Source organism: Acipenser ruthenus, chromosome 2 (genome assembly GCF_902713425.1).
Source record: "Acipenser ruthenus chromosome 2, fAciRut3.2 maternal haplotype, whole genome shotgun sequence".
NCBI lineage: Eukaryota > Metazoa > Chordata > Actinopteri > Acipenseriformes > Acipenseridae > Acipenser > Acipenser ruthenus.
The window spans coordinates 11,553,198-11,841,555 of record NC_081190.1 but is presented as its reverse complement, the minus strand read 5'-3'; the positions used below and the strand labels follow the sequence as shown (position 1 = coordinate 11,841,555).

The window sequence follows — 288,358 nt, the reverse complement described above, 5'->3', positions numbered from 1 at the left end:
TCCTGTGGTCTCAGGGTATATAGGTGTGATTGGAAGCACAGGTCCTGTGGACACAGGGGTCCCACTCTAGCCAGTGTGTGCCCTTGCTGTATGCTCTGCTCTGCCGGCAGTATGGGTCCTTTATGCTAATGATCCCAGATCACACAAGGCTGGTGGTCTGAAAGGATCTATAAAACTCTCACTTAAAGTGGGCCAGTATAGAAGAGAACAGATCTTCAGTGTCCCGTCTCCCACACCATGGATTTGACCTGTAACTATTTTCTTTAATGCCTGAACTGTCTCATTTCTCTTAGATAAGGCAATAAATTATGATTATCAAGTGTTTTTATTCATTCATTTATTTATTTATTTGATTTGAAAAACTCCACAACAAAGCATTAGGGAAAATTCCATTTTTTATTGTTTCACTCATCATATCTGTACAAATACCATTATAACTTTTTATATACATTTGACATTTACATAAAAAAATACAAAACTATATATTTATAACTGAATTTGTATTTAACTTTTCATGGTTGAAAATAAAAAAATGCAACAATAAAAAAAAATGTCTTGCAAAAAACAAAGAAAATAAAGAGAGAAAAGCTAATTGATGTACTGATACAATGTTGATGCGGTACATTTCACACGAAGACACCGTACATTGGCTAAACCAGTTTTTATGCAGTTGAATTCAATAATAAAAGAAATATCCTAAACAAACTGTAAACTCCCCGACAACCTGAGCATATTGATCTGGGGAGATATCTGCAATGCTGTTACATTGACTTCTGCATGTCCTGACGTGTTCGGAACAAGTTACACACCATGCTGCTTCTAGACTGTGTTCAAAGAAACAATAGTCTGTTTTCAAGAAAAGAAATCCTCTCAATGTCACTGTGGTGAACCACACACGTGTGCAGAACCATTAGCAGAGGACCTTTGGTCTGTAATAATGATTCCCTAGTTGTAAACGAAACCTGAAGAATTTTATGTACATGAATGCGTAGCGGATTTGCAATAAATAAACACACAGACTAACATGCAATGCTGTGAGAAATAAACACCTGTGCTACAGAAAGAAAATGCCAGGAATAAGCAGATTTGTACAGCCATAGGAATGCAATGTACAGCTTGCAGAAGAAATCTACTTTACATGGTAGCAAACTACCGGTACCTCACAATAAATAACACTGCTCTTCTTTGGACCAATATATATCTAAAAAAAATAAAAAAGAAAGGAAACAAGAACAAAACCACCAAATTACAAAACAAAAACAAGGTATATAGTCAGCCAGACATTTTGAAATGTATAAATTATAAACCACGACACTGTATAAATAAACATCTAGCAGACTCAACTATATGTGTACTTCTTTCTTTTTGTGTGAAATAAATAAGTGTACACTTATTTACAGTATGGACAGGAGTCCTTGCCCTAGGGCTGCTCCCACAGTCCCACTGCTTTACCAGTCCAGTAATGGAGATATATGCAGAGAAGTCATGTAGTCCTGGTCTTCGTCTTCCTCCTCTTCCTCCTGGTCTTCAGTAATGGCTATATGGGGGAATACACGGGAGCTGTTGTATAAATAAGGATCACAACAGCGCAGAAGCTCAGTGCATGTTTTCAAAGCCCTCTGGACAGCCACAATGTAGCCTTGTGTTTCTACAGGACTTGGCAGTCAGTGATGCTCTGTGGCATCTGCTGTTATGCAATGAGATTTACATAATCTAATAAGTCAGAAGTGCAGACATAGAGAGATGCGAAGGTTCAATGGCTCAGATTCCTGAAAGCACACACAACATGCTCTTGTGGTCTAGGTATACTGTATTTGAGATTCCTTCCTTAGCGGTATTTCTGCGCACACTAACTGCAACAGGGCTGAGATGCATCCCTGGCCCATCCTGACTGTTTCTGCCAGTGCACACATGGGACGGGGGGCGGGGAGAAGTATTTCTACATGACGTTCACAAAGACAACTGACAAAAGCAAAACAGTAAAACATATAGGCAGTCCCTCATAAATAATCCACTGGCTCAGTTTATTTACAGCAATAAATCTGCAGACACTTACTCATTTGTTTAATCTTGCAAACTGTAAAAAGCAGCTCCTTTCACAAATATAATATGAAACACACACACACACACACACACACACATATATATATATATATATAGGCTTATTTGTGAATTTGAAAGCAGACATTAGCATCAGCTCATTGCAAAATGATTGATTCCAGCCATCAGCAATACGATACAGGATTAAAGCAGAGAAGCAACATGATTCTAGTATTTCCAAGCTGTAAGTGTGGAGCCACAATGCAAACGCTTTGTGCCTTGCTAGATTCAAACATTACCACTATTAAGCGCAGTTTCATGCTGGGACGATCACACCCACTTTTGGAATTCATATCTGAATTGCAGTAACTGGAAAGTTAGTCTTCCAATATCCTTGTTAGTTATGTGAAGGGAATTAGGAACCCAGCAGCTCCCAAAGATGAGTTTTTGCTTCTATTTAGTTTGGCAGGAAATGCATCTTTATTAAAGCCAGCCGCATGTGACAGAAATTCCCATTCCCACTCCTTAATCTGCACGGGATTGCTGAGAGAGTACGGAAGTGTCTTTCACCTAAGGATTTACTTACAGTTGCAAGATCCCGAATGCTTCACTTCCAGCAGTACTCCCAGAGAGCAAGCTGCTTGTTTCATGGCACACTCGCTGGGGTAAGTGGTGTTATCACTGGCACAGACTGCGTCGTCTGATCTGCTCTCAGGACACACCTCATCACAGAGTGAACATCTCCCTCTGCTCATCCTTGCATCCCACAGACACGTCTTCCCACTGTGACACTGGATATCCTCACAGGACTTCGCTTCTGAAAAACACATGGGATTTATTTATCCTGGCTATTCCTTTTTTGGACAGTAAAAAGGTACCTGGTGGGTATTGAAGTACGCAATACCTGTAATACAATTGCACTGTACGGCTTGACAAATATCATCGTCTCCAACTGACAAGGCACTCCACCCTTACAAACTGAACCTGGACATTGTGTTGCATATAAAAATAATATTGCAGCTAAGTTAGGAAAGCCTTTCAAATGCATCAGCAAACATAGAAATATGAACCCAGAAATAACGTACTAGTAAAATGACAGCTTCTAAAATAAACAGTGGTTTGGGAGGGGCGAATTGGGTTCATTCAAGATACATAGACACGGTGGTAACAGTTAAGCATTATTTAAAAAGAAACACTTACTTATACACTTTCCCTCGTATGCCACTCCTATCGACCTGCCTAACAGACAGGTAGCCCTCCTCAGGTGGCATGCGCTTGAGTAAATAATTCCGTCGTTTCCGCACAGGTACTGTTCAGGTAAAGTTGGTTCTGGACAAATCCGATTGCACGTCACGCAGTAGGCATTATTGGTCTGGTCCACTACACAAGTGGAACTGCCCGGACAGAGAACATCCCGGCAGGTTTCTGAAAGAAAGAAAAATAGACATATAACAAACTTCACTTGTTTTATTTACCCTAAATCTACCGGGTTTATCTTGTCAGTAGTGACCATTGTAGCCTACTTTGTAACTTCCTACTTCAACAAGCGAACTGTGGCTATGCCAAGCAGGAAACGGGTTTCTTTACTTTGTATCTTGGATATGAATGTATTTACAAGAATCAAACAGCAAAACGATTCTCATCATTACAAAGAATCACATTATTGGATGGTTATTTGAATACATTTCAACTCAAGCCAACAAACGAAAACTGCTGTAGTGCTGATCAACAACGTAAGTACAAACTCAGAGAAAACATGCACTTACTTTTGCATTTGCCCTGGTATTGAACTTCAAGGTCTGGGTGCCCTTTGCATCTGGCCTTCAGCAAGGCGCACTCGTCTTTGTAGGTCTTCCCATCGGACCCACACACAGGCCCCTTCCAAGTAACGTTGGAGCAGTCGGGTGCGCAGGCGCAGCGAGGTTTGTTCCTCTTGTTCATTTTGCACCTTTTGCCTAAACCGCAGTCTACGTTGTCGCAGGTTTCTGTTAAAAAAAACAATAAAAGAGTTTGGAATGTATATAGTATCGTGCAAGGGGGAAGGCAGCAGCAGGGCTGGTAGGTGACATAATCACACACGAAGACATAAGCCCGATATACGCTCCTTCCAAAAGAGCCGGCTCTTTTGTACAGCGGTATGGGCGCTATGCTTTAGTGGGAGAGGTCTCAAGATCGCCACTATATATATATATATATATATATATATATATATATATATATATATATATATATATATATAAATTAAAACCATTAAAAATAGGTCATTGCTGCATTATACCCAATTGAGGAAGGAAGCAAACCAATGAAGCAACTTCCTGCAATGTTAAGAAATATCCATTCATTTATATTCAGTTGTTATCATTTACAAATGCATCATATAGTAAAATGAACACTTGCATTTCAATAAAAAGATGAAAGCAGCAGCCTACCTTTGCATGGTGTACAATGTGGGGCTCCACCATTGAAGATCATCCACCTAAAAAGCGTACTGTTCGGCACGTCTTCCTCGGTCCAGGACGTTCCCAGCCTCCCGCTTCCGCAACATTCTTCCCGGCTCAGCCCAGTCATGTATAGAACCTGACACCTTCCGTTTTTGCCCTGTTGTAGCCAGCAATTACCAGCTGCAAAAAAATAAATACATAAAAAAGAGTCGTATTAATGTGTGTGGCCAGTGCCACAGACACAACACATGCAGCCTGTATTGGCTTATGCTAGATTGTTTACCCTCGGTATTGTGTCTGAATTTGTAACGTGATTAAACTGTTTGAACACTTGTGATCCCAGTACAATGATCTATCAACAGCCGTTTCCCACAACCCATGTAAACGCGCTGCTCGCGTGCATGTGTACAGACAGTTCGGAATACTTTCGATCGCCAAAGCATCGCTGGATGCCAAGTGTTTTATACACAGAAGAGCTGGCTACATTTAGCGAGAAGGTGGTTATCTTTTAATTCATTTTAACTGAATTCACAAACTAAACGAATTAGTACAGCAAGTCAACAACAACAACCCGGTGTAATACTGTGGGAAACACACGTCCTTTCAACACCGTGGTGTAAATAATAATAATAATAATAATAATAATAATAATAATAATAATAATAATAATAATAATAATAAATAATAACACACGCGGAGAGTCATTATCAATAAATACAGTGGCTGTAAAGTGCTATTCATTTGAACATAATAAGTAGTATAGGGCAGGCTACAGTGTTGGTTTTTAAAACATGCTTTTCTTTGTTATCTCTGATGTGTAAACAGCCGTTAAAGAAAGCAGACAGTCGGGTTTATTTCAATTCTTGGGAAGATGAACTTCCGCGCACCAATGCATCTATGCTAGTCCGGCGACGCACTTATTTAACAGGACTAGATTCCCCGAGTCACGCAATGTTTATATTTATTTTACAGTGTTTCTGGAGAATTCACCGACCAGCTTGAGTCACAGTTACATCTGTATCCAAAAGTATGAGGGTGATTCTTCCTAACACTGCCTATTAGTATTGCGAATTTGCAAGTTCAGTGGCAACTCATTATGTACAGATACAATGCTGTGCCACGTATGATACTCTATTCGCTAAAAGAGACCTAAACAGAAAACCTATGTACACAATGAGCCCCAAAAAGCGGGTTATTAAAAAAGCGCAACACTGTAATATGGCTGCTGGTATAATGTCTGGCACAGAGTCCAGAAGACAGACAATCACGTGTTGTGTGTCCAGCATTCATTAATTGCACTATATCACTGTTGTCCTCGAGCTAATACCCCGGCACGTAATTGTATCCCCTGCTCTAAGGCGTGTAAATGATCAATGCATTCAATCCAGACCCCTCGAAAGTTTGTCAGTGTTTAATCAACAGCATTCGCAGTGCCAATGTTTTGTTGATAAAATAAACGGGACACAGATTTATAGCATCGAGGTAGTAGCTTCTACAGATAATGTAATACATTTAAAGTAAAAGCAAGCATCCAGAAATTCCATCTAACAAACTTTTAAAATAAAACAGCGCGGCATTACATTATAATACATATTATTATGAATTATTAATTAGCCATTCTTTATTATAATACATATACACTATACTTAATAAATGAATAAATAAATAAACAAATAAAAAGATACCCATCTTAATACACTGCTAAACAGATATTTAAAAAGTAGCCATGCTTTAATCCGAACCCTGAACAGCAGGTACTACATAGTCCTGTTAGATCTTTGAAGGCAAGCTGTCATTCTGCTGAGACACTCGTAGCACTTAAAAAGAAATTAAAAAGCCATAAAAATTGAAAATGTAATATATATATATATATATATATATATATATATATATATATATATATATATATATATATATATATATATATATATATAAGCGTCCAGACTTACCCTGTGCTCTGTGATCTTCCATACAGTGAAAAAGCCAGATAAATAATAACAGCATGCCTGTGCGGAGCTGGTGTTGTTTAAGCATCCTTAGCGCGCGGTGCAGGCAAAGGGAACTGGAGCACTGATACAGGCAGCGGAAAAGCAATCTGCTTACGAGCGCTGTGTTCAATGAATGTCACTCTGTGAATGCAGCCTCTCTTTTTAAATCTATAAGGGGTCTCGGGCAGACTGTCTGTGGTGGGCGGTCTTCTAATCGGTGGGGGTGGGGAAAAGATTTTAAAAAAACAACAACAAAAGTTCTTTCAATCCAAATCAGGTGACATTTCCAGGCGAGACTTTCCCTCAAAATAATATAGCAGGAAACTATGTTCAGGACCCGGTCTGCGATGCGGGTGTCTGATTCAGTGCAATCAGTGAAAACACTCCCCAATGAAGGTCTACGATCTGCATATCTATATTTATCTTGATGAGATGTTACACTCAGTAAAAGCGTGATGCACACCTTCCCAAGATCAGTCGATTGCGGACCATTTGATGCGCGCGCGCGTTAATTCTGCCTCTTAACCATTGACAAAAATGCTCGCCTCAGGCTATCTTACCTCGAGTTTAATAACGCGCGTCATGTTACTTTTTATTTTAAGAAAAAGCAATTTAAGGGCGACAGACAAGAGATGATACGTGTTATAAGCTACAAAGTCCAGAAGTGCAATAATACTCCCATGATGATATATACGGGTAAGTCACTATTTCATAGAGAAACACAATCACATGTATTGATTACACGAGAAACGCGATTTCCCAACACATCTCTAAAATGAAGGAATATCTATTGTTTAAGTATCCCTCTATATTTGTTTACTGCACTACAGTATTTCCCAAGCCAGTAAGTGAATGTGTCTTTCAAATGTCAATGCAATTGCATTAGCCTACTGTAAGCGGTCTCGCCTTGCGTTAGCGGATTGCAACACCGAAAGGCATTACAGTACTGTGTTTCATTATGAAGCAGGTTTATTAAGAGTCGTCTGGCTTTTATTTACACAATGTAGGCGAGCGCTCATTCTTTACAACATACTTGGCAACGTGTGATGAAAACGAGGGGGCGGCATTTTTGTCATGTATAATTCTATTGACTTGGTGTTGTTTACTGAAATATCTCTTTAAATACCCTACCTCCCAAACTGAATGCGTAGATTCTAAATAATATATATCAGTATTAAAATAATAATAATAATAATAATAATAATAATAATAATAATAATAATAATACATACATACATACAAACATACATACATACCAATTGTTTTACTTTGGCAGGTCACCTCAAATCGTGGCTCTAATACTCCCCAGCTGCAAATAACTCGGCGATAACAGATATTTTTCCACCAACTGCTGAAGTTAGTGCTAATCTTTTAATAAAAGCGCTCTGTTACAATGAGGTCTGCCTGGGCAGACAATAATAGAGCCGGAATACAGGAGTGCTAATATTAGAATTGACAGTTGTTTGGGTTCTTCAGACCGCGTTTAATGCCACCCCCCGTCCCCCCTCCCCCATTTCACATTCAAAATAGACTTCAATGCAAAGTGTTGCATTACAGTAGTGCCTTTACATTAAGGCTGTGGTCACAGTGTTTGTTTCTTAACAAACACTGCAGACTATGTTCTATTTAAGCCTAAACCCACGTGTGACCTATTCATCAGATCACACACGCAACTGCTCGAGTTACTCCGGCTTGTGCATCTACGCGTGGTGGTTCTATTTCCAGAGCTTGATTCAATCTTCGAGTAAAATGTAATGTGCGGCTCCCTCTACCGGTAGACAGTGTACATTGCGTTTGCCTGTACAAAGCAAGACAGATATGCCAGCCATACTTCATTATGAATACAAATCAATTGTGTTTATACAGATTTGTTTTGTTTGTTTATTTGTTTCGTTAGTTTAAACATCTCCTTAGATCGCGTTTTTCTGTTCGTTTGGAATTGTGTGGGCAGATGTTAATGGTATTTTGTTAACAGCATAATCATCTTGCAAATATAATAAGTTTCAGTCATTTCGTATTATTTAGATTGGCAAGTAGGCGTTAGAAGCTGCAACATTCATCATTAAAATAATGGGGTCAGAAAGCGTTATTTTAACGGTGGGTAGTTTAATTTCTTTGTTCATGGTAAATGTAAATCGGGTTTAAGTGTTGCTGCATTATACAAATTGGGAATGTTTTTAGGAATAACCTACGTCATCTTAGTTCATTTTACTATGGCTGTTGTTGTTGTTGTTGTTGTTGAAACATATTCCATTCCTATGAAATCCCGCCCATTTAATCCTGCGCGATTTCCCATACTATTCAGATCATTCTATATGAAACACTAACCGCTGTATTGGATACATTACCAGTAATACTAAATACTACCTACAAACTACAATGCAAATACTGAAGACGAGTAAACAAACCAAATTGTACAAACTGTTGCTGTTATTTTGGATTTCACTAAAACACTCGAAAAAGTTGTCCTGTCTAATCCTACGAATTGTATTAGCTCTAACTAGTATTACTTGTTTTCTTAATATTCTTTTAAGGGGAAGACGAGGGACGGCATAAAGACACGATGTCAACCTGAATCTATTGAAAAAAACACTATTTATAAATATTATGTATCATACTCCTGATTGCTGTACACGTTACAACCACCATTTCATTAATTAATTCATCTTCTTTTACCAAGTGCCTCCCAACAGTTTCTATAAAACGACACCACAATAATTTACGGTTTATATATGCCCCATACCGGTATATATATATATATATATATATATATATATATATATATATATATATATATATATATATATAGTTTAATCTCAATGCATCATGCAGGCAAGTTTTCTGAGAGAAGTAACTCGTACCAGTGAATGTCCGTACTCAAGGGCTCCTGCAATCGAGTCGATTATACATTACAACGGCGTGCCCTACAGTGACACTGAAACCACAGACTCATAGCCAACACTGTACCCATGCAATGCTGCCTTCGAGGCGTGTGAGAAATACAGAGAAAGCTACATTGCCCAAGTCTTTAGCTCGTGGACACCCAAATGGAATTAACTTACTTTGCCAAATAGATCAACTAAAAAAATAAATCATTTGGTTGATGTTGCCACTATCACTTACTGATCGAGAATTAAAAAATGCCGCTGAATAGGCTTATACTATAGCAATAACATGGAGGACAGGCACGTTTGACAGTATTAATAAGAGTTTGTATTTAGGGTTATCATACGATTTTTTCCTAAGAAGCACATTTGTAATATAAGGGTTTGTGTGTGTAATATTTGTTATAACGTTTTAAATAGACGATTGTATATTGGTAGGCTATTCTGAATCTGTCTGAATTAAAATGTAGCCGTTCGGGATGTCCAGACTACATCAGTTGGTGTTTTGCTACATTACCCATCATTCGATATTGGTGTTTTTCTCTTTCTAATAACTGTGTTCCTTTTGTGTTTCTAAAACTAAAACTTCGGTGAAGAAAGACGAGCCATACAGAATAAACCATTCCAGCACTATGGAGAAGTGCTTTGATGAGGACTGTAAAATGCGATTTAAAAGCAAACACGGTCTCTGTTAATGCATTTCAAAAAGACCCGATTGAACCAAGAGTCTGATGATGGTGAACAGGTAAATCAATGTCTGAAGCAGTATTTCTAAACAATAAATACAACATGATAAACGATCTTAAACGATTATATATTTTTTTCTAAGGGTGCCCTCATAGTTCTCTTTTCAATACAACTATCACATACTCCTATAGTAGCACTACATATATGTCACACATACAAATACATCTGTGTGTTTCACCAACCAAATCTATCTGATTTAACTGTTACAAAGTAAACGAATCACATCATTACCAGCCAGCGTTCAGTAGATCTATTTCTTTAGCTTAAAAAAGAAGCCTTTTTGCTCAATTTAGATGCACGTTTTTATTGTCTTTGTTCCCAAACTCAAGATGTGCCTGCATCAACACATTCTTAAAAAGTTACTTTCATTTAATGTTTTTTGAAGACACACAACAACAAAGCAAAATAAATGTGAATTGAAATGGGTTCACTGAAATCTCCTTTCAGAAAACATTGTGCATATTTATCAAAGCAGTTAGTGTTAGTCCAATCCAGGGTGCAAGTGCAAATTGCTTTTTTTTTTGTAAAAGGAAAACACCATGTTATAAAACCAATTAAAAGTACTTAACAGTTCTGAATGAACATTGTGAGTGGTCCCTCAGCATTTATTTATGGATTGGCTTATTTATGTATTCATTGTATAGGACTGTAGAGATGTAACATCTTATGTACAAAGATATCCAGAAAGTTTGATTTTCATCGGCAATTATATATATATATATATATATATATATATATATATATATATATATATATATATATATATAATTTATTTTACAAAAAATGGTGCATTACACACACAGAAACAAAGCGGGCTCTGAAAAAAGGTAGCGAGTTCTAGATTCCAGTTGATTATATATATATATATATATATATATATATATATATTCAACATTTTTATTAAATAATGCACAGACATTTTTAACTTCAGTAGTAGGCGATAGAGATTGCAAGCAGGATAACCATTTTCAGAAGATAATATTTTCCACACAAAAAATACTTGGCTTATTTATAGATCTAGCCCATGTCCTGTCCACATCAACATGGAATATATCCTTAATGGAAACGAAACTTCAAAAATATGTTGCTTTTTTAATATCTTTTTATTATCAGCTTTTAGTATAGAACAGAAAAGAAAATAATGCTGAGGAAGTATACATAAGTAAGGATAAAATCATAAATAAATATATAAGTACATTCAATAAATCATAAGGAAATGATACAACAATACTCCATGACTCATGAGGAAAACAAAGAATAAATAAATAAAATAAGTAAATAATAATAAAAATAAAAATACATGTTTTTTAAATGGCAAAATAATTCAAGTGTGCAGCATGTAAACCTGAAAAAGAAAACAGTTCTGTATTTCTGACATCAAATATTGTAACATCGTCAAATAACTAGAAGGACTTTAAACACCTTATGAGTTAAAGTCTTGTAAATAGGACCTGATTGAAAACCACAAACAAGGTCTGTAAGGGTTATTCATTAGAGTTTGACTTCCTTTCAATTTAAAAGTGTTGCTATTTATCTAATGAATGTTTCTCTCTTATTTATTTATTTAACCAGACGATTTACCCATTGAGACGAAGCCTTGTTTACAAGGGGGTCCTAAAAAACAAACACAAAAGCACAAACACAATAAAAACACAAGCAGTTCAAACTTAATCAGCAGCACACAGAGATCAAAGAATAGAATAAACAAGAATGCATCTATTTGTTAATGTGGACTGAAGGAGAAGCATTGGCAGGAGGTTCTTGGCAATTTCGAAATGCGATCTTTAAAATTCAGAGAAAGAAAGCTTATCAAATTCCATCTTCATTCGATGTTTAAAACCAGAGAAAGAAAGCTTATCAAATTCCATCTTCATACTATGATGGAAGCAGTCTCCAGGAGTTGAAGATTCTCCTGTATAAGCACTGGAACAGCCAAACAGAATCCTGAGAGTGTGAACTACAGGCAGTGCTGGTCCTCTCTATCAGAGCATTGGAACAGCCAAACAGAATCCTGAGAGTGTGAACTACAGGTAGCGCTGGTCCTCTCTATCAGAGCACTGGAACAGCCAAACAGAATCCTGAGAGTGTGAACTACAGGCAGTGCTGGTCCTCTCTATCAGAGCACTGGAACAGCCAAACAGAATCCTGAGAGTGTGAACTACAGGCAGCGCTGGTCCTCTCTACCAGAGCATTGGAACAGCCAAACAGAATCCTGAGAGTGTGAACTACAGGTAGCGCTGGTCCTCTCTACCAGAGCATTGGAACAGCCAAACAGAATCCTGAGAGTGTGAACTACAGGTAGCGCTGGTCCTCTCTACCACAGCTTATTGCATACACAATGGTGTTTCAAAGCGGAACAAATCTGCCATATGGATCATACAAGAAATCAAATTCATGTGGAGACTGCTTACAAACAAGCTGGTCAATATTATCACCAAAATCTGAAACAGGGAATCACAAACTTTAACCTGCTTTTTAAAACATTATTCATTATTCAAAATAACAGAGCAAAGAGAGAAATAATCTGGAAATAATTGCTTTTGGGTATGATCAATTGTGATCAGTTTTGCTTTCTTGGTTAGTATGCAACCTGTGTTAAAGCCAAATATGGGTCCCATAGAAATTGTGAAGGAGCGCACGGTTCTCAATAGAACGAAAGTTATTTTCAAAGGGGGTTCCTACATCAAAAAGGCAGCTCAGCAGCAATCTAACTCACTTTGCAGATGTTCTTCATCTCCTTGTAAACACACCATTTGCATGAGACACTCATTTGTAACATGAAACAGATATGCAAATTGACCACCCCATTATAAGGATTGGGTATTATCTGATGATCGGTATTATGTTGTGTGAATCAGCTACTGCATGGCATTGTCTAGGCATGTGTGGAGTATTAGCCTCTTAAAGGCACCCCCTGGAACAGCTGAGCCCCAGTCTATAGACCAGGAGGAGGAGGGTAATCAGGTGCTGCTGCAGCGGGGTCCCGTTCTCTCTGGAAACACCAACCTGCGGCAATAGCAATAGCCCACACAAATCAAATGTGTTTCTGTGGTGTCTCTGTACACGACTGCCAGCACAATGAAGAGCAACCGTGCTTACAGAGTCACGGCTGAGGAAGGAACCAAAAATAATCCCATTTATTCTAACCACGAATAGAATGTAGCAACAAGACAAGACACAACAACAAACCTGCCTCACTCAACCTGAACAGGGAATACAGGTCAGCCCTCTGGGATAAACCCTAGAGACAAACATGCTGTAAGAAACCCAGCAGACAGGATCAGCTCTCTGGAATGAACCCTACACACATGCTATAAGAAACCCAGCAGACTGGATCAGCTCTCTGGAATGAACCCTACACACACATGCTGTAAGAAAATCAGTATGGTTTGGCAAGTATGGCAAGCTGGTTAAACATTCAATCCACAATTACACACCCTCCAATATATATATATTGTCATTTAAGATATTATGACAAGTTCATTTGCATGTGGCATATACATTTAGGATAATAAAATAAGCCAATGTGTGTTCGAGAGGTGTATTATTATTTGTATTGTATACATTTGTGTACATAATGTAGATCTTTTTTTTTTAATTTAGTCATTGCCAATTATTTTTTTATTATTTTCTCCCAATTTGGAATGGCCAATTATTTTTAGGCTCAGCTCACCGCTACCACCCCTGCGCTGACTTGGGAGGGCGAAGACCAACACACGCTGTCCTCCGAAGCGTGTGCCGTCAGCTGACGGTTTTTTTTTTTTCAAACTGCAGACTCACCATGCAGCCACCCAAGAGCTACAGCATCGGAGGACAACGCAACTCTCAGGCAGCTTACAGGCAAGCCCGCAGGCGCCTGGCCAGACTACAGGGGGTCGCTGGTGCGCGGTGAGCTGAAGACACCCTGGCCGACCTAACCCTCCCTCCACCCGGGCGGCGCTCGGCCAATTGAGCGCCACCCCCTGGAGGCTCCCGTCCTCGGTCGGCAAAGGAATAGCCTGGACACGAACTCGCTATGTCCAGACTATAGAGCGCATCCTGCACTCCACACGGAGCACCTTTACTGGATGCGCCACTCGGGAGCCCCATCATAATATAGATTTTTAAGCACATTTTTTATATATTCAGTGTTATTTCAGCAGTCCAGTTAATCTCCAAGAAGATCTACACTATGAACAAATGAAGCACAATATTCTCCACTCAATCAGTACAAAGATCACATGTAAAATGGTAATGTTAAATCTAAACATACACATTCAAATTAATAAATACATCAATACACACTTAACAATACACGTCTAATTTAATATAATATAAGACAAATGAGAAAAAGACCTTCAGGCTTTGTAACTGGCCACCTGAAGTTGCGTGTGATATTATAATGTGGTGCTGTAATTAGGCTGTTCCAGTGAGTCTATGATGAAACATGTACAGGTGTATGATTAGGCTGTTCCAGTGAGTCTATGATGAAACATGTACAGGTGTATGATTAGGCTGTTCTAGTGAGTCTATGATGAAACATGTACAAGTTTATGATTAGGGTTGTACAGTTAGAAACATGATGGAACATGACCCCCCTAAAGGATATATACTTCAATAATTCTTCACTTCATTATTGCACTTTTGACCCTTATTTAGCTGGAAACAAAGCCTTCAGGAGGATCAAAAAGCCTGTTATTCGTAGTCTTGGCATAAAATGAAATCAGAGATTGGTTTGGTGAATTACAAGCTCCTTGAATTTCTCTAGAAGGAGGACTGAGACCTCCAGCCCTTGCGCTTGTGGGCAGTGAGGAGTCTCCGACGAACTTGCCATTTCCGGAATGCTCTCTGGATCGTCATGGCAGCCTTGACTTCCTTGCGTATCATCAGCGTGGTGGTGAAGGCCTGCATGTTGTTGCGGAGCGGGAACCTCTTCAGTGTTCTAGTGGTTATTTGCACTTGCAGTTTCCTTAAAGGGTCAGTTTCTTCCACATTGCCTACAATCACACAGCTGATCCCCCTCAGTATATCTAGGCAGTGCAGCTTGTTCTCGCTGGTTATGGGAAGGTTTAAGGCTGCAATCTTGACCGCGTTTGGTTTTGGTATTCTCAAAGGAGACTTGAGACAATCAAGAAAGTCTGGCAGCTGTTCCAAACTGATAAACTGTGTGGCAGACGGGTCATATTTACTCCACTCTTCGTAAAACATGTCGATGTGGTCATCTGTGACTCCTTCCAGCTCTTGTTCCTGGGCTTCAGTAAAGTTTTCCAGAATAACAGCTACATACATGTTGACGATGACGATGAAAGTGACCAGTATGTAGGAGGACATGTACAAAATGCACACAAAGGCTGGTTGTGTGCCACTAGCCATGATTTGCTGGAGAACATCATTCCAGCCAGCTGCCGTGGTTAGTCTAAACAACAGCAACATGCTGTTCGCGAAGGTTTCAAAGTTAACAATTTCATTGATGGATCCTGATCTGGGCAGGTCTTGAAACAACGTCATTCCCAGAATGGAGTAAATAAACATGACCAGGAGGAGAAGGACCCCGATGTTAAACAGGGCAGGGATGGACATGATCAGTGTGAAGAGCAACCTTCGTATTCCTTTGAGGGACCTCACAAGTCTCAGCAGCCGTCCCAGCCTCGCCACTCTGAACACACGCAGAATGGTGGGGGAGAAGGAGATGTTTTCTGCTGCCTTCTCCAATAAGTTTCCTAAAATTCAAAGAGTACAAAAATAAATAAAATGACTATGCCCAGAGCTACAGGGCTAGACTTGGTAGTCACTATTTATTTGAGCAAAAATGATTAACACATATCTGAACCTGTAGTTCTGTAGGAAATGGTTAACATGTGCGGTTCCACACTGCACTGGCTGTAGAGTTAATGATGATCTACTCAGGGACACCAAGATATTTAGCAGGCAAGTGCTTTGAATATGCCACAGGGACATTGCACTGCTCTGAGTTGTGAGGCCAGTGCCCACAGACTGCAGGTACAGTATCTGTTCTGTTTCAATCCACAGTGGATGAAAGGTTGAGGGTGTGTGAATAACAAATATCAGAGCAATCGAGATTCTGTTGAAAAAGATATTGCAACGACAGTGCTAGTAAAAGAGATAGGTAACGGAATTGGTTCTAAACTCTTAAACAAATCACTTGAATCCAGTATTTTTTTGTGCCTTTTTGTAAATGTGGTCCTCACATTTTCAAATGACTTTTAATATCTGCATTTCTGTTTTTAGCAGTTCTGGGGTTGACCCCCCCTATCTAAATCCATGTAATTTTAACCCTGGTTATATCAGCTTTGCTGGTATCTATGCACACATCTGCCATGCTGCTTAGAAACCAGGTCACTGTCCAGCACAGGTCTCAGTGTTTATCTTGTTTGCGTGTTTTTGATCATATGAATCTGTCTCTCTTTTCATCTGCAGGACTCATCAACTAATCAACAGATTTTCTTTAATTTTGCATACTATAATTCCATTTGTTTCCCAAATATCCAAAAATATGAAAGAAACACAAGGAATATGTTATAGGGCCAATAAAATACATTGTATCTGACATGCGATTACAAAGAGTTTCCTTTCATATTTTTTTTATTATATAGGATTTCAGTATGAAAGCAGTTCAGGCTCAATGAAATGTCAAAAGTCCTAATGTGCAGGGAGGAGATTCATGCAAAACGAATGGAGATATTATGGTTTGCCGTGCTGTTAGAGGGTTTGAATAACATTTTTCATAAATCCACGTTCTAAAACCCATAACGTCAAAGGAATGAACACAGTCTAGGACGCAGATTTCAGAATATTTAGGTCTGGAGACAGTATTGAAGTGGGATTTTCTAAATGACAGCAAAGCAAAAGCAATCAGTGCCTCTGGGGATTCCCTCAGCAGCCTGCATGCTCCACTATTTCAATCAATAATCAATCAATCGATTTTATATAGCTGTGGATTTGGTTTCCTCAGCAGCCTACAGCCTGTCATTGAAACATGTATTGATCATTTCAATGTCGGTTCTCATACTAGTAAAGTGTTAGCAGTTATCTCAATGTTGCTTTCTTCAGTGAAACACTTTGACAATCCATTCTAATCATGCCGTGGCTTGCACTGTAAGTGCACAATCATTACCTGCCCGATGACCACAATGCTACTGTATGTTACTACAGAGTCTGCGCTTAGGGATACGAGGATGTTTAACAGCTTTACCACACAGGTTTGTAATGTTAACTTTGTATTACGCTTCTCCAAAACAATACCCATAGTTCTACTTTTATAGTCCTTGTTTATTTTATTGCTTTTTCATTTTATTATCTTTAAGTTAAATAATCACATTTCTACATTCTTTGAACAGTCTTTGAGAATACAGTTTTTGAGACGTGCACGACTGTATATTGGTGTCATAATAAAGCATCTGGCTTATTAAAAGAGCTCCACCTCAATTCACAGAGTTCACTTACAATGGTTCGATCAGGCTTGCTGTAAACCAAAATCTTGCAGCATGATAAAGAGCTCTCTGTAGCAATTATTGCCTTCTGGTGACACCTAGTGGAGGAGGGGGGATTGAAAAGCTGCTTCTCAGACAGTGCAGCGAGAGCTGGAGCTAGCTGTTACACTGTAGCACGCTTGCAACACCAATACCAGGGTGAAAGGCATTCTGAAGGCACCTTTAAAAATACATATTAAACAGATACTATATATCATCACACATGATCCTAACATTTATTTTTCCATTCTGTTTAGATCATAAAAAGGACCTGGTATTTTCCTTCAGTTAAACAGAAATACATTGAAGAGACTCGTGTTCGGGGCTTGATTTTCACAACATCAGTACAGAAAGACTTCTATTGCAATGGGGTAAACTATGGCATGTTTGGATCAGTTCAGTTTACCTCCATGACTTTTCATGTTCATTTTGCTCTAACTATGTATGTAGATTTTCTCATTCAAGTAACACATTCTAACAGTGTTTTTAGAATGCCTTGTAATTGAACAGATATCTAACACACTGCTGCAAATAGCTTCCAGCGTTGTATTTACAATGACATATCGTTCTGTAAGTATGTTGAACACATTTGAAATCAACAAAAGAATGGGATAGCTACTGTTAGAGAAAGTGCGACCTCTGTTAATCCATCTGCTAGAAATTATTTCAAACATGTGTCTCAATCACAACAAAACAATAATGGCTTGCTAACACTTTGGACACAATATCATAGCTTTTATCTCAACATCATTCTGATATATTTCAAATGATGCTTACCTACAATGGATACTGTGACCACTAAAATATCAAAGACATTCCAGGGGCGAGTGAAGTAATACAGTCGCAGTCCCAGGAGCTTGAGGACAGCTTCAGCAGTAAACAGAGAAGTGAATACCAGGCTCACCATATCCTGGGCTTGAATAAAACTGTCAGATTGCCCATAATGCTCACTTGTCATAAGCAACATGTTTAAAACTATCAGAATAATCGTCAGGGGTTCGAAGTATTTGTGATGCACCACTTTGTAAAAGAATAACAGAACGGCATTCTGAAAAAAACAAACAAAACAAAACACACAGTTACCAGAGTTAGTTCAGATCAAATAATTCTCTGTAACTTTAAACACTCCCTTATTAAGGCTGTGTGGTCCAGTGGTTAAAGAAAAGGGCTTGTAACCAGGAGGTCCCCGGTTCAAATCCCACCTCAGCCACTGACTCATTGTGTGACCCTGAGCAAGTCACTTAACCTCCTTGTGTTCCGTCTTTCAGGTGAGGTGTAATTGTAAGTGACTCTGCAGCTGATGCATAGTTCACACACCCTAGTCTCTGTAAGTCGCCTTGGATAAAGGCATCTGCTAAATAAACAAATAATAATTAAGATATACAGAAGTCATAAAAATGTTGTTCACAAGTAATACAACAACGGACACGATTAACATGTGACCTGTAGATGCTAGTAATACAGCAATGTGCTCTATTAACATGTGACCTGTAGATACAGCAATGTGCTCTATTAACATGTGACCTGTAGATACAGCAGTGTGCTCTATTAACATGTGACCTGTAGATACAGCAATGTGATCTATTAACATGTGACCTGTAGATTCTAGTAATACTTTCTGGACTCTGTCTACTTGTAAGGAAACAGAAGGGTGGAAGAATGGCAGCTTACTTTTGGAGCAGGGATCATTTTGGTTGGTTTAACTTTAGAAACCCGTTTTAAGGCTCCATACAAGTGTCTCTGATCTTCTGTCAAAAGCATGACCAAGGCACCTTCCTTCCTGGACTGCAAGACAGAGAACAAGGACGAAATCAGGAAAGTGCATCCAAACAGGCAAATAGGAATTTCAACCTCCTCCGTAGACAACCAGCTGCACCAAATAAACCACATGTTTAAAGAAGCCGGTGATTCTTTTTACTTTGAAGAAAAATCAGCCATAAACGGCTGATCTCCCAAGAGTCAATGGACACTATTCCATGGCTCTTAATACCACGCTGTTTAAACCATTAGAGAACAACTTTGTGTGCCCAGGGTTAGGGAAATAAAGTCTCTTCTTTAGTGCATTTCTATCTTTAAAGATATGTAAAATGACAGGGTGGGGCTTATTTTAATAATTTAAGTGACATCAGTATTGATCTGCAAATGTTTAGATCAATTGAATAGAGCCCACTTAAATAATACGAGTGTCATATTCTGTGTACAGTTTGCATACGTGGATAAACATGATGAACTCTACCCTGACGCTGACTGAGTTGCATAATAAAACAAGTGTCTGCCTGCTCTGGTAACTGAGCCAGCTCTCTTAGCAAAGCTGCTGGTCTCGTCAGTCGCTATCTCGGTATCGGGCTCAGTACACCGGTGTTGCTGCTCTGCAGACTTTAGCCTGTAGTCTCTCAGGACTTCCGATCAATGGTACGTATTGGACTGAAAAAATTCTAAAATGACAAAAAAAAGTGCTTACCCTTTTATGCACTGTATTGAAGTTATCAATGATTACGCCAATGAACAAATTTAGTGTAAAAAACGTCCCCACAACAATGAAGGCAACAAAATACAAAAGACTGTAGGTGTTTGCATCAGTGTCAGGCTGTAGGTCGATCTGTTGGCAAAATACTTCATTAATAATAACAGGATATTGTAATGCATGCTGTAAAACATATTATTGACATAAGCGTTTCATCAGCAGTGAACTGCTGTTATTTGTTAAGAATTGTCAACATCTTCAATAACATTTTTATATATGTTGTTTATATATAGATCCTTAAACTAAAGTGTGATCCCTTTTAAAATAGTTTTTTAAATGCAAGGGGCACTGTATCCTTTAAACAAAGAGGTTATTTGTTGCCCTGCTGTATGACAACATACATGCATAATACAATAAAGCAACCGAGGTGTGACAGGAATGACTGGGCGGTGGCGTCAGGACAGATGCAGGAAGTAAAATATACTGACACCAGGCACTGCAGTTCCAAAACGAAGACGCGGCTGGACGACGTTTTTATTAAGCAAAAATAACAAAAATAAATAAAAAGTTTAAACAGAAAAACTGTGCTCACAGAGCAAAACAAATAGTTAAACAAAAACAAAACACGAACACAAAATATATAAAACACATGTCAGCAGGGCAGATTGCCTTCACGGTTCCTATGTTTTATTTTAGTTTCGTTTTTCTGCCACTCCTTTCGCTCACTCTCTCCGATCTAACACTCACCACGAACGCAGAGCTGCAGGCTTATATACCGTGGCCGAGGGGTTAAACTAGCCGGCAATTATTCTATTACCCTCGGCCACAATCTGCACGAGTTTTCTAAATTAAACTGCTGTGGATGGGGCTTGCCAAACAAACAAACGGCTACGCCGTCACTAAACAAAACAATAACAAAACATACGGCGCTCGCCGTCACTAAATAAAACAATAAACGTTCGGCTTCGCCGTCATGTATACAATAATAAAATCAAACAAAACAAATACAAAATACACTGCACAGGGGCGGAGGGGGAGACCCCGATCTAAAAGTAAATAAACAAATAAATGTACAGGGCTTGCTACCGCCCTGCTACACTAGGGTTCTGTCAGTAGACATAGGGTCAAGAATGAGGTCCCCCAAATGCACCCCTGGGGCGTGCCCAGGATACTGCACTCTAACCGCTGCACAAAAGGGTGGGGCAGCTTGTTTACTTACCCCTCTTGCATCAGCAGCACTGGCCATAATTTCAATCCAGCCTTCAAATGTTGACTGTTAAGGAAAACATACTGTAAACTTCAACAAACTACTAAAATAGCATACATGCTTGTGTTGTGCACTTTCATATGAAATGCTAAAACAAACAGCATTATTTAGTCATTATTTTATAAATCCCCTCAGAGGATCTACTGCTGTTAAGGAAGGAAAGCAATGAAACATATGAAAGAGCAGCCAGGTATGGCAGGAGAAAGAGTTACAGCAGTGTGCAAACTTAAAACACCTCAAGAGAGAGTGTCATTGAGATCCTTTATATACCTACCTGCAGGAAAACTGGGTGAGATTTCCATTTTCAGTCAGTAATTTGTGGTATAGAATCAACAGGGACTCGTGTGTCAAAATGCTGTGCTTTAATTAGGCATCGTAAACAACTTCTAAAACGTCTCATGCATTTTACCATGTGTTAATATGGGTTCCTTTTCTCTTACAACACTAGTCTCCGGTTAAGAGAACACCCCTCTAGAAGCAAGCGAAGCGTTCTCTAAGACGGAGTGTTCTCTAAGACGGAGTGTTCTCTAAGACGGAGTGTTCTCTAAGACAGAGTGTTCTCTAAGACAGAGTGTTCTCTAAGACGGAGTGTTCTCTAAGACAGAGTGTTCTCTAAGACGGAGTGTTCTCTAAGACGGAGTGTTCTCTAAGACAGAGTGGATTCCCCAGACAGCGGTATAGAGGAATCTATTTCCATGTTACATTCTCATCATTGTTATAATGTAACATGGCAATAGATTCCTCTACACTGCTGTGTGGGGAATCCGCTCTGTCCCCTCATCATTCTCATCATTGTTACAATGAAACATGGCAATAGATTCCTCTACACTGCTGTGTGGGGAATCCGCTCTGTCCCCTCATCATTCTCATCATTGTTATAATGTAACATGGCAATAGATTCCTCTACACTGCTGTGTGGGGAATCCGCTCTGTCCCCTCATCATTCTCATCATTGTTATAATGTAACATGGCAATAGATTCCTCTACACTGCTGTGTGGGGAATCCGCTCTGTCCCCTCATCATTCTCATCATTGTTACAATGAAACATGGCAATAGATTCCTCTACACTGCTGTGTGGGGAATCCGCTCTGTCCCCTCATCATTCTCATCATTGTTATAATGTAACATGGCAATAGATTCCTCTACACTGCTGTGTGGGGAATCCGCTCTGTCCCCTCATCATTCTCATCATTGTTATAATGTAACATGGCAATAGATTCCTCTACACTGCTGTGTGGGGAATCCGCTCTGTCCCCTCATCATTCTCATCATTGTTACAATTGCTCCCTGTAGGGTCATTTCTCTACCACACGCACTTCAGCTCAATTGTATCGTGGAACCAAAACATGGAGCCAATTCATTTTTGGGTTAATGAGACATTTTCTATAACTAACAAATTAATTTAGACAAAAAAACACCCTGGCTATAACTTTGCTTTTGTGACTATCTTTAATTAAAAGTGGAACTCCTGTAAAATGGAATTTCATCCATAACAAACTTTATACACAGTATAGAATATACAAAAGAGCTGTGAAAAGCTACACATGAACCATACCATATGAACACTGTACTTTTAGACCTGCAGTAAGCTATACATACTTGTTGCATTATACCTATAGTTTACCACAAAGCTGGACCCAAATGTAGCACCATTTATGCTGGCCTTAAGAAAACAATAGAATGTACAAATGAATTGAAATATAACTAAATCAAAACCGCATGTATTACTTACCACTTGCAAGAGAGCCAAATAGGCGGCCATGATGTTGTCAAAGTGAATGGCTTCGTTCTTCCACTCATAGCCCTTGTTTTCATTTGCTTTGCAATCTGAATAGTTGTTCACAATATCAATGGGCAGCCTGATTCCATCACTGTCCACACAGTGGAAGAATTTCCCCCCGTAGATCTGAACTCCTATAATGCCAAATATAAGCCAGAACACCAAGCAGACCAGCATGACATTTGAGATGGAGGGTATTGAGGTAATCAAGGCATTTACAACCAGCTGCAAGACAAAGAAACGACAGGCACCACACAAGCGTGAATACTAACCTCAGGTCCTAATGTATGCGATGGAGAAGCCACAAGTATAGTCAGCTTTCATATGGCATGCGAGTTGCCTCATATCAGCATATTAAAAAGATATATAGCATGTTCATAATGCAACCCGGCACAGTGTTTCCAATACCCATGTCAATCAATCAATCAATCAAAACTTTAATTTATCCAGATGAGTCATTGAGAACAAATTCTCATTTACAATGACGAGCTGGCAAGAGGCTCAAAACACCACAGCACACACAATACATAAGGGTTAAAAACACATAATCAGTCATAAAACTCTGCAGGAACTTAGCTGGTTCAGATGTCAGTCAGCAATGAGTCGACCCTACGGCTAAACAGATGTCAATACAGTCGCAGTCAATGTATGCCATATACACACAACTCAGTAAATACAAGTAAATCAACATATATTAATTTGCCCAGCTTGCTTTGCACTCATTATATATATATATACAGTATACATATATATATATATATATATATATATATATATATATATATATATATATGTGTGTGTGTGCAGTATCAAAGCAATGCCTACCCTCATTCCTTCCCAACGAGAAATGGCTCTCAAGGGTCTCAAAGCGCGAAGAGTTCGGAAGGATCTCAGGGATCGGAGGGATTTGATGCTGCTGCTCAGCACACCCAGCCAACCAATCTAATGGGAAAGAGACAGAGATAGCAAATCTGAGAAAATCTGCATAGCGAAAAACAACAGAAAACTAACAGTGTTACTGCAGCTGTTATTATCTTCACACAAGTTATTTATTAATGGTTTTTAACATTAACTTTGCTTTTCTCTTTGCAGAAAAAGGTGGGCTGAACATTTACACTGGTGCAAACGAAATGCAAATTGGACCCAAATGCATGGATTTATTGCAAATTCCTTAATAATGTCATTGAATTGGGACCTTATTCTATTTGATAAGCTCTTTTTTGACTTACATATCAGTGATTTTAAATGAGTTTGTCAAAGTGTATTATCTGTGTCTAAAGATGGACGATCACTAGAAGTATTGCAGATTGCAGGTTCCAGATGTAAGCTGAGCATGCTGCTGTGATGGTATGACGTCAGCTGGAGTCCAGATGTTGAGTGTTGCACTTTTATTTTTGATGGGATTTATAACGTTCCCACTAATGCTTTTTACCCTGGATATGACTATTTGTTTTTATGACTGTAGGGTCTATTATAATGGAACTACCGTAAACTGGAACTGTATCACTTTCACTGGGATTCCACATGCTGTTCTCCTGTCCTAACACAACATAGCAAGCACAGTCCGGTTCAACAAACATCACAAAAGAACAATGCAGCATTGCCTTTATTTTATCATGGCACACTGCACTGACACTGAATAGGTTTCATAAATTTACATATCTGGACTACAAGGAGTAACCTCACCTACCACAACCAGAAGAAAGTCCAGCAATGTCCACACATTGGTGAAGTAACTGGTCACCCCGAGGCCGGATATTTTCAGCACCATTTCCAAGTTGAAGAAGGCCAGGTAGAAGTTGTCCAGGGAACGCAGCACTTGCTGAATCTTGGGGTTCTTCTTGGTGTATTTGTCATCCACTGTCTACAATAGCAGGGGTGGTAATTATCACACTCATAGACAGAGTGATTCACAACATGGGATGTCTGTACAGAATGTCCTAATTGTGCCCTACAATTCAGCACTGTTATTGGGTGTGTATTCAGAAGTGTGCACATTTATTACAACACCTCAAGATTTGTAATTTATATTCTTTATATACCTACCTGCATGAAAACCTCAGGATGTGAGAATTTCAATTTCCACTCAGTAATCACTGATATAGAAACAATAAGCCCTTGTGTGTGAAAACGTTGACCACTTTGTGCTTTAATTAGGCATCTTAAACAACTTCTAAAATGTCTAATGCATTTTACCATTTGTGGCTATGTGTTCCCTTTCTCTTACTATTTTAAATGAATTGCACGTATGGCCTGATAAAATCAATTAGACAATCACTAGATGTTCAGTTCCAGTGGTTTGATTTCATATGCACAACAAATCAAAACTACAGAAGCAATGGGGTGTTGTTATTTGTTACCCTATGCATATATCTATATTAAATGTTGTTTTGTTTACACTGCTACACACTTAGCTGCACCGTGCCCTGGTGCAGCATGTGCCTGCAGTCCTCACCAGTGTTATTGTGCTGACGAGAATGATGAACAGGACGATCCCCTCGAACACAGAGTGCTTGACCAGTTTGAAGAGCGCGTGCCTGAGTGGTCTGAAGGTTTGCCCTGAGTCACAGCAGGAGCAGAGGGCTGGTACACATGGCTGCATCACGCTGGTATGCTGCTTCTGCTCCAGCTCGTCCATCTCTGCGCTTTGCCTTTTCTCCTCTGTCATCGTGTGCTCCACGGATTGCTTTCCACTTTTCTCTTTGCTTTTCCCGATCACTGAATGGACTTGTTCTATTTCAGGTTCTATTTGAACTTCCTCCAGTGTTTCCAGCTAACAACCAGAAACAAAGAGGCGATTTACTTCCCCCTGCACAGACAGTGTATACATCACCTAATGTGGTCCAGTAATGCATTTACAAAGCAAAGAAGCACATCGTTTTATACAACATTATAAAATAACCTAATATATATCTGGATGTATGATCTGCCTGTGAAGTAAACATAACACCAAATAGGTATGAAGTATAAAGCATGGATCCTTGAAATTGAGGTTGTGTATGTATGGTTATACTGTAGCAATAACTAGGAGGGCACATTGAGAACACAAAGAGAGCAGTGTCCTGTTATAGAATATGTGATAGATTCCAAGAACACTAGATCCATCCCCTAGTTATACAGCAGTTACTATATGGCTTTCTGATTTCTTTTTTTAAGGGTCTGTTTTTTAATGAAAATAAGGCAGTTACATGAAGTGCTGTTTTCACTCCGAGCAACAGGGTTTTAAACTCAGTTTGAACTCAAAATTTGCAGTTTTCATTTTCGGGGTTTATGTTACCAGGGCCGAATTAACATCTTTAAGCCCAAAGAATAAATAAAGCCATTCTGATTATTATTATTCAGGTTTGCTAGTATACCTTACCACCATAACCGAGGATCCATTTTCATATCTTCGGCACTGTGCACTGACAGTGGGGATCTCTTTATGTGATGACTGGTTCGGAGGGCATTTCTTTTTCTTCTGTTTAACATCAGAGACACGGTCTAAAAAAGAAAGATGACTGACTACAATCCAACCAGCTTCACTTCAGATATGAGCAACATAATATACAGCAGTGTGCACACTTATTACAACACCTCAAGATGTGTCGTATATATGCATCATATACCTGCCTGCATTGAAAACATCACGGTGTGAACATCTCAACCTCCGCTCAATAATCAGTGCTACAGAAAGAATAGACACTCGTGTGTGAAAATGTTAGAACGCTTTGTGTTTCAATTCGGCATCTTAAACAACTTCTAAAAGGTGTCATGCATTTTACCATTCGTGACTACGTCTTCCTTTTCTCTAAATATTTGAAATGAATTGCATGTCAATTAAATTAGACAATCACTAATTTGCCTATTTTGACCAGTTTCAAAGTGGCTTGATTTCATATGCACAGCAAATCAAAACTACAGAAGCAATGGGGTGTTCTAATACATGTGCACACTGCTGAACTACAGAAGCAATGGGGTGTTCTAATACATGTGCACACTGCTGAACTACAGAAGCAATGGGGTGTTCTAATACATGTGCACACTGCTGAACTACAGAAGCAATTGGGTGTTCTAATACATGTGCACACTGCTGAACTACAGAAGCAATGGGGTGTTCTAATACATGTGCACACTACAGTATGCTTCTTTATTTAATCACTGTAAAAACAAAAATGTCAACATAGAGTCGTAATAAAACATTCAGATGTAGGTTTCAAATGCATGAAAACCCCATGGGCAATAATTCCAAAGCATTCCCCACAGTGCTGCTTACCTTCCATGCTATCTGTGGTCTTTGAACCTCCAGACAGTTGGATGTTGTTCTGCTCCAGTGGTCTGTTTTGGGGACTAGGTTCGACTTTTGCAGCAGAAGGAATCGGCTTATTTCGCAATTTCAGCATAGACAAGAATCTTTGGAATTTTATCTTCAGGGGAACAGACTCTGATGTATCTGTTGTGAAGATATCTCCGGCAAAGAAGTTAAGCAGGAGAGCCAAGAATAGATTCAACACCTAAAAATATAAAAGAACAGGTTCAGCACAGAGAAACATAAACAAAGAGGTTCAGCATCTAGAAATATAAAAGAATAGGTTCAGCATCTAGAAATATAAAAGAATAGGTTCAGCATCTAGAAATATAAAAGAATAGGATCAGCACAGAGAAATATAAAAGAATAGGTTCAGCATCTAGAAATATAAAAGAATAGGTTCAGCATCTAGAAATATAAAAGAATAGGTTCAGCATCTAGAAATATAAAAGAATAGGATCAGCATCTAGAAATATAAAAGAATAGGATCAGCATCTAGAAATATAAAAGAATAGGTTCAGCATCTAGAAATATAAAAGAATAGGATCAGCATCTAGAAATATAAAAGAATAGGTTCAGCATCTAGAAATATAAAAGAATAGGATCAGCATCTAGAAATATAAAAGAATAGGTTCAGCATCTAGAAATATAAAAGAATAGGTTCAGCACAGAGAAACATAAAAGAATAGGTTCAGCATCTAGAAATATAAAAGAATAGGTTCAGCACAGAGAAACATAAAAGAATAGGATCAGCATCTAGAAATATAAAAGAATAGGATCAGCACAGAGAAATATAAAAGAATAGGTTCAGCATCTAGAAATATAAAAGAATAGGTTCAGCATCTAGAAATATAAAAGAATAGGTTCAGCATCTAGAAATATAAAAGAATAGGATCAGCATCTAGAAATATAAAAGAATAGGATCAGCATCTAGAAATATAAAAGAATAGGTTCAGCATCTAGAAATATAAAAGAATAGGATCAGCATCTAGAAATATAAAAGAATAGGTTCAGCATCTAGAAATATAAAAGAATAGGTTCAGCACAGAGAAACATAAAAGAATAGGTTCAGCATCTAGAAATATAAAAGAATAGGTTCAGCACAGAGAAACATAAAAGAATAGGATCAGCATCTAGAAATATAAAAGAATAGGATCAGCATCTAGAAATATAAAAGAATAGGTTCAGCATCTAGAAATATAAAAGAATAGGTTCAGCACAGAGAAACATAAAAGAATAGGATCAGCATCTAGAAATATAAAAGAATAGGATCAGCATCTAGAAATATAAAAGAACAGGCTCAGCATCTAGAAATATAAAAGAACAGGCTCAGCATCTAGAGATATAAAAGAACAGGCTCAGCATCTAGAAATATAAAAGAATAGGATCAGCATCTAGAAATATAAAAGAACAGGCTCAGCATCTAGAAATATAAAAGAATAGGTTCAGCATCTAGAAATATAAAAGAATAGGTTCAGCATCTAGAAATATAAAAGAATAGGATCAGCATCTAGAAATATAAAAGAATAGGTTCAGCACAGAGAAATATAAAAGAATAGGTTCAGCATCTAGAAATATAAAAGAATAGGTTCAGCATCTAGAAATATAAAAGAATAGGTTCAGCATCTAGAAATATAAAAGAATAGGATCAGCATCTAGAAATATAAAAGAATAGGTTCAGCATCTAGAAATATAAAAGAATAGGTTCAGCATCTAGAAATATAAAAGAATAGGATCAGCATCTAGAAATATAAAAGAATAGGATCAGCATCTAGAAATATAAAAGAATAGGTTCAGCACAGAGAAACATAAAAGAATAGGATCAGCATCTAGAAATATAAAAGAATATACCAGAAAGTTGCCTGCTATGTATGTCATGAAGAACAGCGGGATGCAGAAGTACATTTTGGAACAGCGCATACAGTCGTACAGAGGCTCTGCCCACTCTCCACAGAGAATCCGGAACACCATCAGAAAGGAAGAGTAGAAATAAATGAAGTTCCATCGGGGGACCTGCTGGTCCGGGAAGGCTTCCTATATCATAGTTAAACACAACATACAAGGAAATCAGCTGCTACTACAGCAGTGTGCACATCTACTAGAACACCTCAAGATGTGTCATTTATACCCTTTATATACCTCCCTGCATGAAAACTGCAGGCTGGGAGAATTTACATTGTTAGGTCAGTAATCAGCGATATAGAAACAATAGGCAGTATTGCAGTCTCATATTAGTAATGCATTACTATGTTACTAACAGTATTTTACATACTGGAAAATAGACACAACGAGTACAATTTAGCAAAACAGCAGGAAAATCAGAGCAACATTCAACAGCAGATTTCTATGAAACACTATGAATAAACACAGACGTTAAACCAAGGTCCTGCCTGCTTTGTGAACATCAACATCTTTCGAAGAACAGCAGGGATATTAACTCTAGTGTCGTGGAGAAATTACAACCCATACAATCCCAGCCTTGTTATCTGAACAGGATATCTGAACCCTGCAGCAATGGGAGAGATTCACTACATTGTAGAGAAACAGTGCAGTTCTCTTAGCAAAGCAATAACCAAGGGATCTGTATTTGTCACTTATTATCCAGATATAAAAACAGCTGTGTCGGGTTGGGGGGGGTCTTTCAGACGGCAGATTCAATGCCAGCAGCAAGTCTTTCAGGCAGCTCTGTAGTACAACTGGTTCAGAGTACTCCAATATGGTACTGGTAGCAGCAGGTCTGACAGCTGCTGTGTCCTCCATGCTGGAAAGCAATGCCACAGGGACCCTGAAGATATGGGAACACCTTTCATTGTAAAAACGTACATACCTTATTTAAATAGTCATGGCCTACAAGCTGCATCCCAATAACAGCAAAAATGTAAATCACAATGACCACTATCAGGGTCAAGTTTCCCATTTCCTTCAGGGACCCAAAGATCACTGTGATGAGGACATTAAGAGTTTTCCAACTTTTTGCCAGTTTGAAGACTCTGAGCTGTAAGAACATAAAAACAAAAATAAAATGTGAATTAAGACAAGCTTGACCTCTGATATTATCAGACACAGAGTGAGTTACTGATCAAAGACTCTAGCTGTTCACTGTTTCTACCTTTTATTTAGTAACTTCCTCTACTTTTGCACTCAGATCTTAGTGAAATGTTATTTCTTGTCACACGGCACAGTACTTGGCAATACATTTTTTTAAATGTACAAATATAGTACTTGAAAGACAGAACAGCATTTAAACATAAGTTACTGGAGTTTATTATTATTAAATATTAATTTGTTTACCAGACACTTTTATCCAAAGCGACAAGGAGATGAACTATGTATCACAGCTGCTGCTGCAGAGTCACTTACAATAGGACCTCGGTTTTACGTCTCATCCGAAGGACGGAGCACAAGGAGGTTAAGTGACTTGCTCAGGGTCACACACAGTGAGTCAGTGGCTGAGCTAGGATTGAACTGGGAACCTCCCGGTAACAAGCCCCTTTCTTTAACCACTGGACCACCAAGACTCCTTTTAACTGGATTATGTAAAAATACACCAATATTATAATGTTCAAAACTGTGACCATTTCATTTTTATTAAAGTTGGAACAAATGTATATTGTTACTATCAGACAGACTGTGTTATATTTATTATAGTTATAATATGTGTAATACTTTTTGAGCCATAAGACATACCATTCTGAAAGACCTCATGATGGACAGATCAAATAAGACATACCATTCTGAAAGACCTCATGATGGACAGATCAAATAAGACATACCATTCTGAAAGACCTCATGATGGACAGATCAAATAAGACATATCATTCTGAAAGGCCTCATGATGGCCAGATCAAATAAGACATACCATTCTGAAAGACCTCATGATGGACAGATCAAATAAGACATATCATTCTGAAAGGCCTCATGATGGCCAGATCAAATAAGACATACCATTCTGAAAGACCTCATGATGGACAGATCAAATAAGACATACCATTCTGAAAGACCTCATGATGGACAGATCAAAGGATTTAACATTAGCTGCAGTGAGTCCCCAGTCCAAGAAGCTCAGTAAAACAATGATGAAGTCAAATGCATTCCAGCCATTGCTCAAGTATGGGATTGGGTTCAGAGCGAAAATTTTCAAAAAAGCTTCCACAATAAAAATCACGGTCAGAACCTGTATCACAAAAATAAATCAAAATGATAAACTGCTACACAGTCCATAATGATGCTTCAGAAACCTTTAGTTATATAGTATCTTAGCAGAGTATCTGCTTTTAAACAAGGGATACCCAATAACTGAGAGATTACAGCATTGATTATAAAATGATAAAACAATGTATTAATGTTGAACTGCTGCACAGTCCATAATGATGTTTCAGAGACCTTTAGTTATATATGCTTTTAAACAAGGGATGCCCAATAACAGAGATTACAGCATTGATTACAAAACGATCTAACAATGTAATAGTGGTAAACGCACCGTGTTGCCCTTGTCCAGGTCCTCTGAATAAGAGGCTCCATAGTGATCAATGGCTAATATGATAGTGTTGGTGAAGATGCATGCTGTGATGATCCACTCACACAGGGAATGAGAAACGATTTTCAACATGAATTGCTGCACCTTCAAATAAGGTAAGCAGCAAGTCCACGAACAAAACATTTCAGTGAACCTCTTTTTAAACAAAGCCCACGTTTGTTTTCCTTCTTCTTCTTCTTCTTCTGAAACAACAAAATGGCACACTTTTACCAGTACAGTGGTGGCTGGTGGCCAGAATCTTTGGGTGTTCACACCTGAGATGCAGGTGAGGGTGTGGGGTCCAGGGGACCAACCTCAGCGGTAGAAGCACTGTCCAGTGGATCTGTTTCTTGTTGGAAGCGATACAAAAAGTTTGCTCTGTGATGTCTTAGCATGGCAAATGTCTTTTTCAATTGATAACATGGCTAAAGCATTTAATCGTTACATTTTCATACATTTAAAAAAAATATATAAAAAGTGAGATGTTGAACTAAGACAAATATATTAAACACCCTGAATGTAGTAAAATTTAAAATGGGTATTTATTTAAATTTAAGTTGTCCTGATTCTAAATCAATCCCAAGACAAATTGCCGAACACAGCAAGACATTACTGATCTTAAGTTAAAGCACTGCTGAGGAGCAGCAGCCTCGGGAGTAAAGGGACAGACGAAGCAGAATAAGGCAGATTAAAACTGTGAAAAGAACGAAGATGAACAAATAAGTGTGTTCAGAAACACTAATTTAAAGTTAGCTGAAGTTACACAAATATAATTAGACTTGTGAATGTTATTTTAATATTTAAACAGCTTAAACGTTTCCTGTCTCCACAAAGTTACGCACCATGCAGTATTGAGAAGAGCCAGTCGTGCTGCTCTTATTTATGTGTCTTGGCACATGCGCGCTGATCGCCTAATCACCATGCGCTCCATCCAGCCATGTTTAAGACAATATGCCAATGTCACGTGAGACGGGGGAACTAAAACGCACATCACCCAGAAGAAGGGAAGCGCAGTTCATGGGGGTTCGGTGAGTAAGCAAACACTGTAACCGGCCGCCCCTGATCCAGTATGTCTTTTTCTGTCACCAAAACTAAATCCATTCACGTGGCTTTTTTTTTTTTTTTTTGCTTGGAGTTACAAAACATAGGGCCATATGCATAAAAGATGGCGGTAATTTCCGGCCATTAAAAAAAAACAAAAAACAACAACTATTGGACAGTATTTAACACGCGATTTAGAAAATTACTGCGTGGTTATTTTCCCGGTCAGTGATGGGTTTAGATGTGATTTGCGTCACAGATTGTTACCGAGATATCGTATCTAACAATGAGCTATTTCCCCTACTTAAGAGGTCAATGGCATACACCGCCTGTTTACGGCTACGGGAAATGTCTGCAGGCAGGCCGTAGGGGGTGAACTGAGCGTGATCGTGTTCATTCCCTAGGTGTGTGCTGCAGCAGTTTTGAAATCAATGAAAAATGATCTCAGTAATCATCAATCGAAAAACATATACATATATTAATATACTATTTTTGTCCACTACACTTCTGTCTTAAAAATATTTAAGTATGTTTGAGCTCTAAAGTCACTACATATCGCAAGAGACAGTAACAGGTTGTCCGAAACATCAGGTTTTAAAAAATATAACATTTAACACACACGCGCGGGATGCGAACAGTGTATTCTTTTTCATTTAAAAAATCATGATCTTTTTTTTGTATCGCTTATATATGCACATGCCTTCCTGAAAAAGAACTATAACCACTAGAAATGTAATTCTGTCACACTTCATGATATTTGACTTTTGGTTGAGAAAAAAAGGATCCTCTAATGTTTGCACACATGTCCTTTCCAGCGCACAAGAAAGTACACTGGAGCGTCAGCAAGCGCCGTTTTTTTTTTTTTTTTTTAAACTTCCGTTTAAATGACAAAAAAAAAAAGTTTTTTATTTGTCACTGTATTCTCTCAGTTTGTCAATACCTGCACAATCAATTCACATTTGTTTTTTACCTGCAAAAACTCGCTATCATCAAATCCATATCGTGCAGTGAGTTTATCACTTTCATTATACGGGAACAGCCCTGTTTCAACCAGATACATTCTTCGGTTGATGTGCTCGTTCTCCCACAAGGTGACTCATTGTGCTCCTGCTAAAATGAGAGTACCTGCTCACATCATCAGAGTAATCCAACGGGTCAAACCCCAGCTCAAATCTGCGGGGTCTTTTTGGGAGGATCGCCTTCCAATATAGGCTATCTTAATGTACAAGCACACAGAAGCTTGCCATTTTCTCCACTTAGATATTGAATGGACTACAAACCTGATTTTAATGTTTCTAACCAACAAGCAGTCATTTTCAGACGAGTTAACAATGCAATTTAATGTATGCGTTACACATAATAAATACTTAAATTACCTAATTATTGGATTATTAAACATAAAGATTTTTTTTTTTTTTTTTTTTTTTTTAAGTTTTTATTGCCATAGTCTTAAATACGTGTTCCTAAACACAGAAATGATGCTAGGGAAGAATATCGTTAAGATGCATCTCGTTCTCCGCCTGGTCTGAGGCACGTGTTAAATATGATACCGGTAAGGGTCAATTAACGGCACAATATAGATTTATGAATCAAACGAATAATATGCTAATGAGAAAATTGGTCTAAGGGCATGTTATTGTAACGTCACGATAAGTGATGTTTGTTTTTTTTTGGTTTTTTTTTACAATAAATATTACACTATTTCTGGCACGATAAATAAAGGAGACAGTAAGTGTTATGCATATAGACCAGTCTCATAAATTAGAAACTAGAAAATACTTAATGAACAAAAAGCAATTATTCCTGTTATATACTGTTACGATATTGCATAAATGTATCGAGGCTTGGCATAAGTATTGTTGGAGATGAATCTGTGCAGTTCACTAGATTAGAGAGCTATAGAACACCAATGTTTAGGTCATTGAAACAGGGATCTTTATACCAAGTACATGGAAATGAAGAGAGTATATGTAGTATATGATGAGTATATATTTAGTATATGATGAGTATATATTTAGTATATGAAGAGTGTATATTTAGCATATGGTGAGTGTTATTTAGTATATGAAGAGTCTGTATTTAGTATATGAAGAGTGTATATTTAGTATATGAAGATTTTTTTTAGTATATGAAGAGTGTATTTAGTATATGATGAGTGTATATTTAGAATATGAAGAGTGTTATTTAGTATATGAAGAGTGATTATTTAGTATATGAAGAGTGTTATTTAGTATATGAAGAGTGATTATTTAGTATATGAAGAGTGTTATTTAGTATATGAAGAGTCTGTATCTAGTATATTAAGGGGTAGATTCAAATTGCATTGCAGCCAGGCAATTATTTTGCACTGCACCCAATGTAAGCTTAAGAGCAATGCAAATGACTCAACACACACACACATAATAATCCACAATTATAATAATGAGGGTCTCAATGAACGCATCGGTCTATTTAGCGGCCGCACTTGCAGAGTTAGGGGTACAGAGAGCAGTGGTCGCTGTATGACATTTGTGTAGCATGGAAATACAAACCAAAAAAAATATGTCAGAGGAAGGGCAGCAAAGTCCTCTTGGCGCACGGAAAAGAAAAGTTTTCTCTGAGGAGGAGCTCAGAGTCCTTACAGCTGAGGTCACTCAGCATGAAATTGAGTTGTTTGGAAAAGCCTCATCCAACATCAGTTATGGTAGTATCCTTAGGAAATGTTATGTATTGGCCTGTCCTTTTCAGGCAATCTGCCCAGCACTCTGAAAAACGTGGATTGGGCTATCCCTCCAGACATTGCAACTGTGGTCTGAAAGGAACCAGAGGCTCCTGTAGTGCACAGAACACAGCACTTTCACATGTGCAGGGATAGCGATCCCTAGATTGACGCTGGGGTCTAGCTCATCCCTCAATTCAGCTATTATGTCTAGGGATGACCTTTGTAGAAGCTTAGTTACTCACTTCTACAATGGTTTGCACCTTGTAAGAAGAGGTGTAAAGTTTCTGGACGGTCAGCAATTGCCTAAGTGCAAGGCAAAATCCTTACATCACATTATAATGTTTGCGCCCACTTAGTATTCAGATCCCACCCAATTCCATGCTCTTTTCTTCATTTGAATACATTTCAATATCATTTTAACGGATTAATGATTGCAAAGTGCAAATTTGATAGCGGGTGCAGAACGCCAGGTGAACACCATTCTTTACATACGCCACATTTTTAGCAGCTGCTAAAATAAGACTTTACTGCTGCTAAACACGATTTCCGGCAGCATTATGGGGGTTTTACAGCCGCAAATCACTGCATGTATCCTTACATCTACCCCTAAGTGTATATTCAGTATATGAAGAGTGTATATTCAGGATATGAAGAGTGTATATCTAGTATATGAAGAGTGTATATTTAGTATATTTATGTCTGCAAACACATTTAAAGCACCAGGAAGGGCCCTGTTTTAATGATTGAACCATTGGCAGTATGGTATTTTGATCAGTTTCAGTTTAGGTAACTGGTTCAAAGTGTGCTCACGCTTTTCCATTGTCTTCACCATAATGTGTACCTGCACTGAAATTTGAAGTATCAGTTGACCATGATACAATGTATTCCATTGAAAAGCCTTTGGACATATTCCGTCCGTACAGACGGAACTTGTCTTTTGGGTTCAGTCTGCTGATTTTCTTTTTCTGAAAAAAATAAAAAAGCAAAATGAAGTTGGGCTGTGATCCACACAGGCTTCATCTCCTCATACCCTCTTTAACACAGCAAGCACCAGCGTCAGAGCAAACGAAGCAAAGAGCACGCAGCGCAAATCAATATCTACATACAGAAAAGAAATCCTTCGTTTTGTCTACTGTAGCAGGATAGCACTCAGAGACAGGGAAGCTGAAGTGAAAGTGCTGTTGCACACATTTATTATTCCTAAATGGGATTATAAAGAACACAAACAAATAAATAGGGCACGAGGGCCAAAATAAAGACTTTAAACAAAAATAAAGATAACCGGTAGATGCCACTTAAAAATGCTCCCACAACTACAAAGTACTGTAGCCTTCATTAAATGAGGACAATGGCACTTAATGAATTAATGTGTTTGTTAGCGGTAACTGTATTAAACTGCAGTCACTCGTTCTTGCCACTTGGGGGAGCACTTTACCTGTATAAGATATTTTTGCAGTAACTGTAGTAACTAACATAGGAATATAAAAATATAAGTCATTGTTCTACCCACCATTTCCTCCTTCCTCTTCCATAATTCCAGAGCGTCAGAGTTTTCCTTCTTCTTCTTTTCTTTTATTTTTGACTCTTTTTCATAAGATGACGCCACTACCGCTAGGACCAGGTTTATAATGTAGTAGGAGCCAAACATGATCACAACAGTGAAGAACAGGACATAGTATAATCCACAGGCCCGGAGGACCTACAAACACAATCCAATACAAAGAAGACACATTTACCAATAAGGACACTCCATTTTCAATTACTGGTGGTACATTCCTCCCTCCCTCCCATTTCTAGATTTGTTTCTGGTTCTGCAGTAAACATAAAACAACTGTTCACTCATTGAAACTGAACGTTAGCTACAGGTCACACAACAAGAACCAAGAATTGCTTTCATTCTCAAATGTTTGTTTTGTTGTTGTGAAATACAAACATATCAATGACATGTATATAAAACTACCACTAAATGTGAAAAAAAGTGTATTTGACTATTTCTCCATGTAATTTAAGTCCAAGCCAGGCCGGATTCCAGGGTGGCAGCATGATGATGAGTACAGCAGCAGTGTGGAGTAGTGGTTAGGGGCTCTGGACTCTTGTCTGGAGGGTCGTGGGTTCAATCCCAGGTGGGGGACACTGATGCTGTACCCTTGAGCAAGGTACTTTACCTCAATTGCTCCAGTAAAAAACACCCAACTGTATAAATGAGTAATTGTTTGTAAAAATAATGTAATATCTTGTAACAATTGTAAGTCGCCCTGGATAAGGGTGTCTGCTAAGAAATAAATAATAATGAGTGTATGGCAGGGGTTTCCTTTTATAACAGTTTACTCTGCTAAATTTAGCTTTGCTTTGCTTTATCATACCTCACTGGGCTTTACAATGCTTACCTATCGTAACCATGCTTTCATTGTGCTTTATTACACTTTGCTTTGCTTTACAATGCTTACCTATCGTAACCATGCTTTCATTGTGCTTTATTACACTTTGCTTTGCTTTACAATGCTTACCTATCGTAACCATGCTTTCATTGTGCTTTATTACACTTTGCTTTGCTTTACAATGCTTACCTATCGTAACCATGCTTTCATTGTGCTTTATTACACTTTGCTTTGCTTTACAATGCTTACCTATCGTAACCATGCTTTCATTGTGCTTTATTACACTTTGCTTTGCTTTACAATGCTTACCTATCGTAACCATGCTTTCATTGTGCTTTATTACACTTTGCTTTGCTTTACAATGCTTACCTATCGTAACCATGCTTTCATTGTGCTTTATTACACTTTGCTTTGCTTTACAATGCTTACCTATCGTAACCATGCTTTCATTGTGCTTTATTACACTTTGCTTTGCTTTACAATGCTTACCTATCGTAACCATGCTTTCATTGTGCTTTATTACACTTTGTTTTGCTTTACAATGCTTACCTATCGTAACCATGCTTTCATTGTGCTTTATTACACTTTGCTTTGCTTTACAATGCTTACCTATCGTAACCATGCTTTCACTGTGCTTTATTACACTTTGTTTTGCTTTACAATGCTTACCTATCGTAACCATGCTTTCATTGTGCTTTATTACACTTTGCTTTGCTTTACAATGCTTACCTATCGTAACCATGCTTTCATTGTGCTTTATTACACTTTGCTTTGCTTTACAATGCTTACCTATCGTAACCATGCTTTCATTGTGCTTTATTACACTTTGCTTTGCTTTACAATGCTTACCTATCGTAACCATGCTTTCATTGTGCTTTATTACACTTTGCTTTGCTTTACAATGCTTACCTATCGTAACCATGCTTTCATTGTGCTTTATTACACTTTGCTTTGCTTTTACTATGGGGAATGTTTCGAAGGGTTACTAAGCCATGTTGTTGCAGCTGAGTGACTGGGATCCTTAAAGTTCTTGGATTAATCAGCTATTAGGAACAGGATGAGCTCCTGTTGTTTACAACTGTTGCATGTTATGAAGCTTATTCATTTACCAAATTGTAAGTGTTTTCCCAATGATCCAAAGTGATGAGCTGAAAGGACGTAATGAAAGCCCATCCAAAATGGTCAAAATTTGTGTATCCATTGTTTGGGTTTTGTCCCACATCCGGAAGACAGGTATAATTGGAAGGACATCTCCTAAAACCAAAGAAAGAAATACAAAGTGTAAAGTACCTTGTACCAAGTTTAATTCTGCCAACATGTACTTCATGAACCCCTGCAAGCTTTTCACATACTGTTCAGCAGTGTTTAAAAAGTACATGCAAATTAGTGATTGTCTAATTGAATTGATGACTTTAATAGGCCACATATGCTATTAATTTCAATTAGTAAGAGAAAAAGAAAGCAAAGCCACACATGGTAAAATGCAAGAGACCTTTTAGAAGTTGTTTAAGATGCCTAATTAAGAAATTGGTCTAATATTTTCACACATTGTTTCTATATCAGTGATTACTGTTGAAATGTAAATTGTCACACCCTGAGGTTTTCATGCGGGTAGGAATATAAAGGATATCAATGACAAATCTTGAGGTGTTCTGATACATGTGCACACTGCTGCATATTGAAGAAGAACGCAATGAAAAAGGGAATGGATAATGTTGATTTGTTCAGTTGTGAATTGTAAAAACCTCTGCAAAAACTAAAGCTGTTTCACTTACCCTGTGCTGCTTGAGTTTCCACACACTACTGTATCAACATCACTTTGTACGAGCCAATGGGCTGTAAAAAACAAAGTAGAAATTGAATGCTATTTAAACAGTCTGGATATTTATTTCACTAGAAGGCAGTGGTAGCATTGGTACACGGAAGTCCAGTGTCTTTTATGCTGTTTACACTCTCAAACGTCAAGTCCATTCGAAAATATTGTGGTAGTGAATATAAAACTGTGAATACTTTTGAAAATCTACCATTGAATGTATTTGATGTATTTTTATGGTCTGTTGTGATTTACAAGGCTACTAAAGGTACCATGGTATACTGCAGTAAAACTACATAAAGGAAACCAGAGTTGTTTTTAAAAGCAAAAGTAATTACATGTATTTCGGATGAAGACGTCCCAGTCTTCATCAGTAACATTGAAGTCAGCGTCCATGTTGAGAATGCACTTGTGTCTCAGAGCCCCTTTGAACAGCTGCAGTCCAAACAGAGCGATCACTAGCAATGCGAAGAGCATGAGAAGCAAGACTTCCAGCAGTTGTTTGGCTGATTTAAAAATAACACTAATGATGGTCTTCAGCCCTGGACAGAACAAGTGTGGCTAACATGAGTAGGTGACACAAAACAAACAAACAAACAAACAAACAAACAAACAAACTGGCATACAGAAGTAGAATAATAAAATACATCTTAATTCCATTGTTTAACCGTTGAATGACACTTTTTCATTTTTCAGTTAGCGTGCCCAATTATTTGAACCCCTGATTTACTCCCCAGTGCAGACTGTCCAATCATGTTTCCCCTCTCAGCAACAATTCTCCACACAGCTCAGGAGAAGTGAAGGTTCAGTGGGTGTCCTCCGCTCCCAATATCAAGCCAGTTAACCTCTTTACATCCAGGAACTCGAGAGAGGATGTCAGCAAGCTACCGGCCTCTGGAGGACAAAGGCCAGGCCTGCAGGTGTGCCGGTAAGGTCTGCTGTAGTGCGATGAGGAGAAGCAGTCTCTGTTGGTTTTGAACCTGTGGAAGCGCCAACTTCACACAACCAGGACAGGAGAAGCAGTCTCTGTTGGTTTTGAACCTGTGGAAGCGCCAACTTCACACAACCAGGACGCCAAGACACTTAGTTTTTTTACTTATGTAACAGCCAAGCACTTTTTAAATGAGAAAAACCTGTCCGGGAACATGTTAAAAGATCTGTCTTGTGAGGCAGGATTTCAATAATATTAATAGTGAGGGGTAGTTAAGCATTGTATGACATGTGACACAGAAATGGGCATTGCAGGGTTGAGCTCACCTGGAAGGATTGCTATCATCTTCAGCGCTCTGAAAGCTCTCAGAGCTGACAGTCCGGGTAGAAAAGGGAACGCCAGGGTCAGGTAGCTAAAACAGGAAAACTCAGGGATGTTATGCACAGGATTAGGACACAAAATAACAACCTCAAGGATACCTGCAGTGTATACTGAATGGATACAGAGCATTGCTGCAGCTCTCTTATAAAAAACATCAGTCATGAATGATACAACATGGCTTGGTTTTGCTCAAAAGTCATTTAAAAAGATGGTCCCAACTAGAAAATGTCATTCTGTCGTTTATTGTGTTTTGGTGTGTGTAACCCTAATAGTCTGTGTGGCGCTGTGTGTCCCCATTATTCAATTATTATTATTTATTTATTTATTATTCAATCGTACAATAACGAGGACATTTTTTTACAGTGGACAGCAGCAAAGTTCATACACAGTTAAATGAATTCAACATTTAGTTGGAAAACAAACAGCAACAAACAACCATGCCAACTCACGCTAGTAGGATTACTGTGAAGTCCAACCAGTTCCATGCATTTTTTAGGTATGCAAATTTGTGAAAGGCAAATCCTTGAGCCAGCACCTTAATAATCATTTCCACGGAGTATATGACTGTAAACAAGTAACTGGAAAATACAAGTCATTAATTAACATGAGCACTGAAATTGTACATATACACTAGGTACAAAAACAAAATCCTTAATAAATGATTGCATTTCTAAATGAGCTACATATCTAAAATAAAATGAACCAATAAGAATACGGCATACTCACTCTGCTCCTAAGAAATTCCTGTTTACTGCCAGCAGTAACATATTGATAAAGATGGTTAAAACAATGGTGAAATCAAACACTGTGATATCTGTTAAGGAGCTATTTCAGGTCAGTTGAAAGTCATAGTAAAAGCTGTTCTAATTTAAAAGTGATTATAGTGCACATTTGTTAAAGCTATAATACCTTTAGGGTCGCCACCTCTGAGCTACAAAAAAACGGGACCACTGAGCAGAAAGGGTTTTATTAGAAGTGTAAACTCTCTTTAGAATTCCTCTATTCATCCAATAGGAAGCAATGGTAATATCACTATTGTAGTATTGACAACCCATTCATATTGTGTGGTTATTGCAGTAGTATTGTATCCAGATTGATCTAGCTTGTGTTCAGTTTATGGTCCTGGCACTTAGTGTCCTGGGAAGGCACACTGAATTCCTTGGACACCATCCTCCAAACCGGGACGATCCAGGGGAACAGGGACAGGTGGCACCCCAACTACCTTATAAGCGCTTGATACTTTTATAGAAACAGAGTAAGTTGGGTTGTCCAACAACCATGTTCAATATTATACAAAAATATTATTTCTACAATGTGTGTGAAAACTAGGATTGGAAATATATGTGCTATATAATATTGCACCCAGGCTGTGCCATTGCACAGTATGAGCAGGGAATGGACAGGCAGTAGAAACAGAAGAACAGTAGAAATGTTTCAAACTGGGGAGGTCATTCGGCCCATCAGTCTTCCTAGTAGTTGTTTGATTTCGGATCTTAATGACTCCCAATGATTCACAGCGACAGCAGGGCTTGGTAATTCCATACACTCTGTTCTAGATATGTCTCCCATTTCATTTCCTACTGTGTCCTCCAGTCTGGGTTTTGTGCTGTGCTTCACTCATTAAGTACTACATTAGTTTTTCTTTGAACAAATCAGAACACCAGCTCTATTTATGCAATTTGATGCATTATATGTAGACATAATTATGGCAGTTAACAAAATTAGAGTAAGTTATCATAACAATACTGTTGAACAGAAAATTAAAATACAAGTAGATACCAGTTAAAAATGCTCCAAAAAATACAAAGTAGCCTGTCCTCGAATGAGGGCAATAGCATGGGTTCAAGCATTTGTAAGACGAATCAAGTTCCCCATTTTCCTACTTTGTTCTCGGCTAAATACATTGAGTTCTCTCAGCCTGACATTGTGGCAAATTTCTCTAAAAAAGTCAGTAATAATGGTCACATATTCCTTCACCTCAATGTAAACACTTTGCAGACTATTGACAGTGTTATGGCAGGTGTTCCTATTTTTTTGCCCATCCCTGTATGTATCTATATGTAGAATAGGGCTCTGGCTTAGACTATATGCAAAATATACTGTACAATAGCCCACATTGATTGTGCACAAGAGGTAGGCTCGCTTGCACAAGCTGTTACATACCTGACTGGTAAATATTCCTTTGCATGCATCAGTCTTGAGCTGTTAACTTGTGCCACACAATGCAGAAGCATTTCGAATGACTAAACACAGCTATACATACACATGCATTCAAAGTACACCCAATAAAGATGAAGCTGAAAGGATATTGGTGTGTCATTGCCAGTATTGCATATTTCCTGATGGGATGATTATAAGCCAGCAGGAACAGGGACTTGCTACAGCTGAATCTATACATGTATTGATCCTTAAACTTCATAGTCAGAAAACAGAAGGTCTGCAAGAAAACAAAAACACATATATTGTAGACAGACTCATGACAAGTTACTTTACCTCAGTGTCTGTTTGGGATTATCTGAAATGCTTGTACAGTGTAAACCATTAACACACCAAATGATACTCTGCACACTTTGTAGGATCAGACAGAGTATGTAACTGTTTTCAATGATGCTCTGCACACTTTGTAGGATAAGAGACAGTATAACTGTTTTCAGTCACAATATACCGCAGTATAGTAATGCCCCACCGTCACTGGTAAAGGAGATCAAAAGACTTCTACACAGTTTTTCTGGGACGGTATTCACTGGGTTAAACATAGTGTACTGTACCTGCCTGTAGAGGAGGGAGGGCAGGGCTTGGCGGATGTGTGTAACGTTTAGACTGCAGTCTCTGCAGAGACTGCTGTTTGCCCCCGAGTCTCTCCCCTGGAGAGCACTGGCATTTAGTTTCCTTCATAAAGTGGGGAATCTGAACTTCGATAGACAGAAGTTTTTAATAAATACTGAAAAGCTTAACCTGTCTGTTTTATCTAGGTTTTATAAGGAGATTCTGATTGCATGGAGGTTGTTTAGGGTTCAGCGAGATATGAGCAAAGTGGAACTGTATTGGTTATTGGAGGAACCATTCATATGTAATCAGGCTTTAACCTGTCCAATTTTAGAATCTGATAGTTTTATAAACATTTTAATGTCTAGAGGAGTCCTTAGATGGCCCATCTATTACATTTGGACAGGCGAGTTTGGAAAAGCCCTGAGTCCTTGTCGGATCAGTTGGGGGGTGAGGTCCATGAGATTCATCTGTGTGTTTTTAAAGCAGCTGCATGCTACCCTGTGAGGAGAGGGTCTGGCTGTACTGAAGGAGTTCTTTACAGGTACTGTCAGCCTAGAGTTAGAGCCCCCAGGGTTTAAGATACAGGCTAGACCAGCTGTAGAGCAGAGTCAGGACAGCCCAGGGAAGCTTTTACAGTTTGGGGACCGTTATAGAATAAACTTTAGTAAAATTGATAAGAAAGAACTGTATAGACTGGGTGCAAAAATAAAACACTTTAAAAACATTAAGGAACTTCCAGACACATGTTGGCGTAAAAAATTAAATGTAAAGCCTGGAGGGCTTTGTGTAAGCCACCACTGCAGAAGCGAGTAGGAGACTTACAGTGGAGAGTGTTGCACACCGTTATGACCACTAACTCGTTCCTTACTATTATCCAACAAGGGGGTTCTGATAAGTGTAGTTTCTGTAATAGCAGAGAAACTACATGTATATTCCATTGTTATTTACACTGTTCAAGGTTACAGTCCCTTGTATGTTTTTTATAGGACCTGTTTACTGGCCTGCAGTTAACTTTTTCTCTGACTGTTTTTATATTTGGGGTTATATACTGCAAGGGGAAAAAGCTGGCTAATTTTCTCTTGGGTCAGGCCCAACTGGCAAAACTAAAGAGATGGAAGAACCAGGAGAGAGGGGTGCTGACAGGGGATATTATTTGTTTGTTTAGCAGATGCCTTTATCCAAGGCAACTTACAGAGACTAGGGTGTGTGAACTATGCATCAGCTGCAGAATCACTTACAATTACGTCTCACCCGACAGACGGAGCACAAGGAGGTTAAGTGACTTGCTCAGGGTCACACAATGAGTCATTGGCTGAGGTGGGATTTGAACCGGGGACCTTCTGGTTACAAGCCCTTTTCTTTAACCACTGGACCACACAGGTGATATGGTGCTGACAGGGGATGTGGTGCTGACAGGGGATATGGTGCTGGTGTGGTCTCGAATCAGACACGAGTTCACCTATTAGACTGGTGCACCAACTGGATTTGTTTCAAAGGGTTTGGGGAATAGAGGGTGTGTTGCTCAATTGACGGTGGACAGTTATGTATGAACCTGTGAATAATCTAAATGTGAGAAGGTGGATGTATGCACAGTAAATGGAATTAAAAATAAATAAATAAATAAATACATACATATTTTAAAAGAAAATTCAATGTAAATATATATATATATATTATCGTATTTGATTGTCTAATGAAAATACTGAATTGTTTTGAATTTGTAAATGGAATTCTTTTGATGTGTATTTTTATTGTTGAATAATATTACAATAATAAAGTTATTTTTTAAAAAATAAAAATTATCTATCTATCTATCGGCGATACGCTAATTGTTTTGACTTTCACATGACTTGTCAGAAGATCAAGGGGCTTATGTTACCCCCGGTCTACATTAACTGTAACACAGACTCAGCGGACTAAGCAGCCAGTAACAGCGTCTCATCAGGTCTCCATCGTGTCTTCAATGTAGCGGAACATATGAGATGGGTATGCAGGACGGAGGATTGCTCTGTGGCAGCGTCTCTGTGAGCGGACCGTCTCTGTGGGAGGCATTGCGCGCGCAGCTTCCAAATTCAAAGAATTTATTAAAATAGTATCTGAGGCCATCAGATTAACTGTCAGTTTGATTATCTTTAATAATCGGTAAAAATTAAGTTACATATTCAGTCCTATAAAATACGCATCAATCAATCAATCAAATTTATATTTAATATCGCGCCCCATATACACGGGGAGCGTCTCAGGGCGCTTTACAGAGCCAGCAAAGGAAAAAGCAAAAAACACACACTTTAGTCTACAAAATCTACAAAAAAAAAAAATAAATAACAAAAACAGAAAACAACAATACTACAAGAAGAATTTTAACTGAAAACATAATCAAACAAAAATGTTTTTATATGTGTTTTAAAAAGGGAAAGAGAGTGGATGCTTCTAATGTGCCTCGGTAGGGAGTTTCATAGTGTGGGTGCTAGATGGCTAAAAGAACACGATCCATGCATGGCAGTTCGAACACATGGTACACTAACTTAGGTCAGCCTCTGCAGACCGCAGCACCCGACTAAGAAAATAACGGAGTATGAGATCAGAAAGATAGGAGGGTGCCAGGCCATGTAATGCTTTAAATGTAAGTAATAAAATGTGGTAATTTATTCTGTGAGTGACTGCTAAGCAATGAAGACGGGATAAAACGGGGGTTATGTGACAACGGGACTTTACACGAGTCAACATTAGCTGCTGAATTTTGGAGTAGTTGAAGCCTGAAAATAGCACATTTTGGAAGTCCAGCCAGAAGGGTGTTGCAATAATCAAGCCTCGAGGTAATGAAGGCATGGATCAAGGTCTCCGCTGCAGACGGTTCCATATAACAGCAGATGTGTGCAATAGTTCTAAGATGGAAAAAAGAAGATTTATACATAAATTTAATATGTGCATCAAAACATAATTCAGAATCGAACAAAACGCCCAGATTTTTAGTGACAGGGCTAACAGTAACGCAACAATTTCTTATGTTTTGTGGAAACATAAAGTTGGATATCATCCGCATACATATGAAAACTAAGGCCCCTATTTTGTAGGTGTCTTCCAAGAGGTAACATACAAATCAAAAACAGAATGGGACCCAGAATAGAACCCTGGGGTACTCCAGAAGTCAAACCAACAATCTGAGAGGAACAACCCTCAGCCGAGACATTGGCCACGGCCAGTAAGACAGGACCAAAATACAAGCTTCGTATTCCAATAGTTTTAACAGGATATGGTGATCTACATTATCAAATGCTGCGGACAAATCCAATAGAAGCAGTACAGAACACGCACCTGAGGCACAGTTTAACAAAAGATCATTTAAAACACAAACAGCAGCAGTGTCAGTGCTATGAGAAGATCTAAACCCTGACTGAAACTTCTCATGAAGGGCATTTGTAGCCAAATGTGCCTGCAGCTGCGAAGCAACCCTGCTCCAGGACCTTAGAAAGAAACGAAAGATTTGATATCGGGCGGAAATTTGAAAAAACATTACTATCAAGATTAGGTTTTTTAAGCAATGGTGTAATAATAGCTTATTTAAAAGTTTCTGGAACTAATGCACACAGGCACTAATAAAAGTGTCTCTTTTGGTTTTATGAGACTGCTGTCGTGGATACCTCACAAATTTCTATTACATTATCGAGTTATTACATTACTGGGTGATTAGGCAAAAAATACATTATTGAGGATTATTACATTACTAGGAGATTATTACATTAATGGTTGTTACAGTCTTCTGAATTCTTCATAATCAGCTAAATGTAGATCTACAAAAATCCACGTGGCAAGCATGTTGAATCCTGAATCCCCGGTCAGCTGCTTACAGTTGTTTAAAATGTATTTTGTTAACGCTGAAGCAACTGACTCTATATGTTCAATATTCTGACCTCAGGGATTGTGGTTAATACATTTTTTAAAAAGCACATGAAGCACTTACAACCCTATAAGATAGTTTTTTTTTTAAAATTTAGTAGTCGCCAATGATTATCGTCACCCGACCGCTTCTTGTCGCACTGCAGACTCAGCCTGCAGCCACCACAGAGCTACAGCGTCGGAGAACAACGGAGCTCTGGGGCAACTCACAGGCAAGCCCGCAGACGCCCGGCCAGACTACAGGGGTCGCTGGTGCTCAGTGAGACGAGGACACCCTGGACGACCTACCCCGCACCCCACCGCCCCACGGGCAGCGCTCGGCCAATTGTGCGCTGCCCCCTGATAATATAAGTTTTAGATCAGAAATAAAAACACAGCAAACAAACACAAGCATTGAAAAACAATATATTTTTCAATTTAGGAACACGATTAAAAATAATTGAAGTGATCATAAGCGTTTCACGGACCTGATCGTTGAGAGAATGCTTATGCGCAAAGCTGTCCATACAAAGGTACCACCAAATGTTCCTGTTAGGACACTGCACTCTGATTGGTTATCATATTATTGTTAATAAAACAATGAATAATCCTCTCTCAAACACCGAAACCCTAAACCTAAGGCCAGTATCCTATACTGCAGCCATTGCACAACTAAAGTAGTTCATGTTTGGCAGTTAATAAGCGTTTTTGTTACTTAAAAAAAAAAGTGACCAGAGGGGCTGACTTTGTTGGCACTGCATTTGGCACAAGGTGGTACTTGTTAATTTTCCAATTATCACGTGATAGGGGGTGTACGCCTGCTGTGTCAATTGTCACGTGATAGGGGTCAACGCCTAAAGTGATGACGTATTATAAAGCTGCGCGCGCAAGGCTTTCTCTAAGACGGTTCTGTCACAGAGCACGGTTCCGGATTGCAGTTATACACGTTTGGAGCATATAATCTTATTAATGACTACCGAGGTATTTAGACGGCAAATTAATATTAATAATAATAATTACAGTCCTACCAGGGGTAATGTTTATACAGTGTTATTGGTAGATCTATACCTAGCTTGAGACTAGCGTGGTTGTGTTGTTTGTATAAAACTCAAATGAATGTGAAATGCAGTGTTGCTGTTATTCAGCCCGAGTGCATGCTATTGAATTACATAATGCAATCTTGAGCTATTGACATGGTGAGCTGTAGTAGTTTTTCAGGTCTCGTGTTACTCTTTGTATTGCAAAGTTAACCTTTATTTAAGTATTTGAGGAACAGTTCGTAATGTAATTGTAGTTGTTGGCCTATACGCTACTGTCACATTCTTACCAAACATCAATCGACAGCAGCCTAACTTTGAGTAACACGCAGCACCACTGTGGCAATCTCATATTCTAATAATATGTATCATGCGGGGGCCCACGTCCCTGAATGAATGCAGCATTTGTCAGTGTGCCAGTCTGAATGTGAGCTTCTCATATGAAATGTGGGTTTCATTTCTCTTTGGTTACCATTTAAAAAATTTTGCCGTGTGTGTGTGTGTAGAGATTATATATAATGTGTGTTTGTGTGTGTATCTCTATCTATCTATCTCTCATTCTTTGTTACAGGTTGTGGTGCTGTATTTTGCTAAAAGTGCTGAACTAGCAGAAGTTAGATCAGAGAATATCACTGTTTCTCATCAACTGACATCCCTGCAGCTCTGGCAAGAGCTGGTCACAAAACATCCCAGGTAAAACAAGCATGCTTATCAAGACTAGGGTTACCAGATTTCTAGAGTGAAAAACCGGGATGTTTAGTTATTAAATTCACTGAAGGTGTTGCAACTCTTAAGCATTTAAATAAGTATATAACACAATCCTCATTTAAAAATTAAATGACACTGTTTACTTTTCTTTCTACTCTGCTGAAAAAAGAGCTTTTGTCTGAAACGTCCTGAAATAAAGGAATTTTAAAAATCATTTAAACCTTTTGTGTATAATAGTACTGTTACAGTAAATAGTAAAACCAGGATGATTTAACAATTTGACTGTTTCTGACCGGAAACAAGTAAAAAGGTCTAATTAAGCAATTTATTAGTTCAATTAAGGGTCTGTTTAAGTAAGAGAGAGCTCATTTGGAATGAAAACCAGCAGCCACAGGGGTTCCCCAGGAACGAGTTTGAGAAGCCCTGCGTTGCTTGTTTCCCACTGCAGCAGACATGTTCGAGAAATTAAAACTGAACATGTTCTATAGAACCGGCCAGTCTGCAGTGTATAAGAATGTTTTACTTGTTAAATTAAAACAAAAATGTATATACAAATAACTTAACCCATTAAGTACCAAAGTTGTGTGTGTATAATTTGATAGACTATGTTTATAACTTTAACGGTTAACACAAATTAAGTAAATATCATAACAATGTAGTCAAAGAATTAAAATAATGGGTAGATGCCTGTTAAAAATGCTCCTGACGAATGAGGACAATGGCACTTGATGGGTTAAAAGAAGGTAACCAGGACCCATGTGCTTCTCTAAAGCCTCTCGGTTTCTCATCCTGCTGTGTGTGTCTCGTTCTTACCGTCCCTTCAGACTCGCTGCCATACGGGACCAGGTGGTCCTGGCGGTCCGTCAGGAATACGTCTCCCTGGGTGATGAGCTTCTGATTCTCCATCCAGGTGACGAGGTTGGAGTTATCCCCCCCCTCAGCGGGGGCTAGCTCTTTGCGTACATATATGGGTATGTCTAGCTTTCCTTCAAAAGGAATCTTCGGAGCAGGAGGCTTCGTGTTGAAGTTCCGAATCGATTCCTTGATTTTGGCGAGGTCGTCTGAGTCCGTCGAGGCTTGATGGACAGGCTTCCCTGTCCTGCGCTGCCCGACATGGGATTTCTTTGTATACGGAGCCATGGTGCTCTGCCTAGAAGGATGAACACACCATTAATCAAGCACATTGTGGGCACGTGTCTGCTGAAGGAGTGCACAGTGTTAGTGTTGGTTTCTAAGTGGTCAAACAGACCCGCAAAGCTTCATTTAGTCTTGCAAAGTGCATTGTTTTGATTAGATTTTTTCTCCTGTTTACTGGGTATACATGTAGATATCGCATGTAATTCTGAAAACTGTTCTAGTAGACATGGATTGTAATTAAAAAAAAAAAAAAAAAACGGATATGTGGTACCATAGTTGGGTAAGGAAAACCCTCAGTTTGAATGTCTTTTCTGTTTCTCTTACTATTTCTTGTTCTAGGTCATTTAACCTCAGCAGTCTTTGGATTAAAAGCATGTCGCAGCCAGCAAATGACATCGGAAGTGCAGGGCTTGAAGGTAAGCATGCAGACATGGTCACTGTAACCCAGTGTGTTACCAAGTATAATTTAACAACGGTTCTTTCGAGAGCTCTATCACATTCAAGCACACGGCAGATAAGATTAATGCAGTTAGTTTATTAGTTGTATTCCTACCCTTTAAGGTACAAGGGACATGTGTATCCCACAAATAAAATGATGCTAACTTTTTAATTTTTGCAATGAGGAGCACGAGAAACAGGGTTTAAAGTTCTGACAGGTTGGATCTGGTTGTCCAAATTGTCAGGTTCCTCCTTGTGATGAGTCGCTCAAATGTATTTAAAAAAAAACGCTTTTTTAAATATATAAATAAACATTAAACTACCCTCTCTGCTGTAGCATGAATATGCTACCTTTCATGCAGTGATATTGGTGTGTTGCACAGTAGAACTACCCTGCCCTCTTTCCCTGGGTAATGTCTGCTTCAGACTCTCAATGTCACAGTATTAAACAAGGTGTGTGTGTGCAATTTACCAGTCAGATTCCTGCATTGAATACACCTCAACAAGGAAATGGGCCCTTTTGAAGTACAGTGCTGAGAAGGGTTCGTGCAAATAGATTTTACTGCTGTGATGGCAGACTTGTCCAAAGAATTTTGTTTTGTTTGTTTCAGTTGAAAACGCTGATATGAGCAGCTGTGAAATTGCTGCCAATGACATTGTTAAACTGACCCACGGCAAGCTCTCCACAGAGGAGGTTTCTGCGTCGGTGGTGTGCCCTTCTTGTGGGGCAGTCTCTCTGTTTATTGGTAAGTTGGCAGAACGTATCGTTTGGTAAAGGTTACTGTAAGTGACAATGTATTAAGTAAGTGTTCTCTTTTAAATGTTGCTAGTCTGAAAGAAGGATGCACTCTTTATAACTGGTGTGTCCTATCTCATCTTTCTTATCTAGCCTCTGAATGCAATAACATAGCATTCTGAGTTTTAGTTCAAGATTGTACCACTTTTGAGGTCTCTCTGCATACAGACTTTGTGAATGTTTGTCTGTACCACATCACTTCTAATTAGTATATTACAACATCATTCACATGTACAACACATTGTAGTAGTTCTTTTAATGGGATTAAAGCTGACTTCAGTTTTTAATAGCATACGATTTCTCTCCCCTTGCAGTCTTTTTGTATGTGGACTGTACCAGTATTCTTCATTCATTCATTTTATTTATTTAAATACAGTTTTAATTTGAAAATGTTTACTTAAATCTTAAATCTGCTAATAGTCAGGTTTTATTCTGTAGTGTAGTGATCATATTTATTATTTATTTACAACTTCTCTTGTTTGGCTATTGTGTTTCATGTACAAATTGGATGCGGTTGCAGGAGTTTGAATAATTCAATACAATTAACTTGCCAGTGGTTACAAATCCAGGATCATTCATTTGGGTGAATCTCAGAACTCTGACTTGTTTTGCAGTCAGAAAGTCTTAAATCTTTCTCTTGAAACCAATACTTTTATCACTTTACTTTTCAGTCTCGCCCCACAAAGTACCTTCGTTGACACTTTTTGGGGTTCACAAAGAGCAGTCAGACAAGACTTCAAAGTGAAATAAAAAAAATGACTGTTTTTGACTTCATGAAATTACAAAACAGACTGGCTTCAGTGCCTTTTAATATGAGAAGCTGCCATTTCTGGGGCTCAATCGTGAGTAAAAACATACTTATTATTTGTACGTAAGGCACGTTTCTAAGTAATACATGTTAGTAAATCTCAGTGTCACTAAATTTTTTGCATTTGGAAATTTGCATTTAAAACACCTTATATGGTAAATGTACCATCAGTCATGGCTCAGTTTTCTCAGAGTGCCCACACTGCTGTTGTGAAGAATAAATGAATCATGGGTTCTGCCTGGCCATTTAGCCAAAGCATTTAGTAGACAGAGTCGGGCATCACATATAACCTGCACATTGAGTGGTACTCTCCCCTGTTCATGAAATTAAATTCACTAAATGCCTGTGCTTTAATTGCTGTTTGGGTGCAGTCTATAGCATCAACGGTATTGGGATACCCAGCAATTAAATGAAAATCCCTTTTTATTTCAATCTGCTGTCCGTCAGTATAAGGAAACAATGTACTGAGGACAAAGGGCAATGATGGTGTCCAAAACCACTGGCATCAGTGCACTAAAGAGGCTTGTGAAATGCCACTTATGTCTCTGATCTGTCTTTGAAAGGTACTAGTGGCCAAACAGCCAAGAGTAGACAGGACTTGTATGTGTGCAGGAATGGGATGAGTGCGCTGGGTTGGTCTGTGTAGCCTAGGTCCCAACATATCGCACAATTCCAATAGGACTTCCTTGGGAAAGTGGTAGCTTGCAAAAAGTGTTTGTGCAAAGACATCATAACGACCCCTAAACACTCTCTCGACGAAAAGCGGCATTAGCAAGGTCTTCCAAAAGGGCGAGATCAGCCATTTTCTAGTGTTTTACAATTGTTCTGTGAATTTATAGTGAAAATGTTTACGTATTAATAGGTTTGCAAGTCTGTTTCTACTTATTATTTTGCAATTCACAATGCACAAGAGACAGGGCTAACAACAACAACATTGTTTTCTATTTAGTTTGTGATAGTCATGGTGGTGATAATCAATATTGATACCACTGTGTGGATAATAATTAGAGTATTAGGCTAATTGTGTGTGTGTGTGTGTGTATGTGTATATATATATATAATATATATATATATATATACACACATGCCAAATTTCAGCTATACACACACAATTGTTGTTCATTATGTAGTGATAGTGTATCTTTATCCTGAATAATAGGGGTTTGATTATTTTTCTTGCAGTACCATCATTCTAACAGAAGGAAACAGTTCTACTCCTGGTCCAGAGCGTGCGTGAGACTACGAATATTTACATGCAAAGTTGTATGTTGATAAATCTCATACTTTATTAGGCTGTGCGTATGCACAATTTGGATTGAAATTTGTGTGTATGTACGGTTGATAAATATAGCTCCTGGTTTTCACAGCGTACTCTGCACGACAGCCTGAGTCATGCTCATCTGTACTGAGTGGAGATAGTAAGACTGTTCCTCCGCTAAACTGCAGTTCTCACTGTGCTCAACATGACAGAAGGCTGAAAGTACTAAAGAGTGGAATTCAGTCGTGTCTAATGATACATAACAATGTGACCAAATAAGGAAGTGTCTCTGTGTCAATGCTGCAGTACTGATAAATTAAAATAATACCAAATTCACAAGATGTGATGCAATTAACATTGAACGTATAGCAATATACAACACAAAATAATGAAACAGCATGTCAATAAAAGCAATGCAGTTCTACATTACAACAGCTGGTCCTGTTTAAAATGCCCCACCGCTTGTTGTAACTGCAAGTCATTTCTGGATGCTGGCAAAAACAATCGGATTCAAACTGGTGAACATTGTGTTTATGAATGAAGTCCAGAATACCAACATCTATTACACTGGAATAATCCAGAGAATGCTTTATCTGATTCGAGAAGTACATTCAGAAATGTAATAAAACAAATGTAGCCTGTGATCATGTCTCCTTTTGCATTTGGTTATGCATTCAGGTTTATTGTAAAACCTTAAACTAGTTTGAGCGAAATGGCATATGGGAACATTCAGTAAAAAGTTTGCATATGGATGTATTTTGATTTTGATTTTAAATTGCTGAATTGCTACATATTCACTGTTTATTGCATGAATTGATATTTAGATTTTCCCAGTTTACAGTGTATTTAAACTGAACCCCTAATGTCATTATTTCTGCTATTTTCATAATTCAAGAAGCACATATTTGTAAAAAATAGAAACAAAACAAAATGTTTGCTACAGTTTAGTAGATGCAGCTGTTACAGATTTCCATTGAATCATCATACACACTTTGTTACAATGGAATTACAGTCCTAGACAACTAAACAGTCTGCAATATTATTTCTTCGAAGCGTGCTTGTATATTAAATACATATTGAAGGCTGCGGTATTATTTCTCCGAAGCGTGCTTGTATGTTAAATACATATTGAAGGCTGTGGTATTATTTCTGAAGCGTGCTTGTATATTAAATACATATTGAAGGCTGCGGTATTATTTCTCTGAAGCATGCTTGTATATTAAATACATATTGAGGCTTACCTTGTTACTTGCTGTTTGCAGTGAGCCTGATGGTCAGGAAGTCCTCATCCGTTATGGGTCCTGAAACATGTGAACCTGAAACTTTCCAGATGACACTCATTTCACGCATGAATATTTTATTATTATTAATATCGGAGGACATGGTTGTTGCTGCTGGATTTGCTGCTAAGAAACCAATTAGCTTTTGATGCTTTGATCAGCAGAAGCGATCTTGTTCTCGAATATTACATCTGCTGCACTGTTTAACCCTGGTTACAAACTTATTTTGATTCCTTTGTGGTAACCGTGGGGCTGAGTATCGGCAGCGTCTTCACGATACGAGGGTCATGCTATGATATGGATCACGATACGATACGGGTCACGATACAGTAAATGAAGCATGAAACATAAAAATCTCATTTGTTTTGTCAAATAAGTTTCATGGCCTGTTTTGCTTTTGTTTCCTGTATTCTTTTAAAATACATTTCTTTACAACAAAATTACAAATCATGACTCACAGTTTTTGTCTTAGGAGCCAATTGCTGGGTTCCACTTCAGGAGCAACTTGTTTGCTATCATATTCAAATGCTTAAAATAAAACAACTTGTTAAGACACTGAAGTGATACCAAAACAGTAACTTATGTCTGTGCTCACTTGTTTGTTGCCACATTCTGCTGAATGGTTAATCTGTGCAGCTGATGACTGCAATGAAATCAGCATGTTTATATTTTAAATGCTTTGCAAGTGTTGTGTCTGGAATTGGTGACAGCGCCTCTGATTGTGGACAGTGTAACATGGGAATAGCATGCTGCAGCTCCCATGTTCAGTGTCAGTGAAGTCCTGATCTGACAGCATGTAACACAGACAGCTGTTACGATTACATGTTACTAGGGATGTGCTTTTGGTATGTTTTTTCATGAACGTTTAAATGCTATTATTATTTATTTCTTAGCAACACCCTTATCCAGGGCGACTTACAATTGTTACAAGATATCTCATTTTTACATACAATTACATTATTTTTTACACACAATTCCCCATTTATACAGTTGGGTTTTTACTGGAGCAATCTAGGTAAAGTACCTTGCTCAAGGGTACAGCAGCAGTGTCCTCCACCTGGGATTGAACCCACGACCCGCCGGTCAAGAGTCCAGAGCCCCTAACCACTACTCCACACTGCTGCTATGCAGGTGTCGGCATTTAAAACCGTATCTACACACACACACACACACTTTATATTACATTCTGATGTATACTGGTTAGTATTTTCTAAGCAAAGAACGCCTAAATAAGCAAATAATGTTTTAACATCGCAAAGACTTAACTACAAACTTTTATATAAAAAAAAAAATACACCAAATATATATATATATATATATATATATATATATAATATATTTTAGCTCAAAGAGCCAGCTGCCCAACGTTTCGATATGTTGTACATATCTTTCTCATATGCACTTAATCACCTAATTAGTGAGACAGTTGATTGGACACTGGATATGGAGTGATTTCAGCTGTTGATTTGCAAGCTTGAATAAAAGCAATAAGAAAATCGCAGAAAAAAAAACAATATGCCACGTCTGTCAAGAGAGCAGCGCCTTCGTGCACTCGCCATATTGGAGGCTGGACTAGGGCAGCGTACTGTGGCTCGCTGTTTTGGGTGCTCACAGACAGCAATTTCAAACCTGGCCAGACGGTGTAACCAGACACACTGTCAATGACAGGCCACGAACTGGGAGACCAAGAGTCGCAACACCTGCCCAAGATCGACAGATAATTTCAGATAATCGGCACAATAAAAAGTCACTGCACCTGCTCTAAAACAGTTTGTCATTTTTCGACCACATCTTGTGCATTCTATCCAAATATATAAGTGATAAGTTTTTTTTGACGCTCATTGTGTGTGTGTGTGTGTGTGTGTGTGTGTGTGTGTGTGTGTGTGTTTTAAATATCCCTTTTTTTTTTTAAACACGATTTGTGTAAAAGTGTGCTGGTAAATTAAAGCCTATACATAATTTATTTACACATATGCATTCTCTGAATTAATATTCCAAAAAAAAAAACACGTCCTTTTAAAATCATATTAACCGTGTTCACGGGGATGTAAGGGCTAAATAAATGTCAGTCGCCACCCGGAGCGTTCTGTTTATTACTGATGTTTGCTTTTTACTGCCATCAGTAACTCCATCCACAGTAATTCTGAATGTTTTCATTTCAAATGGTGAAGCATTGAACGTGTTTTTGTGGTACGGCAATTTTGTTTGACAGTTATTTACAAACCACGGTTTTCTCGTCCGGTTCCTCAAAATACTTCCAAACATGGCTTTGTTTCGTTCCTTTGTTTAGAGAGGCCATTTTATTAAAAATGTATAACAGACTTCAGGAAAAAAAAACTTTGTCATTAATTAACTTTATTACACTGTGGAGTTGATACCATACCACACCCACTACAGCATGAAAAACAGAGTGCACCAATGAAGCGCCAGATTGACCAAGAATAAAACAGCAGTGTGTGGAGTAGTGGTTAGAGCTCTGGACTCTTGACCGGAGGGTTGTGGGTTCAATCTCCAGTGGGTGACACTGTTGTTGTACCCTTGAGCAAGGTACTTTACCTAGATTGCTCCAGTAAAAACCCAACTGTATAAATGGGTAATTGTATGTGAAATAATGTATAATGTGATATCTTGTAACAATTGTAAGTCGCCCTGGATAAGGGCGTCTGCTAAGAAATTAATAATAATAATAATAATACTAATAATAATAATAAAACCCATCCCCGTGTCCATCTTTCTGTTGCACCAATTAGAAAAGCTACTTGGAGACAATTGCCAACCCCCTTCCTTTTTATAATATCTGCCCTTACTGTGGCACCACAGCAGTCGGATACGCAACTGACTGGCTGTATATAATAATAAATTACTAAAATGAATACATTAAAAATATGCGTTTGGTGAAATTTGTCACATGACTGATTTAGATGTCGTTTAAACACTTTGGAGTTGATATGTTTTTAAATGTTTAAAATTCCCATCCCTACATGTTACTGTATTTCAGTAAAAACAAGTTTAAATTGCAGTGAGTTGTTTCTGCTGTTTATGATAATAAATGTTTACACAACATTCAAACATGTTTGTTGCCTGAAACTGGGGTTACCGTAATCTGCTGGTATTTAATACAGCACCTATGTGCGCTTACAAGCATTTGTATTTAATGAAGTTGTTTTTGTTGTCATTAGTGGATTTGTTGCCATCCTTCTCGCCTTTCAGTTTATTAAAACATAACAAATTAATGCATCATGCTCATGTTTGTTAGCGGACGACATTTTACTTTTTATATATGTAAAAAAAAAAAGGATTGATAACCATATCGTCAAGAAAAATTTCACAGTGCACCGCTTGAACGGCACACCCCTAATAACCCATCATAAATACATCATCTGCAAGTTGAAAATGGGTAGAAATAACCTGTTTCATGCAAGTCCCTTGTCATTCTGTAAATCTGCACTGTAGGTTCACTTCCTGTGCAACAGTTATTAGGACCCTGTCTGAAACATGAAACTCCCTTTGCTGAAGTGGAGTCATGTGGGATACTAATACATGTGGCACAGAGAGTGAATCTTTTGTATTGTGTTAGGAGAAATGTGCTTCATACAATTCAGAGTGAAAACTAAACAGATAAATTATAAGGACTTCCAACAGCAACTTTGCTATTGCCACTTGAATGAACGCAGGACAATGTATGAATGAGAAGAGGCTATTCTGCCCATCAGAGCTGGACCGGTTCCAAGTAGGTGGTTGATGTCAAAACCATGTCAATGTTGATGATCCTGGAGGTATTGAAGGATACCAGTGACAGTCGGAATCCATTGCATTTCCTCACCACACCCTGGTCAATATCTGTGATCCTGGAGGTATTGAAGGATTCCAGTGATACTCGGAAGCCACTGTTTATCATCACCACACCCTGTGTAAAGAACTGTCTCCTACCCTCTGCCTTAGTCTGTCTTCACCTGATTTCTAACTGTCCCTGGTTCTAGTTTCTGTGCTGCGCTTAATCATAAGAAGATAAGATGTACGAATGAGAGCAGACAGCTGTTTGCTCCATCTATGCTCGTCCGGGTCTAGTAGTCAATCAATCTGAACTTGACGGTTAAAACATACAGTATACAAAGGGTTAATCCAGCCAGCTTCAATAATATGCTGTAAAAGTAAAATGAGAAACAAATTACTATGCAGAGCAGTGAAATAAAAAACGATTTCCTGTCACAGAATATGTGTTCAATTTGTAAGGTTTCTAACACTATTACTTTGACCTTCACTGAAATGATTACATGTGGGTGTGCAAAACCTCAAGAATAGGTTCATTCTTAAACTAGCAGCACTCAAACTCTGTGTGTACCATGCAGTGCTGCATTGTATTGCAGGTACACCCTGTCTTGTGCTGGGTTTGTATTTTAGAATACATGGATTAAAACATGTATTGTTGTGTACATTAAACCATATATTTTTGTGTACATGTCTTTGGTTAGAAATGTTTTTTGTTCGTCGCCGGTTTGACCGTGGACGGGAGCTCCCAGGGGGCGGCGCTCAATTGGCTGAGCGTCGTCCGGGGGGAGGGAGGGTTAGGTCGGCCAGGGTGTCCTCGGTGAGTCTGCAGAGTGTAAAAAAGCGGGCGGCTGACGGCACACGCTTCGGAGGATAGCGTGTGTTCATCCTCGCCCCTCCCGAGTCAGCGCAGGGGCGGTAGCGGTGAGCTGAGCCTAAAAATAATTGGGCATTTCAAATTGGGGAGAAAATAATAAAAACTAATTGGCAACGACCTAAATTAAAAAAAGAAAAAAAAGAAATGTTTTTTGTTTACATTTCAGGAATAACAAGAAACAGTTTTGAAGGGAAAAAGGTTGTTGAGTTGGAATATGAAGCCTACATCCCAATGGCTCAGTCGGAGATGAAGAAGATCTGCTGGGACGTGAGGCGGAAATGGCTATCAGTAAAACACATTGCCATTCATCACAGACTAGGGTAAGCTGTACAGCTGCATGACATTTACATTGTAATTACTGGCAAAGTAATGTATACTGTTTAAAGGCTACAGTTTGCTGTAAGTGATCATTGCTCAGGAGAGCAGTTGTTATTTCAAGTTGTTTAGAGAGATGTACAGTTTATAATAGGAACATATTGTGTAATATTATGCAATCTCCAGGCACTACATGACTTCCAATGGAACCAGCCCCCTGTAACATAACCCACGACGTGTTGATGTCACTCAGACCAGGCTGTATTTCCAATGCATTGTACTGTCGGATGATATTTCCAATACCGTTTTACTGTCAGATGATATTTCCAATACATTTTTATCCTACAAGGCAAAGTATGGCACTAAATAGAATCTGATAAATATGTTTTTACATCTCTTTTAATTTCACAGGGTGGTCCCGGTATCTGAAGCAAGTGTCATAATAGCCATTTCCTCGCCTCACAGAAGTGAATCTCTTGAAGCAGTAAAATACTGCATAGATACACTAAAAGCAACTGTTCCAATATGGAAGAAAGTAAGTGTTTGTTAAACACAACTAGAATGGCTACACTTCAAATATTCACCCCACCCCACACCAACATCTGTTGAAATGAACATTTGTGGGATACACTCGGACAGCATATTCCTAACACAGTAATAATAGAAAACTGGGGAATATCCCTGAATTGAGTCATGCTAAAAGAGCTTTTGATGTGACAAGTCATATATCAGTTCAGAATCATGGCTGTCTGTTTGTTTCTTTTCACAGGTCTTTAGAAATGTGGTCTGATTTTAAGTTAACTTGTGATTTTATTTACATTTATACTATATTATATATTTTACTTGGGACTGAATACACAATATGCATTATTTCATTAATTTAAAAATGTTTTTTTCATATTGAATAATCTTTCCACCTTAGGAAATTTATGAAACTGAGGACTGTTCTTGGAAGGAAAACAAGGAGTGCAGGTGGGCAGGGAGCAGAGAGAAATAATACTGGAACACTGCACGAGGAAGCAGAGGGAACAGAAATAATACTGGAACACTGCACAATGAAACAGAAATAATACTGGAACACTGCACGAGGAAGCAGAGGGAACAGAAATAATACTGGAACACTGCACAATGAAACAGAAATAATACTGGAACACTGCACAATGAAACAGAAATAATACTGGAACACTGCACGAGGAAGCAGAGGGAACAGAAATAATACTGGAACACTGCACAAGGAAACAGAAATGATACTGGAACACTGCACTAGGAAAGCAGAGGCTGCTTCAACCCCAGTTCAGTGAGACGTCACTCAAGCCAGACGTGCTTTGCTACTTCTTAAATTCAGTTGTTTTCAGTGTCATTTCTCAGAGTGCAATACACTGACCTTTCGTCTCTAAATACGTGCAGTTCATTGAATTACAACAATAACAACAACTTTGTAGCGATTATGGACACCACTGTTTTGTTTGCTCAATTTTGTTTGCCACCATTAATATAGCAGATCCATGAGTAACCAGGCTTCTGTGAGCTGCATTTATCTTCTTTGAGATTGGAATTAGAATCACTTTGTATCTGAATTGTGAGATCAATGTTTTTGCACTGCGGGCTGAATTGTTTGGAATCGCTTTGTATCTGAATCGTGAGATCAGTGTTTTTGCACTGCGGGCTGAATTGTTTTTGTCATGCACTGCCAGTGCTGCAGACATGTGTCCATCTTTATCTTTTATTTTAATTGAACTTTAATTTAAAAAAAAAAATCTAATTTTTGGAAGTCAGTATTTTTGATGGTAGATGGAATGATGGATCAAAGCTGTGTAATTAAATAAGGATGATATATTTGATGGTGGTAAGTAATGGAATTTTTGAAATGAAATTTGCGGACCTGTTTAAACATTAAATAAACCCAAGTAGACAATATTTCAAGCACTATAAAAGCCTAAAAATAGTGGTACTTGCTTCCTTATTAAAACCACAGTGCTGTAATTTGTTAAAGGCAAGCATGCAACATCCCCTAGTAGTTGCTGCAAACATTCTCTGTCTGGTGTGGACTTGCCCATACATTGAGACTGCACGTTGTGCATCCACTGAATTGGTTGGACGTGCAAGGCAAAGCTTTGCCAAGTTATACATATGTGGAAATTGATTAGAAACAGTCCCAAAACTCAGTTACCCAAGGGCATCTGCATGCTTTCATAGAGGCAATATATGCAGCACTTTCGTTGTCATGTTATTTGTCCCATTCAATAATTAATTTTATCAGTACCGAGTCAAAACAAAGAGAATGTGCCTATTCGGGTCTAAAATTCTAACTGTGTTTTAAAAATTAAGCAGCAGGTTGTTTGAAGCGAGGTGGCTGTACTAGATCGTATCTGTAGTATTGATTTAACTTGGCTACAACCGACAGGAATACTTTTTGTCTGCGCTGACTTTCCAGTTTGTTTTCTGAAAGCTGTTTATTTTACATTCTGTTCATCACACCCTGTAGTAGCCTTTCGTTTTTAATGTGTGATTCTGAAGCTAAATAGCGATCGATCGTATTTTCTCCAGACACATTACAAGATGTGTAAAACAATTACCTCCATCTGCTTGTACAGTTTCTTTGGGAAATATACTTCAAAATATACTTTGCTTTTTTTGCTTTGTCGTCCATTTCTGGTATTTTACCTCCAATGTTTAAAACCAGATTTTATCAACCCAAATCAAAACAATGCAGCACTGCCTTTGTCCCACCCCCACTGCGCTGACTCGGGAGGGCGAAGACGAACACAACACTGTCAGCCGACCACTTTTTTTCACACTGCGGACTCACCATGCAGCCACCCAAGAGCTACAGCGTCGGAGGACAACGCAGCTCTCGGGCAGCTTACAGGCAAGCCCGCAGGCGCTCGGCCAGACTACAGGGGTCGCTGGTGCGCCGAGGAAACCCTGGCTGACCTAACCCTCCCTCCCCCTGGGTGACGCTCGGCCAAATGAGCGCTGCCCCCTGGAGGATCCCGACCTCGGTCGGCAAAGGAATAGCCTGGACTCGAACTCGCGACGTCCAGACTAATAGAGCGCATCCTGCACTCCACGTGGAGCGCCTTTTCCTGGATGCGCCATTCGGGAGCCCAGGCTCCCTGTTATTTTAATATGTTTTTATTTGTGGCAGATAATGTCTGTATTGTGTTTTTTTGTTATGTACAGTGCTTTTGTGATACTTCGGTATGAAAAGTGCTATATAAATGTAATAAATAAATGAATAGGACTTCTGGTTTTACGTCTCACCCGAAGTATATTTGGCTTAACAAGCTAAGCCAAACTTTTCAGATATATATTCAGTTTAGCAGGCAAATGGAAATCAGCCATTGTCTGCCTCTCAAGTATTTGTAAACCTCATACAATCCTTGTAAGATATTATTACAATTGAAACCCTCACAAGCCCCACCTTTTGAAATGAGAACAGCACGGTTGGATTTTCTCACAGGCTATCCTTAGAAGAGCAAGTTCTTGACATAGTGTGTGTCTATTGTATAAACCATTTGCCTACAAGACAACTGTGTTTGCTCACTGCTTTTAACAGCATGTTTAAAACAGTTCTGTTTACACTAATGAGTCCCAACAACTACAGTCGTTGTTTTCTGAAGACACATCTCTGAAAAAAATACCAGCGCCACATTTGAGGTCATCACATGTTTTATTTCTTTAAAGTGTGCAATTGTAAATAAGCTTTTTGTTGTAATCAGCACATAGTACCAGCCTGGCGTGAGACTGGCATTGCGAATATCCACAATAAATCTGTACAAAACGCCTGCAGTGGTAGAAGTACCCTGTGCTCACAGTCAGTGCAATCAGCAAAGTCCTCAGAAGCACTTTCACAAGGCACTTCTGACATTTAACCCAAAGATCCACTGTTTGAATGGTCGTGCCGATACCAAGAGATCCTTACAATACAATGTGTTCTTGAAATTGTACACTACTTTATATACAAACTGGGATTCTACTATATACAGCATTGGGATTTTCAAGTACATCCTTTTAAAAACATTTTAAGTGAATGTTTACAACTATGGCCAAACGTTTTGCATCACCCTATGGAATTAACTCATTTTGCTTCATAAGTTCGATTCGAATTACACCTGCTGAATAATGTTCTGTTAACATATTGAATTGCATACCGCTTTTTGGTTTTCCCATATACTTGATGAAAAATTAACAAATTGAAAAATCAAAATCTAATCTATCGAAATACTACAGTACTACTATTATGGCTGCCGGTAGACTTTTGCGACATCATTTTGTAGTTTCTTTGATTACGTGATTTTAAATAAAAGATCTAAATTATGTTCATATATACAGTGCTCCCTCGCTATAACAGGTTTTAGGGGACACACAATATGAGCGTTATAACTGGAGTGTTATAAATGGGGGAGAGGGTGGGGGGCGCCGCGGGCCACATAACTCCCTCTCTATAATGCACATATAGTGAAGCAAAAATGTAACTTTTCGTGAATTAAACATGCATAAAGCACCATGTAATCAACGCTATATTTTTTACAACAAAAAAAAAGGTAACATTCCTACTCGTGGATCATTTTAATGAGCTGTTTTTAAACTATAAATACCCTGGCTAAACGGCGGTCGGGAGTTCAGTTCGAAGCGACAGACAAGCAAACCAACTGTGAGAAGGAGAGCGGGTCTGGAGAGGGGAAGAGGGAATGGGTTCGCCCCAGGTTCGGCTGCCAGAGCGGGCCTGAAGCGAAGCTGAAGAGTCTCGTCTCCTGGAGAAAGTTGCAGCTGCTCTTGCAGCAAAACAGTAAATACATTAGAAAGATAACCATGTAATAGGCCTAATATTTATTTAGTTATAAAACAAATGCTGAATAAGATGTTTGTGTTATAAAGTGCCAGCGCAGCATTACTTCAGTTCAGATACTGTTTCAAAAGGGAACGAGTTAGACTGAGAAGTTGTTTACAGTTTGAACATCAGTACTGTATTTACTGTAGAAATATTGCATGAATAACTAGTATAGGGAATTGGGGGACATACTGTAGGAGCGTTATATTTGAGGCGCGTTACACCCGAGAGCCTTATAGTGAGGGAGCATTAACATTATATATATATATATATATATATATATATATATATATATATATATATAGTTTTAATCCTAAAATTATAGGTGATGCAAAACTTTTGGCCATAGCTGTGCTTACATTACAGTGGAATGGAAACAGAACACAAATGTACACATTTTTGTTTCAGATACATGACACTGGAGGTACTAATGCTCTCAGAGAACAAGCCTGGCATTTTTATGCAGGTTTTATACATGATAACAATTTGTGTACATTAGTAATACACCAGCAAAAATATATTCAACAAGAAATATAAAGCAGATCTCTGTAACGTTCCAAAGCATAATACATGCAGTCACCTGCTTTTAGGGAACAATATTTGAGATGTTTTCCTCAGAAAGTGAATGAATGTAGCCTAACCCTAACAATAACCTTGTAGATACAGGATCCTATTAGAGTGATCCTTGAATCTGTATCATGGACATCTGGTGTGGTTTCCTTTGCATTTAACAGGGAGTCTCGTTTTACTAGCTGATGGATAACTGCATTCTTCTTTCAAAAGTAAAAACGAATGGTGTCTTATACTCCTAAAATGTTTTTTATAATTCATGTTCTGTAAGACTTGTCGAGTACGTGGGCACACTTTTCAAGTAAGTTGAACTCAAACTCTCAAAATATTCAGTACTGTTACATACACTTTATCTCAAGTTGGGACACAGAAATTCAGGGTTTGTTTGATATTCAGCACACTGTAAAAGATGACACGTGTGATGATAAAATAAGCACAAGGCAGAACATCCTGGATCCTCTTGTTTTTCCTGCTTCTCCCCTATAAACAGAACTTGTCTCTAGTGGTGTATTGGTAGTGGTTTGGTGTACTGATTGGCAGCTACATTAACACCTCAATGATAATGATAACACTGAGAATTAAAAAATGTGAAAGCATGCTTTACTGAATCTGTTGAGGTACAAGGGACACATGTGTCCCACCAAAATAAAAACCATGCTAACTTTATTATTTTTGCAATGAGGTGCACGAAACGGTTTCAAACTTGCTGACGGGTTGGATCTGTTAATCCAAATTGTCAGTTTCCTCCTCATGATACTTGAGTCACTCTCTCAAATGTATTTTAAGAAGAAACAGTTTCAATAACGGCTCAGTTCCTTGTGTATCTTAAGGGTTAAACCAGACACATGGAATACATGAAGTTAACATGCAACAGTGCAGATGATTCTGTAACTGGGCATTTCAGCAGAACCTAGTTAGCAACCCAAAGGCCTAGCGGCCCATTGTATTAAATCTGATCTGGTCGTTAAGGAGACCCTAAAATGTAAGACTGCTGAAATTGTAACAATTTGTAAATGATTGCATGTCAGCACATGTTTTGCAGCTGCTGTCTGAACGAACGTGAGTAGAATGTTATTTTACGAAGGGAAGTCCAACGCTGGGTATAAAAGCTGTTCTTTTTAAATGTAAATATGATTTTCCTGGAATGCTCCACAGAGATCCACTCACTATCAGAGCATTACTGCAGCATATCTCTTGCTGCTACCTGAAATAATCCAGTTAATGTCCAAAAAAGCAACTGGCCTCTTCATGCAAGGAATCAAACCCACTGGCCAGTTTTAACCTTTGCAGCACCCTTTCCTGTACAGTGAATCTGCAGTGGTGCCGTTACAGAGCTTGCCATTAATAACATTCCCTTTGGTCCCCAACATGAAAGCGTATAAAGAAAGCTGCAGTTCCACTGTTCAGAGTGCCCGGGCGTATCGCGCTCATGAAGTCTCGTCCTGCAGGGCATCAGCCTCTCCATCGTCATCGGCGCTCTTCATCAGCTGCTCGTACTTCCTTTTGAAGAAGCCAAGCTAGATTGCAGAGCAGCAACAGCAAGTGAACAGAAACAAACTGGTTAGAGGCAATGCCATTTCTACTGAGAGAAACAAACCGGTCAGAGGCAATGCCATTTCTATTGAGAGAAACAAACCGGTCAGAGGCAATGCCATTTCTATTGAGAGAAACAAACCGGTCAGAGGCAGTGCCATTTCTATTGAGAGAAACAAACCGGTCAGAGGCAGTGCCATTTCTATTGAGAGAAACAAACCGGTCAGAGGCAATGCCATTTCTATTGAGAGAAACAAACCGGTCAGAGGCAGTGCCAATTCTATTGAGAGAAACTACTAGACTGCAAAGTGCTACTCCTTTACTCTGAAGAACTGAAAAGATCTACCGTGCTGTTACAGTAACACAGGGTGCTGTAGTGTAGTCCTGTATTATTGTATTAGCCAAAAAGTCTGTGAGAAACATTAACTAACTCAGAATACAGGATACAAGAGGACAATTGCAGTTCAATGAACTTTAGCCTACATGCCTACAGTGGAGGCTTGATGGCCCTTTCAGAAAACAGCAGGCAGATAACTGGACCTCAAGCAAATATTCCTAACTCTGCCCACAACAGGCAACAGGCTATTGCTAGGAACATTCTGCTATAGCAGGGATCTCCAACCCTGGTCCTGGAGAACCCTTATCCTGCAGCTCTTCTATTTGTCTTTACATCATCAGAGCTAAAGATTCTGAACTGTTAATCTGGGCTAATATCGACAATAATTGGTGCAATTAAGTAACTGACAGCTTGGTTGAAATGAAAACCAGAAGACCCTGTAGCTCTCCTGGACCAGGGCTGGAGACTCCTGTGCTATACTATAGGTATGCATGGTAAAGCAGGGTTTCCCAAGCCTGCTCCTGTGGACCCCTGTGTCTGCTGGTTTGCATTCCACATTAGTTCTCAATTACTTAATTAAACCCTTAATTGAACTGATAATTTGCTCAATTATACCTTTTTTACTTGTTTTCAGCTCATAAACAGTTACAGATTTAAAGTTAGCTACAACATTTTATAAGTAACTTGAACTCTGCAACTGTTTAAGAGCTGAAAATAATTCAAAAGGTCAAATTAAGCAAATTATCAGTTCAATGAAGGGTCTAGTTAAGTAACTGAGAGCTCAGCTGGAATGAAAACCAGCAGACACGGGCTCCTCAGGACCGGGGTTGGGAGACACTGTTCTAGAGTAATGACAGCTTCTTACCTTCCACAAGAGAGCAACCAGCGCAGCCAGTAAGATGAGCCCTCCGATTATACTGCCTGCGATCACCCCCACCGGCACCTCTCCTTTCTCACCAGGTTTGCTAATTGTAATTTCTATCTGGAAATTGGAACGTAATGTTTAATTCATAGGCAGACTTTTCAGCTTGCATGCAGTCCCTCTTAAAACCAGTAGATGTCACTACAGCCCTTATGTTGCTTTGTGAATGCTAACAAAGAAGTGTACAACCCATTGACAGTAGGGCTTTCCTGTATATTGTATTCACTGTTAGCTCTAGGTTTGAACTGAACTCACTTTTAAAATGAATTCCAGTCAAAGTCGATGCACCTGCTTCTGTATCTGTGATGTGTTAAGGATATCCTCATTTACACCGTCTCCTCCCTCCCGGCCACAGACAAGTCCACAGTAACTGGTACTTACTGGTAGTTTTTTGTCCAAGATAATCAGTAGTTCAGGCTCTGACGTATCCATCTCTGCGCTTGCTGTGAGCTTTATAGACTGAAATGTTGACTGTGAAAAAGAAAAAGAAAAAGGAATGGTAGTCTAGCAATGTATTTCTAACTCCAGAGTAGTTACTGTAAGGGTAAGTTACATATGTATCTGCATGAAGACATTGCACTATTATTTTTACAGGATGGTCATGCAATACATTGATATCACTAACACCGTATTGGTTTGACCGGGAATTTGAAGTTTGTTTAGAATTCTACGATTCATTCATTCTAACAAAATACTTTGCCTACAAGTGTTTATTTCCACACACACACACACACTCACACACACACACACACTGACATACACACACAGAGTAACGAAACAGTTCATTCATGTCATTATTTTTATTTCCACACACACACACAATGTAATGAAACAGTTCATTCATGTCATTATTTCTATTTACACACACACACACAATGTAATGAAACAGTTCATTCATGTCATTATTTTTATTTCCACACACACACACAATGTAATGAAACAGTTCATTCATGTCATTATTTCTATTTACACACACACACACAATGTAATGAAACAGTTCATTCATGTCATTATTTTTATTTCCACACACACACACAATGTAATGAAACAGTTCATTCATGTCATTATTTCTATTTACACACACACACACAATGTAATGAAACAGTTCATTCATGTCATTATTTTGCTCTAACAGCTGCATAAACTTGTTTTTTTAGAAATAGATACATATACAGACATGCTCAAATGTGTTGGTACCCCTCCACAAAAAACGAAGAATGCACAATTTTCTCTGAAATAACTTGAAACTGACAAAAGTAATTGGCATCCACCATTGTTTATTCCATATTTAATAGAAATCAGACTTTGCTTTTGATTTTTTATTCAACATAATATTGTAAACAAGAAAACAAATGAAAATGGCATGGACAAAAATGATGGGACCGCTAACCTAATATTTTGTTGCACAACCTTTAGAGGCAATCACTGCAATCAAACGTTTTCTGTAGCTCTCAATGAGACTTCTGCACCTGTTAACAGGTAGTTTGGCCCACTCTTCCTGAGCAAACTGCTCCAGCTGTCTCAGGTTTGATGGGTGCCTTCTCCAGACTGCAAGTTTCAGCTCTTTCCATAGATGTTCGATAGGATTCAGATCAGGACTCACAGAAGGCCACTTCAGAATAGTCCAATGTTTTGTTCTTATCCATTCTTGAGTGCTTTTAGCTGTGTGTTTTGGGTCATTATCCTGTTGGAGGACCCATGACCTGCGACTGAGACAGAGCTTTCTGACACTGGGCAGTACGTTTCGCTCCAGAATGCCATGATAGTCTTGAGATTTCATTGTGCCCTGCACAGATTCAAGGCACCCTGTGCCAGGCGCAGCAAAGCAGCCCCAAAACATAACCAAGCCTCCTCCATGTTTCACTGTAGGTATGGTGTTCTTTTCTTTGAAAGCTTCATTTTTTCGTCTGTGAACATAGAGCTGATGTGACTTGCCAAAAAGCTCCAGTTTTGACTCATCTGTCCAAAGGACATTCTCCCAGAAGGATTGAGGCTTGTCAGTATGCATTTTAGCAAATTCTAGTCTGGCTTTTTTATGTTTTTCTTTCAAAAGTGGAGTCCTCCTGGGTTTTCTTCCATGGAGCCCACTTTCGCTCAATAAGCGATGGATGGTGCAATCAGAAACTGACGTACCTTCACCTTGGAGTTCAGCTTGTATCTCTTTGGCAGTTATCCTTGGTTCTTTTTCTACCATTCGCACTATCCTTCTGTTCACTCTGGGGTCGATTTTCCTCTTGCGGCCGCGCCCAGGGAGGTTGGCTACAGTTCCATGGACCTTAAACTTCTTAATAATATTTGCAACTGTTGTCACAGGAACATCAAGCTGCTTGGAGATGGTCTTGTAGCCTTTACCTTTACCATGCTTGTCTATTATTTTCTTTCTGATCTCCTCAGACAACTCTCTCCTTTGCTTTCTCTGGTCCATGTTCAGTGTGGTGCACACAATGATACCAAACAGCACGGTGACTACTTTTCTCCATTTAAATAGGCTGAATGACTGATTACAAGATTGGAGACATGTGTGATACTAATTAAAGAAACTAATTAGTTTGAAATATCACTATAATCCAATTATTTATTATCTTTTCTAACGGGTACCAACAAATGTGTCCAGGCCATTTTAGAATATCTTTGTAGAATAAGCAATAATTCATCTCTTTTCACAGCTTCTTTGCTTTATTCTATGACATACCAAAGGCATGCAAGTATACATGATAAAATAGCTTTTAATTTCATCACTTTTCAGGAGGAATGAATCATTATTTCAATGAGCTGTAAGGGTACCAACAAATTTGAGCACGTCTGTACAGTAAATCATAATCAGCACTGACCTGCATTAATCCAAACACAGCACCACAGAATAGCCATACACATTCTATACTTACAGTGGTGAAGCTTCCATTCCAGATTCTTGTTGTGATATTCAACAGATAATTACTTCTTGGTTCCAAGTCTTTGAACCAGCATTTGATGTGCTTACAAGTTGCAGTGTCACAGTCCTGATGAAACAAGAAGAATATCACTGCCTGTCCCAGTGTATAGAATATCACTGCCTGTCCCAGTGTATAGAATATCACTGCCTGTCCCAGTGTATAGAATATCACTGCCTGTCCCAGCAAAGTATAGAGAGACAGTATTGCTGACATTACCCCAATGCAGATCCCATAATGTATATAAGTGTGGCAGAGTTTACATGCACCTCCATTTCTTCCACTTCAATAATCCCCTTTTTCGTATGCAGCAGTGGCTCCAATATGTGTGACACTATCTGGTATACTACTACTCTGACACTGTTTACCTGTTACAGTCTTCGGCCAAATACTGCAAAAAGTAGCCATTTGTCCAGATTGCTGTTTCACTAGGCAATCTGAGCGAATAAATACACATTTCAGGTTTTGGCAGATTGCCTGAACCATTTTTAATAAACCAGGCAGTCATTCTATACTAAAGGTTGAAGCTAATGCAGCTGCATGACAGGACTGCACCCCAGGTTTTAACATTCCAGCTCCACAGACACTTAACTTCAACTTCTAGTCATCAGGCTACACCTTTGTTTTTCAATCTAATGATATGTATTGTTTGATGCTCAGTTTGACAGAATGACAAATACAAGCACAATCTTAAACACTGTAGTTGTTATGTTGTATTGTGGTCAGTGATTTCTCACAATGGGTTTGTTGAAAGAACATAAGAAAGTTTACAAATGAGAGGAAGCCATTCGGCCCATCTTGCTCGTTTGGTTGTTTGTAGCTTATTGATCCCAGAATCTCATCAAGCAGCTTCTGGAAGGATCCCAGGGTGTCAGCTTCAACAACATTACTGGGGAGTTGGTTCCAGACCCTCACAATTCTCTGTGTAAAAAGGTGCCTCCTACTTTCTGTTTTGAATGCCCCTTTATCTAATCTCCATTAGTGACCCCTGGTCCTTGTTTCTTTTTTCAGGTCGAAAAAGTCCCTTGGGTCGACATTGTCAATACTTTTTAGAATTTTGAATGCTTGAATCAGATTGCCGCGTAGTCTTCTTTGTTCGAGACTGAATAGATTCAATCTTCTTTGCAGTCTTTCTAGAGCAGCAGTATCCTTTTTGTAGCGAGGTGACCAGAACTGGACACAATATTCTAGAGTATTCTAAAAGTTTTAACATGACAGCCCTTGATGTAAATTCAACACTTTTCACTATATATCCGAGCATTTTGTTGGCCTTTTTTTATAGCTTCCCCACATTGTCTAGAGACATTTCTGAGTCAACATAAACTCCTAGGTCTTTTTCATAGATTCCTTCTTCAATTTCAGTATCTCCCATATGGTATTTATAATGCACATTTTTATTGCCTGTAGTTGTTGTGTTGTGTTGTATTGTGGGCAGTGATTTCTCACAATTAGTTTGTTGTAGTTGTTGTTTTGTGTTGTGTTGTGGGCAGTGATTTCTCACAATTAGTTAGTTGTAGGTGTTGTGTTGTGTTGTGGGCAGTGATTTCTCACAATGAGTTTGTTGTAGCTGTTGTGTTGTGTTGTGTTGTGGGCAGTGATTTCTCACAATTAGTTTGTTGTAGGTGTTGTGTTGTGTTGTGGGCAGTGATTTCTCACAATTAGTTTGTTGTAGCTGTTTTGTTGTGTTGTGTTGCGGGCAGTGATTTCTCACAATGAGTTTGTTGTAGCTGTTGTGTTGTGTTGTGTTGTGGGCAGTGATTTCTCACAATGAGTTTGTTGTAGGTGTTGTGTTGTGTTGTGGGCAGTGATTTCTCACAATGAGTTTGTTGTGTTGTGTTGTGTTGTGGGCAGTGATTTCTCACAATGAGTTTGTTGTAAGTCTGCACACATACCAGCTCCTTGATCCCAGTGAGCCTCTCCTTGGAGAAGGATGCCGAGTAAGGCCTCTTTCCGATCTCCAGTGGGTTCAGCAGACTGCTTGTCTCACAGCTCACATCTCTGGCCTGCAGGATATACAGGGCCCATCAGCCACAAAGAACTTCCAAAGTTAAGTCATTCCCTCACCGCAGCAACCCCCACAACAGAAAGGTGAAGGCCAGTCATTCTCCATTGGCAGACGATGAATATCTGGGGTGCATTTAGATTGCTCATAAAGTCTATTGTACGTATTGGATATCTGGTCTCTATGTTACAGGGTGTGAATTATCATTGGTTAAAGATTCTTCAGTCACACAGTATGTCTAACTATCACCACATCTGTGTTTATTTTATAGGGGTCATCAGATTTAGCATTTGTATTTATTGGTCCTTTAAACTCTGTAATGCATGAAACATTGAAAATAGCTGGAAAAAACATAGTTTTAGACACATAATACATATATTTCCATTGCTTTATATGGTAACAAAAATGCATCCTCAGTCATGCATTTGTGTCTTCACATGTCCCCCCACACACACACATAAAGACTAGAAGAGAGTTTTTATATCCACCTCCATATGAGGTCGCCATGCATGAAAGGGTTCAAGTTATTGTTCATTTTAGAAATGGTTGAATTGAAAAAGAGATGGAAATAATATATAGAGAAAGAGAAACCATGTATGAAGTAAGTGCCAGGACTTGCTATCTCTTAAAGGTAGAGCTGGCTGGTATATTACCATCTCTGTATTGACCCCGGTGAGGTACAGCAGTGGGTTATTTGCTTTGGTTGACACTGGCAGAGCAATTGTGAGGTAGGCCATGTGGACAGGGAAGCTCCCAGTGGTAACCTTTAACAGAAACATCCAATGAAAACAAATAGGTTAACCAGAGTTACTTCGATCAGAGGAGAATCAAGCATTATTATTATTATTATTTATTTCTTAGCAGACGCCCTTATCCAGGGCGACTTACAATTGTTACAAGATATCACATTATTTTGACATACAATTACCCATTTATACACTTGGGTTTTTACTGAAGCAATCTAGGTAAAGTACCTTGCTCAAGGGTACAACAGCAGTGTCCCCCCACCAGGGATTGAACCCATGACCCTCTGGTCATGAGTCCAGAGCCCTAACCACTACTCCACACTGCTGCCAGTGTGGAGTAGTGAAAGCATACATAGTGAAAGCATGGTAAAGCAAATGTAAACATTGTAAAGAATAGCGAGGTATGGTATGACTTTTATAAGGGTAGTTCCCTTTGCGTGCAAGGCTCCATTTGTGTTCCACATAGTTCTTATAATAATACCAGAGACATTTGCATACTATTTGGTTTACTGATATGTTATGTACAAAAATGTATTGTGTATGAATAATAAAAAAAGGAACTTCTACAAACAGCCGCCCGTCGGGCTGAGCAGGACAGGACAAGGACATGCAATAAAAGCCGTGGGAGGAATTGTGTTGTGATACACCTCCTTCTGGTGTCAGGACAGTAACCAAGCAATATGTGGATGAGGTTTTATAACAATAAAACAATTGCTAGTTATGTTTATGTTTTCTGTTCCAGCTGGAAGGCACTGTGAAGCTGCTTACTCAGTCTTCAGTAAAGGGAAACACTTTGTTACACAAGCTACATAACGACGGCTTTTCTTCACTGATTCGTTTTCTAAAGATAAAAAGTGAGACGCCACGTTTTTACATATTAGCTGACGGTCCACAGTAAATCATGTTTAATACGTCAGTGTTCCTGAATGCTGGGATGTCAAATAATAAAGACATGCACAATAACAGACTTACCTTCAGTGTGAAGTTGAATTCAGGACCAATGTCATCATAGCTGTTCACTGTGGTTTTAACAAAGAGATCCCGGTTTATCTCATAGAAATTCAAGCTTGTATCTCTGCAAAAAGAGGACGTTTAGTTCTAAAATGGTGCTGCTGATTTGCAAAGAGCTGTAACATGAAACAGTTGACCCAAACACAGTCATTTTTTTGGAGTGTTGCAGGTAGTTTACACAAGAATGTTCTGTAATGGTATGACTATCATTGTACCAGTATCAGAATTATTCAAGGGTAAAACTGGTGAATTGGGAACTCAAGGACACACAAGGCGAGGCACATTACATTTTCCAAATTCATTTGATGTCATTCTAAATATATGTTTCCTTTTTGTTTTTTTCTTTTCTGTTTTTACAAAACAATTGGCTAAAAGCAAACATTTTCAGTGATCATTCAGATTCACTTTGCAGTTAAACTGCATTAAAAGAGGGAAATTACCTGTTAAAAAAGTGTATTAAGGACTATAACTGGTCAGTGATATCCATTCAACCACAGACACAGCCTTCTTTATTTTCCACAGAAAAAAAACCCCAAAAATATATACCTTGTTAAAGTAATTTCTGAGTCATACTGAACAGGAAATGAGATGTTGACAACATTGTTTGTGGGCGTCTTTTCTGTGCTGTCACTGTTAAACAAAAACAAGAATATAGCATCCTCAGAATCATCATAACAATGCAGCATCCTCAGAATCATCATAACAATGCAGCAGTATTGGACAGATAACTGAACAAAACGTTTGAATTTCTTACCTGAGAGCCTGGAAGTTTACATAAGCCTCTTTCTGCAAGTGATTGAAATTAAAATCAAAGTTGATGTCAAAGGAGACCTAGAAAAAATAACCACAAATTGACTGGACACACCTCCCAACAGTTTGTCCTCTATGATCCTTCATCCATTTCAGAACTTATCACTGGTTTCACAGACCCTGATAAGGACTAATCTTGGACTAATTATGTTAAATCAAGCCAGAATGGCTTCCTTAGACATACCAAGTGTAACGAGCAGTGTTTTGTGATACACTGCCGTTACGGATTCTGTTCCCTGTCGCTGAGATAAGAGGTTAAAAGCTCTTAAACAGCGAATGCTGAGGAGCCTGGCTCTTTTACAGTGTGGTTAAGACGCTTGCTTATGGTGACATTGCAGTTCTACAAAAAGAAGGTTCCATTCTGAGTCCCAAAAGTCATTGTAAACACAGCTAGTGATGCAAGAACTGGAGAGTCATGCCAATTACTGCTACTTGAGTGCTATCTCTTAAAAAAGCAGCTCACCTCTTGGTCTGGTTTGAGAACTGGATATCCAACCTGGCAAGAGATGGATTCAGTTGACTCCACTTGGCATTTCACCTCCGTGCCATCAGCCTGGAATTCAATACCAAAGGGTCAGGCAGCTCGTACCATTACAGCAGACACAACACCTAACACAGCCCTGCAGCGATCACAACACCTAACACAGCCCTGCAGCAATCACAACAACACCTAACACAGCCCTGCAGCAATCACAACACCTAACACAGTCCTGCAGCAATCACAACACCTAACACAGCCCTGCAGCAATCACAACACCTAACACAGCCCTGCAGCAATCACAACACCTAACACAGCCCTGCAGCAATCACAACACCTAACACAGCCCTGCAGCAATCACAACACCTAACACAGTCCTTCAGCAATCACAACACCTAACACAGTCCTTCAGCAATCACAACACCTAACACAGCCCTGCAGCAATCACAACACCTAACACAGTCCTGCAGCAATCACAACACCTAACACAGCCCTGCAGCAATCACAACACCTAACACAGCCCTGCAGCTGAAACAACACCTAACACAGTCCTTCAGCAATCACAACACCTAACACAGCCCTGCAGCAATCACAACACCTAACACAGCCCTGCAGCAATCACAACACCTAACACAGTCCTGCAGCAATCACAACACCTAACACAGCCCTGCAGCAATCACAACACCTAACACAGTCCTGCAGCAATCACAGCACCTAACACAGCCCTGCAGCAATCACAACACCTAACACAGCCCTGCAGCAATCACAACACCTAACACAGCCCTGCAGCAATCACAACACCTAACACAGCCCTGCAGCAATCACAACACCTAACACAGCCCTGCAGCAATCACAACACCTAACACAGCCCTGCAGCAATCACAACACCTAACACAGCCCTGCAGCAATCACAACACCTAACACAGTCCTGCAGCAATCACAACACCTAACACAGCCCTGCAGCAATCACAACACCTAACACAGTCCTGCAGCAATCACAACACCTAACACAGCCCTGCAGCAATCACAACACCTAACACAGCCCTGCAGCAATCACAGCACCTAACACAGCCCTGCAGCAATCACAGCACCTAACACAGCCCTGCAGCAATCACAACACCTAACACAGCCCTGCAGCAATCACAACACCTAACACAGTCCTTCAGCAATCACAACACCTAACACAGCCCTGCAGCAATCACAGCACCTAACACAGCCCTGCAGCAATCACAACACCTAACACAGCCCTGCAGCAATCACAACACCTAACACAGCCCTGCAGCAATCACAACACCTAACACAGCCCTGCAGCAATCACAGCACCTAACACAGCCCTGCAGCAATCACAACACCTAACACAGCCCTGCAGCAATCACAACACCTAACACAGTCCTTCAGCAATCACAACACCTAACACAGCCCTGCAGCAATCACAGCACCTAACACAGCCCTGCAGCAATCACAACACCTAACACAGCCCTGCAGCAATCACAACAACACCTAACACAGCCCTGCAGCAATCACAACACCTAACACAATACTAAACATTTCATAAAAATCATTCAAGCATTTGCATGCCTTTGAATTGCTTCCCTGATACAGTGTGATTGCTGACGGGTGTGAGGTATATTACAAGAGGAAGGCATTTCTCATGGGGGCCTGTTCTAGATCTATACCATCCATTTGGTATTCAATCCTACAGAGACTTCATGGAACACTACTGTATACAGCTGTTAACACGCTGCAGTTTTAGTTAACACGTTGCAGTACGTAGTAGCACTATTAAGTCTTGCAATTTGCTACACTTTATAATAAATAAACTATAATGCATTCGGATGTATAATGCATAAAATTCTTTTCTGAATGATCGGCCCACGACCAGTATTCTGGAGGTCCTCATTTCAATGATTTAGATAAGCAGTTTTTTTTTTTGTCACACTTTAAACAAAGTAAACTAAACCATTATTTCTAGAACATTACTTTTATACTTACAGGTTGGGTGTGAGATGAGAAGAATAAATTCTTTGAGTAAATGGCAGCGATCTTCACATTGTATGCATTTTCCATGGTGTTCTCCAGCTTCACTGCGAATGATATCCTTCTGTTCTTAGTGCTGATGAGGAGTGGTGAAGGGCTACAAAATAACAAACTCAGTGTACACTCTGCCGTAATTCATCTACTAACACAAGAGCTACACATTGCAAACCGTCCTTACCTGCTATCCAGATTCTTCTTCTGGACATTCAGCACGATATCGGACAAGCAGAGCTCATCTTCACCACAGTCTTTAGAGAAGGGAATCTGAAATCACACAGTGTTACCCCTGTGATGGACAACCCTACCCCTAACCCTACCCCTACCCCTAACCCAACCCTACCCCAAACCCAACCCCAACCCTAAACCTACCCCTAACCCAACCCTACCCCAAACCCAACCCTAACCCTACCCCTAACCCAACCCAACCCTTATCCCTGAACCAACCCTACCCCTACCCCTAACCCAACCCTAACCTTAACCCTACCCCTAACCCAACCCTACCCCTACCCCAACCCTGCCCCTAACCCAACCCAACCCTACCCCTACCCCTACCCCTAACCCAACCCTAACCTTAACCCTACCCCTACCTCTAACCCAACCCCTACCCCAACCCTACCCCTAACCCAACCCAACCCTACCCCTACCCCTAACCCAACCCTAACCCTACCCCTACCCCTAACCCAACCCTAACCCTACCCCTGACCCAACCCTACCCCCTACCCCTAACCCAACCCTACCCCTACCCCAACCCTAACCCTACCCCTAACCCAACCATACCCCTACCCCTAACCCAACCCTACCCCTACCCCAACCCTAACCCTACCCCTAACCCAACCCCTACCCCTAACCCAACCCCAACCCTACCCCTACCCCTAACCCAACCCTAACCCTACCCCTGACCCAACCCTACCCCCTACCCCTAACCCAACCCTAACCCTAACCCTAACCCTAACCCAACCCTAACCATCTGAGTAGCTCTGGATTCTTTTTAGCTCTACCAGCAGACTGCTGTTATGTAAATGCAGGTATATTCTTGTATATTATTCTAACGTTGCCGATTGATTGGCTCTGTATTCCTGCTACAGAAGACTCACAGAGAACTCCCAGGAGTTGTGTCTGTACATGTCCAGCACAGGGCTGCTCTGAGGCTTCTCCAGGCCAACGTCAACACGCAGGCCAATGGAATTCACAAAGTCAGGCGCCTCCTGTTGACAAGGGAAACAGTGACATTTGTGGCAAGTTTCATTTTAGATTCACCTAGCACTATGTTTTTAAGATCTGTAAAGATTAACTGCAGTTATTATCAGCTGGTTTCAAAGACCATGATCAGCGCCCATCTTGGACTATCCATTCTTACTTTAGGTAAGGAGGTCCTAGCTTGTGCTAATGGGGATCTGTGAAACCAGCTGTAAGGCATTTATATTTGGCAACAGGCCACATAAGATCTCCCCAGGATACACCAATGATGGCATTCTTGGCCTTCTTCAGCTGATCTGGGGAAAGTCTTTCTTTACAGCTTGGGGCATTCCTTCCAGCACACAGACTGATAGCATGTAGTAAACTGATATCATTTTCACACAGAAATGCAGCTACTGTGCCGTCTCTGAAATCAAAATCAGAACACGTTTCAAAGAGTATTGTACATACTTGTGTTAGATGTTTACAATCACGTATTCTACACATAAAGTCCAGAAGGACGATATTGACGAAAAAACGCACCCCGACATGAACATTGGTTTGACCCACGGTTTGCACTATTATCAGAGATGTGTAAGCAACAGAAGCTGCTGGTAGATTACAAAAACAATTAATTAAACTTAGGCTAGGTAGTTGTTAACTTAGTATGTTTCATTCTCTATTAATTAAGTCTGCTAAGAAATAAATAATAATAATTAAATTATATTCATTGAAAATGGCAAGAGAACCAGATTGTTATTATTTTTATTGTTTTGGTTTAATATAATATAGCAGGCTAATGTTTCTATTGAAGTAGGCTACAATATATTTTTTTTCATTAAAAAGTTGCCATTGTTCTTTGTTGAAATTAATGTTGAGCTTTTTTTTTTGTTGTATACTACTCATTTAATCAAACCAAGTAGTAAAAGAAGTTGCTTGTATCGTTCATGACGTTTTTCAAACCAAGTAAGCTTATTTGTGTATAAAAAACGAGAATAGAGTAATTTAAAGTACGCTACAAAAGTGGCAGCGGACTGTCTCTCTTTAACGCGCACGCAATAACTTGTCGACTTAATGCAACTGTGTTGAGATTTTAAAAATAAAGCATTTTATGAGATTTTTAACTATAGGTACCGGCACTATGACTCAAGCTCAGGCACAAATTAAGCACTATGCTATAGTGACGTGGCATGTTGACTTTGAAACCACACCCACTATAGCGCTTCAGTGGCGGTATAGCCTTTCACACAGGCAGTTATGATGGTTCAGTGCCGTCTCGGAACTACCTCACGAGGTGGTTCAGAGACGGCATAAAATATGACGGTTCTCTGGCGGTATAAGCAATTCACACAGACCTATAAGCCGCTACAGTGACAGTTCTGAACCGTCATAACTCCTCTGTGTGAAAGCACCTTGAGACACATGGGTAGCTTATTCCAAATTATTGCAGATGACTAACAGACAATTCAATAATAAAATAGGATAGCATTTATTTTTCCGGATTTCCCCAACAAATCTATATTGAACCGTATAGGAATGGTTCTTTATCCCTGTAACTTCAGACTCTGGTATAATTATGCTGTGGCCTGTGTGCCAGCCCAGTCCAACGTCACGTTGTTTGCAGTACATTTCAGCACATACATGGTACAGAAAACAGAATTTTTCAGACTTTAAAAAGTAAAATCACAACCCAAATTTACGAGTAAGGGCACCCCCTGGGGAGTGAACAAATGGCGGCTTCAGTTTTTTGAAATGATAGATGCATTTAATATAAAATAATAGCCACAAAGAGAGGCTAAATATTCCCCCACTGACCTGAACATAAACCTTATGCTTAAAGCAAACTTCTGAGTTGCCGACTCCAATGTTTTTCTGCAGGAGCCGGTCATTGCTTTCAGTAAACAAACCCCTGGAAGACACTCTAGAGGACTGGAGATCTGCATCAAGCGTCGCATTGTATTGGATATCTAAGATGAATGAAGAACAGTTTTTCACAAACCAACATGAATGTTGGACTCTGACATTAACATTGAATGAGTTGTTTAGTAATGAAAATATGAACTTTATCAGAACCACTCCTCATGAGGATTATACCCTAGCCTCTGAAACTGCATGTCAATGACTTTCAATGTCATACAAACATATTCTAGACAATTTCAATGAAGCCAGAGGCCCAAAAATAAGGAAGCAATCATATTACGAGCACGGCCGGATTAACCCATCACTGGATCCTAGGCAAGCATACACTTGCAGGCCCCCTACCCCTGAACAAACAGTCACACACACACACACATACAAACATACATACATATATACACACACACACACACACACACACACACACCTCTATATACATTACAGCCTTTATAACTAGACCTCCACCCTTTTACAACAGGTATAATTAGAAGTTATTATGAATTACTGAATGAATCTGACAGAAAATTAAACTGTAGGGGATGTGCTAAATACATTTCAAAATAAAACCGGAAAAAACTGAAGCCTGCGTTAAATCCTGTAGCACAGCTCGACAATGACTTTTCCTGATTTACTGAATAAAAACACAACAGTTCAAACAAACAGGGAACACCATATGATAATAATTGCAAGCACCATACCAGTAGTAAGAGAGATGTAAAACAGAAAGGACTCTTTAAAAGTGACAATTATTTGAATTATTCCAATTTCTTTATTATTGTTCTCCTTACCCACAGGTCCGGTGGCTGTTTTTGGCCTAAAGTGAGCCTTGAAGCAGACGCTTGCATCAAAACAGAACAGCCTCCTCCCGTTGAAGTCACAGTTCTTATTGAGGATACTGATCTTGTCTGGCGTAAAAGTGGCCTTTACCGTTACATCTGCTATACTTCGGGACCTAAAAAGAGGGAAAAGGTATTTTGTACTTATTATTTCACAATGGCATGGCAGTTTCAGTACTGCTATACATTATGCCTGTTTTCTTCCTTGACCGAATGGCTGAAGGAATGCACTGTTTGTTGGAACAGACTTAATGAACTGAGAGAGAGAGAGTCCCCAGCTCCGGCGTGAGAGATGAGGTGTGTGAGGTCAGCCACTTACCAGAGTTGCACTACATTCCCATAGGCCCCGACCGATACGTCAGGAATGGAGTCTGCATTTAAATCTCCGTTGCCATCAAGAGACCTTCCAAAATACTGCAGCTTCTGGCTGATTTCTGAGCCAGATATTTTCTGCAAATACATTTCACAGGAAGTTGTATCACTGCTGCAAACTAACAACAGGCAATACAAAGTTATTTTTGTAACGTTACGTCTTTCCACTGTGTGCAGATAACCTTTTTTTGAGTTTGTGTGTCTCTAATGCATTGTAGACTCAAGCAAAACGTTGTGTCTAGCACAGTGTAAAACTGTGTATTTTTGCAGAAAAGATTCCCTGAGCCAAAACTGTATTAGTATGGAAACAGATCCTTTCATTCAGTCATTTCTGTGCTCTTCTTATACAGGCCAGTGTTCTGAAACGTTGAGGATCAATTACAGTAGCCCATGGATAGCTGCATCTGTCACAATAACTGGTCCCTGGACCTCACAAACCATTACAGTATGTTCTGAACGGACCATAGCATTAATAGCTGTGCTAGCAGTCATGGGCTCTCATTGGAAACACTGCACATAAAAGGGTGACTTGCATGTCTGTGTTCAAAGTGGGGTTCTTAGCACTTTAATAGATACACTGAAACAAACAGTTATCCCACAGCGCTTTGAGTTGCATCCAGATTCATCCTCATTTCACAGCAGGTTCACAAACTTTGAAGTTGCACTATGTACAGTATAAATAACTTCCCTTGCTTTATTGCTTGGTGAGTTTGAGCCTAATCCCCATCCAACAGACTATCCATTTAAGGCAGACCTAATTAGGCTTTTCAATTCAACATATCTGGGAAATTACATGCATATCGTACTTGTATTAACGTTAGGTTATTGACTTGCCACTGTTGCTTTTTTCCTGTTTTATTTAAATGTTTTTTTTTTTTAAGTGGGTGTGGTGAAAGTCATATGGTGTGTTTCTATTGGCCGCTCTTGGTGTGCTGAATGACACATGCTGTGATTCTATTGGCTGCTCTGGGTGTGCTGAATGAGTCTCATAGAAAGCACATCTACTAAACTAGAGGAGAACAGAAGCACTGTACAGTACGAGTACAGAACACAGTTCTTACCTGGGAACACACTGTCCTAATGGTTCTTTCATCTCCATTGTAAATGTAAATGGCACCTCTGTTCTCATCCTCCAAAGGAGCTCCTACTATGACATCACTGAACCCATCTACATTTAGGTCAGGAACAGCAACAATAGCCATTCCAAAGCGAGCATTCTCAGAATGTGATGGGCCTTGCAGAACCTCCCGCTGTCCTAAAATGCCCTGAAACACACACACATGCATACATATATACATATACATATACATATACATATACATAAAAACACTTAATTTAATGGCTTTGACGGGAATCCTGCCTCCCCTATTTTTCAGTTCTGTACGTTTTACTCAGGTTAGACACAGACAAAGATACCAAATTGGACAGAAATGTATGAATTGTGATTCATTTGAGAACACCATTGAGAAGTTACCCAGGTCCCCAGAGGTGAAAGGTCAATAATGTGTGTACTGTAGCTAAATGCTGGCACAGCAGTAAGCATAGAGGAGACAGGATTGGAAAGCAGTGTGCATACCTGTATTTCAGACTTAGTACTCACTTTATACCCAACAGGACAACAGGCTAAACACTCCTGTAGTTTATATTATTAGTTTTTTAGCAGACGCCTTTATCCAAGGCGACTTACAGAGACTAGGGTGTGTGAACTATGCATCAGCTGCAGAGTCACTTACAATTACGTCTCACCCGAAAGACGGAGCACAAGGAGGTTAAGTGACTTGCTCAGGGTCACACAATGAGTCAGTAGCTGAAGTGGGATTTGAACCGGGGACCTCCTGGTTACAAGCCCTTTTCTTTAACCACTGGACCACACAGCCTCCTAATATACATGTATGTGTTGCTACTAATGCACAATATTAACACATTAACACCTCTTTGGAGATTCCAGTGGTAAAAAAAAGCAATTTGATCTATGCATGATCTATTATGAGTAGCTGCTTTCTTTTATAAATATGAGTCACTACTTTCTGCAGTTGGCAAATGATTTTCTTGTGTTTTAGTTAATTACAGCTGGCACGTGAAGTCATTTACAGTTGCCACGTGACCAACAGGCTATAAGCTCCTGTGGTTTATACACATTTAAGTGTTTTAGTACTAATATGTGCAGGATAGTGTAAAAAATAAACATATTAAATCACTTTGGGCAACTCCTGTAGTAAAATATAATAAAAGAAAATAAAAAGAATATCAGTAGTTTGATATTGAGATCAAATGTATTGTAACACAGCTGTGCTTGTACACTATGTGGCAAACTATGGTAGGTGTGGCATTATTAATGCCTTTTTATGTGATGTTCAGGCCAGGGGGCAGCACAGCATAAACATACAGTATAATAATGCAGTATAAAGGTAAACCATACCTAAACCAAATCCTTATAGCAGCAGGAAATGTTGTTTTCCTACTGCACCCTTGCTCAATGTGAGAATAAGCTGAATTAGGTGTAACAATGAGAATACAGGGTAATACAAAAGAAGTCAGAATTAGCTACTGTGTAAGAGCTTCATAGGGAGAGAAGGATATTGGAAAATGCAGCATTAGCCCCATACAACTGAGATGGGCATGCAGTATAGATTGAAACCATGCATTGTTAAACACTGTGAACTGAGATGTGCATGCAGTATAGATTGAAACCCTGCATTGTTAAACATGGTGTGTGCATTTAAATAACACATTTTAAGTACTGTTTGTTTTACCTTACTGACTGAGAACATATAGACTCGTCCCACTTCCCTCTTCAAGTCGTTCATAAACATTGGAGCACCAACCAATAAAACATCCGATCGGGAGTCCTGGTTAACATCCACGGAGCAGAGGACACTGCCAAAATAGGAACCAATCTACAAAGAAATGATGGGGTAAGACTTCATAATAATACATGGACATTAACTAGGGGCAGCAGTGTGGAGTAGTGGTTAGGGCTCTGGACTCTTGACCGGAGGGTTGTGGGTTCAATCCCCAGTGGGGGACACTGCTGTTGTACCCTTGAGCAAGGTACTTTACCTAGATTGCTCCAGTAAAAACCCAACTGTATAAATGGGTAATTGTATGTAAAATAATGTGATATCTGTATAATGTGAAATAATGTATAATGTGATATCGTGTAACAATTGTAAGTCGCCCTGGATAAGGGCGTCTGCTAAGAAATAAATAATAATAATAATAATAATAATAATAATAATAATAATAATAATAATAATAAATAGAAACCAATCTACAAGGAAATGAGGGGGTAAGACTTCATTATAATACCTGGACAGATAGCTTGCACTCTTCCTGTTGAAAACAATGTATTCTACTGTACATGGAATCCTCTACAGGTATACTTTAATGTTCTACATAGCAACCTACTTGCAATATATATCTACCACACTCTAATAGCATGTGTTGTTCTTGGTGACTAATTAATTACAGCTGCCATTGAATGACTAGCAAACCTCTATATGATGCTTAGTGCAAAATCATGTGCACAATTCTATAACAACTGGGATTTGTTAGGTAAAAATAAAGCAAAACAAATACAATCCACTTAAAATAAAGGTCCCTGTTTATCATGTAGCACTGCTGGCATCAAGGGTTCCTACAAGCTGCACAGTAAGAGACTGTCACGTGAAGCTCTTAGGCTAGTGCTCTATCCATGACTGCAGTGTTCAAGGAGCTGGTCCAACCTGTAGTAACTTTACAATCTACATCAATAATCCAAATAGCTGTCACAGTATTATTTTGATGTGCATAATACCAATACTATATAAATAATTCCAAAAGCTGTCACAGTATTATTTTGCTGTGCATAATACTTGCCTGCTCTCCTCTTTGTGACTGCACAACTGCAGGATCGCCTTGCTTGTTTACAGTGTAAGTGATCACTTGGCCAGTATGGTTGGAACGGGGGGCTCCAGCAACATACAGCTCAGAGTCATCGCTCGTCAGCGTGGTCACTGAGTAACCTGGAGAGAAACAGTGACATTCAGCTGTTAACTGAGAGAGAGTCATCGCTCGTCAGTGTGGTCACTGAGTAACCTGGAGAGAAACAGACATTCAGCTGTTAACTGAGAGAGAGTCATCGCTCGTCAGTGTGGTCACTGAGTAACCTGGAGAGAAACAGACATTCAGCTGTTAACTGAGAGAGAGACATCACTTGTCAGTGTGGTCACTGAGTCACCAGAGGCACTGAGAATCACCAGAGGCACTGAGAATCTGTCATCAAATACGGAGGTGATCACAAGGACCAAAAGCTTGCATATACTATTTCCCCTGAATGCATAAGGCTACTAAATATAGTTAATAAAGTACACCCAAGTGTACATAATAGGGGTGGGACGTGTGTTCTTTGTTTAACCTTCAGAAATGAGTTTTCATACGGCTGGTACACAATTCAATGTGAAAGAAAGATCCCGCCTACCCAGTAAGGAGCTGTGATTCCTGTCCTCCAGGGTCTTCTGGAAGGTTTGTTCAGGGAATATATCGGATTTGCTGGCAGTCTTATGAACGACTGTGCCACTCCAGCCATAGGCTCCTACTGCCCCCAGCATCATTACATCCTGCAGGAGACATGTGTTCAGAGCAGAGGCAGTAGTGGGGGAGGCTTCTATATAAAACTCTTTGAAGTTTACCCATTGCACCGATACAGCCAGTTGAGTAATATATACCAACCCTTGTTCTTTTAAACCCCCACTTAAATGAAGAAGGCCTACTGTATATGTGACATGTTTGAAATGCTGGCCTGCTTTTTTCTTTGTATTTTTTGCTCAGGACCAGACTTTGGTTTTGTAAATGCAGTCTTTTGCAAAACAAAGGTGTGATTCTCTGTATGATATATAAACAAGGGTGTGATTCTCTGTATGACATGTAATAATGCATTTGAAGAATGTTTACAAACTCAAATGTTAAGTATACTTTCTGATAAAGTACACACAAATAAATAATTAATACATTGTAATTACATCTCTATCCTCAACATCTTTAAAAAGTATATAATAACTTTAAATATTTAATACAGTTTCCCAAATTACATTATTTTTGTCATATGGTACTTTTTAAAATGACCTTTAAGGATAGCGGTTCTATAATTACACTGTAATCTTAGGGCTAGTTAGTTACAGTGTGCACAGTAGTCCAACCACTAGATGCAGAGTAAGAGAGGCTAAATCTTGTTTTAATAGAATTGAAACTCACCGTTTTGTTTGAGTAGTAGGCACTAAACCCAACCTGGGACATTTCCATTTGGATTTCACCACCTGTACCAGTTCCTAGCATCAGACATTTATATATAGTTAAAATAGAGCTGGTAAGCAATTGACAGCGTACATTCAGTATACAGGAATGTTCATTCTCAAATGCATCATTGTGTTTCTAAAAGCATTAAATTCATTAAAGTTAAAAACAAAAAAAAAATCTTCCATCAGAAAAATAATAAAATAATGAAGTAATTGAGCTGAGAGTGAAGATCAGAGATTCAGAGATTCAGTGTTAAAATAATGAAATAATTGAGCTGAGAGTGAAGATCAGTGATTCAGAGATTCAGTGTTAAAATAATGAAGTAATTGAGCTGAGAGTGAAGATCAGAGATTAAGAGATTCGGTGTTAAAATAATGAAGTAATTGAGCTGAGAGTGAAGATCAGAGATTCAGAGATTCAGTGTTAAAATAATGAAGTAATTGAGCTGAGAGTGAAGATCAGAGATTAAGAGATTCGGTGTTAAAATAATGAAGTAATTGAGCTGAGAGTGAAGATCAGAGATTAAGAGATTCGGTGTTAAAATAATGAAGTAATTGAGCTGAGAGTGAAGATCAGAGATTAAGAGATTCAGTGTTAAAATAATGAAGTAATTGAGCTGAGAGTGAAGATCAGAGATTAAGAGATTCAGTGTTAAAATAATGAAGTAATTGAGCTGAGAGTGAAGATCAGAGATTAAGAGATTCGGTGTTAAAATAATGAAGTAATTGAGCTGAGAGTGAAGATCAGAGATTAAGAGATTCAGTGTTAAAATAATGAAGTAATTGAGCTGAGAGTGAAGATCAGAGATTCAGTGTAAAAGTAACAAAGGAGTGAAGTTCAGAGATTCAGTGTAAAAGTAATGAAAGCGTGAACTTCAGAGATTCAATGTAAAAGTAATGAAGTAATTGAGCTGAGAGTGAAGATCAGAGATTCAGTGTAAAAGTAATGAAGGAGTGTGTTACGGGTGTTATGGGTTTTTTGGGGTGTACAGTTTTTTATATACAGGTACATACAGCTATAGCCAAAAGTTTTGCATCACCAAAATTTTTAGGATTGAGACCTAATTTAAAAAAAATACGTATATGAACATTATTTAGAACTTTTATTTAACATCATGTAATCAAAGAACCTGCAAAATGACATCACAAAAGTCTAGCGGAAGTCATAATAGTAGTACAGAATTTCAAGTTAGATTTCGAAATGTCACATGTTTAAAATAATTGCAGTTTTTTGTTAAGTATATGGAAAACTACAAAGCGGTACATAATTCAATATGTTAATGTAACATTATTCAGCAGGGTTTATTCGACTTTAGAAGCTAAATTAGTTCATTCTATAGGAAAATGCAAAACTTTTGGCCAGAGCTGTACATGCTCAACATGTACAGTAATGTTAAAACACAGCCTGAAAGAACAATGACAGTGGAGCTGATGCTCTGCTTCCCTTACCTTCAATGTTAAAGATGCGCTCCCCCAGCGTCCCGGCAATCTCTGACAGGGCTGCTTCAGCAGATACATTGAAAAAGTACCGCTCTGTCGGAGAGCTGGCGATCGACTTGATTTCATAAATGAGGTTCTTAGTATCAATGTCGTTTCTGATATAATAGCCAAGGACCTGGACAAGGAAAAACACACCATGCTTTACTAGACCCCCGGTGCCTTCAGATAGACGATCCAGCATTGAGCTGCCTGCTATCACCGTTCTGCTATGTTTCAATACAATAATACATATAGGAACGAAAAGTATTCATCACAAGTATTGACACCCACTCAGTCGTTATCTTTGTTATCATAGCTTCTTGACAGCTTGTCACAACATATATGAGATTTCAACTGCTCAATATGTGCACCCAGGTGGAATACAAGAACTCTGAGACACCGCCATGGTTTTCTGTGTGCTCTGCAGTGTAGCGTTTGCAATACATCGCCAGGGGTGTTGGGACATTAGAATATGACTAGAGGCATTGGTCCTAAACCCAGCTTGGGCCATTTCCAATTGGATTTCACCACCTTCACTGAAACACAGGAGCGAAGGGATCATCCCAGGATAGACACAATACAGAGTAACCAGTGTGCAAACTGTCTTAAACTGTAACTTCATGGCTGGACATTTGAAAATCAATGTAGTTCTGCTGTGTAAGTCACAAGGATCCAAGCAAGTACAACGTAACTAACTGATATACAGGCTAACTTCACTATAACTAACCCCCATGGGACCTGGAGAAATGTTCGTTATATCAGGGTGTTCACTATAATAGGGTTTGGCATTTTTCTGTATCAGAATAACACACCTGACACTGGTGAAAGTTCAGTGTCAGTCAGTACTGAGATCGTTGTATCTGTGTCGATCCTGTACGTGGTCGTACTAATAGGGCTAATTTGCATTGAAAAAATCGGTTCTTGTTGGAATCGTTAAAAACGGGTGTTTGTTATAAGAAGGGTTTGTTATAGTGAAGTTAGCCTGCAATATATATATTGCAGGCTAATATATATATATATATATATAGTTTCAAGACCACATAATGTAGGTCCCTTCATCTGGTGAATGTGGATGAGATTTAAACAGTATAAAGTATAAGAAATCACCTTCTGAAAAGGACCAGCTGAAAATGACAATGAATGTTGTATAAAAATAATAATAAATTGAGAGAAACAAACATTGTCTACTTACAGCAATACCAAACCTAGTGATCTGAGCCTTCTCACAAGCACCAATGACGTTGTCCCTCATTGAGTAATCATGGGATTCTCCATCAGTCACAACAACCATCACTTTAGCAGCACCAGGACGACCACCGTTTGATGGCAAGAAGGCATGTGATCTGCAAACACAGAGAAACAAAGGTGAATTCGGGACAAGCAGGATATAGGCAAGTTAAAAAGCAGTCCTCACTGCTTTCTATATCGTTACTTCTCTGTCTTAGCAAGGTTGTTTATGTTTCAAACACAAATGAAAAGGCTGTAATCCCCCTTTCAATAGAGTAATAGCATTATTATTATTATTTATTATTATTTATTTCTTAGCTGACGCCCTTATCCAGGGCGACTTACAATTGTTACATTATTTTTACATACAATTACCCATTTATACAGTTGGGTTTTTACTGGAGCAATCTAGGTAAAGTACCTTGCTCAAGGGCACAGCAGCAGTGTCCCCACCGGGGATTGAACCCACGACCCTCCGGTCAAGAGTCCAGAGCCCTAACCACTACTCCACACTGCTGCCCACTGCCCAGCATTCTCACAAGCTTGTTCAATAATGTACTTCCTGTGCAGCGAGCCTCACACTCACAGTGAGGTCAGGAGGGGTGAACAGGAATGGATCTGCACAGCACTAAATACAACAGCAACACGCCAGCAGAGCACTGTGCTGACAGCTTGTCTTTCTGCCTCCTGGTAAACGCGGGTTATCAGATAGAGTTCTCTCTGACCACCAGCGCTGAATGGTTTTCATTCTTTCATCCATCCATATTGCAGCTCACACTGGAATTGGAGGAGCTCATGTACAAATGTGCTTTGATTTGCCAGGGACTGGCTCGTTTGCAGCTTACACTTTGGAGAAGCGCAGGTTTAATTACCTGGCAAAGTCAATGGCCCTGAAGGTATTTGTTTGGTCCCCCAACTTCTGGTTTATGTTGGATGCAGCAGTAATCAGCTTTTCTTTGCTTGTGTAGTCGTTCAATCTGAATTCAAAATCTGGGTCGACTGCATACTGTATGATGCTAACCTGAGAGGAGCACATGAAAAAAAAAAAAGTTCTTAACAACGCTGCTTTAGTTCTTAGATATTCCTCTCCTAGCAATCCATTCCTGGACGCTTTCAAGAAAGTTTGGGGAAATAGTAAATGAAGCCAAACTATAACGCACAAAAAAAGACAATTTATAATGTACATCCTGGCATGCAGTCAATCCATATTAAATAGATTTTATCAGTGTTCATTCTTTGGTAGAGTTATTTAACAATTACACCCATTTATACAAATCAACAAGTAATCACATTTACATACCTGAGCATCGTTTGGACCAATATTTAATCCTTGCAATAATTTTTTGAGAAAAGACTGGATCGGTGGCCATGGCCAAATACTGTTGGAGCCGTCTAACACAATTGCAATATCCATGGAACCCCCACATGCTGTAATACAGACATTATATCAGCATTCAGAGCAATATCAATGGGACCCCAACACACTGTAATACAGACATTATATCAGCATTCAGAGCAATATCAATGGGACCCCAACACACTGTAATACAGACATTATATCAGCATTCAGTGCAATATCAATGGGACACCCACACACTGTAATACAGACATTATATCAGCCTTCAGGACAAGCTCATCTCTAAGTATTTAAATATAATTGGCTGGCTACTTTAAAAATAAAAAAAGGTTTAACATCACAGGTACATTACAGGTACAGTAAGTCAGGTTATATTACTTACATTCTTTGTGATTATTTATTAAGCACTGCTTGTCCCTCTGTACCAATTTCTATGGTACCTGGTGACTAACTCTGATAACGGTTTCTATGTAGTTGTCAAAGCCTGTTAAGCAGCCTGCCTAACATTACTTTGTGATTTCCACTGGGCTGGGGATCTTACTGATGGTATATAAGCACTGTGTGCCATGTCTCCAGCATCATTACTTAGTGAGTTCCACTGGGCTGGGGATCTTACTGATGGTATGTAAGCACTGTGTGCCATGTCTCCAGCATCATTATATAGTGAGTTCCACTGGGCTGGGGATCTTACTGATGGTATGTAAGCACTGTGTGCCATGTCTCCAGCATCATTACTTTGTGAGTTCCTCTGGGCTGGGGATCTTACTGATGGTATATAAGCACTGTGTGCCATGTCTCCAGCATCATTACTTTGTGAGTTCCACTGGGCTGGGGATCTTACTGATGGTATGTAAGCACTGTGTGCCATGTCTCCAGCATCATTACTTTGTGAGTTCCACTGGGCTGGGGATCTTACTGATGGTATGTAAGCACTGTGTGCCATGTCTCCAGCATCATTACTTTGTGAGTTCCACTGGGCTGGGGATCTTACTGATGGTATGTAAGCACTGTGTGCCATGTCTCCAGCATCATTACTTTGTGAGTTCCACTGGGCTGGGGATCTTACTGATGGTATGTAAGCACTGTGTGCCATGTCTCCAGCATCATTACTTTGTGAGTTCCACTGGGCTGGGGATCTTACTGATGGTATATAAGCACTGTGTGCCATGTCTCCAGCATCATTACTTTGTGAGTTCCACTGGGCTGGTGAGCTTACTGATGGTATGTAAGCACTATGTGCCATGTCTCCAGCATCATTACTTAGTGAGTTCCACTGGGCTGGGGAGCTTACTGATCGTATATAAACATTGTGTGCCATGTCTCCAGCAGCACCTACTTTGTATTGCAGGAGCAAAGCTCTGTACTGAAGTGAAGGAGGGGCCGACGTCCGAGCAGATTCCAGTAGGGAAGTACTGGTTGCCACACTGCTGTGTCCACAGTGGCCCACACGTCTGGAAAACAAGCACAAATTAATATATATATATATGCATGTATCACAATAGAAACCTAATGGACAGACTGGGCTAATCAGTGTTCAAGTAGCAGCATCTGAAACTTTACAGCTCCCACTGCGTCACTTATTAATGCTTAAATAAGAGGACAGTTTATTTATTTTTTTACTACTGTTTCAAAAACAGTGCCTTCTCTCATGAGATGGTATTGCGTTTGAGATCTGTGCTGATTGTTTAAAATGAACCAGAGCTCTGGAGATCTTAATGTTCTGTTAAAAGGGTAAAGCAAATGTGTGCTTGTGATGACATTGACAATCACACGTCTGCTCCTTACATAATGTCTGATTACTGTAACGTTTACTCCCAGATCACATTTAAAATCACTGCAGCACAATTATTACCATAAATCCATTTTTGTTAGAATTCCGAGCAAGGGTCAAGCCGAGACTCATGTTGATTTTTATCTCTGTCACAGTGGAGATCGTTGTGTTGTCTGAAAGAGAAAACAAAAAAGCTGTATTTCCTTCTTTCTTATAGAGTGTACTTCTGCAGCTCACCAACACTAAACATGGAACCACAAGTGCATGCCATTCTAATGAACCTGTGCTGCACTACCATATAATGCAGGTCTCACATGTTCTGTTTTGAAAGAAGCCTGTGTTAAAAGTGAAGCTCTGAGTTTGTTTCAGGTACAGGAGTTCTGTGCTTGGTTTATTTCACTTGGAGAGTGGAGCAGTTTGCAGACTTGATGTGTATATGATTTAACCAGCTTCTCCAACGACAGTTGAAATAAGCTCGATATCTAGTACTTGCATGTAATTAGGCTGTCTTAATTCTAGACTGTTCCTAATGCTACAGCAACGAGAACACTACAGCTTGCATGTCTGCCCAGACTGAGGAAGAGACATTCCCTACGCTGGCTCTGAAAGCCACAAAGAGCGGATTCAGTAAACCAATACTCTCCAGGGGCATGGTACTGTATGTATTTGCATTGTAACCTTTTACTGCCCTGTAACACCTGTAAGTCGCCTTGGATAAATACATCATAATAATAAAGGGCTTATAGAATGATAATTTTGCTGATACTGTGGCATGTATTGTCTTTGGATGCCATCCTGGTGCGTTGCCTGTACAGTGGAGGACTCAGGGGAATAAGGAGCGCATATCCACGATATAATATTATTTAATCAGGAAGCGTTTCCGGAGTTTCCTCTGGCATTATGTAACCTTCTAGAATCCAGGTTAAATCTAGAAACCCACAACCCCTGCGGCAGCTTGCTGCCTGATCGCATTCCCAGACATCTCACACGTCAGCTCCCCCTTGTGTCCGACACAAGCTTGAACTATTTCACTTTCCGGTTTGCAGCTGTTGGGGATTTGAAGCCTTGCAATCCCCAAACATATTTTCTATTCTGGCATTCCTGATTAAAATAATCAAATCTTTCATGGTCATATCCATGGGAAAATTCAGCACCATTGAGTATCTTCAGGGAGTGAGCAATACATTCTCTTCAGCAATACAGCATCTTCAAATAAAATACCATTACAACACAGAAATACAATACAATAGAAATACAATCTAGAATTCACCATTACCATAATGTATGCTTGTTTCATATTGAAAATTACAATGTTATTATGCATAGTTACAATGTACTTAATTTGTAAAAATGTTTGCATGATATAAACCTATTCCTAACCTTAACTCTAAACCTAACCCTAACCCGAACCCAAACCCACCTAACCCCCCTAAATCCAAGGGTTGATTTTGGTCAACATATATCAAAATCATTGGCTGCCTTAAAAAGATTTTGTTTTTGGTTACAGTTAAACAGTCTCCCATTTAAACCACAAGGAGCCCACTTCTTTTCTAAATCTCCATCCTGTATCACATCTAAACATTTAGGAAAGTTACACCGCACTGCAATCTACTGTGTGCGTGTCTACAGTGCGTGTCGGCCTGATGTGGGACGATGTATAGAAATACAAGCCAAGGATTGGACTGACAAAAGAATACAAGGAATTGCCTCGTTACACTGCACCAAGAATTTCTGGTACAATGAGGCGGCAACAAAGTGTGGTTGTTTCCTGTTTCCCAGGCTTCCATTGTGCTCATTTGTTGTATTTAAAAGGCGTGCTTACTCTGTAAATGCAGTCTGTCGCATGTGGTTCTGGATTGGTGCAATGGGCACTTGTATACGTCTCCCATCCTGTTCTGTGTGTAGCCACTCCAGGGGGAGCCAACCAGCAACCTGGAAAGAAAAGAGGCACTTCACCAGGGGTATGGATTCCCTTCATATTCTATCAACATGTGATATAATGCAGAAACATAGTGTATGCACTTAGAGACTTTGACCTTGCAATCTTACAAACTGCATGTGTAACAAATGCAACAAAATGAACACATAGCAACTCACAACAAGGCTTTAAGGAATGTTTTTTTAACAAATGTTTTTTTTTTTTTAAAACTCATCTTGATAAATTAGATCAAGCTTGTAGTCCAAAGTTAATTCTCATTATTAATTAAGCACTGTTTAATTTTTACAAGACTATAAAACAATTCCTTAAAACAACCCTAAAAGCTCTGTCAATTATTATTACCCATATACTGTGCTGTTGCTGTTTTCATCCGTACTAATTCAGTTGCATCACTTGAGGCACCACCTGCTTAGCCTCTGCTTATAGCCAGCATTGTTTATCCAAGATTTACTCTTTTAACTTTCCCTTGCAGAACTAAGCCTTTTAATCCCTGTGGAAATAATGAAAACCTCCATCTCTTCTGCCTCAATGCTGATTGTGTCAAACACTTCAAAACAGTTTTCTATAAACTCAGATCCTCCAGGCTGCAGACTTCACTCCTAATTATGATGTGTATTTTAGAGATCAAATCTAAGGACCAGCCTACTCTGCATTCAGCATCCCTAAGTACAAATTTCAAACCTATAATTTAATAAATAAAATGCATCATTTCACCTGATTACACCCTTTGAGATACTATGGTCTGAAATAAAATGAATTGAATTGACCCCGGCCTATTGAAAAACAGCACAGAGTCGACCCCAGAGCTTGAATTTTGCTCTAAACAGTATGTGGAAGCGTTGGTTTGGGTCAATAAACTCAAAAGCATGAACAATCTCAAAATGAGAAATTAGACCTGAATGAAACCCAGCATATTTTCAAAATGTAATCTCCAGTCTTTAATTAACTCTCTTTATTGTGAAGGGAAGAAAATACCAAGCTACAGAATGAGAAGCAAACACCTTGGAAATACGCTCTGCATCGACTTGAAATAAAAAAAGAAAATCAACACTAAAGCACAAACACAATGCTAACTCTGTATTGTTTCATCATGCCAGAATCACAAGGAGATGACGTGACGCTCACAGAAATCCCCACGAGTCACCTAGTCTGCTCCCCAGAGACAAAGCGCTTAGTAAATTGCATATTCTGTGTCAGCTTCAATGGCATGTATTTACTCTGCACACAAAATAAACATAATATTCAAGTATAAACCGTGGACTTTGATCCATCCCACTGCTACCTGTGTGAAATGAGTCAAACCTTTAATCCTTTTAACTAAACAGATCCTCACAACTAGTTTCATTTTGACTAACTTACTGATAACCCAGACCACCCTGAATGACACATAATGAATGTAGTGATACTGCAGGATAACTGGAACAAGCCCACGGGTCAAACCATGCTGTACATGTCACAGGGGATTTCTCAAGAGAGCTGGTCATCAATGCGTGTCGCTGTGTTCCAATAGCGGTGCCGGATTCTGAGACTTCAAGCACCTCCGATGACATCACAATCCATTCTTCCAAGCCTAAACAAGCCTGACTGCTGCTGATGTTTACATCTCTTTGAATTGACTATCAAGAAGCAGGAGGACTCGTCTGGACTTGTGATTAACACGATTCAAATGCTTAATATAACACAGACAGTTTACTATGAATCAGATTAGAAAAAGAGTGTTCAAAACCAGAAGCTTGATGCAGCACACATGTCAAAGTAAAAAGTAATGGGATGTTGCTATTTTTACCTGTCTGTATGTGAGATTCGTAAACATATACCATTTAAAAGCTGCAAAGAACGCATAGATTCAATCTGGACCATGGTTCTAAATACACAGATTACAATTTTCTGGTACATTTTCTGGTAACACTTTAAATTAAGTGTCTCTAATTACTGTGTATTTACATAGTAGTTACTTACTAAATGCATGTGTACTTACACATAATTACAATGTTATTATGCATAGTTACAATGTACTTAACCTATCAGTTAGGGTTTGGTTTAGAGATTGGGTTACACATTAAGTACATTGTAACTATGCATAATAACATTGTAATTATGTTTAAGTACACATACATTTACTAAGTAACTACTATGTAAATACACAGTAATTAGAGTGTTACTCTTTTTCTTTGGGGTTGTAAAGACGCTAACGTTCACATGTCTCAGTCAAGACTCCAGCGCTTTCAAACCACAGTGAGGGCTGCTTTATTACTAAGGTGTACGGTCTTTGTTCTCCTCAATACCAGCCACCATGTAAGATTCTGTTGTGATGTTGCAGGCAAACATGAAGATGAACTCTGACTAGACGCCACAGTGCAGGGCTCTGGAGGATCAGCGATCGGCTGTCACACCGTGGCTTGAAACCAGCGAGGCCCTGCCTAATACAGAGCAGTGTATAAACAATGATTTTATCATGTGCTTCAAATCCCAGCATGTCTGTAATACAGTATACACTGTGCATATCCAGCCTCTTCAAATCCCAACATGTCTGTAATACAGTATGCACTGTGCATATCCAGCCTCTTCAAATTCTAGCATGTCTGTAATACAGTATACACTGTGCATATCCAGCCTCTTCAAATCCCAACATGTCTGTTATACAGTATACACTGTGCATATCCAGCCTCTTCAAATCCCAACATGTCTGTAATACAGTATACACTGTGCATATCCAGCCTCTTCAAATCCCAACATGTCTGTAATACAGTATACACTGTGCATATCCAGCCTCTTCAAATCCCAACATGTCTGTAATACAGTATACACTGTGCATATCCAGCCTCTTCAAATCCCAGCATGTCTGTAATACAGTAAACACTGTGCATATTCAGCATAATAAGTTGCCTGTGCTTTTTATAGGTGAATTGCTGTCTCTCATACCATTGCTTTATTCAAGCAAACAATCAGAAATGCATTAGTTATAACCATGCAACTACAACTGTATAGATGCTGCTGGTAGCATCTGAAGAGTTGTATTTTTAGGCTGTTGTACATTTTCAATGTAAACTGTGCTTCCTTTGTGGTGGAAAGGGTCCAAAAAGGGAGTTTAAAAATATATATTTAGTAAGACAGAATGGCAGGCCAAAATAAAAAAGAAAAAGCATGTTCTTTACAGAACATTTCTGCAGACATCTGTGGGCTAATACAATAGAGTTCAGAGGGCGCACCCAGACCGGAGTGTTCAGTGATACAAAAGAGATTCACAGCGGGCTGTGGGAGGAAGGATCAGAGAAATAGAATCCCATGCAGTCTAGCAAGCCAGTCACTGGAAACTCTATCCATAGCATATTATAACAGGAAACTAGTCATTAGATTACAATGAAGGGGCTCTATCCTCTTTAATGCTCCACTCCCTGACATGTCAGTTTAGGTCAGGCTATATTTAAATCTTCATTGAAAGCGCTATATATAAAAAATAAAGACGTGTCATTATAGAATTGATTCATTTTAGTTTAGTTAGTTTGTATTTCCAGTTAAAACCTCCTTTGACTTGAGCAGTACACTAATCTGCAGGGGGAAAGGTGTGTGCCATAGAGGAATGAAACCAGGCAGGAACAAGCTGTAGTAGAAGGTCTGGTGCTGTAATGCAATACCAACACCAGTATCCTTTTCTCAAGAACTGGACACACAAAACAAAAACAGAGGAGCGCAATATACTGGACTGGAACCTGCACTGTAGATTTGTTTCTATTCATATTTAAAATTCTGTGTGTATAATATAAAAAGAAATGATGGGAACAAAAGAGCTTTGTGTGTTGTTGTTTTGTTCTCTCCGGGTTTTCTCCGTACCCTGTGTAAATACAAAACCAATCCAGCTCTCCCTCAGGCCCCCAGCTCGCTGCAAACGGGATTCGAACCTGAACTCAGAGTGGAGCAGCTTCTAGGTGTTGTTTTAATTGTTTATTATCCAAAATTAGGGATTTGGGTTTGAATTATTGTTTCTTTTCATTTCCTTTTTGAAACTTCAGCTTCTAAACTTATATTATGAAGAAAAGAAAAAACATGTTCTCCCTAGGGGAAGGAGAAAGGCTGTTTAACATTATCATTTCGGTGAAAATCTTTACAGGAAATCAGAGTATTAACAAACAAAGGAAGTCATTTAAGATGAATATTCCCTGATAGACCAGATTTCCACGAAAAACAAGGAGTGGAACACATCCCAGGAGCAAGGACTTCCCCGTGCTTTCTACATGGCAGCCCTGATTAAATCAATTTCATAGACAGGATTTGTCACATAGCATGGCCAATCTATTGGTACCAGTTTCCAGATTGAGGGAAATAATGTGTAACAAATTGCTGGCCTCAATACTGTGCAGGCTTTTGATATACTGACTAATCCAAGCCAAGCCCTATACTTTTCTATTTGCACCATTAACATAGTGCAGGTACTGCAGTGGCATTTCACTGGTGAACCCCAGCCCAGTCAACGTGTTTGTGATCCATTGGGAACGCAGAGGGACCTCAGTGAGGTCTCCCTGTTTGTACAGCACAGTCTGCTTCAGGACCCCTTGAGGTCTCCGTTTGTCATAGATTTAAACTCCCAACAAAGCCATTTTCTTTCGCGTGGTATTATTTCCTTAGGCAGGTTTTAGCGTGTGGTGTTCTCACAGATGTTTCTGGCGTGAAGAAACAAGAAACCTGCCTACACTTGCTTCCTTATTGCTCACATAATCCCAGGTGTACGTAAGGGTTTTACCACAGTCTTTTTCATTTTAGGAATAAATAAATGTGCTAAAAAACCATCAAACAAGGTGGAGCAATAATTACACTAGCAAGACAAGCAGACACCCCCAGGCATGCAATGCAAGGGGAATGGCATCTCTTAATGAATAGTGTACCTGAAGTCAAATCAGGACAGTGATGTGGAAGAAGTGCGCTTTACTTGTGAAATAGGGTGGGAGGTTAACTTTATAGAACATGTTTATAACCCTGCAAATAAAAACAAAATCACTACCTCAAATTGTCTCTGACACCAGCTTTATAAAACTACTGCTGCAAAAGGGTTAATGCAATTGTGATACCCAGAATCTAGTTTACTGAGAGAATTAGATTAATATGTGTAACGAATATGAAGCTACATTCTAAATGGCTATTTTCACAGACCCTAATTAACACTAATCTAGAAGACCTAATGTTAGTTTAGGTAAGGTAGTCCAAGACCAGTGCTGTGAAACCAGCTAAAAGAGTCTGGCTTTTATCACCTGGAAACCAAAAGTCACGTGACCACAATAAGGCAGCTGTATCACACTGTGGGTTTCCATGACAATGCAAATTTAAGCAGTTGAATAAGTGGTGGGGGCAGACTGAACCAGAACTGTGGGATCATTCTTATTTATGGAATGCTGCGTTTCCCATAACTCATATGCACTGTATGCTGTTGTGGAATGAATATTCACAGCAGAGCAATGAACCATGTAGTGGTCAAACAGCAGAGTACATGTACTGTTACCCTCCTTCGGAATTGCCTGGGCTTTTAAGTGTTATTGCTTCATATTCATTTAGGCTCTGATCAAATGCTTCCAGCCCACACACATAGCTGAGCAATGACTTAATTGTTTTAATTAAAGAACATCGCAGGAGCACAACCTCCCAGCAGGTGGATGGGGTGTTTGGCTGCTTCACATCCTGTAAGACAATTACTTACAGGATGTGAAGCAGCCAAACATTTTCAAAAATCAGAAATGAATGCAATAGCTAAATACATATGGAAATGGAATAAGAAATCAAAAAAGTACCGTAAATTATCCCAAGTATTGAAAAATTAAAACAAATACAGACAACTGAAAAATAAGAATGCAGAAAGTTTAGAGCTCCACAAAGAAAACCCTTTTTGCATTGAAGACAACATTCTTACCATTTGCTGTTAGCACTTGTAAACTGTTGCACTGTGTATCCAAACTGCTCAGAGGCAGGTCCTGTGAATACCTTGGCTCCTGATATTCCAACATTAAAAGCTTCTGAAATCCGAAGAAGGCAAGCTGTGGAAAAGACAACAAAACGTAGTTATTTTGTCTTTAATATGCAAAAACAAGACATCCCATTTATTACATGTACACGTATACTTACAATCCAGTAGTTAATAGTGAATTGACTATTCTGAACAAGTACATCGTAACATACATCCCTTCCATGACTACAGTATGATGAGAAGCAAGCGTCTGCACAGACAGGACCCCTCAGCACACTCGCATTACTTTGGGATAAAGAATGTCATACTGCAAGGACAGTGTTCACTTCTCTAGATCAGGGGTTCTCTAAATGTTTTGAATCATGCCCCACATTAGCAATTGATTTGTACTTGGCTAGCATAACTAAAAACAAATGTTTGTAAAAATTGTAAAGCTGCTCTAGATATAACCCCCCAGACCTTGGCTCCTGACCTGTTGGCAGTGTCTGGAACTGCAGCAGCTGTAAGTCACTCATTTATCAGTTCCTTTCAATACATGCTTCAGACTCATGCTTTGGCTAGCAAGGTGCAGCTATTATCATGTTACCCAAAAGGAATGCTTGTGCCTCAAGCATGTATTATCAACTTCCAAAAGCGTCTGCTTTATTTATTTTTTTATTTTAAAAATGTTTTAGCTGCATTTTGACTCTAACATGTGAAACAGTATGAAATGCAGAGCTTGAGTATTAGAACTGCCCATCGAGATCCATCCGCAAGACAAATGCGACCAAAACTAAATTAATAACTCAAACACACATGTTTTCTATCATGACTTCAGCTTGTCAGACAGTACATTCCAGCTGAAGGAGGCCATGGAGAGAAAAGGTTCATACCAAAATTAGGCTGGTAGCTTTCAGAGAGCTGTGTGGTAAGCAGGTATTGTGAAGGTTTTCTTTTTCTTGCAAACATAACTAGAAATGAGGGGTAATCTATGTAATCTATGATGCCAGCATAAGAAACATCAGATTGATGTTTGTTTCTTGTATGGCCTCCAGGTCTCCAATACTCCGCTCACAGAGACACCCTTGGTTAATGTTTGTTGTGTTCAACATGGAGATTGGAGAGCTGGAGATTGCAGAGGAGTAGGTGAACTCTAACATGTAAAAACTCTAACACATGAGAACTCTAACACGTGACAACTCTAACACGTGGCACAGACTGCAGAGAGAGGCACCTTTAAAATGCCCTGGCTGGAGTACTATTGGTTGAAGCTTAACATGAAAGGTGGAGTTAGTCCAATCTTTGCATGACTTTTGGAGATGGTTACAAAGATTTACCTTCCAATCACATGGTCACGCTTACAGGTGTGTGTGTGTGTGTGTATATATATATTATTTGTTTATTTAGCAGACGCCTTTATCCAAGGCGTCACAAACTATGCATCAGCTATGCATCAGCTGCAGAGTCACTTACAACTACGAGGTTAAGTGACTTGCTCAGGGTCACACAATGAGTCAGTGGCTGAGGTGGGATTTGAACCAGGGACCTCCTGCTTACAAGCCCTTTTCTTTAACCACTGGACCACACAAATTTATAATTTTTAAAAACAAAGAGTTTTAGGAATAACCTTTTGTAGCAAACATTTTGCTTTTGTGGATGAGGAAAAAAAGTTACAAGAAACAATGTCTACAATTATTTATTTGAGCATTTTTTTTGTAAAACTCCAAATATGCTAATTCAAAAGTATTCATACCCTTTGATACTATGATAGTATTGTCTACAAGGTGCTAGAAATTTCAATATGATAATGCAGAACCTAATTCTAGAAAATGCTGCATTGTACATTCTTAGAGAGTATAAAAGGGTTAGGCATAGGATGATTGCTGTCATTACCAATAAGTCAATATGGGAAAAAGTAGAGTTATGTGAAGATAAGGAAGAAAATTATTTATTGTCATAAAGCTGGAGAAGGATACAAGAAGATTTCCAAGCATTTGAGTATCCCAATTTCAACTATTGTTTCTATTATCAAGAAGTACAAGACTCATGGTATTGTCACAACACTCCCTCAGTCTGGAAGAAAGAAGGTTCTTTTACCAAGAACAAGTAGAAGAATTGTGAGGAAGGTTAATAACAATCTGAGATTGACTGCCAAAGATATTCAAAGTAAATTGGCTGCAAGTGGGAGGTTTCCTTTTCAACCATAGGTCAAGTATTGCATGGTGAACGATTTAATAGATTTTCAATTGTTGTGTGACCTTGTTAATTCTCTAAATAAAATACACCGCCCACTCGATATATCGCAGGTGTCAGGGTCCAATATAAATCTGCTATATATCGAGGGCCGCGATATAGTGAGAGACCCATAGAAAAACAAATAGGCTAATAACAAATACTGTACAACCACTCCCTTGTTTTATCGGGGGGTGGGGGGGGGGGGGGTCAGGGTCCAATATAAATCCTCTACGCAATCCGCTTTTTCTCATTTTTCATACAAAAAGCAGTTCGTACTGTGGAGGGTAACTGCTTAAGTCTCCAATTAATTTCATCAGTCTTCCTCTCCTTTCTCAAATGCACAAACCCGCTGCATTGAAAGAATCCATTCCCAGCATAGGAGGCTTGTTGCTAGGGAGCTGACATCACTGTCTTGTGACTTTTGCTAGTGCATTGCTGCCACAAGTGAACACATCTTTGGCTAAAATAAAAACCGTGTCAGCAAGTAGATATTTAATTTGTGTTATTGTGCAACATGTGTGTATGTGATAACAGTACAATATTAATGCTTTGTTTTTAATTGTTTTGAATATTTTTGTTTGTGATGTGCAGTACTAAATAAAATGAACAGTAATTCTAAGTGAATTTGCCTATGTATACTGCAGCTAAGGCATGCACAGTTAGACTGTAAAAATGGGAAGCCAACTCCAGGACTGCGACACATCCAAATCCACAGTATAGAGAGGGCCGATATAACGAGGGGTGGGTGTATATCTTTTTTTAAAATGCAACTGTTAAATAGTACTGGCCGCTGTTCTTTTACATTTTTAAATGCCACAAAACATTGGCATTATGTTGTTACTTTTTCTTACTAGGGGTGTTAAAAGTTAAAAGTTTAAACATTTAAACATTATCCAAGTGTTAAACATGTAGAGTTTTGCAATCAGCTCAAAACCAGGATGCTTTCCCTTCATCAGACACACAGTCTGTTTGCTCAGTGGGCTGGGTTCACTCATGGAGGCAAAATAAGTGACAGCTGGAGTGAAGATGGACTGGGTCTCCCGCCCCACACATTCCAGAGGGAATTAGCCTGTAAAGATACAAGATATGCTTGGCTTTGTGAAGCGTGTTTATATTGCAGCAGTTCCTGGCTCCCTGCTTCAATCAGACTCTGCGGGGTCAACACCAGTGCATGCTCTTTTCTCAAGCATATCAAAGATCAATGCACAAGGTACAGCAGTGTGCACATGTATTAGAACACAATGATCAATACACAAGGTACAGCAGTGTGCACAGGTATTAGAACACAATGATCAATGCACAAGGTACAGCAGTGTGCACATGTATTAGAACACAATGATCAATGCACAAGGTACAGCAGTGTGCACATGTATTAGAACACAATGATCAATGCTATTTAACAGTTCAGATACAGGACCACCTCACCATCCATGGGACTGTTTTTATATCTCCACCACTGAAAGTGGCTTCACTGTGCAGCTACAGCAGTGTGCACATGTATTAGAACACCTCAGGAATTCTCATTTATATCCTTTATATACCTACCTGCATGAAAATCTCTGGGTGTGAAAATGTACATTTCCAGTCAGTAATTGGTGATATAGAAACAATAGGCACTCATGTGTGAAAATGTTAGACCACTTCATGCTTGTTAGGCATTTTAAACAACTTGTAAAGAGTCTCCTGCATTTCACCATGTGTGTCATTCAGTATGTTTACATGACAAAGCATTTTCCGAAAACTAATGTTTTTGGACAACTGAATCAGAAAACTTATTTTCTTAAAACATCACTTTTCTGTGTTTACATGATTAACGATAGAAAATCTAATTAGAATTCAACTGTATACATGGATTGAAGTTTTCGGAAAATGCAGGATATTTTCGCATGCAAAGTACTGTAGAAGCGATTTGAAGACTGGACATTTCTGTGATAGAACGGAGACCAATCCAATAACTCAAGTGCTTTATCGAAGTGTCAGGTCTTAAATTCAAAGATTACTATCCTATACCTCTATTCAGATTCCCCACAATGTGCAATCAGTCTTTCCAACAGCTCATCCTGTTCTATATTATCAGACATTATTTTAAATTATCACATCATTTTAAAGCTGGAAAACATTTGCTGCTTCAGTATGGGCTATTAGCAAATACATACAGACTTTAACAAATGTATTACTTTATCCCTAACTAGACAGATGGATGCATGCAGACTGACTACAGATTATTATTATTTTCTCTGTTTTCTAAAACCACGTGCAGGAATGAAGGTCAAAGTTTGCACATGTGCAGTATCAGAATAAGTTTTCCGAAAAGTGTGTTTACATGATATACATTTTGTTTTCGGAATTTAATCGGAAATTTCTAGGTTCTGTTTTCCGAAAACTGACTTTCGGAATATTCCGATACATTTTCCGAAAACTGTGTTTACATGACTTTTGATATCGTAATTCTTATGCACATGTAAACGCACTGTATGTGTTCCTTTTCTCTTATTATTTTTAATTAATTGCACATGTTTGCCTATTTTGACAATGTTACAAGATTTTCAGTTGCAGTGGTTTTATTTCATATGCACAACAAATCAAAACACCAGAAGCAATGGGTTGTTTTAATAAATGAGCACACTAGTGTATATTATTATTATTATTATTATTATTATTATTATTATTATTATTATTATTATTATTATTATTATTAATTAGTCATTTAACAGATGTATTTATCCAAAGTGACTTACAGAGACTAGGGGGTGAACTGTGCATCACAACTGCTGCTGCAGAGTCACTTACAATGGGACCTCAGTTTTACATCTCATTAACAATATGCTAATTTTGGACTCCTCTTTACAAAATAATTAAAGTAATATTTACTGTTACACAACAAGTGTTGTGAATGAATGAATGAGTGAATATAGCTTTTTAAATTGTTTATGACCGCATCTCATTTTAAAATCTATCTTGCATGGATTCAAATCCATGGACAGAATGACTGGACAAATCACAGCCAAGCTGATGCAGAGCTTGTTCTAAGGAAAGCAATTCTACTTCTGGGGCACAGCGGTTATCCTGCCATCCACATTCATGGAATAACTACAGTACTGCATGACTGTTCATTCTGTTCACTGTGCACCAATGAGTGATTTTCATTTCTACAATGGGGGCTGTTGGAACATTGTATCCATAGGTCCCAAGTTTCATGGCCTGAATTCTGTGGATAGGGGGGTGGGGGTAGGGGGTTAATCTGACCTAAATGATAAAAATGACAGTACATTTTGAGTCTTGTGCTGCACTCTGAGGCCAGGAACTAGATAAGATTCACCTTACACCCAATCTTGCATACTGTATAAGTTTTATTTTGTGGGTTGTACATTGACTGTTGCAGGTCTGCAGGTTTTAATGTCAATATGCGGGTCACTTGGGTGGTCTGTGTATCATATTTAAAATCTACAATATTTAGCTTGAAAGATCCAATTTATCAACATTTTGGTGTGGTTAAGGGTTCACTTAGGTAAATCTTGGTTTCTGGTGTCATTTAGTTCTCAAGCTCATGATGTCATGTCTACTCATGCAAAGCCTTGTACTGCTTGCAGCTAACTATTTTAACCAACGCACCGCCATAAACACTTTGGATGTTTCTACAAAGAGCATCATCATTAACTTCATTATTTTCTATTTTCTTAAGTAAATGCCATTTTACAGTTGGGCAGGCTTCAATCGAGGCCTGTTCTTTACACTTTATAAGATAATCACAGATATACAGTACACTGTCCTGCCACCTTCTTACAACTTAGTAATCGGTCCATGTGGCCTTCTTTATCGGAGCTGTATAAAAAGCTGAACCCAATCTTGAAAATTCACACAAGTAAGTTTCCTGCTGGAATGGCACTACAGAAAACAACCTTTTATATGGAGAACTGCAATTAGAAAAAGCTACTGAAGGACTGAGAGCCCCGTCACTCTAAACCGGAGATCATCCCAAACAGATGGACCACAGCAATGATGATTACCAGCATCCAGTACCTGGCATTACTGCATTCTGCTGGTGTCCATATATTGAAATGCAATGGCATAGGCAGCTGTTAGCTGCCATCTGGAATGGACTCCCCCCCCCCCCCCCATCTGTTAGGTACCCTAGGCCATGCTGACGGTCTCGTTTCTCAATGAGTCGCTAAAAAGCATTTCCCAGTCAGGTCAAGAGAGTACTGTGTCTAATTAGCAGACGCCTGTATATATAACGAAATATAGCCCTTTGTGTACAGAGGTTATACAAAAGTCTACAATGCATGCAAGTCTACTTTGTCTGTGAACATGAATACAATTCCAGGGATGGCCATGTTTTAACCATCCAGTGCTGCTTTGATTGTTAAATAAACAGCCCAATAAATTGTATATCAAAGTTGTTTATTATTGTGCTCCTCAGCATTAATAGAGGTTCAATAAACTGGTCCAAGACAACAAGCAGACATGGAGTGAACTTTGAGGACGTAGCAATTGGTTGAGTGTAGAAGCACACCAGCATGTAGGAGTGTGCAGTGAGGCTGTTCCTGAAGGAAGGCATGTGACATCTACCAGCACCAGCTGCAACGTTGTGCAGTGAGGCTGTTCCTGAAGGAAGGCATGTGACATCTACCAGCACCAGCTGCAACGTTGTGCAGTGAGGCTGTTCCTGAAGGAAGGCATGTGACATCTACCAGCACCAGCTGCAACGTGTTCAAGAGAACAGCTTATTAATCAGTCACCTGATTTGCACAAAGGCTGGCACAGTACTGGTGTTGCATGACCTGTAAATCCCTGCAATATATGTACTAAACGCCAGCCGTTACCTGGTATTGCAATAGACACACTTCTATTAGACTATCTGACTGCTCTGCCTAATCCAGTGGTTTCCAATGACAATGCAGTGTCACTACAGTGGCATGTGAACTTCAATGGTAAACTCTATCTTACATTTGATTTTGTTTTTAGAATTGCATGTATCTTATGAATTCCGTCCATCTTTACTAGGTTCTGCAACAATAGGGATTAAACGTTTTTTAAAAGGCAGCAAAAATATCAAATGTGGGCATGTGAAATTGTGTTCATATTGAAAAGTAGATCTGATTAAATTTGATTAATATAAATGTGATTTATGTACCAGGTTATATAAAAATATTTGAAAAACGGACAGTTATTTGTAAATACACCCGCTGGCTGGACATTCTGTTACTCCCATTCCAGTTACCTTCTGACAGGCACAAACAATTTTGTAGCATGCAAGAAGTAGACATTTAGGAAAAGTTTCAAATACAATAATTCAGTCAACAAATACTGCCCATAATTTATATGATTGAATGGCAAAAACATAGCCTGAAGTACCAAAAGAGTTTAGTTTCTCATACACATCAGTCTGTTCTTTCTCTGTTGCCTCAGATATACATGCCCTGCAGGGACTAAGATACCCAACAGAAACTGTGCACAGACAATTCTAATCTTCTTTTTATTCAACTCATTAAAGACTAGAATACAAAGCCTGGATGCTATGCAGCCTGACACCAAGCTGACCACAAACACAATACCACAGTTTGTACTTTCTGAAGCAAATCAGCCATAATAGTAGTACAGCATTTCATGCTAGATTTTTCCATTTTTGTTAAGTACAGTATATGGAAAACTACAAAGCTCGCTTTATGGGAGAATAGTCCATTCAGGTAGCTCTAACCTTGTCACAACTTCCCCTGCTGTAAGAGACTCTCGATTCACTAAAGTAACATTCTTTTAATGAAATTGTAAGTAATTGCAGAGACTCTGAAATGCTTCCGAACAGAACAGATTCTGAACCGAACTATTCGTGCAATGTCCTATAGAACTGCTGCCTCACGTGTACAATGAGACCGCAGTGTTCCGAGCAGATACAATCCCAGACAGGATCTCAGATTGGGTACTTGAGTTGCGAGGGTCACTGCTGTCTCCAAGTAAATGCCATGCATCCTCTGAGTCTATCTATTTTAAGAATGCGCTTTGGACTTTTCATTGTCTTCCACTCAGATTTTGAATAAATGAGTCATTTAGCTCAGTGCCAGGCTCCTGTTGCTAGGCTCTCACTGCTCTCTTTGTGGTGTTTGCTTATCCGAATTGAACTGTGGTGTTTATCACAGCACAACTCAATTTGGAATCCATATGAAACTGAATGGTAGAGAAATTCCATTTGTCATATATTCCTTTATTTAATGTCTTTGAAACGTGACGTTCCAATACAAACTGAGCTATACCGTCTTCATTTTTCAGGAATACTGCCGATGAGAGAAGCTTCATTTATCAAAACTGTTATGCAGAGCTCAACATAAAAATGACGGGGGGGAAAAAATCACAGAAATGCAAATAACACGGCAGTGTTATCCGAGATTCACACAGCTGTAATGTTCTTTCAGTAATACGGCTGCAGAATATTAAGTAGCTAGTGTAATGGTTTTTATCCTGCAGTTGTGTTACTGAATCAGTGACACCCAGTTTCCCACCATTGGTACTTCATTGCAATTTGTTGCATTGACTTATTCAGTTCTGCTGAAGCACACAATAGCTCTGTCCTACAGAGAGAAATACCCAGGGTTTACTGTTACAGTCAGACGCTGTCAAAACTCACAGTCCAGGTTGATTTCTAGGTACAAAAGCTGATTTAGTTCTTGGCTAAACTCACAAACAACACTGGCAACCACAAGACAGAGGCATTTCTTGCTTGTGTGTGTTCCTGAAAATATGTGGTTTACACAAGAGAGAAGCTACAGGGTACTGTGCGTTACTGTGACAGGGCAGAGACCCTGCACAGGCATTAAACTGGAGTAACGTAACAAGTGTGGTACCATAGGGATCAGTATTGGGACCATTGTTATTCCTAATCTATATAAATGACCTGGACCAAGACATAATCAGTAAGCTATGCACATTTGCAGATGACACAAAATTGGGAGGTGTAGCCAACTCCCAATCAGCAACTTTAATAAAACAAAGAGATTTAGACAAGATTCGAGCTTGAGCTGAAACATGGCAGATGAAATGTAATGTGAATAAATGAAAAGCCTTGCACACAGGGCGCAAAAATGTTTGAGGCAAGTACAGAATGAATAGTAATGAAATAGAGGAGGCTATGTAGGAAAAGGCTGGCGGTAGTAGTGGATGAAACTCTTAAGCTAACTAGACAGTGCGGAGAAGCTATAAAGAATGTTAGGTTATACAGCCAAGACAGCTGAATTCAAATCTCGAGTAAAAGTATACAATGCACTGGTACAACCATGCCTAGAATACTGTGTCCAGTGTTGGTCCCCATATCATAAGAAAGATATAGAGGCATTGGAAAGAGTACAGAGGAGAGCAACACGATTAATTCCAGGATTGAAGGGCTGTCATATGAAGATAGACAAAGAGCTGAATCTGTATAGCCTAGAGAGTCAGAGGCAACTTAATAGAGGCATTTAAAATTGACAAGGGGTTTAACAAAGTAACTGCTGAGAATTATTTTCACAGGTCACAGAGAACAGAATCAGGGGCCACGGGTGGAAGCTGAAGAAGGGCTTATTCAGAACTGAATAACAACAGAGTTGTTGAAGCACAGGCTATCAGACCCTTCAAAAAAACACTGGATGCTGTCATGAACAATATTGTACAACCCTCTCTGTGACCACAATAAGACCTTTAGCTAGCCGTCTGGAGGAAGGACGGACCGTCTAGCCACAGATTCCCAGAGGTTTCATTTCCCGTACTAACCTGGTTAGAGGGGTTTGTTTTTCCTCTCCTGAGTGCTAACGGAGCACGCTGGCACAAAAGCGAACAAGGTGGGCCAGATGGCCTTTTCCTGTTTTTGAATTTCTGATGTTCTTGAATTTCTTATGTTTTTATATAATTCTGTGGCTGGCAACCATATTGGCTCAGGAGCAGGGCATCTGCTTGAAGCCAAGATGGCTGTCCTTTGCACAGCTACGTGGCTTTAAATGAGTTAACTGGTGTGGTCATTCTAAATGATCTAGACAGCATTCAGAACTGGGCAGACACATGGCAAATGACATTTAATAGAGAAAAGTGTAAGGTACTGCACGCAGGCAATAAAAATGTGCATTATAAATATCATATGGGAGATACTGAAATTGAAGAAGGAATCTATGAAAAAAACCTAGGAGTTTATGTTGACTTGGAAATGTCTTCATCTAGACAATGTGGGGAAGAGATAAAAAAGGCCAACGAGATGCTCGGATATATTGTGAAAAGTGTTGAATTTAAATCAAGGGAAGTAATGTTAAAACTTTACAATGCATTAGTAAGACCTCATCTAGAATATTGTGTTCAGTTTGGTACAAAAAGGATATTGCTGCTCTAGAAAGAGTGCAAAGAAGAGTGACCAAAATTATCCCGGGTTTAAAAGGCATGTCGTATGCAGACAGGCTAAAATAACTGAATCTATTCAGTCTTGAACAAAGAAGACTATGCGGTGATCTGATTCAAGCATTCAAAATTCTACAAGGTATTGACATTGTCGATCCAGGGGACTTTTACGACTTGAAAAAAGAAACAAGGACCAGTAGTCACAAATGGAGATTAGATAAAGGGGCATTCAGAACAGAAAATAGGAGGCACTTTTTTACACAGAGAATTGTGAGGGTCTGGAACCAACTCCCCAGTAATGTTGTTGAAGCTGACACCCTGGGATCCTTCAAGAAGCTGTTTGATGAGATTCTGGGATCAATAAGCAACTAACAACCAAACGACCCGAATGGTCTCCTCTCGTTTGTAAACTTTCTTATGTTCTTATGTTCTTATGTGTCTTTCTGGGGAGGCTGATTGTCTGATTGAACAGCCTGAGAATGCTAGAAATGCAGTTCCTGGTTGGTTGATCAATCAATCAATTAGCCACCTGGAGAAGGCACGCCCTATTTTAAAGGAACAAAGAAATGTTTGTTTTGGGTATGGGGAGTTCTGTGACAGGGTTAGATGAGTCAGTTCTGTTAGGATTAGAGAGTATATACATGCAGTTCAGTGAAGGTGTGGCTAAGCCTGAACGTTACCTGAAAAATAGAGTTTGTTTTTGGAAAGTGTTTGTTTGACCACCATGCTAATGTTTATTTTGAATGATTATTTAGAAAAGTTCCAGTTTTTGCCTCCAGTCTGCCTGAGTGATGGCTGCTTTACCACATTATCCTTCCACATCATCACTGATCATGTGACTCTACCAAACAGAAGACTCGTGGCCAGTGCTGAGTCTGTACTGAGCAACACATGCTGGCTTGTAGACAGGCTGGTCACACAAGGCAATGTGCTTATATAACTAGCCAGGCTCAAAGAGTTACTCGCCTCAAATTCAATGTTCTTAGTTTTCAGAGACATTTTCTTCGAGTACTGTTTGTTTGCTTGCTTGCTTGTTTGTTTGCTTGCTTGCTTGTTTGTTTGCTTGCTTGTTTGTTTGCTTGTTTGTTTGCTTGCTTGTTTGTTTGTTTGCTTGCTTGTTTGTTTGCTTGTTTGTTTGTTTGTTTGTTTGTGTGTTTGATCAGTCTGTGTTAAGGTGCCTTCATTTGCCTCCAGGAGCTGCTCTTCAGTTCCTGTTGCCTGTCACAGATGGATGGAACAGCCAAAGTGTCTTTATTGAATAGACCGTCTACTTTGGATTTCATTTTCATACTGGTTTGAGTAACTGCAATAAGAGCTGTTCTGTATGTATTGTTTGAATGACAAACGCTACATGAATACCGATGACAAGCATGATGATTATTTCTATAGCTGCCCGCGGTTAAATATAGGGCCCTTATTCCTTGGAAGAGGCTTTTTTGATGCAGAAAGTACAGTAGTATGATATCTAGTCATGCCATTTTCCTGTCACATGATGCATGGGAAACTTGTCATGTTACTAACTGCCATGTTGTTGTATTACTAGTAATAAACTGGACATTATCCACAGTGGCATGTTGTCGGAGGAATGCCACCTCCAATATGGGTAGGAGATAAAACGGTGTTGCAGTGAAACTGAATTTTTACAGGACAGGGCCTGCAATACAACTTCACTGAGCACATTTTCTACAGTTTTTAAAGGAGAAAAAAATACCTGATAATTTTAACAAAAAACTGGAAGCAAAAAAGAATTGAAAAGTCTTTAAATACTTGAAAAGTGCAGAAAAATGATTTACAAAACCTTCAGAACTGATTTAAGGAATGTTGATAAACATACTCTATCAGTTTAAGCAGCGCTTTGGAGAATGAAGAAAATAATAAACGCAAATCAAACCGCGGAGCAGTTTCATGAACTGCAAGCTGGATTTAATTAAACAACATGCATTAAAAAAAAACAACAAAAAAAACATTCCTGAAAACAGTCCTTGAAGTGAATACATCTGGAGTCAAAATCTTGAGATGTTTCTTTCAAATTGAGGAACATTAACATAGAACTTATTTTAGAGGCTTTAGACTGCAGTAAGCACTTTGAAAATTATCTGACATTTGTGGTGAGCACTTTGTGGGACATCAAGCTCTTAAGCTATTAAACCACAACACTTAAATAGCTACAGGGGAACAAAACACAGCTTTCAACTACATGTAGGTTTATTTTTTTCACACTAAGCATGCCTATTATTATCATTATTATTATTATTATTTAATTAAAATTGAGTTTAAACTCATTTACGAAGATGTCATTTACAAGGGTGATATTATATAAAATATTAAAAACACCTCAACACAGCCCCTGAATCCACAGCTGTCAGAGCTAATAATGTAGTTATCTGCTCAGTACTGGGGGAGCTCCAAGAAGTGATGCAGGTGGCAGGAGACTCTCTTCCCTTCGGGGGCTACTTTGTTTCTTGAACCAACATGTTCTTACCCCAGGAGTTTAAAAATACATGGGATAAAAAATTAATACATACATAAATACATAGCAAGTGGTCTGAATTTTTCCTGCTCTAGGTCCTCAATATACTGTTTTTTCCTCCCATTTCACATTGGTCATTACTTTCCCAAGAAGGGGATCTAGTTGCTTGGAATTGACATTCTCGTGATGCGCTTTGTAAAACATCTGCTGGTGTGCAACTACCAGGCCGCTGCGATTGAAACTCTCCCCATGCCTAGTCTGCGTCTCCACTCTGTAACCATAGCGACCTGGATTCCAGGGAGGGCTGGCACTGACACTAACAAAGAAGGCCTTTAAATGAAGTGAATGCATATGACATCACTGCCCTGCCAGTGTGAAGCTTTCCCATTACAGGCCCTGTCTGTTCCCCCAACAACGCAGTTTCACATTGCTGACTCTGCTTTGTGACTGTTGAGCTGGATCAAAAGTTTTCACATCCATTTGGGCAAACATTTTTGACTGTGTAGCTTTACTGTCCATTATTAGTGACTTCTACGCTGATCACTTTCTTCTATTGCACCATGATAAAAAGGAAACAACATCCTCTCTGCTTCATCTCACATTCTCTACAGCACATTCTCACATTCTCTACAGCACATTCTGTACAGCACATTCTCACATTCTCTACAGCACATTCTCTACAGCACATTTTCACATTCTCTACAGCTTCTCTACAGCACATTTTCTACAGCATATTCTCTGCTTGCCCTGAATGCAAACCATGCTGTGACATTGTGCTGTCCTTTTACACTTGAAATGAGTTCCTGTTAAAGATGCCAGGACACTCTCTCAAAGAGCAGGGGTGCTAACCCTTGTGACCTGGTCACATTCCAATAGGGCAGCCATTCTGGCCTGGCTTACTTCCAGATTGGTATTGAATTCCCTTACCCCTATATGGACAAAGTCACCCCTGTTTATTCAAAACCTAATTTTACTGTTTTTTGTATATATATCTGTGAGATCTGTTCCAGAAATTAAGAATTTAGGATTTTCAGCTGCTTTACCCCAACTTTCTACTCACACTGACTGTGACCTTTACCACTGCAATCCACTTTCCAATCCTCTTCTACAACACCTCGTTTCACTGCCCAAGCCTAGGAAATGGACACTGCAAAGAGACTGAACCCTGGAGAGGAGGCTCAGGCTGGCAGCTCTGTGCACACCTGACCAGTAGGGGGTGCACTGGAGTGCACTCTATACGTGGGGAGGGTGCTTGAGTGCATGAAGTATATAGGAATACTGCATCGGATCATGTGGGGTAGGGTCCAGCTCTTTAATCTTCATACTGCTGCTTAATGTGTACAATCTGTTGTTAAAACGGCTCAGCTTCAATTCACACGTTTACAGCAGTGTGCACATCTATTACAACACCTCAAGATGTGTCCTTTATATCCTTTATATACCTGCCTGCATGATAACTGCAGGGTGGAGGATTCCATTTTCAATGAGTAATCAGTGATATAGAAACACATGTGTGAAAATGTTAGACCACTTTGTGCTTTAATTAGGCATCTTAAACAACTCCTAAAAAGTCTCATGCATTTCACCATTTGTGGCTATGTGTTCCTTTTCTCTTACTATTTTTAATTAATTGCATCATGTGACCTATTAAAGTTATCAGTTCCATTAGACAATCACTAATTTGCCTGTTTTGACCATGTTCAGTTCCAGTGGTGTGATTTCATATGCACAGCCCATCAAAACCACAGAGTTTATACACTGTGTACACTGGATTCAGTGTCACAGCCCCACCTCTGGAGAATCACAGATGCTGTGTGGAACAGTATGTTCAGGTTGATGAGACACTTCACATGATGCTGTGGTTCAACATTTCTATCTGATTTGTCATAATCCGATGCGTGTTGCAGTGCCAGTTAAAGATTAATTAAATAATCATTTACATTACATTGTCATTTTCACCCATATGGTTAAAATACTACTGCATTAATAATAATAATAATAATAATAATAATAATAATAATAATAATAATAATAAAATACAACTTCACATTTTAGTAGGCATCTGTAACAACTTTAGCTTGTATTTGCATCTAGTATTTGAAAGCATTTCAAGTAACAATAAGCACAGTTTAATATATCCCATTCAGTCTGCTCTCACATTCAGGTTAAACACTGTAAGTGCGGAAGGGTGGTGCAACCTCATTATACATTCTGCTTTTCCACGTTACACATTTTGCTTGTTGTTTTACATACAGTTCTAGTATTTTAATTAAGTCTCAAACATAAAATATTTTATTCAGCTTCTGAAATGTGTTAGCTGTACACATTCTCTAAATAACACTACCATGTGAGTCTATACTGACGCCGCAAGCCTCGCAGCGTTCATTAACAGCGAAACCACATATTCTGCGTGTACAAACAGCTACGAGTTATCCGTAATGTGTCGGTACCTAAGGGCTAACTCATTCAATTATTTAATCCAGCACTGTATCTCAATGTGTCAGTTTTACAAACAGGATAAACTCCTACAGCGTGAACACACAACTTTTAATGCGCTGCATTAACGCAAGTTAGATTTCAGGTTGCCACAGTTTGTAACAAACACTGGATTGTACTGTACTAAGAAACAAACGCGAAAACAGTAGCGCATTGTCTAGTTCTCAAGGCACTTGTGTCACGGATTAGAAATGTGGTCCAAAGTAGCAAAACTTTTAAATCGGTAACGGTTACAACTTCCCCCCGCTTGCTGATATATATTTATCTCAATCAACACACATTTTGTTTCACAGCAATGTTTTCTGAAAAAAGTGTAGTTGGAAGATTACCAAACTGTATTTTTTTCTTCAGAAAAGTTACTGGTGCATCAGTCATTGCAGTATATAAGAAAATAACTAAACTCAGCAACACGTTTTTACAAATAATTATTAATATTATTTTCGTGCAATCAAATGAACATGTCCAAACACAAGTGTCTGCGGCATGAAGTGAAACGCCTTACCTAGGAGTATTTGCAGTTGCAGCACACTGTTAAAATCCATGACTCCAGCAGTGGAAAAAGCTTTTCTAGATAAGAGGTCATTCAGATTGTTTGGTGCCTTTACTCTCTTCTCTCCAACATTTCGCTAAACGTAACACAACTTTATTTGGATTCGTCAAGTTGGTTTATGTGTACAGTACTGTTATCAGTGTGAGGGGCGGGGTTTAGACTGGAACGTCATCAGACACACCTTGCTGAAAAAAGCCCAAATCAAGATGTAATATACATGTATTTCAATTGAGGTCATTTACACCCACTGACTCAACGAGCAGTCATTTCATCCGTACACATCACCGCAGTGGGAGATTGTTGCGAGATTTCTGTATCGATTCCAAATAAGGTCAAAACGGAGAGGACCCTTAACTTTATGTCCGTGTAACTACCTGGCAGTATATACCAGGCTGTTACACACTGGAGCCGTTTCACAAACACATTCGGAATGTTAGACGGGTATTTTACATTTGCATTATCATTTTTTAGTTCTAATTTTACAATTAAAACCAATTTGCAACTGTTTTGATCAAATTCTGTATTATTATTATTATTATTTATTTCTTAGCTGACGCACTTATCCAGGGCGACTTACAATTGTTACAAGATATCACATTATTTACATACAATTACCCATTTGTACAGTTGGGTTTTTACTGGAGCAATCTAGGTAAAGTACCTTGCTCAAGGGTACAGCAGCAGTGTCTCCACCGGGGATTGAACCCACGACCTTCCGGTCAAGAGTCCAGAGCCCTAACCACTACTCCACACTGCTGCCCTTAAACTGTTTTTAATGTAATGGTTTCATTGTTCATTTGTTTCTTGTGTGTGAAGCGCTTTGGGATCCTTGTGATGAGAGGCACTGTAGAAATGGAAATGGTTGTTATTGCTGTTCCACTGGACCCGTTGAAACCCCCTCGCACAGCCCTGAAGCCAGCTGTGACTCTGGATCATGCACCCCCATGAAGCTTGTTAGATAAATGGAGGTATAATGAATAAAACAAAACCAATATCAAAAGGGACACAACAACACACATCTGACTAAAATACAAAATAAAATAACTCCCTCTCTGTAATGCACATATAGTGAAGACAAAATGTAATGTATATTTAAAAAGCACCAACGCTATATTTTTTAAACTATAAATAGCCTGGCTAAACGGTGGTCGGGAGTTCAGTTCGAAGGGACAGAGAAGCAAACCAAGTGCGTGAAGGAGAGCGGGTCGGGCGAGGGGAAGAGGGAATGGGCTTGTCCTAGGTTCGGCTGCAGGAGCGGGGCTGAAGCTGAAGCGTCATGTCTCCCGGAGAAAGCTGCAAAAACGTAAATACATCAGGAAAGATAAACACGTAATAGGCCTAATGTTTATTTAGGAATACTGAATAAGATGTCTGTGTTATAAAGTGCCAGCGCAGCTTTTCTGCAGTTCAGACACTGTATCAAAAGGGAGAGACAGAAACGGAAGTTAGACTGAGAAGTTTTTTATAGTTTGAACAACACCGGTACTGTATTTACTGTAGAAATATTGCATGAATCACTAGTATAGGGAATTGGGGGACATGCTGTAGGAGCGTTATATCCAAGGCGCGTTATAACCGAGAGCTTTACAGCGAGGGAGCACTTTATAAAAGTATGAGGTGTTCTGCACACTACTGCATACTGTACATATTGAACACATACTGTATGTATATCAAGGATATACATTATTATTATTTGTTTATTTAGCAGACGCCTTTATCCAAGGCGACTTACAGAGACTAGGGTGTGTGAACTATGCATCAGCTGCAGAGTCACTTACAACAACGTCTCACCCGAAAGACGGAGCACAAGGAGGTTAAGTGACTTGCTCAGGGTCACACAGTGAGTCAGTGGCCGAGGTGGGATTTGAACCGGGACTTCCTGGTTACAAGCCCTTTTCTTTAACCACTGGACCACACAGCCTCCTGGTGTTCTGATATATTTCTGTACACATTATTGTAAAAGCAAGTAACTACAGGCAAGCAGTGTGAACTCGTCTGGGCTGTAAATGTTTAATATCCTCATTGTGGAAGTCCTAATTGTCCTAAACCTTTTTCAGAAAAGCTTATCTGCACTAGCAGCTCCCAGTCTGACACTGCAGAAGAGACACCGTCCCCTGTCCCCCCCCTGTTGGAAAGCTCCGGGGCCGTTGTCCAAGAGCAATACATTCATGGTATATGTGGGACAGGCATCCTGTTAGAAGGTCTCTTTCTGAAATGAAAGACAGATGGCAAACAGCATTGCACAATAGAAGTGATGTCACTGTAGCTAATTTGTGTGTCGAGAGATTAAAATAAGGCATGAAAATGACATTTGAACCTATTATTTTAAATAGTTACCTCATCAGCTCAGTCTATGACCACCCCCTCCAAGAAAAACAAACAAACAAACAAAAACCTTTTTATTGAGCAATACAATAATGAGGAATGAGGTGTTAAAATAAATTATTACTGGCATTTTTTTTTTGTAATGTTTGTTTTCATAGCATTTTAAATTTCAATTCAGATCTATAAAATTGACTTGTCTGAGTGGATGGGTGCCGTTTTTTTTTTTAATTCTATATTTTTGGTTTAGGTTACTGCTAAATATACAGTCTAATTCAAATCTGGTGACAGAACAGTACCATACCTGCGTGGGTAAAATGATTAATAATGGTGACAATAATGGATTTGTAATCAGATTACTGTATAATGAATTGATCAGTTGTATTTATCTTATCCATATAACTGGTGAATGTGGCAGTACTCTTGACAATAAATATACAATTTCTTTAATGGAGAATACATTTTGAACTGTATTGTTGATGACATGAAGATCAAATTCTTTGCATTCTAATATTTAGTTATTTTTTCATATGCTTCCTAAACAATGGTTGTTGATAGATGAAACACTAGCTGTATCAGTCCAGAGATGACAGACAAAGAGAAGGAGATGTGATCCCTTTTATTGGACTAACTGAACAATAATTAACAAAACTCTTCCCTACTTTCATCTGAAGAAGAGACCTTTGAGGTCTTGAAAGCTTGTGATTAATTATTTCTAATAGCGGTAGTGCCCTCTTTCTTATGGCTTTACTGTCTGGTGTTGTTAGTGCAAAACTCCAAGCCAGTACACGTGCACTATGTCAACATGCGTGTGCGTAGAAAATAGGCCATTCTGGTATCTATTCCAAATGTTTGGCAAAGCCGGTTTTCCTTTTGTAAGAGAAATAATTTATTAGCAGTTTATGACTGGCATTGCAACAGAACAGACTGACAGGGTGTGTTTCAGTGTGCAGGGGAGTAAATCCACAGACCTTCTCCTTTTTAGTCCTGGTTACTTAAGCATAGGGCTTTCAGACTTCTCTTAAACATTAACAACAACTATATGAATCATTTTCACCTGAACGTTTGAAATGGTTTTAACTGGATTGCACAAGCGACTATCTTTTTACTCACTCAGAGTACGGCTAACTGGCAATTACTTGAAAACACATAGCAAAAGACAAAGTATCTGTCTGTCTGACTCTTCGCTACAGCATGTCTCTACCCCAATACTTGTTGGAAGGTATAAAGTATATCTGTCTCTTGTATCTGCCTGCCAGCCAGGGTGTAGCGCTTCACTAGCTGGGAGTTGCTGTGGTGTGGTGCACCAGCCTCAGCCGTTTATCTATCTATAGACTATGGAAGTGCAATGGTCAATGTAGCGCTCCCTGTGGGCCAAGATCAGCAACTCAACATGACCAGGATTTGAAAGTGCAAGCTCCTGATGACATGACTCACTCGCCCTGCACAGGGCCTTTACTGTGTGAGCCAATGGGGACCAACGTCTCTGTTTCTTTATAATAAGCATCTTTTTTTTTTTTAATAATTTAATTTGCCAATTAGTTTTTTATTATTTTCTCCCCAATTTGAAATGCCCAATTATTTTTTAGGCTCAGCTCACCGCTACCACCCCTGCGCTGACTCAGGAGGGGCGAAGATGAACACACGCTGTCCTCCAAAGCGTGTGCCGTCAGCTGCCCGCTTCTTTACACACTGCGAACTCACCGTGCAGCCGCCTCAGAGCTACAGCGTCGGAGGACAATGCAGCTCTGGGCAGCTTACAAGCAAGCCCGCAGGCGCCCGGGGGTCGCTGCTGCGCGGTGAGCCGAGGACACCCTGGCCGACCTAACCCTCCCTCCCCCCGGGCGACGCTCGGCCAATTGAGCGCCGCCCCCTGGGAGCTCCCGTCCACGGTCGGCTGTAGAATAGTCTGGACTCGAACCGGCGACGTCCAGGCTATAGAGCGCATCCTGCACTCTAGTGGGTGCTTTTAATGGATGCGCCACTCGGGAGCCCCTTATAATAAGCATCTTTTTAACTAGAGGAACAAAAACACACACAAAAATATTGTTTTGCTATTCCATGCTACTGCCATTCTAGGTGCTGAATATTCACGCTGACATCATAATTGTTATTTTCAAATTAGACCTTGAGGCTATAGGCTTCTTAGCCACAACTAATTATAACTGGAGCTGAGGTATTTTACAGTTATCAATAGCACAGTCTGAATATATTAGAAACATAGCCTTGAGACACCAAAACATCATAACAGTTGACTTCAACATTAATATAACAGGTACAAACAGCCACTATGTCTGAATTTGCTTATGTACTGAGGATGTTTTCTGAGTTTAGATTTATTTGGTTTTGTTCTGTGTGCATTCCTAGATGCCACATGATTTAAGAATTCTTAGAAGTTTGACATGTTTCAACATACTTGCTATAACAAAGCTAGCTATTCACAATAAACCCTGCTATAGCTTCTTCTTGGTACTCCCAGACTGCTCAAGGATTACAGACTGAGTTCTGATAATGTTTCCATCTGCACAGGCATGACTCTTTGAGAGAGTTTAATGCGAGAGGTCAGACAAGGCAACACACAGGTATCTTTAAAACAAGACCGGGCAAGATAACAATCGAGGAGCTCTTTGCTTTGTCTGAATTCAGATATCCTAATGGATTACTTCAGCCTGACAAGCATCTCTGTAGGGTTATTTTGAAGCCATGTGTCCCAAGGGTCCAAAGCAATCAATCAAATCTGTTACTCATACTTTACAGAAGGTGGATTCCAGCTAACCCATTTTTGTAATCACAACACAGGAGTGGGCAAAGGAGAAGGCATGAAACAATAACATACTGGCCTTTATACTACACTCGTCAGGTCACTGGTACTTGTGAGTCATTGGCTTGTCTAGACAGTCCAATGGATAGACCCAAAACTGTAAAGTGCTACTTTGTTGAAATACATTGCAACACACTTCAGTCAGGAAACTCATGCAATGGATTATTTATTAAAACATAGACAACTAGACAACATTACTACGTTATACTGATTTCACACTACATTCTTTGGCCTTTGGCCTTGCCTTTCGAGGTACTCCTGTCCATAAATGAGCTCGCAGATAAGTGGAGAGGCTGACCGTAGGGAAGCCATGGGCTGGAGGGCAGCTGCAAGCTGTAACTAGCTTTGAGGACACCAAGGTCGTGTCCTCGGTTGTTGTTTTTTTTTGCATCTTAAATGCTGATGCTCATGTAAAACTTCTGGTAAAGTACAACATTTTCTCTGTTGGTTTGCCATGTAACATAGATTTGGAGGTTGAATAGTACATACCAAGCAGTCATATAAATACTGCCAGCTATAGCTGGAAACCTAAGTTTGCCGTTGGTAGAATGCCAGCTCTGGCTATGGCCCTTCTGCCATCCCCCTGTTAGACGAAGCCAAAAAGCAGGTGGAGGCTGTGGTGAGGCGAACTCTGACACCCAGTTGGGACGCAAAGGATTGAGGTAAGACATAATTCCTTTCCTTGCTGATCACTGGATGTATTGTTTATCAAAGGACAGGTAAGATACTAGCTATTTGATTAACGATTTGATTTGGTATTGGAAGCACCTCAAATATGCTTTATATTTCCATTATAAACCTAACAGAGCATTGGACTCTTCACTGGTACATGAAACAACATCTTTATCTGCAAGTGCAGGACCCCATGTCAATGTTCAGTAATTACAAGGTAATGGTGTAGAATGTCATCTTATTACCTTAACCCTACATGTAATGAAATTATGAAGTGGTGTAGGACCTGGTCAGGGGGTCATGTTTTCAGTTTAATAAGGACGTGGTCCTAACAAAGACCCAGAGTACAGTATATATGTGTGCCTGTGGCTCGGGCACTGCTCAGCTATCTACCAAGTAATGAGCACTGCATCGGACAGTAATGCTTGCTGCCTCATTTTCACAGGCTCTCTCTTCCCTGTGTGCATGTACTGCAGTGCTGTCAGGTGTAATGTACTTTGGCAGGTATTCACCAAGCACACCTATGTTAACCTAGGAGATTCATGCCAACTCTCTTTATTTTAAACAGGGATTTCTCAACATTCAGCTTTCAAATGCTGTAGTAAATATTGCTTCACTCATAGTCAAAACCATTCAAAGTGAATAGGCTCATGTTTACCATGCAGATGTGGAACTATGGGGGTCTACCTGCTGCTCACATCTAAGCAACTGCAGATTGAAGACAGCTGGCCGCTTGATAGAAAACAGTATTTCAAATGTTACAGGTGTCCCTGGGCTGGCCAGGCACACAGATGAGATGAACAACCCAGCACTAAAGAACTGCACACAGCTTCATTCTGACTTGAAACCTTTGTTTTGAGTCCAGCCAGTTCGATTACAGGCTTTGGCTGCAATACCCCAGACAGCGATGCTTACTCAGTAGAATACCAAATTTAATAGAATGATAGCCTTGAATGCTTCTTTGTTTAATAACCCCTGGCGATGAGTCCAAATACCTGCTGTCTCACATAATGTTATGTTTATTTCAAAATAAATATTTACGTACCGTAAGTGTATAATAACATATGTCATGGGCCTATGGCAATATATCATTTATATGAGTGTGTGTTATTATTGTAACAGGTCGTGCTGTGTTAGGTGTCATCATTATCTAAAGTGGTAGAGACACTCGCTTGGGAACTGTGAGATAGCTAGTTCACACTGAGCCACCTGTAACATTAGCACCACTAAGCCAATAATGTAATTCTAGTAGCATATAGTGCAGTTCCAGTGCAACACTGCCTCGTCACACACAGTGCTATACAGTAGTGTACAGATCAATACAACAACGTGGTAGAACATGTTACACACAGTGCTATACAGTACAGTACAGATCAATACAACAGTGTGGTAGAACATGTAGGTAGTTATGTAAAAATGCTTACTGTATGTATTTTTAGATTATCATATAAATGTAATTTACTTGCCAGACATACATAAAATCATGTTTATTATAGTATATGCATTTTTGCTTTTTGTACTAAAAACTGTGACTATAAATGAATGGCTGCTGTAAGAAAGCAAGCATGTTCTTCTAGTTCAGCTGCAGTGCACTTACTAACACCGCAGTATGTTATAAATATGACAATAAATCTTTTAACTTCAGATTCAGTAAGGAGAAACAGCAAAACAAGCATTGAGTGTTTTAGGATTAGTGTAGAGTACAATCTTGATTACTCTGTGGGCAGAAGATAAGATTAGCAGACAGGCTGAACCTTATAAAAAAAGGTGTGCTGAAGGTGTGGGGTTGGTTTTCTTTCCCCTGGTAAACTCCACACGTATCCACATTCTTCTTATGGGAAGTCCTGAACAGTGCACAGAGTTGTGGGTCACTAACTAAAAGCAGCAACCCTATTTATCTTGGCCTGTCAGCTGCAGTTTATTTCTATTTGTAATTAAGTGGAACTTGCCCCTGGCATCATTAATAGGAGCTGATTCATAGTGATGGTAACGTCTACCTTTACCTGGATCCAGCCTCCCATCCTAACATACTGTGACAGGGGAGTGACTGCTTCGTTTACCTGTAAAAAAACATACTGCACTCTTTAAAATCATTACAGCAGTGATTCTGACAATAGTGGTCAAGCACAAACATTGCAAAGGACTTGGGCGTAACCACAGCTGTTGTGTTTCAGCTAAATTGAGTGCATCTCCCATTCAAATGCAGGCGGGAAGTATTTTGCAAATGACCTGAAAGAAGAAATCAAACCGTTGCTGATAACATTATTTTACAGACGACTGTAGACCTGCTTGGTCATGCTTGAAATACATTTGGAATGGGCAGACCAACAGCACTTGGACTTACAGCAGTTCTCTTTAGAGATCTTTACACTGACTCATCTTGCTTTCGTGCTTGAAAAATGTTGGTTCCCGGCAGTCAATAAAAAGACGATGAAAAGCGAAATCCGAAGAACTAATTCGATGATCCTGAACCACATGACCTCACACTTTTTATTAGTGGGGCTTTAACAAACCCATCTGCTGCTCTGCAACCAACATTATTTATCCACGCCTAGTATGGAAAAAAGAATATACAATCATATTTTTAGTTATGAAAGTGATACCAACTATAATCAGGTAAGGGAAACCATCCATTATATTACGACTGAGTCCCATCGAGGGAGACAGGCACCCAGTGAGGCTGAGGGAAAGTGCACTGCGCACAGCTGAGTCCCATAGAGGGAGGCAGACACCCAGTGAGGCTGAGGGAAAGTGAACTGCACACAGCTAAAAAGTCAACACCAGAATTCTCTAATGCAATGCTGAGGGTTTGAAAGATTGATCATTTTAAAATTATGAATCGAATAACCCTCGATAAGAGCGTCTGCTAATAAGTAAATAAATAAATAAATAATATGTTCTGGAGTCCAGGTAAATATACTAATGACACCCGGGTGAGAGAATGATTCCTGAATTGAGCTGTTAGCCTGCATGCTCTAACAGTGCAGATTGAGATTAAAAAGCCCTACTACATTATACACTGTTACATCATTACAGAAAGACTCTCAATAGAACCCTACTACATTATACACCATTACATCATTACAGAAAGACTTTCAATAGAACCCTACTACATTATACACCATTACATCATTACAGAAAGACTTTCAATAGAACCCTACTACATTATACACCATTACATCATTATAGAAAGACTTTCAATAGAACCCTACTACATTATACACCATTACATCATTACAGAAAGACTTTCAATAGAACCCTACTACATTATACACCATTACATCATTACAGAAAGACTTTCAATAGAACCCTACTACATTATACACTGTTACATCATTACAGAAAGACTTTCAATAGAACCCTACTACATTATACACTGTTACATCATTACAGAAAGACTCTCAATAGAACCCTACTACATTATACACTGTTACATCATTACAGAAAGACTCTCAATAGAACCCTGCTACATTATACACTGTTACATCATTACAGAAAGACTCTCAATAGAACCCTGCTACATTATACACCATTACATCATTACAGAAAGACTTTCAATAGAACCCTACTACATTATACACTGTTACATCATTACAGAAAGACTTTCAATAGAACCCTACTACATTATACACCTTTACATCATTACAGAAAGACTCTCAATAGAACCCTACTACATTATACACTGTTACATCATTACAGAAAGACTCTCAATAGAACCCTGCTACATTATACACTGTTACATCATTACAGAAAGACTCTCAATAGAACCCTACTACATTATACACTGTTACATCATTACAGAAAGACTCTCAATAGAACCCTACTACATTATACACCATTACATCATCACAGAAAGACTCTCAATAGAACCCTACTACATTATACACTGTTACATCATTACAGAAAGACTCTCAATAGAACCCTGCTACATTATACACCATTATATCATTACAGAAAGACTTTCAATAGAACCCTGCTACATTATACACTGTTACATCATTACAGAAAGACTCTCAATAGAACCCTGCTACATTATACACCATTACATCATTACAGAAAGACTTTCAATAGAACCCTACTACATTATACACCATTACATCATCACAGAAAGACTTTCAATAGAACCCTACTACATTATACACCATTACATCATTATAGAAAGACTCTCAATAGAACCCTGCTAACATTATCCACCATTACATCATCACAGAAAGACTCTCAATAGAACCCTACTACATTATACACCATTACATCATTACAGAAAGACTTTCAATAGAACCCTACTACATTATACACCATTACATCATTACAGAAAGACTCTCAATAGAACCCTACTACATTATACACCATTACATCATTACAGAAAGACTCTCAATATAACCCTACTACATTATACACTGTTACATCATTACAGAAAGACTCTCAATAGAACCCTACTACATTATACACTGTTACATCATTACAGAAAGACTCTCAATAGAACCCTACTACATTATACACTGTTACATCATTACAGAAAGTAATGTTTTCATTAATCACCTGTTTAAAATGGGTTTATCTGGAAAAGAACGGTCACAAATTAACCATAAGCTAGTGTATATTAATGGAGTGTGTGTATAGGATATGATGCATTCAGTGGAAAATGTTGGATGTCTTTCAGTTTGCAAACATAATGCAAGCTGTAAGTTAATGCTCAGGACCTTCATATGCTTTATTATATGGTTGTGCGTAAACAGTGATAATAATATAATACTATTTAAAAGTTTTCTACTTCAAAAGACCTTAAACACAAAAAAACATACAATAGGTTTTAAAAAGTTGTGTTATCTAGCTAGCATTGCTTAAAATAATGGTAACATTAATGGATCACTGCTCTACAGTTTGCATTTATTAAGTCATGAACATGTTTTTAAAAATGGTCTGGGGCCAAGTTCAAGTCGTTGTTGTTTATCACATAATTGTGTCATATAAAAATAACCTTGCCAGACAATGTTCAAAAACAACTGCAGTTTAGGCTATACTTAAATGTACATAGACACCCTTAATACAGCTTTCCAGACATCACACAGAAATGGAATTCAAAAGGCATCATGTCTTGCATTCATGTAAAATGAGGTGGAGACTGGAAGCAAGTTCTTGATAATGAAGCCCCTTCTTCTTCAGTGTGAATTGTGACACACAGCTGCTGTGCTTGTACATGACTTGCTGGAAGCAGGGTGTTGATAATGAAGCCCCTTCTTCTTCAGTGTGAATTGTGACACACAGCTGCTGTGCTTGTACATGACTTGCTGGCTGATGGGGTAATAAAGCTGCTTGAACATGTCATGTACAGACTTCTTGCTGAATGTAGACATTTGGTGTGGAGCAATGTTTTAAATATAGATGTGTTTGTTATGAGACATTGTCATGAGTATGACGAGAGAGATAGCCCATAATAGCCACAGGCTAACTGGCAACACCTTGCTGTGATCTTATAATTATAAAGCCTTTGAGATCAGTCGAAGAAGACATGTTTAGACAATCATAGAGAAATGTTGCCTAAACTTGTATTAGGGAATGCACGTTTTTGTTAAAATAAATTAACATGTGCCTCTGGATTGGGGCTCTCAGGGTCCTGGGACTCCTCATTTTACTGGCCCCCCTAACTGACCAAATGCCACCTTGATTGTTATAAATCTGAACATACAGTGGGTCCCATGGAAAACTTCCACCACACCATGGCAGGTCTGCGGTACCGCGAGGCACGGCACAGTATACCACAGGTATCAGGCGGTGCAGCTTGAAGTGTAAAACCATACTTTCTTTTTCCAGCAGGGTGCACCAGAGAGCTTTTAGGAATAGAATGAGCTGTTTTACCATTTTTCCTGAACAAGATTATTTCTGCTTCGGGTTTATTTAAAGCTCAACTCCCTCTCTTGGATACTGTATTAACAAATGTAGGCTACTGTATTTTTACAATTAATTTGCTTTTTTAAAATTTTTTTAATATAATGCAGGACTGGGGTAGATGAGAGGGAATATAATGCAGGACTGGGGTAGATGAGAGGGAATATAATGCAGGACTGGGGTAGATGAGAGAGAATATAATGCAGGACTGGGGTAGATGAGAGGGAATATAATGCAGGACTGGGGTAGATGAGAGGGAATATAATGCAGGACTGGGGTAGATGAGAGGGAATATAATGCAGGACTGGGGTAGATGAGAGGCAATATAATGCAGGACTGGGGTAGATGAGAGGGAATATAATGCAGGACTGGGGTAGATGAGAGGGAATATAATGCAGGACGGGTAGAAGAGAGGGAATATGACAGGAAGCAGGTCTCTAGTCTGCTCCTGGTGAAGCTGAAGAGCGCATCACACCACACACCGCCCTGCCCGCTGCTCTGTTCATCCATAATGCAGCACATCACACAACACTGCCCTGCCCGCTGCACTGTTCATCCATAACGCAGCGCATCACACAACACTGCCCTGCCCGCTGCACTGTTCATCCATAACGCAGCGCATCACACAACACTGCCCTGCCCGCTGCACTGTTCATCCATAATGCAGCGCATCACACAACACTGCCCTGCCCGCTGCACTGTTCATCCATAACGCAGCACATCACACAACACTGCCCTGCCCGCTGCACTGTTTATTCATAACACAGAGCATCACACAACACTGTCTGCTGCACTGTTTATCCATAACGCAACTCATCACACAACACTGCCCTGCCCGCTGCACTGTTCATCCATAACGCAGCGCATCACACAACACTGCCCTGCCCGCTGCACTGTTCATCCATAACGCAGCACATCACACAACACTGCCCTGCCCGCTGCACTGTTTATTCATAACACAGAGCATCACACAACACTGCCCGCTGCACTGTTCATCCATAACGCAGCGCATCACACAACACTGCCCTGCCCGCTGCACTGTTCATCCATAACGCAGCGCATCACACAACACTGCCCTGCCCGCTGCACTGTTCATCCATAACGCAGCGCATCACACAACACTGCTCTGCCCGCTGCACTGTTCATCCATAACGCAGCGCATCACACAACACTGCTCTGCCCGCTGCACTGTTCATCCATAACGCAGCGCATCACACAACACTGCCCTGCCCGCTGCACTGTTCATCCATAACGCAGCGCATCACACAACACTGCCCTGCCCGCTGCACTGTTCATCCATAACGCAGCGCATCACACAACACTGCCCTGCCCGCTGCACTGTTCATCCATAACGCAGCGCATCACACAACACTGCCCTGCCCGCTGCACTGTTTATTCATAACGCAGCGCATCACACAACACTGCCCTGCCCGCTGCACTGTTCATCCATAACGCAGCGCATCACACAACACTGCCCTGCCCGCTGCACTGTTCATCCATAACGCAGCGCATCACACAACACTGCCCTGCCCGCTGCACTGTTCATCCATAACGCAGCGCATCACACAACACTGCCCTGCCCGCTGCACTGTTCATCCATAACGCAGCGCATCACACAACACTGCCCTGCCCGCTGCACTGTTTATTCATAACGCAGCGCATCACACAACACTGCCCTGCCCGCTGCACTGTTTATTCATAACGCAGAGCATCACACAACACTGCCCTGCCCGCTGCACTGTTTATTCATAACGCAGTGCGTCACACAACACTGCTCTGCCCGTTATACAGAGGAACACAATGCTTTTATCTGATTTCCAGACACTAAATACCATACACCACATAGAGATGCAGTATTAGGTTATGCGTTTGAAAACAGGAGGAAACACAATGCACATGTCTGTACACTTTAGTTTTTATTAAAAAAGATATTTCAGTGACAGTATTTCAAAGCATTTTTTCTGTGCTATTGAAGGTACGGAATTTAAACCAGTGCTTTGCATTTAAAACATTTTTTTTTCAGTTATACAGTGCAGACGACAAACAATATAATGCTTAAATTATTAATTTCAAATGCTACGGGTGCCAAATTAGGCTTGTCTTACATTATTTTCCACGCATATATTCATATAGTTATTTGTACACTTTCATATAATGTTACAAATGAAAGGAGTGCTGACCAACTTTAAAATAGATGCACTGTGCTTCTGTTTTGCATAACATTATAACTGATCCCCTTAGAGTTATGCTAAAGATACTTCTGCTCAACTGGAGAAGCTGTTTTGTAGATAGACAGTATGCCTGATAAGAGTCTAATAAGTGCAAGCAAATGGATTTGAAAGCCTGAAGGCTCCTTTAAAGTAGGAAATGAACTAACACATGCATTGTTCATTACATGTACAGTATGTGCAAAATCTTATTGAAAAAAGCAGCAAAACAATGGTGCTCAAATCTGAAACAAAACATTACTCTAATACAAAATGTATTCACATACTTCAAAGTACTGCATGTGTGTCAAAGTGAATAATAATAATAATAATAATAATAATAATAATAATAATAATAATAATAATAATAATAATAATAATAATAAAGCAAAACAACAAAGTTATAAGATGCAGAGCACAGACAAAATTCCAATCCTTTATTATTATTTTTTATTTTTTATTCTACAGAAATTCAATGACTTGAAAAGAACAGTGTTCTTGTAAAACTGGAAATCAAGTTTGTCATCAACTGTATGCTATTGAACAGACCGGCAATGCCATACATACGAAACACTGCCACGTTTTAGACCCATCTTCTAAAGATGACTCTGCCATGTTATGTGCAGAACTGCACGTTATTTGTGTTGAAGATTTGGGAATAGGCTGATAGCTTTTTCAAAACAACCGTGGTAATGCTTAAAACCAGTGGACACACAAGCAATGCCTATGTATAAAATGCTAGTCATAGAAATGTACCATTTGTAAATACTTCAGTCTAAACGAATGCACACTACATCTCTTCAGAGTGATAATGCTCAGCATTTTTACTTTTCAAGCACAATTTAATTTAAAAATAAAACTCTTATTTTAAATAAACACATTCATATACAGTATAATACTATGTTTTTTCTTTAACTATATATATATATATATATATATATATATATATATATATATATATATATATATATATATAGTAAGACAGCAGGGAGGGGGTTAAAATCCTCCCTGCGTAGGATATGTGGGCAGGCACCTTTTTGTTAGTTTCTTTTATTGTTTGATTGTTTTTGCTTTATTGTTTTATTGCTTAATTATCCCCTGCACCTGGTGTTTATTATTAAATTAGAGCCAGGTGCAGGGGATAAAAAGATGGGCAGTCAGTTTGATTGGGGCTGTGGTGGAGAAGGAGGCAGAAGAGGTGTGCTGCTTCCTAGCAGGCAAGCGGAAACAATGGCCCAGCTGGCCTATGCTAGTTAGGTTCCTGTGTGTTAGTTAGTGCTCATTGAGGAGCTAGGTGTTTATTTTGTGTTTGGTTTTTGTTTATTGTGTTTATTAAAAGAAATAGCGTGTCATGTTGTAAAAAATCAATTTCATGCATCCTGGGTCTGATTTTAAAGGGGCAAAGAACTGTGAGTGGTGCGAGTCATTTACAATATATATATATATATATATATATATATATATATAAACTGTTAACAGATGTATAAAATGATGTAATTTCAAGCAGTGGGTGGCTTAGTAACTGTTTGTAAGGAGCAGAACTTACAGTGAAATGCTTTCAACTACAGGCAATTTGAGTGCACACTGATGCCTTGCACGTCCTCCTGCCTCATCCAATGTGAGATGTGGAGTTTCATACTATACTCATGACAAAACAACAATAATGTCTGGCACTGTGTGCTTTCTGGTCATGAGAAGTGTAACAGTTTGGAAGTGTAATACTAGGGTATATTATCTTTAGGATTACATATGAAGTATGGCACTGCTATTCATTCATTCTCTCTCTCTCTCTCTCTCTCTCTCTCTCTCAGATAACTGTGTGCAATTATTCAATGCTTCCATTCCATTGAACAGCAGAAACAATCACATTTATCGTTATTGCAGGCGTTGTTTGTCTTGTTATTTGGCACTTTCAATAAGTCACTATAATATAAGGACAGACAGCCACACTGTGATTAAAATGTTATCCAAGGTATGTCGTATTTCCCTATGGGATGTACTGATGTACTTTTTTAAATGCTTTCTAATTTCAGTAAAAAAAAAACAACTTTGCTTAACTGTGGTGATAGCGCCGCCTGTGGTGACAAAAAAGAATGCAAACTCAGCAGGCAAAAAAAACCAAACATGTGAAATGCAAGACACTGCATAGCCATTCTGTACACAGTGTAATGCTTAAATTAAAACACAGTCCTGAGGATAGGAGATGGAAGATTTGTGTGCAGACGCTTCTACCACTTCTCCTCTTTTGTTGCTTCTTTCAACGGCCTCTTGAAAAAGCCAGCCTGTTATTAAAGACAGCAATAACAATGCAATTCAGTTTTGTGTTCTACCATCAAAGACACAACAGAAACAAAAGCCACTAACAAATCAGGAAGAGTTTCAGCTTTCCTTTAACTCTTTCAGTTCTGAAGAACAAACTCCATTATTGAGTATACATGAGAAAAGGAAACCATTCTTCCTGTGAGGTTCCAACGTGATTTCCGATGGCATGTGTTAACATACAGCTCTAAGATAAGGCATTGGTATTGATATTCCATTTAGAGCATTGGGAGGTTCTTTCTATTCCATGTAGAGCATTGGGAGGTTCTTTCTATTCCATATAGAGCATTGGGAGGTTCTTTCTATTCCATGTAGAGCATTGGGAGGTTCTTTCTATTCCATATAGAGCATTGGGAGGTTCTTTCTATTCTATATAGAACATTGGGAGGTTATTTCTATTCTATATAGAGCATTGGGAGGTTCTTTCTATTTCATGTAGAGCATTGGGGTGTTTCTCAGCCTCTCCCTCCCTGGCTGGCTGGGTGATGATGAGACCTCTGGGTTTCAGAGCAGTGTATTAGTAGTAGTACTCACTCACCTTCCATAATCCAAAAATCACCAGTGCCAGTATCAAGAGGCCAATGAGCACACTCATGAGTATAATGATCCAGAGAGGTATTCCACTAGGGGACTCCTTCGACACCTTTACTGTTACCTGCATATGAGAAAATACAAGTGTATGAAACCCAGCCGTGCTTCCCCTCGTCTTTCTTATTATGATAATGAATGGGCCGCCACAGTCTGACCTCACTGTCATAATATTTATTTCCTGTTTTCTTAAATTGTTTTATTATTATTATTTAACATTAATAACTGTATTTAAACATATGTGTTTATTATTATTATTATTATTTTGATGTTTCTGGTACTGAAAAATAATACACAGGTCTACAGATCTGAAGGGACTAAATGTATGCGTACTATATAGTATTTAAATATGTATCATGCACTTAAAACATTAATATATGTGTTTTTTAGAATGTGGTTATGATGTTTCTAACATAAATAGAGCAATTAATCGTGCAGCTATTAAACCAAGATCTGAGGTACTTCATTCTGATTTCAATGTTAAACAGATTGAAGAGAGACCAATTTTTATGACTGATTTTTCAACACAGGACTATTTAAAATTTAACAGTATCTAATAGTACTCACCAGTCTGGTTTCACTGTCTGTGTTTAGAAGGATAACTGAAGAAGGGTCAGTAATTTTCAGCATTGCACGAACAAGCAAATTTAAACTTGAAAAATCAGCCTGAAAGGAAAAAGCACAGCAGAAGTGTCAACAGTGTCACCTAGTGGTACAGCTAGGTCATTGTAACCCATTAAATTAACATGTAAAATAAGTGAACTAGGTCCAGAAGTGTCAACAGTGTCACCTAGTGGTACAGCTAGGTCATTGTAAACCATTATATGAACATGTAAAATAAGTGAACTAGGTCCAGAAGTGTCAACAGTGTCACCTAGTGGTACAGCTAGGTCATTGTAACCCATTATATGAACATGTAAAATAAGTGAACTAGGTCCAGGTGACGCTTACTTTCCTGAAGGCCGGTCTCCAGACTCGCAGTGTAATATTTACTTGAGTTGTCTGTGAAGGATCTATAGCACACCGGAGGGATTCACATCTAGAGGTATTACACCCCTGTGGAAAAATATTAAAAGTGACAGGCAACCTAGCAAAAGAGCAACATACATTGCAAAGAACTGACATTTTTTAATATAGCATGTGAGTACTTCAGTTTCTAAGATCTTTTGTAAAACTTTTATACAGTTAAAGTTTTATACATGTAATATCTGGATGAATTATGAAATAGAAATAATCTTCCCTTTCTGCTTCTATTCAGGTGTACATACAAATAGTCTCAATGCTGCTCTTCAGGTGTACATACAAATACCACAGTCATGTACCACAGAGAGGAAGCTGAGAGAGGCGGCACATTACATCAACTTGGAGCTAACCATTCAGAACAGCTGGAAGCACCTTACTCACTCAGGCTACATGAAACTCATCTGAACACATTATATGACCAACTCTATGTCAAGCATCATAGAAAGGTAAGGGGTCAGAATTGTTTTTTATTTTTTTTATTTGATACTCGCTCTTCAACAATAGATGACTCAATTAAAGCATGTGCTGGGCTATAGTGACAGCGGGGACTCACCACAACATAGCTGTTGAGCGTCTCCTTCAGTGGGGACGACACATAAGGATTTGCAGGGCTTATATTGAATGGGTTGACCAGATGGTGTGCCTTACATTTCACGTTCTGTATATATTAAAAAAAAGTACTTTTTAGTCATAGGTTAAATGTGATTGTGCTACAGATTTATCACACTTTTCATGGACTGTATACTGTGTACAGGACTGTGTGCCACTAAGCAAATGTTTGCTGATCCAGTAGGTTAGCTGATGGGCAAAGAAAATAAAATCAAAAAAGGAATTGATTGCAAGTTTGTGGAACACAGCCACGGCTGCTCACAGAACAGTGCAGCAGAATTCTAAAGTTTGAATTTCTCTGATTAACTCTCAATCGTTTATATACACATGCTGCAGTGTGCAAAGAGAATAGTCTTACCATTGAAGTGTTCACAGCTGTCAGGTATAATAGGGTATTCTTTCGTGGAGACTGGTAGGGAAACAGGATCTCCAGTGTGAGAGGAGGCATTGGCCGATGTGCTTCTCTCTCAATCTGTTAGGGTGATAGGGAAAGCAAGTGTGTGTAACACTGATGATGTGAACCACAGGTAAAAACTGATCTGTAATTCCACAACTCCTGATAAACTGCTTAAGACTTCATCACTAAAAGCAGCAACCAATATATATATATATATATATATATATATATATATATATATATATATATATATATATATATATATATCACCCAATATAATTAACTAATTTTGCTTCATAAAGTCAAATGAAACCTGCTACATAGTGTTTCATTAACATATTTAATGACATACTGCTTTGTAGTTTTCCATATATTTAACGAAAAACTGACATAAATTATGACATATGAAGAAATGTGACATTTCAAAATCGAACACGAAATACTGTACTACTATTATGGCTTCCGGCAGATATTTGTGATATTATTTTGCAGTTTCTTTGGTGTTAATCTTAAAATTATAGGTAATGCAAAACTTGCGTCCATAGCTCTAGGTGTGTTATGACTGTGGCAGTTACAGGTAAGGCAGGGGTGTGTAATGAACAATATAATGGGAACAAGGCTATACCCCCTTCAGTCACTGGGTGTTTAATTGTAACTCGGAATCTATTTTAATGCAAGCCAACTTCTCAAACCCCATGAAGTTCACCAAAACTGTTTGAAACATTTCTAAAACTGTAAATAAAAAATGGTGACCGAAGCGGATCTAGTGATGCATATCTGTAAGATGAGTTCCTCCTTCTTACCACATAGCTGATATTCACTTCATCCCCAATCAACTCAGTAGTGTTTAATACACTTGGTATACTTTCTTCCTCCTTTATTACTGAATGATACTCTCTGATGGAACTAGAACAGAAGCACATGTTACAGCTGACAACTGAATACAGACTGAATTGAATAATAAATGTAACCTTTGGTTTGTGGGGGAAAAGCCATGATGTTGGTGTTGTATAACTGTATCATTTTCTATTGAGGGTTTGATTTACAAAATCTAACACACTTTTGCACACTGAAATAAAAAGCGTGGAATTTGAAAGTTTTTTCACGCCAATGTCACAGCCTAATGCTCACATCGCCTAATTTTCACGCTTGTCATTTTTAGCCTCGGCCAAAATTCACAGGTGAAAGTTAGTTGGGGTGAGCATTAGGCTGTGACACCTGTCGCGTAATTCAGAGTGCTCTCTCATTGGTTACTAGTGATGACGTTAGAACATTTATAATTTTTACAAATTGAAAAAATACTGGTCTCTCTCTTTCTAGCCTCTAATTATAACTAACACTAAAGCTGTGTGCAGTGGCAGTGCAGATTAGGTAAAAACGAGTTATATGATTGTCACCTGGGTTGTGCCATCAGCCACCTAAAACAGGGGGCGGGGGAGGGGACTTTTCTAATAATTAAAGTTACACACCTGACAAAGTGTGTGTCACTGCATGCAACTGAACTACTTCACCTGACAAAGTGTGTGTCACTGCATGCAACTGAACTACTTCACCTGACAAAGTGTGTGTCACTGCATGCAACTGAACTACTTCACCTGACAAAGTGTGTGTCACTGCATGCAACTGAACTACTTCACCTGACAAAGTGTGTGTCACTGCATGCAACTGAACTACTTCACCTGACAAAGTGTGTGTCACTGCATGCAGCTGAACTACTTCACCTGACAAAGTGTGTGTCACTGCATGCAACTGAACTACTTCACCTGACAAAGTGTGTGTCACTGCATGCAATTGAACTACTTCACCTGACAAAGTGTGTGTCACTGCATGCAACTGAACTACTTCACCTGACAAAGTGTGTGTCACTGCATGCAGCTGAACTACTTCACCTGACAAAGTGTGTGTCACTGCATGCAGCTGAACTACTTCACCTGACAAAGTGTGTGTCACTGCATGCAACTGAACTACTTCACCTGACAAAGTGTGTGTCACTGCATGCAGCTGAACTACTTCACCTGACAAAGTGTGTGTCACTGCATGCAACTGAACTACTTCACCTGACAAAGTGTGTGTCACTGCATGCAATTGAACTACTTCACCTGACAAAGTGTGTGTCACTGCATGCAACTGAACTACTTCACCTGACAAAGTGTGTGTCACTGCATGCAGCTGAACTACTTCACCTGACAAAGTGTGTGTCACTGCATGCAGCTGAACTACTTCACCTGACAAAGTGTGTGTCACTGCATGCAACTGAACTACTTCATCTGACAAAGTGGGAGTCCAAAATTATATTTAAATTAGACTGAAATTAACTTTGACGCACAGGACAAAGGTGGAGGCCTCTCATGTTACAGTAAACCAGTCTGCTGGCCCCATTTACTCTGCATACAACAGGTGTCTCTGATTATTGTGTATTTACCAAGTAGATAGTGAGTAAATACATATGTACTTACACATCATTACAGTTTTATTATGCTGTGGCAGAGTGTCCCGCCCCTATTTATTATTATTTGTATTTGTTTGCGGCGCGGATAAAAGCGCCGCGTCTTTTAGTATTCTTTTTTATATTTTTTATATTTATCAAGCATCCTCACGGGTTTTAAATTATAAATATAAAAAACAATACCAAAAGACGCGGCGCTTTTATCCGCGTTGCAAACAAATACAAATAATAATAAATAGGGGCGGGACACTCCGCCACATATGCATAGTTACAATGTACTCAATGTGGAAATCTTTTGGCACGATATATGTAAGTTCACAAGTGTATCAGAAAAGTGTTAGGGTTAGGGCTAGGGTTCGGTTTGGGTGCAAACAATTCCACATTAACTACATTGTAACACTGCATAACAGCATTGCTATTATGTGTAAGTACACATGCATTTACTCTTTACAGTAATTAGAGACACTTCATGGAAAGTGTAACCCATACAGTACATATAGAGAGAGTACGTGGGGAATTGAAAGGTCTCTTTGTCACATGATTTAAATGGCAGGTGGAGGTCTGTGCTAGGTATTTTTTTTCCTTATGTTGCACATGAATTTGTTTATCCTGTGCACATGAATACATTATTATAGTATCTCACACCTGCATCAGTGCTGTATGTGTACAACTGTGTTTTATTGCAAAACACAGCATTGAAAGAATTTGGTAGCCTAGTGGTTAAAAACATAATTGCAGCTCACTTTCCAGAAATGAAGAAAACCGAAAACATGCCAAACAAAACCACAACAGATTTGCAAAATGGGTTCTAAAAACAAGTTATTACAGTACTTACCTTGAAAAACGCACACCAGCTTCGTATTTTACTGGAATCATAATGGTGTTAAAGTTGTCATAAAGAGTGGCATCTGGCTCTTCACTGTCACTATAATAAGAATAATTTATACAACAAAGCTTTGGAAAAAAAGCATCAAAAACAACAACAGCCAGAAAAGACCAGAATGAATTGGGATGTGCATTGTTAATGTATTTCCTTCCTTCTCTGTTTCAATCTACGAGTGCAAGGAATCCCTGTATGTGGAGATTCCAGTTCCAGTGAAAGCACTTCTTGGAATTCCCTTGGACTGTTCCTGTTCTACTGAGAACACTCCATCGCATTGACTGAAAACTTCGAGCCATGCCAGTGAACCAATAGGAAAGTCTGACACAAGCCCAGAATGCTGTTTAAATGTCTGCAGGACAACATCAGAGGAAATGTAATGTTGCTCAGACAGGTGCAGGATGACTATATCTATATAAGTGCTACAAGAGCCCATGCCATTATTCTTACAGAAAGGGTGCATTATTGAGGAGTAGATGACAAAAGCACTGGAGTCATACAGATGACATGAAAGATAGCATTGTGCTGCAAGCTAGCACAGGTGTCGAGTCTTACCTTGTTGCGTATAAATGGATAGTAATATTCTCCAGGAAATATGAGATATTGAATTGAAATATGATGTTAAAGGTATCCTAAATGAAGAAAGTGCATGTAATTATTAGGATAGATATATTTCAATCACGGAATGAATGTTTTATAAACATGTATTACTGTACATGACTGATGTTCGGTCAAGTAAATCTAACCATATCCAAAAGGAAACAAACAGCGGGATGGTCAAATCTAGAGGAGATATGATTCATTATAATGCCTTTACTTGATTTGAAACAGGACCCCACAGATGTCTCCTGTAAAAACAACATTTCCCACCATAAACATGAGGCAAAGTGTTTTCATGCTGCATAAAGTCGGATATTGTACATGTGCATTGTATTCTACAGTATACCATGGGCAGTAATAATAATTGTAGAATAAGCTGTGCTCTCACCATGTCTCCCTTACTCAGGAATGGATATCCCACTGCACATGTGATGTTATGATTAGATTCACAGTCTTTCTCTCTAGGCTACAATAAGGAAGAAAACACAGAACATGTTTAGGGCAACGTCTTTCTTTCTCTCATATAAGCAATACAACAGTTTCCTCAGAGGTACAGACTGGTCCCCTTTTCTAATGTTGTTGAAGCTGACACCCTGGGATCCTTCAAGAAGCTGCTTGAGATTCTGGGATCAATAAGCTACTAACAACCAAATGAGCAAGATGGGCTGAATGGCCTCCTCTCGTTTGTAAACTTTCTTATGTTCTTATGTAAGCAATACAACAGTGTGCTAAGAGGTCCAGATTGCAGTTCCCTTTCCTAAGGAAATCTAAAAACATGAGAATGGAAGAAAATATAGAAATGAAAGGAGGCCATGCGCTCTATTTGAGCTTGTCCAGTTCCAAGTAGCTGATTGATCACAAAACTTTATCAAGTCGGGTCTTAAAGGATCCAAGATATTCAGCCTCGCTGTTCCAGGCTGAACAGAGTCAGTTCTTCACAGCTCATTCCTTTACACCCTGTGATGAGTCTGGTTGCTCTTCATTGGACTCTCTCCAGGGCCTCTCCTTATATCCAGTAATTTGGCGAATAATTCTGGCAAATAATTCTAATCCCTTTACTCAGTCCTGATGTAATGGATGTTTCTGGAGTAGCTAATCACTATTCTAACCCCTTACCTCAGTCCTGACGTAATGGATGTTTCTGGAGTAGCTAATCAGTATTCTAGTATTGTATGCACTGTCCTTGTTGTTTTTAATGGTTACTGCTACACCGAACTTCTCCCAACCAGGTTTAATGATGAAAGGGGAAGACCTGTGAAGGAAAGAATGCAAAAAAAGCAGTCATTTCATTACCAGCAACAGTTAAAAGACATTCTCAATGCATCAAAAAAAAAACAAAACAAAAAAAAAAACAAGCAGTCTTTCCATGAGCAACAGTTAAATGACATGCTCAATGCAGCCAAAGCATCCACACTGAATAATTCCCTTTTCTGGTTTAAGCTTTATTTCATGTTTCAAACAGCTTGAATGCATATGTTACTAGTCTCAGCTTTAAAGATAAACTATTGTTTTTAAAGTTACATTTTTTCAAATAAGAGGCAGGGAATGCATGTGTTACGAGTTTTAATTTGAAGTCTTACTAACTGTACTGTAATGGCAGACACCAGCCAGTAGGTGGCTCCCAGTACATAGTGAATTTGGAAGCAAAAATTATTTATTTACCTTTTGAATCTCATCCTTGTAACTTTATGCTGTCTAAGGGGTAGTTCAAAATGATCATCAAGCATATAGCAAGTGTACATAGTGCTTTCAGAGAATGTCGATAATTTTGCACGACCCCTAATACAGTGGGCCAATTGTCTTTTACTGACTGATTTTCATGGCGTGTAAAAGAGACCAGTCTGCCGAACACCAGTACCTGTCTCCCTTTATATCGGCTTCAGAATGAAGATGTAGATTTGTGATGCACTTCTCATCCTTTCCACAGTTCATTGTGAAGGGGATCTAAAACAATCCAAAATCTCATTTTAAACAACACGATAACTGAATACATGAGCCCTGTCTCTAATCGTTTTGCACTTTGATGTACTAGTAAAACAAACGACACCCACATACTGTATGTGTCATGCATTGGTAGCCAGCGTGTCCTTTGTGATGCATTTATAATCGACTGGGTAAAGTAATGGTATGAATTAAGTCATTGTATACATGTGCATTGGGATAGGCTGGTGGTTTGTGTGCTTAAAAGTACATGTACAAGCAAATTATTACTGACCTTTTTGTTTCTGTATCCAATGCGGACAATACAATGATTCTATAACCTCTATAGCAGTCATATGTCAATAAGGTGATTTATTTACGTATAAGTCAATAAGGTGATTTATTTCATTGTCTCTGATACTTGTGTCATGTTTAGAGAAAATGTAAATTTAAAATCACTGACAGTTAAATAATATAGTACTTCTCTTACAGATTCAGTTATTGAGGTTGGAAGCTGGCTGTCTAGAACTGGACCTTTTTCCTCATCGGAGAGTCTAAATTCCAGCATAACCTTCACAGAATCCTTAAAATCAGGCTTATCCTGGAGGGAAACACAGACCAGTAAATTAATTCTATAATACAGAGAGGCCTTTTTTCCTTTCATGTAAAACTAGTTTTAGTTCATTCCATCTTTCCTGGTTTTCCCTGGATAGTCCCAGCTCGGAGGTCCCAGGATAAGATAAATAGAGGAAACGCCAAGCACTTTCCTGGAGTAGAATAAGAGGATGGCCAGCCAAGTGAATCAAGGAGTATTCTGTTTGTATAACAGGTATGATGCACCACATGTCATAGAAAGTATTTTGAAACTCAATTAAACAACTGAATTCAGAGGAAGACTTCTGTGCTCTGCTTAAACGCAGCGTAATGTGGGAGAGTGCAATTCGCCCTGCCATTGTGTGGACAGATTTGAATGAATGTTAGATAGAATCCAAATGAGATCCAGTATTAAAAAAATACATTCAATAAAAATCTCTCAGCAGCATCGGACTTGCATGATAGATTTCTCAACGTTGGTATAAACCTTGATGTAACATTTCTGCAATAGACACAACATATTCAATGTAGAAATATTACACGCACATTAGATCACCACTGATTTAATTAAGATGATGGTCAGAAGTGCCTTCACTGATACAGGTAGCTGTCATACTGCCCCTGTCAGGGTGTTTCGAAACCGGTTCTGGGGGGTTATCGAAACCTCTCCCGTTGCAGATAGATGCTATGCTGTAGTAAGATGACCATTTCAAATAGTTCAGTATCATAAAGAGATAAGATCTGCTTTACTTGCCAGCATGTTAAAGGTGTGCTCTGTGCAGAAAGGGTCCATGATGGTGATATTTTTCTGGAGTTTTCTTTCAGTTGTGTTTTGAAAGAAACCTCTTGATATCAGCCTTTGAAAATCGATTGTTAAATTATAATCAATACCTACAAAAACAATGAAATTCAGTTGTCACCAGTGACACAAGTAATTGACAGATAAGATCTCAGTCATGTCAGCAATTATTATTATTATTATTATTATTTATTTATTAGCAGACGCCCTTATCCATTACAATTGTTACAAGATATCATATTATACATTATTTCACATTATACAGATATCACATTATTTTACATACAATTACCCATTTATACAGTTGGGTTTTTACTGGAGCAATCTAGGTAAAGTACCTTGCTCAAGGGTACAACAGCAGTGTCCTCCACTGGGGATTGAACCCACAACCCTCCGGTCAAGAGTCCAGAGCCCTAACCACTACTCCACACTGCAATACCATGAGAAACGTGCACACGACTGTATCTCTTACAAATGACGAAGAAAGCATTCTTACCAATGGCGGCTTTGCTTGCTTGATCAGATTTCAGGATGTAATTGAAACAGATTGTGGTTTTTACACACACTGTAGGTTTTCCCTTTGCTTCACAATGTTTATATTGAATGTTGATCTGTTTGGGGTCCAAAGTCATATTAACACGTACTTCTGCCACATCACGAGACCTGGCATACAGGACAGAGAAAGAATAACCTGTGTATCATAAACCTGACTTCAGCAGGCTTTCCACATAACAGTTTTCCAAGCAGCATACCAGATCCTTTTGCATTTTAAAATCCACAAGCTGTGATATTCACAAAGCACCTCTCAATGTGATTATGGGGGTTGGAACAGCATTTCACAGAAGTTACTGAGAAACCCATAAGTACTGATCCGAAATGTCCATGCTTTAGGACAGGGGGAGTTATTGTACGTTATGCTATAAAAACAAACAGTACTGACCAGAAGAGGGAAGCCCCCCCCAGACCCCCAATGGTAACATCAGTGATCCCATCGCCATTCAAGTCCAGTACTCCGTGTATGGATTGTCCAAAGAACTTCAGCTTCTCTCCATCTCCACCTGATGCAATCCGCTGGTAAAACACATTCCCACCCTCAGTGCAGTATGGTGAACGCATAACATTCTTTCATATGAGTATGCACAAAATAATTGTGCATAATAGGAATAATACTAACAAATGTAAAAAACAAAATAGGACAAAATGACATCATTTTCAAAAATATCAAAAATCTAAAATCTTTTACCATCTGTACAGGTGTGTGAGTCCTTACCTGCAAATACATCTGTACAGGTGAGACCCTGTTAATATGGTTTGTGAGTCCTTACCTGCACATATATATGTACAGGTGAGACCTTGTTAATGGTGTGTGAGTCCTTACCTGCACATATATCTGTACAGGTGAGACCTTATTAATATGGTGTGTGAGTCCTTACCTGCACATATTATCTGTACAGGTGAGACCTTATTAATATGGTGTGTGAGTCCTTACCTGCACATATATCTGTACAGGTGAGACCTTGTTAATATGGTGTGTGAGTCCTTACCTGCACATATTCCTTCCTAATGGTCTTGCCTGCCCCATGATAGATATAGACAGCCCCCCGGTGGTCATCCTCAAAAGGGGCTCCGATCACCACGTCATTGAAGCCATCCAGATTGAGGTCCGTCACCGCTGCAATGGAAGTCCCAAATCGGGAGCCACAGGGCTCGTTCTTATTGAGCGTTGTGCAGGAGCTGGTCGAATGCAGGGTGCAGCACGTCTGCTTTATGGGCTTCAGGCTCATCTGGTATTCAAATGTGTTCTGTTTAAATGTGACATTAACAAGAGTAAGTTAGGAAACCTCAGACCCGTCTGAGAGCAGCACATAAACATCAGGTCAGCGGGCTTTCCACGTTGGCTTGTATGCTTATAAAGGTGAACACGAATGAGAATGGTGCTCCCAGTGTGAGTTCATTGCCGGTCCTTTCCTGTTCATGCAACCCCCTCCCCCTCATGTGGGTTCTATGGATTCCAGTACCTTATTCAGTGTGTACACATTAACCTGGCCTTGCTCTTCTCTTTCTGGTCCCATAAACATGGGAGCACCGACCAGGAGGATATCCGTTACAGAATCTCGATCAACATCGACTGTTGTCAGCACGCTTCCAAAGTATGAACCAATCTACAAAATACATTATGGGTGTTATTTATGCAAGCAGTGAAGTAATACTGCACTATTGATCATGTTTTTCTGTGACGTGGTATTCCATTTTTTATTGAGCTGCTTTGGCTTTATCAAACAGGTTTCAATGTTTTTTTTGTTTTTTGTTTTGTTTTGACCAAACAATTTGTAATCCCCCAATTAAATATTAATTTACATCCATGTATCAAAGGCCATCCGCCAGAGAATAAAACTGAGTGTCAGATTTGGTAGTTGAAATAAAACCCCCCAAAATAGTGGATTTTGTTATTTCCACCATAAAGTAAACTGGTTTTGAAAGATAATCCCCTTTCTGTCTCAAACCAAAGCCATTGACATGTGCTAAGTGTCAGGATGAATTTAAACTTATTAAAGGCATTGTTTTATCTCTTAAGATAAGTGTTGACTTGCCTAAGCTGCCTTTGTGTGCATGAACATGTATATAGGAGACACCGGCTGTTTCTTAGGCATCCTTACCTGCTCTCCGTTCAGTATCTGAATGATTTTGATATCAGTTCCATTGAGGGTGTAAATGAGAACTCTCCCAGTGTGATTGTATCGAGGGGCTCCAGCAATGTACAACACACCATCTTCCACTGATGCTGATTGGACAGCGTAACCTAGAAACACCAGTGAGGAAAACTAGAGAGATTAGTACGGTAACACTATCCATTAAGTGCCTCTAATTACTTGGTATTGACATATAACTACAATGTAATTGTAACAGTTACAATGTACATGATGATATAACCCTAACCCTAACCATTTATGATACAATTGTGTACTTACATATATTGTGCAAAACGAATTAAAAGTTAAGTACATTGTAACTATGCATACCGTAAAACTTAAAATAACTGCCGGTCTCAAATAATCGCCTGTCTCAGAAATGCACCGGGTCTGCTGGCAAATATTGTAAATAAACGCCGGGTCTCTATTAAACGCCGGGTCTCTGTCATTGCCATTGAAGCTGAGGAAGATGAGGAGGAGCTTGAGCGTAATGAACTGCTAGTGACATCAGCATCGTAGTGACAGCGATGAAAGTGACTCTCAGGATTAATAAATAATAATCATAGGAAACGTATTTTAAGGTAGGCCTACATGTAATGCATGTTTGTTTATTGCAGTTATTACGTTATTAAAAGTTCTGATAATTTTAAGCGTGCTGAAAGTAGGCCAGATACAAACCTCTTGGTGTTTTGTTGTATTAACAATGTACAAATCTGAGATTAAACAATAAATTATTTTTGATAATGATACTTATTGCTTTTATTTTTCATTTTTAAAAACATTTTAGAAGTTTGTATTATTATTATTATTATTATTATTATTATTATTATTATTATTATTATTATTATGATGCTGTAAGCGTAGCCTACACGCCTGTGTTCTGATATCTACATGGCTGTCTTTTAGTGGATTTAACTGTTATTATTATTATTATTATTATTATTATTATTATTATTATTATTATTATTATTATTATTATTATTATTAACAATGGTAGATTTAATTCCGTTTTTAAATACAAATACGTACTTCTGTTTGTTCATTTTCCATCATTTTGCATACCGTATCCTTGTTAACCAGTGCATATAAAAAGACCGTAATGGCTTCTCAATGACCGCATGAAGCATGTGAAGCTAGTGATCTAATATAAACGCTGGTCTCAAATAATCGCCGGTCTCCAATACCCGCCGGGTACTGCTGGCAAATACTGTAAATAAACGCCGGAGAAGTTTAATTGAAGTTTTACAGTAATAACATTGTAATGATGTGTAAGTGCACATGTAATTACAATATAACTACTATGTAAATACACAGTAATTAGAGACACTTAATGTAAAGTGTTACCAATAAAATAACTATCTCTCTGTCTGTCTATCAGCATCAGAGAATACTGCTGACAGGCTTCTTGTCCACAGCCAAAGAGCAAAGGCCTTTATGCACCAGTCAATCTTTGACATGGACGGCAAGCGATGGGAACTTCCTATGACATCACTATCTCTCTTATCTTGCAGAGGTAATCTACAGACTTGGATTGGTCTGCAATCCGCTGTCTCTTGACCAATGGCTGTTCAGAAAACACACATGCAAATTCTGTCTTCAATGACTAGCCAGAACTGTATCAAAAGGCTGCTCCCATATCAGGTTTTCCAAACCAACATTTTTCAGTGTCAGCTACTGTATGGGTGGGGATAGAGCCAGATGAATGTTAGAATATCAAGGGCTCACTGGTGCCCCTGACGATTCTGTTCATGTCAATGTGTGTAACACTTCTCTCCTAGTCATCCACAGCTGCTGTTTATTTCATTTGATGTTTTCTTGGATGTGTGCTATGTGTTCTCAACCACGTTCCTATTAGAAATATGCTTCAATATAGCAAACCTTTTTTCAGATGTTGTCTGTGTTTATGGTGCCTTGACTGAGTTCAGAAAGCAGTTCTTCAGTTCCAGTTGCCAGCCATATGCATATATTCCCTGAGTTTATCCAGAATGTCAGCAGCAGCACAATCTAGGAAATACTGTACCCAACTGAGGAACAAATCTCCTTATATATTGCTGGTAACAAAGGTGTTCACTAGATGGCGCTGAACAACTTAAAACTAAAGACCCAAATTGCAAACATCATAAAAAGGTATAAATATAGAAATGTAGTTTGCTCTTTAACCTTGTTAAAGCTGATGACACACACTGGAAAAATAAGTTAAAAATAATAATCAAACTCAATGTTAAATGCAAAGCAGTTAATAAGACATAAAAGAAAATCCCAGACTCTTCTAAATATAGAGGTCTGTTTCCTGTGTTACCCAGATCTCCCTGTCTGACTTCTGTATCATTGAGAAGACAGTAACACTGAGACTACACTATCCAGGCTGCTATGAGCTGTGCTTCTGTATCAGGGAGAGGACAGTAACACTGAGACCACACTATCCAGGCTGCTATGAGCTGTGCTTCTGTATCAGGGAGAGGACAGTAACACTGAGTCCACACTATCCAGGCTGCTATGAGCTGTGCTTCTGTATCAGGGAGAGGACAGTAACACTGGGAGTTTTGACTTTCTGAAACTCTGCCAATAGTCTGGTTTATTTGTGCTGAGCTGAGTTACACCACAATGTTCATCCAGACATTCTAACACATATCTTCTAGTTCTCTCTATTAATAGTATATAACTCCAGACTGACACCTCACACAAACACACTGTAGAAAGTGTAAGAAGACAGCAAACCACGTCTATTTCCTGCCCTACAATGTATTTAAGCCTGTATAGCTAGCTTCTTGTGTGTAAATTTATTATTTATTGTTTTTTTTTCCTTACCAACATATCCAGCGAGAGCTTCGTACGTATCAACAAAGGGATTGTGAAATGCACTTCGGTTTGGGACTAGAAAGTCAGCGCCGTTTTGCATAACCACCGTTCCATTCCAGTCGTAAGCTCCAACAGCTCCCAGCATAATCCCTTCCTGTTTATAATAAATAACACACAGTAACATTTACTGCATTTGATTGCATCCGTTAGTCTCGTTCCAAATGGAATATTGTGAGAGAGAATCACACGCAATAGCCTTTAAAGATCTTACCCATATAAGGTCACAAACAAAATATTCATGAGCATCGATGCATAATATTGAATACTAAACATAACTTTCATTGAAACAGTAGTTTGGTACCAAGCCAGGTAGGTTCTTACAGAACATGTATAAAGTATGTGTCTGTTAATACTAAGATTTTGCAGTAAAATTTTACATTGTGTCTCGAATTACTGTGCATTTACATAGTAGTCACTTAGTAAATATATATATAGTTACACATAATCACAATGTTATTATGCATAGTTACAATGTACTTAATGTGTACATTCATTTCCATGATATAACCCTAACCCTAGCCTTAACCCTGTCCTTAACCCTAACCCTATCCTATTTCTGATACAACTGTGTACTTACATATAGCGTGCAAAAAAGACATTAAGTGCATTGTAACTATGTATAATGCATTGTAATTATGTGTAAGTACACATGTATTTACTAAGTAACTACTATGTAAATACACAGTAATTAGAGACACTTAATGTAAAGTGTTACCCTTTTTCCAAACAGACCACTTTATGCGCATAACATCAGCTAAACAACTCCCAGAATCCCTGTGTCCCAGAACAATGTGTGGAAATGAAGAGAGTAAGAGTGCTTGCAAAGCTTTGTTACTGGATAGCAGCTGGGCTGTATTTGAGATACTGGTGAGTCAGTGGAAACCCAGATTTAAGTGGGAGGCTTTGATACAGGAGAACAAAGTGTTTTTTTTTGTTTTGTTTGTTTGTTTTCTCCAATTATAGTTCTGTTCTACAAAATTCCAAGATTCTTTTCTAATCAGAAAAGGAAACACATCAAACAAACATTTTAAGTGGTGAGCTAGAAAAAAAGGACAGAAAAACGCCCCCAGTCCAAAAGAATGATGCTTTATGAAGAAACCAAAAGACAATACTGCATTTCACACACACACACAAGGCCTTGCATGACACCCCTGTTTAAAGAAAAGCTTGAGAATGCAATGTGATATTTTGACTTCAGGATCACAAAAGGCCTTCACTGTCCATGACCCCAGCGCACTAAAAATAAGTTGTTGTCTGAATGATCAGATTGGAACGTTTATGAAGGTTAGGGAACATCATCATTGATGCTCCATGTGATATAGTCCCTAAAGCAAAACTTGATTATGAATGTTATTACAGTCTGGTATCCATCTACTAACTGAAGGGTAGCTCAAGGAAAGGTCAGCTTGTTTTAGACATATGTAAAGTGATTACAAGCTTCCTAGCTAACACGATGAACACCTTCAACTAGAACATGGTGCATTAATACAGCTACAGAATGAGTTTGGTTTTGGTGCAACCCAATTAGAAACACTGTTATGGAGACTATTAATTGTGACAATTCACTGTCCATAGGCCTTACCTGCTACAAACTCAACGGGGCTTTATTCAAGTGATCTTAACAGTGGTGAATCTAAATAGCACCACTGTTTAAAGCAATAACTCAAGGGAGCTTTGTGAAAACCAACAACATTACAGTCTGTGAGAGGCTCTTTGGGTTATTTGTGTCTTTAAAAATAAGTTAAATGGGTAACACTTTACATTAAGTGTCTCTAATTACTGTTTATTTATATATTAGCTGCTTAATAAATACATGTGTACTTACACATCATTACAATGCTATTATGCACAGTTACAATGTACTTAATGTGTAAATCTTTTTGCACGAAATATGTAAGTACCCAATTGTATTAGAAAAGAGTTAGGGATAGGGTTAGGGATAGGGATAGAGGTAAGGTTAGGGATAGGGTTAGGGTTAGGCTTTAGTGTTATTTTAAAAACAGTGCCGGTAGTTGGATCTGTATCCATGTCTCCCATTCATCTCCACTGATTCAGTGTTGGTTATTCATCATTCACGTACTTGATCAATGCGTCCGCTTCCTGTGTCATTTTACTGCAGAGCTGGCTGTTGTTCAGGCTGACTAAGGAGGACGGAAGCCCTGATAACATCCCCCTGCTCATTGAGATTGGGCTTGGCTGTATCATTATGGAGTGATCTTGTCAGGACAGCTTCCTCTAACTTCCACAATCCCACTCCCATGAACCACAATTGCAGAGTGAGGTTACAGGTATACAGATTATATACCACAGTGACTTACTTTGGAGGAATGTGCACTGAATCCAGCTTGAGACATTTCCATCTCAAAAGAAGCTGCCAGTTGATCAGATGTAGCTGAAAAAACACACACATTACAGTACAGAGCATAGAAGAGTACATTGTTTTAGCTGACCAAAAAAAAGATGTGTTTAATGGTCATCCTATGTCTGAAAATAAGGAGCTATTAGATAAAAAAAATGACCTAATCATTTTTGTTTCCTCTTCAATCAATCAATCAAAAACTTTATTTATCTGGATGAGTCGATTGAGAACAAATTCTCATTTCCAATGACGAGCTGGAAAGAGGCTCACAACACCACAGCACACAACCTAAACACAATGACTAAGGAGTAAAAAACACAATCAATCATAAAACATAAAACATAAAACTCAGCTCCAAATCAGCAGGTACAGATGTCAATGACTCGGCCCTACGGCTAAAAGCAACCTCAGATATGAACCGCTCTAATTTGAACTTCTGTTGAAACTCAGTCCAGTCATTGACTGCTGCAAACTGAACTGAGTGATGACCAAAAAACTGTTGTTACCCTGGGAACCAGTTTATCAAAATTACTGGATCTTAAAATGTAAGTAGTGGGGTTCTGAAAACTATTATACAACCCCCATGTGTTGCTACAACTGTTTAAATAACATACTTGTTATACTTTCTTTTCATTGCTAACATCCTGACAACTTCTTACACTTAGAACTTTAAACTCTGTTTCAAAGCTCTTTTCAAAATGGCCGCTCTAGTGCACTGATAGTGTAAGGATTATTGCCCACATTGTCAAACAAGTAACACAACAATAACAATCCATAATGTGGTACGGAACAGAAGTGCCAGAGCACATGTTGTTATGTTTTTTTTTAATCGCTTCCTGCAGTGATTTAGAGGACAGATCTCAAACAGAGATCTGGGGGAAGAATTGACGTTAAACCAGCCAAACACTGTCTCCTCCAATGACATTGAAATGCAACTGCAATTTTGTATCTGTACTAAAGAGTGTTGAGTTTGATATCCCAGCTACCCTAGCGGTCTGGCGGTTGCGCAGTAGGAAATCGAGAAACATGTTCGATAGACCTGCTTTGCGAGCTTGAGGGAAAAAAAATCGATTTATTCTCTGACAAATAATTTTTGTGTTGGTCAGAACAATTTCTTGTGAGGGTTTGGGCAATTTATTTTTTTATTTAGCCTCCCCAAGCCTCTTATACACGCCACCTATGCCCGACTGGCACGGTGCTGCCCAGAGCCCTGTTGTGCACAAGGCTGCATAGTAGCTGAACAAGACGTAACACTGTTGCCAGGATAAGTAAAGGTACATATTACATACAATAAGAAGTCAAATGAAATTCTATCCAGTGCCATGAAAAAAAAAAAAAAGTTGATTGCAGATATTTTTATTTTTTTAAAAGGCAGAGTCGGGTAGTTGTATTATTATTATTATTATTATTATTATTATTATTATTATTATTATTATTATTATTATTATTATTATTATTTCTTCTGTCGAAAACCCAAAGCAAATTTAAAAACTTCATCTTGATGCTTCTGAGATGACCTTTATAGGTATTACGTAATTTTGTTATCTACACAGATTTATACATTTCAAGGGGACTGCTTGGCATGCTGACACGGTATAGCCAAAATGTGCTCCCTTGTACTGGAACGGTGGGCTTGTTCTTACATATATATATATAAGTCACTAATAAGTTATTGCAACCATTCGGACAATGTGAGTTACAACAATAAACCCCTTTGAACTGCTCTATCCTGCTGCTTCTGAACGGAGCGTATTCAAGCTCTGTTAGATCAGGAAGCAACACACAAATCAAACGAGGGGATTTCCAGATGATGCTGTTGTTACTGATAGTATTTAAAAAAAAGAGTTCAAATAAGCTGTTTCCTTCAACACAAACCCCTTGCTGTGCATCAAAGTGTTGTAAAGCAGGTTCATTCAGTCTCAGTGAGAATGTTGTAAGGAGGTATGTATCCAGCAATTGTCTCCTCTAGCCGAGGGGCATAAAAATGCTAGGCAGGCAGTTACACCGGGGAGAAAGGAGAAAGACGACCAGAGCAGAGCAGACCAGAGCAGACCAGAGCACAGCAGACCAGGGCAGAGCAGAGCAGACCAGACCAGACCAAAGCAGAACAGGGCAGACCAGAGCAGACCAGGGCAGACCAGAGCAGACCAGAGCAGACCAGACCAGAGCAGAGCAGAGCAGACCAGACCAGACCAGACCAGACCAGAGCAGACCAGAGCAGACCAGAGCAGACCAGACCAGACCTGAGCAGACCAGGGCAGACCAGACCAGAGCAGAGCAGAGCACAGCAGACTAGAGCAGACCAGAGCAGAGCAGACCAGAGCAGACCAGACCAGACCTGAGCAGACCAGGGCAGACCAGACCAGAGCAGAGCAGACCAGAGCAGACCAGACCAGAGCACAGCAGAGCACAGCAGACTAGAGCAGACCAGAGCAGAGCAGACCAGAGCAGACCAGACCAGACCTGAGCAGACCAGGGCAGACCAGACCAGAGCAGAGCAGACCAGAGCAGACCAGACCAGACCAGAGCAGAGCAGAGCACAGCAGACTAGAGCAGACCAGAGCAGAGCAGACCAGACAAGACCAGGGCAGATCAGACCAGACTAGAGCAGACTAGGGCAGACCAGAGCACAGCAGACCAGACCAGAGCAGACCAGAGCAGACCAGACCAGAGCAGACCAGAGCAGCACAATCTGAAGTTTATCTGAATGATGCTCCCTTGTACTGGAACGGTGGGCTTGTTCTTACATATATATATATATAAGTCACTAATAAGTTATTGCAACCATTCGGACAATGTGAGTTACAACAATAAACCCCTTTGAACTGCTCTATCCTGCTGCTTCTGAACGGAGCGTATTCAAGCTCTGTTAGATCAGGAAGCAACACACAAATCAAACGAGGGGATTTCCAGATGATGCTGTTGTTACTGATAGTATTTAAAAAAAAGAGTTCAAATAAGCTGTTTCCTTCAACACAAACCCCTTGCTGTGCATCAAAGTGTTGTAAAGCAGGTTCATTCAGTCTCAGTGAGAATGTTGTAAGGAGGTATGTATCCAGCAATTGTCTCCTCTAGCCGAGGGGCATAAAAATGCTAGGCAGGCAGTTACACCGGGGAGAAAGGAGAAAGACGACCAGAGCAGAGCAGACCAGAGCAGACCAGAGCACAGCAGACCAGGGCAGAGCAGAGCAGACCAGACCAGACCAAAGCAGAACAGGGCAGACCAGAGCAGACCAGGGCAGACCAGAGCAGACCAGACCAGAGCAGAGCAGAGCAGACCAGACCAGACCAGACCAGACCAGAGCAGACCAGAGCAGACCAGACCAGAGCAGACCAGACCAGACCTGAGCAGACCAGGGCAGACCAGACCAGAGCAGAGCAGAGCACAGCAGACTAGAGCAGACCAGAGCAGAGCAGACCAGAGCAGACCAGACCAGACCTGAGCATACCAGGGCAGACCAGACCAGAGCAGAGCAGACCAGAGCAGACCAGACCAGAGCACAGCAGAGCACAGCAGACTAGAGCAGACCAGAGCAGAGCAGACCAGAGCAGACCAGACCAGACCTGAGCAGACCAGGGCAGACCAGACCAGAGCAGAGCAGACCAGAGCAGACCAGACCAGACCAGAGCAGAGCAGAGCACAGCAGACTAGAGCAGACCAGAGCAGAGCAGACCAGACAAGACCAGGGCAGATCAGACCAGACTAGAGCAGACTAGGGCAGACCAGAGCACAGCAGACCAGACCAGAGCAGACCAGAGCAGACCAGACCAGAGCAGACCAGAGCAGCACAATCTGAAGTTTATCTGAATGATATAATTTACTTGGTCATATCTACTCAACTGATTGAGATATTGCAGATTAAATGGGGGACACATTACAATTTCTGTGCCACTTTAAGCCCTAAAAAAGTAATTTCCTAATATGGTAATTAGACACATTGCATGTGTCTTGCATTGCTAATATGTTAACTATCTATGGAGAAAAAAATAGGAGTTAGTATGTTTCTGTCATGGCTGCGTCAACATTTGCATGAATAAATAATAATAATAAACATTTAAAACAGAACATCATTGGGTCAATATGTAAACTATACATATTTATAAATGTAGACAAAAACTAAATTCAAAATATAATTTCGAAAGACTAAATCCCCCTACACATGTCCTAAAATTTTGTAAGCGATTACTCACAGCTTTTAGGGCAACAACATATTTTATAATGAATGACATTGAATAACACCAAAAAATCGTATACAGGGCAGTTTACACGTCAATCATGCACTTTTTAAATGATGTGACCGATACACCATTCACATATTTGGAGAGCTTAAACCCTTCTACACACTCTGTAAAAAATTGAAATGATCGGGCGCTCACAGCCGGCGCTACAGTGAGATTTATTTTAGGACGTACGCTGTACGCACCCTAGAACTTTATGAGGACATTTTTAGGGCGTTCGTCGTACGCCCCCTAGCACTGAAGGGTTTAAAATACAATATTGAGAATGGCCCAGCCAATTAGCTGTTATCACAGGAACATATTCCTATTATAAACTTTCATGGCTTGTGAGTTTGGTTTTGGTCTCACAAACCCATATGTATTATATATTGTTGTTTTTTTTCCCTCTGTTTCCCTCCCTTGATGCATTTAAAAAACGTCTGAATGCAATAAAATACAATGGAAGATCCATGATTGAGTCTTATAATGTATAGAAAATCGGTATTATTTTAGGGTATTTAGTTTTTATATAATCTGAATTATATTGAACATGCTGTGGATCATACTGTATATAAAAAGCACCTTTTCATAAAATGCATCGCTTACCCTCAAGAGCAAAGATCCTCTCCCCAAGAGCATCGGCAATGCTAACCAGAGCAACCTCATCAGAGACATTGAAGAAATGCTTTTCAGTGGGCTTGCTTGCAATCGACTTGATTTCTTCAATAAACTTAGCAATGCTCTGGTTTTGTCTGTTGTAACTACCAAGTACCTGCAATATCATTGCAAAAGGAGATGTCAACATTTATTACAATATATATATACACATTTGAAATTCAAAAGACGAAGTGTACAGTACTAGCTTTTGAGTATAAACCAAAAGTACCATTATGTGTTACAATTATATTCAATTACCTTCTTACATTTGAAATAATCTCTCTTAAAAAACATGAAAATGTACAGCTTCCTGATTCAATTTAATATTAACACCATGTCATTTTATACAGAGAGTGAACGGCACTCAAATCAGCCGAGTGGACTGGTGATGTCAGCAGACACTATTACAGCTATAGTTTATCATCAACGTTTTCATAATATTTAATTCCTTACCTGTTTAATATCCTATATTGTGTTCAGTGTGATTCTATGTTGTTGTTTCTGCTCATATCATTATTTGCTGTGCTTACTAACCCTTCTTCTGAAAAGACTCCTCAATGCTGACTGTGGGGTTACATATGGTTGCTGCACAGGCTTCAGTACACAATGCTTCACTGATGGGCAGCAGTGCGCTGTGCAACGTTTATAGGGTACCCTTCTTTAGCTCACTTGAGGAGTCTTTTCCTAATGAAATGAATGAATAGTTCCCAGTATATAATGAGCTACAGTGATACAACATTCCCCTAACCCCCTTACACAGGACCTGCCTGTGCATCATTCTGTGACCCTAACCCTAACCCTAACCCTTTCCCATCAAAAATATCATTCTGTGAGTCAGATATACTGTACAGTAGAGAGTGACACGGGAATGAAACTTGAGTTCCGTCCCATCCTGTCCCATCAAAAAAATGTCCTGTCCCATCCCATCCCTGAAAAAATGTTTAATTTTTGTTCCCATCCTGTCCCCCCAAAATTTTTCCCTTCCTGTACTGTTCCGTACATACAATCTTTTTTCATTCCCGTCCCATCCGGTCTTGTCAAAAAATGTCCTGTCCCATCCTGTCCCGTGATATTTAAGAAAAAGAGAAGAGACTGATTTATTTTAAACTGTCTCTGTATGACAGACCTTTCAGGCAGGATATTTTTTCGGGTTACCGTTTTTTCCTTGTGTTTTTCATTCTCATCCTGTTCCCAGTTGAATTTTTTAAATGTCATTCACTACTGCCATATTACCTATTACAAGAATGACAAGAACCACACAAACCTACTTCAACCGTTTTATTATGCATAAAAAACAACAAAAAAAACCTCTAGGGCCACTGTCTTTTCAGTTTCACTCCAACTTGAACTCCCAATAAGCTTACTTAATCCAATTATTTGCTGAGGTTGACATATTTAAAATGAGTTTAGGTCTTTTACAGTTTTTTTTTTAATGGTCTTGAAGCAAACAAGGTTGAATTGAATAGGTGGGCTAGTGACATCACTAAATGGGGTGTGTCAATTAAAGTGAGTGTCGTTGATACAAGGGTTATACTGTCTGTCTTGGTAAATATATGGATCCCCAGATGACTGAATACGCATTTGATTGGTTCCATTTTACATCTCATATTGATTGGTTTAATGTTACAAAATCTAAAGTTCTTGTAGCTCATCTGACCAACTAAAGTTTGGTACTGCTCTTCCCACAGCTTTCAGTCTTGCTCCCACCCATTCCTGCAGACTTCAGTTCTGTTCCCATCCATTCCTGTGAGATTTAAAACTCTTTATTCCAGGTCCCACCCGTTCCCACCAGTTTCATTTCCGTTTCCATCCGTTCCCGCAAACATAAAGAGAAATGTATTCCCGTACCGTGGGAATCCCGCAGGAGTCTCGTCCTAATGTCACTCTCTACAGTACAGCAGACGTGCTCCTGTTAACACCTGCAGAATTACCTTTAGGTGTTATTAACTGTATCCTCATACCCAGTGGCAACTCAAAATGGAAAGCAGAAATTTTAAAATAGCAATGGTGTGTTTTACACATGGTTTGATTAGACTGATAATATTTTACCAGCAACACAAAAAGAACTGACTGATCTGTTTTTGTTAGAAAAAAGAAAGATGTAGGGTTAATAATAATAATAATAATAATAATAATAATAATAATAATAATAATAATAATAATAATAATATGTTGGTAATGAGTTTCTGTGATGGAATGCTTTTACGTACTGCTATTGAAAATCTCTGAATTCCCTCCTCCTCACAGTCTTCAATGACTTTCCCCAGCCTGAAGCTGTCATGTGATTCTCCATCAGTTACTATCACCATCACTTTCTTAACTCCTCGGCGAGCACCTCTGGCTTCTGTGAATGCTTCGGTTCTGAGATGGAGAAAGATTGCAGGCGGGTTAAGGAAGTAATGATAGAAAAGTTTTTAACTTTATGTTATAAGTTGTGTTTGACTGATGTTAATTTAAAAAAACAAACAAAAAAAAAAACAGGTTACTGCAAGGGATGCGTTTAAGTGCTGCTTATGTTATCTGGTGTGAAATTCATTCAAGGCTTCACCTCACAAAGAGTGACTGAGTCCCATAATAGTCCCTGTTTTCTGTCAAAGTAAACTACAAACCACCCCATGTGTTGCGTTGAGAAGGGGAAGTGCCGTCATCACTCCACTGTGTGTAAAAATATGAACAGTCATTTTGATCCAGTGGGAAAGTGCACTCAAAGAGGTAAAATCTAAAGTATCTGGCGCTTTCACAGAGGAGGAGCAACACAGACACAAGTCTCATCTCCATGTTTAAACAGAGGAGCTCATTTATTATAATAGAAATCATAGCACTACCCCCAGGCCATGGCAAGACTCACAACACTGACCTACAGTACCATATAAGGATTAGTAAAAGCAGAGAACGCATCATTAGATTTTAAGCACTGTCCAAATCACCCTCTACCAGTTTAACAAAAATGCCTGTCTTGTGGTTTATCTTCTTACTTCTCCCCCGGCAGCCATAATCAGCACTGTTTACTGTTGCCTTGCAGCAATAAGCTGTGAGAAGCATTCTCTGCTGACTGCTGCGCAGAATGTGCAGACATAACTGGTGTAAATGGATGGAATTTTGCAAACCACAGCATGTATTGTAACTGGTAGCACAACACACTCTTTCATTAGGGAATTCAGTTTGATCTGAACAGAGGTCTTAAATAGAGTCACTCACACTTCTACTCTTTAGAAATGGCCGCTACGTAAACACATTTCTGAAGTAAAGTCATAATTTAAGTGGATTTAAAAGGACAAGCAGTGTGAAAATGTTTTGAAGTTTGCATGTCTGTTATCAGGGTAAGCAGGGTACAATGCTGCAATAGGGCTACAGCACAACATGCAGGGATTGGGATAGTTTATAACTGGGCCCATTGTAACAAACAATGTAGCTTCTGAAAATCATCAAGATTAAACTTTTAAAGTAAGGCATTTTGTTTAATATTGCTACTTTCCTATAGTATTCTGGTATGTAAACAAGCCTTTGTGGCAAAACATTCCAAGACTGTGCCATTTGCTTAAACACTAGAATGGCCACGGCAGTCAGTTTGAGGCTTTCAAATTTAAATTACTCTGTCTGTCTGAAAGTTATGGTTACTTTCGTTTTAAATTTAAAAATAATTTAGTTTTTACAGTTTTGTATGTACATATACATGTTTACACACTAGTTTCTTTTGAAATGTCTATTTTATTATAGTTTTCATATTTTGAAGTAGTGCTTTATATTATTATTATTATTTATTTATTTCTTAGCAGATGCCCTTATCCAGGGCGACTTACAATTGTTACAAGATATCACATTATTTTTACATACAATTACCCATTTATACAGTTGGGTTTTTACTGGAACAATTTAGGTAAAGTACCTTGTTCAAGGGTACAGCAGCAGTGTCCCCACCTGGGATTGAACCCATGACCCTCCAGTCAAGAGTCCAGAGCCCTAACCACTACCCCACACTGCTGCTCCACACTGCTGCTTATATGTGGTAAGTTGAAAGGTAAAAAGAGATAACGGTCAGTAGGAATAAGAAAGGACGTGTATATTTACACAGAGGATGACCATGGCAGAAATGTTTACTTGCACGCACTGTATAGATATTTTATATACATCTTACTGCTGAGTGGAGCGGAACAACCCCCACCATGGGAGGAAACCTCTGCTGTGCATCATAGAGTGTTAGCCAGGATCATACCATTAGTAATAAAAAGAGTGAGTCTGCTCAATCCTGCTTGAACTTCAGCAAGCTTCTACAATGTACGCTTATTTGTGCAACATTAAAAGATTGTATAATCTTAAGCTATATGAACAACCATAGCAACTTTCAGTCCACGTGTATGTGCAAGGAAGTACATGCAAGTGGACACAAAACTGGTTAAAACACAGGGAAGCAGAGATAACTTGTAAGAAGTCAACCTCTAGCTGGGGCACTGTACTCAGTGGTGCTGTGGCAAAGCTAGACACTCTGCCTGTAAATACTGTGGTGTTTGTGTGTGGTGGTGGTGGTGTTTGGCAGGGATGGGGTTAATTCCTGTCCCTGCCAAAAACATGTGAGAATGTGGCAGCTCCTAATTGAACAATTTCCTAGTCATGTTGTTGACGCTGAATCACTTGGATTCTTTAAGACCCAACTTAACAAGGTTTTGAGATCAATCAGCTACTAGGAGCTGGGCTGAATCTTAAGTTCTTAATGTTAGAAGATCTCATCTTTTTTAGGTATTGTTTTAACTAACAATCATTTTATTTTAGATAACTTAAAGCTATGCTGTGCAGCTAAGTTTTCAGTTTTCAAAGTGGGAATTAATTTCTTCAAAACAAAACATTTGGTGAGGAAAGACCTAGAGCCCTGTATGCATACTATTTATTTTAATTGGTGGCATTTTTTCATGCTTAAAAACAGTCATAAAGAGGTTGTATCCATTCCATTCTAATATATTTGGCAACTTTAATGGGTAATAAACTTCCCTTGTGACCTATAGCAGCTGTACCCTGTTACTTCCAGAATTTAAAACAGGAAACTCATACCAGTTTTATTCACATCAAAATTGAATGCATGTCTAAGAAAGAAACCGAAACTCAAGTTAGTTACAAATGAAACACCTGTTTCAAAGTAATGTTGTCTTGCAACAAGTGGTGTTGTATGCGACAGTGGCAGATTGAACAATAGAATACATTAAAATAAAGCCTGTGCCTTTCACATTCAGAAAAATGAATTAACTATGTACATTAATACCCCAGTAAAGCTTGTAAATTGTATCTTTCTGACATGCTGTGATCATATGCTACTCACTGTTATTTTAATTACATTGAACGTAAAATATACATGCTTATTGCAGTGTACTTCACTTTTTTATTGTAATAATTAAATTCTCTGCCCCGTAATAACAACACGTGATCCAGTGTTAATTAGGCAACCAGTAAAGCATGAATGAAAAAACAAGCCTCTACTCCAGTCATCTGATATAAAAAAGAGGAGCTTGCTTTTATAAAAAGATGTTGATCCTCACAACCATAACCGGAAAATATCCTTTAGAGTGTAGAGCTTTTCCATCTCCTGAGGAGCTCGGTGGAGATTCTTTGTAATCATACAGTCATTTCAGTTATTGAAAACATAAAGGTAAATTATTATTAAACTCCTTATAGAGTCATGGAGCACTTTTAAAGTTCCAGCACTTTGCAGAGACTTGCTGTTTGGTTTAACAACAGAAAGCTCAGCATGAATTACTTCAAATAAATCAGAAGGATGCTAATTGAAAACAGTCCGCACATGTAGGGTTGGCAACTCCTGACAGCTGCAGCACGGTTCTCAGGTTCTCATTTTGTTTGAAGTACTCAGGCACTAAGAGTCGTTTATCGCGCAGTCCTGTTTTTTTTTTTTTTTTTTTTTTACATTTGAATAGATTATTTTTTGCCTATAATATAACCTTGTCTTTTCATGAACAGACCCTTACCTAGCTGTATCAATCCCCAGAGCTGTCATGGTGTTATCTCCTCCTCTCTGAGGAATCTTGTTTGCTGCAGCCACTATGTCCGCAGTGTTATTGAACTGACTCAGGTTGAAAACATGGCCCACATCCTTCCCATACTGCACAATTCCAACCTAGACCGGGATCATTGGACAAGGAACAGGATTCACTGTCAAAATGCTTTACTGCAAAGCAAATGTTGAGTCTTTCTCTGGAAGTCATGCAAACTGTTGAAAAAATGCCTGTCTGTCTTTGATGTGGTTATTGTCATGACTAGATGCTGATGTAATGTCTTCCTACAAGTATCCATGCACTTTAAATATCACTCAGAAAAAAGCCAAGTTAAATGTATGGGAAGCCATCATATGCCGTAACAAAGTCCAAAACAGGTTTGCTTGGTCTAACAGTCATCTACACTAAATTACTTATTTCTTAGCAGACGCCCTTATCCAGGGCGACTTACAATTGTTACAAGATATCACATTATTTTTACATACAATTACCCATTTATACAGTTGGGTTTTTACTGGAGCAATCTAGGCAAAGTACCTTGCTCAAGGGTACAGCAGCAGTGTCCCCTACCTGGGATTGAACCCACGACCCACCGGTCAAGAGTCCTAACCACTACTCCACACTGCTGCCCAAATTGCTTCCTTATATTACCTAATTAAATAGTGCACATAAACTTACCTGTGATTGGTTGGGACCAATATCAATACTTTTCAGCAGTTTTACTAAGAATTTGATGACACTGTTCCAGGGATAGATGCTGTTAGAGCCATCAAGAACAATCACTATATCAAGCTGAGTCTTGCATTCTGCAATGTACAAGGGAACAGATACATATTCAGTGAACCAAACACTATGCAAAGTGATAGGAATTAATATATATAGGGGCGTAGCATAGCGGCTGTCTCTGTAAAAATCAGCTAGGCACATTTTTGAAAGAAAGAAAAAAAAATGTACAAAAATATATCTAAAGATTATTCTTTTTTTAAATAATGTGTCCGCTTACATTTTTAAGAGTGGCATATATCAACATATATTGATTATTTTTTATTTGCCATTTCTTCGTAACATTATTGTGGTCTTAGGCCGTATATAAATATGACATGCCGGGGTATTGAAACTTCTCACCAAACAGACATGTTCGCTTCTCGTTCTCATTGGTCAGTTTCCCTAGTTACGCCGCGTGTAGCTCCAGAATTGTATCCAACAACTGTTTATGATTCGACTCCGGTGAATTCGGATCCAATCCCATTTTTTTGTTCTTGTTACTGCAACCAGCCCCTGGAGCAGCGGGTAGTCCTGTATATTATTTAGTGGATGGTTTGGTACTGTACATACTCAAAGATGAAACGAAGAAACCAATCTGTAACTTCTTTAGTGTCTCAGAGTTGGTGTCTTCTTTCATAAGAAACCAACTCTGGGTACAAATGTTTAGTGATTGTATTTCTTATATCAATATTGTTTTTCTGCTGTCAGTCCTGTGAAATTTGATTTTTAGCTGCGATACATTTGAATAAATTGCTGTTTTTCTTGTGCAATGGCAACACCCCCCCCCCCCCCCCATATAATGATTCATAGCCATTATTTTTTAGTACTTTCCATGTATTGTATTTGATGCCATGGGCACCCGATCTGATTGAGATTAGTCGATTGAATGGGACATTATCAAACAAAAATCATCCCATAGGAATGGGCCAGTAGGTACCTACTAGCCTCCTAACAGGTAGAGTAGATCCGGATCAAGCACTTTAATGGACGTCGGATGTAGCAGCCGGTAGAGGGCGCTAAAAAGCAGTGTTAAAATAATAGTAAAAATTACTTTAATAGTAACACAGTTAGGTTTAGGGGTAGATATTAGGTTAGTTGTAGACATTAGGTTTAGAGGTAGAGGGTCGATTTAGGGGTTAAGAGGCTAACAGGTACCTACTGGCACATTCCTATGGGATGATTTTTGCTTGATAACGTCCCATTCAATCGCCTTTATCTAAACCAGATCGGCTGCCATGGGCTAGAATTGGAGGTAATTCTATTTATAAATTCACTGTTTGGCAACAGCAGTTTAAAAAGAAAAGTTCTTTTTGTGTTTTCGTTAGAGAAAAAAGATCCAAGGAAGTACTGTTTTAATACGGTGATTTCTTTTTTTTTTTTAATTGGTTTTGGCATCTTTAAACAGCTTGTTCAGTGATAACAACGCACTGGATACTGAAGTAAACTGCAGCTACGTCCCAGCATGAATGTGACAGCGCGCTTCGTTCAACCTTGACCTCTGTACACCAGAAGCATTTTAAAGTATATTTACGTAAATTTAAAGCAACATTGTCTGTGTTGATGATTACATATGATGTGTACTGGTTTGGTTATCAAACAAAGCCTTGCATGTTTTTTGCCCCGCCCCAAGTGTAAAACAAAAAATTCTCTGACAGCATATAGACAATCCGTGTTTTCCGCAGCAAACAGATTCCTATGGTCACTGTTCATGACGAGAAACTGAGTGCATCCTTTCAATATGTTTGATTGGTCTCGCAGCAGTATGGGTGAAAATAGCCTGAATGGCCTTGCCCTGCTAGATGTCCACAGAGACATGTCCCAGGAGAAAGCGTTACAGCGTTTCGATAGATCAGGCCCTAGGAGGATTGGCAAACTCTATTTAAATTAAAGCCTTCTAAATCAGTGTTTTTAATCGTAGCATCACACAGTCTCAGCAGTCCGATCAGTCTTAGTACTAGTATCAGCAATCTTACCTGTCCCAGCAGTAGCAACACCAGTCTTACCAGTCCAGCAGTGGCAGCACCAGTCTTACCAGTCCAGCAGTGGCAGCACCAGTCCTTTCAATATTTCACATATTTCTAACAGTGTGAATAGAGTAATTTTAGGTTGGTGTTGTTTTTGCTGTGAGATTTGTTTAAAAAAATATGTGTCATGAATTTTCAAACATCATCCAAGGTGGGTCACTGGGTAAAAAGAGTTAGCGACTTACATTGCTTTGCAGATTGCATTATTAGTCTCCAGGCTTCATGAACAGGATATGCAGGTTTTTTTTAGACAAAAGTTAGATTTTTGCCTCAGTAAAAATCTATTCCTAGTTATGTGTGTGTGCGTGCGTGCGTGCGTGTGTGTGTATATATATATATTGTTACACAGCAGGGAGGGGGTTAATATCCTCCCTGCATAAAACATGTACGTATGCACATTTTGTTTAATTATTTTATTGTTAATTATTCCTGCACCTGGAAGTAATTGTAAATTAGAACCAGGTGCAGGATATTTAAGAGGTGCAGTCAGTCTGCACTGGGCGGCTGAGTAGAAGGAAGCAGGAGGTGTACCCTGCTGTCAAGCTGTCACCGAGAGGTACTGTGTGTTACTTTTGTGTAGATAAAGAAAACTGTGTGTTTTGCTTATATAGAGTAGGTTCCTGCTCATGTTTAGTTAGGGCTCGTAAGAGCTAGGTGTTTGTTTTCATTTTCGTTTTGTTTTTGTTTTTAAAAATAGCGCATCAGCACTTTAAACCTTTAATCTTGTGTCTGGGTCTGTATTTTAAAGAGCTAAACGAACCTGAGCCGCAAGGCTCCTTTACAATATACAGATATAGAGATAAAGAATGATATTTATCAAGAATAACGCAAAAGTGCAGGTGCAGAAGAGGCCCCACATTCTTTAAAAAAATTTTTTTCAAAATCTTTGTCATTTTTCACCAAACAGTTTTGCTGAGATATAGTTTGAATGCAAGTGCTGGTGTGATCACTGAACAGCTATGTCCAAATCTTAATACCAGCAAGGATGTTTACTTAAAAGCAATCCAAACATTACATGGAAGTAGGCCTGGTCTTCTCAAGTGAAAACATTTCCCTAAATTGGGAATGATGGTTAGCTTAGTATCATAGCTTCTAGCTCTTGGTATGTCTCTATGTATATTAGTCACCAATGCGCTTGGTGCTTTTCCAAAACTCACAGTGAAATAAACTTGTCTGCTTACCCTGTACAGCTGGAGCAATGGAGTTCACAACTGTGAAAGTGGAGCTGACATTGGAACAGATACCGGTGGTGTAATGCAGACTTCCACATCGATAGGCGTATAGCGGCCCACAGGCCTAAAATAACAATCACAGCAGAGATTTGTCATATAGTAGATAATACAGTTCTGCAGTGAGCTGTACACCAAAGCATAGGTAGAATAGATATACACATTTGAGAGAGCCAGCAGGTCAGCTGCATAGATAGAAGAGATATGCACATTTGAGAGAGCCAGCAGGTCAGCTGCATAGATAGAAGAGATATACACATTTGAGAGAGCCAGCAGGTCAGCTGCATAGATAGAATAGATATACACATTTGAGAGAGCCAGCAGGTCAGCTGCATAGATAGAAGAGATATGCACATTTGAGAGAGCCAGCAGGTCAGCTGCATAGATAGAAGAGATATACACATTTGAGAGAGCCAGCAGGTCAGCTGCATAGATAGGAGATATATACACATTTGAGAGAGCCAGCAGGTCAGCTGCATAGATAGAAGAGATATACACATTTGAGAGAGCCAGCAGGTCAGCTGCATAGATAGAAGAGATATGCACATTTGAGAGAGCCAGCAGGTCAGCTGCATAGATAGAAGAGATATACACATTTGAGAGAGCCAGCAGGTCAGCTGCATAGATAGGAGAGATATACACATTTGAGAGAGCCAGCAGGTCAGCTGCATAGGTAGAAGAGATATACACATTTGAGAGAGCCAGCAGGTCAGCTGCATAGATAGAAGAGATATACACATTTGAGAGAGCCAGCAGGTCAGCTGCATAGATAGAAGAGATATACACATTTGAGAGAGCCAGCAGGTCAGCTGCATAGATAGAAGAGATATGCACATTTGAGAGAACAAGCAGGTCAATTGCGTTCTGTAGCACTGTGGTCATATTCACTTCTTAATACTTGACGTGTCAATTCAACTTGCCATGCGACAGTGTCCGACTTCACAAAGGTGCAACTAGGACTACTAGTAAAAATGTAATGAGCAAACATTAAATATGACCAAAAAAAATAATAATAACATGAACATAGTCAAAAAAGTTAAGTTGTTCACCAGGTAGAGCTTTTACTTGCTAGCTTTTGAGGTGCATTTGGCACTGCCCCCCCCCCCCCCCCACACACATTAAAACTGGAGTCACTATGAGCAACTAAACAGTGAGAAACAGATTCCATGAGTCTGCTTTGAGATGAAGAAGACTCCTCACATGACCGTACAACACTGATGAGGCTGCTGATTTACTGACTTCATCACAAGAACTGGAAGCTCTGTCATTGGGCACCTGTTTCGTTCACTGATGAATCAAGATTTCATTGCTCTACTAATAAGAACATAAGAACATAAGAAAGTTTACAAATGAGAGGAGGCCATTCGGCCCATCTTGCTTGTTTGGTTGTTAGTAGCTTATTGATCCTAGAGTCAGCTTCAACAACATTACTGGGGAGTTGGTTCCAGACCCTCACAATTCTCTGTGTAAAAAAGTGCCTCCTATTTTCTGTTCTGAATGTCTATTTATCTAATCTCCATTTGTGACCCCTGGTCCTTGTTTCTTTATTCAGGTTGAAAAAGTCCCTTGAGTCGACATTGTCGATACCTTTTAAAATTTTGAATGCTTGAATCAGGTCGCCGCGTAGTCTTCTTTGTTCAAGACTGAATAGATTCAATTCTTTAAGACTGTCTGCATATTATATGTATTTTAAACCCAGAATAATTCTGGTCACTCTTCCTTGCACTCTTTCTAGAGCAGCAATATCCTTTTTGTACTTCCCTTGATTTAAATTCAACACTTTTCACTATATATCCGAGCATCTTGTTGGCCTTTTTTATAGCTTCCCCACATTGTCTAGATGAAGACATTTCTGAGTCAAGAAGACTCCCAGGTCTTTTTCATAGATTCTTTCTTCAATTTCAGTATCTCTCATATGCTATTTATAATGCACATTTTTATTGCCTGCATGCAGTACCTTACACTTTTCTCTATTGAATGTAATTTGCCATGTGTCTGCCCAGTTCTGAATGCTGAATGACCTTTGCTGCTGCAACAGTGTTTGCCACTCCTCCTATTTCTGTGTCGTCTGCAAATTTAACAAGTTTGCTTACTATACCAGAATCTACGTCGTTGTGTTGAGTATGGAGCATGGGAAGAATGATTTGCTTAGTTCTGCATTGTTGAACATGACAGTTTTGGAGGTTGTGGGGAGGCATCTCCACAGATCTTATCGTGCTCCCAAGGATGGCATTTACAGCTCTGTGGATCACAGACACAGTCTGCAGTAAGACTGTTTGCTGGTTGAACTGGCCCTGAGATGTTTGTCAGTGATGCTACACACATAATACAATGCATATATCTGTTCATTTCAGTGTGTAAAGAATGTTACATTGAAGTACTCAGATTCCATTCCTGTGGATAATTGTGTTTTGGAATGTGCTCCTTTAAATTGTATTGAGTTGTGTATCTGGCTTGCCTGGGCTGCTTGGCTCCCTCGGTCCCAGCAGAAGTTTTGTGTTTTGCATTGCATCCAAGAACAAGCCAAATCAAATCAGCCCATGGGTGTTTACAAATCTTTTAGCAAGATCTAATTCAGGGAACTAACTATGTACTGAAAGCGCTGAAGCAGACACTCACTTTGAGGAAGGCTGGGGAATCAATCATCACTGGATTTTGCTGTCAGGTCTGAAATTCTGCACCTGAACATGACATTTCAACTCTACACATTGACTGAAGAAACATGAATTATTTCAAGACTAGAAGCAGAACTTTATTTTTGTACGGACAAGCAGTGAAGTGTTTAACTGTGCTGTGTCTTCAGTACCAGGGACATTAATATAAATGATCCTGTGTTATTTAGGCACTGAGTGATCCTGTGCTGTGTACAGTGATGCATTAAATTTGTGTGAGGGATCCCCCCATACATAATCAAGTAACTATTGGCTTAAGGGATGCCTGTGTCAGTTATAATAACAATCGTAAAAAAAACCTCAGAAAATCATAAAAAACAGTATTATTCCCAGGTTGAACAGTTCATTTTGAAACTCCAAAGAAGCACAAACTATATACAGTTAGTTTTATTCAATTTCCACAATTTATTTACATGTTGTTTGCCAGGAATACAAGCCTGCGTCGACCTGCTCTGGATCCAAAGCGGCACGTTTTTTGTTTACATCGAATACACAAAGGGCGTGTACTTACAAAACATTTTCAAAACTGATTTGCTGGTAGTCAGGATTAGACCAGCAAATCAGATGCTAGTTAACACTTCAGCAGGAAATGCATAATGACATTGTAATTTTGTGTAAGCATACATGTATGTACTAAGTAACTACTATGTAAATACACAGTAATTAGAGGTACTTAATTTAAAGTGTTACCAGTCAGTGTGGTAAACTGTCCCAATATTTGTTGCATGACAGTGGTCCCCTCTCTACACGCATGTATTTATCATTTTAACTTGGCTGGAGAGCCTACTATAGAACTGAAAAGAAGAAACAAGAGAGAGAGGAGGGCATGTTCAGGAACATGGACTGTTACTAGCACCAGAACAAAGCTGATGAAAGCTTTAGCTTTGCCAAGTACATACTTTCATTTCATTTTGTCAAATTAACTGCAGGTTCATAAAAGCTGAAAAACTTTGTACTCTTTTGTGTGGTATATATATATATAATGTACAAAACACCACAATTACATTTTTGAAAGTTAGAGTCTAATGGAATATGTGCATAGTAAAAGATTTTTTGAAGAAAATTAGAGGGAACCTGAGCAATTGCGGCACAAAAGCATGTTTTGAATTATCATTTCCAACTTCATTTTGACTCAGCCTTTGACCAGAAGACAAAAATAAATGAAAAGTCATTAAAGTGTGAACATGCATTTTCCAAATGTATTCTTACCAGAAAACCTCCATTCGGGTTAGTTACTAAAGTGGTTCCAAGTGTCATGTTTTCCTTGACTTCAGTAATATTCGGTATTGTTGTGTTTTCTAAAGAAACAAAACCAAATAAATACAAGTTACCTCCAAGATGTTGTAAAATAGGAACAGCAAGGCTCATTCCCTTGTGTATACACTTTAATTCAGTATGTGTAGCTATATTAAAGAGAATGCCATAGAATGAAATCTGGCTGAGCTACTGGGGACTGTGACAGGGCAGTCATTAAGAAACAACATGCTGGTCAAGGACATATATTTCAACTCACTCACTTCTTCATCACAAACATCACCCAATACAAAAAGAAGTAAAATAAAACCAATAAAGAAAAAAGTTTTTCAACAAAAGGTAACCTGAGAAAAGGTTGCTTACATTAATAAGAAGTTAGAACAAGATTTTAAAAGGATGGTGATTATGGAAAGTGGAAATTTCCCAGCAAATATTGTGTCCAACATGTGTGACAGCACAGCAAACAGTGCTACTGTGACATTGTTACACAGGGTCAAGCAATGTGCGACAGCGCAGCAATCAGTGCTACTGTGACATTGTTACACAGGGTCAAGCAATGTGCGACAGCGCAGCAATCAGTGCTACTGTGACATTGTTATAAAGGGTCAAGCAATGTGTGACGGCACAGCAATCAGTGCTACTGTGACATTGTTACACAGGGTCAAGCAATGTGCGACAGTGCAGCAATCAGTGCTACTGTGACATTGTTATACAGGGTCAAGCAATGTGTGACGGCACAGCAATCAGTGCTACTGTGACATTGTTATACGGGGTCAAGCAATGTGCAACAGTGCAGCAATCAGTGCTACTGTGACATTGTTATACGGGGTCAAGCAATGTGCAACAGCGCAGCAATCAGTGCTACTGTGACATTGTTATACAGGGTCAAGCAATGTGTGACGGCACAGCAATCAGTGCTACTCTGACATTGTTATATGGGGTCAAGCCCATGCCCAGAACATGACTGATACATTAAAAGAAAGTAGAATTAATTGATGAACAAATGAGCTGTTGTTACTTACCAGGCAGCTCGAGTTTGATGCAGCCTGATTCTCTGCCTTTGCCTACAGGGCATTTATACACATCCCCAGTTCTTTTCACAGGCTGCCCCACCAAGGGAGACCCAATTAGGACCCTGAAACAAGAGGCCATAATATCTTACATACAAAGAGACATGTATTCATGCAGGACTGATCTCCCAATATCTTACATACAAAGAGACATGTATTCATGCAGGACTGGTCTCCCAATATCTTACATACAAAGAGACATTTATTCATGCAGGGCTGATCCCCCAATATCTTACTTACAAAGAGACATGTATTAATGCAGGATTGATCGCTGTAGAGAACTTTCACAAGAGTGCTGGTGTAACAAGGGTAGCTTAAGTTAAATATATGGATGCTGACAGGTGGGGAAGCAGTACAGGACCTTCGTTGTAGGCAGCATAATTTAATGCTGTATTGATAGTTACCAGCCTATCATTCTAATTCCAGGTCTGGTTTTCTTTACGACCCCGTAGCTAGCCGGAGGGTGCGAGATCTCACTTAGGGGATCTCGCGAGAATGTTAATGTAGAAGCTACGTGCAGTGTTTTCCTGTACTGTGCATTTATGAGAAGCCCTGTTAAACGTCCCTCCCGATGTGTTTTAATTGCAGGTGAGAACGTAATTTAGTATAGCGAAGGCATACTGAGGTGTTTTGGGGATGGGGATATTGTTATAATGTGTCATACCGCATTTGTGGCTGCGATTTGAAATATGTGTTCGGGATAATGACGGACGCACGGGGACTCGCAGACCAAATTGTAAACAAAGAAAACGTAATTTGTGACATGTTCTTTGAGTAAGAGGGTATAACGATGATTTATTAGTTAATACTGCTTGAAATTCTGTAACAATAGTCTAGTAGAGAGTTTGTATTTCACTTTATGCTTTTGTTTCTGCGTGTTAAAAGTGAAAGTAAAGTGCATGGACAACGAGATCTCACTTAGGGGATCTCGCGAGAATGTTAATGTAGAAGCTACGTGCAGTGTTTTCCTGTACTGTGCATTTATGAGAAGCCCTGTTAAACGTCCCTCCCGATGTGTTTTAATTGCAGGAGGACAAAATAAAGAGCCATTGAACTGACCAGCAAGCTTGGGAGTATCGTGTTAAACCAAGCTACACACTTTCACACAACGCAGAGCATCTGAATGGGTGGAGCCAGGCCCAGGAGTACTGCATGATAGACAGTCTGTAAAGTAGCCACCACCCTGACTTGACAGTAGTTTATATTTAAAGGGGAATTTTAAAGTAGAATAGCCCCAGTTTGCTATACCTTGTTTAGCCAGTAGGTTAATATATATATATAACTCAGCCAGCTATATAATCGACCCTAAGTAAGGCTTACGTATTAGTGAACCCTGTTTACTGATATAGCCACGTTAATGAGTAGGGGTTACATTTTTTTTTCTGATGCCGTGACTCGGATAGCTGGCACTATAGTTATTAGGGGTTAGTAATAGTTTATTAAATAAATAATTAAATAAATAAATAAATAATTAAATAATTTTATTTATGGAGCCGTCCCAGTCCACCTCCACCCAGCCAAAGATGTTCACCCCAGCGAGACAGGAACTACTGGCAGCACCATTTGCAGATTACTCAGTAACCATGGAGACGCCGCAGGGACAAGGACCTTTACCTTATTCAGATCACATGACCCCTCCTGCCCATGGAGGAGCAGTCATGCCCTACACGAGCCAAGGGCCAAGCCATCTGGGGAGCCCCGCCACCACTATACACCAAGTAAAGGGCGTCCCGATCTTTAGTGGGGGGGCGGACTGCCGACTGGATATCGAAGATTGGATTAAAGATGTCCAGTATTTGTTAGAAGCCTCCTCTGTTCCCTCCACACTGCAGTTCTCCACCATTGTGAGGCACTTGGGGGGTGGTGCAAGAAAGTTGGTCCTGAACCTGCCCCTAAATGAGCAGTATATGGCCAGGGTCTTCGAAGAGTTGAGGGCGGAATATAGTGATTGCCATTTGTCTTTCGACCCAATGGCAGATTTCTACGAGAGGCGGCAGAGACCCCAGGAGACAGCCACTGAGTATGCGATCGAATTAGAAGCTCTGCTGCGCACCATTGAAGAAAGGATCTATCACAACCGCCCCTTTCCTGACCGGGACTATAAGCTTACCCAGCAGTTTATGAGGGGCGTGAAAGATAGGGAAGCCAGAGAAAGGATAGCCCCGATGCGGCCCCGGTATATGAAGTTCAGGGAGCTTCAGGCAGAACTGCGACAGTTGACGCGGGAAAGGATGTCTTCGGGGGGCAGCAACAAACCTCGTAACGCTCAGAGCTTACCCCAGATGGCTAAGGAGGCTGGCCCTGCCCGGGGGCAGTCCACTACTACCGCCCCAGAGGCTGGGCTGTCGCAGGAGCAGGCTATACTGAATCTCTCGGCTCTTGTTCAAGAGATGGCGGCCAACCAGCGGAAACTTGAAGACAAGATAGGAGGATGGGAGAAGAATTGCACCACCAACATGGCTTCTCCGACTAGAGGAGGGAGGGGCTACCCCCGCACACCACCTTACCCCGGGGCTGGAAGGCCTAACGAGCCAGTGGTGTGTTTTAACTGTGGACAGGAGGGCCATATCAAGAGAGGCTGCCGTAACCCAACAGTGCCTGCCCATCCAAAGGGGGCCAGCACTGTATACCCCCCGCCTTTAAACTAGTTCCTCCCCCTACTGCGGAGCGGGTAGAGGGGACGACAAACTTAGGGAGCTCCAGCACCTGGACAACAGAGGCTACACGGCAGCTGTCAGCTAAAGGGAGCCCGTGGAAGGAAAAGAGAAACCCTGTGCACACCCTTGTTGGCCCAACAAACGAAGACCACATCCGGGTGTGTGGCGTAACTTGCACTGCCCTGATTGACTCTGGGTCGCAGATAACATCTGTGACTGAAGACTTCTGGCAAAGGCATCCCGAGTTGAGGTCACGGAAGCCTGAAGAGGTCAACGTAGATATCGAGGGGGCAGGCGGCCAGAAGGTACCTCACAAAGGAGTCCTTAAAGTGGACATATCCTTTTTGGGCCAAGTTTACCAGGGAGTTCCAGCATTTGTCGTACCAGCCACCCCATATAGGAAGGATGTCCCTGTCCTCCTGGGCACAAACGTGATCAGAGCTAGTAAAGAAGACCTAATGAAGCGCTGGGGTAGGGGATTCTCCCGCAAGGTGAAAGAGAAGTCTGCGGCCTGGCATGCAGCATATCAAAGGGTGACTGCACGAAGAGCATCTTGCCACCAGCACCGGGTGGGTTGTGCCCGTTACGTGGGGAGTAAAGCATTAACAATAGGACCTGGACAGCAGATGGATGTACCAGTTCACGCCCCTTGGTCGACAGGGTGGAGCCCATACACTGTGCTCCTCGAAGGCACACAGGACTGCCTCCTCCCCGATGGCCTGGGGGTGGGAAGGTCAGTGGCAGATGTAAAAAATGGGAAAACCGTAGTCTGTGTGTACAACCTGGGACGATTGCCTGTAGAGGTGAAAAGAGGCTGCCAGTTTGCAGAAATGTCATTGGTGGAGCGAATAATGCCCATGGAACACTCTCAACTAGTTGTGCCCAAAGGAAATGCAACCCCGACGGAAGCCACGATGGAAGACCAAACCCTGCCTGAGGTGAGCTTGGATGAGGCGGCCCTTCAGAACGAGACCCAAGTACAGAAATTAAGGGAACTACTTTGTCGACATTCTGACGTGTTCTCCAAGAGCGATCTGGATCTTGGATGCACCTCTACGGTGCAGCACGAAATACCATTAGTCGACACCAAACCGTTCCGACAGCCTTATAGAAGGATACCGCCGGCGCAGTATCACGACGTCCGCAAACACCTCCAGGACATGGAAGCAGCAGGGGCAATCGGCCCTAGCAAGAGCCCGTATGCTTCTCCGATCGTGGTAGCCCAAAAGAAAGATGGCTCGATCCGCCTGTGCATGGACTACAGGCAGCTAAACTCAAAGACGGTGCGGGATGCCTTCCCACTGCCCCGGATCGAAGAAGCCCTGGACGCATTGGGCGGAGCAAAGTTTTTTACCACCCTAGACCTCACAGCAGGCTACTGGCAAGTGGAGGTAGCAGAACACGATCGCCACAAGACAGCCTTTACGACTCCAATGGGCCTCTATGAGTGCAATCGAATGCCCTTTGGACTTCAGAATGCCCCGGCTACCTTCCAGAGGCTTATGACCAGCTGTTTGGGGGACCAGAATTTTTCCACCCTCTTACTATACTTAGATGACATCATAATCTTCAGCCAAACATTTGAGGAACACCTTGAAAGGTTGGAGAGAGTTTTCTGTCGTCTGAAGGAGCATGGACTAAAACTTAAGCCGAAGAAATGCCATCTTCTTCGGACCCAAGTCCGGTACCTGGGGCACATTGTGTCAGAGAGAGGGATAGCCACTTGTCACGGCTGACCCCGAACCAGTTATTATGTGTAGTAAGAAATTGGATTCCTTTGCATGGAGAATTTCAGTGGCTAGAGTTCACGGCTCCTCGATTGATTCAGATTCAGTTGTATTAAGTCTGCCCACTAATAATGTAGAGCAAAATAGGTATTGTGGTGTTTGCAGAGCCGACCCGAGCTGAACCCAAGACAGAAGTGGAGTCCTGCTGGGAACGAGCTGAAACATTGGACATGGACTGGATGATTTAAAAATGAAATGTATTAATGAGATGATATGTGCTGTAACCATTTGTAATGTTTGAATAATCTTTAGTCTGTAACAAATACTGTAAAGTGCTCTCTCTGTAAGACCGTATAACAGAATCTGGTACAACTTGATACACTGGCCGGCCTTGAGCAGTCTTTTATTAAAATTGGCACGATTCCCAGAATTTAGTGCTGAAATCTCTGTTAAGACTTTTCAGCTTAAATACAGAATAATGCTGTACTAATAGATGTATGTTAAAATGTTTGTTTTAAATGGTATAGATTGTTGTGGTAACATATAATCATAGGTAGTGATAATTATTGTTAGTATGAAATACTATGAACAATTTTTATGTATAAGATCATATGATTCACTTTGCTTAATATGATAGCATACCTGAAGCTGTTTTCTATCAAGATGAGCATAGTTAAAAACTGAGTCCTAATTCAATGAAAAGAATTACTGTGTGCTTACATTCAAGAATTATAACTTCTGAATATAAAGGGAAAAGGAGTTAGGAGTATTCTTAAGGGAAAGAGAAAAACAGAAAAGGATTAAAAGACCTCGCTTTGAGTAGGTTTCTGCTTGTAATTCAGTTTTAAAATAAGTAGGTGAGTAAGAACAACCTAGAGTAAAAGCAGACTATAACTCAAGAAAAATAAGCATTGTCAGAAGATACACCACAAATAGAGAGCAGAAAAATTGAATAAAATCCTATTGTAATATTGCGGATATACTGCTGCTAGCAGAAAGTAATAAGGTTAGCAGCCATACGCTATAAGAAGTAATGTACTAGTTTGACTCTGAAGTTAAAAGACGCAGCATAAAAAGATGTTGTGTTTAAAATACAAAATAAAAGGATTGAATAAATAATGAAGAATAAAAGCAGGAGATCGGTTTTAGGAGAGTAAACTCTATGTGACCTGTCTTCTTGAACTCTCTATCAGCCTGCCCTTGGAGAAATTAATATTAGCTGCTGGAAGGCCTCTTTGGTGGGAAGAAGCCGGAATTTTTTTATCAGAAGGCTTATAGTATCGGGCCGGACTGCAAAAATAGGGAGTTAGAACGGATGGTCTTAGCACCTAAGATAGTTAGTTGCCGGGCGGAACAAGCACGTAAGATACAGGTGTAAGGAAAGTTCTAGGGAACATTAATCACTATTAAACTTGGCAAGAAAAGAGGTGTCTCCAGCAAGCTGGTTTTAGCCAGTATGTGTATAGCTGAAAAATACAGGGTCATCTGGATGTCAATTAAGTTCAAGCTACCAGGGGCCCATAGGAGAAAAACATTACAGCTTTACAGCTCAGTAAAATAGTTAGGTTTTCCATAAGGAGAAAACTCTACATTAAAAAGATATAAGATGGAAGTTCCCTATAATACCTGCTAAACACACACCTGTAAGGAAAGAATTAAATTAATTTGAGAGTGAGATGACATGAGGGAATATATTTTTGAAAGCCAAGTTCATGTAATCAATTATAATCATTATAACTATAACTGCTATATTATGATATAACTATTGGTGTTGCATATATTCAAAAAACACCACTTTTCTTATATTGGTGTTGCATATATTTAAAACACCACTCCTTTTTATAATGCACCCATATTAAGTAGTGAATCAAGGTTGCAGGGATTTTGTGAACTCTGCTTCACCTAACTTTTCAGATGAAGGAGGGGGGCCAAGAATGAGTGGATGAGAACATGGGCTAGTGTTGATTTGTTGGCATATGACTCCAATTGAGTCTGAAGAGTTGGTTAACTTCTTTAGAGATTACTGTTTGCCAAGAGATAAGGACTGTCAATATAGATTGATGACTGGATCTAATTGGGGCCTCCCATTGCTTTCAATGGGACGAAAATTGTATAAAAACCCTGGGCCGATCACACTGAGACCACCACAATCAAGCTGGGCAGAGCTTTGTGGTCCATCCTTTGCAGATCTCCACAGAACAGTCCTTCTCTTTTGTTCACGCTACTCTTCCTTATAATAGGAGGTAAGCATATTAATGGTATTATTGTATCTCACATTTATTGGTTATATTGCTATGAGGTTTTGAAACTATGTTTTGGTATTGAGGGTGTTATATTGAATGTACTAAAACATAGCAGTGGGTGCTTGTAGGCTTTGTGCTTAACCAGCCTGAGGGCTGCACTGAATACATATAATTGTATTATGTTATTGAAGTATTAAATGCTGAAGCTTGTAATAAACTTAGGATTGCTAATTATTGTTACATGTTTTCGGGTTTTGGTAGTATGCGCAAACTACTAAACCAATATTAAAGGCATTTTAATAAAACGAAGGAGCGCTGATGTTGCTCTGATTCGTAAAACTTTTAATAAATGAGTCTGAGTGATTTTCTTGATTAAATAAAAAGGTTTTAAGGACACACCGCTCGTCCAGTGCTCGAACATAAACCACTAGGAGTTTTAAACATCTCTGTCCTCCTTAACGTCTCCCCTGAGTTAAGAGTGTGTGCAGAGCGAATAATATAATAAAAGAGAACGTGAAAAGTGAAAACGTGACACACTGACCCTGAAAAGGTGCGACAAGTACAGGACTGGAAGACCCCCGCCAACCGTAAAGAAGTGTTGCAGTTCCTGGGGTTCGCTGGGTACTACCGGCGGTTCATTAGAGGCTTTTCGCAGCTGGCAGCTCCCTTATTCAAACTCACTGGGGGGCCCCAAAAGGGGAAGAAGAAAGCTCGAAGACTGTTGAACTGGCCACCAGCTTTCGAGTGGACTGAAGACTGTGAAAAGGCTTTCAGAGCCCTGAGAGAGAGGCTCACCACCACCCCGGTCCTGGGTTATGCCAACTATAATCTGCCGTTTCTTCTGCAGACTGACGCGTCATTAGAAGGGTTAGGGGCAGTCCTTGCTCAAGTCCAAGACGGTAAAGAGAGGGTGATTTCGTTTGCCGCCCGCCGCCTGTCACCTGCAGAACGAAGGTACCCGGCCCACAAGCTAGAGTTTCTAGCTTTAAAGTGGGCAGTGGCAGAGAAATTCAAGGACTACCTCTATGGACACAAATTTACAGCTCAGACTGATAACAACCCTTTGGCATACGTGACCAGCTCCGCCAAATTGGATGCCACTGGACAGAGGTGGGTGGCTCAGTTGGCCATGTTCGATTTTGACGTCCAATACAGGCCGGGAAGGAGCAACGCCAACGCGGACGCCCTTTCCAGGATGCCCCAGAGCGAGGTCGCGGAGGCCCCCCAAGCAGGCTGCCAGGTGGCAGGCGTCCCCAGACCGCCAGTGAGAGATGATCAGTTGGAGAAGGGACTGGAAGTGATACCCAGTATGTCCCTACAGGAACTACGAAACCATCAGGCCAACGACATTGCCATTTCGAGAGTGTTGTTCCACAAATCCCGACCCAGGGCGCCAAATCCTCTTACTCGAAGGAAAGAGAGTCCAACGGTACGACTGCTACTAAAACAATGGGACCGGCTGGTAATAAAAGATGGAGTGTTATTCCGGAAATCCCGTAGTCCAGAGGGGAATGAGGTGTTGAGGATAGTCCTACCGGAGAGCATGCAGGATGAGGTAATCAGGAAGCTTCACAATGGGATGGGGCACCCCGGAGTCGAGAGAACAACCGACCTAGTTCGAGCACGCCCCAAATGTACACCGCCATCAAGCAGTGGTGCGAGGGCTGTGAACGATGCTGCTTGCGCAAGGTGCCTGCACCAACTGCCCGGGCTCCGCTGACCTCCATCCACACCAGCAGGCCACTGGAACTTGTATGCATCGATTTCCTGACCCTGGAGCGATCCCGAGGAGGATACGAGCATATCCTGGTAGTGACTGACCATTTTACCAGTTACGCTCAAGCCTATCCAACGAAAGACCAGAGAGCCTCCACGGTTGCCCAAGTCTTATGGAAGAGGTATATCTGCCACTACGGGATCCCAGAGAGGATACATGCAGACCAGGGCAGAAACTTCGAGAGTGATCTCATCCGGCAGCTGTGCAAAGTCTTGGGTATCGTGCGCAGTAGAACAACCCCTTACCACCCCCAGGGAAACGGGACCACCGAACGGTTCAACCGCACCCTCCTGAACATGTTGGGCACTTTAAAACCGGAGCAGAAGGTGGACTGGAAGGACCACATTGAGGCATTGACTCATGCCTATAATTGCACCAGGCACGAGTCCACTCAGTACACTCCGTTTCTGCTCATGTTTGGGAGACACCCCAGACTGCCTATCGACCTTATACTTGATACCAGGTCATCCGAGGAAGAATTGGGTTACGAAGACTACGTTGTGCAGTTCCAGAATGTACTACAAGAAGCATACCACCTAGCATCTCTTCACTCCCGTAAAGCTAAAGCTGACCAGAAGAGAAAATACGATGAGAAGGCAACGGAGGTCTATTTTCGGCCAGGGGACCGAGTCCTGGTAGCTAATAAGAGCCAGCGGGGTAAGCAGAAGCTTGGGGACAAGTGGGAAAGGAGACCTCATATAGTAGTGAGGAAGCAGGGAGACCTACCAGTGTATACGCTGAGGCCAGAAGATGGTGGCGAAGAACACACATTACACCAGAATCTCCTAAAACCTTGCACATTCGTCCCAGAGTTATCTGAAGGAGCCACCACTAGCAGCCAGCCACTCCATCAACAGTCACCCAACGGCGATTCAGAGAGTGAGAGGTAGGACTGGGATGGGGAGGATACCCAGGGTGGGGATGTTGAAAACCATACGGAGGCCTCAGGCGGGGCAAGAGGTAGTGAAGGTAGCCCTGTAGATAGGCAGAGCTTCAATAGCCATACCACTAGTGATCAGTCCCCTGATAGAGTAGGCCCCTCAGAAAATATATTTAGGGATAATGTTAGGGACTGGACTGAGACACACGGACATGATTGGGAGGTTTCAGCAGAGGACGATGAACCAGACAACCACACCGAACAAACTCCACCCCTCCCAAGACGGTCACAGCGGGTGCGTCGGGCACCAAATAGACTGTCCTTGGAAAGCCATGTTATAGACCCTAATTCTCTGGAGTACCACAGCAAGATTGCCCGAGGGAGAGAGATTTGGGAACTGCACAAGGAAAAGAAGGGACTGAATTAGTTTAAGCTGGAGAAAATTATTGAAGCCACATGCTATGTAAAATATATTGTGTAAATGACTAAGCCGTCATTCTGTAAACCGGGGGAGGGTGTAACAAGGGTAGCTTAAGTTAAATATATGGATGCTGACAGGTGGGGAAGCAGTACAGGACCTTCGTTGTAGGCAGCATAATTTAATGCTGTATTGATAGTTACCAGCCTATCATTCTAATTCCAGGTCTGGTTTTCTTTACGACCCCGTAGCTAGCCGGAGGGTGCGAGATCTCACTTAGGGGATCTCGCGAGAATGTTAATGTAGAAGCTACGTGCAGTGTTTTCCTGTACTGTGCATTTATGAGAAGCCCTGTTAAACGTCCCTCCCGATGTGTTTTAATTGCAGGTGAGAACGTAATTTAGTATAGCGAAGGCATACTGAGGTGTTTTGGGGATGGGGATATTGTTATAATGTGTCATACCGCATTTGTGGCTGCGATTTGAAATATGTGTTCGGGATAATGACGGACGCACGGGGACTCGCAGACCAAATTGTAAACAAAGAAAACGTAATTTGTGACATGTTCTTTGAGTAAGAGGGTATAACGATGATTTATTAGTTAATACTGCTTGAAATTCTGTAACAATAGTCTAGTAGAGAGTTTGTATTTCACTTTATGCTTTTGTTTCTGCGTGTTAAAAGTGAAAGTAAAGTGCATGGACAACGAGATCTCACTTAGGGGATCTCGCGAGAATGTTAATGTAGAAGCTACGTGCAGTGTTTTCCTGTACTGTGCATTTATGAGAAGCCCTGTTAAACGTCCCTCCCGATGTGTTTTAATTGCAGGAGGACAAAATAAAGAGCCATTGAACTGACCAGCAAGCTTGGGAGTATCGTGTTAAACCAAGCTACACACTTTCACACAACGCAGAGCATCTGAATGGGTGGAGCCAGGCCCAGGAGTACTGCATGATAGACAGTCTGTAAAGTAGCCACCACCCTGACTTGACAGTAGTTTATATTTAAAGGGGAATTTTAAAGTAGAATAGCCCGTTTGCTATACCTTGTTTAGCCAGTAGGTTAATATATATATATATAACTCAGCCAGCTATATAATCGACTCTAAGTAAGGCTTACGTATTAGTGAACCCTGTTTACTGATATAGCCACGTTAATGAGTAGGGGTTACACTATCAACATACATCTCCCCACAATAGCTCAACATGACCATGACATGTATCAACAGTATTACACAACAGTATAGAATCAGAATTACTGCAGCAATGTGTCACGGCTGACCCCGAACCAGTTATTATGTGTAGTAAGAAATTGGATTCCTTTGCATGGAGAATTTCAGTGGCTAGAGTTCAGGGCTCCTCGATTGATTCAGATTCAGTTGTATTAAGTCTGCCCACTAATAATGTAGAGCAAAATAGGTATTGTGGTGTTTGCAGAGCCGACCCGAGCTGAACCCAAGACAGAAGTGGAGTCCTGCTGGGAACGAGCTGAAACATTGGACATGGACTGGATGATTTAAAAATGAAATGTATTAATGAGATGATATGTGCTGTAACCATTTGTAATGTTTGAATAATCTTTAGTCTGTAACAAATACTGTAAAGTGCTCTCTCTGTAAGACCGAAAAACAGAATCTGGTACAACTTGATACACTGGCCGGCCTTGAGCAGTCTCTTATTAAAATTGGCACGATTCCCAGAATTTAGTGCTGAAATCTCTGTTAAGACTTTTCAGCTTGAATACAGAATAATGCTGTACTAATAGATGTATGTTAATATGTTTGCTTTAAATGGTATAGATTGCTGTGGTAACATATAATCATAGGTAGTGATAATTATTGTTAGTATGAAATACTATGAACAATTTTTATGTATAAGATCATATGATTCACTTTGCTTAATATGATAGCATACCTGAAGCTGTTTTCTATCAAGATGAGCATAGTTAAAAACGGAGTCCTAATTCAATGAAAAGAATTACTGTGTGCTTACATTCAAGAATTATAACTTCTGAATATAAAGGGAAAAGGAGTTAGGAGTATTCTTAAGGGAAAGAGAAAAACAGAAAAGGATTAAAAGACCTCGCTTTGAGTAGGTTTCTGCTTGTAATTCAGTTTTAAAATAAGTAGGTGAGTAAGAACAACCTAGAGTAAAAGCAGACTCTAACTTAAGAAAATAAGCATTGTCAGAAGATACACCACAACTAGAGAGCAGAAAAATTGAATAAAATCCTATTGTAATATTGCGGATATACTGCTGCTAGCAGAAAGTAATAAGGTTAGCAGCCATACGCTATAAGAAGTAATGTACTAGTTTGACTCTGAAGTTAAAAGACGCAGCATAAAAAGATGTTGTGTTTAAAATGCAAAATAAAAGGATTGAATAAATAATGAAGAATAAAAGCAGGAGATAGGTTTTAGGAGAGTAAACTCTATGTGACCTGTCTTCTTGAACTCTCTATCAGCCTGCCCTTGGAGAAATTAATATTAGCTGCTGGAAGGCCTCTTTGGTGGGAAGAAGCCGGAATTTTTTTATCAGAAGGCTTATAGTATCGGGCCGGACTGCAAAAATAGGGAGTTAGAACGGATGGTCTTAGCACTTAAGATAGTTAGTTGTCGGGCGGAACAAGCACGTAAGATACAGGTGTAAGGAAAGTTCTAGGGAACATTAATCACTATTAAACTTGGCAAGAAAAGAGGTGTCTCCAGCAAGCTGGTTTTAGCCAGTATGTGTATAGCTGAAAAATACAGGGTCATCTGGATGTCAATTAAGTTCAAGCTACCAGGGGCCCATAGGAGAAAACATTACAGCTTTACAGCTCAGTAAAATAGTTAGGTTTTCCATAAGGAGAAAACTCTACATTAAAAAGATATAAGATGGAAGTTCCCTATAATACCTGCTAAACACACACCTGTAAGGAAAGAATGAAATTAATTTGAGAGTGAGATGACATGAGGGAATATATTTTTGAAAGCCAAGTTCATGTAATCAATTATAATCATTATAACTATAACTGCTATATTATGATATAACTATTGGTGTTGCATATATTCAAAAAACACCACTTTTCTTATATTGGTGTTGCATATATTTAAAACACCACTCCTTTTTATAATGCACCCATATTAAGTAGTGAATCAAGGTTGCAGGGATTTTGTGAACTCTGCTTCACCTAACTTTTCAGATGAAGGAGGGGGGCCAAGAATGAGTGGATGAGAACATGGGCTAGTGTTGATTTATTAAATGTTGTTGATTTGTTGGCATATGACCTTAATTGAGTCTGATGAGTTGGTTGAATTCTTTAGAGATTACTGTTTGCCAAGAGATAAGGACTGTCAATATAGATTGATGACTGGATCTAATTGGGGCTTCCCATTGCTTTCAATGGGACGAAAATTGTATAAAAACCCTGGGCCGATCACACTGAGACCACCACAATCAAGCTTGGCAGAGCTATGTGTGGTCCATCCTTTGCAGATCTCCACAGAACAGTCCTTCTCTTTTGTTCACGCTACTCTTCCTTATAATAGGAGGTAAGCATATTGATGGTATTATTGTATCTCACATTTATTGGTTGTATTGCTATGAGGTTTTGAAACTATGTTTTGGTATTGAGGGTGTTATATTGAATGTGCTAAAACATAGCAGTGGGTGCTTGTAGGCTTTGTGCTTAACCAGCCTGAGGGCTGCACTGAATACATATAATTGTATTATGTTATTGAAGTATTAAATGCTGAAGCTTGTAATAAACTTAGGATTGCTAATTATTGTTACATGTTTTCGGGTTTTGGTAGTATGCGCAAACTACTAAACCAATATTAAAGGCATTTTAATAAAACGAAGGAGCGCTGATGTTGCTCTGATTCGTGAAACTTTGAATAAATGAGTCTGAGTGATTTTCTTGATTAAATAAAAAGGTTTTAAGGACACACCGCTCGTCCAGTGCTCGAACATAAACCACTAGGAGTTTTAAACATCTCTGTCCTCCTTAACGTCTCCCCTGAGTTAAGAGTGTGTGCAGAGCAAATAATATAATAAAAGAGAACGTGAAAAGTGAAAACGTGACAGTTGGCGCCCTAAACGTGGGGCGAGCGAAATAAACGGTCCACAAAATAAACCTAATCTAGAAAACACTAATAAATACGATCGACCAATAAAAATTAAAATTGTTTAACATTTTGAAACGCGTTACTAAAATAGTTTAAACATTTTAATTCCATCACGTAATTTTGTAAGGTAAATTGCGTATGGGCATTTAAACTCCGGAAACCCGACGTTGTGACGCAACCCCAGATGCGGCAACCTCACTTGTGCACAAATCTTCCGGTAAAATAAAGTCTAGCAAAAGAGGGCGTTGAACGGGCTATTATAAATAGAAAAACGGGCTACTCTAAATGGCATCTGCAGGGAGATTCATAGAAAAACTCCTTGAAATAATTTTGTGGAAGAAAGGGTTTATGCAGTTATAAACAGATTGTCTCAGACTATAGACAGAGAAATGAATATTGATGATAATCTGGAAAGCGCTTCGGATAGGGGGGAACAGGATGAGATGGAGTCTCAACTTTCCTCCTCTGAGTCAGAAATGGGGGAAGAAACTGCTAACAAAAAACGAGTATGTGAAAGTAAGCTGTTACTTGCCTTAATGTGTCCAAAGAAAGAAAGAAAAATAAGTTAAGCAAGCAAAGGAATAAATCTGATGAAAAAAAACTGCAAGAGAAAACTCAGTAAATCTGCCTTGGGAAGCTGCAACTAGCAGAGAGGAGAGAGCACCGGCTCCACCCACTAATTCATGTGACTTGCGATCATCAGGTCCTAAAGGGATACGAGCACAGAAAGTAACAAACTCTGAAAAACTTAGAGCGCTGAATACGTTAGACAACCAATGTATAATTTATTGGCTGTTACAGCTAATGTCTGCCAAGAAATAAATAATAATGAAAACCTCTTACATGGAGGAGGTGTGGTTAGAGCCCTGTCTGATGCAAGCGGTTTAATAATTCAGGAAGAAAGTTACGATTGGATTTAAAAAAAAAAAAAAAGGTAAAGTTAGAAGTGAGGAATGGATGTAACTGCAACCAGTTTGTTACATGCATTTCATTTGCTATGATTCATGTAGTCCTAGAGAAGGAATGCTGAATTCAGTTAAAAAAATTAAGTGAAGCAGTGTTAGCAGCCTTGATACAGCCTCTGCTTGTAATGCAAGTGAGGAATGTTTAGTTCACCCAGAGGGGCGGTAACCTGCTGCAGGGAGAGAGAGAGAGAGCTCACAGACTGCACCAGCTTGTGAGTATAAGGAGGGGGTCTTGGAGAGCCCAGAGATCGGGAATGCACAGAGAGCAGACCTAAAATAACATAGAGTGAAAGACATAGCAGACGTTCGATTTTTAACCCATTAGCAGCAGAAGCAGTTGAGATTATGATAGAGAAGGTGGAAGATTATTTGAAATATTGGAATTAATAAAGATAATGATACAGAAACAAATAATTATATTACATTAAATAATTTAATACATTTAAATAAAATAAATAAATAAATAAATTAGAATTAAATTAAATTAGATTAAGCATCAGGGTATGAAGCTGAGTACAGCCTTTAAAGAAAAAGTTAGCAGTATTTCTTCCCCAAAAACAATAAAGCAACTCCAAGCCGTGATGGGGTTGTTTAATTATGCGAGAAACACTGTAACAGGATACTCAGTCCTGGCAGCCCCGTTGTATCGAAAGATTTCCCACGGTAACGCTGAGGGAATAGGGGTCTCGTGGACAGAAGAAGACGAACTTAGGCTAACGCAGCTTAAGACGTTAATACAAGAAGCGCAGGATATTACCACTCGAGTCAGTGGTAAGTCCTTGGAAGCCTACTTCCATATTGGTGAACAAGCTGCAGTAGGGGTGAAAAATAAAGGGGATGAAATGCCAATAAAGAATTGGGGTTTCAATTTCACCTCACAGAACAGCAGTTTTGTTATGAAAAAAGGATGCTAACCGCTCTTGCTAGAGTAGCACCGTCCTTATTCAACCTAGCTCAGGATGATCTTATTGAAGTTTTCAGTGATACCCCAGGACTAGCTACCCTAACAAAGGGATCACTGATAAACACGAAAGCGCTTAAATTACGGTGGGATAGATGGGTCACTTTGCTAGCAGACCCTAGAATAATCTTCACTACCGTCTCCGAGCTAGCCTCTAACCTCAGAAGTAAATTCCTTCACCTTCCCCCGTTTGAAAAATGGGAGGAATGAACTGCCCCAGCAGGACAGCCGTTTGTGCCTGACTGGTTAATCTTCTCAGATGGATCCATTCCAGTTTGTGGAATAGGGATATCCGTCAGAAGAAATCGGAATGGAATTTATGAGGAAACGTAACACCACTCTGAAGTGGTATCAGGTCGATCCGCTTAAGTAGCAGAAGCTAAAGCCCTATTGAAGGGATTACAAATGGCTCAAAGTTTGGGGACGCCCAGTGAGACCATATTATTGATTACAGACTCAAGTTACTGCACCCAAGCATTCAATATTCACTCTCTAACATGGAAAGAGAATGGTTACTCTGACCATAAGGGTAAGCCCATAGTGCATGCCAATATATGGAAAGAGATTGAAACATTGAGGAGCAATAGGATCAGTGTTCAGCATGCAGCAGGTCACCAGAAGGGGAAAGAAGTAACTATAGTGGGAAATAATCGCGCTGATGAATTAGCGCAAGGAGCAGTACAAGGTCATCAGCATCAGCAGCAAAACTGATCAATTTGCTAGCTGATAGCCAGCTGTTGTCTGAGTTCCCCCCCGGACAGGGACAGATACCAGTTGGAACAAGGGAATTCTATACCGACTGTTTAAAACAAGCAAAAGGATAGTACCCCCTAAAGCAAGTCGACAAGCCATAGTACTGGCAGCTCATCAAGGAGCAGGTGCCTTGCATAGTGCACTTAAGGGAACTTTGCATCAGTTGCGAGATTAATGGTGGACTGAACTGCATGCTGAAACTGTGGAGATCTGCAGAAGATGTTTGCCCTGCCTGCAACACATTCAGAAACCAAAAGGAACAAAGTAAGAATTGCACCTGGAAATATTTCATTAAATATTTTCATGAATGAGTTTTTAAGAATCAAATACATATTTGAATTACAGACTGCATGAAAAATCAAAGACTTTATTCATTTGACAATGATTAAGGAAAAGAAAATATACAGTATACTATTTAACTCTAGAGTATACATTAAATAAATGTAATTCTGTTTATAACAATTTAAAAAGAAAAATGTTATTGCAGTTTACTAGTAATTCTGTAATGGTTATAAGTAAAGCCTAGCATGGTTTCATCTTATTTTATTACATGAATTGGAAAAACAAAAATAAGAATAAAACTTAAAAATAAATAATTAGTAATAATACATTTGAACAGTAATGAAAGTAAAAACTTTTATATTATAAATGTGATTATTTTACTGGTTACATCGTTAAAATAAAACTAAAGCTTTTGTGTTTTGTTTTTGCAAAAGGAATGTAACAGAATTGTTGTCTTGACTTGACAGGTAAAGCAAAACCATGCAATGAGAATGATAGGGATTTAAGAGAGCAGTTTGGAAAGTACAAAATGCTTATGACTGTTTATTGAGAAAGTGTGTTAATATACACTTTGCTTTTGAAACACAGAACGTAGCTTTTGTATTGCAGAACTATTGAAAAAAAAAGTACAATGAATATTTTTTTCTTTTAACACTTTTTTAAATTCAGTTTTGATGTACTCTGGGTGTTTTTGACAAATGGAAAAGATAAGAAGCTTGGTCTTTGTGTCTTAAATATATACTAACTTTTGTAAGTCTGTAACAAGAACTGAAAGGAGTGAACCTTGCTTGGAAACCATGACAACACTGATAAACAAGTCAGCTGAGAGCCACTTTAACTCTTTAGGTGCAGGTATAGTGGAAGAAGTTAATAGGTATGCTATTGCAAGCAATGAAATGTTATACGTTTGAAAAAATAACTTTTAGCCTGTCTTGGTTTTAGTGATTATATATAATTGATTAACAACTATGGGTTTTTGTAACATCAATTGATAAAATAACATCAAGAAATGTGGAAGTTTATTCTTTAAGTCTCGGCGATATATTCATTTTAACAGATATATCTGCTTGTAATAAGACAAAGAAAAACTTGCACTCATATTTCAATAGAGACCTTGTGAATAAATAATCAAACGATGAAACAGGTCATTGAAGGAGAAGCAAGCGCTTTTTTCTCTGTTACGAGCTGATTTCCAAGAGAATAATAATAATAATAAAAATACATTTAAAAATTATAATATAAAATAAAATAAATAAGCAAGAACCCATAGCATAAGCATTGGAAATTGCTGAACAGGTTCCTTATGACCCGTGATTTATAGGGATTCATTTACATAGGATGATATTTAAATACTTTTCCAGCAGACCCTACTGTATAGACAGACATATATTTATGAGCAGGGAATGACAAACATCCATTTCATAAAGCAGCAGGGATTCTGGAAACTGTTTGAAATATTTAATATAACAAGAATAATGAGAATAAAAAAAAAACATGTGAACAATGTTGTTATACTGCACCTTGGCTTTCCTCTGTTCGTGTTCTTTATGAGGAGCAGGAGCCGGTGTTTGAATCTGAGTCTCTCGAGGAACCTGAAGGGGGATCTGTCACGGCTGACCCCGAACCAGTTATTATGTGTAGTAAGAAATTGGATTCCTTTGCATGGAGAATTTCAGTGGCTAGAGTTCAGGGCTCCTCGATTGATTCAGATTCAGTTGTATTAAGTCTGCCCACTAATAATGTAGAGCAAAATAGGTATTGTGGTGTTTGCAGAGCCGACCCGAGCTGAACCCAAGACAGAAGTGGAGTCCTGCTGGGAACGAGCTGAAACATTGGACATGGACTGGATGATTTAAAAATGAAATGTATTAATGAGATGATATGTGCTGTAACCATTTGTAATGTTTGAATAATCTTTAGTCTGTAACAAATACTGTAAAGTGCTCTCTCTGTAAGACCGAAAAACAGAATCTGGTACAACTTGATACACTGGCCGGCCTTGAGCAGTCTCTTATTAAAATTGGCACGATTCCCAGAATTTAGTGCTGAAATCTCTGTTAAGACTTTTCAGCTTGAATACAGAATAATGCTGTACTAATAGATGTATGTTAATATGTTTGCTTTAAATGGTATAGATTGCTGTGGTAACATATAATCATAGGTAGTGATAATTATTGTTAGTATGAAATACTATGAACAATTTTTATGTATAAGATCATATGATTCACTTTGCTTAATATGATAGCATACCTGAAGCTGTTTTCTATCAAGATGAGCATAGTTAAAAACGGAGTCCTAATTCAATGAAAAGAATTACTGTGTGCTTACATTCAAGAATTATAACTTCTGAATATAAAGGGAAAAGGAGTTAGGAGTATTCTTAAGGGAAAGAGAAAAACAGAAAAGGATTAAAAGACCTCGCTTTGAGTAGGTTTCTGCTTGTAATTCAGTTTTAAAATAAGTAGGTGAGTAAGAACAACCTAGAGTAAAAGCAGACTCTAACTTAAGAAAATAAGCATTGTCAGAAGATACACCACAACTAGAGAGCAGAAAAATTGAATAAAATCCTATTGTAATATTGCGGATATACTGCTGCTAGCAGAAAGTAATAAGGTTAGCAGCCATACGCTATAAGAAGTAATGTACTAGTTTGACTCTGAAGTTAAAAGACGCAGCATAAAAAGATGTTGTGTTTAAAATGCAAAATAAAAGGATTGAATAAATAATGAAGAATAAAAGCAGGAGATAGGTTTTAGGAGAGTAAACTCTATGTGACCTGTCTTCTTGAACTCTCTATCAGCCTGCCCTTGGAGAAATTAATATTAGCTGCTGGAAGGCCTCTTTGGTGGGAAGAAGCCGGAATTTTTTTATCAGAAGGCTTATAGTATCGGGCCGGACTGCAAAAATAGGGAGTTAGAACGGATGGTCTTAGCACTTAAGATAGTTAGTTGTCGGGCGGAACAAGCACGTAAGATACAGGTGTAAGGAAAGTTCTAGGGAACATTAATCACTATTAAACTTGGCAAGAAAAGAGGTGTCTCCAGCAAGCTGGTTTTAGCCAGTATGTGTATAGCTGAAAAATACAGGGTCATCTGGATGTCAATTAAGTTCAAGCTACCAGGGGCCCATAGGAGAAAACATTACAGCTTTACAGCTCAGTAAAATAGTTAGGTTTTCCATAAGGAGAAAACTCTACATTAAAAAGATATAAGATGGAAGTTCCCTATAATACCTGCTAAACACACACCTGTAAGGAAAGAATGAAATTAATTTGAGAGTGAGATGACATGAGGGAATATATTTTTGAAAGCCAAGTTCATGTAATCAATTATAATCATTATAACTATAACTGCTATATTATGATATAACTATTGGTGTTGCATATATTCAAAAAACACCACTTTTCTTATATTGGTGTTGCATATATTTAAAACACCACTCCTTTTTATAATGCACCCATATTAAGTAGTGAATCAAGGTTGCAGGGATTTTGTGAACTCTGCTTCACCTAACTTTTCAGATGAAGGAGGGGGGCCAAGAATGAGTGGATGAGAACATGGGCTAGTGTTGATTTATTAAATGTTGTTGATTTGTTGGCATATGACCTTAATTGAGTCTGATGAGTTGGTTGAATTCTTTAGAGATTACTGTTTGCCAAGAGATAAGGACTGTCAATATAGATTGATGACTGGATCTAATTGGGGCTTCCCATTGCTTTCAATGGGACGAAAATTGTATAAAAACCCTGGGCCGATCACACTGAGACCACCACAATCAAGCTTGGCAGAGCTATGTGTGGTCCATCCTTTGCAGATCTCCACAGAACAGTCCTTCTCTTTTGTTCACGCTACTCTTCCTTATAATAGGAGGTAAGCATATTGATGGTATTATTGTATCTCACATTTATTGGTTGTATTGCTATGAGGTTTTGAAACTATGTTTTGGTATTGAGGGTGTTATATTGAATGTGCTAAAACATAGCAGTGGGTGCTTGTAGGCTTTGTGCTTAACCAGCCTGAGGGCTGCACTGAATACATATAATTGTATTATGTTATTGAAGTATTAAATGCTGAAGCTTGTAATAAACTTAGGATTGCTAATTATTGTTACATGTTTTCGGGTTTTGGTAGTATGCGCAAACTACTAAACCAATATTAAAGGCATTTTAATAAAACGAAGGAGCGCTGATGTTGCTCTGATTCGTGAAACTTTGAATAAATGAGTCTGAGTGATTTTCTTGATTAAATAAAAAGGTTTTAAGGACACACCGCTCGTCCAGTGCTCGAACATAAACCACTAGGAGTTTTAAACATCTCTGTCCTCCTTAACGTCTCCCCTGAGTTAAGAGTGTGTGCAGAGCAAATAATATAATAAAAGAGAACGTGAAAAGTGAAAACGTGACAAATGACATCTTTCATCACAGTTTGCAAAGCAATTCTCCAGATGAATGCAAAAAAGTGAATGTGCATCTCTCCAGAATGTGATCTACTCAATAATGTACTGGTCTGCTGAATAGTGTTGATACCAAGTTTCATGACAAGTGGATAAGCGATTCTCCAGGTATGTGCAACACTGTGAAGTGTGACCTGCGTGCTGCCATGTCAGGAACTGGCAAGCCAAGTGTAAATACTGTGGCATAGTGATGCACTTTAATTGACTTAACGATATGAAAAAAAAGCTTGATTTTTCAAATACTGATTCCCTTGTGAAAATAATTGATCTCGACTCCATTGGACAATATGAAAATTGGCCTTGTTGAAATCTTCAAGCTACAATATTATCACAACTTGTTAAAGCAAAGGCTATTAAATTGCCGTCATGTAAACAGCTATAGTAATGAACATTCCTTTTCTGTAATGAGCCCTGTTCATTAAATGAAAAACAAAAGGGAACGACTGAAAACGCACGCACTTTGGCAACTCTCAATAGCATTTCAGTCAGGACAGTCTTGCATTAAATAACCACCTTTATAATAATACAAAATCTTCCAGATTTCCAAAAACACTGAACCCTAACAATGGGTGAATACAAATAAAAATAGTTGGAGCACAGCCTCATCTTTCAGAGCATGCCGGTGCCGCCTGCTAAAAATCAAACAATAAAATAATAAATCTATGCGACGTGTTCATCCTGGTGAACAAAAAATATTAGGCAGAAGAGCATTGCATACTCCCCCTGTGACAGAGAAAGAATGAATCTTGGTTATAAATCTCCCTCCCGACCTGTGAGGTTGCTGTATAAAGGAAACAGATTGCCCCGGACTGGATGGTCAGACAATTCATTTCAAGGATTAGGTGGAAGTTGGCCATCCAGAAAGGGGGTGGAGCTACGGTACACCAAGTCATCGCTCCAGCGGTGTGGCAACCGCGGATTGGAGGAGAAACGGTTACACTCGCTAACCAAGGGGATGTGACTGATGGTACAAAAGGGGACGTGGCTAGGTGATTTGTTCTTTTTTGTAATGGTTAAGCTGAATCGTGAAAGGAGTACTATGAGTTAGCGTGAGTGTTTTGTTTGTTATTCGTGTCTAAAATCTACTTGTTTGTTCCTATTAGACACCTAACACAATTCGGAGCTGTCGCTAAAAGCCAGCACTAAACCCGGACAACGCTTCATAACTATGCACGAATAAATTGTATTTCACCACCAGCACTTTAGCACTCACTCTGGACTGGTGATCGTGTGTGTCTTTGTGTGTGTTCTACTGTGTTTATTCTTTGGAACTGTTTATCATTATTTCGCGACTGCAACCCATTGTTTAGAGACAGTGCAATACACATTGCTGTGCATTGCCTAGGATTATTCTGTGTGGTCACCAGGTCACCAGATTATAAATAAACATATTGTTTGGACCGTGAACTTTGTTGTCTGTCTTCTGTTTTGTAATCACATCACCACTACAGAAGTGGTATATATCATCGGAACCGCATGGCCCGACGTGGTTTATACCGCTTATAACCGCTTATAACACGGCTAACTGTCATTTGTGTGATGAAAAATTATTAAAACAATTAAAACACATTTAAATTAAGACAAAGCCAGAAACTTTTATTGAGTATACATCTGCAGTGTAATATAGTGCCAAATTTAATGTAATTTAATTTATTGTTCGCTTATTAAAAATACATTGCACGCGTTAGTTTATTGTGAATCTCTGCATCGAAAGTGCCATCTCACTAGAAACTGGAGGACTGAATACAAGCTGTGATGATGGGCAGAGTTTCAAAGGACACTAATGAAATAAGGAGAGCAGCTGCGATGGAGACTGAAGCCGGATCTTGAGGTGAGTTTGTGAACTCGTTATATGCGAGGCACACATATTCTAGTATGTTTTCATCCTTTTGGATCTCAAAATATGTTTTTGTTAGTTGTCAGACACCCTCGCATCCAAGTCGTGCCAGATTAAGTTGATGATTAAACCAGACTTTACGCACCAATCCGATTGCAGTGTCAGGGGACAGTACCTCAGTTTCCCGCAGACACTTAAAATCCAGGCCGGTAATTGGGGGGTGGTGTCTGGCCTTGTCGTTAGCTGCTTTTCTAAGAGTTTTCCTGACTGACAGGAATACATTATTGCTGGTTTTAAACTCGCTGTCAGCAAATATGTTAAAACTTCTACTGTTAAAATATGTATTTAGTCCAGCTCAGTACAAAAACTACTAATAAAAGGTGCCACACAGGACGAGCGCTAGCCTTATAAATGAGGTGGCCCGCTCCAGGAACCAGCTACACCATGTAACCCTTGCTATACATTACTTGGGATCACTATCCCCTAAACTAACCTACTTATTAACTGGTATTCATATGACAACTCCTGCTGCTTCATACAGCCTTGGCTGGGCATTGCCTTCACAAGCACCGCTTGCAGTTTCAGGGTTGCGTAGTTGTAGTTCCTGCAGAGCGGACTCTCTCCTCCTAAGTATATGCAGCTCCCCTCTGTAGCATGGCGTTGCAGTCGCCCAGAGCGATCCCACTGGATGTTTTTATGCTGACGGACACTCAGTCGAGACCTGCCCACCTGCTGAGGACCTGCTGAGGACCAGCACAGCCAATCACTCGCTGCCCTTCCCCTCAACCAAGCCTAGCAGGCAGCAAGTCTCAATCGAGCACCCGTCTGTAAACAATAATTTAATCACACACAACAACTCCAAAAACCATACAAAACAAACCCGTTTCCCCATATTAATTACCAACACCAATTTCCCCATGTGCAGGTCAGTTGCCCTGTCACACCATAATAAACAAACACACTTGCACTTTCTTTTTTAACAATTCATGCCATCAATTTGTCAGCATTTCATTCACAAGAAGAGGATCCAAATGACCTGAAGCCTGACCATTGCAGTGTAAAAAAGGTGGATTCTCAATGAACAGTGGTTGTGGTGCTGTTCTAGCCATGGCAGTGCTTTTCAGTCGTGGTACAGCGAGTGGCTAGCTTCAGCAGAGGTGCAGCAGTGTAGTTTATAGAACTGAATTCAGAGTTATTTTTGATAATTCCTCGAATGCTGGTGCAGTGTTTGAAAGTGTGTGCACCTGGAATGAATCTACCCCTTGTGGAGTTTTGCTAAGGTGCCTTCCTGTAACTCAAGCTCTACTTTCTCTCTGCCCACAATGTCCAGGTTATGTTCTTAAGGGAGGGATTAGGATGGTTCCTCGCTCTTAACCCTTTGCGGTCCTATGTTGGACCAGGTCTGACATTACAATTTTCCTTTTCTGGTCCGATGTCGGACCCTGTCCGACATCATCAAAAAGACGTAAAACATAGGTCTCTAGTCGTTTTTTCTCTGGAAAAAGACAAGAAAACCATTCAATGGCCGAGTGAGACCGATAGGAGCCAAGAGAAGCCGAAAAAAAAGGGGTGGATCTGAGCAATACACATAGCCCCAGCACCACAGAGATAACACGGACATAAACAAACAAGATAGCTGCTTCTGCATCCAGCGCTCAAAGAATATCACAGACATTTGCAGAGCTTTTTGAGATGTTATAGTAATAAAATAATGACGGATCGCATTATTGAGGAGTTTGGTCATAAAACGAGTGATCAGGAGATGATTTATCAGTATGCATGACTATGAAGAGGGGGTGGGGCGGGGCAGGAGATGCAGTACTGAGTGTCCTGTTGATATGCAGTGCCTTTTAAACCTGTTTTACTGTGAAAAAAATAGCACGTCTAAAATAAACTGTGCGTGTGAAAATAAATTGGACCTGACACGCCTGAGACTCGCTGAATAAATGGACCGCTAAGGGTTAAAGGTAGAGATATTATTTCAATATTGGTTTCATTACAGCATCAAGTTCATTTTGTGTTGTAGTGACCAAACTGTATTTTGTCACATTATTAAAAACTCAAATACAGGGCAGGATTCAGAACACAGCAAACAACACTGTAAAGCACGAGTAAAAACCTACTCTACTTACCATTTCCCTTCTTCATTTTCAAACTGCTGAACACTGTAACCAAACATGTCTTCCACTGAACCACTAAACGTCATGGCATTTTTCTCATCCACATTGAAAGATAAAGCAAGTTGAAACAAAACTGGGGGAGATAAGAAATAAAGCAACGTTAAGCACATTTATTTCCAATTACAGATAATTAGATAGAAATATTATGCATGCCTCACACATTCTTCTCTCCTTGAAAGGTAAAGAAAGACATGCAGTAGAAGACAAGTCAATAATATGCTCTCGCTACAGGGCTAATGAAAGCTCACATTGTAGTTACATAGAAAAGAACTACAGGGCTAATGAAAGCTCACATTGTAGTCACATGTTTTTAAGGACAGAAATAAACTGAGATGCCAACGTTTTAAATATTTATTACTGAAGCTGCATTTCTTTAGCTATTTCTTTTGCCTTTTTTCATAAAAGTTGACCTCTTCAATGCATATTATACTTTAGTTATGTTCACATACATGTTTCATAGAATACACATTAGTATTTTGTCTTTTGATTTAGGTACCTTTCAGTATCCTCAAAAAAACATTAAACTTTAATACAGAAGCATTTTTACTGTATATTATGGCAAACCTTCTTTCATCTTAACACAAGGAAACACTGGAAAGTGATCTTTGGTATTCATGCTTTCTCGTAACAGATCTTTTCATTATAAAATATTTGAAGCATTCCTCAGAGAGGTCTCAGGACACTCTTCAGTGTCTTGGACAAGTTTCCCTTTCCATGAATGACCATGTAACAATGAGCCTAGACTGTATTGCACTGTTCTTGTTCATAAGAAAAGCAACTCTCAGAATTGAATAGCTTCTTTCAGAGTCACCCTAATAAAACACAGCCATGCAGCTGCATTAACATACTGCAATATGTTATTTAAACTTGCTTCAGAAATGTTGTGAGAAACATCTCTATCTTTACAAAGATGCAATGTGTTTATCTGGGACAATAACTTCATTGATTATTGTTCTATGTCCCACATTGTTGTTTAGAGTTACAATTCCAGGACACTGTGTGCTAGTATTTAACCTGGGAGCTCGATTCTCCACATGGATGTGTAGATGTGCACTGCCTGGACTCTTTACTGGGATCTGTATCTAATATTGCTTTGCGTTTACAAGGTGCTGGAAGGTGTCACTTATTAATATTGGTGCACAGAGTTCGGCAGAGAATTGTGATGTTACTTAGTTTACAAATGTGTTAGAGCAGCCACGGATAGGTGTTACTTTATTGCTATAAATGTGTTAAAGCAGCCACGGATAGGTGTTACTTTATTGCTATAAATGTGTTAGAGCAGCCACGGATAGGTGTTACTTTATTGCTTTAAATGTGTTAGATCAGCCACGGACAGGTGTTACTTTATTGCTATAAATGTGTTAGTGGTGCACATTTACATGATTTCCTGTAGACAGGAAAGTGGTATTATCTGCATAACAAGATGAGCTTCACAGTCTTAGCTAATTAAACAGATCTCGCTCCTTCATGGGTTGTACCTGCTAGCATCTCATTCAGCAAAGCTCAATAACTTCAGAACTGAACATCATCTCATTCAGCATAGCCCAATAACTTCAGAACTGAATATCATCTCATTCAGCAAGGCCCAATAACTTCAGAACTGAACATCATCTCATTCAGCAAGGCCCAGTAACTTCAGAACTGAACATCATCTCATTCAGCAAGGCCCAGTAACTTCAGAACTGAACATCATCTCATTCAGCATAGCCCAATAACTTCAGAACTGAACATCATCTCATTCAGCAAGGCCCAGTAACTTCAGAACTGAACATCATCTCATTCAGCATAGCCTATTAACCTCAGAACTGAACATCATCTCATTCAGCAAGGCCCAATAACTTCAGAACTGAACATCATCTCATTCAGCAAGGCCCAATAACTTCAGAACTGAACATCATCTCATTCAGCAAGGCCCAATAACTTCAGAACTGAACATCATCTCATTCAGCATAGCCCAATAACTTCAGAACTGAACATCATCTCATTCAACAAGGCCTAATAACTTCAGAACTGATCATCATCTCATTCAGCAAGGCCCAATAGCTTCAGAACTGAACATCATCTCATTCAGCATAGCCCAATAACTTCAGAACTGAACATCATCTCATTCAACAAGGCCTAATAACTTCAGAACTGATCATCATCTCATTCAGCATAGCCTATTAACTTCAGAACTGAACATCATCTCATTCAGCAAGGCCCAATAACTTCAGAACTGAACATCATCTCATTCAGCAAGGCCCAGTAACTTCAGAACTGAACATCATCTCATTCAGCAAGGCCCAGTAACTTCAGAACTGAACATCATCTCATTCAGCAAGGCCCAATAACTTCAGAACTGAACATCATCTCATTCAGCAAGGCTCAATAACTTCAGAACTGAACATCATCTCATTCAGCAAGGCCCAGTAACTTCAGAACTGAACATCATCTCATTCAGCAAGGCCCAATAACTTCAGAACTGAACATCATCTCATTCAGCAAGGCCTAATAACTTCAGAACTGAATATCATCTCATTCAGCATAGCCTATTAACTTCAGAACTGAACATCATCTCATTCAGCATAGCCCAATAACTTCAGAACTGAACATCATCTCATTCAGCAAGGCTCAATAACTTCAGAACTGAACATCATCTCATTCAGCAAGGCCCAGTAACTTCAGAACTGAACATCATCTCATTCAGCAAGGCCCAATAACTTCAGAACTGAACATCATCTCATTCAGCAAGGCCCAATAACTTCAGAACTGAACATCATCTCATTCAGCAAGGCCCAGTAACTTCAGAACTGAACATCATCTCATTCAACAAGGCCCAATAACTTCAGAACTGAACATCATCTCATTCAGCAAGGCTCAATAACTTAATCAGGCCAGATAGATTCAGCAAGGCCCAATAACTCCAGAACTGAACACCATCTCTTCAAAAAAAACCCTGATACTTTGAGTTTTTTACCAGTTGGCTTTTCTCCTATTTTTCAGAACACACCTACATGAATTCTCGTTCTTAACCACACATACATTTAAAACCTCACTCTCGTGTTGCTGTTGTTTCTAAATTCTATCCATATGGAACTTGCTGGAACATTGAAAACACATCCTGGAAAACGTCTTTCAGTGCTTGAGAAGAGTGCTAAAGGTCTTCCCTAAAAGACAATGGGAGATCTACGAAGTAATGGTACTACATACTGGATAACAGGTACTGGAGTAGTTTTGTTAACTTCATGTCCTGGGGCATATTTTATTTCACCATTTTTCTTAGTTTTCTTTATTGTTTGCAAAACCCAGTTCTGAGCAAAACAAATCATGTGAGTATTTGTATTTTCATGGAAACACGTGACAAAGTCAGTCAGTTTAGTTCCTACAGCTGCCTGTAGAAAGAAGAGCTTGGGCACAAACCACTAGTTTGATAAGTAGACTATACTGCAATGTGACTAGCAGTGTGCTGTATTGCATTGCAGTTTAGTAAGTAGACTACACTTCCTGCCTCTGTAAGAGGGCATTATCACAGCAGCGGGGCCTCCTGCTTCACAGATGAAGATTTATGTTTCAGTTTAAAATGTTAGGAGCTTCTGCAAAAGATACATTCAATGTTTACTTGACACTTCCTTCCCCTTGGCTCCTGCTATGCAGGTTCTGTTGTGAATGCATTTCCGTTGTATTGCTAGTACTTTGTAGGACTGCGTAGAGGAAATAACAGAAACGTAATGGATTCTAATTTTACAGCTGCTCTTTTCAATGTAGGTTCAATTTTAAAAAGGTTGAAGGAGTATTTATTTCCAATCAGAGATCGCTGGTAATGGTTGGGACCTGGCTAAGCTGTGGCCTCCTCATATTCCTTCTGCACTAACATGGGTTTGAACCCAGGTCTCTAGAGGAGAAAGGCTAATGATTTTCACAACATATCTGAACCTTTTTACAATTTTAACTTTATGTTTATTTGCACTCACATCGCCATTTATTTTTTATTTTATGTATTTATTTGATTGTTTATTTAAGCAGGAAATGTACCCATTGAGACCGGGGCCTCATTTTACAAGGGGAAAAAACAATAAAAAGACAATTACAAGCAACAAAATAAAAAGGTGTGTGGTTCAAAAGTAATCCACAGCATACAGAGATCAAAGAACAGAATAAATAGGACATTGTTAATGTGGACTGAAGGAGACGCATTGGCAGGAGGTTCTAAGCAATTCCCAAATACAATCTTTTAAATCAGAGAAAGAAAAATGATCAAATTCCATCTTCATACTATGATGGAAACATTTAGGGAGTTGATATGAAAAAGATCATTCTCCCAAACATGTTCGAACCCTTGGAACAAACAAATTAACAGAAAAAAAGTAAAAATAATAATAATCTTTTCTTCAGATATGTTGCAAGGCCTGTTCTTGTCAGCTACATCACATGGTGTAGCCCTGAGTACTTAGGAAAGTTATTTGTAATGCAGTCTGCTGCATATGTTGAAAATCATTTTTTATATTATAGAGGAGTGAATGGAAACAACCCTATAAGGCTGGAGTACTGCAGCATTGGTGTTTCATAATGATACCCGAATAGGCAAACCGCTAGCATGAACACTATTCATATTCCCATGGAATGAGACTGTCTGTATTTAGACTAGTCTGAGTAAAGTGCACATGTTTATGTTTACAGCATGACGTGAAAGTCACAGTCTAAATATCCCTGCTAATCAACCTCAACTTACTGCAGAACTAATAGAGAACTAACACATCTCTTCACTGAACTTGTCCCAATAACTATAATTATGATTTATTATACAGGTGCAAGTACAATTATACCCTTATTGATAAAGCGCTACTAATCCCTTCATTAATCTTGTGTGGCTGCAATATTATAGATCACGACCATTTTCCAAGCCACTAGTCAAGATAATCATTGTATTTGTGTATTAAATGTAAGTCATTAAAAAGTAAAACTTGTTATGTTTTTGAACCCGATGTTCAGAAATGCTTACCAGTTTTAAAAATGTGTTAACCAAAAAACAGTAAAAAAAAAACCCAACAACAAAACAAAACAGAATCCCAATCTATGAGAGAGATTTAGAATGTAATATTACCTTTATATGCTGCTGTCATGCTATATTCCTTAAAAAATCCGAAGATGTTTTTTTATAAAATAAGCTGCCACATGTTCTTTTACATTCATACAGTGTAACTCCTGCTCGTTCCACACTGGCTGATTTGAGCCACATAAGAACATGTGACTCTCAAACTGAAAACACCTGCAGGGCATCCCAGATAGGAATTTACAAGCCTTGATTAAAACCACAACAGCTGTGTGGAAGTACATTGGAGGCAGTAGCAGAGAAGCTATCCTGTACAGATTCTCATTTCAGCATTTCAACTCTCCTCTACCCTTTGACAGACAAACAGAATACAAGGTTTAACATAAGAATATTAATGCCTGTGGGTTCACAGAACCAATTAAAAAAATGTTGATTTATATAAAATAGATCTTAGCAGCTTTTCCTCAGAACCAAAACTTGAAGCAAGACATTTGGGGGTACTTTTTGATCCTGTTCTTTCATTTGAGAGGCTAATTTCTGCCTTTGTTTCATCGAGAATCGACTATTGTAATGCACTTTTTTTTCTGGAATTCCAAAGTATTTGGTATCTCGCTTGCAGCTTATTCAGAATTTGCTGCTGCAAGAATTCTAACTAAAACCAGAAAAGGAGAACATATTAGTCCTGTCTTGGTCTCCTTACACTGGCTTCCTGTGCAGTTTCGAATTGATTTTAAGGTTTTATTTTTAACTTATAAAGCCCTTAATGGATTAGCCCCAGTTATTTACAAGAGCTGTTGATCCCATGCATTCCTAAACGGAATCTTAGATCTCAGGATGCAGGGCTCTTGGTTATTCCAAGAGTAAATACTAATAGTATGGGAGGAAGGGCTTTTTCTTATAAGGCTCCTACATTATGGAACGCTCTGTCTTTTTTTGTCAGAGAAGCTAGGAGTCTTGCTGTTTTAAGTCAAGGTTGAAGACCTATTTATATAACAAGCCTTTTTTTATTATAGTCTTCCTATTACTGATATCCATTATTACTATATAAATTAAATAAATCAATAAAAATATAAATAGCATTTCAGGTAGCAGGAGGACTGGGCTGAAGCGGGTGTTGGTTTGGACGTGGTTTGTTTTACAATACCTGTACAAACAGGGCTGGAGGGAGGAGGACTGGGCTGAAGCGGGTGCTGATTTGGACTTGGTTTTGTTTGCAATCCCCGTATGGGCTGAGTAGCTCCTTTCTGGTAGCGATTGTAAAGTCAGCTCTGGGTCGCAGGGGTGTCATGTCTAATAAAGACAGACTAACCCTAATGCTATCTGTGAGAGATTGAGTCATTTCATCCCCCGCCTGCTCTTTGGCCCGCTACATGTAAACTTAATCGGACCAAACCACAAGAGTGGTATGTGGCAGTAACATAGATACATAAATAAATAAATAGAAAATATATCAAATATCATACTGTTCTCATTGTCAGTTCTCCTGATAAAATCTGAATTTAGCTCCCCGATAATGAAGGTCACAAGCTTGTGTCACATGTTGGAATGGGATCCAATGTAGCAGGACTGATTTGATTATTTTTTATTGCAAAGACGCCCATTTTTCATGATGAAAGTATTTTTCATTTGTTATTAATGACAGAATTTAATGTAACATCCTTATGTAAAAACAATTGCGTCCCAGCTAAAGAAAAATGCAATACCAAGAGAAGCGAGTGAGTATGAAGATATATATGGGTAACACTTTACATGAAGTGTTTCTAATTACTGTGTATTTATATAGCATGTATTTATTTATTGCATTTATACAGTGCTTTTTATACAAAAGTATCACAAAGCACTGTACAGTACATAGCAGAAAAAAAAGAACAAACCACAATACATTTCTATAGCAAGTCACACATACAACTGCCACCACTTAAATAACATATTTAAATAACAGTATACACATAATAATAATACAAAAGCAGCAATTTTAAAGTTACATTAAAACCCACTAAGATAAGAAAGCCATTTTATAAAAGTCTGTTTTTAGTCTTGACTTGAAAACTGTAACGGTCCCAGCTTCCCTGACTAACGAAGGCAGAGCATACCATAATATAGGAGCTCTACAAGAAAAAGCCCTACCTCCCGTGTTGCTTTTGTTGACCCTAGGAATAACCAGCAGCCCCCCATCCTGTGATCTCAGAGTGTGGTTTGGAAAATACGGGGTCAGTAACTCCTGCAAATAACTAGGTGCTAATCCATTCAGGGCCTTGTAAGTTAACAGCAAAATCTTAAAATAAATTCTATACTGCACAGGGAGCCAATGTAAAGAGGCCAAAACAGGGGTAATATGTTCACTTTTCCTGGTTTTAGTCAGAATGTTAGCGGTGGTATTCTGAACAAACTGCAAGCAGGATACCACACATTTTGGGATACAAAAAAAAAGTGCATTACAATAATCAATTCTAGATGAAACAAAGGCATGCGTTAGACTCTCGGCATCAGATACGGAAATAATTGGTCTAAGTTTGGCTATATTTCTCAAATGGTAAAAAGATACTTTAGTAACTTCCCTAATATGAGTCTCAAATGATAGATCAGGATCAAAGATGACCGCCAAACTCTTAATTTCTAGTTTAAGTTTTGATGAGAGGCTGCAAGTGTCAAACTCATGTAATCCCACATTTCCTTTTAGTTGGTTCTGTGATCCCACCAGCATAACCTCTGTTTTACCTGAATTCAACATTAAAACATTCTGTGACATCCAGTGCTTGATGTCTGTAAGGTAAGTAGCTAATAACACCCAGGTACAATGTCTGCGGATAATGTCACCTAACGGTAGCATATATAATGAAAACAACAAGGGACCTAGAATGGAGCCCTATGGAACACCACAGACAACTTCCAATAATGCTGATTTTACCTCCACAATAGATAATAAATACATGTGTACTTACACATAATTGCAATGTTATTATGCATAGTTACAATGTACTTGATGTGTAATTTTTTGCATGATATAACTTAACCCTAACCCTAACTCTAAACCTAACCCTAACCACAATAACCCTAACCTCTTTCTGATACAATTGTGTACTTACATATACTGTAGTACGTAGTTCATTGTAACTATGCATAGTTGTAGACTGTGTAGATAGTTGTACAATGTGCAGCGCTATAATAAAAGCAGCTCTGGCATCCTGCATCTGAAGCCAGCAGCTGAACTGGCAGGCTCTGTCAGTAGCTGTCACCGAGGAGTTAAACAGGACAGGAGGCCGAGCTTGGAATTGAAATCTGGACTCTAAACCACAATACAAGGCAAACATGATAACAGCAAGACTACTGTGTGGTGCCAAAGGGGTTCATTGTGAAATATGAAATGCCTCCAGTTAGTGTGCCCCTCGACCCACAACATCTACAAGATACACCAACTACCATGCCTGGATGTGCTGTATTGTCTGCATTATTACAATGTACTGTATATTCAGAAGGCTGCCCAGCTAGAAAGACAAGTCATTTATCAACAGCAATGCACTGCTAGAAGTAACACAAACATTCAAAATGAACTTGATTTTTGACCAAAACAATTACAGAGATATTTTCAGCATCGCCTTTAATGTATCATTTATAGTGTGTTTTACTTCATTCCGACGTTATTAAATTCACCATATTTATTTTAAGTGCTAGTATTTAAAAACAAATGTACCTAGAGCTACAGTTATTTTAATTCATGCATTTTTCAAAGTCAATAATTTACATTGTTTGTGGGAGATTCCATATACAGTATCATAACGCACTGCAAAAAAAAAAAAAAAAGTTTGTAGTCTTAAATTAGAATTTTCATTGAAATTGTTATTTATTCTTCTGTCATTTGTTTCTTAAAAAAAGGCTATAATCAGCCATACAACTGACTTGTCCAGCCATTCCTGTACACTTACTGTACTGCAGTGGCACTTAGTCAATCAGAAAAAGCAAACAGAAATCTCAAAGTTTTAAAGACACATTTAACCTGCTCTGCAGAGACTTTTCAAGGATACTCGTATTACAACACACTGGAACTGCTGGAGAATGCCCTACATGTACTGTTAAATGTAACGGCTGCACTGCTTAACTGATTCCAATATGAATTGTGAAACTCTAATACATCAATCTTTTACGATGACAACCAGGTGATACACTTATGTGTTAAACTGAAACTTAATTAAACACTTTCGTCACTGCCCGTCTTTCTAATAAAAAGGCTGCCAGCCCAGATCTCACAAGTCATTAAGGAAACAGGATTGCCCTTACCTTGCAGCATACATATGCTAACATGCTCCACTCTGAGAAACATGCTGAGCTCCATGAGAACGGGACCCATATGCTTCTTCTGTTCTTTCAGGCTGAGGCTCGCGGTTGAACTAAACTCTCATAAATATCTCCAGAGGCACTGGCGTGCTTGAACTATGGGAATTCAGCAGGCATTTCCTGTTGTACTTGTCTTAAACACATCTGCATCCACAATATCCTAATTTCCAACTAGTACTGCCCTAACTTTTCAAATCCTTCTTTTCAGCACCATTAAATTAGCAGCAGTTAAAGACGATACCCTCAGCACAGGACGGCATCTCTTTGGCTCTAGTTTAGACACAGCCCTCGCAGGAACAAAGTGTTGATTTTACTCAGAGGAGCTTGTGGACGTCAAGTAGGAGTGGACAAAAAACATAAAAAGCATGCAAGCCAGTAACTGCTGCTCTTATATGGTAATGCCTTTACTCTTGTTTAATGGAAGCACACAGACGAATAACTGGGTTAAAGTGCTACACTGTGTTGAACCAGCTCCAGGAAAGCCTAACACAAGGGCTTTTGAAGAACTGCAGTATTGACAACATACTGTACTTGTTCACATACTGGTGCTACATTCAATATTTCACATGAGTATCATGCACAGGGTTTTTGGAGTACCTTATTCATTAAAGTGCATTGAGTCATGCTCCAGGTGGTTAGGTGGGTAATTACACAGTAATCAATGAGATACATGGGTAACACTTTACATGAAGTGCCTCTTATTACTGTGTATTTACATCGTGTAATTACTGAGTAAATACACGTGTAATCACACACAATGTTAGAGTGCATACTTACAATGTACTTGATGTGTACATTTTTAATGATAATAAAAATGTTGAATGCACAAAACCATGAAGCATATATCTGTTTGAAATGCCCACCTGTTCCTGATTATTGTGTACATGCATTCCGGTTTCATTGTATAGAACAATCAGATCAATAAACAATCTAACACTACTTTTTGAATTAATTTGTATGGTGTATTCTGCTAATGTTTTTTTTCAGGTATTGAGCTATGGGTGACTTGTGTATTATAAATACAGCAATGTGTTACATGGGCAGTCCATATTATGAATCCCTCATATAAATACAGTGGTAAGAGGTTCAGTGCAATAGCAGGTTTACTAGTTAAGAGAGGATTAGGACCCCTGGCTGTTTTATTAGAATATTGAAACAGGATGAGATTGAGTTTTACAGATTGCTTTAATGGTGCTGTTTGAAAAATGTCTTGGGAATGCTGGACCTGTCTGATTACATGCTTGTTTCTTTGGCGATGGCATGCAAAGCATGGCCAGTCAGGGTTCGATTTACTATAGCATGTCTCAAGGGTTTAAACCCTTTACTTATGAAGCACAGTCAGACATCTATTAAACATCATTTCCTGATTGCACCCCAGAGAGGAACGCACCACATCTCTACGTAACATGTTGTTCTTTTGAAACTGCACATTTGAGACCTGCATAGCAAGTGAGATTTAGGGAATGATTTTGTTAGCTACAATGACTTTAAGTGTACAATAGAATCAACTAACCAGAAGATATTCAACACAATAAAAGGGGGAGTGATAATAATATTGCTATTGCCAATATGAGGCAATACATGGCATTGTAAAACCTTGGTAGCGGCTGAATCATAGTCCCAGGCTCATATTTGGACCATTCACCACTATTACCCGGCAGCCTTTCTTTTTACAAATGTTAAATAGTTTGACTATTTCCTGTAGTGGTTAGGGCTCTGGACTCTTGACCGGAGGGCTGTGGGTTCAATCCCTGGTTGGGGACACTGCTGCTGTACCCTTGAGCAAGGTACTTTACCTAGATTGCTCCAGTAAAAACCCAACTGTATAAATGGGTAATTGTATGTAAAAGAAAATAAATAATAATAATGTGATATCATGTAACAATTGTAAGTGGCCCTGTGGCGGAGTGTCCCGCCCCTATTTATTATTATTTGTATTTGTTTGCGGCGCGGATAAAAGCACCGCGTCTTTTGTTATTATTATTTATAATTTAAAAACCTGTGAGGATGCGTGACTGATCAGCTACTGATTATTTAACTAGCTGACAGTCACGCATCCTTACCAAACGCGTGCAGAATGTGGCCGAGGGGTAATAAGATAATTAACAGCTAGTTAACCCCTCGGCCAGAGTATAAGAACCTGCAGCTGTCCGTGCTGCCGGGTGGTGTGTAGAGAGGAGAGTACGGGGAGATAGAGAGGAGACAGAATTTAAAGTAACAATTGCTAAGACGTGCTGGATTAGCCAGCACGACACTTAATTGTTTGTCTGTCTGGTTTGTTTGGCCCTTGTGCCTTTTTGTTTAGTGTTTTGTTATTGTTTAAATCTTTTTGTTTTGTTTATTTGATTTATTAAACACGCTGAGTGCCGTAGCATTCAGCTTCACCCGCCCATCCACTGTTTTGGTTCAGTTACTTCCTGGTCCGTGATGTCACCACACCTCACCACTGCAAGCCATCCTGCCACAGGCCCTGGATAAGGGCGTCTGTTAAGAAATTAATAATAATAATAATAATAATAATAATAATAATAATAATAATAATAATAATAATAATAATAATAAATGATGATGGTATTTAGATCAGCCAGTGTTTAGTTTAATTAAATAAACTTTAAACCCTTACAGTTTATTCTTCATTTGTTGTTTTAAAATATTGTACACAACCATACCTGAATAAAAGAAATGCTTTTAAAGTCCAGTTTAACCTTAATCTCATATCAGTACTCTGATAGGATTGTAATTAATGTAGTAGATAGATTGTTAGATAGATAGATAGATAGATATATAGATAGATACACTGTGTATATATATATGTATATATATATATATCTTTATATATATATATATATATATATATATATATATATATATATATATATATATATATATATATATATATATATATAATACAATCTATAATATGTATAATGCAAAGTTGTGGATATCAGTGCTATCATGAACCCGTCACCAGTGTTGGGCATGTTACTGAAAAAAGTAACTTATTACTCGTTTCTTCAGAAAAACAAATATAATGTCCTTATTACTTAATAAAAAAAGTAGCGCGTTATATTACTGGTTATATTTCTTGTAATTTTTTTTTGTAATTTAATAAAAGGCTTGAAAAAAATCCACTTGTATTGTTAACAACATCCCTTAAATAGCCCATTGAGCAAAGAAAACGGGTGAATCATCGAGCTCATGATTTAGCAGCACAGCCTGAAGGAATTGCAATGCATCTCAAGGCAACCAGAGAATCATTGAGCTCATGATTTAGCAGCACAGCCTGAAGGAATTGCAATGCATCTCAAGACAATTAACAGAAGGTAGAGATTACTGGCGTGCGCTCATTTTCTTGCTGAATGATCTCTGGATGGCAATGGTAGCGTACTGAAATATGATCAATCAGACTAGCTCAGCGGATGGTGTAGAAAATATCAATTTACAATGTGAATATACAGGAGTCTGCATCATAGACTGATACAAAGAATTCTTGGTAAGACACAAGTTTTTTACTAGTTCCTTAACAAGAGTTGACCGTATTACATGATTTAAAACCATACACTAATATTAGTCATTAATACGGAACTGAAACTTAAAAAGTAATGATGATGTTTTATGAATACTGTCCTCTATTTTTTTAAGTAACTGCTGTGTCTGCCAAAATTTTTTTTATATGCAACGGAAACTTCTTTTACTGTCTTACAGCATCATATAACATCCGAGCACACACTCAGTGTGCGCAGCTGTGTAAGTGAGCCTCTAATAACCATGCTTGACCTTTGTTCATTGAAGCAATAGCACGAGCAGGAAGGAAACATGCTTAGGGGTTTTTTCTTGGTACGAATAGCTGATAATTACCAATGTGTTGCCAGTTCAAGTTTCTTATTGTCACTTACTAAACTGTTATTTCCTTTTATTGTATAAAAGGCAAGTGTTTCATTGTCATTTGTGTATTGTGCTTTTTGTGGTATTGGAATTCACAATGTGCACATACTGTAGTTGGACCTTATTTAGTTCATGCCTAATGGTTTTGCTTTGATTTCTACGATTTCTATCATATGAGGATAGCATGCTTTGCCAAGAGCATTGTATTGAAAACAAGCAAAAAGACAAAACAAACAGAGAACAACAGATAGAAAAGAAATTTCAAGAAGGAGAATCCTTGATATGATTGGATGCAATTGAATAGTGATTGATGCAATATAACATATGATTTAATGACGATAATAAATTTGGCCGGAGGCCCTGTCCAGGGTGCATGACTGCTACCTGCATTGCTGGCCGGCAGGCGAATACATGAACGATAACATGCAATCCTGGTGCCGCAGATAGAGAGTGGCTATGGGCTACCCTCCCCCAAAAAACAGAGCCGTTGAGCCATGAGTGGTATAATGTATTAAAATGAATGAATAAACAACAGCCAAAAGCGCATTGCCAATATGAAATGATAATGAAGGTAAGCAACTGAACACAGGACCTGCCCCCCGGAGCATAACTGCACCGAAGGATGAGCCCAGCCTCTTCAGCCTGACCACGCACCCTGCAGACTAAAACAAACTTCTCAGCACTTGTCTTCTAATTAACACTTTTGTGTTTTTGCTAATTTTGTTGGTGATTCTGCTGACGGTTTTCATGCTTTTGACGAGTTCAAAGGTCATGGGATTAGATGATTTCTGAGGAATCCAGCAGTATCCAAAAGGAGCCTGCAACTAGGATTCTACAGGTGAATGCCAGGTGGATTCCACATCATTGCAGGTACAGAACTCTCAGGACCACTCGCAATGAATGTAACGACATGCAAAGGTCAAAGAAAGAGACAAAGTAAATCAGGTAATAGGACACTTTGAAATACTAGGCTATGAGTTATCTTTAGGAAATCAGTAATAAACCCTGACAGTCGTGTATTTGAGGAAGTGACTTGTCCAACCCTGAGTGCTGTACACTGAACAGTACAGCTGATATCTGTGGCCTGGTTTCCTTCAGTTCAAAGCCATTCAACTGAACCAATCGGGAAGCCCTTGACATATCAGCAGATTTAATTTGTTAATTTAGGTGACTGTTCAGTTTCAAGCCACTATGGTTTGAGAGATATTGGCTTTTTTGAAGCAGAGGGACCGGATTCATAGAAAACAGTGAATGGGGACAACAGCATAAACAAAATTAGTGTTATTTATCAGAGTTTATGTCAAAAAATAGGCCTTCCATAGGGCACATAGGGCATTTAATCCACCGGAAAAGGATGATACTCTGAATGATGCTCTGTGCATGTTGTTGGTAGTGGCTTTGCCACACTAGAAATCAGCTGTTGTCAGTTACCTCTATAGTGCCCCAGCCATTCCCTCCGTGTGGTTTCAGAGCTGATTTAATTGGACAGGTAATTATTGGCTGTGAGGCCTGTGACTTAACATGAAGAAAGATGCAGTAAAGTGGGTTTGTCTGAAAACCTTTGATCTGCTGCCTGAAGAATAGGCATGGCTGAAGCATGTGTAACTCAGTGCATGCATCTCATCCAAGGTGTGTTAAAGGCGGTTACAAAGAAATGGATTAGAAACGACTGTGGTTGTGATAGTGGTTGATACTGCACTTGCCTCGGGTTACCAGACACCAACTACGCCACCCAGCTCCTGGTCCAGGCCTTGGTACTCTCCCGCCTAGACTACTGCAACCCTCCTGGCTGGCATCCCTGCGTCCGCCACCCATCCGCTCCAGCTCATCCAGAACTCCACTGCTCGCCTGGTGTTCTCTCTGCCTCGCTTCTCCCGCGCAACTCCACTGCTCCGCTCACTCCACTAGCTCCCGATCACCGCTCGCATCCAGTTCAAGACTCTTGTACTAGCCTACAGATGCCTTAACCAGACTGCACCCAGCTACCTCCAGACCCTCATCTCTCCCTACACCCCCACTCGACCTCTCCGCTCCTCCTGCACTAGAAGACTGGCTCTACCTCCTTTACGCTCCCCTGCCTCCAGAGCCCACTCCTTCTCCACCCTCGCCCCGCAGTGGTGGAATGACCTTCCTACAGATGTCAGGACTGCCCAGTCCCTGACCACCTTCTGGCGCCTCCTCAAGACTCACCTCTTCAGATAGCACCTTAGAACTCCTCTGTTTTTCCCCCTGGACACTTATCACTCTTCCTTAAATGCGCTTTACTTGCTCTTATCTGCCCCCTATTTTACTGCATTTAATCCTGTACTTTAGAGTACTGTAATCTGTCAAGTGTTATTTAATCTGTAGTATTTTGTATTTAATTATATCCTGTTGCAACTATCACTGACACTGTTATCTGCTCCATTACTGAATCGTATTTTGTCATACTTGTACTTGCTGGAACCAAAGTCATTGTATTTATCTTGCTCTTAATTGTATTATTACTTGTACTGTGATTCTTGAAATGTATTTTTGTTTACGACTGTAAGTCGCCCTGGATAAGGGCGTCTGCTAAGAAATAAATAATAATAATAATAATAATAATAATAATAATAATAATAATAATACTAATAATAATAATAATAATAATAATAATAATAATAATAATAATAATAATAACTGGGATTGTCATTGTTTTCAACCTTCGTTTTTTGTCCTGGTCAGAAACAGTAAAATTGTTCAATCATCAATTGTATTGACATTTTTTTTTAAAGCAAAAAACTGTGTAAGTGTGCTCAGCAAGTTAACAGCACAGCAGTGTAGTAGGTTGTGTTCGTGCCATTCTGAAATTAAATGAACTATCTGCATTATGGGTTTAAAAATTCCAGTTATGTGTATATCACCCCATGTTTTAAAATGGTGACTGTGTTATGATATACAGTTTTTTAATGGCTTCAGAGTTGCTACGGCATCAATGAATTGAAAAAAAAGCCCCAGTTATTCACTCTGGAAATCTGGAAATCTGGTAACCTTAAGTTTGCAGCTGTGAGCCACTGGTGGCCTCTCTGCATTGCAGCTGTAACCAGCAAATATATTATACTAAAATACTGGGGTTGCTATAAATGCCATGACATAGACAAGCCTGGATGCCACAGTTTGACAAACAGTATACAGTGTCTGTAGTCCTCATTTAAAACATGTGTCTGTTAAATCAAGGGGCCCTCAGGACAATTAACCAAATTCAAATGCACACACTTCCCTGTTACAAACACCACTCCTTAAAGGGACGGCTTCTGCTTCGGCAAACTGAGGACCAGTGCTGTATATTACAGCAGGCCCAGGGTGTGTGGGAGGAAAAATAGCAGAGAACATTTTTTTATCTTTTTTTTTTTTGTTTTGTTTTTTAAGTTGACGTAAGAGGCCCCAACATCTGCTATATTATGGAAACATACTATAGAATTAACAGTTTACTATTCCATGCCAATGTTGTATGGAAAATGAGTGAAAAACAAGGCTTATGCATGGGGGGGGGGGGGTCACCAAATTCTCAAGCAGTATACTGAAATGATGTACAGCCGTGGGATATATTAATAAGGATAACATTTTGATATAAAACACCAGTCCATTCGTAATCCAAAGGAAGCTGGCACAAGTTGTAAACACTGAAGCAGCAAAGTCAGATGTGTTCAAACAGATGAAATCCTGCTGTACGGCTATGTCAAGTTAAAATCCTGCTTTTATAGCCAACAACTGACAGAGCTAAGTGGACCTTGAGCTAAAAAAAGAAAGGCAAAGCAAATGAGCTGGGATTGGTTTGAGTCAGCACTCCACAGAGACACGGACTGCACTGCTCCAGTGCTAGACAAGGCCAAGCTGAACCCTCATCTTCAATTAATATTGCTCATAGTGGGGAGAATGCAAGCCAGACTAAAATACATGAGAGAACCCTCCTGAAAGAAAATAAATAAATAAAAAGCACTGGTGCAAAAGATCATTTGCCTATGTAATGGACAGTGTTGTCAATTTGCTCTTGGCTCAAGACAGCTTATAAACATTAACAAATATGACAGGCTACTATAACAGATTAGCTTAATTCTGAAGGTTTAAAGCGTCTGCACTAACAATTGACAATTAAAAGCTGTTTTTTGATAACTACAGTACTATAAACACAGTCTTTTCCTGTTTCCTACTTGGCATGAACATAGTCACATAAATGCATTCACATATACACAACGCTGTGGATTTGAATACATTCACATACACTCAATGCTGTGGATTTGAATGCATTCACAGATACACACAACGCTGTGGATTTGAATACATTCACATACACTCAATGCTGTGGATTTGAATACATTCACATACACTCAATGCTGTGGATTTGAATACATTCACAGATACACACAACGCTGTGGATTTGAATACATTCACATACACACAACGCTGTGGATTTGAATACATTCACATACACTCAATGCTGTGGATTTGAATACATTCACATACACACAACGCTGTGGATTTGAATACATTCACATACACTCAATGCTGTGGATTTGAATGCATTCACATATACACAATGCTGTGGATTTCAATGCATTCACATTCACACAATGCTGTGGATTTGAATACATTCACATACACACAATGCTGTGGGTTTGAATGCATTTATATACACACAACGCTGTGGATTTAAATACATTCACAGATACACACAACGCTGTGGATTTGAATACATTCACAGATACACACAATGCTGTGGATTTGAATACATTCACAGATACACACAATGCTGTGGATTTGAATACATTCACAGATACACACAACCCTGTGGATTTGAATACATTCACAGATACACACAATGCTGTGGATTTCAATGCATTCACAGATACACCTAATGCTGTGGATTTCAATGCATTCACATTCACACAATGCTGTGGATTTGAATACATTCACATACACACAACGCTGTGGGTTTGAATGCATTTATATACACACAACGCTGTGGATTTAAATACATTCACAGATACACACAACGCTGTGGATTTGAATACATTCACAGATACACACAATGCTGTGGATTTGAATACATTCACAGATACACACAATGCTGTGGATTTGAATACATTCACAGATACACACAACCCTGTGGATTTGAATACATTCACAGATACACCTAATGCTGTGGATTTCAATGCATTCACATACACACAATGCTGTGGATTTCAATGCATTTACATACACACAATGCTGTGGATTTCAATGCATTCACATACACACAATGCTGTGGATTTCAATGCATTCACATACACACAATGCTGTGGATTTCAATGCATTCACATACACACAATGCTGTGGATTTCAATGCATTCACATACACACAATGCTGTGGATTTCAATGCATTCACATACACACAATGCTGTGGATTTCAATGCATTCACATACACACAATGCTGTGGATTTCAATGCATTCACATACACACAATGCTGTGGATTTCAATGCATTCACATACACACAATGCTGTGGATTTCAATGCATTCACATACACACAATGCTGTGGATTTCAATGCATTCACATACACACAATGCTGTGGATTTCAATGCATTCACATACACACAATGCTGTGGATTTGAAGGCTGATTGTTGTTGGCAGTTGCCTGTAAAACAGTATTAATGTGATCAAAACACAACAGTCCTGACCTCCTCGGGGCTCATCTTACTCTGTATCTTGTCGCTCTTGAATGATGTGCAGAAATGCTACCACTATGGGCAAGGGAACATAACGTTTCTGGCAAGCTGTCGTTCAAGAGGGAGGTGTTTATATAAAACATATCTGAGTGTCTGCTGGGGATCATTTCCAGTTCCTCGAGGGCTGTAGAAGGAATGACAGCTTTCCGACTGAAGGGGGGATTGCAATGTTACTTTATATTCTTCTCAATGTCATTCTGTTTTTATGCTATATGACTGCATGATAATTATTTATTGAAAAGGAAGCTTTATTGAAACCAGTCAATGTAGATATGTATTTCTATGGATGTACTGTAACTTGTAGGAAATGAAGCAGACATTCGTTTGTTTTTTAGCATGCAGTCTGCACTGTTTGGCAGCTTGATGTTATATTGGACTGTCTTTACTGATTTCTCACAAAATCGCTTCGATATTCCCATTGCATTGTTTTTAAAAGGCAAAGGGCCAATCTGTTTCACAACATATGGAAACACAAAGGAATTTAAAATCTTGTAAGTGATGTATTTGTCTGCTTAGTTTGTGTTTTTTGACAAAGCAAAAGTGGACCCAGACAGTCAACTGCACTGCATCCTGAAGAATCATATTCTCATCTCTCATGACGGCGCAAAAAATATATTCTTAGTGATATGCCTGAGTGGTTTGAACATGAGCAGGAAAATGAAATTCTGTTGTCAAAGAAAAATGAGTGTTGCAATATATATTTTAACAATGGAAACAGTTAACATTCCCCCAAAATGTTGTTGAAGCTGACACCCTGGGATCCTTCAAGAAGCTGCTTGATGAGATTCTGGGATCAATAAGATACTAACAACCAAACGAGCAAGATGGGCTGAATGGCCTCCTCTCGTTTGTAAACTTTCTTATGTTCTTATGTTCTTAAAATGCAATTTCACTGAATCACTCAATGGCATACTGTAGGCTGTTTCATGTTTAACCAGTTCTGGCAGAGACATTGACAAGGCAAGGCAAACTGCTGCACTGTCTAGCCAAGATATTACCCACAGTACAAAAGAGTCAGGCTTGCTTGAGATACCTGATCTCTTCAAATGCACTTCAGATGTCCTGATTTACACCATAGGGGTCAGTCTCATCCTAACTCTTTTGTTACTCAATGCTACACAAGTCTGACGAGTCCAATAGCAAGTATTGGAGCAGACAGTACAGTTGACAAGCTTGGGTTTCAAATCAGAAAGCTGATTTCTGAACTGGTTGAATGTATCTACCATCTGCAGAGGAAGGAAGCGCAGATGATGGACTGTAATCCATGCCAAGACAAGCCTGGCTGGAGACTCGGTTGTGAATTCCAGAAATGACCAGCACTGGTCTACCCTGATCCAAGCTAATAGTTTGCTGGTTTTTGACTAGTCCTGCTGGTTCAAGAGACTTGATGCTGATTTAAGAGTTTGTTAAGCTGGTTAAAGTCCTATACTGAAATTTAATGCCTAAATTTAATTGTTGTTTACACTTCGAAATGAATCAAAAGTAAATGAATCATAGCACAAGGTATGCAACATACAGTGAGAAATATCAGGACTAGGGAATATGAGATACAGTTTGCAGGAAACACAATAACACCAGTATCTGAGTGAATAAGCTGTACATAATTGGATTGAATTAGATTTCTAGTGATTAATCAGACAAGACTTCATGAAAACATGGTGCTCTGCAATATACCGGCTTGCAATCTTACTCTTATATACAATCAGGACTGGCTCTCATTCACGATCTTACTCTATCGAGAGGAACTGTAGTTACAGAGAAGCGCAAGAACTGCCAGTGACTATCTACACAGTGTTTTCAGGGTATTGGCTCAGCAAAAGTAAATCAGCCAAAAGCACCATTCCACATTTCATTTGTAGTTCCCAACACTCTTAGGTGAAATGTAGAAAAAAAGTAAATACCTGTCATACAGTAGGAGAAATAAGTAGTCAAAGCAAGGTAAACATGCCCATCTCCTTCCTCTTTTTCTCCTGATGTATTTTCTTGCAGATTTTTGCAGACCCCAGGGAGTTTTATCCATGCATATTAACTTGTTTTGTCAACATGGAAATATACTGTACATATTTGTACTTTTAGATATATTATACATGATGATGTTTCCCTGATTTCATATTAGTTCAGTAAAATAATAAATGTAGCATAATGTAAGGACTGGGAACCACCAACCTGCTTAATTGTGTTAAACTGTATTACAGTATACTTCAGTTTTGATAGACAAAGGCTGACTGAGAAATATGTCCGGGTTTGGTCTGTGGATAATGTGGCAGCCCTACCCTGAGTACTACTTCCTAAACATGAACACATTACAATATACTAAATTAACAGATCAAACTTATTATGATAGTTTGCAAAATTAGATGAAAACTTTTAATACAATCGGGATAATACATAATCATTATTTACAAAATCTTGTTTACCTCGTTACTTGTTATTTTTATAGTGCTATATTACTTGCATACTACTTTGTAGCATGAAAGCTACAGCGCCTGCACTGCAAACCACATTAGAAGCATGTCTTGGGTTCGATTCCCACATAGGGTTTATATTGCAAACTTTAAAAAAAATGTAATGTATTTTATTTATGTGTAACAAACACATTTTTAATGTGAAAAAAATGTAGTTGATATGACTGACACTTTCATTGAACATACATACTTTTGCACACATAACTTTCACATGCGTATATATATTGTTGATAGTTTCCATTGTATGTATTTGTGGTATACTGTTGAGGAAATAATATGAAATCATGATTGAATTTGCATATGTCAATTGCATTATGCTGAATCAATTGTTATATTTATTTTTTTAAAAATCACTTCCAACGCTTCAATAAAAATATAAGTTTTCTCTGCTTTAATTGCATCCTGTGGAGTCTCCATTTCTTCCTGCTGCTGACCAGATACGCTGCCACTACAATATATAGCAGATTGTTAAGTATCTGGAATGGTACTCAGGCAGTCACGTCTTTTGTTGTTGATTTTAATACATGCATCACTATACTGTACTCCAATTTAAGAAGCAGGCTATTTTTGAGAAGCAAAAAATGGTTAAAAAAGCTCCTCTTAAATTTGAAGGAATACGGTAAATTTGAAGGAATACGGTATGGTGCTGGCCAAGGTTGCTCCAATTGTTTCTTCGAACTTAGCTTGTGTTTTTGATACAAGTTAGAAGAAACAATTGAGGCAACCTTGGCCCCCATCGGTTTTACAGGTGTGCCTATTTGCTTTGTGCTGGGCAAGGTTGCCCCAATAGTTTCTTGAAACTTGGCTTGTGTTTTTGCGATCTCTACTTTAAATGGCTGGGCACTTTTGATAACGTGGCGTTTTTGTTTCAGATTATATACAATCAGGACTGGCTCTCGTTCATGATCTTACTCTGTATTATACACAATATGGACTGGCTCTCATTCCCGATCTTACTCTGTATTATATACAATCAGGACTGGTTCTCATTCATGATCTTACTCTGTATTATATACAATCAGGACTGGCTCTCGTTCACGATCTTACTCTGTATTATATACAATCAGGACTGGCTCTCATTCACGATCTTACTCTGTATTATATACAATCAGGACTGGCTCTCATTCACGATCTTACTCTGTATTATATACATCAGGACTGGCTCTCATTCACGATCTTACTCTGTATTATATACAATCAGGACTGGCTCTCGTTCACGATCTTACTCTGTATTATATACAATCAGGACTGGCTCTCATTTACGATCTTACTCTGTATTATACACAATCAGGACTGGCTCTCATTCACGATCTTATTCTGTATTATATACAATCAGGACTGGCTCTCGTTCACGATCTTACTCTGTATTATACACAATCAGGACTGGCTCTCATTCACGATCTTTCTCTGTATTATACACAATCAGGACTGGCTCTCGTTCACGATCTTACTCTGTATTATATACAATCAGGACTGGCTCTCATTCACGATCTTACTCTGTATTATATACAATCAGGACTGGCTCTCATTCAAGATCTTACTCTGTATTATATACAATCAGGACTGTCTCTCGTTCACGATCTTACTCTGTATTATATACAATCAGGACTGTCTCTCGTTCACGATCTTACTCTGTATTATACACAATCAGGACTGGCTCTCATTCACGATCTTACTCTGTATTATATACAATCAGGACTGTCTCTCGTTCACGATCTTACTCTGTATTATATACAATCAGGACTGTCTCTCGTTCACGATCTTACTCTGTATTATACACAATCAGGACTGGCTCTCATTCACGATCTTACTCTGTATTATATACAATCAGGACTGGCTCTCATTCACGATCTTACTCTGTATTATATACAATCAGGACTGGCTCTCATTCCCGATCTTACTCTGTATTATACACAATCAGGACTGGCTCTCATTCACGATCTTACTCTGTATTATATACAATCAGGACTGGCTCTCATTCAAGATCTTACTCTGTATTATATACAATCAGGACTGTCTCTCGTTCACGATCTTACTCTGTATTATATACAATCAGGACTGTCTCTCGTTCACGATCTTACTCTGTATTATATACAATCAGGACTGTCTCTCGTTCACGATCTTACTCTGTATTATACACAATCAGGACTGGCTCTCATTCACGATCTTACTCTGTATTATATACAATCAGGACTGGCTCTCATTCACGATCTTACTCTGTATTATATACAATCAGGACTGGCTCTCATTCCCGATCTTACTCTGTATTATACACAGTCAGGACTGGCTCTCATTCACGATCTTACTCTGTATTATATACAATCAAGACTGGCTCTCATTCACGATCTTACTCTGTATTATATACAATCAGGACTGGCTCTCGTTCATGATCTTACTCTGTATTATATACAATCAGGACTGGCTCTCATTCATGATCTTACTCTGTATTATATACAATCAGGACTGGCTCTCGTTCACGATCTTACTCTGTATTATACACAATCAGGACTGGCTCTCGTTCATGATCTTACTCTGTATTATATACAATCAGGACTGGCTCTCATTCACGATCTTACTCTGTATTATATACAATCAGGACTGGCTCTCATTCACGATCTTACTCTGTATTATATACAATCAGGACTGGCTCTCATTCACGATCTTACTCTGTATTATATACAATCAGGACTGGCTGTCATTCACGATCTTACTCTGTATTATATACAATCAGGACTGGCTCTCGTTCATGATCTTACTCTGTATTATATACAATCAGGACTGGCTCTCGTTCACGATCTTACTCTGTATTATATACAATCAGGACTGGCTCTCATTCACAATCTTACTCTGTATTATACACAATCAGGACTGGCTCTCATTCACAATCTTACTCTGTATTATACACAATCAGGACTGGCTCTCATTCACGATCTTACTCTGTATTATATACAATCAGGACTGGCTCTCATTCACGATCTTACTCTGTATTATATACAGTCAGGACTGGCTCTCATTCACGATCTTACTCTGTATTATACACAGTCAGGACTGGCTCTCATTCACGATCTTACTCTGTATTATATACAATCAGGACTGGCTCTCATTCACGATCTTACTCTGTATTATATACAATCAGGACTGGCTCTCGTTCACGATCTTACTCTGTATTATATACAATCAGGACTGGCTCTCGTTCACAATCTTACTCTGTATTATACACAATCAGGACTGGCTCTCATTCACGATCTTACTCTGTATTATATACAATCAGGACTGGCTCTCATTCCCGATCTTACTCTGTATTATATACAATCAGGACTGGCTCTCGTTCACAATCTTACTCTGTATTATACACAATCAGGACTGGCTCTCATTCACGATCTTACTCTGTATTATATACAATCAGGACTGGCTCTCATTCCCGATCTTACTCTGTATTATATACAATCAGGACTGGCTCTCGTTCATGATCTTACTCTGTATTATATACAATCAGGACTGGCTCTCGTTCATGATCTTACTCTGTATTATATACAATCAGGACTGGCTCTCGTTCATGATCTTACTCTGTATTATATACAATCAGGACTGGCTCTTGTTCACGATCTTACTCTGTATTATATACAATCAGGACTGGCTCTCATTCATGATCTTACTCTGTATTATATACAATCAGGACTGGCTCTCATTCCTGATCTTACTCTGTATTATACACAATCAGGACTGGCTCTCGTTCATGATCTTACTCTGTATTATATACAATCAGGACTGGCTCTCATTCACGATATTACTCTGTATTATATACAATCAGGACTGGCTCTCATTCACGATCTTACTCTGTATTATATACAATCAGGACTGGCTCTCATTCACAACTGCAGGCTCCTTTTACACCTTCATTCCAGGAGGCTGTCACATTGTACTGATACTGAATGTTGCATTCACAACAATGACCAATAATGACCATTCTTATTCTTATGACAATTTATTGTTGTATCACAAATGAGAACACATTCTTTAGTGTTGTTGCGCTCAGCAACAGGTTAAGTGCCAGGAGAACTCTGACCATTCTAAAATAACCCACGTTCACTTTTTATTATACACCCATGTTCCGATGAGGACCACTAGTTGTTACACTTTCTGTTCTGGCTAGCAGCTTCCCAGTTAGTTTGACAGGAAATCATGCAGACACAGATAGACAGTACAAGCAGTTACAACAACAGTCCCTGTGTTCTTAGACTATCCCTAATGGGTTCCTCTGACCTTCTGTAACTTCTTAACTACATAATTAACTTTATTTGGATTCTTTTCATAATTGTCTCCATTTTTTTGTCAGCCCCACATACAGTGCCTTGCGAAAGTATTCGGCCCCCTTGAACTTTGCGACCTTTTGCCACATTTCAGGCTTCAAATATAAAGATATGAAACTGTAATTTTTTGTGAAGAATCAACAACAAGTGGGACACAATCATGAAGTGGAACGAAATTTATTGGATATTTCAAACTTTTTTAACAAATAAAAAACTGAAAAATTGGGCGTGCAAAATTATTCAGCCCCCTTAAGTTAATACTTTGTAGCGCCACCTTTTGCTGCGATTACAGCTGTAAGTCGCTTGGGGTATGTCTCTATCAGTTTTGCACATCGAGAGACTGAAATTTTTGCCCATTCCTCCTTGCAAAACAGCTCGAGCTCAGTGAGGTTGGATGGAGAGCATTTGTGAACAGCAGTTTTCAGTTCTTTCCACAGATTCTCGATTGGATTCAGGTCTGGACTTTGACTTGGCCATTCTAACACCTGGATATGTTTATTTGTGAACCATTCCATTGTAGATTTTGCTTTATGTTTTGGATCATTGTCTTGTTGGAAGACAAATCTCCGTCCCAGTCTCAGGTCTTTTGCAGACTCCATCAGGTTTTCTTCCAGAATGGTCCTGTATTTGGCTCCATCCATCTTCCCATCAATTTTAACCATCTTCCCTGTCCCTGCTGAAGAAAAGCAGGCCCAAACCATGATGCTGCCACCACCATGTTTGACAGTGGGGATGGTGTGTTCAGGGTGATGAGCTGTGTTGCTTTTACGCCAAACATAACGTTTTGCATTGTTGCCAAAAAGTTCGATTTTGGTTTCATCTGACCAGAGCACCTTCTTCCACATGTTTGGTGTGTCTCCCAGGTGGCTTGTGGCAAACTGTAAACGACACTTTTTATGGATATCTTTAAGAAATGGCTTTCTTCTTGCCACTCTTCCATAAAGGCCAGATTTGTGCAGTATACGACTGATTGTTGTCCTATGGACAGAGTCTCCCACCTCAGCTGTAGATCTCTGCAGTTCATCCAGAGTGATCATGGGCCTCTTGGCTGCATCTCTGATCAGTCTTCTCCTTGTATGAGCTGAAAGTTTAGAGGGACGGCCAGGTCTTGGTAGATTTGCAGTGGTCTGATACTCCTTCCATTTCAATATTATCGCTTGCACAGTGCTCCTTGGGATGTTTAAAGCTTGGGAAATCTTTTTGTATCCAAATCCGGCTTTAAACTTCTCCACAACAGTATCTCGGACCTGCCTGGTGTGTTCCTTGTTCTTCATGATGCTCTCTGCGCTTTAAACGGACCTCTGAGACTATCACAGTGCAGGTGCATTTATACGGAGACTTGATTACACACAGGTGGATTCTATTTATCATCATTAGTCATTTAGGTCAACATTGGATCATTCAGAGATCCTCACTGAACTTCTGGAGAGAGTTTGCTGCACTGAAAGTAAAGGGGCTGAATAATTTTGCACGCCCAATTTTTCAGTTTTTTATTTGTTAAAAAAGTTTGAAATATCCAATAAATTTCGTTCCACTTCATGATTGTGTCCCACTTGTTGTTGATTCTTCACAAAAAATTACAGTTTCATATCTTTATGTTTGAAGCCTGAAATGTGGCAAAAGGTCGCAAAGTTCAAGGGGGCCGAATACTTTCGCAAGGCACTGTATTTGCCCTTTCAGTGTGGGATTTGTGGAATGCAGAAAACGATCATGTTAAAGCTACAGATTGCAGCTATGACAGCGTGTGGCTGTACAGTGGTTGTATTTATGTCTACTCTGTCAAGGGGGAGAAATTCAGCTTGTCAGATTGTTCTGTCCTTCTTGTTTTTGGCACACATGATAACCGATGGTCGAGTTGATAATGCCTTGTGCGTGTGTGTTGTGGATTTCATACTACACTGATCTGTTGGGTTTGCTTCACAGTTATGTACAACATATCCATTACTGAAACCACACTGTCAATCTAATCAATTATCCCCTTTGTCCACATAGTGATGATGGCACACTGGTTATCATGGGGTGTGGTGGTGGTAGGAATATACAGGCAGATGCATCGCCAAGACTTCAATACCCACATTCAGGTTACAAGCTTTCTTTTAAAAACGCCTTAGTCTGGAAACCAGCACTGCAGAAATAAGAGAACAGTTTTTAACAGATTGACTGGTGAAGTACATCTTTTCTTTGTACGTGATACTGACAGTCCTAGTGAATCCAAGGGCAGCATATTCCTGGATGTTCTTTAAAACAGAGCAAAAAAAACTCTATTGATGGAATATTTGAAATAATTGAGAGTGTGTTCCTTCAACTAGAAATATAGTCTAATAACTATCAATCATTGCAAAAATGAATTCCTTGGGATGAAGCAGCGGTGTTGTCTCTAACAGTACAGTGGGCTCATGAAAGGGTTTGTGTGTCTTGGGGTGAAGCAGCAGTGTTGTCTCTGACAGTACAGTGGGCTCATGAAAGGGTTTATGTGTGCTTCCACCTCTCTAAATGAAGTTATTTGTTGACGGGTGATAGTGCGATCATTTTAAAGTAGCTTGCAGTTCATGTGGCAAGAACATCTGTAAGGCTGCTGGTTTGTAATGTTCTGTTTCTGGCAGCTAGCCTGCCACCTTGTGGACAGCTACATATATTTCATGATGGTTGACTATACAGCACTTTGCAGTGGATTTCCATCAGTTCTTGCAGTGCCTCACCATGACCCATGCACTATCCAGGTGCTAAAGCTTGTGGATGTTAGGCAGGGGTGTTAATCCCAGGACTTCACCAAGTGCACAGCTGGCCTGGTATACTAAAGCATTCTTGCTCATTGTACTGTGTAAAGGACAGTTGGAAAGCAAGCAGAGAGCTCTGTCTGTTGCCTAATAACAAGTATGTGAACTCAGCATTATACATTCAGGGATGCTTAGAACAAAATGAAGTTTCGGAGAAAAAAACCTTGGAAGAGGAAATTAAACTACTCACATGTCACCAATACCAGGGCAAGGCAATGAGCAAGCAGCCTGAAGAGTGAGTGCAGGTGCAGGGGAGGTTCAGTGATAACATGCTGCACACATACAATATCCTTATCAGTCCAATCACCGTCATGTCTGATCTCAGATGTCATTGGATATGCTGATATGCCAACCTGCCATAAGCAAGCTGCTGTATTCATGTTTCAGTTCATTGTGTACTGTAGGTATGTGTGTGCTTCCACCACAAGATGGGAGTATTTCTCTACAAAAGGCATTGTATTTGCTATTAAAACAGTAGACCCTGGTTGAAGTAATCATTATTATTATTTGTTTATTCAGCAGACGCCTTTATCCAAGGTTACTTACAGAGACTAGGGTGTGTGAACTATGCATCAGCTGCAGAGTCACTTACAAGAACATCTCACCCGAATGACAGAGCACAAGGAGGTTATCACCTATAAAGACCACCTCAATTAAAACGTGATGTGATATTGTACTAAGAAGCAGTTTGTTTGAATACATATTAGAAACACCACATTCACGTGAATATGTGTATAATTAGGATTCTATACTTCAGTTAATTCATGCAGTATAATTACAGTTTTAAACTGAAGGGCTTCTGAAATGACAGAATCATCTGTTACATTAACCCTATATTTAAAATGGACTATACAGTGGCATGGTAGTCTTTATCTGAGTAAAAACACATGTTCTTACCTGCCCCTTGCCACCTGTCTTCAGTATTATATATGTTTACTGGTCATTGCTACAGTAATGCATCTCTTAGACTTGCCTTATAAATAACTTGACAGATTATAAATTCTTAGAAATGTGTCTGTTAACACATGTTTTAGTGTTTGTTCAATCATTTATTTACAGTCGTGTGCAAATGTAGAACACCCCATTGCTTCTGTAGTTTGGATTTGTTGTGCATATGAAATCAAATCACTGGAACTGAAAAATCTTGGAAAATTGTCAAAATAGTCAGATTTGTGATTGTCTAATTTAATTGATGACTTAATAGACCACACATGCAATTTATTTAAAATAGTCAGAGAAAAGGAGACATGGCCACACTTGGTAAAATGCATTTAGAAGTTGTTTAAGGTGCTTTATTAAAGCACAAAGTGGTCTAACATTTTCACACATGGGTACCTATTGTTTCAATATCATTAATCACTCACTGAATTTCTGTAAATTCTCACACCTTGTGATTTTTATTGAGGCAGGTATATAAAGGATATACATGACACATCTCGAAGTTCTAATACATTTGCACTTTACTGTATCTAAATTTAGTATTTGAAGTTACTGGCAAATGTTTTTTTTTACACAATAAACCCAAAGCTAATATATAGAAATACTGATATTAACATACCTGGCAGCTGTCTGAATCATTTTTGGTGCAACAGTATGTACCTTGCAAGAGGCACCATGTTACAGGTTGTCTCCAAATATTTGCACCAGATAGTAAAACATCTGGACACTAAGATGCAACTCTTAGCATGCTGTATGAAAAAGCTACTGTTCAGTTGATCATAAGAATTATTACAATTATTTACAGAACAGAACACATCATGAACAGAACAGATCAGATCTTGATGCGCTGGCTGTCCAATAGCAATCAGTTGATTAATAAAATGAAATAAAATACATTTCGAAAACGTTTCCTAATTCACAATGCAAACTACCTGTATGTAATGTTACATAGCTGAAAATGTCTAGGCATGTCGTGAATTGCTAAAAGTAAAGATGCAATGACTCCAGTATCTACCAATGCATTGCCTTCAAGCAGACAATGTTGTATACGGGTTGCACCGGGTGAAGAGAATCTCAGCTTGATTGAAGATTCTGCCAGGATTGCTGTTCTCCAGAAGGGTTTGTTCGGTTCCCCAAACAGTCAGGGCTTTTAGGCTTGGCTAAGTGTTCTCAGTCCAATGCTCAAAATGTGCTGTCTGAGAAACAGAATAGCACCTGTTTCTATTAGGGAAAGACATCCACACACTGCTCATTGCAAAGTGCTATGGAGGCTTTACAAAAAACATATCATAAGTATATTTACTGTTCAGTGCAGCAGTGTGTATAGTCAACTGCAGGTTTTACATTTAGATAAGAGGTTGTTGAGTAGATTGAAGCTAAACATAGCTTGTTGTTGCAGATATGTGCCTGTGGATCCATTTGAATCCATGATAAAGAATGTTAGGTAACTGAATATCAGAATAAATAAATGCTGGTGGATTGAATGGTGCCCTTTCCCATCAATATGTATTAACCCTGATCATGGGATATTCACTGTAGAATACTATGCACAAGTCTCCATTTAACTTGATATTTGTTCTAGTGGCTTTTTGAAAAAAAGCTGATTTTTATAAGATTTTTGGGTAACACTTGACATTGAGTGTCACTAATTACTGTGTATATTCATATACTACTTACATAGTAAATACATGTGTACTTACACATAATTACTATGTTATTATGCATAGTTACAATGTACTTAACGTGTACATCTTTTGCCAATTATTTTTTTTATTATTTTCTCCCCAGTTTAGAATGGCCAATTATTTTTAGGCTCAGCTCACCGCTACCACCCCTGCGCTGACTCGGGAGGGCGAAGACGAACACACACTGTCCTCCGAAGCGTGTGCCGTCAGCTGACCGCTTTTTTTCACACTGCGGACTCACCATGCAGCCACCTAAGAGCTACAGCGTCAGAGGACAACGCAGCTCTCGGGCAGCTTACAGGCAGGCCCGCAGGCGCCCGACCAGACTACAGGAGAGGACACCCTGGCTGACCTAACCCTCCCTCCCCCCGGGCAGCGCTCGGCCAATTGAGCGCCGCCCCCTGGAAGCTCCTGTCCTCGGTCGGCAAAGGAATAGCCTGGACTCGAACTCGCGACATCCAGACTATAGGGCACATCCTGCACTCCACGCGGAGCGCCTTTACTGGATGCACCACTTGGGAGCCCCTAATGTGTACATCTTTTAACATGATATATGTAAGTACACAATTGTATCAGAAAATGGTAAGGGTTAGGGTTAGAGTTAGGGTTAGAGTTAGGGGTAGGGGGTTATGGTTAGGGTTAGGGTTAGGATAGGGTTATATCATGCAAAAAGATTTACACAGTAATTAGAGACACTTAATGTAAAGTGTTACTGTGTGTTTTATGAATGCGCTCATTCTGTGACTCTTGCTGATGTCATATTTGAAAACAAAAACTGTAGTTTAAATACAGTTCAAAATATTTTCAAAATCTATGAGGTATGCTCTAACCTGAACATATACAGTATATACACAGTCAAAGGTTTACATACCCCAATGGAAATTTGTAATTTCTAGAAATTTCTCAAAAACAAATAATTATAGGAAATCTTTTATAACAAAAGTTTTGCTTTTGTGGATGAGGAAAAAAAGTCACAAGAAATAGATGTTTTTTTTTTGTTTTTTTTTTTAGTATATTTGTATATTTATATATTTAGTGTTTTGCAAAAAACTTGCTGAAATAAATAATTGTAGAAATCTATTTCTTGTAACTTTAATTCCTCGTCCACAAATGCAAAACTATACATTTCCAATGGGGTATGTACACTTTTGAATACAACTGTGTGTATGTATATTATTATTTCCTTCAGGTGTTCTACTGCAGACAGTGGTGCTATATAAAGAATAGCTGATATCATTAGCTGATAATTAGACACATTGATTTATTTAAAGAATATCCACCTAAAGTCACAAGTAGCCTGCTAACAATGTTTTATGGAAGGTTTTAGTGGTTTCACTTGGTGCAGTTTTAGGTGTTTTTAGGATAGCTTTTGTACTGGGCTATACTGAAAGGTGTTGAAGGGGGTATTTTGTAAATTGTCTTATTAAGTAAGCTATATTCAATTGAATAATTTCCTGTAATAAAGAAATCATTATTTTTGTACTTACTTGTTTGTGTGGTTTCTGTACACTCATTAGGAAGGTCCGGGTGGTCAGTTTGAAATCCAAACAACCTGTGGACGAAGGGTTAGAACAGTCATTCATAACCTTTTTCAATGTAGGGACCACCTTGGTGTTTGGTTTTTTCCCACAGACCACCATTTTTTTCACAACCGCATTTTGAAACAAATTTTTATGTGTATATGTATAAGCACATGTAAAAAGTAAAGTATTTATATAACATACCTAACTCAATGAGATTCCAGGGCTTGCATCTTCATTACCAGGTCAGCAAGGAATGCTGTTATGTTGTGCATTGAAAGTTGCTGATGGCAACGTTCCTGTTTCTTTTGTTTAACATTTTCACATTCTGAATGCTTTGTAGATAAATAGCGTCTCCATTTTTCAGATTTAAGAGTTTTGTTTGACAAAACCTCCTGACAAATATTAATGCACTGGGGCTTGGGCCGTCCTTGGATCCAGTAAATGTAAATATCAGAGGCCTAGTCCTGCAGTTGGGTCATATCAGCCACCATAGTCCATTTTAAGTCTGAGAGCCTTATGAAAAATGACAGTGCTGCTAAATTGTAGTCTAGTGAAGTAGCAAGAACAATAACCTGAGCGATGGCCTCTCGCTGCAGCACAGTGTGCTGCCCAGGATCGCGCCCTGAAGCACAATGCTCTCATGACAAACCCCTGACTGGAAGCGCTTTGTGCACTTTGGCTCAGGCTTGTGTCATTGGTTTGAACTCAGTCTGTGTGTTGCTTGATTATTGTATTGCTGTGCTTCATTAAAAAGCAAACGGTTTTCAACATGGGTAGCTGAATTTCACCATAGGGTAAAAAAGCTGTGGAAGCTCTCTGTGGTGCAGTTTGTGCCTTTTGGCTGGAAGGCAAATGGATGAAAAACATTAGTGGTTCTTGCCTCTCTGGGTTTTGACAGTTTTTTGCTGGAGGGTTAGGATTTATGATCCAGTTACTGTATGCTGTCCAGGATCTAGTTGGTGCATTATGTTCTGTGTCTTATTCCATTAGTGAAGATCCATGTGATGTGCATTGAGAAAAACTGTAATCATTTGGTGTATACCCTTGTAGATGTCGTGGATACAGTAGAGAAGCCTGCATTGGGTTCTTTTGTTCCAAATTCCATTGCAATATATGCCTGCAGCTTAGCTAAACAAAAATAGCAGTGCCTTAGAAAACATCATGTGGGATGTTTTATACTTTTATTTCTAGGACAAATAGAGTCTTAGTGTGGCCAAATGTTTATACTTCTATTTGCATTGCCCAACTTGAAGCATTCAGTGTCCAGCATTATTATTGGTTACAGATGCGTTTTAAAATGGTTAAATGAAGTGATGGCAGAGAATTCCTAATGGAACTTTAGGTAAACTCTGAACTGACTACATCTATGTAAAACACTGACAGTAAGCAGAAAATGAATATGCATGTCAGGTAACTGATCAGATAGGGAGGATTATATGTCTTGTCAATGTGATAGCTTCAGTATATATAATATAGAGATTAATGTCAAGTGGGATTTGAAAAGGAGTCCTTGCCCACATTGATGGGTTGGTTAAATGCCAGAAGTGGGTTAGCTCATTTGTTAAAAAAATAAAAATAAAGTGTCACTGAATTGAAAATACAGAAAAATGCAATCTCAAGAGTAATCAATAAAGACTTATTTCAACTTACCAAAAACTTTATGTATTTTCCAATGAAGGGAACACTTTAGAAGACACAGAGTGCATTGTAGGATGTGTACATTTGTATGAGTTGTTAAAACACTGACTTTCATGTGAATCTTTCATTACCCATCTATTCAGAACCTAATGTAGCTGGCAGAGGAGTTCAAACTGAGGAGCCACAAGTAGTGGCGATGTTTCCATGGTAACAACAATGAGCAATTGGATTTGATTGCAGGACCTTAACAACAGAAGCACAAAAATTCTATCTATCTATCTATCTATCTATCTATCTATCTATCTATCTATCTATCTATCTATCTATCGAGAGAGATCAAAAGAAACTTATCACTATTATGACACATTTATTTACGAAAAAAATTAGGTATATAAATGATGGATATTGACAAAATGTTTTTGGTTTCTTTTTAATCACTCGATCATTCATCCTTGATCATGACACGCTTGAGTGACTATGACTGAAGCATATGCACTTAATCACCTAATTAGTGAGATAGTTGATTGGACACTGGATATGGAGTGATTTCAGCTGTTGAATTGCAAGCTTGAATAAAAACAATAAAGAAAATCACAGAAAAAAAACAATATGCCACGTCTGTCATGAGAGCAGCGCCTTCGTGCAATCGGCATTTTGGAGGCTGGACTAGGGCAGCGTACTGTGGCTCGTCGTCTTGGGTGCTCACAGCCAGCAATTTCAAACCTGGCAATATAACCACACACTCTGTCAATGACAGGCCACGAACTGGGAGACCAAGAGTCACAACACCTGCCCAAGATCGACAGATCATTTTGCAGCATCTTCGTGATGTCAATTGTTAATCAGCACAATAAAAAGTCACTGCTTTCTTTTGATGCTCAAATATAAGTGATACATTTCTTTTGATGCTCTGTATATGTATATATATATATATATATATATATATATATATATATATATATATATATATATATATATATATATATATATATATATATATATACTCTTTTGTACTGGTCTCTATCCCTCAGTCCCTCTCTTTTGTACTCGTCTCTGCGTATCCCTCAGTCCATCTCTTTTGTACTCGTCTCTATCCCTCAGTCCCTCTCTTTTGTACTGGTCTTTATCCCTTAGTCCCTCTCTTTTGTACTGGTCTCTGCGTATCCCTCAGTCCCTCTCTTTTGTACTGGTCTCTGTCCCTTAGTCCATCTCTTTTGTACTGGTCTCTATCCCTTAGTCCCTCTCTTTTGTACTCGTCTCTGTCCCTTAGTCCATCTCTTTTGTACTGGTCTCTGCGTATCCCTCAGTCCCTCTCTTTTGTACTCGTCTCTATCCCTTAGTCCCTCTCTTTTGTACTGGTCTCTGCGTATCCCTCAGTCCCTCTCTTTTGTACTGGTCTCTATCCCTCAGTCCCTCTCTTTTGTACTGGTCTCTATCCCTCAGTCCCTCTCTTTTGTACTGGTCTCTATCCCTTAGTCCCTCTCTTTTGTACTGGTCTCTATCCCTTAGTCCCTCTCTTTTGTACTGGTCTCTATCCCTCAGTCCCTCTCTTTTGTACTGGTCTCTGTGTATCCCTCAGTCCCTCTTTTTTCAAACTGAAGTCTCCTCCCAATCCTCAATTTGCCTTCATTTTTCTTCTAATAAACAAATATAAAGCCCCCTATGGATTATTTCAACTGGAATCCCATGTCAGTGCTTAATCAGTCCCTCATCAATCTGCAGTTTGCTTACTCAGCTAAAGACTACCAGATAAATCACTGTTAAGTGAATTTGGCATGAGTTATTTAAAGTCAGTCAGGCTGCCAGTAAGAACGACTAGTTTAACCCTGTAGACTGTGTGGCAAATACAGTTTCCCCTTCCTTTAACAGAAAAAGAAACCTGTCACCCAATTCTGGCGATATAAAGCTGCTCTTTTACAGTAGTAGTGTGTCATATTCTTTACACAGTCTGTTTCTTCCCACAAGCAACTGTATGTGTCATGTTGTTGGCATCACTAAAACAAAAACAAAAAAACATTTGTGACTTTCACTCCCCTGGACCCCTCTTTGTAAACTGTGGATTGTAGTGGTGCAATCTGTACACAGAAATCCATACTCATAACTGTAATGTACAGCTTAGTTTTATATGACAGACAGCAGTGTTTAGCTGGCGTGATCAACATTCCCTCCATAAGATGATGATTCTTAATTTTTTTGTAGGAATTCATGCATAATATGACGACTCTCAAACATAATACAATGATAAAGTAAAAATGAGGCAGTGTGGGAGAATGGGCTGTAATTACAAAATACAGCACAACAAAGATTATAATACAGTGGTGTAAAAATGAGGCAGTGTAGGAGAATGGGCTGTAATTACACAACACAGATTATAATACAATGGTGTAAAAACGAGGCAGTGTGGGAGAATGGACTGTAATTACACAACACAGATTATAATACAATGGTGTAAAAACGAGGCAGTGTGGGAGAATGGACTGTAATTACAAAACACAGCACAACACGGATGATTTTCTATGTTTAAAAGGTATTTCCCTCTTATTTTTTTATTGGTTACTGGAAGGTCAAAGTGTTGAAGCCCCATTGAACTTAGCTGTGTGACATGAAGCTGTCTGGTTTGCGGTGGCTTGATGTTCCATTAAATGATCGATGTGGATTTACTGACTTTTGGATAAATGCTTCTCGACTGCATGAGGTCAGTATTTGTTAGTTCATTGGCAGAATGATTAATCAATCAATACTGCAAGCCTGAGGGTCAGAAAACCAAAGCTTTGCTCTCTATTGGAGTCTGTGAGGGACTTCTGTAGGCTTGACAAATGTACTCAATGCTCATTTAATGTTTCAATAAGATGAACCTATTAATTCAATTAGCTGTGATGAGCTACATTACGCTGTGATGATTTACAGTTAAAAAAGCAGTCTGGTATCTGTTTTGTACTTAATTATAGTTACAGGATTTGTCAACGGTTATTTTCCTTTTTTTCTTGTTTTCACTCATTTAAATTGCTTGTGTGTTTTTGTGAAATTAGAGATCATGTGTACATGGAATTATTAAACCTATTTAAATTATGATATGATTTCGACTCATTCAAGGGTGCCTAGTCACACTCCAGATTAAACAGGTACATTGCAAGAATGAGCTACTCTAAGAGATGGACTGGAAGGGCCTGCTTTACCCACCCCTGATCTAAACCGAGGGGCTGTGAGGCACAGCGCCACCTATTGGCAATGACAGGACACTTCTTACCAACTACAGCAGTACAGCAGTCTACAAAGAGAGACCCAGCTGCCTGGTTTATCAAGAACCCCAAACACGCAGGCTAGCGGTTTCGGATCCCTCTGAAGTCACGAACTGTATTTATAAAGCAACAGTGTGCTGGAAAGTGCCGGCCTGCCTGCCTGCCATTGCGGCACTTCTTTATGGGAGCTCCTTATACTCAAGGCAATGCTTTCCCCTCTGTCTTGGTTGCACTAAGACTGATTCTCACAGTAGTGGGAGGAGGAGAGGACCTGATGACCTATATTTCATAGAAATACACAATAAAGAAAAAACACTACCATGAGAGCGAGGCTGTCAGAAAATAAGATACACAGCGATAAACCCAAACAGTCAACCATACATGGTCTAAATGCTTTTATAAGAGGGTTTGGTGTAATTCTCCCTTCTCCAAAAGAGGGCAGCAGAGCCACACTTAGCAATGTTATTTGCATGTTTTGTTTCAGGGAACCAAGACACAGTGATTTAAAAACATGGTTAATAAAACATGTAACAAAAATAAAGCACAGAAAGAAAAAAAAAAGAATAATCTACATGGACTGCACAGACAAGCAAGATTGAACCATGACTGCTATTACTATTACAAGCAAATACTGTATTCCATTGGAATCAGTCTCTTGGCAGTGCATGAGCTGTATGCTGACATGCTTCTGTCTGGCTTGTGGGGTTACACTTGAATCACATTCCAGATAATACAATGTTTGCAGGTTGGGGCGCTCAGAAGATCAGGATCTGGAGTTAACGAGAGAAGCATCCAAGAAAGGCCATTAAAATAATTTAAATTGATGTAAGGCATGGCAGGGTCAGATAAACAATGCGCGATTGAGACGCGAAAAATGCACAGCGTAGAAACATGCAAAAATGTCTAACACTTTTGCACAGCAGTGTATATATGTCTATACTGCATCATGTTTGAAACACTATTTTACAAGCCAAATGCTAATTGTATGTACATGGGGAAAAAAGGTGTCATCCTAGTCTTCTGGGAATAGTTTTCATTGCCACACTCCAGCCCACATTATGTGGGGATCAGTTACAGTATGAGCAAGCTCTTGAAACACAGCTGCACTAACTGAGCCATTAGTGCATGTCACCCAGGCTCCATGTGAGAATTCAGTCCTGCATGTCAAAATGAGTGACAACCCCCCAACAACAGTCTTCATTTCCACCTGAAGTGCAGACTATACTATAATACCCAGCTCTCCCCTCTGTGTCAGGGATCTGTGAGGAATGCCTCTCTGATTGGGAGTGATTGGAAAGCACAGAGGCCTGGTAGCATTCCTAGATACCATTTTACTGTTGTCTTTTCTCAGTGATTGAGTGGCTTTGATTTATTTATCTCTTCAACTGAGAGATACTGGGTATCCAGACTGGATTATTTACTGAGCAAATATCTTTTTATGTAAAAATGTGACTTCTGAAAATAATGAGATGGATGTGAAATGTAATATACAGTACTGCATTTATTGTTTTCTAACAGGACCAGTTTCAGTCTTGTAAAATGTGAAGTGTTAGACCACTATACTTTCTTTGAGATTTCTCTTTGAAGTTATTAAGGGATTTAGAATATCAATCACTCAATCAATATTTATTTTATATAACACCTTTCATAGTGGACCACCATCACAAAGAGCTTTACAAGATAGTGAGGAACAATGCATAATACATTAAATACAGTGAAATACAGGGCATAGTACATTAAATACAAACAGTAAAAAATAAAAAATGCAAATACATTAAATACAGACATAATACATTAAATACAAGGCTAGGATGTGAATTCTAAACATTGTGGATGCATGTGTCATACAGAATCATATGAATAAGATGGAGTGAAAAACCTGAAATAGCAATTTAGACAGCAGCTTATAACAGATATCAGGCTTAAAGAGCATTGAAAGCAAGGGAGAACAGTGAGTCTTGAGAGTTGATTTGAAGGGAGCGAAAGTGGGAGCAACACACACTAAAGCTGGGAGAGAGTTCCAGACAGTTGGAGCCATGAAGCTAAAAGAACGCTCTCCAAGTGGAGATGAATGCATGATAGAGTATCTCTGCATATGGGAGGGAAAGGTAGGGACGGACCTTTGAGATGTTTCGGAGGTGGTAGAAGGAGGATTTGACTACAGAGGAGATTTGGGCATCAAAGGAGAGGTTACTATCCAGAAGTACACCAAGGCTTCGTACAGTGGAGGAAGGAAGCAGCAGACAGTTTCTGAGGTTCAAAGCAGCAATATTGAGATTCTTGAGTTGAGTTTTCGATCCTAGAAGAAGTTCAGATTTGTTGGTGTTGAGCTGAAGAAAATTGGCAGACATTCAGGCCTCTATGTCTTGGATGCAAGCTGAGAGCCGGACCATGGCAGAGGGACATCCAGGGTCTAGTTTTAGGTAGAGCTGGGTGTCATCTGCATAGGAGTGAAACATGAGGCTGTGTTGGCGGATGAGGTGACCCAAGGGAAGCATGTAGATGTTGAAGAGAAGAGACCCAAGAACAGACCCTTGAGGGACACCGCAGGTGACCAGGTTTGCGTCACCACTGCTTCCATCATATAAGACTGCATGCGTCCAGATAGGTAAGAGGGCAGCCAGGAGAGATGGGTTCCAGAGATCCCAGCATACTTCTGAAGGCAGTCAAGAAGAATGCTATGATCTATGGTATCAAAAGCAGCAGTTAGGTCAAGGAGGACAAGAATAGAGGGAGCAGCAGCATCAGCATTAAGAAGAATATCCCATCTATAAATGTTGATGTTCAATCAAAAAGTTGCTCCGAACCGCCAAAACAGTTTTTCATATAAACAAAGAATTTGACACTGCTGCTTCAGCATTCCACACCCATGTGCAGTGCATTTCATTAGGATTGATATCAACAATAAGCAGGCTTACTGCAGCTTTATTCATGATGCACCATTCAAAGAACAGCACCTGTCAGTCTATATGCACGCAGCAATGTTCAATGTTTTCATTGATGGTAAACATGGGTTTTAGGCACAGACCTGACAATCAATTTTCAGTTCATTAATCAACACACAGTACCAGTTTTATAGGCTGCTTTCTATGAAGCTGACACTAATCCTACAGTTTCAACCTGAACTACAGTCAGGGCTCAGTTCCACACTTTAAAGTTCAAATCCACGTCAAATTATTCAGTTCTTCACGAAAAATATATATTAGGTATGAAGGCAGAGGGTGCTAAGAATCACCGGGTTACGATTTCAGGCTGCCACAGAACACTGACCCTGGCCACATACAACTGCAGATCTATTTCAGGTGAAGCAAGATTTCAAGAGTTGGAAGAAGAACTAGGAAGAATCAAGTGGGACATCGTAGGACTAAGTGAAGTACGGCAAAAAGACGAAGGACTACTAGAACTCAAGAGTAGAAATCTTCTCTTCTACCGAGGCATTACAGATGGACGAACAGGAGGCATTGGATTCATTGTCCACAAGATAATCAACAATAACATAGTAGAGATTGACAGTGCATCAGTGAAAGTGAAAGTCCGTGAAAGTTTCAAGGAAGTATGAACTTCAGATCATCCAGGTATATGCACCAACAACAAGCTATTCGGATTAAGAAGTCGAAGATTTTTATAAGAAGTACAAAATACTCTACTGGTGAACAAGTCTTGAGAAAGGAGTGTTCTCTTACTGCAATCATCGGAAGTTGTCTGTGGTGTTCCATAGGGCTCCATTCTAGGTCCCTTGTTGTTTTCATTATATATGCTACCGTTAGGTGACATTATCCGCAGACACAGAGTGAACTTCCATTGCTATGCTGATGATACCCAGCTATATTTGTCCCTAAAGCCAGGAATTTCTTCTGCCTGGGTGTTATTAGCTACTTGCCTTACAGACATCAAGCATTGGATGTCACAGAATTTTCTAATGTTGAATTCAGTTAAAATAGAGGTTATGCTAGTGGGCTCACAGAACCAATTAAAAGGAAAAATGGGATTACATGAGCTTGACCCTTGCAGTCTCTCATCAAGTTTGGGTTCATCTTTGATCCTGATCCTGAAGTTACTAAAATTAGAGTCCTGCGCAGGTCCAATTTGTACGACCCGCTTCCGACCCGGACCTGCTACTAAAGGACCCGACCTGAACCCGCAACCCCCTGCAACACCGTCTTCTTGCCCGTGACCCGACCTGACACGCTTTAATAAGATCTGCAACCCGACCCAAACCCGCAAGTGTTTGTCCTTTACCTACTGCCTGCGTCGACTGACTCTCTCACATTCACACACAGATCCATTCTCATCAGATTGACTTTACACAATAGGCTATGCAGTGTGGTAGCTTTCTCTAGTGGTCTGGATATATTTTAACATTGTAACATATTAACTATCTATACTTACTTTACTATAAAATACCTGTCAATTCCTTTCATGCCACCAGTTGAAAGGGAGCTACACCTGTGCTTTCACAGAGATGATGTACCAGTTTTTGTGGCTGTCGTTCACAAAAACATGACAGGTTTTACAAGCAACGAATCCAGTCGCATGTTTATTATTTTCATTCGCTATGATTCCAAAATAATTCCACACTTCTGATTTACCTCTCGAGCTAAATTATATAAACCCTTTTGTTTCACCTTGTTCACAAACATTTTTAATATCTCCAAGCAGGCGTGATAAAAGATCTTGTGATGTATCAAACAAGTGAGAACAACACTGCTTAGTCAGCTGACTCCTCCCTAATCGCCTCCTGCTTCAGTGCAGGAAATACTGGTACATTTACCTTCTAATATGTTATTTGGGAAAGGGTTACAGACGGGTATGCTGAAAGGACAGAAAATGTTTTTGGTGAATCAAATTCAGACCTGAAAATTATTATTTTTTTGACCCGCACCCGAACCGCAAACCGTGAAGAAGTTCACATTCCAACCCGAACCCGAGGGCCCCCGGGTACCTGACCCGAGGCAGGACTCTAACTAAAGTATCTTTTTACCATTTGAGAAATATGGCCAATTATTTCTGTATCTGATGCCGAGAGACTAATGCATGCCTTTGTTTCATTTTGGGAAAAGTGAACATATTACCCCTGTTTTGGCCTCTTTACACTGGCTCCCTGTGCAGTATATAATTGATTTTAAGATTTTGCTTGTTACATTTTGTTGTGGTCAAAGATTAGACTGAGTTTATGTATTACAACTTTTATTAGAAAAGAATAAGCCCACATTTATGAGCACGGGGCCAACAGACTGCTCTTCGTTGTTACTACTTGACTCTCTCTGATGTTCACACGTCATGCGTATATTCGTAGCTGCCTACGTAATATGCTGACATTGCTGTTAACTTACAAGGCCCTAAATGGATTAACACCTAGTTATTTGCAAGAGTTACTAACCCCATATCTTCCAAACCTCACTCTGAGATCACAGGATGCGGGGCTGCTGGTTATTCCTAGGGTCAACAAAAGCAACACGGGAAGTAGGGCTTTTTCTTGTAGAGCTCCTAAATTATGGAATGCTCTGCCTTCATCTGTCAGGGAAGCTGGGACCGTTACAGTTTTCAAGTCAAAACTAAAAACACACTTTTATAAAATGGCTTTCTTATCTTGGTACGTTTTAATGTAACTTTAAAATTGCTGCTTTTGTATTATGTGTATACTGTTATTCAAATCTGTTATTTAAATGGTCTGATTTTGGCAGTTGTATGTGTGACATGCTATGCAAATGTATTGTGGTTTGTTCTTTTTTTTCTGCTATGTACTGTACAGTGTTTTGCAATACTTTTGTATAAAAAGCACTATATAAATGCAATAAATAAATAAAGTGACAGAAACAGATTTAGAATATCATCAGCAGCATTCACTTTAAAATGAATTTTCAGGTTATCTGTTTTTTTTATTTCCCTTGAAAAAGTTTACCAATGTATTTTTCTACCTTCTTTTTTTGCAGTTTTACCCCCATGCTCTCCCATGGTTATACTCTGCATTTACCATAGTTTACCGTGGCTTGCCATGTTTATTAACATGCTTTACCATGCTCTCCCATGGTTATACTCTGCATTTACCATAGTTTACCGTGGCTGGCCATGTTTATTAACATGCTTTACCATGCTTTCCCATGGTTATACTCTGCATTTACCATAGTTTACCCTGGCTGGCCGTGTTTATTAACATGCTTCCCCATGGCTCACTATTTTTGACAATGCTTCACCATGCTTTTGTTCTGCTTTATTACACTTTGCTGTGCTTTTACTATGGGAAGTGTTTATCAGGGTTGTCTTTATAAAACGTCGTGTTGCTGACAAGTTCTGACCAGAGTGCCCCAAGATCAATGATTCCCGTCTGTGCGCCTCATAGTAAGACATTGTTTATAAAGTCTCTTTATTCACAGGACACACTGCACTCCTCCATATAGTGCCCTATCATTGATTAGCATATGAAGGCACTCTGGATCGTGAACACTATGAACGGCACTGTCCTCATCAATTCCTTCTGCTAGATTTCTTATTAAAGGGGACTTTACTGCTTTAAACCTTGTTTATAACGTACACATCATGCTGGCCTGTCTATCTGTGATCACATCACATATCTGTGGCTGTCTATCTGTGATTACATCACATATCTGTGGTAGATCCTCTTAAAAGCAACTCTTTGAAATGCATATGCTGTATTGCAAGAGGGGTCCTTCTTTTTGAGCACACCTAACCCTAGCTTTAAAGTTTTCCACTTATTCTGATCAGACACAATACTGGCAATTGCAACATATACATGACGACTAAATACATGCTTGGCATGTCATGTCATCCATTCAAATGTTGAGCTGTTTCCCTGGGGTAGTGGGTGGGGGTCTTTTTTTAGCTTGTATGCTCTGAAAATGCCATGTGAACTTGCAAAGCAAATATATCTTACTAATTATGTAAGCAAGCCAGTAGCCTTACCTGACAGAAAATGCAATGCAGTAATAGTTAAGGGCCCTGAGCCAAAGTGTTACTTAGTAAGAGGGGCTATAGAAATGTTGGCTGTACTGCATTGTTTTTTAGCTGGGATTTTGACATGTATTCAGAATTCTTTAGGTTTCTCCAATTACTTATTTGCGTTTTCTTTTGTCTTTAAAAAACAATAGCAATTGGTTGAGGATGGTGTCCTTAACTATAGCTCAGTGTAAACTCTACTTTCACTTTAGATATTGGATATGTCATTCATATACGGTATAGGACCTGCTGTACTGTACATGGATTATACCGTTCAGAGAACAAAAAATGCTTTTACTTTTATGAACCAATACCAGTAAGTGCATTTCTGTAGAATTGCTTTTCCACAGCTTTGATTCCCAGATCTGGCAGGGCCTCTCTCCCCTTGAGGTCTTAACCAGCCCCGCAGCTGCGCTGCTTCAGGCTGGCTTTGTGGTGTCAGCTATGGCTTCTCCGGCTGGATTCCCTACAAAGAGAGCTGTTACTGTGATTGTGACCCTCTGTGTTATCCCTCAGCACCATATGGAAGAGCTGGGCTAAAAGCAACTGTGCACGGTGGCTTCCCTGCTGCCAGCTGTCTGCTCTTGAGAGGCTGCAGGCTGCTCTTTCAAGTTGAGAGATTCGCCCCAGTCTTCCGTTAAAGTGCACTGTCCTTATGAACGACTCTTTAGTGTTTTTAGACCCGAATATACTTTTAATGTAAGCAGACCATGAGAGAAACATATATATATATATATATATATATATATATATATATATATATATATATAATGAAAGATTTCACTTATTTTCAAGGTTAGTAGCCCCTTAAAAGCAGACCTAGACACAGGAATTGAAGATTTGAAGCACTTTCGTGCGGTATTTATTATGTACAGAAATAAAAAGAACATAGATCAAAACAGAACCAAAACAAAAACAAAAACACCTAAACTGTTTTGGAGTGCTAACTAAACTTTTTCCACAGCACTACCTAACATTTAATGATTAAAGAAAACACTTGTAAACACACACAAACAAACCACACAGGTCTCACTGTACTGACAGCATCTCCCTTCACACATACTGGAGACTGCACTGAACAAACATCGCAGGCAGGTGCATTCATTCATAATTAGAGCCAGGTGAACTTCATCCTGGCTCCCTCCCGTGGCATTCTGGGGGATGTAGTCCTTTAGCCCCTGCTGGACTACATTTTTCTCTCCTCTTCCCCCTAGTCTGCTACAATATATATATATATATAGATAATGTGTCCTTTCCGTACCATATACTGTATTATGGAGGATTTAATTTTTACGGTATATGTTTTTTAGGAGTGCCTAAAATACTACAGTAAATCGCTCCTCTTTTAGAGGAAGGTATGTGTTTGAGAGGACTTTAGTTCTTCATTTGAAACATCAGAGGTTCTGATGTCACTCGATGTGACAGCTTTCAGTTTATTCTTTGCTTCATTGTGATGAGCTGCACTACACTCTGCCTAACTCTGCTGGGATTGTGAAAGGGTATGCATTGGCACTCTTCCATCTGACCCTCTTTAAAGTAGTCTGAGCTTGCACACTCATGTTACTGTATGTGGGTTGATGCTTTATATTAGCATTCATTTGAAACTGGTATTAAAATACCAAGTACACGATACACCCACCCCTCCGTACAGTATATTAGGCCTTCATGTACCGGGCATTACATCACACAACTCAGCTGAGGTGCGCAGGGTTAAACACAATCTCCAAATAAAGTCAAGGTAACCCCGCAGCTCACATAATCAAAAACATCTTTATTGATTGAAAAAAACATTTCAAAACCCACATGTTTTGCCTTAGCATTGCCTTCATTAGGGTACTTATTGGTGTACATTGCTGCATCAGATCCTATACCTTTGAACATTTTAGTAGGCCTTACAGTTGTAAATATCCAAAACTATTAAACTCCCAATAGTGCTAGAAGACATTGAAAGACTTCTAGTCAAATGCTCATCATTGAATTAAAGTTTATTTATAAAAGCACGTCGACAATTCCTGCCGTACCTTTCTCTCCACATGAGTTATTCCAGGTACGATGGTATCATCTCTTCTGCCATGCCCTGCATTGTTTTTTTTAACATTGGTCCAGTAGTTCTCCATGTTGTCCATCCTTAAACCACAAAGTCAGTTTGATAAGTACCGGGCATTCCAATATTGCAAACGTCTTTCTCGTCACTGTGAAGCGGTAGCGCTAATCTGGTATGGATACTTCCTGTCACTTCCCCGGATAACAAAGGACTATTTAAATAAAAATAAAAAACAGCAGTGTCACCTGATACCGTCTCAGATCTTGTGAAGGGTCTGCGTGAGTAAAGGCAGACTCGTTTGTGTTGTGACATGATGAAAATGGGCAGTAATATTTTACTTTAAAATGTAATGAACAAACCAAGAATTACAAAAAGTATAACAAATAAAGAAAAACTGCACTTTCAGTGGCAATGTGCAATTCAACAGCTTTGAGTACTATTGGGAGTATCTCATCTGGCCTGGGGGATTTGTTTATTTTAAGAGCTCCTAGTCCCTTTAACACTTCTGCCTCTGTTATGCTAAAGTTATTTCAAACTGGATAGGAACAGGTCGACATGTGGGGCATGTTGCCTGCATCCTCCTTTGTAAAAACTTGTGAAAAGTAATCATTTAATATATTTGCTAGATTTTTTTCTCTTTGTCTCTGATTTTGCCATTTGTATCTCTTAGACATTTTACCTCCTCTTTGAATGTTCTCTTGCTGTTATAATATTGGAAATACTTTTTGGAATTGGTTTTAGCCCCCTTAGCAATGCTCATTTCTATCTCTCTTTGGGAATTTGGGTTCTAAAAAGCACTTCAAATGAGACCATGGTCTGAGTTTGCCAAAGGTTCTCTGACCTCTGTTTTAGTTATTCTGTCTTCGTTACGGTATTTGAAAAGACTAGTCAGTGCCTTGACAAATTGTGTTAGGAAGCAGTCATTTGTCATTTCCACCATTTCAATTTCGTCTGTCGTGCTCCCCACCGGGTTTTCCCATTTTACATGGGGGAAGTTGAAATCCCTCATTAATATGGCTTCTCCTTTGCTGCATGCATTTCTAATGTCATTGTATAACAGATTATTTTGCTCGGTGCCTGAATTTGGCAGTCTATAGTATGCCCCTATTATTATGCTCTTTGAATTTTTGTCCATTATTCTGACCCATTTTGATTTGGCTTTGTTTTTTTCTTCCAGATTTAACACCTGGGCTTCAAGACTATTTTTGAGGTATAGCGCTACCCCTCTGCCTCTTCTGTCCTGCCCGTCTTTCCTATATATTATATTCGTCTCCATCGCTCTCGGATAACCAAGTTTCTGTAACACCTATCACAGCGTAGTTACTTGTTGTGCAGTAGCTTCAAGTTCTAACATTTTGTTTCTGAGACTTCTAGCATTTAGATAAATACATTTAATGGCTATCTTACCTGAGTTGTTGCCCTTGTTTTGATCTAGTCTCCCTTCTGTTTTTTTGTTGATTTCTCCCCCCTGATGCGCTCTCAAGGGTATTTTAAACTGCTGCCCATTCCTACTGTGAGCAAAGCATTTAGCACGATCTGTCCAGTAATTGTCCCAAAATGTCACGGTTCAGCTAAAAGCCAGTTTAAATACAGGACCAGGCTGGCCCATGGGAAATAATACATACATAAATAAATCCCATGGAATATTTGGGGGGGTGGGGAGTAGCAATGGAGTATTGTGAGATAATGAGAAAGAACAAAATAAAAAACTAATACAAAATAAGTAGAAATGTTACCCTGAAGATAAAACCTTCTATTCCCTTTGGCATGTACCCTAGTATTTCTGCATAGAGGTAAATGATACCAACTACCACTTTCATTTATAAGGACTGACAGTGATGCACTACTCATGTTTTTAAAGGTGAGCAACAGGTTTTATGATTGTTTCCATCCTAATGTCGTTTTTAAGAAGGAAGAAGCAAAGCCGTTTCTGGAGAGCATGAGGTTCTTAAAAGCACTCCCATTTATTCTGTTAAAAGTACTCTTATTAATTCCAGCCCTCCTGACCGGGATTCCTAGCTGTGAAGAAAAGTGAAATCAGTGTAAAAGCTGCTGGCTCCGGTGACTGAACTCTCTGTTCACAGGGTCAGAGGATCTTTTAGGTCAGTCTCGGCGGATTTCAGCCTATCGCAAATATGAAACAAGGAAGTTAAAATGAAAAGCAAGAAAATTTAATAAAAATATTACTGGCAGCTGCTGGCTGGCTCGATGCTCCCTGAGAGTGAAAGGAGATTATGTTTTAAGCAAAATGGAGCTTTAACATTTTTAAATCCAGCAGGCCTAATCTAATCTAATCCTCTTCAATCCAATTTTTAATGCTGGCTACACATGGGATTAAAGTGGTGCAGTGTGCTTTGTAGGCCATTTGAGTGAGATTCAGCATCTGTGCTGCCCTGTCTGTGTTCCACATTAAAACAAAAAAATAAAGGACAAAACTGAACTGACATTTAATGCCTTTAGTCAAAATGCATGACTTATGTATTTATTTCTGTATTTGTGCTTCCATCTTTCAAGGGTTAGATGGTGTTTGAGAAAGCAAGTCTCACCCGCGCAGTCAGGACAGGGTTTTCAATGTGTTCTGGTCCTAGCCAGACCTTGGCTCCGATGAGAGTGAACAAGGAGCCTGATTGGACTGGCAGTCGTCTTTGTATATCTCTCAGCACGCAGTCACACTTTTCACTTGACACTGTTAACCGAGACACGGTATGGATGGAAGAATTGTGCATCAGACATGTGTTGTAATTGAATTATATTGTGGTGTGGAGGGCTCACTTATTTTATTATGTAGATGTAAGCCTGGAGCACTGACAGGCACTGTGTTGCTGAAGTGTGGCGTGCAATTGTTTTTTTTTTTTTTACTACAGTTTGTACTGCTTCTATTTAATGTACAGTATTACCAGCTGGTTACTTATATGCCTGAGCTCTGTGGCATATGAATCATCTTTATTTTAAAACCAAAAACTTTTACCGCAGTGTTCGTTTACAAATAATGACGATCATTTTGGACAGACCGTGAAAGAAGATTAATGGCTAGGGGTCTACTTAAATCGCGGTAAATGTTCGTATTTTTCACGGGAATGTTGCGGAATAAAATTAGGATTTCGCCGACATTTTGCGGACATGTTTAAACATTAAATAAACCTAAGTAGACAGTATTTCAGAACACTATAAAGCCTAAAAATAGTGGTACTCGCTTCATTTCTAAAACAGAGTGCTGTCATTTGTTAAAGGTGAGTATGCAGCATCCCCCTGCAGTTGACTTGCCCATACATTGAGACTGCACGTCTGCATCCACTGAATTGGTTGGAAGTTAAGGCAAAGCTTTGCCAAGTTATACAGATGTGGAAATCGATTAGAAACAGCAACAAGGGCATCTGGCATACTTTAATAAAGGCAATGTATGCAGCACGTTCGTTGTCATGTTATTTGTCCCATTCACTCGTTTATTTTATTAGTACCGAGTCAAAACAAAGAAGACGTGGCTATTCCGGTCTAAAATTCAAACTGTAAGCAGCAGGTTAAAGCGAGGTGGCTGTGCTGGGCCGTCTTAGTACTGATTTAACTTGCAGACAGGAATACTTCTTGTCTGCGCTGACTTTCCAGTTTGGTTTCTGAAAGCTGCTGTTTATTTTACGTTCTGTTCAGCCACCTCTGTGGTAGTCTTTTGTTTAATGCGTGATTCTGGAGCTAGATAGCGAGCGATCGTATTTTCTCCAAATACACATTAAGATATGGAAAACAATTACCTCAGTCTGCATGTAGTTTCTTTGTGAAATATCTTAAAACCATCGTCAGCCGAAATATACTTTGCTTTTTTTGTCGTCCATATCTACTATTTTCCCTCCAATGCTGAAAACTAGATTTTAGCAACCTACATCAAAACAATGCAGCACCTTTGTCCCGCCCCCTCCTGCACAGTACAGATCACATAAAAGCAGTAAAGACGCACTGATAGGCTGAAAACTTTGTCATTTGAATAGTAAATAAGAACGTTAACTGCTTTGGAGAATTTTTTTTGTAAATGTTACTTGTGGACATTTTTTGTTTGTTTGTTTTTTGCTTGAGTGCAATGCACACGGGACGGCGAAGGAATAAAAAAGGGCTATCTACAGAAGGAAGATACGTAGTTTGCGTCACTTGCGTTGTGCAGTAGTTCATTTAAACACGTTTTCTTTTTTTTTCCTCTCTGTACTTGTTTGTATGCATTGGCCCCTAAGAGGTGAATTTCACGGTGACCCCTCAATTTCACGATTTCCGCGAAATCCGTGAAATCGCGAATTAGGTAGCTCCCTATTAATGGCACATCCCTAAATCCAAAGAAGTAGTACTAGATTTTTTTGTAGCTACATTAGATACTATTTAAAAATATAAGATACAATTATACTTCTTTGTGTTATTCTGGTGTTTAAATAAACCTGTGTCATAAAGCCATCCAGGTGAGACTTAAAGAGTAAGTAGCGGGGTTCTGAAAAATACATCATTACCCATCCCCACGTGTTGCATTGTTAACATCTTGACAACTTTTAACACTTATAACTTTAAAGTATGTTTCAAAGCTCTTTTCAAAATTACTGCTCTAGTTTACTGGAGTTTGAGAACTGCTCTCTAAATCACTGCAGGAAGAGCGATTAAAATAAATAAATAAACAAAAACATAACAAGAAGTTAGGCTCATTATTGCTACGTTACCTGTTTGACATTGTGGGCAGCAATCCTTACACTATCAGTGCACTAGAGTAGACATTTTGAAAATAACCTTGAAACAGACTTTAAAGTATAAAAAGTTGTCAGGAATTTAACATTGAAAAGAAAAATGACAGGTACGTTATTTAAACAGTTGCAGCAACAAGTTGGGACGGGTAATGCTATCTTTTTCGGAACCCTGCTACTTACTCATTAATACCACCTGAATTACGAGAAATCTCGCCCCCCCGTTTCCTATCTATCTATATATACTGTATATATAGATAGATAGATAGAGATAGAGCTATATATATATAGATATATAGATAGATAGAGATAGAGATATATATAGATCACACACACACACTCAACACAGTGTATATATTAATCTGCCAGTCTCACAAAACAACTCCTTTATTAAGATAAATAAACCATTAACCATTCTACCGCTGACCAGGAATTTGAAAGGGTTTTTTGATATTTCACCACAACAATATCTTGAATTGAATGAGGAGACTGTAGGCAGGCTTAAGTGTCAGTTAAAGAGCTTTGTACTTAAAAGGGAAACTCAAGGCATAATGCACAATGGATGAAGTCTTTTACAGATGATACTGGATTGTACTTTCACTGTTTTTTAAGCAGATTGCAAAAAGATAAATCATTAATCTCATATCAAGATTGCTTATATTTCAACTTCTACATGGAAGGGCTTAGCCTGATTCTCAGCAAAGCAATACACTTACTGCACAGCTTGGATTTCAGAAGACACTGTTCACTAGTATGTCTCACATGGGCAGTTCTGAAAGAAATATGAACAGTTTAACATGCTATCTGGTATACTAGGTGAACAGAAGCTCTCATTTTTGCATACATTACTTGATGTCTTTTATACTTGCCTTTCCTAGGTTATTTCACCTGGAGAGTAACAATGTCTTCACCCCTTCAATGTCTTCTTTTCTGCCATAAACTAAAAAAGCTGCTTACATTCTTTACAACCTTTGACATGCTTTGACCCCAAAGAGATCAAATTAAAGCATATGTTATAAACAAATTAATGATCTACAGACAGTATGCCTTCATAAAGTTTTCATACGCAATGAAATTGTCTGCATGTTCCCAGTTGAATTTAGCTGTTCACTTTAGGTTTAAACATACTAAATTTACTCCATTCAGTGGCTGATTACAGTTCCCTTTCCCTTCCTATGTAAATTACAACCTATGAGGGCATACTTGGTTACTAAAAGAAAGTCCACGTTGGAGAGAAAAGAATGCAACCAGCAGGGCACTCAGTGCATGGAATTTGATGGACTACAATCTGTGAACATCTGTTCCCTCTTGGCTCAGGTACTTGGTCTGTCTGTGTTGTTTGCCAAAGGTCTGATGGCTGACTGTTTGCATTTAAGAAACTCTTTTTACAGTATTTGCCTGTGCTAATGTGTGTTAAATGCAGCGCAAGAAAAGCACACACTACCCCCTAAAACAAGCTTCTTCCTCAACAGGAACATTACTGCAATGAAAGCTCATCCTTATCAGCCACTTACAAGTTGTACACGAGACTGCGCTACATAGATTTCTCTCCAGGTGAGCAGTAGAACAGGGGCCAGTGGTCTTGGACACCGAAATGTGCAACCCTTTATGACACAGCAGTCAGAAAGCCTGGAAGGAAATAAAAAAAGGCACCATAAATCACCCTGATTAGGTCATGTTCCAAAAGATGTAATTTACCCACTCAAGAAGTAAAGCCAGCTGGTACTGGCCATGTTAAAATTGTTTATATAAGCTGTTTGCCTTGAGATAACACTGTGTAACACCAGATTTCCATAAACTGAATAAATATTTGAATGTGGAGTAAGCAGCTGTTTTTTCCGGATGCCGTTAAGTGAGCGGAGTGCATCAGCAGAGCTCACTGAGGACTAATAGCCCCTCATGAGGTGACTAACATTCCTCTGTCTCACAGCATCGCGACGGGACCCGCGTCTACTTGAGAGGCACAAGCACACGTCCAAATGAGCCCGTTAAACTACCTGCTTTATTACCAAAGCTCACCTGCTTCTGGTAGTGTAGCTATACAGTGTGTGTTGAATCGGTTCTCAGCTGCACAGGACTTCAACTTGGTATTAACTTATTCCATTGTTTCTCCCTGGATACCTGCTGTGCTGCTCTTGTGAGCCCTAATGCAATGTGAGAGTCATATACAGTAGAGAGGCAGCAGAAGAGGTTCAGGTTGTCTTAAATGTTCTTAAATAATGAGTACCAACTAAAGTGAGCAGTGATAATATTGCTGAGTCAACACAACTAGATAAGCAGCTTTCCAGATACACTGTATGGAAAAAATTTAAGTGTCACATACCTACATATAGAGCATCTCCACTGTATCTTCGGTATAGCTGTCTCCACTGAATCCTCTGTATAGAGCATCTCCACTGTATCCTCGGTATAGAGCATCTCCACTGTATCCTCGGTATAGAGCATCTCCACTGTATCCTCGGTATAGAGCATCTCCACTGTATCCTCGGTATAGCCATAATACATGCGAGAATGTGTCTGGAGCCTTAATTGAATGCTTAATGGTTAATTAGGCTCCAGCCACATGTATATAAGGAAGGATAAATCTGTTGGAGGGAGTTAGGGTGAGAAGGTAACTGCGTGTGTGCTGTGTATTTTGGTAACTTGGTCAGTGAAGTCGAATGCCAAGCCTGACAACAGTGTTTGTACTGGACTGTATTGTTTTGTTTAAACCTTTTATTTTGGCCACTCTGTTTTTTTGTTCCCGTGTTTATGTTTGTTGTGTCTATTAAACGTGTGCAGACGCAGTTTAACTGCAGTTTCTAGCCTCATTCTTTACACCATCCCACTCTGACACCAAAACTAACAGGATAGCGTCAAGAATGAGACTCCCTGCCAACCCTACATATATACAACACACACCCCCACACACGCACACACGCACACACACACACACACACACACACACACTCACGCACACACGCACACACACTCACGCACACACACACACACCCACACACACGCACACACACACGCACTATTTACATTGAGGGCTTTCGCCCTGCCAAACCCAGTTTTAAATATCTCCTGAGAAACCCACTATGGTCTTTCTCTGTAGCTCAGCATGGCCACTTTACAGGCACCCACAGCCACTTTAAATCACTTAAAGAAATGGGAAGTGCAAATGAAATGAAATGTGATGTCAGACCTGATACTTTCAGATGTAGATCTCTGTACCACATTCAGACAAGCAACCAGTCTGCAAACTGCATAGCTACCACGACTGTAGCAGAAGGAAAACATCACCCCTTTGTCCTATTAAATACATTACACAAATGTAAACACAAGTTAACACAATTATTTCTTTGTTAATGTTCAACAATCCCTTTTCACCGATAAGAACATGTAAAAAAGAAATATTTGTTGACCAACATTTTAAACAAATATGAATAAAAGGTCAGTTCTGGACAAATAAAAAATACAATACTTCAGCTGTGAAAAAGCTAAGTCTGGGATATCTCCCAAGTAATTACAGTGCTGTTATATGCAGTATCTTTACTTTTGACTGAAGTGGATTACTTCTGGCAACAACAATGATGTTAACATATACCACGTTTTCATATGCACAAATTTTCTTTAAAGTTCAGTTATTATTATTATTATTATTATTATTATTATTATTATTATTATTATTATTATTATTATTATTATTTTTGTAAGGTTTTGGTATCAAACAGCATCCCATCAGTAGCTTGTAACCATTTTTCCAGGTCGATGTACAGAGAGCAATACAGCTTCAACATGAATGATTTAGTACACGGGTATTTCCAGAACTGCAGATTTCGAAGCACGTCACAGACAGCAATGCATTTTCTCCAGCAATACCAGGGCATTAATCTGCTTCATGTGCAGCGGAGGCAGTAAGTAGTACACCGGGTATATCACTAAAGAGAGACACCAGAGCAGAGCTGTAAACAGCATTTGGACACGACAGTTTTTCTGCTCAAATGATTTTGATGTTAATGAAGATGGACTTCCTTTGAAAGTTCAATGATCTGCACACTGCATGATCGATGCTGCTGGGTAGAACAGCAATTAGCATCATACTCCAGGGTGATGCTTCCTGAAGAGAATGTTTTGCAAAGAAGCTTTTTAATTTTTTCATCAGATACAGTAGATGGGGTTGTAAAACATAACTAAGATTATTAATGTGCTGCAATATCGAAGAATTGTAGGGAGTTACTGTTCTAAAACATTTGTTCTTTTAAATCATATACTGGAGATTTGCATGTCATCATGCGTTTCCATGAATATCAAAGGAAAACTGAATCTTTCTAGGAAAAGGCATGTGAAATGCATTTTTTTAAACTTGTCTGCTAGTCCCTATTTTATAATATCAATTTTGCTGTGAACAGTGTGTCTCATGTGTACACAATCATGGGAGTGTATTGCATTTTTTTTTGCATATGTCCTTGAAATGTCCACCAAAACATATTTTGTGAATAAGTAATTGAAAGGTGTGAATAAGTTGAAGAAAATATGTGACAGCTTTAATAAGGTCCCAAGCATTTTCTTTGGCTTGTGATTTGGATGTTTTTGGTGGATATATTGGAAACTAAATAACTGAACCTGGCTGCACATTCAGTCTCTTGTTAGTTCTAATATGTGGCTGGAAAAGCCTCTTAGGGTTTGGTTACTGAAAGGTTATGGCTGAAGCTGCAGTAGCAAATATTTACTTATTTTATTCCTTCTTTTTCTTTTCTTAACAGTTTATTTCCTTCACAGAGAACATCCTTGCTCGTTCTCAATGTGTCTCTGTAGGATCATGAGTATAATGTCCTACAGTGAGCTGCATTTTGATGATGTTCTCAATGGTAAACAAGAGGAGAATACAGTCACTGGTTCAGTCAAAGGGCAGTCAAAGGGCTCTGCTTGAAATTGTTCTGCCAAATTTGTTCATTTATATGTGAAATAAAGAAACAATGAAACTGTATAGACTAAAAAGCAGAGCACACAAAAATAGGTAATTTGTAAAGTTAATAAAGGTATCCTTGTACACCACAAGCATACAGATGATGGGTTCAAGTACAGTAGTGCTAAATAGAAAGCTGACAAACTCAAAACACTCCTGAGCACTCCTGGGACAGAGGGATAGACTGTGGTGGGGTTCATGTGTGTAGAGCCTGAGCACTCCTGGGACAGAGGGATAGGTGTTTATGTGTGTGGAGCCTGAATGTGAGAAAAGTCAATATTAGGTGCAGTCACAGTAGGGAAGGCTAAAGGATAGACTGAATCCTTGGTATTTTTTTAAAAAATTTAGTCGTAGCCAATTATTTTTTTTTATTTTCGCCCGAATTTGGAATGGCCAATTATTTTTAGGCTCAGCTCTCCGGTCCCTTCCTAACCAGCGGGAGTGCCAGAGATATGGTGACACTCCATGTGGAGTGTCCCAGCAACTTCACACAGCCAGGATATAAACCTGCGCTCCTCTGACATGCAGACCCTTAAAAATAATAAACAAATAAACAACTTTTAAAGCTTTGTGAATTGTGCCCAGTATATGTATCTAAACACAGGTGGTTTGCTATGTGGTAATGTTGGGCATGTAGAAGTGAAGTATTGCTTAAAATTTGGTTTTCTCCACAGTATTTGTATGCATAGAGATTCATCATAGGGATGGTGATAAAGTGTATTTTTCTGCCTGGGTAAACAGCCCTTTCATTTTTACAAGTGACAAAATAAAAATCTGCTGAAGAGTGAACACGCAGCTTGCACTGTGTTGTCTCAGCCCTGGGGGTCATTTTATTATAAAATGTAAAAATTGAGTCAATGTTATTTAATCAGCTGAAAAGGAAAAGTGTTTCCAGGTCATTAATCAAGCGCTCCTTCTCTGTGGGGCTTGTCTGCTCAGAAACTGCCAACGGAATCATTAATAAAGGCTTGAAAGATTTCAATTCAAAGCAGCCCAATCATTTTGAGAAGAACTCAGCTGCTATCAATAAGATGTGAAATCAAGTAGATTGGGGTCAATAGAAAATGTATTTTATAAATATAAGGCAGAAACACCCTCTCACGCTGAATCTGCACTGTGAGATTATATTGAGCAGCAGTCAACATATACTATTTAACACTGGCTATGTTTAAAACGACTGCTGGCAGCCACAGTGGAACATTCTTTTTCTACATCTTTGATGTCATCATGCTGTCGTCGTACTGTACCTTTCTAGATGTTGGAAATGCTGGGCGGGGTCATTTGGTTTGATTGACAACGTTCCATGGGTCGAAATACGCCACATTCCAGGGACAAATGAAAGAATCATCATCTTACTGAGGCATGAATATATTTTCTCTGTACTCCCCTTGCAAATGCTTATCATACACCTCTAGGACAAATAAGACAAGGACCAATGAAACTCTGTATAAAAAAATGAAAGCCAACCAGAGAAAGGACACAGAGCTACACCAGTGATCAGTGCTTTGAAATGGTTTAAAACATGAATCTGTGTGTGTGTGTGTGTGTGTGTGTGTGTGTACAATAGATATGCAAACCTCCAGACTATCATTGTTAAAACTAATAAAGCTCAATAAAGCCTTAGCTTGCAGTCTTTAAGATCATAGTATCAAATCCTGCTGGTGGAAAGTATTTTAATACAAAGGTACTTCTCTTGAAATAATTATAGCATTTATTGCCTTTCTTCGAAAGTTTAATTGGTTTGGAAAAATACATATTAACAATACTACATACTAGTTAAAAAAATAAACTTCAAGGGATGTACTAGTAGCAAATAGCCTATTAGCACATTACTATATCTCTTTGTGCTTCAAAGTATTTATAAGGGAAACACTGAACAAATAATTACAATTAACCTCTATAATATAATATAATCTAATATCAAATAATATCAGTATCATCTAATAAAATACATTATATGATCTAATCCAATCTAATCTAATCTAATATCAAATAATATCATAATATTATTATATAAAGATTGTTTTTAGTTTAACTTACTGTATATTTTGAAAAAAAAAGATTTTCAATAACAAACTGATTGGGAACACCCCTTAAAAATTGGATTCTTTCCTGTGGACTGATTAGTTTGAATCTAGAGCTAATTGTAGCCTGTTGAAGCCTATTGTTAAATCTTAACTGGCCTTCCTTCCTGGCCTGACGTCACCACACAAGCCAGCCTGTCCACACCCCGGTTCAAATCCTGGCTCACTCACTGACTCTCGGTGTGACCCTGAGCAAGTCACTTAATCTCCTTGTGCTCCGTCTTTCGGGTGAGACCTTGTTGTAAGTGACGCTGCAGCTGATGCATAGTTCACACACCCTAGTCTCTGTAAGCTGCCTTGGATAAAGGTGTCTACTTAATAAACAAATAATAATAACAAATAATATAGTAAAAAAACTATGACAAATTATTTGCTTAACTTTAAATGTGCTAAAAAATGTGAATGAGAATGGAATATGAGTTTTTTTATGTGCTGTAAGTCACACGTTTCAGGTGTAGCATGCCTGTCCTAAGCAATTTTTCAAAAACAAAATCTACAGAAAAACAATAAAAATGCACTGTAACAGCAATAAAGATATGGCTCAATAAAGCTTATTACAGAAGCTGTGTAGGGTAATACATCAGATAATCGGACCTGAGCAATAGGGCTTTATTCTACAGTCCTCGATGTAGGTTTCGGGTCTGTTGGCAGAATATGAGGACTGTCATAAAATCAGAATGCATCCTAGACCTGCAACAAGGTCAGAGACAGTGAGTGTGTAATACATGGGAGGCAGTGCAGCAGCCATTATCCTGCCTCTGACAGGAGAGCAACTCGCTGACCTGGCAATGCTAACCAATGGAGGGGAAAACTCTTTGGAGAGATGTAAATCCCCACTCCACTCCCTCATGAATAGTGTGTCTCCAGGATGCAAGCCGGTGACCTGGAAATGGTAGTTCCTCCCAGATCACAAATGACAGGGAGAGACGGGGTCCCGTTAGCAAAGACTACTGGGCGTGTAAAAGAAATTATGATTACTGAGAATAAATGAGATGTCACGCCGAGCAAAATATTACTGTCAAATGGGCCTTTTGAATGGCAGCTGTTAGGAATTCAATTGTGTGTAATTGTGTGTGTCAGTGTGTATGTGTGTGTGTGTGTGTGTGTGTCTGTGTTTGCATGTGTATGCGTGTGTGCGTGTAGATGTGTGTGTGTGTGTGTTTGTGTGTATGTGTAGGTGTCTGTTTTAAGGGGGAAGGGGAGGTGTGCGTGTTAAATATCAATGGCTGTGATGTGAACTTAAACATATGTAATATGTGTTTGGGAATGCTTTAAAAAAAAAAAACGATAAAAAATAGCTGTGTCAGAGATCGAATGATTCTTGGTGTTATATCTCCCTCTCGACCTGTGAGGGCACTGTGTAAAAGGAACAGAGTACCCTTAACTAAATAGCACGACAATTTATTCCTTAGGGTAGGTGGAAGTTGGTCATTTAGGAAAGGGGTGGAGCTACGGTACCCAAACTCAATGACCCAGACGGTAAACGGAGTGGCATCTGAGGATTGGAGGAGCGGATGCGCTCGTTAACCTAGGGGTCATGAGCGATGGTATAAATAGGGGACATAGTGTAAGTGATCTGTTCCTTTGTAAATGGTTAGAACAACCTTGAAGGAGACCGCTGTGGGAAATAATGTGAATGTTGTGTTTATTTTGTAATGTCGAGTAAAAACTGTTTTGTTTTTGTTTTTCAAGACTACTAAACACTATCTGGAGCTGCAGCCACAGGCCAGCAATAAACCCGGACACCAGCACTTCCCTGTTTGACAAACGTCTTTTCACCACGAGCACTAGTTTCACGCACTAAATAAACACTGTGTTTTGTGTTCTGTGTTACGTGTGGGTGAGGAAAGAACTTGGACTTTTTGTTATTTGGTTTCGGGTCAAACCCGAGGATTACAAACAAAGTGATACAAGCTGTGATACAGCTAAAAAAACAAAAACAATCAACTTTAGTTCTCATAGCATTAAGTCCCGTATAGGATCAAATGGCAATCCCTTATTCAAAAGGGATGTCTGAGCCGGAGGAAGATTTCATTTCGAAACGTTGACAATACCAGTTTTTGACTCCAGGTCATTGGTCTCATCGGTTGATTGTCCTGATCCCAATACGGTCGCTTTTGTTGGAGAGCACCTGTAATGCAATATGGTTCATTCCGTGGCCGCAATGCGTCTGCATGAATTTGCTTCATTGTTTTTTCATAATGATGTTATAAGTATAAATATATAAGCTTAACAGCAGATACCTGGTGAGTGCTTGACTTTTTACGACATTCTACTTTCCAAGCAACCTCCTGAGCGACTTTTGTAGACATAGGCGATCATGTGGTAATTCGCAAATTCGCAGATTGGTTCTTATAATGCTGACTGCATGGCTTGAATATCCTGTCATAAAGAAGCGCTAATTTAAAAATCAAAAAAGGCGTGGCTTTGTTTTTTCTTGAGGGAATATGGCATAACAGCCAACTCTTCCTCGTTAATAGGACACATTACGACCTGACCAAAAAAAGTCACTTCAGATGTCAAAAAATAAATAAAATAAATACAAATCTAAACTTGTAGACACAGGACAAAAAAAAAACCAAACAAACAGAAAAAAAAACAACATGTCAACTCAGTTGTCAAAACCAAAAAAAAACTACTTCACCTTGTAGATGGAATAAAAATGTAAAAAAAAAAAAACCCTGTCACCTCAGTTATCATAAAAAAATGAAACTTGTAGACACGGGAACCTTGTTGCACAAGTAATTGCTCGCAACTGAGTTGCTCGATTTCGGGAGCAATTGAGTTGCGCAACTGATAGCTCAGGTGTGGACCCGGCTTTACTTTTGTTTTAAATTTCTTTTGTTTGTACAGTTTTGTATGTACATATACCTGTTTACACACTAGTTTCTTTTGAAATATTTACGTTATTATTGTTTTTCATTTTTTGAAAGTAGTGCTTTATATGTGGGAAGTTAGAAAACAAACCCTTTTATGTTTAATTGTTCATTTAAATACGGCGTTTCGTCTGTGCAGATGTTTGAGATCATGTGTTTGAATTAAACTTTTGAGTTGCATCCGATAGTTTGTCTTTCATTTTAATACTGATGTTGTTTAAAATGTAACCGTCATAATGACTGCCGGCGGCGGTTTTAGGTATGAGTATAACCGCGGCGGTTCTAGTGTTAATAAGACGGTTGTAAATGTGTTATAAGGATGTTATTTCCACTAACTGGTCCCAATGTGGAGGGTAGTGCGCACATAGTGTAGTCAGGAACTGATTATAATAACTGAATGCTTAACAGTTTACATTAAGTGTCTCTAATTACTATGCATTTTCATAGTAGCTACTTAGTAAATACATGTGTACTTGTACTTAATGTGTAATTTTTTTCATGATCTAACCCTAACCCTAACCCTAACCCTAACCCTAACCTTGCTAATTTAGATTGAAAATCAGTAAAAACCTTTATAAAACCTGGACATTTTTTAGTACAAATCTATAAAAACTGAGACTAAAGGGCCTTGTGTATGTATCAACATGGCATGAAATACATGTATTGTATGTGGAAGCACATGTATCCATACAGTAATTATTGTTTTTAGCCCATTCGGTTAATGTAAGAAATTAAAGTTTGTTAGGTACCCTTAAAATATTTGAATTATATTAAAACATGAATCATTCTCGGAAGTATAAATGTTAACATCAATCTACTTCTCTATCTGTCTCCCAGACAAGGACTAATGCAAAGTGTTAAATTGCATTAAACCTCAGTGGTCTATGAGCTTCATAATTATCATTATTTAAATTGATAAGAGTTTTCTGCTCTTAAGGCATTTTGGGATTAAGTAGGATGTGTTTGCATCACTTCTACACTCGTACAGTCTCTAATGAAGAATGCAGCCCCTGGTTTGGGTTTCATGAAGTTAATAGGCACATGAGCTGCTTTCACACAATTAGTTTGGACTATGTGCTGTTCCTAGCAATATTCTTATTGCATTGTTTTTCAAATCTCTAGTACAAGCGCATTAGTAGTACATTAGGGTGCTTTATGACACATTTATGATATTTGTTTTGTTAGTCATGGTTTTTATTGGTACATATCAAATAAACCACTGGATCATACTTAATGCTTTTTGACAGAATGTACAGTAACTACTTGTGAAACGTACAGTAATTACTTGTGAAACATACAGTAACTACTTGTGAAACGTACAGTAATTACTTGTGAAACATACAGTAACTACTTGTCAAACGTACAGTAATTACTTGTGAAGCTTAGAGTAAATAATTTGTTGCTGAAGACATATTGACGAGGTTTGGGATTTTTAGATGAGGTGCATATTCATAAACAGGCTAGCATATTGATTCTGCTACTGTCTTTCTTTCATATTGATCAATGTATCCTTGCTTCAATATTGTCACACAGCTTAACTAATACAGTATACAACTTTATACAGCATTCTAGATTGTTTTAGCCAATAATATTCATTGATTTATTATTCAGCAACAAAGCTGGACTCCAGCCCACAGCTCAGCAATGTACTTCTGCTGCTACACATAGACAGGACTTGGGTTTGCAATTTGAAAACCCTTTCAGACTAAACATTTCCTCTGCACTCACTGCCCCCACTGAGCAACAGTGACAGGCTACCAGCATTCCAGCGAAAGCCTTACTATTTAATCAGGTAGCTACACATACACTGCTGTATTGTGAAACAATCATGATACCGCTTTAAGAGTAAAACCAATGAGGGGGTCAGGCTTGAGAACGTACACAACACTTAATAAATGAAGCTCTAATAAAAATCACACTTACATGTCTCCATGGTTACACAAGCTGCTTTACTGTTGTTGGAAAACAAATGCAGCCCTAACCTAATACTACTGCCTTAAATGTTAAGTTAAAGTTCAACATACTCACTGTATCACTCAAATGCAGGAGTATTAACAGCAAAGTTACAGTGTGGAGTAGTGGTTAGGGCTCTGGACTCTGGACCGGAGGGTTGTGGGTTCAATCCCCAATGGGGGACACTGCTGCTGTACCCTTGAGCAAGGTACTTTACCTAGATTGCTCCAGTAAAAACCCGACTGTAAAATGGGTAATTGTATGTAAAAATAATGTGATATCTGTATAATGTGAAATAATGTATAATGTGATATCTTCTAACAATTGTAAGTCGCCCTGGATAAGGGCGTCTGCTAAGAAATAAATAATAATAATAATAATAATACACATGCAGAATCAATTTGGAGAGCAAAACATTCCCTCAGCTGCAAACCTCTATTATCTGACATGTCTTCAATTAGTCTTTGCTTCACAGAAGTATTCAACGATAGTACACACTGGATGTTTTGTGCAGCCTCCTTACCTAGTATTATCTTCAACAATGCCCGCACTGAGACAGTTAATAACATCAGCTTATCACCAATTGTATGGGGCTGCTTGCCTTTGCATTACAGGAAATTACCAACACAAAGAATACTAACCGAATGGTAGCAATGTTTCTGATAGGCTTCCTAATAATATGACACATTGTATTTGTGGTTAAGTCCATTCCATAAGTGGAGTGGAGGATTGTTAAACAAATTCTTTATAAAAATTAATGAAATAAAAAATATATATATATTTACAATACACTATATCATCACTGTGGGCAGCAAAATACCAAGAAATGGATCACTTTTTATATTGAGGAGTCATAAAAGTATCTGAAGGGTTACATTTGCAGAATGAACAGCTACATTTAGACTTCACTTTTAGGTTAACAAAACTACAGTAAGTTATCATAACAATATTGTTAAAGAGAAATTAAAATAACAGGTAGATGCCAGTTAAAAATGCTCTAAAAAATTATAAAGTAGCCTGTCCTCAAATGAGGGCAACTTAATGGGTTAAGGTAGGCCAATCCAGCCAGAAATGCAAGACGCCTGCATTGTCTTACATTGTACTTTAAAAAACTACCATTATAGTCAATGGATGAAAATGTTCCTCAGATAAAATGCTAATTTAGTTAATGCATTATTATGTACTGTACTGTGACTATTGTTCTTTTTGAAATCTGTCTACAGACTCAATGCTTTTGTCCCTGCGCTGTGCCTGCGTGCTATTTTAGAGATATGAGCCATGTTTAATTAGTTTAATATGAAGCTAGAAATGGTTTAGATTGTCAATAGAACAATGATACTGTGTTCACTTTTCCCCTTCAGGTTGCGACAATACTAAACAATTCAAGTTCCTCTACTGACAGGTATGCTCAAGACACAATGGCTGCCATTAGCACATCTGATTTCTATTGGGGTGCCTTCCAATGCTTTCATTCGTTGTGCTAGGGCTGCATTGTACACACCAAAGAAGAATTCAATTGCCTAAAATTGTAACACAGAATAGATCATTTTATAATGTACTAAGAACCTGTGTGTTCTGAATACCATTAACTGCAATTGAATGCACTTTGTAACCCATGCTCTGTGTCATTTAGATGCAAAGTCAGATGAAGTTTGACTCTGGTTTGAGAGAAACACAATTAGCAAGTTCTAGATCTTTTTGTTCCTACTGTGTGTCTATTCAAATTCCTGGTATCCAGGGGTGTAGTGACAGAAGAAAGTGTTGCTGCTATCCTAAAATCAATCACTATGTAACACAATTTTTGTTCCTGGGTAGTAAGTGTTATTTCCTAATTGCTTATGCCTCAAAAGTATAGAAAATGGCTATTATTCCCCACAAACTTTGCTTTTGTGACCAGGAGTGATATTTTGAAATTTACCTATTTCCAATGAGAAAATGGGCGAATTTGTGTCTTTTTGTTCACATAAAGTCAGAAAAAAACAACATATGAATCCAAATTAACATGTATAAAAGTTTTTCGAGATTTACGATTATATTGTAAATCACTTTCACAAATCAGCCCCCAAATGTAGTCTCCCATCATGTTCTCGTTATACTGTCCTTCATTGACAGCTCATCCAGGAGCCTCAAAGCCGTGCTGCTCCATAATGGTAACAAGTACCCGTCTCTTCCCCTGGCTCACTCGGTGCACCTCAAAGAGGATTACAACAGCATCAAGACCTTGCTGGACGCCTTGAAGTATGATGAGTACGGCTGGGACCCCCGGAAGGTGCTGATGCCACCACTGCACATCAAATTGGGCCTTCTGAAACAATTTGTCAGAGCTCTAGATAAGGAGTCGGCAGCCTTCAAGTACCTTCAAGACTTCTTCCCTAAGCTGTCTGAGGCAAAGGTCAAAGCCGGTGTCTTCGTCGGACCACAGATAAAGAAGATCCTGGAGTGCAATGAATTCCCCAAGAAGCTCACTAGTAAGGAGAAAGCGGCTTGGAACAGCTTTGTCGCAGTGGTTCGGGGCTTCCTGGGCAATCACAAGGCCGAAAACTATGTGGAGCTGGTTGAGACTCTGGTGAAGAACTACGGCACAATGGGCTGTAGGATGTCCCTCAAAGTCCATATCCTTGATGCTCATCTTGATAAATTCAAGGAGAACATGGGAGCGTACTCGGAGGAGCAAGGCGAGCGCTTCCACCAGGATATACTGGACTTTGAACGCCGCTACCAAGGACAGTATAACGAGAACATGATGGGAGACTACATTTGGGGGCTGATTCGTGAAAGTGATTTACAGTATAATCGTAAATCTCAAAAAACTACTCACTTCTAAATCTTTTGTAGTCATTTTTGTATTACTTTAGTATAAATACATGTTAATTTGGATTCATATGTTGTTTTTTTCTGACTTTATGTGAACGAAAAGACACAATTTTTTTTTCTCATTGGAAATAGGTAAATTTCAAAATATCACTGTCCTGGTCACAAAAGCAAAGTTTGTGGGGAATAATAGCCATTTTCTATACTTTTGAGGCATAAGCAATTAGGAAATAACACTTACTACCCAGGAACCAAAAAAAAAAAAAATTTGTTACACGGTGTAATGGTACATTAAAAACAGATCCTCTTTACTACAAGCTATGCTTAATCAAATTAGGTACCAACATACACACTAATGTTTACAAGCACTTGAAGTGTGTGTGTGTGTGTGTGTGTGTGTGTGTGTGTATATATATATATATATATATACACACACACACACAATTTTCTATTCAGGGATACCAAGATAGTTGGTGAAAAAGTAGTCTGTGAAGTTAACCGGCAACAAACTCCCATCCTAGTTGTAATGCTTTCCTAGAAAAAGGAGAACATTTCGGGAGCCTGTATGTAGCATATTTTTAAAGGGGAGGCGATTATCAATTCAGAGATACCAGGGTATGTAGTAAGTGTCTGGGTGAGGAAAATGAGCGATGCAATTCCCATACCTAGTCTTGCTGTAAATCATTTGTTGTTGCCAGGAACTCGCAGCAATTTTGATTCCATTATTTTATTGTGCTGTCTTTGAAATTGATTTTCATACGATTGTCAACAGAAGAAACGAACATCAGTAATAATGTTGCTATTGCTAATAACTTGCAGAAAACAGGTTTTTAAAACTGTGTATAGACTCATTTTAATATGTCATTTCTCAAAATTAAATCCCAAAGTCATATCGTGACAGTCAAAGTTTTAGTTTATTTCAAGAAACGAATGAAGCAATTTGTCTTTCAATCTGAATTTTAGTTTAGTTTTGTCATTATAAGGATTGCAGGTGGTATGTTGAAAATATTACATCTTGTTTAAGCTTCATTTGATCTACTTTATTAAAACTGTAAATCTTGCGTGAATGCTTCATAAAGATCGAGCTAATTTGAAAGACTACAAGTAGCTTTTTGAAAAACACATTAAGCAAATAGTTAATGCTACAATTAAGCCAAAGATATATTTTTTATGAAATATGTAGCCAAAAAAAAAAAAAACATGCAATGAATTAATTATCTACAACACACCATTAATTCAAGTATCCATAAAAAAATGGACCACCAAATAAATAAATAAATAATTAATATTATGGGCCAGATTTATTTTCTGCCAAAATACTGTTCCAGTTGCAAAAGTAACAACAGAAAGCCTAAACCTCACCTTTGGATCCTCAGACTGCTGTGTTTCTTACTAGTTTTATAAAATGAATAGTTTAATTTGTCTTTAACAAAACATGGTGCAAATTGCATTTTGGTGTCAGGGCTAGAGAATAAAGAAACAGCACACATGTGTTATCTCCTGGTCCCCAATGCTTAAACTAAATGGTATGTGAGAATATTTACAAACCACCTCTTCACTGCTTTAAGAGTTCTGTTTATCTAACAAGCCACATGGGTCCTTAATCCCTACAGATAATACCTGTGGTGTGCCACTTTCTCCTTTAAAAAACAATGTGCAGATATGAGAGTCTCTTCTGCTACAATGCTTAATGCTTATGTAATGAAGGGATTTTATAATGAATTTCTTCAATGACGCTTTTAGTGTGTAACCCGATATTTGATGATATTTTCATAAGCCCTATAGTATTGTACTGAACTGTATTGCATTTTATACAAAGGGCAGACCCATCCCTGCATTGCATTTTCAACAAACACACTGAGTATATCATTCCCACATTTACTTAACTTGTTTTAAAAAGCATTTATAGAGTGTATTTAAGTTCCTGTGTATGTACTGATGAAAGATTATTTGAAATAAAATGTATAGTAACTGTATTTTATTTTAGCATATTTCAACCATCAAAAACACTTTGGAAATGTCACATTTCTATCAGCAATATATCAGAAACAGGGTACAGAATTCATTGATAGAATTGCAACACTGAATATGTAACATACTGTACTCAGGAAAAAAAATAACAAAAAGACAGAAACTGACATTTAGAAAAGATAGGAATAAAAGCAGGGCAGTTGGTGTGGTCTCTGTTCTGCCGATGCTATCTCTGAGGCAGCTTCTGCTGAGCTGAACTGAGCGAGTATCGTTTTTCATCAACAGCGCCCGACAATAGATTGCGGCTAAGCCTGACAAGGCCCTGGGGAGCCGGCTCTGCCCTCTGTCACCATATGGTCTCACAAGGGCCTTGTACATGTTACAGTATCCTTAAGAGGGGTTCACAGCATAATCCTTGTGAATGGCTAACCTCTGAAAGCTAATCATGTGTGAAGGACAGTACAGAAGAAAATGCTTATACTACAGCATGTAATCTGCCTATCATTAAAAGTGTCAGGTTAAGGAGAAACACAAAATAATTTTCTAAAATGTCCGCTCCCAATAATCTCAAAATATGTTTGTGTGGAATATACTCTACATGTGTGTGTGTGCGTGTGTGTGTATATATATATATATATATATATATATATATATATATATATATATATATATATATACTGTATATATATGTGTGTGTGTATATATATATATATATATATATATATATATATATATATATATATATATATATATATACTGTATATATGTGTGTGTAGGGGGTGTGTGTGTGTGTATAGAGATGCTCGCTTGCAGTGTGCATGGTCACCAGTTCACCTCCACTACTGTTAAATTGCTGCTGTGAGGACTAATACAATGAATAGCTTTCAGTTGTTAAGTAGCAATATTTGCAGCACAACCGTTTTTTTCCCCTGACACAACTACAAAACGCAAGAGGCAATTCACATCATTAAACTTAAAAAGAAAAGAAAACCCATATTGCTCCCGATTTCCAAAGAGGTGTGTAGGCAGGGCAGACACTTGATCTAATTCTATCAAGAATCTGTGGGATACAGAGAATATACAGGATATACTTTGATATTATCACACTCATTCATTGCACATGTTCTATATATGAATATTTCCTTTTGTGTTTTTCTGTGTTGATTCCTTATCATCAAATACTAAATAGGGATGTGATGCAATCCACTGAGCTGCTAGCACAGTAACAACAAACACAACAGTCCTGATTGTAGCTTACTACACTACTGGACTGATAGAGACAGAATTAGGGAATAAACCATACACAAGTGTCCTGTAACATACTATTCAGTGATTGTAGCTTACTACACTACTGGACTGATAGAGACAGAATTAGGGACTAAGCATAAACAGACAATATTCCTCTCCTTGGTGAGCAGGTGTGGCTGACGTCTGGTAAGCGACTCACTTGTAGTTTGAGGCTGCCATTCAAACAGGTGAACACTTTTCACTTAGCCACAGTTTGTCATAGCGACTAGCAGAGAGTGGTTATATGCACTGTGAATGCTGTTTGCTGGTGGCATGACTTCAGCACTCAACCTATCTCTCTTTTATCAATAAAATGCCTGACATAGCAAGAACAGAACTGACAAAAAAACCTACAAAAAACTCACATTTGTATCAGTTTAAATTGTTTAATAGCCGTTTCCAGGTTATATTCTCAGTCTTTTTAAAATGTATGTTGTATTAAAGCAATCTTCCCTGTTAGCTCTACCATAGCAAAATGACTATTCTTCTTGAATCTGATTGGCTGAGATGATCCATGTGGTTTATAATATCTGCAAAAATGCTTTCTCAATATTTCCTTACCATGGTGGAAAGAAATGCAGTCGCTTGCCAGAAGACCCATTTGGAAAAAAATACTTGAAGTTGAGCCAAATGAAATTGAAATGTACACTATGAGAAGATCCCCACTTTGGGGTCATGCAAAGATTTTGACTTGTACAGATAGACAGCATGATAGTCAAGATGAAGCACACTGAATAACAAATGACTAGACATACTGTAATGCAGAGTTCTTGTCTGGATCAAAGGTAACATGCTCCTGCATCAGTTCTGTAGAAGATATATGCTGTCCATCCAGGGATCTGCGTTTCTGCAGAATATGGAACTTTCGTTCATCCAAGTTATTAAACGATGGAACACTTTTTTCTTTTTTTCGGATTTAAATTGAGTGCCTTGCCATATTACTTTAACATTGCTTTTCCTGCCACGTTGTTTAGAAACTGCACAACTAATTTATCATTAGAAAGCGGTTGTTAAGGTTGCCTATAGCAATTGAGTGGCTGCTAATGGGGACCACTGCTCAAAGTGCATAGCAGCAGAAACATTTCCACATCATAATGGAGCCTCCCTCCCACACCACTCTTCACACCCTTCACACAAGACACAGCACAGACGCTGTTAAAGGGGTTTCCTGGTCCCTGCCAAATCCAGACCAGCCCATCGAACTTGAAAACAGTGAAATGGGCTTCTTCACACCTAAGGGGAGTCTGTCACATCTGTAACACCAGTGCTGTTTTTCCCAGCACCAGGGTTGGTGAGTACCTTCATTCCATTTCCTGATAACAATCTTGGGGTGGCTGTCTGTGAAAATTAAAGACATGCATGGTCTAACATATGGTACAAGTGCTGCCTAGAGTTCTTAGTGTAGAGGCTGGAACCCTGTTACACACAAAAACTCAATGATGTGTCCATTGACCATAAGGACTGATCTGCCTAGAGTCACGGCTGTTTTCACACACAATTTTCACACAAATTTACTTTTGGTATTACTTTCTCTGCAAGTTAATGCATAAGCGTTCCTCATTGCCATCACAGTATTTACAGAATTGTAATAAATACATAAATAAATAAATAAATAGCTTACATACTGAATATCGTAATTGCAATGCTTAACCATAGATTTGTGTATAAAAAAATAAAGTGAAAAAAGCTTTGAGTGAAAAGCACCAGTGATATTCAGACTACATAAAAAAATAAAGAGTAGCGTGAAAAATAAAGATCAGCTAAGGTCATTAAAATAGGGCCCACTGTGTCAAAATATCCCTGTGTGATCCCTGTGTTTGTGGGTTTTCAAAGTGCACTGCTATTGTACATTATACAAGAAACTGCAAAGAAAGAGTGATTTATCACCACTAATTAGAAAGGAGGAGATGTAGGGGAAACCTTCTTTCATCAACATAAACACAAGAGAATGACTGCTCATTACTTCCTAGAATAAAATCACTGGTAATGGAACAAAACAGACACAGTGCGATATCTGATAAAAAAGAGCATGTTTATGCAAGACCTGCAATCATCAGGCAGGTCTAAACCAAGACGTCATTTCCACAGCTGTCATGCGTCTGAATGGGTGATATTCTCACAGTGAGTCATTATAGAACATGCTGCAGATCAAGGCCTGGATTATATTAATTAATATATACGAATTAATTAATTGATATGAATCACAAATAATCTAGTGCTTCCTTCAACATGACCTAGACTCAATCTACAGATAATATGGGGCACACTTGTGGATTATTAAATTGTGCCTACACTAAAATCTGGCTCTACGTTCACCAATTCAAACTTAAAACTGGACGGTGGTGTATAGGGAGCAGAGGCAGCAGTACAGTCACATGTGTTGGTCCCATCGCTGGCCTTAATCGTGAGGTTTCAAACAATGTAAATTATACTTCTATAGGCTGTTCTCATGTTAAACTTTGGAACTTTCTTTCTATATATCTAACTGATTTGCTAATTGTGTATTGATTTAAAAGATACTGAGCTAAACTAACAGAAAGGGTCTCTGAATGATGTATAACAGCGCGTAACCTCCCATTGAAATCAGTAAATAACTCACCATGGTGACCTGCAGTAGGAAGTTAGGCTGTCTTGACAGCTCTTGTTTAGAATGACCAAATGCATGGGGGGAGGCTTATCAGCTACACCATTTATTAAAAGTGTCCACAGCAGGGAGATAGCGGTTGAGGTAGCTACATTTCATCATCAGGAATGCTGATTTGAGAAGTGATGAAAAGAAAAGAAAAATGCTGTAGATGATTAATTAAAATGAATATTTGTCAGCAGACCACAGAAAACGAAGCCATTGTAAACTATGGCGACTGCAAATGCATTCTTCATTGGCATTGCCACTTATCTACACACCACACTCCACACTGCTAAGGGGAAAAAGTTTTTATTGAGAAAAAATTATATATTAAAAATACAAAACGGAAAGATCATAATTGGATAAGTCTCCACCCCTTGAGTTAATACTTGGTGGAAGCACCTTTGGCAGCAATTACAGCTGTGAGTCTGTTGGGATAGGTCTCTACCAACTTTGCACACCTAGATTTGGCAATATTTGACCATTCTTCTTTACAAAACTGTTCAAGCTCTGTCAAGTTCCTTGGAGAGCAATCTTCAAGTCATGCCACAAATTTTCAATTGGTTTCAGGTCGGGGCTCTGACTGGGCCACTAAAGGACATTTATCTTTTTGTTCCTTATCCACTCCAGTGTAGATTTGGCTGTGTGCTCTGGGTCGTTGTCATGCTGAAAGGTGAACTTCCGCCCCAGTTTCAGCTTTCTTGCAGAGGGCAGCAAGCTTTCCTCAAGGACTTTCTGTACTTTGCTCCATTCATTTTCCCTTCTATCCTGACAAGTGCCCCAGTCCCTGCCGATGAGAAACATCCCCATAACATGATGCTGCCACCACCATGCTTCACAGTAGGGATGGTGTTCTTTGGATGATGCGCTGTGTTGGGTTTGCGCCAAACATAACGCTTTGCATTTAGGCCAAAAAGTTCCATTTTAGTTTCGTCAGACCACAAAACTTTTTGCCACATGGCTACAGAATTTCCTGAGTGTTTTTTTTTGCATACATCAAATGGGATTCAAGGTGGGCTTTCTTGAGTAATGGCTTCCTTCTTGCCACGCTACCATACAGGCCAGATTTGTGGAGTGCTTGGGATATTGTTGTCACATGCACACTTTGACCAGTTATGGCCATAAAAGCCTGTAGCTCTTGCAAAGTTGCCATTGGCCTCTTGGTAGCCTCTCTGATCAGTCTCCTTTTTGCTCGGTCATCCAGTTTGGAGGGACGGCCTGATCTAGGCAGGGTATTGGTGGTGCTCCAAGGGATATTCAAGGCCTTTGATATTTTTTTATACCTATCCCCTGATCTGTGCCTTTCAACAGCTTTGTCCCAGAGTTCTTTTGAAAGCGCCTTGGTGCTCATGGTTGAGTCTTTGCTTTGAAATGCACTACCCAGCAGAGGGAACCTACAGGAACTGCTGAATTTATCCTAAAATCATGTGAATCACTACAATTTAACACAGGTGGAGGCCACTTAACTTGGTGTGTGATTTTGAAGGCGATTGGTTACACCTGAGCTAATATATGATTGCTATTACATGGGGGGTGGACACTTATCCAACCAAGGTATTTCAGTTTTTATTTTTAATTAATTTTCTACAAATTTCTAGAATATTTTTTTCACTTGGAAGTTGTGGGATAGGATGTGTAGATAAATGAAAAAAAAACTATTTTAATGCATTTTAATTCCAGGCTATAAGGCAACAAAAGGTGAACATTTTGAAAGGGGGTGTAGACTTTCTATAGGCACTGTATATATATACAGGTTTATTTAAATTCAAAGTTTTGGATCAATAAAGCTAGTTTATTAAAACCAAGGTTTTGTGGATGATAACTTGGCTCTTTCGTTTTTCTCACTTTTAAAAACTTGCCAACTTTGTTTTGGTTTCTGGATTTGAAAAGGAATATAAACGATTACACAGAACGAATCCACAAGGGCACCCTTGTCACAATTAGATGTTTCTACTATATCAGATGTTAAATTGGGGGTTACATTCATTCAAAAGTGACTGAACAAAAACATTATTTGAAAACGTTTCAACTACTGCTTTATGACTAGCTCTCTAATGCCATATTTGTAACATCTATTGTATACACATTTGTTATTCATGTACAGCATTTATACTGTACATGCTGACCCCACAGTACAAACATCCTTGCGATGACACTGCTATAAACTACATCAAGGTCATACTTCATTCCATTCATTTCATATTTACTTATTGTGGAAGGTAAGCTCTGGTAAAAGATATGAAGCTTCTTATGACATGATACACATCTGCCTGCTTGGCCATCATACTGTATATTCCTTTCTGGACACTCCAGGCTGTCTTGTTCCTGGGAGCCCTTTGTACCCACTATGTCCCATAACCTTTTCTCAAGTCAGACAAGTACAGTAAGTGTGCTTTCTGAATCCCTGCTGTACTGCTAGCCACTGTGCACTCAGTCAGGGTGTAAAGGGTTACTGGATGAAAGGGAATCCAGATGACTTGTTCCTCTTTATTCCCCAGCTGTCAGAGTCAACGGCCGGCCAGTTCTCTCAGGGCCTGATGTATCCAATGTTTACTTCTCACTGGCTCACAGCAGCCATCACCTGTCTCACTACCCCTTGCTTTGGGCTGGGCAGGCACTTACACATGAATACTTGTGGGTGAGTGGTGGGTGAGTGGTTGGTGGGTGGGTGGGGGGGCTTAGTGTTTAGCGTTGAGACAATGGCTTACTTAGCTTGATGTAAAACATCTGCCACATTAAGGATGAAACTTTGATTGTAAGATTTTTCACACTGATTAGAAAGAAAGTTTTGAGAGAATTCCGCTCTCCTGCTTAATTATTACTTTGATGAACAGCTACTTAGAAAAGAATGTAACGTCTCTTCTGCCAAAACATTCCACACAAGTTAACTTCCAAAACAAAAACACAGGAACTGCTTATGGAATGTGTTATGCTTGTCTTAGGAACTTTCATTTTGTTTTTACTACAGGTAATCTGTACAGTATACAGTCATCTCAGTCATGGATATGTTCTGAAATATGTATTTATGACATTTAAAGCATTTCCATTTTAAGCATTCAGATGAACTCATGTATGTGCACTTTTTGAGACATTACTTTTAGTTGCATTTTGAGTCATATTGACCCTTATGTTGGTGCAGTCGTGGTGAATATCCAAAAAGGAGCTGCAGTATATTAGAATCAGATTCACAGCTTAACATGGTCTGTGCAAAGCATGTATGGTCATATTGTAATATAATAACAATATCATTGACTCAGGGATATTGGGCATATTGTAATATAAGAACAATATCATTGACTCAGTGATATTGGTCATATTGTAATATAAGAACGATATCATTGACTCAGGGATATTGGTCATATTGTAATATAAGAACGATATCATTGACTCAGGGATATTGGTCATATTGTAATATAAGAACGATATCATTGACTCAGGGATATTGGTCATATTGTAATATAAGAACGATATCATTGACTCAGGGATATTGGTCATATTGTAATATAAGAACGATATCATTGACTCAGGGATATTGGTCATATTGTAATATAAGAACGATATCATTGACTCAGGGATATTGGTCATATTGTAATATTATAACGATATCATTGACTCAGTGATATTGGTCATATTGTAATATAAGAACGATATCATTGACTCAGGGATATGTAATTATTCATTTGTATAGTGTGTATTTAATTCCGTAGTGAGAAACGTTACTAGATTTCGTTTCTTGTACAAACACTTTTCTTATTTATTCAGATGGGCACACACTTCTCGAATTGCTACATTCTGTGATCTTGGTCTTGAGTGAGTCATTTATTCAGAAGGGCACACACTTTTCGAGTTGCTACATTCTGTGATCTTGGTCTTGGGTGACTCGCTTATTCAGATGGGCACACACTTTTCGAGTTGTTACTTTCTGTGATCTTGGTCTTGAGTGAGTCATTTATTCAGAAGGGCACACACTTTTCGAGTTGCTACATTCTGTGGCCTTGTTACGCAGGTTAAAGGGTGATATGGCTAATTTCAAGCTTGACTGCTTAACACATCAGCAAATGACACCAAGGACCCCCTTCTTCGTGTGCTGGACTTCCTGGGGACAGGGCTGTGAGATGAGAAAACCATGTTACTGAGGAAAGATTTACATGCAGCTGCCTTGCAGAGCTGAGTGTTTGCACTGACCAAGAGTAAACCATTAGCACGGTAACCCCAGCACCCAGGCTATTCTTGAATATTAACTATATCCCCTGGAATGCTAGTACCCCACGGTCTACAATGAATCTAGAACTGTAGTGCACAGATGTGGTTATTAATGATGTAATGGGGTACCTGAGTGGACGGTACTGTTAAGCTACTGTCTTTAGCACTCCCATGAGAGTGTACTGTGTAATCTCTGCTGTACCACTCCTGTTATATAATTGAATAATACATGCATTGGACTGCCTGCTCAGTCCCCAGATAGAGTAGAAACATGTGGGTTTCTCTTCAATCAGAAAACTTTTTTGACCAATCTAAGGAATAATTTACAAAAAATTACACCAGATTTAAATGCAAACTTTAGTTAGTATTCAAAGGTTGTGTATTCAATTCCTGCAAGATAAATTGGTTAATAAAATACTTGAAATTTTATTGGCATAAAATATCTAAAAACTTACAACAAAGGGTTAAAATTAAAACAAAAGAATCAATCAAACAGATACACACCCGAGAATGAGCATAAAATGGAAGCTAACCTTTTGCAAAAATAAACCCAAACCTATTACAATTCTCTCACAAAGAAAAAAAAGGGTTTCTTTGTTTAATCCTGTGGGAAAGAAATGCTTCCATTCTGTCAACACCAAAGCAAAAAAGTGAACACAGCAAATCATACTAATGATCGACTAAATCCCCTCTTTACTTCGTTTAAACCACAAGGGGCTTATTAACAAAGGCCTGCTTTTTGTCAGAATTCTTTGTTAAGTGCCCTCCATTCCCAAGGCTTGCAGTGTCTGTGCATGAGCAGAGGCAGGTGACTGGTCATGCCAAGGCGGTAGTGCTGTGTGTTTTGGCAGGTAGCATGAGGAATGCACCATCATGTCAGATTACCTCTTGACTAATGATGATCACTATAAACAGTTGGGTGCTGTTTGACTGTCTGGATGGTGGTCCCACCTAGTGACGGCCCCTGAATGCATGCTTTATCTCAAAGTCTGTTCCAAGAGGTTCTGTGCGTACTGTGCAAGGCTGTGAGTTGAAAGGTAATGGATATAGCTGTTACTGAATGATATTACCTCACATAAAACAAACATGCGCCTTTATCAACTTCTGTGTTTTCATTTCACAGCGCTAGACCTTTTAAATCAAGCATTTGAGTGTTAAAAGGTAACTGTTTAACATACATACCATTAAATCTTTCCTCTCCAGACACTGGAACACAGCTGACCTGTGCTGTGATTTGAAAGAGCAATTGGGAGCTCAGATTTGGAAGCTACTGCTGCTGTCATTGCACATCAAAGTCATACAAAGAGGTGAACTACAGTGCAAAGTGAGAACTTCAGCACAGTGTGTGAAGAACATGATTTCCACTGGGTTCATAATTAGTACATTCCTGGTAAGTACAGCTATGGACAAAAGTTTTGCATCACCCTACAAAATTAACACATTTTGCTTCATAAAGTTGAATTAAATCATTTAAGAACATAAGAATATAAGAAAGGTTACAAACGAGAGGAGGCCATTCGGCCCATCTTGCTCGTTTGGTTGTTAGTAGCTTATTGATCTCAGAATCTCATCAAGCAGCTTCTTGAAGGATCCCAGGGTGTCAGCTTCAACAACATTACTGGGGAGTTGGTTCCAGACTCCCACAATTCTCTGTGTAAAAAAGTGCCTCCTAGTTTCTGTTTTGAATGCCCCATTATCTAATCTCCATTTGTGACCCCTGGTCCTTGTTTCTTTTTTCAGGTCGAAAAAGTCCCCTGGGTTGACACTTTGAATTTTGAATGCTTGAATCAGTTCGCCACGTAGTCTTCTTTGTTCAAGACCGAATAGATTTTGTTCAAGACTGAACAGATTTTAGCCTGTCTGCATATGACATGCCTTTTCTGGTCGCTCTTCTTTGCACTCTTCCTAGAGTAGCAATATCCTTTTTGTAGTGAGGTGACCAGAACTGAACACAATATTCTAGATGAGGTCTTACTAATCCATTGTAAAGTTTTAACATCACTTCCCTTGATTTAAATTCAACACTTTTTACTATATATCCAAGCATTTTGTTGATCTTTTTTATAGCTTCCCCACATTTTCTAGATGAAGACATTTCTGAGTCAACTCCTAGATCTTTTTCATAGATTGCTTCTTCAATTTCAGTGTCTCTCATATGGTATTTATAATGGAGATTTTTATTGCCTGTGTGCAATACCTTACACTTTTCAATATTAAATACCATTTGCCATGTGTCTGCCCAGTTCTAAATGCTGTCTAGATCATTTTGAATGACCTTTGCTGCTGCGACAGTGTTTGCCACTCCTCCTATTTTTGTGTCGTCTGCAAATTTAACAAGGTTGCTTACTATACCAGAATCTAAATCATTAATGTACATTCGGAATAGCAGAGGACCTAATACTGATCCCTGTGGTACTCCACTGGTTACCTCGCTCCATTTTGAGGTTTCTCCTCTAATCAGTACTTTCTGTTTTCTACATGTTAACCACTCCTTAATCCATGTGCATGCATTTTCTTGAATCCCTACTGCGTTCAGTTTGAGAATTAATCTTTTATGTGGGACTTTGTCAAAAGCTTTCTGCAAATCTAAATAAACTATGACATATGCTTTGCAATTATCCATTGTCGATGTTGCATCCTCAAACAAATCACGCAGGTTAGTTAGACACGATTTCACCTTTCCAAAAATCATGCTGACTGTCTCCCAGGATACTGTTACCATATAGGTAATTTTCCATTTTGGATCTTATTATAGTTTCCATAAGTTTACATAAAATATAAGTCAGGCTTATTGGTTTATAGTTACCTGGTTCGGTTTTGTCTCAATTTTATTACTATTATGGCTTCAGGTAGACTTTTCCAATATCATTTTGTAGTTTATTTGATTACGTGATGTTAACTAAAATATCTAAATTATGTTCACATTTTTTTTATATATATAATGATCCTAAAATTCTAGGTGATGCAAAGCTTTTGTCCATAGCTGTATGCATATGAACTTTTAGGAAATAAAGTCTGTTACATTCAGACGCTATGCTATGCAAATCCGTTGAACCAAAGAGACATGCCACGTGATCCACTCTGAGCACGTAAGGGTGGATCGGCCATAAAATGTGAAGCAACAAAGATTTATTGACAAAAGAATAAGATTGTGGGTGTCGACTTAGCCTGCAACTGGGGGGGACCTGTATGTGATTTATCTTCAAGGATGGGCAAGCATCCCAGAAGTCAAGTACTGATTTGCACACATTGATCAGTTGGCAGTGGCTGGTGACGGATAGGAGTAGAAGACGGCTCATCTGAAAAGCATGTGCAGCTCTCATATTAACCTTATAAGAACAGTGTGCATGATGTTACACAGGCTGGGTTTTCACAGTGCTGTGGGTGTTCTACATCACTAACAATGTTATTATGCATCGTTTCAATGTACTTAAATGTGTCATTTTTCATGATAACCCTAACCCTATCCATTTTCTCATGCAATTGTTTACTTACATATATAGTGCAGAAAGATTTAAGTACATTAAGTACTTGTCACTATGCATAATCACATTGTAACTGTGTAAGTATGCATGTATTTAATAAGTAACTACTTATCAAATACACAGTAATTAGAGACACTTCATGGAAAGTGCTAACCAATCTTCTAAAGAACAAAAAAAGGGGATCATATTTTCTGTTCTTAGTTGAAGGTAAGAAATTGGATTCTAAAACCTTGATTAGCAACCTTTTAATCCCCATTATATTGAACCTTATACTACTGTATACAGTAAATAAAGCAGCTTCAAATGAGTCTGGTGTGTCTTTCGAGGACCACACAGTCATAAGCTCCCAGACTGACAAAGTCATCCTGGCATTTGGAACTGGTTTGGGGGACTTGTTGGAGTGATGTTGGAATCGTTCTTCACTTTCTGAATCTCATTGAATAATGAATGAGTTCATTATTATTTTTTGTTTGCTCTAAAGCATTATTGTAACTCAGTTATTTATACCAGTGCTGGTTAAAGCATCCATTTATTACTGTTATGTTATATTGTCAGATCTGTCTTCTGCTCACATGAGTATAAGGCATTCTACAAGTGAATTACTGAATAGTAAACAGAGTGAAGTGGCGTTTTTAAGTTTTCAGTGGGACCATGAAAGAGAAAAAAAAAACTTTAACATTAGTTACCAGAAATCTGCCAATTTCACAAATTAAAACAACTTTCCTCTGTATTCACAGTACTTGAAAATTCACCCAGCAAAACACACTGGGCAGGATTTTCAAAAAACAGTGTTATTGTATCAAACTCGTGGTTAGTAACCAGAGCTTTAGTAGCAAGTGTTTTTCAAACAAATTTTGAGTCAATGAGGTTGTTAATTAATGCATTTCTCGTTAAAAAGTTTACAGGTCACCTACATCACTTCCTGTCTCAACGACTAGATAAGGAGAACTCATTAATCAAAATGCATGTTAACGAGATCAAGAAAAATGAATGGAAGCATACCATAAAACTTTAAATAAACGCCCTGGCATTTATTTACAATATTTGCCAATAGCCTCGGCGCCTATTGGATAGCGGTGACTATTTGAGACTTGGTATTTATTATGTAAAATCAAAAACATCTGCAAATACTTCAGATGCAATCATGAAAAAGCTGCCTGCACACAACCTTATAGGAATGACATAAGTAAATTACAACATTCCAGCAATGTCATTAAAGGTTGAGTCAGTGGGAAATAACAGTTTGTATTGTAATAATAATAAAAACAGTAAAATCCACTAAAGACAGCCCTGTAAATATCGGAACACAAGAGTGTATTTAGGTAGGCTTTCAGCACAATTAAAAAAAAAAAAACCCCAAAAAGCATGGTTTTAAAATTAATAAAAGCAATATCATCTTTATTAACACATATTATATTTATTGTTCACCCTCAAAACATGTACATTGGAAAGCATGAACAATCAATGAATAATTAACCAGCAATGAATCTTCATTGCAAAACAACCACATGAAATACTGTGTTAATATGGAAAGTAAGTTCATACTGCTGGCCCACAACACACTAAAAAATGCTTCAAACTGTTTAAAGATTAACAATAAAATCAATACAAGTACCGGTTTCATCACAAAATCAAAGTAAAAGTGACTAATTTGTTTTTATAATATGTACATTGATAAATAAGAACGCTGAAAAAGGAGCAAAATACGAATATTCATGCAAGACTCAAATGCACAAAATAGTGTTAATACAAAAAAATAACAACAAAAAAAACACATACAAATACACTAAAAGGCAACCCTGTTAATATCAGAAAATGTCTGTATTTTACTTACTATCAGCATGCTCAAAAAAGCTTCACAACTGGTTTTAAAATGGGCAGCAGTGTGGAGTAGTGGTTAGGGCTCTGGACTCTTGACCAGAGGGTCGTGGGTTCAATCCTAGGTGGGGGGACACTGCTGCTGCACCTTTGTGCAAGGTACTTGTATGTAAAAATAATGTAATTGTATGTAAAAATAATGTGATATCTTGTAACAATTGTAAGTCGCCATGGATAAGGGCATCTGCTAAAACATAAATAATAAAATTAATAAGCCTCAGTGTCTCTTCGTCGCTGTTGAAAATCAAATTGGTAAGCTTGCTGTACAGCCATGTGTGTATTGGCTGGAACATTCAGTATAACGCGCATTATATTATTATTCATAACTCGGCAGTTAAAAGAGACCTGGAGTATATTTACCATATTTCCCAGCAGCCCCGGCACTTATTAGAGACCCACTGAGTATTGGAGACCGGCGATTATTTTAAGTTTTACAGTAATTTACTGTTATGGAAACTACTAGCGTACAGGGAGGCGGCTCTCCCACCAGCGAGCAGCAGCCAAATGGAAATAAAAAATAATGGGAATAGCTTGTGTATAATTTGTAAACTTCATTTAAAATTGTGCATTGTATCATGCAGAAAGTACATTTATTTAGAACACTTCACATATAAAATGCTGATTTACGATTATCTGGCGTGTGGGTAAAAATTGGACGGCACAGATAAAAATAAATAAATAAATAAATAAATAAATTAAACTCCATTTAATTAATTAATTAATTTTTTGCCACAGCTTACTATATACAAATCTTTCAATGGGCATTTTGCAATCTTTTTTTAGTTAAAAATAAAAAAAAATACCGTAAGCTTATTGTTTGGAATTTATTTTCTTATGATGACATCTACTTTTGTCTGTATTTTAGTGTGTACAATTGTAGGCTATATATAAATGCATATGTTTCAAGTGCCATTGGTGTTTGTAGTTGTTAGTTATTATACATGTACACCATGTATGTAACACTTCATTATATATTTATTAAGCTTTTAAAATTACTAGAAAACTCCCTACCCAATACACAATTTGTTTATAATTAATTGTTCGGTGAATTTGTCTAATCATGCATTTTCTGTTTGCTCGCCTCTTTGATAGATAAACATGATTAGCCACTGAACACTTACAGTGTTATAAGAACATTTTATATGCATACAAACGAATGAGGGTGAAAGTGTACATTGTACATAAAGTGTGGGGGGAGTCTGACAACATTACGAAATACGTTTAGGTTACAAATGGTTAAAATAAGTGAATAAATCTCATTCATAACCACAACCATATTTTCTTAAGTACAAGTATTGAATTATCGAGGTACAGGCCCGACGGCAGCATGAACATTGTGGGGGGCATCCACTTATTTAAGGCGGGCTCATTTTGGAAAAGACAAATCAATTAGCTCATATTCTCTACTACTTTACTTCACTGTGAGGACAATAAACAAATAAATAAATCACATGACAGCAAAACATTATGAACTATCCACACAGCATGAATTACCACAGCTCTTTCCAAAAGGTTTTTGTGTTTCTTTTAATTTATTATTATTACCGCATTAGCAACAACGGGGTGTCTGAGCAACAGTACTTGAAACGAATACAATGAATACAGTGAGCAGAACCTCCACAGAGATTACAATAAACAGATTCCCACACACATCAATTCACTGTAAAGTACCGAATGTACACATAGTGCTTACTGATTCACTGATTTACTAATACAAAATAAACACATCTTGCTAAATTACTTTGTTATGAAAATTAGTTTTGTCCAGAAATGACAATTGATTGTCCTTACACATGAAATGGTATACAGTTAAAATACAATTCAAAAAAAAAAATACTACATTTTAGTAAAAATCCTTAAGGCGAAAACTTTACAGTATTTATTTATATATAGTATTTATTTATATACTTTATTTATATACAGTATTTAAACTATGTCATTCAGATTTAACTGCAATCTATTTAATAACCTGCAATTTACAACAAAAAAAGTAACAGCTATAGTGTATGAAATTAGAAGTCGATTTCTTACTTTCCTTTTTATACAGGATTATACATAGAAGATCTCACATATAGCAATAACATGTGCTATTTATTCTGCCAGTTGCAATTAAATACGTAAAGATCTTTTTTTATGTGTCTGTCGCGGGAGCAAGCAGGACTTCCAGGGTTCCATTACATTTCTATCTTGTGTTTATATCTTCTGTGTGTGTTTGCACATCTTTTTTTTAGGTTTGTGTCCCTTCAGTATTTTGACTGAGTAAAATCAGAACAGTGTCACATTTGTTCAGTGCACTAGGATTTCTCCCAGCCTATGTTTAGCAGATTCACAGGCTCCCTGCCATTAAAAGCTGTGGCTACTCATGCGTATAACACAACTGCATGCCCTGCCAAAGCTCACTGGGAATTATATAAAATTGTCCACAGGATGTGAAAGGGGGCTTCTACCAGGTTGCTGGCTTCCCCAGTGTTATGGGTGCTATTGATTGTACACACATAGCACTGTCACCCCGATCCATGGAGCCTGTAAGCAGTGCAGTTTCACTTTACGATGCCTCTGCCTGTCCTGCTGCTGAGTGCTGTGTCTGTGGATTGCTCATTTTTGGTCAATGTAAGCTACCTTCACCTTCACAATAATCTACTGACCAAAAGATATGGCTGGACTGCTGGGGCTTGTCATATGAAGGTGGTCACGTGTAATCTCGGACTTTATCATGTGCATTAAATTATCACTCGCACTAAATTTAGTGTGCGCGCTATGGCATGTAAATGAGCCAAATAGTGTGCACAGAAATGAATGTGTCCTCTGCTAGTAAATAGGGCAAGTACATTTAGATTAATCGTGAACATTAGGCTCTCTACTTTACGTGCACTAACTCTAAATTTAGTGCCCTTTAGTAAAGGAGGCTCTAAATGTATAAATAGCAATACAGAAATGTGATGCATCTTGACATGTGTGTAATGGCTGGTCATTATATTCACCTTCCACACAGACACACTTATCTCTGGGGACTGTTGACATTCCTTAAAGCTACTGTGTAATAAAGAAACAATATGCTTTACTGTGTAATAAAGAAACAATATGCTTTACTGTGTAATAAAGAAACAATATGCTTTACTGTGTAATAAAGAAACAATATGCTTTACTGTGTAATAAAGAAACAATATGCTTTACTGTGTAATAAAAAAACAATACGCTTTACTGTGTAATAAAAAAACAGTAAGTGCTACTGTGTAATAAAAACAATAAATGCTACTGTGTAATAAAGAAACAACACGCTTTACTGTGTAATAAAAATATTTTAAAAAGTGCCGCACATCTCTCAACCATGTGTTTCAGATATTCTGCAAGGCTTGTAAAATATTACTAGCACCAAGCTCACAAACATTACTGCTCTTGGTATGCATGTGTCTAAGTTCGGCTCAAAGCCTGCTGGTATTCATCTAACAAGGGGTTGGGTTCATTGATTCACTACCCAATTGAATTCACATTGTAGATGGATGCTTTTATCTGTTACCATAAGATAAGCTTCCATATTTTAATCTCCTTGCTGTTTTCATTTCCCTTGTTTGTTGGGTTAATCTGTTTTTTAGACCAATCTTTTTAAAGCCTTTATATTAAAACATACATGGATCTGTGTCGTGAAGTTTTTGTTGTCCCTGTCAGTGCAAATATATGTATGTTTTCCAAACTTTTCAAAATGTTTTGTTTTATTTCTACTTACATAATCTCATACATGGGTGTGGCAGGGCGGAAGCCATGCACATGGGAAATATATAGTTTATTGTATATTTTTGGGTTAATTGTTTTAAATAGATTGATTTAATTAATTGTTTAACTGCTGTAGCGCTCCGCCGCGGATGATTACCTGTCTGTGTGGAGCAGCAGCTGAAAGCAATCAGCTGTTCCAGCAGGCAGGTGGGCGTGTCTCAGCGGAGCATCAGTATAAAAAGATAGCGATCACTAGGAGTGGGATTCGCTGAAGAGGGGACTTAGCTTCCGAGTGGCGGACGGCCCAGAGGTGGTGAGAGAAGACCGGTGATATACTGGGGGGGACAAAAGCTCCACCTCCCACAATTTTTTGGGTGGGATAGAGCATGCGTAAGCCATGACGATGCTCAGCAGGCACGGAGAGGAGGAGCTTCGGCCCCCAGAGGCTGAGGAGGCCGGCCAACCACTGGAGGAGTGCTGCTGTCTCCGGTTCAGCCGTTGCTGCCGGAGCAGTCGCTCACATTCTGTGACGTCACCACGTCAGAGAGGGTGGAGCTTTGTGTGTGAAGGACTGGGAGTGACTAGTGTAGCCCGAATGTCTAGCGATCACTAGGATCGGGGCTGCTGCAAGGCCTGCTGTTTTCATGGCACCTTTGATTTAGTTTTTTTATTGTGTTTTATTTTTAGTGTTTTTACAGTCTTGTACTGTCCTCTGTGCACTACCATTGGTGGTAGCGTCACATGACATTATTGTTTTTTTCTTTGTTTTATGTGTTAATAAATCCTGAGCGCCGTGCTGGCGTGTTTCACTGCACCTCTGTGTCTCCGTGACTCCATTCCGGCTCTCACCTGCCCGTCTGCCTGCTTCAGTGCGGGAACAACACGCAAGAACGCCACAATAGGCTTTATATTTTATCACAAGAGTGAGTCGGGGATAAAGTGCATAAAAGCTCCTGCTGAAACAATAGCTGTAAATCACTGCTGTAGTGTGTGAATGTGCACCAATCACAATCACTGCCACTGTCTGTGTTTAAAACCCCTGGTCATTCTTTACGTGTTTCAGGCTTTAGCTTCGTGCACTCCCACAATATAGTGGACAAATGCAAAAAATGAAGCAAAATTTTCATATCACATACCCCATATTTTGACATAAGAGCATACCAAGTTAAAATATTTTTTTATGTTGGAGTTAACAAAGGCTTTAATTATTATTATTATTTTTTTTACAACCACTGATACATAATAATCCAGTGCTCCCTCACCATACTTACACATGAAAAAAAAATAATGGGACATTTTGTTGAGGTGAATTACAAAGGGTCCTTATGTACAGGGGCAGTGTTGTGCAGTCTGACTGGTCCCCTGTCGGTGACATGAGATGATCTTAACAGCTCTAAAACCAGTGCTGCAAACAAGCCTGGCTCTTTTGCATTGTGAGTAAGACGCTCGCTTGCGGGGCGCAGGGTCGCCGGTTCACACTCAGCATCCATCTTGTTACACATACACAGTTAATACATGACAATTTACATTCAAATTATCCTAGCTTGAAATAATGCATAGAAGAATCTTCACATCCATACAGTTCCTTTACATTAATATAGTTCCTGTGCACAGAAGAACACAAAAGAGCAAGATGCAATTCCTACTACAGCTGGGTCTGGCAGTCACGATGCATATAATCAATAATCGTCCTACAATACAGTACCTCCTTTGTGTTGAATTTTGCTTCAGTGCTGGTGATGATGATGGTTTTGTGATGTGATCCAATGATTTGGTTTAAATAGTCCGCTGGCTGGAGGCCAATGTACAATACAAGAACATTTCTACAGTGCCCCCCAGACTCTGATGAATAATGTGTAACCCTGTGAGTGTGTAAACAGTGTTTCCTTACATAATCATCCTGCTTCTAACACACCCATGTGAAGATATAAGCCAGCCTTCTCTTCACAGCTGTCAGAAGAAACACTTTTATATACAGCCTGTCCAGCTACTCACAAGCTGACAGCTACTCGTTCATTTGAAGCCCTGAAAATGTTATATAAATGTTTAATCTCTGGCCAATCTAGCAGAAGATTTCACTCATTCTTTTGGACACAATATTTAATTCTAAATTCAACTCCCATAAAAAACATAAAATAAACTTAATATAATGTATACTGACACAGTTAAAATACACAATAAAAAAGTGATTTCTTACTAAACTGACAATATTAGCATGCCGTAACGCTGTGAAGCACATTTCCTCTGGGATGAAATAAGGAAAAAGTGTGACCCAGTAAATCAGAAAAAAACAATACAAACTTCAGCTTTTTATATCTTGTAATGAATGAACAAAGGATGTTTATGAAGATATCAAGAATTGGATTGGAGCATGAGTGAAAATCAAAGCTAGAAGAACTCCCGAGCAGTAAGAGCATTAGACTGGGCCGTGTTGAAAAGAATAATAAAAAACATATTCTGTTGTGAGATCCAGCCGCGTCCACTCTGAGCCAATCCTGTTTATCAACACTGTAGGGTATCCAAACTGGCCAACAAAACAGTATAGAGTGGGAAACAGTGTCTGCAAACACTGCCAGCCACCATGTTGGTAAAGGACCAGCACTCATCTTATTTAGTTGATATATTGATATTTCATCAGTTGCTACAATGGAATGAAGACCCAAGAGAACTTGCATGTGTTCCCATGGAATATTGCATGACTATATGTTTTGGGTTTGTGCCATAACTGTATGTCTCTAGTTCTTAAAACGTAATGTTCTTCGAAGGGTGTCTGTTACTGTGGTGGTGTCCTGGTATACTTGTCTCAGATGGCCGAGGAGAACACACAAGAGACTGAGGTAGAGAGATTGACGCTGATACACCGACACAGCCGCACGGGATTGAATTAATAAACACAAACAAAAAGTAAACAATAATATCATGTGACGCTACCAGCAATGGTAGCACATAGAGGACGGTACAAGACTGTAAAAACACTACAAATAAAATACAATAAAACAAACTATAAATCAAAGGTGCTGTGAAAACGGCAGGCCTTGCAGCAGCCCCGATCACAGTGATCGCCATGTTTTCATACTGACGCTCTGCTGAGACACACCCACCAGCCTGCTGGAACAGCTGATTGCTTTCAGCTGCTGCTCCATGCAGACAGGTAGTGGTCCCAAATGAAGCGCCATCACAATTAAATATAATTAGACTACTCTCATGGGTTTTTTTTTTTTTTTTTTAATCAAGTGCATGTTAAAGATACAATAAGTTTAAAACTCTTACTAGCATGACAAGTTGTTCAATGTGCTGCTCTGGTTTGGATGCATAAATTTGACAAATATTTGCAACCGATCATGCCAGCACAGTCTTTGGACCTGGCTGTAGACTTGAATGGACATCCGCTGATGAGGTCAGTGGCACAGTATCCAATCAATTCAATGTGTTAGAAAACACTAATTGTGATTTATAATACACCTGACGACAGGACTGCAGCAGACACCTCCGCTCTGAGGAGAAGGTGTGAGTTATCAGTAGGATGATTTTGTTCATCTGTTTCACACAAAGTACATCTGTATGCATATAAATGGTGTTTTGTAAGCTGAGATCAGAAAGCTCACTGCACTTAACAGTGTGTCAGTATTGCACTAGTAATAGACACAGGAGACTTGTACTGGATTACATTGGTATCTTGGGTTTCTGCAGACAGCAGGAATAATGAAATACAGCTACGGCCAAAAATTTAGCATCAATTACTATTTTAGGATTGAGACATAATAAAAATAAAAATATAAACTATATTCACATAATTGATATTTTATTTAACATCATGTAATCAAAGAAACTACAAAATGATATCGCAAAAGTCTACCAGAAGCCATAATAGTAGTACAGTATTTCATTTTTATCAGTTTTTCTTTAAGTGTATGGAAAACTAAAAGCGGTATTTAATTAACGTAACATTATTCAGCAGGTTTCATTCGACTATGAAGCTAAATTAGTTTATTCTATATAGTGATGCAAAACTTTTGGCCAGAGCTGTGCGTACAACATTTTTATGTGTAAGCTAAACGATCAACATCTTCACCTAATTTATCATACTTGGGGGCACAGCAGACTTCAGTGTACATTACCAAATATCATTCACACTATACAAATACATGAAAATGATTACCACAAATCCCTTATATTTGAATAGTAAACAAAACATGGAAGTACAGGTATATATCGCAGTTAAATAAATGAGCTTTGTTTAATTGTATATCCTGTCTATATTTGTTTTAATTAAACAAATAGACCCATAAGGAACATCAGATCATGTGAGAGACAATTCTATCATTTGTTATATTAAACGTGGCAATTTTAAACTTGTGGGTTTTCTGTTTGTGCCACGTGAAAACACTAAACACTGCCACTGGTGCCCTGTGTCTTAGAACACTTCAGAGCATGTTCTTGTCTTTTATACCCAAAATATATACACATCATTACTCTGTCTTTCTAAAAAAAAAAAAAAAAATAATCTTATTGCCTACTTGCATTGCTGGCATATATTTAAGGCTGGCACAGCACTGAAACATTCAATCAAATGAATGTGGTATTCTGTTGGGCTCATCACCTCTATAAATCTGTCACCTGCAGATCTTTAATACCACAATCACAATAAGACATTATTTCTTCACCCCAGGCCAGTCATTTGGAATTATTTGTAATAATTATCATGCGGTTTTCTGTCAATTCAAGGTTGTGTAAAAATAAAAAATAAATATCTGAAAGAGATTGAGTTGAAAGGGAGTACAGTGAGAGCTGTCAATGCACCTGCAATGAACAAAATCCATATTACATCTGAAATTACCAGCATTAAAACAGAGTTCAATGTCAGTAGCTCTTTTTTTAACATGCGGATACAAAATGTGAGCTTTTGTTATTGTGGCCCCGTACATAGCAAGCAAAGCGGCATACTCAACTACTTTTTATGCCTTAGGTAGCAAATGCGTTCTGCAGGATGTAACAAAAACTGTTATTCTGAGCAGCAGGGGGCAGTCTTATCTTATCCTAAATGTGCTGTAAGAAAGCAGCCGTGGATGAAATGCACTGACCACCTGAGTATGCACATGGCATGCACTGGACTGCACAACGTACAGTGCTGTAGATACAGTACATACTCTCTCTATATATATATATATATATATATATATATATATAACGGCGAGGTAGCCATAACTTCGCACCTCAATAACTTTGGCTGTGTTTGTCAGAATTACATTCCGATTTCAATGTTTAAATCTGCTTGTAAAGTTGTGTAAACGTGGGGGGTTTCGCTAGTTCGCTACCTTATGTAGTTTTCCGAGATCAAGATCAGGGGTTCACAAAATTTCCCTGCTCACGACCCATCTGAGTAGCCCAGTGAGATCGTGTGAAAAAAACATATACATACAGTACCAACCAAAAAAGTGCAGCAATATAAAGTAAGAATAAATGTTTAAAAATCACTTATTTATTATAACAGTAACTTGCTGTATTTTATCAAGTAAAACAGAAAAGCTACCAGCACAAATACAAAACGTCTGTCTCTAAAACGCACTTCGTCTGCATACAACATAGAATCATAAGGGCGTCTGTCAAGCAAATACAAAAAAAAAAAAAAACAGGCTATGCTACTGCTGCCTTCAGAACAAAACTAAAAGCTTATTACTGTGCTGAGATTGAGAATACCTCGTTTCCAGCATGGTCGCTCGTTTTCACTGCATTTTCTGGTACAGCTAACCAAAAGATATTCTATTTATTTATATTCTATTAAATAGAATGTCTGCGCTAACCTTGGAAGTATTTGCGCTACGTCAAATGTCAAACGGAATTCAAACATTGAAACTTGTCTTGAGTCGCTATTGAAACAATCTTTAAAAAATGTATCAATGTTCTGTAAATGTGTTGGCTGCAAAAACAAAACAACAAAAAAACAAAAAAAACCGTAATGATATATATTTTTAAAACAACCTTGAGTGACAAATTCACTGACATTTTCAAGTTTTGTAAACCTTTTAAAATAATGTTGTCACACTATTGAAAAGGAACATGCAATTTCCATATTTTGCTTAAATCAATAAATACACGGGAGAAACGTTTAACGGCAAATCTTAAATGACAAAACCCAAGTTTTTTTGGTTTGTATTTTTCTTTACATTTCTAATACTACATAGAAATAATTATGACATTTTAAAACAAATGATACATTCAAATCATTACTAAATTGTAACATCATATATACCACTGACTCGCTATGTCAATGTACAGACTAGTTTAAGTATAACTCGAACACTATCATGAAGTCTGTATTTGTTTGACCACGTTGCCATAGTAACCAAATGCACGGCGCTGATA

The 288,358-nt window shown here is 39.0% G+C and overlaps 6 protein-coding genes and 3 long non-coding RNA genes across 14 annotated transcripts; 4 read left to right on the top strand and 5 right to left on the bottom strand.

Moving 5' to 3' along the window:
• Positions 1 to 377: 377 nt before the first annotated feature.
• On the bottom strand, positions 378 to 6,927 carry LOC117403607 (follistatin-A). Of its 2 annotated transcripts, none has more exons than XM_034005836.3 (6): positions 6,431 to 6,927; positions 4,470 to 4,661; positions 3,807 to 4,025; positions 3,241 to 3,465; positions 2,627 to 2,857; positions 378 to 1,560 (listed from the first exon to the last, which is right to left on the bottom strand). In XM_034005836.3, the coding sequence occupies exons 1-6, from the start codon at positions 6,513 to 6,515 to the stop codon at positions 1,538 to 1,540; spliced, it is 975 nt and encodes a 324-aa protein (XP_033861727.1). In that variant the 5' UTR covers positions 6,516 to 6,927; the 3' UTR covers positions 378 to 1,537. The 2 variants fall into 2 exon arrangements, with proteins under 2 accessions (XP_033861727.1, XP_033861726.1); XM_034005835.3 differs by having other exon boundaries at positions 378 to 1,537; positions 6,431 to 6,920.
• Positions 6,928 to 14,385: 7,458 nt separating this feature from the next.
• On the bottom strand, positions 14,386 to 39,836 carry LOC117973256 (sodium channel protein 60E-like). Its single transcript, XM_058989430.1, has 19 exons — positions 39,782 to 39,836; positions 39,116 to 39,260; positions 37,139 to 37,327; positions 36,470 to 36,593; positions 31,851 to 32,089; positions 31,359 to 31,544; positions 30,198 to 30,365; positions 29,222 to 29,404; positions 27,338 to 27,575; positions 26,444 to 26,565; positions 25,538 to 25,855; positions 24,773 to 24,946; positions 23,908 to 24,024; positions 23,035 to 23,307; positions 21,254 to 21,307; positions 20,032 to 20,169; positions 19,242 to 19,355; positions 18,348 to 18,618; positions 14,386 to 15,800 (listed from the first exon to the last, which is right to left on the bottom strand). The coding sequence occupies exons 3-19, from the start codon at positions 37,274 to 37,276 to the stop codon at positions 14,845 to 14,847; spliced, it is 3,813 nt and encodes a 1,270-aa protein (XP_058845413.1). The 5' UTR covers positions 37,277 to 37,327; positions 39,116 to 39,260; positions 39,782 to 39,836; the 3' UTR covers positions 14,386 to 14,844.
• Positions 39,837 to 41,075: 1,239 nt separating this feature from the next.
• LOC131696691 (uncharacterized) lies at positions 41,076 to 42,265 on the bottom strand. Its single transcript, XR_009307502.1, has 3 exons — positions 41,858 to 42,265; positions 41,581 to 41,709; positions 41,076 to 41,162 (listed from the first exon to the last, which is right to left on the bottom strand). It is a non-coding gene; the product is annotated as an uncharacterized LOC131696691 (long non-coding RNA).
• A 6,362-nt stretch (positions 42,266 to 48,627) lies between these two features.
• Positions 48,628 to 55,328, top strand: LOC117403818 (molybdopterin synthase sulfur carrier subunit). 4 transcript variants are annotated; one of them, XM_058989419.1, is made up of 8 exons: positions 48,628 to 48,757; positions 49,385 to 49,506; positions 50,346 to 50,492; positions 50,998 to 51,074; positions 51,708 to 51,842; positions 52,564 to 52,734; positions 53,883 to 53,963; positions 55,221 to 55,328. In XM_058989419.1, exons 1-3 carry the CDS (start codon positions 48,746 to 48,748, stop codon positions 50,470 to 50,472), a joined length of 261 nt encoding a protein of 86 aa, XP_058845402.1. In that variant the 5' UTR covers positions 48,628 to 48,745; the 3' UTR covers positions 50,473 to 50,492; positions 50,998 to 51,074; positions 51,708 to 51,842; positions 52,564 to 52,734; positions 53,883 to 53,963; positions 55,221 to 55,328. The 4 variants fall into 4 exon arrangements, with proteins under 4 accessions (XP_058845402.1, XP_058845408.1, XP_058845387.1 ...); XM_058989425.1 differs by lacking the exon at positions 52,564 to 52,734; XM_058989404.1 differs by having other exon boundaries at positions 53,883 to 55,328.
• LOC117403503 (molybdopterin synthase catalytic subunit-like) lies at positions 50,999 to 63,442 on the top strand. The gene is made up of 5 exons (XM_058989397.1): positions 50,999 to 51,074; positions 51,708 to 51,842; positions 60,050 to 60,203; positions 60,610 to 60,733; positions 61,121 to 63,442. The coding sequence occupies exons 1-5, from the start codon at positions 51,032 to 51,034 to the stop codon at positions 61,193 to 61,195; spliced, it is 531 nt and encodes a 176-aa protein (XP_058845380.1). The 5' UTR covers positions 50,999 to 51,031; the 3' UTR covers positions 61,196 to 63,442.
• Positions 63,443 to 63,852: 410 nt separating this feature from the next.
• Positions 63,853 to 117,930, bottom strand: LOC117403518 (integrin alpha-2-like). Its single transcript, XM_058989389.1, has 30 exons — positions 117,737 to 117,930; positions 101,652 to 101,775; positions 95,639 to 95,748; positions 93,898 to 93,989; positions 93,382 to 93,496; positions 91,989 to 92,116; positions 91,561 to 91,709; positions 90,654 to 90,804; positions 89,432 to 89,597; positions 87,942 to 88,015; positions 87,169 to 87,307; positions 86,568 to 86,713; positions 85,463 to 85,606; positions 83,771 to 83,974; positions 82,657 to 82,787; positions 82,290 to 82,453; positions 81,400 to 81,551; positions 79,503 to 79,613; positions 78,587 to 78,672; positions 78,364 to 78,505; positions 76,357 to 76,446; positions 75,838 to 75,914; positions 75,630 to 75,713; positions 75,045 to 75,147; positions 73,980 to 74,090; positions 73,217 to 73,327; positions 71,280 to 71,393; positions 68,776 to 68,865; positions 68,338 to 68,454; positions 63,853 to 67,119 (listed from the first exon to the last, which is right to left on the bottom strand). The coding sequence occupies exons 1-30, from the start codon at positions 117,774 to 117,776 to the stop codon at positions 67,030 to 67,032; spliced, it is 3,555 nt and encodes a 1,184-aa protein (XP_058845372.1). The 5' UTR covers positions 117,777 to 117,930; the 3' UTR covers positions 63,853 to 67,029.
• Positions 117,931 to 131,384: 13,454 nt separating this feature from the next.
• Positions 131,385 to 206,618, bottom strand: itga1 (integrin, alpha 1). 2 transcript variants are annotated; one of them, XM_058989370.1, is made up of 30 exons: positions 206,205 to 206,618; positions 196,853 to 196,973; positions 171,613 to 171,725; positions 170,546 to 170,634; positions 166,617 to 166,731; positions 163,325 to 163,452; positions 162,620 to 162,768; positions 158,861 to 159,011; positions 156,600 to 156,765; positions 151,735 to 151,808; positions 149,366 to 149,510; positions 146,525 to 146,667; positions 145,886 to 146,029; positions 145,412 to 145,669; positions 144,808 to 144,938; positions 144,364 to 144,530; positions 143,823 to 143,959; positions 142,965 to 143,075; positions 142,413 to 142,498; positions 141,671 to 141,806; positions 140,943 to 141,020; positions 140,510 to 140,586; positions 139,910 to 139,999; positions 137,432 to 137,534; positions 136,590 to 136,703; positions 136,176 to 136,280; positions 135,551 to 135,655; positions 135,167 to 135,265; positions 134,550 to 134,666; positions 131,385 to 133,974 (listed from the first exon to the last, which is right to left on the bottom strand). In XM_058989370.1, the coding sequence occupies exons 1-30, from the start codon at positions 206,272 to 206,274 to the stop codon at positions 133,921 to 133,923; spliced, it is 3,576 nt and encodes a 1,191-aa protein (XP_058845353.1). In that variant the 5' UTR covers positions 206,275 to 206,618; the 3' UTR covers positions 131,385 to 133,920. The 2 variants fall into 2 exon arrangements, with proteins under 2 accessions (XP_058845353.1, XP_058845359.1); XM_058989376.1 differs by lacking the exon at positions 206,205 to 206,618 and adding an exon at positions 201,981 to 202,095.
• LOC131697839 (uncharacterized) lies at positions 175,918 to 178,637 on the top strand. The gene is made up of 2 exons (XR_009307500.1): positions 175,918 to 177,471; positions 177,721 to 178,637. It is a non-coding gene; the product is annotated as an uncharacterized LOC131697839 (long non-coding RNA).
• On the top strand, positions 181,471 to 192,650 carry LOC131697838 (uncharacterized). Its single transcript, XR_009307499.1, has 2 exons — positions 181,471 to 184,894; positions 190,205 to 192,650. It is a non-coding gene; the product is annotated as an uncharacterized LOC131697838 (long non-coding RNA).
• Positions 206,619 to 288,358: the final 81,740 nt, after the last annotated feature.

What these genes read in the sequence shown, in the direction of transcription:
- LOC117403607 (XM_034005835.3), bottom strand. Translation starts at nt 6,515, where the DNA reads ATGCTTAAACAACACCAGCTCCGCACAGGCATGCTGTTATTATTTATC. An exon ending in ATACCAGGGCAAATGCAAAA is followed by an intron (nt 3,466 to 3,806) that starts GTAAGTGCATGT and finishes TCTTTCTTTCAG; the next exon opens with AAACCTGCCGGGATGTTCTC. An exon ending in GCATTCGGGATCTTGCAACT is followed by an intron (nt 1,538 to 2,626) that starts GTAAGTAAATCC and finishes TCCCCCATATAG; the next exon opens with CCATTACTGAAGACCAGGAG.
- LOC117973256 (XM_058989430.1), bottom strand. Translation starts at nt 37,276, where the DNA reads ATGTTTGGCTCCTACTACATTATAAACCTGGTCCTAGCGGTAGTGGCG. An exon ending in ACCTGGACAAGGGCAACACG is followed by an intron (nt 31,545 to 31,850) that starts GTGCGTTTACCA and finishes TTTGTGATACAG; the next exon opens with GTTCTGACCGTGATTTTTAT. An exon ending in TCGTCAGCACAATAACACTG is followed by an intron (nt 24,947 to 25,537) that starts GTGAGGACTGCA and finishes CTGCTATTGTAG; the next exon opens with ACAGTGGATGACAAATACAC.
- LOC117403818 (XM_058989425.1), top strand. An exon ending in CTGGTCACAAAACATCCCAG is followed by an intron (nt 49,507 to 50,345) that starts GTAAAACAAGCA and finishes CCGTCCCTTCAG; the next exon opens with ACTCGCTGCCATACGGGACC.
- LOC117403503 (XM_058989397.1), top strand. Translation starts at nt 51,032, where the DNA reads ATGTCGCAGCCAGCAAATGACATCGGAAGTGCAGGGCTTGAAG. An exon ending in GCCATTCATCACAGACTAGG is followed by an intron (nt 60,204 to 60,609) that starts GTAAGCTGTACA and finishes TTAATTTCACAG; the next exon opens with GGTGGTCCCGGTATCTGAAG. An exon ending in CTGTTCCAATATGGAAGAAA is followed by an intron (nt 60,734 to 61,120) that starts GTAAGTGTTTGT and finishes TTTCCACCTTAG; the next exon opens with GAAATTTATGAAACTGAGGA.
- LOC117403518 (XM_058989389.1), bottom strand. Translation starts at nt 117,776, where the DNA reads ATGGATTTTAACAGTGTGCTGCAACTGCAAATACTCCTAG. An exon ending in TCACTAGGTTTGGTATTGCT is followed by an intron (nt 89,598 to 90,653) that starts GTAAGTAGACAA and finishes TTCCTTGTCCAG; the next exon opens with GTCCTTGGCTATTATATCAG. An exon ending in TTCTCAAACCAGACCAAGAG is followed by an intron (nt 75,915 to 76,356) that starts GTGAGCTGCTTT and finishes TATTTTTTCTAG; the next exon opens with GTCTCCTTTGACATCAACTT.
- itga1 (XM_058989370.1), bottom strand. Translation starts at nt 206,274, where the DNA reads ATGGGTCCCGTTCTCATGGAGCTCAGCATGTTTCTCAGAGTGGAGCAT. An exon ending in TTCAGAGATTTTCAATAGCA is followed by an intron (nt 156,766 to 158,860) that starts GTACGTAAAAGC and finishes ATGATATTGCAG; the next exon opens with GTACTTGGTAGTTACAACAG. An exon ending in TCCATTACGTCAGGACTGAG is followed by an intron (nt 141,021 to 141,670) that starts GTAAGGGGTTAG and finishes TCCTTATTGTAG; the next exon opens with CCTAGAGAGAAAGACTGTGA.